The sequence below is a fragment of the Phaethon aethereus genome (assembly GCF_964289735.1).
Source record: "Phaethon aethereus genome assembly, chromosome: 5".
Lineage (NCBI taxonomy): Eukaryota > Metazoa > Chordata > Aves > Phaethontiformes > Phaethontidae > Phaethon > Phaethon aethereus.
The window spans coordinates 12819100-13107457 of NC_138579.1; the positions used below are offsets into that span (position 1 = coordinate 12819100).

At 43.7% G+C, this 288358-nt stretch overlaps 4 protein-coding genes across 4 annotated transcripts; 1 reads left to right on the top strand and 3 right to left on the bottom strand.

Moving 5' to 3' along the window:
- Window positions 1-15487: 15487 nt before the first annotated feature.
- Window positions 15488-20750, bottom strand: LBHD2 (LBH domain containing 2; the record flags this gene model as incomplete). Its single annotated transcript, XM_081999817.1, has 3 exons — window positions 15488-15564; window positions 16687-16888; window positions 20661-20750. 3 exons carry the CDS (start codon window positions 20748-20750, stop codon window positions 15488-15490), a joined length of 369 nt encoding a protein of 122 aa, XP_081855943.1.
- Window positions 20751-81636: 60886 nt separating this feature from the next.
- On the top strand, window positions 81637-174588 carry CDC42BPB (CDC42 binding protein kinase beta; the record flags this gene model as incomplete). The annotated part of the gene is made up of 36 exons (XM_082000973.1): window positions 81637-81814; window positions 108471-108562; window positions 121677-121760; window positions 125244-125339; window positions 129619-129767; window positions 132750-132843; window positions 134178-134378; window positions 136155-136403; window positions 137613-137692; window positions 138698-138864; window positions 138964-139077; window positions 140964-141097; window positions 142630-142872; window positions 144950-145060; window positions 145522-145766; window positions 145886-145991; window positions 146580-146704; window positions 147506-147611; window positions 149225-149373; window positions 150016-150110; window positions 150198-150277; window positions 152854-152943; window positions 153858-153963; window positions 156414-156550; window positions 157128-157267; window positions 158827-158908; window positions 162195-162411; window positions 162813-162875; window positions 166324-166920; window positions 169557-169654; window positions 169766-169850; window positions 170006-170123; window positions 170215-170332; window positions 171430-171532; window positions 171625-171695; window positions 174324-174588. 36 exons carry the CDS (start codon window positions 81637-81639, stop codon window positions 174453-174455), a joined length of 5055 nt encoding a protein of 1684 aa, XP_081857099.1. The 3' UTR covers window positions 174456-174588.
- A 7617-nt stretch (window positions 174589-182205) lies between these two features.
- On the bottom strand, window positions 182206-205585 carry AMN (amnion associated transmembrane protein; the record flags this gene model as incomplete). The annotated part of the gene is made up of 12 exons (XM_082000700.1): window positions 182206-182316; window positions 182561-182663; window positions 185031-185205; window positions 186871-187057; window positions 188037-188119; window positions 189589-189697; window positions 189799-189936; window positions 191528-191763; window positions 193290-193377; window positions 203045-203089; window positions 203200-203318; window positions 205543-205585. 12 exons carry the CDS (start codon window positions 205583-205585, stop codon window positions 182206-182208), a joined length of 1437 nt encoding a protein of 478 aa, XP_081856826.1.
- Window positions 205586-219125: 13540 nt separating this feature from the next.
- TRAF3 (TNF receptor associated factor 3) lies at window positions 219126-246249 on the bottom strand (the record flags this gene model as incomplete). Its single annotated transcript, XM_082000078.1, has 10 exons — window positions 219126-219697; window positions 220920-221094; window positions 226006-226146; window positions 230141-230233; window positions 232027-232101; window positions 234818-234898; window positions 239563-239730; window positions 240636-240740; window positions 242934-242985; window positions 246008-246249. The coding sequence occupies 10 exons, from the start codon at window positions 246247-246249 to the stop codon at window positions 219126-219128; spliced, it is 1704 nt and encodes a 567-aa protein (XP_081856204.1).
- Window positions 246250-288358: the final 42109 nt, after the last annotated feature.

Below are 288358 nucleotides of genomic sequence, written 5' to 3' on the forward strand. Positions count from 1 at the left end.
TGAAAATGTTCCAGGAGAAGACAGATAAATGTGAGAGCAAGGGGGTCTTATAATGTCCAGTTTATGGATGGAGAGGTTAAGTACAAAGACCTTGGAGATCATTTGCTCCACACTTATCACATCCAGCATACTTTTTAAAAATTGCAATTTAGGTGTCAAAGAAACGCCTGTATTTTCAAGCATGATCTTCATGGCAGGTGACCACCACATGGAAAAATCTGCTCCAAAGTGTCCAGATGGTAACAGCGAGAAACAGCTCCTCTAGAAACACAGAGGAGCTGTTCCTGTGAGAGCTGGACACTTTGGAGCCATGTTCCTCTGATTACCTGCCAATGGTGTCAGGGAGGCTGGTGTTGGAGTGAGTCACTAAGCCAAGATGTCCTGAGCACCAGGCCTGGGTCAATGGGTTCATCTCTTTATTAAGCTCACCTTTCCAATCCTCAGAAAGCTAAAGGGAGATCTTTCTGTTTTGTCTTGTCTAATCACCAGTGGGTGGTTACGGAGAAGAGGCAAATTCTTCTCAGGTGTGCACAGTGAAAGGGCAGAAGGTGACAGTCGCATTTTGTAGCAAGGGATAGGACCTAAGCAAAAAAAGTTCCCCAAGAGGGTGGTCAGGCAGGAGCCCAGAGAGGATGTGGTAATTCCATCCTTGAAGGTGCTCAGATTTCCATGCGACATGGCCATGAGAAGCCTGCTCTACCACCAAAGGTAGCTGTGCTTTTGGGCAGGGGTTGGATCAAATAAAGTCTATAGATCCCTATCATTCTAAATTATTCTGCAATTTTTCTGCGTTGAAAAAGGTCACTGGCATGCTCCCCATCCTGTCTGAGCAGCTCAGCTCAGTGTTTTCCCCGGGAGGCAGCATCAGGATGGAGCCATCACTTCCAGACCCGGGGGCTCAGCTGCCTGGTGCACACAGCGGGATGTCAGGAAGCCTCAGGGGTTTTCACATCTGCCTGGGGGATTTGACCACATTTCCTGCCTCAGAGGTGATTTCTCTGTAAAGCACTTGGGAATTGTGAAGCGGCCGTTTATTTTCAACATCTTAAAAGCAAAAAACCTACTGCACTTGGCATGCAACATCAAACAGCTGTTTGGCTGAGAAAGGAAGAGAAAGACCTCCTAGGCTGCTGCTTACGGCAGCTACTGGAAGATAAAGCATGAATTAAAAAATATTTTGGGGTGAGGATTCACTAGAGCAAGGGTTGAAATCCTGGAGTCTCACTTTCCCTTTTCCCCAAATCTCCCCAGATACGAGCTGTGCTCTTTCCAGCTGACTGGTGGAGGGGAGGCCCTGAAATGCCCCTCTGTCATGCTGGGAGGAGGGGGAGGCTGGGGTGGCCCCAGACAGGTTCCTGGCTGCAAGTGCTGAGCAGAGGCCAACATCCCTCGACACTGGTGTGTAAGTCGCTGGGAAAGGTGGAACTTGAAGCATCTCCTGCCTCAGGGCTTCCTGCAGCATAATTTGGGCTTCCCCATGCGTATCAGGCCCTGTTTCCCAGGCACTACATCTTCCCATGTGCCTCCTTGGGAGCGACCGACCCAGCACCACAGGCTTGAAATGGTGGGGAAACGCGGGCTACATCACTGATGTAGGGTTTATTGCTCTCTAGGTCACATTCTCTCCTTCTCTCTCTGGAAATCCAGCACCTGGAGTCATGAGTCTCTCTCATCAGAGAACCCCAGTTTGGGGATTTTCTAAAGGATGTTCTCATCCCTTTGTGTTGCAGAGAAATGGTTGAAAATGCAGTACCTCTCGTCTTCCCCTGCTGCAAAAAGCAATTAGGGAGCTCAGATCCACTTGTTTAAAATCTTAAAATTTTAAGCCAGTCATAGAACTTTTGAACACCTGGAGTTGACGATCCTACAGCCCAGAGGTCCTTGTGCCTAGACCACCCAGCCTTTGCAAATATCTGCACAGATACATGTGTCTTCAATATGTAATTTATTTTGCAAAAGCTGATTCAATTTCTTGAAACAAGCACTTGATACCTTGAACATCCAGATTCCTAAGCACTGGCCTCTTTTGGAGTATTCATGTGGTTTTTGTCTGTGTGATGGAGAGGCTGCTGTCACTCGGTCAGAAGGAAGATAATATATGCAGTTGCATATTTGGGTTGCTCATCTTCTGGAGTGTTGAACAGATTTCCTAAATGATGCCTCAGTCCTTTGTTCAACTTTCAAAATGAATATCCCAGAGAGGTCTGCATTTTCTGGCTCTGAAAGACTTTCAAGCACAATGCATCAAAAAGGGGATGATTTTTGAAGCACCTGTATGGGAGATTTATGGCTTTGCTTCTTCCAAAATGAAAAACTTGATGTAGGCTATAAATTGACTTAGAGATTTGCTTTTAAAACTCAGCTTGTGATTTCTCATGGGAAACAGAGGATGGGTAGGTATAAATCAACCTGCACTACATGGAATGGCTGAGACTTCAGAAAGAGAAATCTGGTCCAAAGGACATGTCTTTGTTGTGGAGTTAAGCTGAGCTCAAACACAGTGTTATCATTTCAGCCATCTGTGCACACAAGACCGCCTGGCGTGAGTTTGGTGGCACTTCCAGCCAGGTGAGCTGGTGTGAGTAGGAGTAGAGTCAGCTTGCAGAGGGGATGCAGGCTAAAAAAACTCTGCTTGGAGCACTCCTGTAATTTTCCACCTGTGCCAAGAACGACAGAGAGGTTTTCCCAGTACTGACCAGGGAAAAGAGTAGATAAGTTGGTTTGGGGCAGCACAAGAGGCTGGTTACCCTGAAACTCACACCCAGCCTTGGCTACCCCACAGGGAGTGATGGTCATCTGAAGTAGCTGATGTGAAAGCAAATCCTGAACTGCTCTGCTGGGACAGAGAGAAAAAAAAAGTTAAACTGCTACAGAGAAACAATCCCGTGTTTATTCCTGATTAGTTTACATTGAAACATGGCTGCTGGCAGGTTATTTTGGTGAAAAAGGCAAGAGCTCATTGTGTCACTCGTTCTGCTGCCTATTCTGCATGGGTGGAGTTTCGCTGAAGTCAACTGGAGCCCTTCCACATACAGCAAAGTGGCAGGATTAGCATTGATGTTTTGCAAATATCCCTCTTACTCAAATAACCTATTAACTAAGATGCTCCATTGAGCTACAATCACTAGTCGGGTTGTTTTAGTTTATAGTTTCTATGGTGAGTAGCGCGTTTCTGGAAGCTGGGCTAGGTATTTCTTTTTTTCTCCACTTGGAAACATTGTGTAGAAGAAAGTGGAGATTGTTAGATGTTTTGAAATGTGTTCTGCTGCAGAAAAGTTCCCTATTGAACGTTTGGTAATAAAAATCCATTTGTATGATGCTACAGGCTGTGTGATAAATTGCGTGGCTGGGCGATTATCAGCATTAAAGCACAGGACACAGAGCTGAGAGGCAGGTCCCACTGATAGCTCCAACAAGAAGTTTGCTGTCTGTCCATCCGCTCTGTAATCTGGAGCAAGTGCTCCAGCCAGCCCCAGAGCGGCCCCAGGAGTGCCGCAAGCATCTGCCGATGACGCTGGCGGTGGGCGACTGCCGTTGTGTCAGCCCCTTTGGCTGGTGCGGATGAAGAGAAGGTGGAGCAGAAAGTTGTTAGGTACATGTGGGCTGCGAAAGGGCAAAAATTCCGTTTGTAGGTGTTGGTTTGGTGGCATCTGGGGAGAGGGCAGGAGCACTGGCACCTGCGCGGGGCAGGCAGCAAGGCTACTGCCGGTGGCAGGGTTTGGCCAACCATTGCTACAGGCGCAGGTTTGGCTCCTCAGCTCTCTCTTGGCTGTCCGTGTCCAACAGAGGCAGCTGCGTCCTGGAGAGAAGAGATGGGTGTGTAGCAACGACTGCTGATAGGAATGTAGAATATTTGAGCTATTTTGCTTTTTGTGTATAAACCTCGGCGTCAGCACCAGAAATGCAACATGAAAGCAAATGACAAAATGGAGAAGAGTCAAGAACTGAAGAGTAACAGCTTTTGGTAACTACATGCACGTTTCCACCCATGATTTTGAAGATGTAATCCCTAAATCATGCCAGCCTCACCATTATATTTTATGCAAACCGTTACTGTCTCCAGGAACTGCAAGTAAAAACACTGTTGTTATACTCATGCTTTTATATCACGTATAATGATTCTTGTCCAATTTGCTAAGCAGCAGTCTTCAGTGTCACATTGTGTGGGAATTAGCAGTATTATTTGGTAGTCTTTTTTAATTTCAAACATTTCTGAAATGCTAGGCATAAAAATGCTGCTTTTAAGTTTGGGGTGAAAGGGGAAAAAAATGAGAAAAGTGTCACTGCTTTTAATTGGCGTTCATCTCAATGCCATGCTCTTAGCAGGGAACATTTAACAACTGCTCAGCAACCTTCCTCCTGCACCGAGAAGAGGCAGCCGAAGTCTGTCCTGTGGGGGTACTGTCTCCTGGACCAGACCCCACTGATGAGAAAGTTTGTGAATCCCACAGGTGCACATGGCTGTGGATGTCAGATGTAAAAATGCAGAACGCTTTACTGAGGAAAGGTAGATACTCCCAGGAGAGTAAAGACGGAGGGGTTGAAAATTTGGGGACTGAACATATAAATCTCCTTGTGTGACTTCAGCTCAGATAGATGAAGTGGCTACGCCCAGGTTTGTGGTGAAACAAGAACCAGAACAGAGGTCTAGGGACTCCTACAACCCAGCAAGTGACACGTCTCCCCACTGGTTAATCCATCTTCTTCTGAATCATTTATGGATGTTTTGAGGCTTCTTATGAAGTTCAGAGGCATTAAGCTGGAGAAGAAAGTGCAGAGAGGCGTTGCGTGTGCTGTCAGCCTCCCGGCGGTGTGTCCATCTGCTCTCGTGCACTAATGAAGACCTGCTGCGTGATGCTTTTCAGGAAGCTCCAATCTTCAGGGCCTTTTGCATTAATCTTTAATATGCTCTTTGTGTGCTTGTCATGTAGGAATTCAAAGACAGAAAATAAGCTGCTTAGCAAAGATGGGGTGTATAAGCTGACTTCTGCTCCAGGTTGAGGGCCAAATCCACCAGCCTCTGGTGCAGAAGAGACCAGCTCGGGCTAACATGCCCTTTTGCAAAATTTGTCCAAAAAGGAGAGGGAAACACGTAAGGGATCCCATCCTCTGTTTTTTAATTCTTCCTTTATTTGAGCTACGTGATCTCTCCAAGAAGATGCATGAGGAAAGTTCTCAGTGGAGGTCCAGCAAAGCTGCCAAGAAATGCACACCAGATGAACAGGGCCACAACCACTTCCAAAGTAAGCTCCAATAACAGTCCAAATGCCCAAATTCAGTGTATTACCCATCTAGAAGCAGGTCCAGAAAGTCAAAGGAATTACCTCTGTACATACCTGATCTTAGAGGATCATTGGGTTGGAGGTTCATGAGTACAACTTCACCAGACCTAGCCTAGCAGCATGGACACGGCTGGGGTTGGTTTATGCCTTTGTGATAAAAGTTGAGTATCTGCATTAGCTATTTTCGCATTAGACATCAGAGATTCCTGCTCTTTCATGTATATTGTGTCCAGAGTACTTTGCTTTGAGTTAGTAGTAAACCATTACTCAGAAGGTAATGCTATCATTCTAGGTTAAAAAAAAAAATCCACAAAGATTAGATCTAGCTTAACTATGGGATAATTCACTGTACAGAGTGTTCCTGGTAGCCTGTAGAAAGACTGGTATATGCGAGCTTCTGAGTTAGTGCTGGCATATACAGCCCTGATAAAATTCAACCTGCGGATTCTAGTCATGATCTTAAAGTTTATTAAAATGCACTGAAAAGTAAGGTGACATTGTAAAACAGAATAAATAGTGGTGCCTTGTACAGCCTGAAATATCAACATGAGTATCTTAAGTGCAGTGCTAATCACAGGAGATTTGGAGGGGAAATGAGCTCTTCCAATTTCTTCTGAAATCTTTCTCTGGAGGAGAGCTGATGGTCACTCTAGGAACATTTAATATTTGATGTTTGGCATCATACTCTCTGTGCCAGTATGTCTCATTCAGTTTGCGTGTCTTTAACTCGGGTAAATTAACCACTCTGCAGTAGTACAGTACTTACAAACCCACCTCCTGCGATGCATCGCCTATAGCATATGTTGCTACAGAAGCTCTGTTGTTTATGAACACTCCAGGCATGATGACATTACAGCGATGGCTGTATTCTGCTCTGGTGTACAGCATGGGCCCTATCCTGCCATCTGCAGTCATGCTTCTGCTAAGAGCTCGCATCCTCTTGTGTTCAAGGCACAAAAAAGTGTTGCCTGTGGAATTTTCCTTCTAAGTAAGAATAGTTCCATGAGTAGGAAGATTTGCTAAAATGGAGCAGCATCTGGTTCTCATTTTGGGAATCAGTCACTTATCCAGTTTTCTAAGACTGAAACACAAGAGGTCAAATGACTTCAGTTCAGGCACCGAGTTGGTGGATCAGGTTGATTTACATCTCAAGATGCTCTTAGTTCTCTCCTTTGGCCAGCAGATACTACAAACCAATACAAAAGATCGTTTCCAGCATAAATGCAGTATTGCCCATCTCTTCTCCTGTAATCTATGCACACCCATATATTAAGACTCTGTAAGATCACATCACGGTGTTTTCCCAAGCCTGTATATGTTTTCTGATTAGATATGTGTGCTGAATTTAGCCAAATCCCCACTTAAGTGCTGTACTCTATTTATCTAGGTCATTTGCACAACAATTTTTATTATAAATGTGGAATAACAAGCACAGCTCTTGGCAGAGTTCTGCATGGCAGAAACACCTTATGTCTTCACATAAATGCACGTGAGCTTTTGTGGAGGGAAAAAAGAAAAAAAAAAGTACAAATTAGTTAACTTTTCTAAGGTTTTCCTGGCAACTCAAGTAACCAGGAAAGATAACTGGAAAGACTCAGGGCTGTTGCTTTTACTCTACTTTTAGGCAAACGTGTTGGGCAGCTCTTGGACCATTTCACCTGCTTCCTTTGGTCTCAGCCCACACACAGTTTGGCCCCGGGCACCTGCAGCAGGGAATACAGCAAAAACCTGCCAGTTTTGTCCTTGCCAGAGCCAGCTCGCCCAGCTGTCTGGGCTCTGCCGGCAGCCCTGTCCCAGGCGGGCTGCAGCGGGGAGCAGGGCTGGTGGCAGCGGCAAGAGAAAAGGACCTGGGGGTGCTGGCTGACAGCCGGCTGAATATGAGCTGGCAGTGTGCCCAGGTGGCCAAGAAGGCCAACAGCATCCTGGCCTGTATCAGGAATAGTGTGGCCAGCAGGAGTAGGGAAGTGATTGTGCCCCTGTACTCGGCACTGGTGAGGCTGCGCCTCGAATACTGTGTTCAGCTTTGGGCCCCTCACTACAAGAAGGACGTTGAGGTGCTGGAGCATGTCCAGAGAAGGGCAGCAAAGCTGGTGAGGGGTCTGGAGCACAAGTCTGATGAGGAGCGGCTGAGGGAACTGGGGTTGTTCAGTCTGGAGAAGAGGAGGCTGAGGGGAGACCTTATCGCTCTCTACAGCTACCTGAAAGGGGCTTGTGGTGAGGTTGGTGTTGGTCTCTTCTCCCAGGTAACTAGTGATAGGACAAGAGGAAATGGCCTCAAATTGCACCAGGGGAGGTTTAGACTGGATATTAGGAAAAATTTCTTTAAGGAGAGAGTGGTCAGGCATTGGAACAGGCTGCCCAGGGAGGTGGTGGAGTCGCCATCTCTGGAAGTGTTTAAAAAACCTGTGGATGTGGCGCTTTGGGACATGGTTTAGTGGGCATGGTGGTGTTGGGGTGATGGTTGGACTTGATGATTTCGAAGATCCCTTCCAACCTTAATGATTCTGTGATTCTGTGAGAGGGGTGATGTGCCCCCCAAAGCGGGGCAGGCACAGCATGAGCCGTGGGTGGGGTATGGACTGGGCACCTCTGCAGGAGTACAGGCACCACGGGCAACTCCTGCCAGCTCCATCCCACCACAGGGGACCCTCCTGCTTGCGGACCGGAGGCCGCTGCCGTCGGCACTGTGCAGGTATTTCCAATACAAAGCGGCCGAAAGGCAGCTGCTACCCTAAAGAGTTTAAAATCGAATCACTTGGAAGGAAAGCTTTGGCTCGGCTGCATTAGTGGTTATCACAACCGGAGCCAGATGCTAGGTGACAAAATCACCTACTGCAAAAACAAGGTAATTGCCACGTCTGGGTTATTTGTGAGTTGAATCAGTTCTTTCGTATTTGCTGAAATGAAGCGCAAGCACCGAAGCAATGTAGTTTGCTGCATTCTTCAAAGAGCGAAGCACCTCCAGCAGCACTGCTACCCAAGCATGCTGTGGCTCTGCGTGGTGAGAACACTGTTAGAAACCAGAAAACTCTGAAGAATGCAATAAAATCTGTACTGACTTGGGGAGCTGGCCTTGCTTGGGACAGCAGCTTAGCATGATAAGCACCGTCTCTTGCTCTGCTTATTTCAATATAGTACTGAGCATTTCTATAAGGCAAGGTTTAAAATAGCTTTGTTTTATTCCTTTTTTCTTCCCCTCAGTACCCAAACTCATCCCTCAGCTGCAGTGGACCCAAAGCAATGCCAGCAAATTTAGAGGTTTTCTATCAGTGGATCTGCAAGCAGTGTTTGTACCCACACGTCAAAACTTTGTATTATTTTAACAGCTTTGTTTTCTCAGAATGCATATGAAAATCATACAGATGATTTCTAGCAGGACAGTGGTTCATGCTGAGCCAGCAAATAATTTTCTAGTCTTATTCTGAATCACCCTTGGAATAAGTCTTAGCTCTGCATGTACAAACTAGGCCAAAGAAAAAAAAAAAAAGGGTGGGGAAAGAGACACAAGGCCCTTTGTCCTCTCTGGAATTTGTTTAAAACCTCAGGGATGAATAAGGCACTTTATTTAACCCAACCTCGCTATAAATAGGAAGCAGCACCTTAGCCTCTGTGTGAACTAGGGAATTCAGATGTGTCTCCTCAGTTACGATCACATTTGAGAGGCACAACTTCAATCTGAGATGTGTCCCTACGCTAAAGGCTCATTAAAGGTAGCTGAGGGCACTGGGTTTGGTCCAAAGAGAGACCTTGAGATAGAAGGAAGGTGATGGGGCCAGCAGGAATCAAATGGCTGCTTTGCCTTTGCTCATGTTTTCTGCTTGTGCTTTAAGCACCAAGTCCTCCTGACGTTTAGCATCCCAAACCCCATCTTAATTTTTTTTCTTGTTCCTGCAGGAGCAAAATTGATTTCAGCATGGTGGGTGTGATAGGTTCACCCCTGTGGTACCTCGAGGGCTTCATGGTGGACAAGGCACCAGGAGTTGCTCTTCCCTCTCTGCGGAGGCCCTTCGCAGGAGTGGGGTTAGCTCCTGTCCCCTCAAGGGATGCCGTCCCAGCACCTCCGGGCTGCACCACTGGGACAAATTAACCAAAACCAGGATGGTCAGGAAGACCTAAGATTTAGAGAAACCTCTTCTGCAGCACATCCCAGCTTATGAGGAGGGGGAGGATGAGCCGCCCCAGCTACATGTGTGTCCTGCTGGGGAACAGGAGGGCTAGTGGCTGGACAAGGCCACTAAGAATTAAAAAAACAAGCATGCTGCTTCCAGAGCCAGTGTGCTCCACAGCTACGTGGAGACCATTTTTGTGTTCAACTCCCTTTGTTCTGCCTCAGTTGTAAATTTTGGCAAAAAAAGCTAGTAGGTTCCCCCTGCACACCCAAGCTAGGAGTTAAAGACCAGTACCAGTGAAATAGCACCTGAGCTTTCATCCTGTGTTCAGTCTATTTTGGTCTGCCCCGTGTTTTCAGTTGCAGTTCTCTACTTGCAAGACCTCAGCAGCCTGAAGAGCTAATCCAGGAGGATGTACAGGGCTGCCAAGGGAAGGCTGGGTTAATGAGATAGGTGCCTGTGCTATGTGTTCCTGCTCAAATCATCGTCAGTGAATAGTTAACAGCAGCAGCGAATTATTCTTACGTTTCCAGCGCTGCGGTATCCGGAGCTTTCCCCAGCTCCTGTCTCTGGCTGCATGTCCCAGCAGCCTCCCAGTCCCAGGGTTCTCATGGCTTCATCACCTCCTGCATAGTAATGCGTGGGGGTACGGTTGTCAGGGGTATGGAGGACATGCGGGTATGTGAAAATATCCAACCTATGTTTCATAAATTAAATGACTAATTCATAAAGAGAATTTGTCACACTCCGGGAGCCAGGCTGAAGCTGAATGCTGGCTTGATTGCAAACATCCATTTAATGGCTGGACTCACTGCAATCACGGGTGTTTTAAACAGATTTCCTTTGGTGTGTGGGCATGAATTGTCAGGCAGGATGGAAAGATCCTTGTCCTTCGTAGTGTAAGGTCTGGGGTCTGAAAACTGAGCGTGAGGAGAATAGCTCCTGGTCCGTGTCCCCACCTCCCTGGAGGCCCCTGCTCCTCCGCTCCTGCCCACCCTCCTAGCTGGGCTCCAGAAGGGTCTCCAGAAGGGAAATCTGCTAAGGTTAGATGTGATGTTTTTGGTCTCTTCATGGCAAAAATGTTGGAGAAAATGGAGGAAAATATTTTATCAGCGTTCTTAGAGGAAAATTGCAACTTTTTAATGTTTCAAGTTCATTTTTTTAAATGATTTTTTTTTTTTTTAAAGAGAGAAAACCAGAAACTTTGTTAAAATCCTAGTTTTCCAGAACTGAGTGAATTTAAACTTTGGAGACTTACTGTCTCTGAAATGAAAGCCACAAGGTGTTTTCAGAGTCAAAGGGAAGAAGGGTGCCCTGCTCTAATTTGTGGTGGAAGTAGTGCGTATGAGTAAGAGCTTTTATAACGTGAATGGGAGGGATGTACAGTTTGTTATGGGAGTCAAGGCTCCCTGTAGCTTCCACGGATCACCTTTCTCCAGAAATGAATTCACACAAACAATGGATTTGGAAAAAAAAAAGATGGTAAAAACACAAATGGTTTGATTTAGATGTGACATTTTTCAGTTTAACGTCATAAAAGCCAGTTTCCATCTCTTAGTAGTGCTTTTAAAAAAGGATAATTCCACTGAAAATGTTATTTGCTCCTTTAGACGGGAGTATCGAGCAGAATATATCTAAAAGAAAGAACCACTAAGCAGATGTTTGATTAAAAATAAATGAAAATGTCTCATAATATGTCAGTGGGATAACATTAAATGAACCTGAGGATCCAGTGGATTTAAGTTTAAAATATAAATGTTAGGAGCAAGACAACAGCGTTCCCATGCTCATCCTATATAATTAATTGCAGATGAACTCCCCTTGCCTTCAGACAAGGGAAGAGAACAGAGCAACATGAAGTCGGCACCCGACGAAATTGCATCCCCTGGAGCCGTCAGGTAGCACCTGTTGCATCCTTACGCGGCTGGACACCACGCACCACGCAGGGAAGCCCCAGAAGGAAGGGATGGCTCCCAGGGAGGTGAGAAGGAGACAGCGTCAGTCCCTCCACCACCCCACCCCCAGGGTAATATAAGCCTGGACACGAGATTTTCCATGCATGGTGCACGGAAACTCCAGTACTGAGTGACATTAAGCATCGGGTTTGCAAGTGCTGCGGTGCCAAAGCTGGGCTCATCGCCTCCAGCCTGGGGTACAGAAAATGTCCCTAATTCTGCCACCACGGCCCACCAGGCACAGCCCTGGCTGGGAAGGAACTGGCTTTGACCCCAAGCAATGCTTTTTGCCATGCTGATATACCCATCTCGGTGAGCAGCAGCTGCTTGTGAACGGGGAACGTAAGAGAGAGTGTCACCCTCCGGTTATCCGATCCTTCGCTTTTTGGCAGCTTGATGTTTTGGGAAAAAATTGCCCGTTCAGCGGCAGACGAGCTCCGCCTCGCATCTTCTCTGCCACGTGACCCCGCTCACCTTGCACGGGGTACAGGTTTCTAGTAACGCGAGTTCCTGCTGGGCCCCACAACAGAAACTTTCCAGAAAACGTTAAAAATGCGCATTGCGTTACAAGGTGCATGCCGAGGAGCCAAGCGGCTCGCTGCTAGTGCAGCACGCGAGGCAGGGGACCACCCCGCGCCAAGCGGCCGCGCCAAGCCCGGCGGCAAGAAAATCCCAAGACAGAAGCAGCGAGCGTTGAGCTGCCCGGTCCAGGAAGGGCTCGAGGGAAAGAGGCAGAGATGGCGACTGCCATTGATGTAAATCTGAATTTATGGGCGTAGGAGCGTGTGGGATGGAGGGCCGGTGCGAGTATTTACATGCCACGGGGCAAAGGGAGGCTTAGAGCGGGCTTCGTTCCCCTGCATTAGCTGTATTAGTGGTAGGAGAGGAGCTGCACACCACCACAAATAACCCTCTGCATTTTTAAACCAAGACACTGTAGATACACCACTTCTTCCAATCGGTCCAGTATAGGCATTTAATAGGCTAAACGGTGTAATACATCTACAGGACATACATTAGTTGAGTATTATGTACAGGTGGCATTTTACAAAATTAGAAAGAACTGAAATAGAGCAAAATCCAACAACATCTTACTCCATAAAACTTCCTTTCTGCACTACGTGAAATATTCTACAAGCTAGACTAGAAAAATATGACTGAATGTCTTTTTTTTCCTTTTTAGTTTCTACAAAGCTTTTAATCCAGAAAAAAATACAAAACAACTATTGAGTTTATTAGAGACAACACTTGTACACAGACAAATTAAGTGGACATTCATAGACCTGCAAGTTGAATAAATAGGGCTTGTCTGTATAAAACAATTTTCTCTCTATCTTGCTCTCCTATTTTAGGGCCTCTGGCCCAGGTTCAGAAAAATAAAAATGGGAGGAGGAGTTTGGCTTTGCATGGTTGTTAAACTGAGGACACACGGCTCAGGAGAGAGGAGAAAGGTTTAGTTTGAAGCATCCATTTGCTTCAGGTAAAATACTTCAAGAGAGCAGCGTGAAAAGCGGGAGAAGGAAAGAGAGGAGTAATTAGGCTGGAAGGAGGAAATCTGGCATTTCTATATGGGTCGTAGCTTTTTGTACTAGGATAAAGAAAGTACTGCTGCATGGTGTTTTTTCAGGGTGTATGCAGAATTTTGTTGTTTCTTTAAGAAACTTATTTAGGGAAGTGCCATTGACCTCAGGTGGAAATAGGATAAGGGCCATCCAGAGCAGGAAGGGAGGGAGCGTCTGAAAGCAGATAGAGAGCACATAAAATTGGGGGAAGTGTTTCAAACAACTGTTTTTCCTCTTATAAAGTGAAAAGCAAATTAAGTGATATGTCTAACGTCATCCCTCACGGAGCTGGGCAGATGCAGATTGAAAGGAAATCACACAGCTAAAAATATGTCGTCACCGTCGTTGTTTTTCCCCCAGAGCTTTGTGAAACTTCTTGATGGTCAATGCAAAAGCAGCATTTAAAGAGCACCTCGCATCCGCTGCAGATGGGTCCGAGCTGGGGACCTCTTCTCACTGCTCATGTGCTACCCAAACACGTAGCTTGAGCTTGTTCTCACTTCGTTGGCTTTACCAGAAAACTGTCACCAGCAAAGGGGGTGACAGCAGCCAGATTTAGGAGATGCCGTGAAACCTTCAGTTACTTTGGTGAAAATCGGTGCTCTGACCAGAATCCCACTCATACAACAAAATAATTCTGTGACAGCATAGGTAAGAGAGTCTACATCAAGAAGGCAAAACAGATTGTTATATAGGTTGAGAGAGCAAAGTTTAACTTAAGTATCACATTATACTATACTACACTGCTTATAAAAAGGGTTCTAGATCCTAAGCACCCCAGATAATGAGCTATAGTTTTGTACATAAATTAATGTTGCTTTGAAGTAAAATAGTCTCTTTCCTTTGTATTAAACATTCATTGCACAGAATTCTTTGTAAGTAAATATATTAAATTTGGTTGCTAAGAAGGTATAAACTTATCTTATTAATACAACTGGCCAGTAAATTTTATCCACCATCACACAATCAAAATTTGCCGTTAGAGAAAATTATTACTGGAGAAAAGAAAGCACTTGGAAGTCAACTTAGGAGTTAACACTGGAAGAAATCCTGTTATTTCGTTCCACCTACAGTGAGCAGTTTCTTCCGGCTGCAACATTAATTGGAAGTACAGACTCCATCCAGCCCTGCAGAGATGGAGAAAGCCAACTTCGTAGCTTACAGGACACTTGCCACTGACAGTCAAACCCTTTTGAGTACATGCATTATCTATCTCCACCAACGCTGTCCAAAGGGCATCGTTTGGGCCGAGATCGGTGCTTCTCCTGGGACAGTGGGAGGGGGTCTCTGGGAGGTCCCTGTGCAGGAACGGGTTCACCCCTGTCAAAATGGCCCCTGAATCCCCAAGGAAAATCCACTGGAGGCCTGAGGTGTCCAGAGACAGCTTGTCCCACCCTGAGCTCTGGTCTCCAGGAGGCAGCTGTGCAACCAAAGCCAAGGGAGCCATGCAACCAAAGCCGAGGGGGCCGTGCCATGGCTGAAGGCTCCCCTGGCGCCCGCGCTCCTGCCGGCAGCGCCGCTCGGGCAGGAGGGAGGTGGGTGTGCGTCCTGCCACCTTGGCCCTCCTCCACCCCCTCCTACTGCGGGTGGCTCTGGGAGGAGCTGGCGTCAGGCAAAATGGAGGGCAGGTTTAGGCTGTGCTGGAGCCTCCGTCACCCACCACCCGGCTCGGGTTAAGGGAGGAACAGCTGGGCCTTCACACCCACATTATACACAAAACATACCAAAAGAAGAATTGTCACAACAGTTTCTATTAACAAGGTGGGACAAATCCAGCCCTGGCGGAAGCGGGAGCCATCTTGTTGGCTTCAAGGGAGAGGAGCGCGCGCCACGCCACGGCTGGACCTGGGCCTGAAGAGCGCACGAACAGCACGATCCACCCGACCAAGCCTACAACAGACAGCCTCACTCCACAAACACCAGCTACTAGCTAATCCGCTTCGTCAATGTACAGCGAGAAAGCGTTTCCGAAAGGCGCCAGCCTTATTGAAAAGGCGGCTAAGAAAAGGCTGGTTCATCCGAATTTGCACAGGTTAGCCAAAGGGAGAGAACTGCTCTGGGCTGCCCCGGGGCGGCAGTCTGCAGGCAAATCTTACACTTGCGTCTCTATACAAAAGTTACAAAATCAAATGGTGACATTATATTACATCTATTGTCCATAATATCACAGTGCTAGTTTTAAATGGCTAAAAACAAGAAAGGTTTTAGATTTAAGACATCCCTCCTGTAGAAATGTAACCCCTTTGTCCTGCTGTTGATACCTGAAAGCAGCCTTGCTTGAAAAAGGTAAATCCAATGAAATGTGCTAATTGAAATTAGGAGCGTTTTTCCTTGATAATCTCGTATTTCCTAACACGTCCCATTGTTTCCCAAGTTAAAATTAAACAAGTAATATGAATCCCAGCCTGAAAATCAAAATGTTGAAAAGAACAGTTCTAAAGCCCAAATGCTTCTTACCAGCTACTAACTAAATAAAACCCTTGCAGATTTAAATACAGATTACTTTGACACGTCTTCAGAGTGTATTAGCTTTCCAACAACATTCACAATGAAGTTTCACTTCTGAGGCCATGGAGTCCCTACTCATCCTCTGCAGTTCTGCTTTCCAGAGTATCTGTACTGTCTTCCACTTCTTGAGCTGGGTGCACTAGAGTATCTGCAAAGAAATAGTTCATCAGCATTTAATTCCCCATACCGGTACAACAGCCTTCATTTGATTCCCTGCTCCATCAGGCAAATGATCCATCAGGGTGCTCAGACTTGACATGAGCAATTTGCTCTACTTGTAAACCAGTAGTTAAACCTGGAGTAGGGTACTCTGAGTGCATCACAGCCTGACTTTACAGAGGATGTCAGATCTCAGGATGGGTAGTGAGATAAGGTGATGATCCCTCTCATTAAAAGCAGGACAGCCACTGTAATGGGAGGGCTACCTGCTGTCTTAGTGAAATCTGCTCAAACTCTCAGTCCTGAAGATGTAACGAGTCCTAACATCTCTGCACAAAAACAACACAGAGGTCATAACATGCAACCTGGAGGTCAGGCCATAGATTTGGCTCATATTTCTTCTTGAATGGTCAAACCTTTTGGTTGCCATCACCTAGAAATGCCAACTAGAAGAGCAGGTGATTTAGCACTTCAAGATCAGACCATTTGTCATCACCCCTTTGAAGGTAAAGGAAGATGCATCTTGGACCCCATCCTGGCTGCTGTCTCTGGGCATTTCGGTGGCAAATGGTGCACTGAAATGGAAACCGTGTCACTCCTTAAGGGAGAGCACCGAGATGAAAAAAAAAACAGTTCCACATTGGAGCACTCACTGTGCAAGCTACACTCCAACAAGCTCTTATCTTTAGCCATATTTACCCCACAGTGACACCACTAGTCATATCTTCACATCTGTGAGCTCCTGCTACATTAATGCACTGCTGGGACACCATGATGCTTTGAAAATGTGTGGCTGTTTGTTAAACGCTTTGCTTCTAGGCTAGGAGAGGTAGACATATGCTATTGAACAGGATTACTGTTTCCTAGAGTGAACTAGAGTAAACTGCCTGTTGGCCATGCGAGTGGCCAGCACTGAACCTGATGCGGACGAGAACACCATATGCCCAAAAGCTGCGGGAAATTTTCAGTCCGTAGGACTCCCTTTCCAGTGCAGGTGTTTCTGGACACCTTCAAGCACGTACTACTCTCTGGTACATTATCAACTTCAGTACATGGCATGGTCTGCAACTGCTATTTTCCTATGGGGAACAAGGACGAAAACTATTCAGACCTTCCAGATCCATCTGCTGCTGCTGCTGCTGGACACAGACTCTTTGGTCACCATGAAGACCCTTGTCCTCCGCTGATTTCAGGTCATCAGGGGGCCAGCGCAGCTCCCCGCTCTCCACCTCCCCGGACTCAGTCGGCTCCACCACGATCGATGGCAGTCTTTTGGACAACTTGGGGTACTTCTCACGTGAGTCTGGGAAGGCCTGGTGAGACATTTGGGGACATGTCCGTCAAAGCCTTGCCCAAGGATGCATATTCAGAGATAGCAGAGTACACACTCCATCTTAGCATCCTTTCTACATCTGACATGCACTCCCACATCCACCAAAAAACCCTTCAAACTGGTGCCAGGGCAAGCAGTCCTGCACAGGGAGGATTTCAAAAGCAGCTGAATCCAGATCCTTGCCAGCCAAACGTGGATGCAGAGGGACTAATAGGCCTCAGCACAATCTTCCCTGCACATGCTGTCCCTTGCTGGGCGAAGACCAGGACCAGAAACCCAACTTTGCTCCCCAGCACATTGGGCAGATGATCACTGTGATTTCTGTGATCCGACGTGTGTAGTAAAAATGGAGACTTAGGTGACAAAATTCGTTATGTTGCCAAACGCTTGTGTTTCAGTTCTGGGGGGTTTTTAGGACACAAAGGTCATTGCTGTAATGCTAAGCTAAATGGTTGCTGCAGCCCTTCTAGCTGCTGTCCTTTCACTCTGATATGAAATTCATGTTTTCTTGTGGTGACAATTTATTAAGAAGCCACCATTCTGCAGAGCTATTTTCTGTAATGTGAAGCACTGTATTTTACGATGCAGTCATGCAAAACAGGTAACCCCAGAGATCATCTTTACACAGAGGATGGTGCCAGCTATTATTTTCATTTGTCACATTGAAGCTTCAGGTCAAACACTATGCAGCGATTAGAGCTTGAAGCTGAACTATGTCTTTTTAGTGAAGGATGTTGTAACACATAAAAGTGCTTTCTTGTTCTCAGCATAGCTGGTTCATTTAAATCTCTAGGGTACTTTGTTTTGGAATGAGGTTTTTTCTGGGGTTTTTTTTGAGGAAAAATCACTCCAGCTCCTCTAAGGTGTTAACATAAGACAAACTCTGTTGCTGTTTTGCTGAAACCTCATCTCCTGGCTTCACAAACGTCCGTATACCTGCACTAAAGGGCTGTAAATTTCTCCATGCTAGCTGAGTTTGATTTGATTTTATTATATTTGTAACAATAAAATCAAGGTGCAGACTAGGGGACTGAACTAGGGGTTGAGAGCAAGAACCATCCCAGTTTAACTCCAGACACTGCCACAGGTTTGCTGTGTGCTGTTGGGAACCTCCCCAAACATTTGCAACGCGTTCACCACTGAATCGGGGCATCTGGTTAGACTGGGCAGTGCTGGTTATGTGAGCCAGGCTCTGCACAGCTCCTGTTACAAGCACAGGCAGAAATACACAGATATTCCCTAACCACCGTAAAACTGGGCACATCCTCCAGGACATTGCCAGGGACCTGGGGACTGTAGTGTCATAACCCACTGGAGGTCTTTGCTCCATGGCTTTTGCAACTTTCCTTCACCCCATTAGCTGCTCTCTCTAAGACCTTAGGGTTTAGTTGTCCCACGTGGCATCGGAGCTGGCATGGGTAGGCAAGCCCTTGGGAAGGGCAATTATTTTCCTACATGTCCGGTGAGTAGAAAGCACATTTTTATCATTGCTGTGATGTCTGTATCTGACTTCTGAAGATGGAGAAGGACAATAATTACCTTCACGCCATTGCTCCCCATAGCAGTGTTGTGGGGATTCATTACTCTTTGCAAACCCACATGAAGGTAAAAAACGTTGTATATTCTTGTTAGTGTCACGAAGTGAGACACAATTAAGAAGGAACTTCCTGTGTCAGAAAGCCCCTTCAGTGCTGCTAGACCAAGTGAACACTGAAGGTAAACCTTCCCAACGCTTCCCTGAGCTGCACTCACATGGGCGTAACTCATCCTGATCAAGCAACGCTGCCCATGCTGCCTATCAGAAAAGCTTCCCCCAACTTCCCGTTACACAGCCTCCTCCCGAGTTGTTTAGAATTTGGAAAGAAATTTCCATGGCAGCTGTCTTGATTGGGTGGAATTTTTAAGAAGTTGCTAATACGATCCTGCTATTTCCAAATATGAGACAAGGTGAAAACTCCCTGGCCAGCACAAGTCCAGAGACACCCCGAGCAGCAGTGTACTCTTCAGACCCGTGGTGGAGCCCAGCTCCCTGAGCCTCATGGCCAGAAAATAGCCATAAAATGGTGGGCAAATTGCCTTATTTCCTCCCAGGGCTGCACATGCTGCTGCTCAGGCTGCTCGGGCGGCAGAGCGCTGCATGAGAGCCGTCGCCGAGCCTGGCAGCAGCCCCTGGCAGGGGGATCCAGGGCAACGAAATTTCTGCCTTTTCCTCTGTTTTCTGAAGCCCTAGGAAATGACATAATGCTGATCTAAAAATATGCTACAAGCCAATTATTATGGCTGCAACAAAATTTAGGAAAGGCACCTGCGTGGCCTCAGCTTAGCTATTTTTATTTGTGTCATTCTCATATGGTCTTTTCTCACACCAATCACATAATGTTTTTTTCTACTGGAGCCCAGTATTTACCACGTCCCCCCAGGAATGAGTCAGGACTGGCAGGAAACGGAGCTGCCTGTCGGGCCTCACTGTGTTTTTCTGCGGAAGCTGGAGTGTGTGACAAGTGGGCAGCAGACTGCAGGAAGAGAAGGACCGGTCTTCTGGCCAGAGTGCTTAGAAGTTTCTGGAAGAAACCTAGTTTTCCCACTGAGTCACTGACTTTGTGCTACCTCTCATTTCTTTTTGCTTTTTTGCCTCAGTGGCCATCACTGAAATGTGGATGGTAACACCTTCTCCCAGAGGGGTAAAGGAGCTGGGGGAAAACGTCTGGAGCATATCATCAGGGACACCATAGAAAAGCCATAAAGATATAGGTGGAGTTGGAGTTGGCACAAAGTTTGGACACTCTACACTAACACAATAATGAAAACCCAGGACTCAGTGAAAAAGAGGAAAGAGAATATTGAAAATGTGCTCTTTGAGTGAGCAGCATCTATCCTGCATGGTCGACGAGGCACGGGAACACCTATGGTACGCTCCTTAATTGCATACAGCCTTTCATTACATGCACAAGTGATCTGAAAGGAATGCACAAAACTTCAGTTCTGACTTCCCTGGCTTCCAAATGCTTGACTGTAACCTGCAACAGCCTTCTCCTAGAGTAGCCTTCTGAGCCTGCTCGCAATAAATTTGCATTGAGAAGCAACTCAGGTCCACCAGGACACGTTTAGGTGGTTTGTCCCCAGCAGTGACACGGAGAGTCACAAGCACAACCACAGACCACAAACCAGGGTGCGAGGGTTGTCACAAGGGGGGCTGGAGACATCGTGATCCCTCCCGCTGGAAGCAGCACTGCAGGTGGGGATGCGAGTGGGCGTCTGAGGCCGCCTGGGGACAGAAAATGCTCTCGCACCCGCCAGCAAATGGCCCTGACCAGCGCTGCTGCTACGATGCCACAGCCATTTATGTGAATTACATCGTCATTTCAAATGCTCTCTTTTCTAAAAAGGGAGCTCCCTCTGAGCCTGAAGAAACTTAGCTCATTACAAGGGTGGCTGTATGAAAGCTGTGGTACAGTATTGGCTGGACGTCTTCATCGTGCGATGGTTGCTCAGATCTCAACTCTTGGGGACAAAGACTCTCTTTGCCTGCATCCCTCCAGGGGTAAGGCATCGCTCCGGATGGCCTGGCACCCGACAAAACCCTCCCCTCAGAACTCTTACCTTTTAAAAATAAAACCTAAGTAGGATCAAACATCTTCTGTTCTTCTGGCAGATGTGCTCTGCAATTTAACCTCTACGGGTATGACAGTTATTGGTTGCATTACATTGCTTTTGAAAAGCAACTCAGGTTACTTTCCAGTTTTTCTAGTTACCTGGCTTGAAGGGCCTCCTTCTTCCTCAGGAGTCTGACTGAGCGCAAATTCCTCCATCACCGGTTCCCGTGTGTTCATCACCTCTGTCATGCTGCGAATATTAAATCAGAATTGGAAAACTCAGCTCTGAGCTTTAACCCCACCGTTAATTTAACAAAAGACTTTGGCTTTTCATATTTGTTAAAATAATTGTGTTACAAATTGTCCTTTCTAAACAGCCCCCTGAGAAGTGTTTCCTTGTCCCTCCAAGCCATCTGCTACCACTGCATACCGTGATGCAAAGCAGGGCATCGTCCCCAGCTGACTCCCCAAGACAGCAGAGAGGACCCCGCAGAGTCCCAGAGTCAGCAGCAGGAAAATATAAGCCCCGCTATGTTACCAGCAACCAGTTCATTACTGATATATGAGCTCAGAAATTGCGTCTGTTGACCAAGAAAAGTTACTCATGGAAATACCAGCCTTGAATTAAATTCTCATTCTGATTCTTCATAGCATCTTCAATATTTGCTCTTCTCAAATGTCTCTTCCATTTAGTTATGAGCCAACACTTCTTTTAAAACTGTTAATTTCAGACACACCGGCTGTATCGGTGTCTAAGGGCCAGATTTTCAGTAGTCTTCACTTGCCTGAGCTTTCAGAGAGGTGCGGAGTGGGATTTTCAAATGCATCAGGGAAGGTTTGGCACCTAAATCTCATTTAAATCAAGGACTTAGGAACCTAAGCTGCTTATGTGCCCATTAAGCATCCCCCTGTGCCGTTTGGCACCCGAGGCACCACAGTGCTGGCCCTCGCACCCTCCTTGTTCCACTGGGCACTTCGGCACCCTGGGGCAGAGGGATGAGAGCTGGCTGCAGTCCTCGCTGCAGGGAGCTCAGCCCACCCACGGCTGGGTAGCCGGGCACCTCTACAGCATTAGGATTTTCCTCACATTTGAGATTTATAGATACAGCATTCTACCGAAAAATTTGAGGATGCCTGCAAACTTCATAACGTGTATTAAGTGCGTAGGAGCAAACGGAGCCTGAACCACTCTGTTTGACCCACAGACTGAAGGAGCCACATTTATCTTGGATGGGAATACATCAGCCCTGGATGGGTTTGGCCCTGGGCATTTCACTCTCCCTAGCTGGCGTTCATTAGGTACAGCAGCTACTGGTGCTGGAGCCTCCTGCAGCAGAGGGAAGGTAGGCACCATCAATTACACCGCTCTGGCACCTGCCTCAGCAAGCACCCCTTCAGGCACGACTAAATGCTGCCATTAATTCTGGTCCTGCTTCACACACAAAAGCCTTCTTTGTAAAGGCTGCTCCTACTGAGAAATGCAAACTAAAACATCTTAAGGATAACTTGTTTCAGGCTTACATTACCAATTACCCCACAAAACTAAATTTTACAATATCTGCAATTACTACAAAACCCTTCACAATGACTTTAATTAGCTGTAGCACAGAGCAGCGTGATATCGCAGAGACTTTCACTCCCACTGCATCATATTTAAAAAAAGAGCACGACAGACCCAGGAGACACTTGAGCTCAGCTGCAGGCCAGGACCCGACCCCGCAGGCATCCACCAGCTTAGGGAGAAGCCCTGAAGTGCCAGCCTTGGACCCAACCAACGCTGAATTCAACAGCATGCTTCCTAGTAGACACACACACAGCAGGAGAGCAGAACCAGGCTCTGAAACTCAGCAAGAGGCTGAACCAAACCCCTGGTCTGGGCATCCCCCAGCTCACACAGCCTGAATCCTCCCAGAGCTATGGCACAGTAGAAGACGGACATATTCTGCCTGCTGGGAAGTGAGTTTTGAGCTCCCTGCCCTTGCTTGGACCTGTACCCCTCCCCAGGAGTACCACATCAGGAGACCACAAACCACCTAATCAGTAAAATACATTTATTTTCTGGACACATGCTTTTATTCCTGCAGCATCCAGTGGGCCATACCATTGGGCACCTGTGGACAACAGTGAGGGACTCGTGATCTGGAAATGAGAGACCCTTTCCCGGAGCAGTGACTGTGGGCCCAGCTGTGCCAGCTGTTCCTACACCCCAAGACAGTGCTTAAAAGGACAGAGCTGTGCCCTTGGACCCTTCCCTGCCCAAAAGGAAAGCAGCACTCCCTCCATTGCCTCACCCCTGGTGCTCATGCAGTTCTTGCCTTTTTTCCCCATCCTGGTCTCTGCCTTGGTCCCAGAGGGACCCTTTTGCATCCCTCCTGCTGCCCCTCCAGTGCTGCCTCTGCAGATGACCAGGCTGGGCCACAGCAGGACCCTGCTCTCCCACTCCAGCTCTTTGGGAAGATTTTGAAGGAAAGGACCTTCAAGATCATCAAGTCCAGCGCCACCATGTCCCCTAAACCATGTCCTGAAGTGCCACATCCACACATTTTTTGAACACTTCCAGAGATGGTGACTCCACCACCTCCCTGGGCAGCCTGTTCCAATGCCTGACCACCCTCTCAGTGAAGAAATTTTTCCTAATATCCAATCTAAACCTCCCCTGGCGCAACTTGAGGCCATTTCCTCTCGTCCTATCACTAGTTACTTGGGAGAAGAGGCCAACACCCTCGTTGCCACAACCCCGTTTCAGGTAGTTGTAGAGAGCGATAAGGTCTCCCCTCAGCCTCCTCTTCTCCAGACTAAACAACCCCAGTTCCCTCAGCTGCTCCTCGTAAGACTTGGGGGAGCTTTCACACCGCCAGTTAGCCAGACCCAGCTGTGAGCCTGGAGGAGCACAGGGCCCACCACTCTGACCATGCCCAAGATGAATGTCTTTCTTTTCGGATCATTTTTGGGGTTCAGTGCTCCATCCCCAGCTGTCTTGGATTGCAGGGAAAGGGAAATGAGGAAGTGTGTGTCTGGCTGGAAATAATCTTGGAGGCTTTGCAGGCAGCCAGGGTTTATGAAGTCTTGGGCTTGGCTACCACGGAGAAGACAAGTCCCACTGTTGTATGTCCTGGGTGTTGGTCCCCACTAGCCAGCGGCAGACTCCTGCAGTCACCCACAGCTGGCTGGTTTATTTTAGCAGCCTTTCAATATATACTGAGTGTTTAAAACACTTCTCCGTCCTTGTTCCATGGGACATTAGAGATATACATCCACACATGAACTGTCAAACGTGTCATATGAGCTCAAAGATGTTGTTAAGACCTCATGAAATTCTATTATTGAGCAATAATGGGCTCCGTGCTTCCCTAAGACCACATTACACCCCACAGATTATTTCTAAATGACAAAGACAAATGATTCTGGCTAGAAAAATGGTGACAGTCCTGCCAGTGTTACAGCAGATGCCTCAGTGAATCAGCTCTCAAGCTGTTGAAGCCCAGGCCATTTCACAAAATCTGTGCAACTTAAGGCTTTGATTGAATAGGATGGCAGAAGCGATTGTACTTGATGTGTTTCAGAAAAGAACATGGGACCATGCAATTGCCAAAAGAATTAGGCTTTAACTGGAATAGATTAATTGTTCTCAGTCTCCACTTAGAAACAGTAAAGGAAAGCAAAAGAAATCTGTATGGGCTGTGAAAGCAGTGATGCTGCTAATGAGCTTAGCTAGGTATTTAACACTAAAAATTACTACAAGTAAAATAATTGAGAGTGCCACTGCAAATCAGTCCATCTGAAACTTCAAAATCAGTGGGACATCACTGAATTGTTTATAAAGCCACAGAATCTGAAAAGGGTTTGGTTGCTGCTTTGGGCTTTTTTATCTATGATATGATCTATGTGCAGGAGAATTTTTTACTTTTCAGCCAGTTTTGATGGAAAAATATTGAGCCGCTTTTACTGCTGCTTTTATGTGAGATGTACTTACATACAACAGAAAAGTGGCTGATACAAGCCAATTATTATAAGAACTATATCTCTTTTAAATTCAGCCTTGCATTCATTTTATGTATGGTAGGTGCCAATATCACCAATGACATACAGTAGCCATAGTGATGCAAAACAAGGCAATAAATAGCATTTACAAACAAAGAATAAATTCTGTTCTGGTAGATGAGTCACCTACCCTGAACCTTAAAATTCTTGTAGCAGTGAATTAAGAGATGCATTTCCTTCCCGTAGGTTTAATTAAGCTCAAATATACCAATTAGGGGAAAAAAAAAAAGCAAAATCTCTTCTTGCTTTTCTGTGCAAATACTACATTTAGAGAAGATTATCTTAAACGCAACTGCTATGGTTGCAGGACCACACTCTGCTGATTTTTTCCAGGGGCATGGAGCAGACGCACAGCCCACTTTCCACTGTTTGTGATGGCACTAACAAGGTTAGCAACATACAGAGCAATATATAGGCTGACAAGTGCTAAACCACTTAGCACGAGACAACGCTCAGGAACAATGCACGCATTTTTATTTTCGTTTTTGAACAGAAGGAAAAACTGACCTGTGAAATTCCTGGTGGCAAAACAGTATTCGATTGAGGACCAGCTTCAGGATCCAAAAATGTGAAGCACTTATGAGGCTACGGAAAACAGGCAGGTTATGTGATGCGAGCAAGGATTTCCTTGAGAAGTGGGGTAAAACCACATTTTATGGGACAGGCTGAGCCACAGTTGGGAATAGCTGTTACCTGAAGCAAGGATCAGCCTGGAGGATGCTCAGACAGGCACCAAGCTGAGGCCTGATCCTGCTCTCACCTCACCAACCAGGATGGGCAGCAAAGGAGATGCCAGGCCAGAGGACAAGGCTCTGAGGGGGAAAAATGGCAAGTACAGGACAATGACAGAAGAGAGCATGTTACCTTCAATCACATCAACGGATGTCACTTCCGACAACTGTCCTTGCTGCAGGTGTTCACGTCGTTGATGAAGTGTTGTGCAAACTCTGTCAAACTCTAAAAATGCCTGAAAGAGACAATACAACAGAGTCAGAGCGTGCAACCAAAGCGACAACGCTGGCAGTGATCGGTGGGAAAGAATACTACTGAAAACTTGTTGCAGAAACTCCTACTGTGAAGGTCTATACAATTTTCTACACCAGATGGGAACTGATCTCACTAAGGATGCAGCTCGTAGCATATCTAGCAAATTACTGAAGCAATTAATGTTCCAAAACCACCCAAAGCTCTTAGCTGACATACCTTGCAACCTGACCCTTTCTGTGATGCTAAACCTTGTTCCGTAGTGTAAGGGAAGGAAACTGGGACACTCTGAAATTCTCCCATATAGGAATTTAACGTTAGGTGGAAAACTAGAAAATAAAAATGCATACCCTCACTTGGCAGGATCAGGGTGCTTAGTGAGACAAAGGTTCAAAACATCAAAGAATGAGATTCCTGCTCAAGCAGCTACTGGTCAAGACACAGAGACGACAAAATAAGCTGAAAGAAGGCTAAGTTAGGATTACATTACTACACGTTTATTACAGATGTCACAGGAGAAGTGATTTTTGCAAAGGTCTACTCCAAACTGAAGGTAATACTTTCACTGGTATCAGGACAGGGAGCCTGGTGAGCAGAGGTGAGGATCCCACCATTTCAAAGTGTGAATCACTGATTTCTTATGACTCCTCTGTCAGAATGTCTTAGCTGAAGAGCTTGAGAAGTTACAGTCCTGAAATACAGTCAGTATCTTGGCCAAAGATGATTTTCTGAGAAATGTGTTTAGCCCTACAGTTTGCCAAATATATACTCATGCCAGCCACAGCTATTTCCTTGGATGGGAAAAAGGTGTTTTCAGTGAAGTGAATGGCACTAGTGTATGTATTTTATATCCTCCAGTGGTTTGGATTCCAGCCCAAGTGATTCAACAAATCTACCTGCTCTGGAGGCCTTCCTACCAAGATTTATAACACTGGATTAACTGCACACTGATTTTATTCAAAAACAGTGACAGAGGAAAAATTGTGCATCACATTCTGGAGTTTCTTCTCATGCCACAGGCCATGCTTATTGCAAATCAGGGAAACAGGAAATCACATCTCCGTCCCCAGGATTCAATTCAGAAGGTTTAATTCTTGTCTGGCAATTTTCCTTCCTAACCAATGATCAACCAACTTCAGAGAGGCTAATGTTTTGTCCCTTAAAATTTCATGACTACACTCAGTGCTTGTCTCTTATAGAAACCAGAGAGCACCTGATACCATGTTATCCTATACCCTGGGAAGAAGATTTTTATTCCACTACCCATTACAAAAACGCTGCTATCAAACTGATGAAAATTCAGCACAAACTCAGTGACCTTCACTCCCTCCTTTAGAAAATACTGGATGTAATAAGAACAGTTATTACACTGACTCATCTCTCAATGAGAGACAAAATGGTGTAAGAGATAACGAATTGGGCACCACATGGCCAGTGGCTGGAATCCAAGCCAGACCACTTGCTCTTCAGTGGTATCTTCAGATGCCTGGTTAGCGGTATATAACGATCCACGCAGCACCGAATTAATTAAACCCACATCCATTGCTTTTCCAGTCTTCACAAAGGACTTCTGGATTGAACTGACCCAAGACCAATCTCCTCTCCAAAGTTTTCGGGAACTCTGTACTATAGCATGTGCAATGTTTGAGGGAGGACATCAGCCCCTGGAGCTCAGCTACTTGAATGCTGTAATAAAAAAAAATCACTTGAGGACTGCAGCATGGAAGAAGTCCCTTCTCCCAGTCCCACACAGCCATATTTAAAATCCAAAAAACTTCTTCCCAGTCAAGACTGTCAAAGAGTTCAGCGTTTCCAGAGTATAAAACTACCAGAATGCATTTTATACTCTGAAGAGGAAATACTTTATCTACCTGATAGATGTGATAATCTTCTTTGGCTGATACTAGAGGAAACATAAACTAATACCCTTCCTTCTACAATACTGCTTAATCTTTTAAAAACAAGGCATGGCAACTGAGATCATGCAACAAACCTTTACTACAGTGGATACATTCTGGAAATGACTCGAGTAAAGCCTTTCTTTGCTTATCTCTCCCTGTCCCTTCTTACTTTTACCCACCTTTGCTGATCTGATGATTAGTCTAGCCTGGAACCCATTTGCTTCATGCACTCTCTTCTGACCTACCCCTCTTCCACCCCCCCAAATTAACTTGCCCTCCTTTAACCTCAGCTTGATAACCTGCTGCTTCTCCGGCTCCAGGAGTACCCTGCTTGTACCAGCTCCTCTTGCTTTATTTCTCAGAGAGAAACCTAAAGCCCCTTGAATGACCTGAAATGGGTCAGCTGTGCATCAGCTGGGCACCATGCTGTCACCGTGTCCTCCCCTCCTCATCTGTCACGTGCCCCCACCCTGGGCCAGTGTGGGACCTCTCCGAGGAAAGCACACTGTTACGTGTTGGAGGCTGGGGCTGGGCTGCGCCTAGGAGTGTTTGTGCCTGGCCACAACAGAAATAATAACCATTTTCACATAGCCCATGAGGCATCGCCAAGCAGAGCCATACGATGGTGTGCACATGTGCTGCTGTTAACAGTGACCGAGAAGTCTCAAGTCTCAGAGGCGGGTGACACTGCCTGGCCACCCCTGCTCTGGGCTTGGAGAGCCCTGCTACGCTTCCCAGTAAAGAACAGTTGATTTAGGGACTACTCCAATGAGCTAGGTCAGGCCCTTTCCTCTTTAGGAGCCGCACCACCACAGGAAGTGTGAGGAGATACAACCAAGGGGATGATAGTAGAGCTGGTTCCACCAGTGAGACCAAGCAACACCTCAGTGGAGGCCCCTTTGCCCAGATCAAGGACCCTCCACCTCCCAGCCCACACAAAGGGATGGATGGCCGCCTGTGCTGCTTGGCACAGGCCAAAAGCCCACACACCGAAAGGTGCTCTCTGGGCCTCTCTCCCACTTTGGAAAGCATCTGGGGCACGTGTGTTTGGAGTTTCTACACCACAAGGACACAGCCTGTCCTGTTGGAGTGGCCTCACTTCCCATGGGAGGACATCTGGTGCCAGGGAGCAGAAGCAGGATGTGGTACAGCAATTCTGGCCAGCTGGGTGTGTGGGAAGCCCAGCCTAGCTGTCTCCCCTGGGTTGTGCCTGGCTGTGCCATGTGGGGAGAGGACTCCACCATGCACAGCAATGGAGGCCTTTCCTTGGGGTAAATCCACTGTGAATTGCAAAGTAGATGTTTTTAAGGTGAGCACGCTTCATCAGTGAAACAGAAATAGGAAGAGACCACAGGTTGCAATCCTAGCAGCCCGCAGATCAGCCATTTGATAAAGGAGACCCATCTTTGAGAAGCACCAAGCCCCGAGCGCTTCCCTGGAAGGCAGCAGCACCTCCAACATCAGGCCACTTTTATTCTGAGATGCACCCTTCTCCGAAAGCATCACCCCTCCTCTCCCAGCTGCCCCAGCGTTGGAGATGACCAGATGGCAGAGAGAGACCCAACCGTGGGGTGCCAGGGCTGCTGCTGGGACAGCCTCCTCCCTCCTCCCCTCCCAGGCTTCCTGAGTTAATCATTCCCCCACTGAGCACTCCTGGAAATATTATGATAACAGCCGAACAATACCACATTGAAGGTGCACCTTGTAATGAGTAAGTGTAGATAGGAGCAGAAATCGGCCTTGAACCACTGCTCCGCGTGCAAATTTATCATTTTTCTGGCACTGCAGAATCGGGAGCCCTCCCCTTCTTATTTCAGTGGGACAATCCCAGGGGCTTTACCAGCCCGGAATTTAAATTGTGCCGGAGAGACGTCCCCCGCGCGGCTCCGCGGCTCAGCCTCGCACGCAGGAGGACTGCAAACACCGAGCGCCGGGAGCTCGTCCATGCAACCGCCGCGCGCACACAGTCCCCACTGATTTCAGATAGCGCCGCAAACAAACCAGGAGCTCAGCCTCGGGCGTCCGGTCCCCCCCGCTGCACCCCACTAAAGCCATTGGATAAATGCAAACTTTGCTTCATTCAAGGAGTCTAGCCTTTGTGTGTGCTACAAAAAGAAACCCCTGCTATTGATTACAAGGAAAATTGGGACAGGGCATGCATAAGAATGGTGTTAGGCAGGAGAAGCAATGGTCTACTGCTTGATTTTTACAAAGTGGAAAATTTCAAGGAGCCACAGTGAACCCTGCTCAGCAATTCCCAGTAACCAGACAGGTCCAAGGAGGTTTTTCCACCCAGAAGAAAGGGTGCCTTATTTGGGCCACTGCTGCAGCAGATCGGGCTGTCAGTTCAGTCAGGGCAGGAGCGTGGGTGATCTAGGGCAGAGCTATGGCTGTCGTGGCAGATGAAGCCATGAAGGGGCTGCTCACATGGTACCAGAAGGTGCATGTCCCTCCAGGGAAACATGTCAGTATTTTCTATGGCCAGGTGCTTCTGTGAATCCAACTCTTCTATGCCTTGGTCGTATGTTAGCACTCTAGGAGGATGGAGCTACAGCTTAGGCCCTGCAGTGCTGCAGGCTACATGGGTGGCCTGGGCCATCCAGAGGTAGAACCATGCCTCATACCTCTGCTGGGGGTGGGACGCTAGCTTCAGCAGCTTGGCACAACCCAAAACACGTGCTTACGCAGCCTCCAGTTTCCAAGAGTGCCTACTGAGCTCAGCTTTTGGACGCGGTGGATAGGAACTTGGACAGCTGCTTTGTCTCCCCTGGTTGCACATTTATCATGGATGCATTTTATGAAGCGTTGTGGGTTCTATGGGACTAGTGAAATGTAAATTACCGCATGGACCACAGAAGATAAATGTGTGTGTGTATGAACTCCTATTTAAACCTCCCACTTCTTTTTGGATGCAAATCTCTTTCCTAAGCAACTGAGAAAAGTGCGATATGTGTCAGAGTCTGGAGATTAGAGATCTGTTCTGTTCCCTCATTTCAGAAGCTCTTGTCTTCGGCCACCCACGCAGTACTTGAGTTCTGCTCTCTGCAGGCCAAAGCTGCCTTCCTCTCCTCAGCGGCGTGTGCTCTGTAGAAGATGTCAATCTCTCTCAGGAAGCAACGAGATGAAATGACTCTCGATGTGGAGGAGCAGGCATTTCGGCATGAGACACAGCACGTAGTTTGGGAGAGTGAAAAGGGGTAGGAGGCTGCTATTTCCAGACCATGCTGCCTCTCGCCACTAACTTCACAGCAAGCTGCAGTTTTTACTGTTCATGCTCCAAAGAACCTACTGGGGTAAATATCACCCCGGGTAGTTTCTCAAACACTCATCTGTGGACTACCAACACGAGAAAACACAGACTTGAAAAGGGCACGGTACTGGCAGATCACTCTAGCTCAGCTTCCTTGACTCCTGGTGTTGGACAGTGAGGCATCAGGGAGCCGTTGTTCTTACATCCCCAACTCCTGGAGCACCGTGACTACACACAAACCTCAACTTCCACTTTGTTGTAGTTGTCCAAGTTCCTACTGGCCCTGTTTGCAAAAAGGAGCTAAAAACTTGACTCATAAATGGTCAAAAAAGAAGGAACTAAAATGTGCCTGTGTTTAACTATCACAATTTTTAAAGCAATGTTATAATTTGGGGGTGACTTAATTTTTTTTTCACAAATGATGTTTGCAATCCTGCTTGCTATGGGTGCTTCCTTGGTGGGTTTTCTTTTTTCTTTTTCTTTTTTTTCTGGCTGCTTTGGAGAAGCTCATTTATTTCAGCCCTTTGATCTCAGCACTAAACTACCTGAGCTTCCTGACAGAAGATGCCACAAGGGATAGGTATGGCAAGGGAGGAGAGCAGGGCAGCCAGCCAGGATGCTTGGAGATAGGGATGAGGAGCAGACAGCCAGGAAGCATGTGCAGAGCAGTGGAGGGAGGAAGAAGCAGAGCAGATGGGAAGAGTGACTAAGCCAGCTCCTCCGAATGCTGGTAGACCTCGGCATCATGGAAATCTCCACAGAGTCCTCATGGAACCGTGTGCCAACGGAAAGTTTGGATTTATTTTTTTTTAACATCAGATTCAGCAGCTAATTGATGTGAAAGGACCTCATTAAGAAAAGAGCCCCATCAAAATTAGAGATAAGCCTCAACAAGCTGTTAAATGTTTTTAGAGGTACCTCTTCTGGTACCCACTGTGCAAATACTCTCTCATCTGAGAACGTGCTTTTGGGATCAGAAATGCCTGTGCTGAGCAGAGTGTTTCTGAGGTCTGCTCAGGCAGTGAACCTTGCATTGGCTTCAATTTCTCAAAATCACCTTACAAAGCCAGCACCTTAGAAATATCATTCCTTCTAATTCAGAGCAACTGTTACTAATGGGTCTCAGAAAAAAATGATTTTGTTTCTGGGATCTTCCCCAGAAGATGACAATTCTCTCACCCCTCACATTTCATGCCACGATTGTCCCTCACCTTACAGCACCCATGGGAATTGGTAACAGATGAAAATTTGCTTCCTGTACTTCTTTCTAGTATTCCCTAGGTATTTCTGGATGGTCCTGAATTCAGGTCACAGTCCCACTAGCAGAAGATGAGTGAGGAAAAACGTATCTTGGAGCATCAGCACAGACTAGGTGATTCTTAGATGGAAATGTCATGGGAAATGGATTGCAAAATGTCTGATGTCTTTCTGGCACTGTGAAAGAATACTCCGGATAGTCTGTCACTGGGCTGATTTCTAGGTAACAGAATAGGGTAAGTATGGTCAGGTAGAATGGTTATTTACTTAAAAGACAAACTAGTTCTTTCCTTGTAACTTTGGGAAATTAGACTATGATGTTGTCAGTGCTGTAATATCATCAAATCATAGAATAGTTTGGGTTTGAGGGGACCTTTAAAGGTCATCTAGTCCAACCCCCCTGCAGTGAGCAGGGACATCTTCAAGTAGAGCAGGTTGCTCAGAGCCCCATCCAACCCAACCCGAAATATTTCCAGGGATGGGCATCTACCACCTCTCTGGGCAACCTGGGCCAGGGTTTCACCACCCTCATTGTGAAAAATTTCTTCCTTCTACCTAGTCTAAATCTATCCTATTTTAGTTCAAAACCATTACCCCTTGTCCTGTTGCAACAGGTCCTGCTAAAATATTTGTCCCCAACTTTCTTATAAGCCCCCTTTAAGTACTGGAAGGCTGCAGTAAGGTCTCCCCAGAGCCTTCTCTTCTCCAGGCTGAACAACCCCAACTCTCTGTATGATGCAATATTGAAAATTTACTAGAGAATTTAGTAAAGCAAACACAGCAAAAGTGTTAGATTTTAAAAACAAGCAAACAAAACCCCATCAGACACTCCTAAGAGAACAAAGACAATGAAGAGACTTTTGATGTTCCCTATTGGTAATTAACAGCACAACCACAGGTGTCCTGACATCACAACCTGACACCAGAGATGCAGCTGTTTTTCCTCTAGGAATTAGAACTCCATCACCTTAATTGAATTTCCAAGTGTGGGAAGTTGCCCCAGCCTGAGATGGAGGATATGAGAACGCTGTGTGCTATTGCAGTAGGGATGGGCATGATGGAGGGTGAGGACAACACACAGCTAAAAATAAAGAAATTATAAAAAAAATTAAAATGCAGTATGGGTTTTTTTGGAATGAGTCATTAACACTGAAAGCAGATATGCATTAATAGGGCTATGAGTCTTCCTGCCAACCAATTAACAAGCACCTTCCGGATCTGGAGGTCTCCTAAATATTGGCACAGAGGCAGTTTATGTGTGTGCATGTCAGAGACAGAACTCAGCTGAAAATTCAGGTTGCATCTTACAGAAGTTGCAGCGGTCTCAACAGAGGAGCTTGTTTTCTAGACTGTTTTCTCCTGGCCCTGTGGGGACGTGGGCACTATAGGGCAAAACGCTGTGGGATCCGTCAGTGCTCCCTGATGAGAGCAGGGGATTGTCCTGCTGGACCACAGCTTCTTCCAGCACGGGTATCTGCTCTGCAGAGGATGGTACTGGTCATGCCCAAATCGTGAAAGAGAGGTGATCCCAGCCCCGAAGGACTTGCGATCAAGGAGGGACACAGGCTGAAACAGGTGGCTGAGATAAGGTTTCAAAGACCTGTTGGTATCAATCAGCCTTTTTCATTCTACCTGGTGGTTATTGGCTGGCAGTCTTCCCAGGTCTTCCTTTGGAAGATGGAAAATGCAGGAAATTGATTCATTCACAGGTTTTCCAGAGAACGTACACTTGCCCGAGGAGCAAAGGGAAGGGCTGTTGCTGAGGCAGATGCTGGTCTCCCTGAAGCCCCAGCAGGGCTCCTCCTGCCGTGCGTGACATAGGATCCGCCCCGGATCAAGGCTTCTCTGACCCACCCCTCCAAAATAGACAAATGTGGTTAAATAGGCTCAGACGCAGGGGCATAATTTCAGAAATGAGAGAGAAGGAGCAATTTCAGCCTGTGACACTGTGGGTTTGATACCTGATCTATGCAAAAGCCTGTTGCTTAATACAAAGAGATCATTGTGAGAAGGGAGGGAAAGTTTTGACTGTGTTTGCACATTCATTTCTTCTGCTAAAGCAATGTACTGGAGACGTTAGAGGAAATTCCACTTGACTGACAAATTGTCAGGCTAGATCGGGAAAGCAAGGAAACCAGGTCAAGTCATTCCCTGTTTGCTTGTTTTCTCCCTTTAATGATCATGTTAACTCTGAAAACATGTTTTAAAAATGGAATATTAATTATCAAAATCCTGAGCTGTGAGCTGGATTCTTTTCTGAGCACAAAATTTGTTGCTCATTAAATCTAAGAGATGGAAAACACTGGCTTGAGCCGGGTTGTGTGTAGGCAGATTTCCCCGCTTCACCTTTGTTTTCAGGCTGCTCACGCGGAGGCACTGTGCAGAGTGCCAGGCTACAGGACAGGCGTGAGCACCAACTTCTGGGTCCTTCAGTAAGATTTGAACCAAGAAGCCAGGAGGGCTTCCTTCGCTGCACCGCTGGCCACACGGCTGCAGTAAAGATCTTGGTCAGGAAAAGATTCAGGAAAACAAATTCCTCTCTGTATATTGCTTATTGCGGCTTGAGGGGTTAATGCTACGTCCAGGCTAACCTAACTCCCCTCCGCAACTGTAGCTATATTCAAAGATGTACAAACACGGCTCTGTCCTAGACGAAAAGAAAATTTTTGTGGTACGTTCATTTGGCAGCAGGAAAATATTCACACCCCTTACTCAGAGCGAAACACAGTCCTCATTTACAGAGCAAAGTAAGTTCTTTCTTCCTCTACAAGTAATCGTATGTGTGGTATTTGCCACCTGACGGGAAAAGCAGTGTTCTTTTACCCAGTCCAGCTAGGCTGCACGCAAAAGTATCACTGTCCTAAACTTGTGCTTTGTTACCCGCTTCCTCGCCTCAAAAGTTGCCGTGGAAAAGGAAAAAAAAAAAAAAAAGATGGAATAAAAGAACAGCTGAGGCGATCGCAGACCACAGACCAACAGCTCCCTCAGCGCTCCGCTCATTCACCAGGATGCCTTCACACAGCCCCTTCAGCTGCCCAACAAGTGGGGATTTTCTGTTCTGAAGGAAAACCCGTTCTTCAGCGAATTTTCCCTAACAGGCTTTACTCAAGAAAAAGAAAAAAAAAAAAAAGGCACCTGGAGAAACGAGCCCAGGCAGAGGCGCACCTCCTGCCTTTCCTTCCCTCGCAGCTCCCCGCAGCCTGGCGTGGAAGTGAGCGGCTCTTCCCCGGACCGGCTCGGCCGGCTCCCGAACCCCGCACCGCCCCGCACGCCCCGACCCGCCGCCACGGCCGCGCAGCCCCGCAGCAGCAGCCCCCCGCGGCCCGGGCCGCCGCCGCAAGCAGGGACTTAGAGGCGGCGGCTCTTCCCCGCCCCGCCACCCGCAGCCCCCCCGAACCCGGCGGAGACCCCCCGCGCCCCGGCGCGGCTCACCGGCGGGGCAGGCGAGACGAGGCGAGGCGGCAGCCGCCCGCCGCCCATGCACGGCGGCAGAGGGGAGCCGGCAGCTCCGTCAGCGCGTCCGCATCCTCCCGGGCCGGGCGCTGGCACCGCTGGCACCGCCGCCGCCGCGGCACCTCCCCGCCCGCGGACCGGCCCCGCCGCTGCCGGCGCGGGAAACCACTCCCCCGGCAGCGCCGGCGGGGCGGCGCGCAGCCGCGGCCCCCACGGCACGGCCCGGCACGGCCCCCCCGCCGCGCCGCGGCGGGCCGGCGGGTCTTGCGGTCCCGGCAGTCTCCGCGGACACGCGTGGAGGCGCAGGGCTCCACTCAGCCCTGGCCTACGCGCGGGACGGGGGACCCGGGAGTAGACGCTCCCCCAGGCCCTGCTCACGGGTGTGGGGCTGACACGGGGCTCCCGACCCGCCCGACCCCCGCGCAGCAGTCCCTGATGAGAAAACCCTGAATTCAGGAGGCACAAACTTTTTTGCTTCTTTTTTGGGGAGTGGGGTGCTCCACCCCAGGGCGAGTTTCCCAGCTGCATCCCCTGCTCACGGCAGGGACACGCTCTCTTGTGGGCAGCATCCCATCACCACCGCATCCAGAGGGGCCACAGAGCTGGTGGGCAGACTATGCCAGGGCTGTGACAAGGGGCTCCCCCCTGCCAGGGGGCTGGCAGGAGCCCACCTCAAAGCCACCGGAGAGAGGCTGTCAGGGGAGCATGTGCAGCTCTGCTGGTGCTTGTGATGCTGGGGAAAGAGACAGAAAACCCGCAGTGGGGTGAGGCACTCTCGTGGCAGGAGCCTGGGGAGCAGCGGCGGAGGGACGCGGCTCCGGAGGACTGCACGAGGGAGTCTGGTTCTCCCCGCTGCTGGGCATCCCCCTGGGAAGCAGCTCAAGCGCAGGTGCTGAGGGGTGCGAGGGGGGCCCAGACCCCAGCCTTCCTCCCTCTGCATGTCCAGCGACTGGACCTGCAGGTTCAGCCAGCAGAGACGCAGCCCCTGCGCAGTCCCCTCTCCGCTTGGCCCCAGGGGCAGTGGGGCTCTGCGGAGGGACATGCACCACGGCTGCCACAACAGGCCTTTCCTTTGATGACTTTTCCGAGAGCAACGCTTCCAGCACGAGCACGTGAGAGCACTGAAGGGGCGATGGGCATCGGCCAGGGGAAGCCCTTCCAGCGTTGGGATAGTGTGAGGTCCTGTGAAACCAGCGCCCACACGCACGGGCGGCACAGGGCGCGTGGGGCATCCAGGGGACGCACAGCTACAGGTGCTGGAGCCTCTGCCCAGCCAGCAGCAAGAGGAGGCGATCTCCTCGGCCATCTCCTTGGCCACCTCCTCTGGTCAGGCTAACGTTGAGTTGTCAGGAAACGAGGAGCTCGGCCTCCATTTCAGGGTAATTCATGCTTGGCTGGTGGGGAGAATAATGTCAGCTGCTGGTGATTTAAGGGAAGACACCCTCCTGTTCCTGCGGGCAGTGCTGAAAGGTGAATGAATTCGGGCAGTGGGACAGTGCTGGCACAGCTGCGTTCAGCTCCTCGTGCACCCAGGACGGTGCATGGGAGGGAACTGTGTCCCTGCCCAGTGAACCCACTTGAGAGCCAAGGCAGCTGCTTCCCAAAGGATATATAGAGATACGTGTATGCTCTTTATACAGAGACAATACCTACCAGGGTGTTTTCCAGTGCCAAGGTTACGGGCCTGGACCCCAACACAACAGCCACCCAAGAATGGGCTCTGCCGTGGCGATGAGCTGGCCGTTTCTTTATGGCAGTTTTCTTCCCAGACCCGTAACAGGGAGTTATTCCTGTCTGAGGATGGAACAGCTGTAAGGGTAGATTTATAGGACAGTTGTTAAAACTGACTTCCCCGTGACATTGGGAATTGCAGGAATTCTTTAGGAAGGAGGTGCCCGTGTGATTAGAGCCCTGGGGTGATCTTAGGGAGCCTGTATGCCCCATCAGGCACTCGGGCAGCGCAGGTGGTGGCTGGGACGCGGCAGGATCCAGCCATGAGGCTGGGCAAGCTGCTCCACAGGGTGGAAGAGAGAAACTGCTTGTGCTGCTGCCCTCCGTATCTAATGGCACCGGAATCTTGCAGGGACATTGGTGGGGACAGTGAGGTACTACTGAGCGACTTTTCCCTCTGCGGTCTCCACCACAGGACCTGTGTAGTCCTGGGCAGCAGATGATGTGCTCCGGTGGCACACGGGGCGCTGCATCCAGCCAACTGCCTGGGTACCGTGGGGTACGCTGGCTGCCTTCAGCCCCCATGGTGCCCTGCAGAGTGTGGTGAGGCTTTGCTCCTGCTCCTCACAGATGTCGCGGTGGCGAAGTTGGCAGCTAAGTCTCCTCCTGAGGGGCTTTCGGGTAACAGGTACAGCTCAGAGCCTCTCTGTCCTTCCTCCCCACCAGCACGTCGGGGATGTCAGGGGCTGGGCACTGGTCGAGGTCTCTCTCCCCTTCTTTGTCTCTCACTGGGCAATGGGCAACTGCTAACTGAGACTGATTTAAGAGCAGCTGGCTGGGATGCTACCCAGACAGCGCAGCAGGGTTAATAAGGAATGATGCAGACAACCAGAGGGGGTGGTTGCAGTCCCTTTGAATCATGAGAAATCTCCAGATGCTATTTGATGGTCCTCTTGTAGCAATAGCTCCACTGCATGTTTACCATGGTGAGAAAATGTGACCCTTCTTTTCTCACACAAACACTTTGTGATATGGTCCATGCTTCTGTTGGCTCAAGATGTGTCCATGGCAGCTAGTGAAAACATTCAGAAGAAGCAACCAGCATCTGCCTGGTACTCTCCAGGAGGGCTTTGGAGTTGTGTTTGCAACACTTTCTTCCATCGACAAGTTGATCAGAGACCAGTTGGGAAAGCAGAGGATGTGAACTGGATATCCTCTCTTCAGGTTCCTGGATGCCCCATACGGGTGGCTTCTGAAGCCCACTGCAGTTTCTAAAATAGACTAGATGGCAAAGGCTCTCTAGATGATGAACAGGGTGCCAGTCAGCCAGTGTTATTCCTGCAGAATTGATTTGAACACTGCAAAGACTGAATTTAATTCCATGATTAATTACGCCAGGAGACCCCAATTATTGCATAGGTGCCTTTATTAAATAAACATCATGGAAATAATTCTTAGTTCTGAGAGAAGGAGTTTGCATTTGCAGACCTGGAGTAAGACTGGTGTGGGAAGGGCTCTTATCCTGCACACTAAATTAAGATGAAAACCCATGGTTAGGAGGCTTGCTGAGATGTGCCAGTGCTGAGGCCCTGGGTGACACCAGCTGCATGTGCTGCCTCTGGTTTCTCGGGAGAAGACCATGTGCAAGCCCTCGGCGCCAGCACTGTGGCATCAGAGAAGCCCCTGCCATGGGCCTTTGCCAAAATCCAATTTGTTATTACGGCAAATATGCCACAGTTATGGCCAATATTACGCCCTCGTGGAGGCCGCAGAGCTGCCTGTGACCTCTCTCATCCCACCGGTCCCCCTTTGGACTTGGGCTCAGTGTTTGCTATTGAGGTGCAAATCTCTCGTGCCTGACATCCTGATGGTGTGAGGGCTCCTGTGGCTCACAGAATTTTTTACACTTGTACAGCCGACCACAATAGGAAAAAGAGAGAGAAATACCTGGATTAACCAGCAAGAGATGCAGCTGTCACCTTGCTTCTTCACGGTGTGTACGCCTCTCTTTTTGCATGCCTTAACAAGTCGGTGCCTCAGCTGAGCGGTAGCAACTGGCCATCCGCACAGCATACCTGCAAAGGTCTGTCTTACCATAAACCTTTTTGCTATAGATTAAGAAAGACCAATTTATTTTGCCTCTGTTGCAGGGTAACATCAGAAGCAGGGACAGCCATGCTGCCTCAGCCAAAGTGAAGGAATCGGATAAACATGCACGATGCTAAACCCTTATTAACCTTGTGAATTTACTGTTGTAAATTTGATCCTTCTGTTCCCATCCCGCTCCTCTCTGTGGATCGCTCCTGTCCCTCCTGGACACACCTCTCATTCTGAAGCATGAGATGTCATACCTCGTTGCTTGCTTTGCAGGTCGCCTTGTGAGTGCTCCGAGACAATAAATCACCCCAGTCCTGATTGAAAATTCTCAGCCCTTCAATTTTCTGGTTGCATTTGACTGAGTAACATCCTTGCAGAGGCAGGGGAGAGAAGAGTTTCCAATTCATTTGCAGATATTTGATTATTTTAAAAAAGTATTTTTGTGAAGCATCTCACACGAAGTCCCATGGCTACGTATCCGAAAGGAAAACACAGGCAGCACAGCTCCTCGGTCCAAGCAGGCATGGCCGAGCTGGCCAACGGCAGGGTCACCTCAAATCAGGCAGCAGCAAACGGGATCAATTCCCACCTGGTACAAAGGCTTTTGGGTCAGAAAGCCTGGTCACACCCTGGTGCTGCTTGAACTGGAGAAGGTAAGGTGTATTAACATGCACGGAGCATAAGAATTACAGAGGCTTCAGATGCCAGGGCTTCAGGCTGGGAAAATAATAAAGAATCACAGAGCTTTCTGATATTAAATACCATAAACTTACTGGAAGGGGGAGAGTAACTTTTTATTAAAACACCTGTCTTTCCTTGGCTGCAGAGCTCCAACTTAGAGCCTTTCCTCATCCCTTCAGGCTTCACTCCCTGAGATAATACCAAAGGTTCATTTAAATTACTATGCTTAACGTTGGCTGTGATAATGAGTTACTAGGTATTACAGTACTGGCTTCATTTCCTTCTCCGAATTTGGTCCCTTCTGGTTTTATCCATCTGAATCACTGCATCGTCATCAGATGTGTGGTCTATAGGCACAGGACTGTCCTCCAACAGCCCGTCTCCCCTCCTGGAGGCTGTGGTTGGGAATATGGTTGCCATGGTGGTAGCGAGACAATTAAAATGGCTTTATAACCAGCTGAAGGTACCAACTGTTTCCAGGATACCATATATCCTAATCAATCTCAGCTCTGACAGACCTTGGAGCGGAGCCAGGTCCAATGACAGCAGTTGATGGCGTTTAATTTTTTTCTTCTTTCTTCAGCCCTCGGGGGTTTGCTTTCCTGCATGGGGTTTGAAGCTGCAGCTCAAGGCAAAAAGAAACCCAAAACCTGCATCCTTTGTGGATATGGTATCTTTCAGCCCGTGTCCTTTCACTTCGGCCATGCAGCGCAACAAAGATATGAAGTTAATCACCACTCTTCTGATCTCTTGACCTGCAAGAATCTCAACTGGCTTCCTTGCATTGACTGATGTGGGTGCTGCCCTTTAGCTGGGTGCAGGGAATAAGGGATCTCTTTGTTAGAGGCTCCTCCTGCCAGGCTGTGCTGCTCCCCCTGCCAGGCCATTCCCCGTGGGTGGTGGGGGCTGGAAGCAATATGTTGGAAGTCACACTGTATCCCAACAGCTTGGGATTCAGAGCTGTCAAGCAGTGGCTTATTGTTAGTACAACTTCTTCCAGAACACCAGAAAAAGAAAAGGCGACTTAAAACTTTTTACGACCTGCTGACACATGAGTCTGGTAGGAATCTGACTGTCTGTGAATCCACAGGAATAGTGGAGGGGTTTGGAGATCTGCTGCTGCTGGTTACAGGGTTATTTTTCCCTACAGCTAGTGATGCAAGGGCTCCTCCAATTTGCATCTGGTTCTTCTAGCTGGCTTACATGGATCTACTTTGTGGTGTAGGTGCTGCCCTGCGCGGGGTCGGCACTTCAAATGGACGTACAGCATTTTTCTGAGGGCTTCTTTTATCTTTGCCATGACTCAAGAATGGCTGAATTCTCATTTTAGGGAGTTTCTGAGTTCTACAAGCCCTGAGGTGACTGTGTAGTCTCAGGTAGGCAGCAAATCTGGATGAGTTTGCAGTGTGAGGCTACAGGATGGCACAAAATGGCACTCCTGATTGCTACTACTTTTCCCCACATTTCTGGAGAACTTAGCTCAGGGCTGCTCTGTGTAGCACTGGACACTTCACTGGTGCAGGTGCTACAGTGGGTTTCAATTTCAGGGCTCTTCTGCATTTTGTGGTGATGCTGTCTAGCTCAATGTTCTCAACTTTTATTTTTCTTGAATCCTCACTTACAGACAGAATGCTTAAAACAACCTCAAATATCAGCATTAAAATAAAATTAACCTGAATCTAACTTAGGTTTATGGCCCTGCTTAAACCTTTTAGGGTTGTGAGACCTGTTTTGGAAACTGCTGGTCTGTCCTTGCAATCAATCAATCTGCTGAAACAGATTTGGAAGCGTTAGCCTGCTCCATTAGTCTCCAGGTTAGAGGGTCAGTGCATGACCTCAAGGTAAACCAAAAGCCTTGTCTGGAGGCTTTTTCTCCCTTAGAAACCAGCTACCTTTAGCACTTCCTCAGTGACCAAAGAGAACAGCTTGAAATAGCCCTAATTTTCCAAAGATAAGCAATTTAGCTATGTAAATGGAAAGTTACGGGTTTCTTTAAAGGCTCTGTTTGAACATATTTTTTCCGTGCTCCCCCTTGACAACACTGGGTCTTCCTGGCTGCTCATTTTGGATGAATTTGTTTCAAAATCTGTTTAGAAGCTTAGGTTCTAGCAAAGGACAATAATTACCCAACTAACAATGAACTTAACCAACCACCCGAGGAGTCAAATGATTTACAGCTTTCAAAGGAGCTGATGCTAGCTTGCCTTTTGTCTTTATGCTTAATGCCCCTCTAATATTCTTCTCTGGATAAAATGACTTTCTGAACTGTTTTTTCTCCTTTTTTTTTTTCTTAAATAGAATGCTAAGCCCCTCCACCACCTAATTCTCTGCATACAAAAGAAGATTTAATATCCTCTAAATGACTATAAAGAACAAACCTACCAGATGGCAGACTTCGTTGCTCAAGGGGAATGCAGGCTGCTTTTCTTGGAGAAGCATTTCGATGTGGTTTTGAAAGAGAGAGTCACTAGATGTATTAGTCTTTTCCTTAGTGGGGTGCTGTGATATAACTCAGGAGAGGTGCAAGAAGAGGGAAGTACAGTTTGTGACCCAACAGAGGAAACAAATGGAGCTGCATGAGGAACCTTTTTTGCTAATTTCTTGAATGTCTTTGAGAAACATTTTAACTATGATCTTGAGCATCTCTGCAGAAGTTTTGAGATGTGGCATCTGAATCCTAGGCATAACTTTACAAACACGAAGAAAGATTTAAGAAAATTACTAGTGTTCAAAGACTACTTCTCCAGATTTAAAACAAGGATGTTGCTGACATACAATCAATGCTCTTCAGGAACCAACCATTCTGCTTCATTCTCTTTCTGTTTTTCCTATGTCAGAAGCCAACTTGCTAACAAGATTAATTGGTTAAAAGGAGGACTTCTTTGAGAGCAAATGTTTTGCATCTCACTTATTTTCCAAGTATTCAGCTGAATAATTCATCTGACACATAACTAAATAATTTCTCTTCATAGATTATCTGTGAAGACATCACAATATTTACATATGGACCTATTGTTCAGACTTATTTGCTAACTAATTTATTGGAATAATCTGTGCTCTGTGTCTCATTTGTGGCCAGTTCCTTGGGAGATGTTGATATTCTGATGATGTGATATGTGTCTGTTCCCAAGTGGGTGAGTGTAACTTTCTGGAATTATTTTGTGATGTAACTGGTTGTTATTATGAGTTTCAAGTGTGTTTTCACACTAAATTCACACTTGGTGAGTATTCCTACCAGAAAATGTGTTCCCTGGGATAACCGTGGAAAGCAAACACAAAAAAGGAAGGAATATAAGTAAAATCGTGAAAAGATTCAGATGAGCAGAAATGTGGTGCAGGACACACTTATCTCTGTCGTGAAGCAATGTGATAAAGGAGGAGAACTCAGATTTACAAGGTAGAAATTGCTATATGCCAACCAGCTACATATCCTGTATGGACAGCTTGGAAGATGAGCAGCTGCCAGACCTGCTACCAAACAAATACAACCCACAGTCATTTGTGTTCTTCTTGGGATATAGGTTACACAGCAAAGGGTCAAGCAAAGCAAAGTGTAAGGTTACATATAAAATTAAGAAAAGTGAGAAAAGATAAGAAGGGCATATTAATGGGTTGACAACAATCTTGGTATTAGGGATCAAGAAAATAGGGTATTTTATATGTCTACAAACTAACACAATAACCTGTAGTAATAGTCGCTACCTGATACCTTGAAAGCAAGACAATAATTTTCATCATGACCAGCTTTCACCCTGAATTTGGAGATCTGATCCCCTTATCTTTGCAAGTACTACTGGGAGACCTGCTTGGTAACAAGAAAAGAATTCAACCTAACACCAGCCCATTCATCCTGGTGCTGCGTCAGTCAAAAACCAAGTGTTCATGTGGAACGTTAATTCTCTGCAGACCTTTGCGTCAAATCATGTTTGCTGTATGCCAGTATGTATATTAAAATAGCCAGAGAGAGGCCTTGCTCTCACAGAAGGTCAATTAAACTATGTTTCTCCTCACCAGGAAAGCGTATATTCGAATGGTAAGCCTGTCACAATATGGTCATATCTCTCAATGGTGAAAAACAACTATTCAGGATTTAATCCCAGCTATCAACTGGGAAGATAGGTTGCAGTTTTCTCTCTCTCTAGTATTCACATCTTCCTCTAAATTTTGAAAGATGTCTTTGGACCAACTAGAAGAGACACTGGCTTTTTTAGAACTTCGGTCACATCTATACAGGGATGGTATTTTTCTGTAGAGATATATATATGTACATTTTACACACTACATCAAACTCTTTTGTCTATCTTCCTTGTTATGATAGTCTAAGATGCTTCTCTTGACAATCCTTGTGCATACAATGTTTGCTCAGTACTTGAGAGGTGTCCTGAGGTCCAGCGGTCCTTCGCTCTGTTCTGTGCTTTACAGCTATACAGGCAGTACATTGTGGGATGCCTTTCCAAAACTACAGGAATACTGGTCTGGAGGGATAAGTGTATTAAGCCGCCAAACTCCTGTGATCCACATCCTTTCCTGCCATCCATTAATGTTCCTGGCACTATTTTCAAATTACTATTGGGCAGCAGATGGAGGACATGCTACTAAGTGCTATGATTATGAGATGCATTAATATGGATGGGATTATGCACATGCATTTATAGTTGGGCAAGCAGAAGAATTTGCATCTGGGGTTTCCTAAGACGTTGGATACTGAGGTGATAGAGCTGTGGGAAATGATGCTGTAGGAAGATGAGATCAAATTTTGTGGAGCGCTAATGTGAAGCAGTTTTACTTGACAAAATTTTTGTTTCAGGAGGCAGCAACGACTGGTGGGACACAGGTGGTGGTGCAGAACTAGATGTCCGCTGCCGGTGGCAAAGCTTTTGGATGATGAGGACCAATTAGAGATGTGAGCAGAGTCCCGAGCTACAGAAGCTACTCACAACCATGAGCGTGCCCATCCAAGTGGGCAACCATGGCACCATTACCTCTGGCATCTTACTGCTGATCAGGAGATGACCAGCTGAGGTTGGGAGATCAGCTACAGCAAGTGTTGCAGGGATTTGAAATGGAGAAATTTCCACTCTGTCATGTCGTAAGCCTGGAAATGTGTAAGAGTTGGTGCTGACTTTAAAGGGTTGTAAATGATAGACACACACGCCTAGTCTTTGCCAGCAGGAAAAATCCCATTTTTCATGCGGTTGCAGAGGTTGATTGATCACTATAAAATATCACTGACAGTAATGTGAAGCGGAAAGGTCTGTGATGCTGTGTTATTGCAAAAATCAGGTCTGTGTGCTGTAATGGAGAGGGACTATTTGCTTCTAGAGAGGATATGAACTTTATGGTTCCTCTTCTTGTTCCGGGCATCTGGATTCAGTGTATGCTCTGTTTCCCTGGCCAAGGAAGCTCTTCGTTGGTGGTTTCGGCATGAAGGAAGAATTATTTAGCATTGTACAGAGTGGTTGCAGATGATCGCTGGCATGTACTTCAAGAAGATGGATAGGAGGGAGGTGGTACTTCATGAGGAGGGTGGGTGTTTCTCATCATGATGTGCCTCATGTGATAAGTGCCTGCAGTTTTTTTGCACATCCGTAAGAAGAAGAGAGACATCCTGAAGGAAATATTGGAGCAGGAATGTGAGTGGGAGCAGGAGGCAGAAATTTAATATTTTAGGCAGATGGAGAAAGCATCTCTGTTAAATGACCAAAATAGTCATGACCACAACATAATGGATGTTTGGTGCGCTGAGGACAGAGAGTGATTTTTGGCCTATGAGTGCATCGTAACCAAGGAAATGTCTTCCTGTTTGATGTATTGATGGTGTGTGGGCATGATCTGTCATTTAGGGGTTGAGCTGGATCTACATGACCTTTTCCAGTCAAATGCACCAAAATGAATTTGAGTGAGGAAAGTAATACATGACATGTTGAATAAAAAAACAAAGACTGCAGTGAGGAAACACACAAAGATAACAGCTATGAAAGAGATGCCCAGTTGGACCAAGGACGTATAGGACCACAGAAAGGTGCCAAAGCGGGTCTGGCAGTAACGAGAGCCCCAGGATGGTATGTGCCCTGCATTGAATGGGGTTCTCTGTGCCAACCTCAGTCTCCACAGATGTTTACCACTGCGTTGCCCGCACAATCCCTTCTTCCAGGGTACCCTGTTCCTGTTCTTTGGGAGCACCCCAGGAAGTGCCATCTCCTCAGCTGCCCCATCTCTGCAGCCCCTCTGCTGGGATGCATTCAGTCGGCCCTAGCACAGATTCCCTCACACATTTTTGCCCATTCAGGTATCTGTCAGCCTCCCCATGCACGATAATGCTCCTCGTCTCACAGGTTGTGTGCTACGAGCACTAAGGGAAATGACAAAACCTCTAAGTGCTTATTGTCCGTTCCCAGTTTCCATGGCAACCATGATAAAATGTGTCTTTTCCCACATTTCAGGAATGCCATTCACCTCCTTTCTTCCCACTCTTCAGTTCCCTTCAGGAGGAGGCAATGCTTACCCGGCTGCTTCCCCAAGGGACAGAGCCCCATGGCAAAGGCTCAGCGCTGCCCACGCCCCCATGGCAGGTGTTAGAGTGCACGGGGCAGCCCTGGGTAGCTGGTGGACATCACCTTGGTACAAACTCCCCAGACCCCAAATAGGCCTCGTCTGAAGAGGCAGTGGTCACGCCAGGGCCACACTGGGAGTTGGTGCCTGCCAGGCTGGCTCTCCTCGTGGCGGCAGGAGTGGAAGGGGTAAGGCAGCTCACTCCCAGGAGAGCATCTTTGCCTTGCAGGGGTGTGCTGTGCCGTTTGGGCTTTGATTTCCCGTACACAGGACCTATAGATCAGCACAAGCGCACTGAAACAACTGAGTTTCCCAGTGGTCTTCCTAAGCACCTCACAGCACCCTAAAGCCCGCATGCACCTTGGTCAGCCTCGGTAGCTTGGTCGCAGGAGCTCACCACTGATAGTTCACCTTCTTAACCATCTGAGTGAAACAGTGAGCTACAGAACCTTTTCTGGAGAGTTTTTCTGCCCGGGATGTATTACTCTTATACACATACTGGGTTTGCAGTGTGATTAATTATTTAACCAATGTGTTGCTGCTGCACTGAACCCTGCATTGCGTGAGCTGCTACGGCTGTACGGGGCTGAGGAAACTGCCAGTAACGCAGGAATGGGATGCGAGGGTGACGAGTCTGGCTAACGGCTGCAGGGTGGACATGGTAGGCAGCAAACCTGTAAGACTCCGATGACTTCATTTTGAGTTGTGTGGTGCATGTGCAAAGGGAAAGAAGGTTGAATGCTAAGCAAATAGAGAGCCAGTACCTGGAGAAAAGAGTTTTTATATATCGTCTAAATGTATATTATATAATTTATATGTATTTATACATATCTATTACTGGAGGACGTCTCTGCACCATGTTCAGTGAGGTTTTTCTCAAGGCATTTGAGTGCATTGCCTAAATCTGCTAGGTCTTCGCCCATAACTGGCTGTCTTTGCTAATATTCACCTTGGCAGACCCTGGGGCACTTCTGAGGTCAAAAAAAGATGCTGGGGATTACTTCCGTCTTGCTACTCACTGGCAACAGGGTGCTTCTGGGAAACGGTCTATGCCACCAGCATCCCTTCTGGCAGCGTAATCTGCACAGCACACCTGTAATATCAGAGGTGTTATCTGCAGATATATAGTCCAGCTCCTCATAAGCTGTACAAAGAGTGGGATCACTGTCTGCCTGCAAACACTTCTGCCAGAGCGGTCTTCCCTTCCTGCAGCACAGTGCCAGCTCCAGGAGGGTTACTCCTTCTCCACGGCTCTCCTTGTCCTGGTGCTTCTCCGCATGGAGACTGAACGTGCATCTCTGGAGAGGCAGCCCCGTCAGGCCCCCCCAGGGTCCCCAGAGGAGCTGTGCAATGCTGTTAAATGAACAGACTCCTCTCAAGCACTGAGAAACAGCAGCACTGGAGAGCTGGTGTCTAGTCAAGATGTCGCTGGTGCTGTGGTGGGCACACAGTGGGTACCAAGGAGGCCAGTCCCAATAAGGAGCAGGTACCAGAACTGGCTGAATATCAGAAGTTCTGGTTCACCAAAAATAACATATGTCTTGCCTTTTTTTTTTCCCCCCAAACTTTCAGCAAATTGGGGCCAACGACCCATAAACTCATGGTTTCTTAGCCCAGGAACAGACTTTCCAAATACATCTTTCTGACCCCACAGTTTGCAGTACCCTCAGCCTGGGGATGTTGGGGATCCAGAGGAAGGCACACCCAGAGCCTGGCCTCAGATTTGGTCAGCTGAACCTAATGCATTGTGTGAGGTATTCAAGACCTGAAGAAAGCAGCTGTTGGCCTGAAACTTCAAACATAGTTTGAAATGAGCTTTCATGAACCCTAGGGACCAAATGGCCTCACTGGGAAGTCAACCAGCACCTATTCATGGAGATTTCTTATGGGTCCATCAGCATGAGCAAACAAAAGGCCTCAGGTGTGGGCCATCATCCATGGTGTTTAATTGTTGTCTTGCTCCCTGGCCTGGTGATGGATGGTGCCAGCCTGTGCTCTGCCGGCCAGTGCCCTGGTGCAGCATGGAGAGCAGCATGCACCGAGGACTGTTCCTCAATGGGCAGTGGGGGCCAGGCTGCTCCGGCTTTGGCACCATTCCCCAATCCCCAGCCCTCCATTGGTACCACACTTTTTCCATGCTCTCATTTTCATAGTAGTAAAATATCACCCTGATCAGCTGTAATGTTATTTCAGACACTTTGAACTGAAAAAAAGAAAGATAATATTAGTAATATCACATTAGGGCCACAGAGGCAGCACATGGGCACCAAATGAGACCCAGAATCAGATATGTTATGGACTGGAAGTGGCTAATCTGTGCCAGTTGGCATCAGGACCAGAGAATGGTCCCTGACCTAATTTTATTTACTATTTCAGACCTAGACTGGCCAGAAAATTTGGTATAAAAGTAAGAATATCAGGCATTTTTTATGCAAACTAATTTAGTAACTAATTTAGTTACTCTGGTGTAACATCTCCTTAATGAAAGTTTTGTGGAAGCACTTGGAGGTACAGGTGTGTTGTTTTCCCTGCATAATAGGTTCATAAGGGTGCTCAGGATGAAGTACACTACACTAGATGTTCTAGATGTATGTATGTTCTAGAAGTATGCTACATTAGATTTCTTCAATTGCCAAGGTGACCAAAAACCTCAGAGCTGCAGAGTCTTCTGTACATATTGATTGTGATTTCAGTGGTGGTGTTTATAGACTGCCCATAGTTTGCCAAATTCCTCACAGGGTCATTACCAGACAGTTTCTACATGGACTTACCCCCTAGATGGTCAATGTACAGAATGGGGAGTGGGGGTCATCCAAGGTTGGAGGATATTAACTAACATGATTTCGGATTTTCACTCCTCTGGAGTTCACGAGTGGTTCTTTGGAAATCAGCCTGGGATTCCTAGGTTTGCAGAAAGAAAGGTATTTGGAGAAGGACTTGAAGAAGAGGGTTAAAGAAGGGAATGGCTGCACAGCTAATTCCACATCACAGCCATGAGCATCTCATCTATCTCCCCACCATTCCCATTACATCTAAATAGCCCTGTTGTAATGAAACATTGAGAGGTGAAAGAGGGGGTTAATGTACTAGTCTGTTACTGCTGGAGATATCATTTCCAATTTGATGGAGGTCACACATGAAAATAAGTGTGGTTGTCTCAGCTGATTACCCAGGGCACAGCCGGTGGCTAATTTTCCTGAAATCTCCCGGTTTTGCATTAGTTAAGAATCTGCATAAGTGACTTTGAGAGAGGAGATTGTGTTTAAATCCCCTTGGTTTTATTTAACATCGTACGCTTATTACCTGGGGTTTACTCTTCTGGTGTGACGCGTTTTCCCCCGCTCAGATAAGGCAAAGTAATAGCTGCCCAGAGGCCTGTGAAGTATACAAATGGGGCTGAGTGGGAAAGGTCAGCCCTACAGATATGTAGGACCATACCAAAAGCAAGGTGAACAGATTAAGCTGTATAAATATTTAAAGAGCTGTAATTAGGACTAACATGGCCTCACTCCCTAGGTTCATTATTATACATGCACATAGCAGAAAGTAACTAATCATGACCTTTTTCCACTTGCTTTTCCTTACATTTTTGACAGAGTGTTTTTCACTCCCTAAGGTGTCCCTGGCTGTCACTGGCCTTCTGGGAGGGGACAGATTTGACACAGATTCGGTGAGGCCAGGAAAAATCCCAGAGGTGTTGCACCAACAATTAAGGGGAAGATGCTGGCGTTCACCCAGGCGTCACCCTGTGCTGCTGCAGTCTGGGACAAGGAGGCAGAGGTGTCCCAGCACGGTGGAAGCTCATGTCTAAAGCCCAGCAGGACTTGAGGAGCCCTTGCTAAAGGACACCAAGTGTCCCAGTGCCACAGACATAAAACCACCCTCCTCCTGGCAGGACGACTCCAGCTCATCCTTGGCCTCAAGACCACGTATTTGTGACTCCTAGAACTTAGCTGTTACAACTCCTCTCAAGTCATGTAATCTCACAAGCTAAAAACACTCAAGTTGGTACAAAGTACAATACCCTCTTTGCTTAGCAACACACGTTTCCATGAACACTTCATGCCATGAAGCTCGCTGTTGCCTTCATCACTCACCAGCCGAGCCCGATGCAAGGTCTCCATCCTTGGATGGAGGTAACAGGTGGCATGGCCTCCCAAAACATGGGAGGTGTTGGACAATGTCAGCCAGACCAAAGCAAAAATTTGATGGCTGTGAACTGGTTTTGATGATATTTCCATTGACAAAGACTTATTGGTCATTTGACCAAAATGAAAGAGAAAGAAAGAGAAGCAGAGTAAGGGAGGACATGTCCCCAGAGAGCCTGGAAGCTTGCAAGCACCCGTACTGCACCGGCCAGCAACCTGCACCTGGACACACGTCTCTGAAAGTGCCCAGGGAACAAGAAAATTCACATATATGGGGGGGGGGGAAGAAAAAAAGAAAAAAATCTTGTTTGCTGCCCTGGACTTCCCTGCAGCTAAATTAATTGGGTCTTACTCCTGCCGTCTGTACACCGGCAGTACTCCCACAGCACTGACTTTAATAGGAGTGCAGATTGCAGGATCAGGCCCACGGTGTCTTGGAAAAGATGAATAATAATCACTATGTGAGAAATACTGCAGTTTGCCATTCAAAGAACACTTTAAATCTGCTTAGCAATTTGTAACGCCCACAGCAGCACACTGCGTAGAGCTGCAGTTATGAGACAAACCACTTCTCCATCAACCACGGCTCCAGAATGTGCCTTACGGCAGCTCGCACGGGGTGCGGGGAGGGGTGGAGGGGAGGGGGACACCGCGGGTGGCGAGAAGCCAAGGGGTTTGCTTTTTGCGGCAACAGCTGTGTTAGCCCTTTGCGGTTATTTTCTGGACTCGCGGCAATTAATGCCCATACGGCCTGACTCCAACGCCCGTCCACCCGCTGGACGGTTGTTCCGCCTCCCAGATCTAACTGTCTTTCAATATGGATGACTTTCCTTCAACAGCGTGCCTGGGAAAGGCAAATTATGAGAATTTTTCCAAATTATGGTAGTTTTCGCAAGCATAAATCTCAGCGTCGTTTGATGAAGCCTTTCCTGATCAGCCCTTCAGTGTTCCCTCAGCTACCCAGCGAGCTGTCAGTGGTTATCCAACCTCACCTACAGCTGAAACACCCCTCTGCCATGCAGAGCACAACAGCAGGACTATAAAAACTCATTTTAAGGGCCTTCGTCTTTCTTATTTAAGCCTTTGACATCCTGCTGATCTTCCAGAGGCAGAAAACATCTCCAGATACAATATGCCCTTGGTTAATTTGGGGCTGTTTTACACTAGCAGGAGGCACTGACCTGCTCAGGGCAGGAGTAAGTGGCAGGTCCCAGTCTTGGCCACCACAAACTGGTGTAATCAAACGGTGTTTGATCTGCACCAGCTGCCGACCTCGCCTGACCATGTCGAGAGCAGGCAGCCTGGGCAAGCATTGGGAGCCTGTGGGGAGAGGTGTGGTGGGACCCCATGGCGGGGAGCGAGGAGTGTTGTTGTTGGAGCTAATCCTTCCCGTTGTTGTGGGAGGGATGATTCTGGGGAGCCTTGCAAAGGCTTGTGAGTGAGAAAAGTCTCAGGAAAGAGAGCCAAAATTGAAGAGGTCATGCTGAAACAAGCCAAGAGAAGCCAAAGGGAGACCGACTCAGATGTTCAGCCTCCAAAGCAGGTAAAGGCAGTATGTCGTGGCAAAACAATCCTGATCTGCGGGACTAAAGCCTGAACCCATTCTCCTCAAACGGCCAGCTGGCATCTCAGGGCTCCTCTCAGATTTGGGGAGTGGGGGGACAGCAGTAAGGGGATATCTTCCCTTCTAGCCTACAAGGAGGGAGCAAAGCTGCTAATTCTGGAACTAGCAAGCCCTGCAGCTGAAGAGCCATCACTGCCACGGTGGTGATGAAGGGTCGATTTAACCCACCCTTGACAGCTCTGACCCTCTTGGCCCCAAACTCGCCCATGTGCCAGGTGCAAGGAGCCTCCACCACCCTCCGGTTATAATTTGATGGATACCAGATGATGACAAAAAGCACCGGCGGAGACACCACCCGAACCACAGCCTTCAGTGGCAGGAGGCCGTTTGCAACAAATTCTTCACCTAAGTCTTTGCCAGGGTGACCTGGCCCTGAAGTGCCACCAGGGCAGAGTGGGCTGCTGAGCACAGTTCTCTACTGAGAAACAGAGAGACCTCAGACAGGCTGGAAATAAAAGTGCGGTTTGAAATGCAGGGAGAGGGAGGACAGTGAGCTATCTTGAAGCATCTACATGAACCATACGATGACATTTAAGCCTGACAAGGCTGGTGAGGAGATCCAGGCAGACTGGGGAATTAGACAAAAGGGCCAGGGTCTCAGTGCAAGCTTTTATCTCATTCCTAGGGAAGGTGTTTGGAGACCTTGAATGAGAAGAAAGGGCAGCAAGATAAACAGAGCAGGCAGCTGAATCCCCTCAAGATTTTGAAACAATGATCAAAGGAAAATGCAAAAGAGGAACATGCCCTCAGAAAGTCCGAGGAAAAAGATTCATAGCTCAGTGGTGGGGATCAGGTGTTTGAGGAGGTATTTCAGCTCCTCCAGGGAATCCAGCCTGTCCCACACCAGGAAAGCACATGCACGTGCTGCAGGGAGAGCATGGGCAGGGCTGAGCAGGAAGGCCAAGTTTCCTCCTGCCTAGATTATGGGGAATGCTGCAGGTCTTAAGTGTTGGATCTGGGTTAGCATGGAAGGATGTGTAAAAAAATAAGATATTATACGTAAAGGAAAAAATTTTCATGGCAAAGGTCGTCAAATGCTGGAACAGGTCATGTACAGAGGTTATGCAGTCTCCATCCTTAGAGATTTTTCAAAGCTCGACTGGGAAAGGCCCTGGGTAACCTGGTTTAATCTTGAAGTTAGTCTTGCTTTGAATGTGGGGTTGGACCAAATGATCAGTGGCAGTGTTCCTTTTGACCTAAATTGCTCCATGATTCTGTAACTCTGTGATCTGAAATGATCTCAGGATAATATTTTAAAGTTTTAAGGTGTTTGCCTGCTGTACTGGAAACCCAAGCACTGCAATACTTGGACTTTGAGAGCTGGAAGGGAGCTTACAAGAAAATGCAGGCCATCCGCCCGCTAGAATGACTCTGACAACCAAAGTCAAACTTCCTCAGTTTCCTTGCAGACTGGGGTAGATTACATGTTGTTCTGGTTTTGTCTGAGATAGATAGAGTTAATTTTCTTCCTAACAGTTGATATAGTGCTATGGCCTGGATTTAGTATGAGAATAATGTTGATAACACACTGATGTTTTTAGTTGTGGCTAAGTAGTTGTAGTGCTGATACCAAGTCAAGGACTTTTCAGCTTCCCATGCTCTGCCAGCGGGGAGGTGCACAAGAAGCTGGGAGGGGACACAGCCAGGACAGCTGACCTAGACTGGCCTATTATTATCATCATCATCATTGTTGTTGTTGCTATTATTATTATTTCCTCTTCCTTTGCTGTCCTATTAAACTGTTTTTATCTCAACCCATGAGGTTTTTTTCCAATTCTCTCCCCCATCCCACTTGGGGTGGAGGGCAAGCGGCTACACGGTGCTTAGTTGCCGGCTGGGGCTAAACCATTGGCACATGCCTGTGCTCCCATTGTGAATGTGAGGGATTTTACCAGCCAGCATGTCCACTGAGCAATGCATCTCCACTTGCAAAGGAGCAGCTCTACTTCTTGCAAGCAGTCAGATATTTTTTGCTTTACATCCCATCTTAAGACAAATTTTAGTGCTGCGTTTGGGTAGTGCTGTGCTGATGGGAGAGAAGCAGGAACTTTTCATACACTCAAGGTCTCTTTGCAGACTCCATCCTGCCAGCCTCAGGAGACAGTGTTTGGCCATCATGTGTTTCAATCAGCCTGCTGGAAGAGAAAGCCCCAGATCATGAACCCTGTAGCCCTGACTCAGAGCAGGAGCTAATGAAATAAAAATTAAAATAAACCCGAAGAATAAAAGCAAAAAAAAATCTTCTGACACAGACTAGTCCTCTGTGACACCAATGGCAACATGTGATTTCAAGCTGCTCGTGCCTTGCGTGTCAAGACAAGGCCAGGATGCCTTACCTTGCAGCTGTCAGTCACCCAGCACTGAATACCGCAAACAGATCACATTTCATTGTTATTTCTTCAGTACTACCTTGAGGCTTCACGGTGGGACAAGCATCCTACAGAGCCAGACAGTATGTGCACAAAATATACCCCCTCTCCTCCATCATCAGAGTGAAATTTCCAGTCTATTTTCTCCCTTGACCCACATTTTTGTAGCAGGTGCTTTTAAATGAAAGAAATAAAATGAGAAGCAGCTGTTTGATGGCTACTGAAGGGCCTGGGATGGCAGCGGCAGCCCGGGCTGAGAAGGATTAATAGGCAGTGTGCACGTGAGAAGGTCAGAGGTGGCAAATAAATGCAGTTTATCAGAGAGTAACAGAAATAAAGGAATGAATCACATTGCTCTCATCACCACAGATGAGGTATAAATAGAGTTAATCAGCACTGAATGAAAGCATATTAACTCAAGGAGAATTATTCATGCACTGCAGGTGTTTTCCCAATCCCTGTCCATGGAAGTAATGAGTGAGAGCAGTAATTGGTGTCCAGCCCATCTCTAGCCAGCAGCTATTGCCCCTTCTGGACTGAATTAATCTTCCAAATTGCTATGCTGCTTTACAACACATATTTCAACATAATGATCTTTTACTTATTATTATTTTTGGTAGCTAGTGAGTTATCGAGATTGATAGCATCCTTTGCAAGAGGAATAAAGAACCCGAGGGGAACTGATAATTCATTGAACTTTTGAACTACCTCCAAGTCACCTCTCTGGGACTTGAAAATTATGATGTATTATTTATCCAGCCCTGGCTGTGCCTCTCGCAGTGTGGTAGGAAGCTTCAGGAGAGTAATAACAACACGGGCCCTGTATGCTTTCCCTGAACGCTCGCTGGAGAGAGCCTGCTACTAATTTGCCTTTCGATAAGGGCTGTATTTTTCCTTTGTAGCCACTTTTTAAAACAGCAATTTCTATGTGTCAGGTTACCAATGCAGCCTCAAGAGCTTCGTTCACTCGGTCAGCTGCGCGGCTGCCGCCCTGCTGCGGCACAGGCGGTGTTCTGTAGCCCTCAAAGGGAGGTGCACAGGTACCGATGACCTCCCCGCTCTCTGGGGCAACACCACATCTCCCACAGACTTCAGCAATACAAGGACTGGTGCCCAAATAAGTCAATGTAGCTCCTCTGCATCCAGATCTCTCCCTGCAAGGTGCTGAGCTCTGTAGCCCAGATTCAGAAAAATGCTTAAGCAGAGGTTTAACACAAACATGCACTCACCTTCCTCACGAGCTTAGAGCTCAGGGGATCATCCCCAGGCAAGTCCAAACCCCATTTAGTTCCCAGCAGAGTGAGAAGGTGAAGACTTCAGCGGGTGCTGAGAAAGCTGCTTTTATCCGCACCAGGAATGCTGAGTTTTATCACCCTCGTCTCCTTATCCTCCCTTCATCATCCCAGGCAGGGGCAAGATCCGGGCTTAAGGGCTGCTAATGGGACCATCCTAAACCCGTTGGCCGCAGCGCTGGGAGCAGGGCCATGGCAGCGGGGCTGAGACCCCACCGCTTTGCGATGGCAAGGTCCCATTTCTCTGAAGACCTTAACTAGGGCAGCAAGAGGAAGAAGGGCGAGCACGGGAGGCATCCACCTTTGCCACCTGCATCAAGTTTAGCCTTTGACAGCAAAGGTTACGTACTAAATTTATTCCACGGGTATTCACCGAGATGCCACCGAGCCCGCCTGCAGCTTGTCGCTTAAAAAGCAACAAGTGATGTGTAAATCCGTTATTAATCCTTTGGGGGTCAACCACCACCCCCCGCAGCGCTGTGCAGGTCGTGCGTGGGGCCGGAGGGGTGCGAAGCGTCCCGGGTCTCACCCGTGGAGCCCCTCGCCGCATCCTCCCCCGCCTCGGGGGCGGCTGCGGGGGAGGATGCAGGCGAGGGGCTCCACGACGGAGGCGGCAGCCGCCTTTCCTTTACTCCTGGCTCCCTCTCGTGGGCCTTCCGAAAAAGCACAACTTCGGCAGCCCCGGGATGCCCCCGTCCCGGCCCCGGGAAGGCCGGTAGCCCTCCCCGTCTCCTGGTCGCCCTTCAGCCCAGGGAGCTCTGGAGGGCGGGTAGGAAATGAAACTGCAGTTTGGGTTGAGGTACCCGGCCAGGTACATCGTTCTGGTTGCAAGGTAAAAGACAGTAATTTGAGTTTTCCAGAGTGTCTTTGGCTTTACAGCTGTGCTCGTGCCCCCAGCTATGGGGAGGTGCTCATTTAATGCTCTTGCTTTCATGCCTTACCACCAGTTTCAGGGACAGATGTGCTTTATCCCAGGCAAAAAGACCATCCATAGCTGTCACTCCTCTGCCCTTCCCTGCACTCCCTCACGCTACAATCTGCAGTAGCTGTGTCCCTGGCAGTGTCACAGCATTTCCTTCCCCTGCTGCTTCCCTCTGTCCTGTGGGGTTGGGTCTGCCTGTCTCTGTGGCATCCTCCATCTACCCCACAACCTGGCTTACGTCTCCATCTAAGTCTTCAGCTTGCAGCACTTTCAGAGATGTCTGCCAGCTCCTCTGCCCCTTCTCAACCCACTTAACCCCAGCTCTCACCTCCTTTGTCATTAGCCATGGCCCTGTGCCTGCTTGGCAGCCGTTTCACCCCTCTTCCTTCTCTCTCAGCACCTTCTACACTGTTGTCCCCCAGGGCACTGTCAGCACTGCTGTCTGCCTCTGTCGCCTGACCCCTTCCTTTCATCCCTGTGAACCCAAACCACCTGAAAATGTGCTTATCTTCCTTCACCCCTTCCTTTTATTCTTTCCCCTCTTATGTTTTCATGTTTCGGTCGCAGCTGTATCCCTTATTCCAGCCGTAACTCATTCTGAGATGCAAACGAAGGGTGACAAGCCATGCCACCAAGAGCTGCACTGAGGACACGGAGCTGGCGTGAGGCTCAGGACGTGCCTGCAGCTGCGAGGCTGTGAATTAGGGTCTGCTGCTTTGCTGCATGAGCCCAGGTAGGTAAGTGAACCTTTCCATGCCTGTCTTTCCCTCCTTCATCTGTCCTCCGTATTTCAAACTTAAGCTGCCGAGTGCAGGACAATTTCTTCTTCTCTTGTGGTAAGATGTCAGATTCAAAGAGTTCCTATTTTCTGTGCGAATCTAAGGCCTGGTAACAACAAAAATAATAACAGCAGTGTATAGAGCTTGTAAAATAAACCTTTGGCAAATGGATATCTTGTAAGTGAAGTGATGCTTGCTTGCTAGACTTTTACACATTAAACACCCATGAGCCTGCAGCTGCCTCCAGGACAATTTATTTCAATTCCACCTCATTTTCCCCTTGCAAGATACTCCATAGGACTTAGTGACAGTAATGTGAAAAAGGAGCTAGAAAGCGTTTTGGTATAGAACAGCCACTGAGCCGTCCAATATGTTTGATGTGATATGTTCAGAAACATAAATCACTGAGTACTGGAAATCTATGGAGAACAATACCATTTGGTGATGCTTCTGCCTTGCCCTTCTCACTGGCTAGGTTTCTTTGGTCCCCCTGGTGCATTTAGCAAGGAGGAGCATGCCCAGGATCAGCTGGGTCTTCCATGCCCCAGATCCATCCTTTGCCTCACAGTACAAAAGCTATATGTGAAGTGGAAAACACATGTTCTTTCTCTGCAAGAATCACTATTCATATGACACTTGCTGAGAATATTTAGCAAGGATTGCATGTGTTAGAAATGTCTGAAGTCTTTGGAAAACAAAGCAAGGCTATTTCCGAGTGGTATCATTCAGACTGGTGGCTTTCCCCATCAAGATGGAACTTGGCTGTTAGATAGCAAGATAGTTCACAGCTGGCAGAGGAAATTGGTTTTGCTTTGACTGGCTCCGTGTCTCTTCAGTGTAATCATCCAGATCTCAGCAACATCAACTGCACATGAGCTGTCATGGGGCTAGAAATGCCTTTGTTTTGACCTCACGCACTAACCATTGAAAAGACACTGGAGGAAGTCCCAGTTCTGCTACAGCACGCCAGGCCTTCAGTGAGAGGCAGGATTTCCTCTGGGGAGAGCTCGCAGGGGGAAACAAAGTCCTTGTGCAGAAACTGTCAGCAGACAAACATTGGTGGCTCAGCAGGAGAGCTTGCAAAGCTGCTGCCGCCAGCCAGCTCAGCATGCCTGGGGACACCTTCTCCCTTGAGTCCAGGTGCCCTCAGCTTTGCACTTTCAGGCCCAGCTGTGCTAGAGAGCATGGACCAACCCTGTACAAGGTGCTGCAGAGATGCCTAGCCCTAAGCCAAATTTCTAAACCCCAGTAATAGATGTCAAGGGCTTTACATGCCTTTACAGTCTTGTGCACCCTGTGGGACCAGCCAAAAGCCGACACAAATTCTTTTTAAAATACATGGTGGAGTGCTGGGCAGCTTGTGGGATGTCCACCTGATGGACCCGGTGATGTCCTCCCACAGCACAAGCCAGTAATTGCATTCAAAGGTACATATGCATGAGGACCAGAAAGCCAACATGGCTATTCCCACCATATACGTTATTTAGTGAAGTGGCATTGCCAGGATCTGAAAGAAGTAGCCTGCCACAAAATGGAGCGCAAGAGAGAAGAGCTGAACTGGGCTGTGAAAGGAGCAGCTATCTGATTGCCTTAAGACCTGCCTGAAAAAGAGCAAAAGCAGAGGGGGCAGGAGACCCCATAGCCTTTGGGAGAGGAGAAAGAGGAAAGGGGGATGGGAGTGAGCTGAGCTGCACACCTGGAGCAAGAGGTGGATGAGCTAGCTGGGCCTGAGCAAGCAGGGTTCGCACGGGGCAGAGCACAGGCAAGAAGCATCTCCCTGGCTCACCATCGCTCTGATGAGGATGGTGCATTTCCTTTCTGTAGCCCCCAGGCACTCCGACACTCTGCGAGACCAACTTCGCTGGCAAGAGCCACCCGTGGCCTTGAGGGCTCTACGCATCGTGGGCAACAAGAGCATCTGGCTGCAGCAGAAGACAAGTCAGAGAGCAAAGGAGGAAGGTCAGGAAGTTATTTAAAGCATGTCCAGCCCTGTGAGTCAGCAGGAAGCTGGCTTGAAATCTTCAGAAGTCAAAGCAATATAAATATCTATCTGCTGTAGGTCTCTTCCTTCAGTCTTTCTTTGTTTTGTCTCTTCCCACAACTCCATCTTTTCCTCCTCCTTCTTCTCTTCTGGCAGTCCTCTCTCTCCTGTTTCTGAGTTTCTGTGTTCTTATTCTTAGACTCTCTTCTGCCTTCCTTTCCTCTTGAGGCCCATGCTTCCTCTTGACAGAAAGCTGCAGTCTTTTAGCAGGACACCTCACACCCAGCCTTGGCCTCCTGCTCTGCCAGTTGAAAGGAGACAAGATGCAAGGTGCCGGGCTGAAGGCAGGTTAAATATGCCTTTCCAGCCACCCCAATGAGCAACCAAAGCCTGAAGAAATGAAGGAAATAAGAGTGGTGAACAGAAAGACTCAGCCTTTTTTTTCTCTTGCTTGGTGCTGGCTTCTCCAACAGATCCTTCCAAAGCCACCACCAGCAGCACCGTGGAGAGCACAGCCCCAGCCACTGCCCACCGACCAGCCACTGCCGTCAGAGTGCACACTCCTTGCTCCTTAAGCAGAGGTGGGACACCTCTCATCTCTCATGAGATGCCGTCATGGGATGGGACAGAGGAGCCTGCTCCTGCTGCCACGGCCATCTGTGTGGGGCTTGTTTCAGTGCTGACAGCGCAGGCTCCAGCTCAGAGCTGGCCATGTCGGGGGGACCCAGGCTACTAGCTTAAAACGTCAGCTTGGCTCCCACTGTGTCCAGCCACCAGATTCCCACTGCGGACACCGGGTTTGACCCTTGCCAGAGCGAATGCACCGAGGCACACCAACTTCCCAGGCCAGCAGCCAGCAAACCCCCTTCCTTGCCCCCACTCCTGCTGCTGACCAACCCCTGTCACAGAGCCCCATGCGGCTCGGGCACGGCAGAAGGCGTGTGACATTTGTTGGCCAGTGTTTGCCAGAGAGAGTAGCCGCTCGCGTCACAGCCATCTCCATCCTGGTAGCCTGCAGTCCGCTTCCCAACATATTCTTTTATCCGAGGGATAAATGCTGGCCTGTGGCTTGGCCTTTTGGTGTATTTCAAGTCGGGAATGTGCTGCTAAATGAAGCAGCATGTGCCCTCCGTCTGCCTCTCCCCATCTCCTTTGTCTTCAGCAGGAATTGCTTATGGCCCAGGAGCAGCAGCGAGGGGCTGGGTGTTGGTCTCCCGGTTGGAGAAAGGCCACAGCCAGAGCTGGGCCCTGCCTTTTGATTCCTTTGCTGTTCGATTCATTTTTATTTCAGAGGGCCAGATACTCTCTCGATGTATAATAGAAATGAGTGAAGACATAGCGCTTACCCCAGGATCAGCCTCTTTGAATTCAGATGTTTCATCAGTGGATAAAGGGGCAGAGAGCAGGGGAAGGAGGAGAGATTACAGGACCATAAGTGTCCTGAGGAAGCCTTGGCATCTTTGTGCTGATTCCATCAGTGCAGAAAGTCTGGAGGTTTTGATTCTGCACATCAAAATCAAAGGTGAAGGCAAGTAAACTGAGCTCACTCACTTCTCATTTGGGCGGTAAGAGTTTATTCGTTCCTTACCAGGTGCCTAGAGGCCCAAGTTGGGATGATTGCTTACTTTTATTCACAACTGTAGCACTGATCCTGTTTCAAAGGCAGGTTTGGTTTTTATTTTTCTATTTATTTTTCAACTTACTGATACACAAAATGGCCGAACAAAGTCCTCTCTAGCCTGTGCCCGGGAGATGTGACCAGCAGGTACTTAGGGGTGACACAAGCATATGTGTTCCTTGCCCCACAGCTGCAGGACTTTGTTGATGGCTGTGCCCAGACCTCTGCGCTGAACCCCTCCTCGGTGGTCCCTCTGAACCTGCTGGGTGTGCAGGCCTCCCACCCTTGCTGTGCCCTGGTGGCCTCCTTTGTGGCCTCCTTGGTGGGTTGTGCGGGGTGACGTGCTGTGCAAGCACACCCCCAGGGACGGTCACCTCCTCCCCCAGGGTCTTCACGCCAAAGGAAGGGACCAGGGACTTCAATATGGCCACAAAGCAGAGGGCAGCAGCATAAGCAGCGCCGCTGCTGCCTGTGGCTAAACTCTTCTCCGCTTGTCCTGGTTCACAACAAAACCTCTGGAGAGAAAATTTTGGAGATGACTTAAGAGAGACTGCTGCAGTCGGCAGCGGATTTGGGGAGGGCTTTCTAGCAGCTGCTGAGGGGGGAGGCAGAAGATCACAAATCAAACGTCAATACTGCCTACACGGGGGAAGCAAAGTGGCTGAGGGGGGCACAGCAGGGTGCATGATTTCAAGATGGGGCCGGGGATCTGGCTGGAGGAAGACTTCTGAGCTAAGAGGCAAAATGGCACGGCCTTGGCATTATGGCGATCTTAAGACGCAGCACAGAAGTTACCTTTCCTTCCTTTTTATACTTACTTTTTATTAATAATTTGCAAGGGGGAGGTGGGGAAGGTAAACTTCCCAGCCTACATCTCTGGTGGCAAGCTGCAAAGCTGGACTGTTGAATCTATAAATTCAGGACTCCTTAGAAGAGCCGTGACTGTGAGCTGGATGCCCTGCTCGTCCCCATGCCCAGGCTTGTGCTCACACGTTGGCTTGCACGAAACCAGGAGTGGCACCATGGCTTCGTCGGCAGTGATCTTGAGTGTTGGAAACTCTGACTAATTCCCCAGGGACTCGTGGGCCGCTTGACTTAGGAGAGCACTTGCAGTTAGTCAGGCTGGAGAAGTCCAGTCACAGGCAGAAATGTGGCATCTCATCACTTGATTCATTCCTCTTATTCGATAACGGTTACAGAGGGAGAAACGTCCTGGAAAGACGTAACATCTGACAGGCGGAAAGTGGCCAGGAGCCTCGTCGACATGGCTCCCGCTCCTGCTGTGCTTACAGCGCGGGGCCGCGGTGGTGGCGACCGCCACGGTTAGAGGGCACGGGCACGGTTTGCTGCTGCGGTGAGCAGGGGCTGCCGTGCGCAGGAGGAATCGGCCGGCACGGCGTGACTGCTGTGCTCGGCCTCGGCTTGCGCAGAGCAAGCCGATGGAAAGGCCACTGGATTTGGATTTAAGAATGGGGAAAATGGCCCTTTGGAAAGAGGGTTCTGGCTGGTTATGATGGATAAATACTATGACAAGCGCCTCTCCCCTCCCTGGGCTTCTGCTGGTGTGATTTATGAGCCGTTTTACGGACACAGACACACAGTAGCGGTTGCCCGTTCCTCTCTGCGGCGCAGCGCAGGCTGCAGCTGGCAGTAGCTGAAGGGTGGAAAGCGCTGCTGTGCAGTCCCCACCATGGGAAGCGACAGGCCTGCTGCTCCTGACCCTGGAGAGACCCGCGCTGGGGTCCTCCGCCGGGATGACACCCGGCCCAGCAGTCACAGCGGTCACAGCTCGGCCTCTTGCGGGCAGACAGGGCTTGAAAAATCATATTCACAAGGCAGCTGCAATGTCCAAGGGCTCAGAGCTGCGAGGATGCTCTCTTACAAATCAAGTGCATCTACTGGCTACACCTTCCCAATCAGTTCCTGGGGAAAAAAATGGCTTTTTGTCTGGAATCAATGTTTGGGGGTTTGCTTTATGGTTCCAAGTCAATATGTTTAAATGCTTTGCAAAAGAGCAACGGAAAAGAAAAAGCTCTGCAAACTGGTCATGCATATAAAAAGACCCATCCTTCAGCAGACCAAAGCCAAGTAATAATCCATGCCGCTCTCACTTATTTTAGGCTCGTTTTTAAAACAAAATGTGGAAAACCATCAGAATATGTGGAGTGCGTTAGACAACCTGGTATCTCTGACTGAGCAGGTCACAACCTGCAAACTTTCCTGAGGAACCATGTGTGGCTAATTTGAGCGTCTCCATCCTTCTGCCACTGCACGGGGCTGCGTGCGGGACTGCAGCTCACTTAGGCCAAGGACAGCTTACAAGATCGGCTCAGTGGCATTTCATTCTTGTCTTGCTTTGCCATAGTAAACACCATAATTACCATCAGCATTATCACCCTAGCTATTTATTATTGTTATTTGACTTATGATGATAATTTACATTATCGCATGAGAGCCTCTCTCTATTCTAAGCAACCACATTGGATCGCGAAGATGTATTGGCAGTCAAGCTGCCTGTTTTAATTGACTCTCTCATCTTAGCAATGGCAGTGCCAGTCCAGCCTGCATGCAGAGCGAAGGCCTGCCGGCCAGTGACACCCACAATTTGCTCAGCTGTTCATCTCCTCACGTGACTTATCCCAGTAAATGGATTTCCACCGGGAAGCCAAGGAACAGGTAGGCTCCTACGCGAGCCTGCCGCAGTTGCGATTACACGAATGGAGAGACACACCAAAATCCCGATAAAAACAAGAGAGTTGCCTGGGACAGGTACAGCCCCCATGCAGGGGACAGCTGGAAGAACAGAGATTTCTTCACCCTGGCTGAGTGCAGGGCTGCACGGAGGGAGGGGAGAGATGCCCGTGCTCGGGGCAGCGGGGTTTGGCTCGGAGCCCTGCTGCTGCAGAGGCAAGGGGAACGGGCTGAGGTAAGGTACCGCCCACCGCCTCTCTTGCCCCATTTATTTGAAAGGGCAGCTAGTGACAGAACTGAGAGGAGCATTTGTGACTTTATCACTGGTTTCCATGGAAAATATTGTGTCACAGGGGAGTATGAATTCACAGCAGGAAAAAGCTGAAGAATCGGAGAAGCTGGGTAACAGGGCTGCTGCTGCTGAGCCAGGGCAGCTGGGAAAAGGCAGGTCAGGGTCGGCACCGGTATCTTACCGGTGGGCTTTCTCGGTGGTCAGCTTGCACATACAGGCTGCGTGGCTGCTGCGGACAGCCGGGGCTTCCAGCAGGCTACAGTGGCAAGGCCACAGGTTATTTTTATACATTCTCACCCTTGCAAAGGCCTCTCCACCAATCCACCCCTCAAGGTCTCCCTGAGCTGCCACCACCACCCCTCAGCCAGACCCCTGTGCCCTGAGTCCCCCAATCCCCCCCGGGTCCCCAGCATGGCTTGGATCCTGTGTCACTAGAGGGCACTCGGGTTATTTTTTCCACCAAGCCTTCAGTATTAATATTCATAACATGAGCCCTGCTCTTGGGGCGGGTTGGCAATATTCTCTTACGGGAGCAGAGGATTTTTTTCCAGCTGCTTTGCAGGGAGCGGGAGCGATGGCAAAGGCAGCGCCTGTTTTCGGAGGGGATGCCGCAGGGGATGACGGCAGCACCAGAAATGGTGCATGCACGGCATATGCTGCGCAGGCTGCTGTGCCCGCCATACGTGGGACCCCTTCTCAGTCCACCTCGAAGCGCTGCAGGAGAAAGAGACGGGTCCTGGCCTCGCAGGGCTTTCAGTAAAGTGCTAATTGCAGCAAACTCCCAGACTCCTGGAGCTTCAAATAAAATAAGAGTACTGACACATCCGAAGTGTGACGCCCAGTGAAGTATGAAGTAGCGGTGCGGGCTTTTGTTTACTGCCTCTGAAGCAGATTGCTAACGCAGCAGTGAAGTAATAGACCTCTATAGGGACCTGGAAAAGATCCTTTAGAAAGAGGAGATGTGAGTGATGAACTGCCTGGATCAAGTTGTTGCACTGCAGGTCTCACTTGGAGGGGTTTTTTCCCCTGTTTTGACCTGACGCTAAGGCTCCTGGTGTCCTGCCCGGGCGCTGGTGTCCCCAGTGGAGCAGAGGGTCCAGCCGCTGCCCACGCGCTGTCCTGAGCCGGAGCAGCACCGCTGCCCGTGGCACAGGCACCGTGGGCCAGTCTCTCTCTCTGATGAAGCACATTTCCCTGTCACAAACCACGTCTCATTAGCAGTAATGCTTTCTAAGCTGTAACTGGTATTCAAATCAAAGAGAAGGAGTGTATTTTCCCTCATTTATTGCCACTTTATTTGCACTGGAGTAGCAGCTAGAGGCTCTGATTGGGACCCCCTTGTGCAAGACATAATGAAAAGACAGTCCCTGCCCCAAAGAGCTTCTGGTTTAATTACAGAACAAGCGACAACAGATGGATGCCCCATACAGACAGGGAGGAGCACAAGGTAACAGGGAGACAATTATGATTAGCTTAATAAGCTGCGGTCACAGTACAACAGCTGCCTGCCATTGTCACTAATTGTCACTCCAATTGCTATGAAAGAATTATTTTGGTTTATTCACAAAATGTTCTCCATCACCCAGGGGGAGAAACCCCAGACATTTTCCTATGCCTCATGCCTCACTTCTCTATGAAACCATCTTGCCAAGCCCGAGGATCCAGGACACATTGCCTCTGGCAGCGGTGCTTCTGCAGGTATTTCCCTGCCCCTGCTCGCTTCCCGCCCGGCCCTGAGACACGACAGCGGTTTCTGCCCCCTTGGCTCCCATCCCTGCATGGTCTCACCATGGAATGGGTGGAGGAGCTACACCTAATGGTGCTAGCAGGGCTGCAGGGTCAGCACCGTGCACCCAGCCCCACACAGGAGTGAGCAGCAGGAAGGGGTCTTGCTGCTTCAGGTCTGGTACTAGTCAGCCATAACCTGAGGGTTAAATCCATCTTTCTCTTTTCCTCTCTCTTTCTCCCCACCACGACTCAGCTACGTCATATGTGCTCACTCCCAGCATCTCTCATGTGCTCTGCCACTGTGCCTGTTACAGCGTCTTACTACTTACTACTTACACACCAAAGTGCCGGCCGTTTCATGGTTGAAGTAACCATCACACTTTTAAGTGGTATTTAATTCAAAACAGCTCCCATCTGTAGCTTTCTTGACTAGTTATTTTCTATGTATTTCTGGGGTTTTTTTCTGATGTATTTCTGTGTCTACTTCCAGATTTTGACCATCGAGATTAATGTTTCAAAGGTTTCTGAGCGTTTGTTGAGACTGGTTTGTCTGTCTCTCTCTCACACACACATATCCCCGGAGAAAGGAGGATTCCTCCATGCTCACAGAGAAGGACAAACAGAGGGCACATCTGGCCATCCAAATTGATTTCTGCTCTGACTGAGCCCCAGAGGAGCCTGTCTCTCCAGCAAGCAGAGGGAGTCTCAGACGACCGAGGCTGCAGCTCGGGGTTCAGCCCAGGCTCCACCAGGTGCAGCTGCCCCGCACTCCTCCACTTCTATGGCCACTGGCTGTTGTCCCTTCCCATGCACAGGCATGAGTCTTTTCCTTGGATGTGGGGTGACTCGGACCATCCCATCTCCCTTCTCTACAAATGCTCATCTTACCTCGGACTGGAAAAAATTACCTACTGCCTGCTGAGTTACACGCAGGCTCTCAAGGACCTGTTTTTCCCCTGTTTTGACCTGACGCTAAGGCTCCTGGTGTCCTGCCCGGGCGCTGTCCTGTCCACTGGGCTGTGCCAGCTCTTGGTAGCATCTCCCCTTTACACTAGGCTTGCTCCTAGGAGAGAGCAGGGCTGTGAGCATTGCCCTTGCTGGCTGCAGACCTCTGTGTTACAGGGACCTCAGCCCAGCCTCCCACCCTTCCAGGGGCTTGTATTGACTTTTATTTTCTTTGCTGCTCTCCTCAAGCTGAAGTAAAAGACACTTGCATAGAAAGCATGGGGTAGGGAAGGAGGACGCAGTCTGCACCAGTGAGGACGTGTCCCCACCAGTGAGGACATGTCCCCAGGCTCTCCAGGATTCAGGTTGTTCCCAGCAGCACCAAACCCACTGTGGCAGTGTGGCGAGAAACAGCCAGCAATAAGGAGCAGCGGCCGGGCTGACATCTCCTGCTCGTGCTCGAAGAGGCTTCTCCGCACACCAGTACGGATGCCTGCTGGAGGGCAACCACTGCCAGCCGCACTGACAGCGCTAGCCGTCAGCGCTGCGCCACGTGGCAAGTGGTGCCAGCGTCCTGGAGAGAAGGGGATTGCCAGTTTACCAGCTACATTGGAGCTCAGCCAGATTTGAGCAAACTAAGTGGGAGCGCTCGCACTGAAGCGCAGGATGAGTCCATGTGCACTGCGTGCCTGCCAAGTGCCACGGGTAGCTGCTGGGCAGGCTGGGCTCTGTCCTGCATATAAAAGCCATTTCAGAGCACTTAATACACTTTGTAGTGTCCTAAAAGCAAGAATTAAGTTGCTTTTGCCTTGCAGCTCGATCACTCTGTATCTTTGGATACTCACGTCAGGTCAAATGTGAATTAATTGCACTTGCTGCTTTCCTAGAGGTACTGCTTTGGTTGGAACAGTGAACTGCCAGGCTTATTAGCAAGCTGAAGAAAATCTTTGGGTTTTGCTTTGGGTTTTTCTCCTGACCATTAATAACTCCTTATTTATTCCACTATCACCAAAAAAAAAAAAAAAAAGAAAATTCAAAGATTTTATGGCAGCTGCTTCTGAATCATTGCAAGTGAAACACTTCTTCAGTAAAAATTAGCCCATCACATATTTATTTGCTGGGTTATCCGGGGTTGCATTTCTTTCCTTTCCCTACCTGGCAACTATCAACATGACAGGTACAAGCAAGATACAAGATAAAAGGCAAATGTCATTTTAAAATAAAACCTTCCGTCTTGAAACATGGTAACTATATCGCAATCAATCTGCTGCACTGTCTTCCTTCTGCTCAAGTGGATATAAGTCCGGGAAAAGGAGGATGCCACGGGACATAGCTTGCCGCAGCCTAGGCTGCCGAACAAGGTGTCTCGGGGCCTTAAAGACCGTGACAGTTGGAAATGAGCTGCTGGCACATATTTTGCACCATATGTCGTAGCAGCTGAAGTCCCTATAAAGTGTGCTTAAGCAACGATATGCTGCCAGGACGAAGGCTGATGTTCCTCAGCCTTTCAGCAACTCTGCTGAGGGGAATGATTATAGAAGCTGCAGAAATCTGTTGTTTTTTCTCTACCTTGGGAATGCAGAGCTGGTTGAACTTGCCAGCCAGCCCGACAAAAAGGTAAAAGACATCAGAGGCAATTAAAGGCAAGTCAGCGTAGAATTTGCAGAGTTCAAAAATACTTGAACCAAACCTGTCGGAGTGAGACAATATTCCCAAAAGAAAAATGCAGTCAAACACAGAGGGAGGGAAAACCCAACATAAACATGTATTAGGAAGAAAATACTGTTATTTCTGAAGGATGCAGTAATCTATTTGAGACAGGTCTTGGTAAATCAGCGCTTCGGTGCCTTATTTACAATGTGAAATGATGAGAAGCCTTGCATAACTAATTTGCTGCAATGTTTCAAAGCTGTTAGTGGGATGATAGTAAGGGAAAATAGAGAGGATATTTTGTGCCAAGATTTTGAAAAAGCACTTCATAAAGAGAAAAGTTAAAGATTAATTAACTATTGTCTGTGGTATGATAATGCAGTAAAGCATCGAGTTAGACAGACAACTGGCTTAAAAACAGCTTATAAGAGGAGGCTAGGACATGAGCAAACCAGCAAGCATTTTATTTCAAGACATTAATTATCTGTAATGTCTTGTATTTTTAAATGACTAGGTTGGGGTATGAAATATTAGTTACCAAAATTTGCAGGTTAAGACTACAGTTGAATTTAATAAGCAGGAAGGGAACTGGTCGGTGTGCAATACGGCTCTGCACTGAAAGGTGACTATGGAAATTACCTACTGGAATTTTTTTTACACAGTTATACTTCACGTACAAGCAAATGACAGTTTCGTAACCACCTGCTCTGCAAACTGAACTGGAGATCCTTGAACGTCAGTGGCAATATTTGTAGAGTTGGGTGCTTCTCAAAGTGAATCAGGGCATCAGTCTCTGACCCAAAGCCAATAAAGGAGAGATGGGCTTTAAAGTTGATGACTAATGTGAAACAATAAATCAGGGAGAAGTGCCAAGCTGCAAATAGCACTGTCATGCAATACACTGCCAAGCGTTCGGGAGTCCTATTCAGAAAACTTTTGAGCTCATCATCATTGTATGTAGCTGCAGTAAACCCGGGAGAAATAACACTGTCGCTGGTGGTATTGAATGCAGGATCTGCACCATATGGCCTGTGGTAGTTGCATTTTGCTGAGAGTACAGCATGAAAAAAAAGCATAAAGTTCCATAAATACTGATTTAGGACTGGGTTAAACCTCATGAGCTATGGTAGGTTTCTATGCTGCTCTTCCATTTAAGGGATCTTTAAGATGCGGTAAACATATGTTTCATATAGGGGAGGCTGCTCAGGAATTCGGCTGTTCTGGATAGCGTGGTTTTGTCTGGGTAGTGTTTGAGGCTGAGTGGCAAGAGTTGAGAGACAGAGAAGAAACTCACAGGCCATCCAGAACCAGACACAAGAAGATATATTAAAAACACAGCCTCAGCAGTCTCTCTGTCTGCCCAGCCTGAACCCAGAGCTGCGCATTCGGATCAAGGCACTGGCTGAAAGGCCTTCAGGGCTGTCAGCAGCAAAACCTGTCTTGAGTCTCATGTTCGGGAAAGCCTGACTATCTCCCTGGTACAAGGGGTCTGCCTCTCCCAGGTGTCACGGTCAGATTTCACAGGTCTTGAAGAGCAGTTTCTGACGTTCTCACACTCTCGTTTTCCTCCTCTCTCTAAACCAGCCATGAAATTTAGGTCACGGTCAACCCTTCCATTATTGTTTCAAACCTCCAAGCCAATAAAAATAGCTTGTAAAGGCTTTCATCTTATCTCCACCACCCATTTTTTAGTAATATGGCAGGAACACTCTGTGCCCTGCTGCCGTGTTGGTTCTGAGCTTCCCAAACATCTTTTGCATGCTTTGTTTCAAAATTTCTGCTGCAGACCACTCAGCTGTCTGGAAAACAGCCACTTACTCTTCACCTTTGCCCACCTCTGTGTTAAGGAGCTCATTAAAGTGTTCCTCTGCCTTTCTGCAATTGAATCCTTTAGAACTAAAAGCTCCCATTTTTGTTCTTTATCGGACTCACTCCCACTTGCTATCTTCCCTTCACTGCCACTTTTGTAAAATACTCACATGCTGTTAGCACTTCTATCTGCCCCATCATGTCTGGTAAGCCACAAAAGAAATATCTTTTGCTTCATCCTCTCAGCTTTTTTGTAGTCACTTTCAGCAATATCATATCCCTCTGCAAGAGACTGAGTTGGATTTTGAATGCAAACAATCCATCACGCTGCATGTTAATCCTCAGCTGCTTTTGTGTCATCTTCCCCGTGTTGTGTATATCTTGTAGATACCAACATTTTTCATAACTCTTATATAATACTCAGTCAAAACCTCAAACTCTTCTTAGCATTTCTGTGATGTTCCTATCTGGATTTGGGTTCCTCAAAGCCTCCAGGGTATCTCTATGGCTGTTCTTCATCTGCTTCTTCATCATGCAGGTATTTCTGCTATCGGCATTCTTACAAGCCACAGTCAGAGCTCCTCAGGCGCCTGGTGTTCTGGTCATTCCTGATTTCCGTAACAACCTGTCTTGTGGTTATGTGTCCGTTGTTCCCCCTGCACCAGCAACTACTGAACCTGGTTTCTACCAAATTTGGCAAAGCACAGAAATAGCAAAGATGCTGTCTTCCTGCAAGTTCTGTGCAAATGGGTTATTTAATTGAGAGAGTTGCTGCCTTTGTACCCTCCTAGAGAGGAAGGCAAGACTGGCTCCAGCCCTCACCTACCTGTCTGGCAACAAACAGAGCCAGGATGCTCGCGGCTCTCTGTCGAGAGCCCACAGGAGGAAGGTGGGACACAAAAGGGGAACTGTAAATACTGTGATTAGCCAGAAGGAAGTGGTAAATGCCTTGGCATACTGCAGGGCTGGAGGACAAAGGGAAGCATGTGTGGGAAAGGTGGGTACTGGGCTGGAGTGCTGGATGCGGGGCAGATCTGAGGATGCTGCTGTGGAGATGATACAGAGGACAAAGGGAGGAACGAGCACAGATCCACTGGAAAAAGGTTCCTTACTTCTGCTGCTCATGAACCCTCTCCATCCTGGATCAATACTGACTGATTGACATGATTAGCAGTGACTTGATCTCTGGAGTTCTGTACAGCCGTATCTTTAAGTGTGGCAGAGTTAGCTGATCTCATTCCCTTGTAATTATTCATAGCACATGGACTCTTCTACCATGTGATTGGTTTCTTCCCCTATTTCAGCACTGTGGTTCTCTCACCTGTTTCTTATGATAAACTTGAGAAAACTAGCATATATCAGTTCAGTTCTTCATGGACTGTTCCTGTTTATTTCATCATTCACTTCTGCAGTGACTACTGACGAAGCAGATACCATGCTCTTTTTTTTATCCTGAAACAGCAAATTTATTCACTAAGGGCTTCCAAACTGGTGACTGCTAATAACCCAGGCTCATCATAATACATGCTCACATTGCATATCTAGCTGGCTTGCTTCTGCTACAAAACAGTGAGTTTGCTTATTTTCAAAAGACAGACTTCTAGCGCTCTCAACTTTTGCATGGCTGTGACACTCCTCTGGTTGCAATGCTGTATTTTGGAGGTGGCCTGAACTGTGTAAGATCAAAACATTCCATGTTCCAAGTTTCTAGCCCTTTTTCCATCATAAGTCATTTGCACATATGATGTGGTGCTTTCCCAAGGTGTATTTGAGTTTCTTGCAAATCAGGGCTTTTACAGGAAAGAGATATTAAGCATATACCCAGCCTGCAGTCTAAAGGATCAGATTTCTTAATCTGGCCACTCTCCTTCAGCGTGACGAGGGAAGGAGTCTGCAAGCAAAACTACTGGAGGTTTAGCTGTGTGCCCATGGGAATACAAGAGCCCTTCTCCATGATCATACACTAACTAGAAAGGGCCATTAAAACACCATTAGAGCTCATACCTTGTGATGAATAGCGCCCACAGCCCTGCCTCAAGGTAGTGAAAATGAAGCAAACCTTCACTGAAGCCTTAGGATTTATTCTCAAGGGGAAATGCAGCAGGCAGGAGGAGGTGCAGGCAGAGCGGGAAAAGCTGTTAACTTGCAAGACATCTGGGTTTGACCTGAGCTGCAGAGACTGGAGACTGCATGCCAACTGCGTTAAAATGTCACGGTCTGTGCCACGCAGACAGGACAGCTACCCACAGCAACACTAATAAAGCTAGAGGGGGGATGGCCAATCTGACCAGGCTGTGTCTCGGCAAGTCAGGAGCTGCTACAAGGTGTCTTAGACACAGGAGTCTGCCTAAATGACGTCAGGGTCAAAATCCTGGGATAGGTGTGCACCCACGGCTCAGCGTGGCTCAGACCTTGTGTTCCTGGCCCATGTTCTTGTGTGTGCCACCAGCCAATGCCATCCCTGTGCTTTGCTAGGAGTCCAGCAGAATCACACAATGGGAGCTGCACATCATCTTCCTCAGTGGTGGCTGCTCCTCAAAGGAGGCTTTCTCAGTAATAACACACCAGACAGTTTTGGGGCAAGACAGATGGGCGGACATGACTAGTGAGGACCTTACAAGGTAGATCCATTGGTTAACTTAGTGCACTCTTCGTTATGTTCAGAGGAGAAACCGTGTCAGCCCCTGGAGATAATTGCCCAGGCAACTGGCTCTAGATGGCCCTCCTTGAGCAGAGGGGTTGGACCAGATGACCTCCAGAGGTCCCTTCCGACTCCAACCACTTGATCCGTGATTCTGTAATACAAGCAGTGAAGATCACGCATAACACCTGGACTCCCAGCACTTTTAAAAAGGTGACCTCAACTTTCTACCATGACAATGAATGATTACGTTTGGAAGCTGTCCCTGAGATTCTGCTTGAGCTGAAGCCTGCTGTGAGTACTTTGCATTTACTCTAGAAACTACACCCAGCTGGATGGTTCAGAGAAAAAATGTATTTAAATTAGGCATGTGGATTTGCATCTTAATCATGTTATCATGATTAAGTAGTACCTCGGTGTTACCTGAGGCAACCATAGGCTACACACCTAAATGAAACCTGAAATAGTCAAACTCCTTCTGCTTTACATATATTATGTCAGTGCAGATTTTCACATCTGCAGGGCAAGTCATAGATTGGCAAGTGGCATTTTTATGATTCAGAGAGACAGCCTTACCCAGGACAGGCACCAATTAATTGCAGTAACGATGGATACTTTGCAATAATGTATCCTGTTCCTGAACCATCACAAAATTAAATTTAGGTCTTGTCCTACTCCCAACATAAGCAATAGCAAAACCTCAGGGACAGCTGGACATCAGTGTATTTCAGTGAAGTTATGACCATTGCTACCAGCTGAAGATCAGCCCTGGGGAGTTTAGTTACTGACATCACGAGTCACTGCAATTTGCTATTGACTTCAATGGAGTCAAGCCAATTTACTGTAGCTGAGGATCTATCCCCCTCCTGCTCAACATCAGAACAGACGCAGTATCCATTAAATCATTAACCCTCTCAGAAAGAGCAATCACGAGTTCATGGTCTTCTGGGCTGACCAGCCTGAGCGCTCAGCCTGTGGCAATGCCCACTGCAGAGTCTTCATTTTTGCACTTGAAAAAGTCCCCATTTCCCCACCGCAGCTAACGGACTCAGAACAACAAGTGATAATTGCCACAGCTGCCTCCTCTTACACTGTACATCTGCCCTTGCATCTCATGGTGGGGAAGCAGCTCTCTGAACCTGAGGCTGCTTGGGGAATCCCTCTTTTCTGCTCTTCCTACGGCACTTGCTGCTTGGACGACTGGGACTGTGGGCTCTTGGCACCATGGGGTAATCACTGCCAGGCCTTTTGTCGCTGAAAGCAGGGCTTTGCTAAGACATGTGTGATGCCAAAATATATTTGATACTATCACACATGCTAGTGGTGCAGACTCTACCCCATGTTAGTGGGAATGCACCCATACCTGTAATGTGTTTAGTCTTGTTTGTGAAGCTGAAATCCCAACTGAGGCATCTCATTGTAGATTTGATTTTCAGAACTTCAAGTTGCTCTAAAACATGTGGATCATTTCAATGTTGTATGGAGACAACTACACATGCCTAAAAAGAAAGCTCAATAAAAGTGTGGGGACTGCAGATACCTTTTTATTGTCAGGAGTGGTCTAGGGCTGGTGACTGCAGAGCGAGCTGGAGGCCCATGCAGGACCAGCAGTTGTCCTCTCCTTCTCCTTCACCGAAGCTGGAGGGCAAGGCTTGCTGCTACTTCTTCTGAGAGGTGGGGTGAATGCATTTGAAGGAGCATTGCCAGCCACCATTCAACCCCCAACCCCAATGCCCAATTAGCAGGTGCATGTCCAGCTCTTCAGGGTCCTCCCTGGCTTTTTGTCTCCATTTCCTTGATTCCCGCAGGCAGCATGATCTCCACAGACCCCTGGAAAGTCCAGTTGGGTGCCACCACCCACTCCTGAAGCATCTGCTACTGGAGGATGAGTAGCTCATTGCTGGTCCCGAAGAGAAGAGTGTCGATGTGGGGGATGACAGGGAGCCAGCCCCCAACAGTGAGGTGGGAAGTGAGGGAGTCAAATATTTCCCCTGGGGTGAGGGACTGGCAGTGGCTGGGAGAAGGGGAGTCAGGCAGGGGTAGCATTCACGCTTGCCTGCAGTGCTGCGAAGCTCAGGTCTCTTCTGAGACACATTGCTGTCAATGTTGTTACAAATCTCAGGAATTGCTGGCATAACGTGTGAGACGGAGGACTTCTGTGCAGCTTCGCTCAGACAGGGTAAGGTGGAAGCCAAAGATAGTAGCATTTGTGTAACTCCAGACTGAGTGCCTCTGGATGTGTGATGGTGCAGCCAAGATCAGCCTGAAGCTCGGGTGAAATCTTTGTTCAGAGCAAATGAATAGGAGCAAAATGTCTTTTTTGCACATTGTCAGAAAAATCACTTTGTTTTTGGAAGAAGTTTTATCGAACAGAAATGTGAGAATTATCAGGAGCAGCCTTTCAGGATATTTGATGCTGTTGGTACAGTTATTTTTAAACTGTCCCAGGATACTGTGAATAAATTGAAGCCATTTTGGTCCCACCTCTGCCTTTTGGAACAGTGCTCAGAAATTTATAATAAAGAACCATCAGCTGAGGATGGTTTGCCAGGTTGTCATTACTGAAGAAGTAAAAGTGTTTTCTGCACAATGTCTCCTGCTGCTTTTAGGGCAGTGTACAACTGTATTTTTCCTGCATGCTATTTATGCTCTGCCTGTATCTTAGGAATAGATTGGAATAATTTCCGATTTCAACTTCTCATTAGCACAGAATGATTATCTATGGATTGTCCATTGTGGAGAGGAAACCAGGGAAGAGAATACAATAGAACTTGCTTTTTATTTTGATTATACAGTCTCCGAAAATCAAAGAGCACTTTGTCATAGAAGAATGAAGTGTGTATTAAAGTAACATTACTTAAAATGCAAAAATATTTCATTCAAAGCAGACTAGTTCTTTTCCTTGTAGGTAGACTTAGTTGTGCTTATCTCCATGGGAACAGTCTTATTAAAGTCAGTGACAGATTTTTAAAGGTTCAAGAGAGAAGACTGGAGAAGTTTTATTTTTCATCTCCAGTCATTCCTCTCAAGACATAAAAAAATTAATAAAATGCAGTATTAATTTAAAACGCAATATGAATAACACTGCTACTCTCAGCAACCCAAGAGAACTAATCCTACAGATTACAGAAAAAGGAACTCCTTTCCTATCTATTTTTTGCACATATCACCTAAAACTCATCTTATTCTCTGCAACAAAGAGTACTACTGTCAGCTTGGCTGAACCAGAGCGCCAGAGTATCCAGAAAAAAAGAAGAAAAGCCCTCAAAACAAAATCAGATAATCTTACTCTAGCATCAACTCAGACGCAAAAAGTTGCCTCTAAGCAACATGACGCTTTTCACACTTTGTACAAGGATTGATCTGACTGAGTCTGGCAGATGTGAAGTCGCAGTAACACAACGCTATTAAATGACAAAATGGCAGCTGTAGAGAGCAGGACATAGTTCTGCTGATGTCATAACTGTTGACGAGTATTTGGGTTTTTAGTATCATCTCTGTACCACTCCTTCCAGCTCCTTTGAAGATCCCTGAAGAAGAATGAGTGTAAGGGGCAGGGTTGTTTTGTTTTGCCAGTCTTTCAACATTATCATGTGCCTACAGAGACTGGATCATTGAGCCAATGCTGTCCTTGGGATGCTGTGGACTTGATATCAGAACTGAAATAAAATGGAGCTGTTGTGTTGCCTAAATGTGGTGATGACATTCCGTTCCAGATGTCCACAACAATGACCTCATCTAAACCCCCAGTTCCCTACACTTCAGTAATTTTCACACAAATTCTGGAAAAAAAAGAACAAGAGGCCTCATAATGACTTTGATGGAAGCAGCTGCCCACTTCAGTTAATGCTGCTCTCAAAGTGTGAATGGTATGGGAAGCCCATTAATTTGATGTGATCCATTTCAGGCTCCTTGTGTTAAACTGCCTGTAATCAGGAAACATACTGATCAATAAGACTGATGGTTTCCTGAAAGAGCAGCAGGGAGGCAAGTTCCCTCCTTTCAGTTGAACTTTAAATAAGCATAAATTATTGAGAAAGAAAATTATGCGAGTAAGAAAAAATACTGAGGAAAAAAACAATGTGTTTGGGAACCTGCTGCATCTAGGCTGGAAGAAGCGCGGGATTAGCATGGTTTCTTTGCCCATGGTGGCACTCTTCTCCCTAAATCCTGCAAAACGAACCGGTCAGAAGTGATAGTATCCCTAAAAGTCTTTACTAATACGTCTAATGATTTTTTGCTTCTTTAGTTTTGTTTGTTTTTTTTTTTTTTCTCTTTAAGAAAGCATGCAGCAAGGGCAAAATCTTTTCATATCCCAGTTTGCCTCACCTTCAGTTCAAAATGCTGGGTTATACCATCACTAAAATCTAGATGCTTACAAGAGCAAAACAGAAGCACTGCCAACAAGTGCACTTAATGGCAGAATGCACTTAACAGAAGGTAGCCTGCCAAATGACTTTGCTGCTCTTTTTTTTTTTATTATTGTTATAAGAAAGCATTTAGTGAAAATTGGAACTGATGAGACTCTCAGCCCTTCCCAGCACTGCTCTGTGAGCAACGGCCCTTTCTTTCCTCTCACTTCACTCATCATCATGTGCAGAGACAAGAGCGTTTGTGAAACCCCCTCGCTCAGCTACTGCATTAGCTGTGAGCTGAAGCAGAGTCCCCTGGAAGCTGAAGCAGAGTTCTAGCATCCACCATCCTACCAAAAAAGCAGAGACTCTGTTTTCTTTGAGAAATTTTCTGTGTACTTCCCACCAGGGCTAACATCACACCAATGGTGACTTAGCTGTTGTTTTTAATATTGAGTATATTAGCTCAATGCTCAGGCTTACATGATGCAATGTCATCAAAGACAGCCCCCACTGATAGACTATTTTTGGGTCCCAGTATGGATGACAGCTGTAGATTTACACTGTGTTTGGCAAGAAGGAATTTTTTAGAATATGGCCAAATACAAACAGAGCTGGAAAGGTGACAGTTTCCTAAAAAATAATTCCAGGAAGGAAAGTCTATGATAACAACAAGATATAAACCAGTCGTGTTGCTTTTAGGCATGTTTAACTCTTTCTTATATTCTAACTTTGGAACTCACTACTAGGAGCTTTCTCGGATTTCAATTTAATTATATTTTGCATTCTGAATCCTTAGAAAGCTCCTCCCTTGCTCCACATTAGTCAACTTCTCTCTCAGTTAGAAATGTCATTTAATTTCCTTAATGAGTAGAATATATTTAGATAATCTAGCTAGGTTTTCTAGCTGTTCAGAGTCTCCCCTTTGCCTATTAATGTAAAAACAATTAAAACAAAAAACAACTAAAAGATTGCAATGTGATGCTTTTCTCATTTTCTAGCATTATCTGTCTGAATGTTACAAAGTAGGTGTTTGCAATGTCATCTTCACTTTTTTTTTTCTTATGGAGGTCTTCATTCTTAATGAGCTATGTTTGCAATTTCTGCCCATACTCCTTTATATTCCTCATTCTTCTCAATTCGAAAATGATCTGTGGGTGGATTTTCCTGAAGTCATAAAGCGGTGACACAGCTATTTCCTGTTGCCATCAAAATTCTGTAACAGAATTTCTCCCTCTACTAGTTACTAAGTTACTTGGAGTACAGCCAAAACCAACAACAACAGAAAAAAGAGACCTAAGTTGATTGGATCTGAAAAAAATTTAGAGTAGCCATATGGACTTCGTGCCTTCAGTTTTGCGAGTTTACAATGATTCCCAAAAACACATAAGTGAGAACCCTTTCACTTACATTTTTTCTCACACACAAAAAAAGAAGAGGATGTTTTAAATCAGATCAGTCCCAGAAAAAGGGGCTGTATTTTTCCACTGAAATATACCACAGGAAAAAGGAACTGGTAAGATGGATCATTTAATTCATTTTAGCCAGATCACATTTATTTTTAGTATATGGAATTGGCACAGATGAATAACAGAAGCAGAATATCTTCAGCTACATTTTCAAGCTTATGTACATTTTTTAGTACGTATACCAAACGTCACTTTTCAGCTAGGTAGGTTTTTTGTAACTGGAAACCTTGTTGTGAAAACCCTGCATTATTTACAATACACGAAGCTTTTAACTCTTCACAATAGTTTTTGAAATCATTCAACTAATTCTGGAATACCTACAGTATCGCTCATAAATAACGTGCTGGTCTGATACACTAAACCTTCCATAGTTGTTATAGCCTTACACTATCATCTGTCACCCATCTGCCATGTCCAGGAAGGCACAGGATCTGATTTTCCCCTGTGACTGGTCTAAGTCAGGAATAGGTTGAAATCCCTGAATTCTACTAATGTAAAAGAGACCGAGGAGACTGGATATATGAGTGATTGGTAAGCAGAAAATGGCTATTTCTCCATCAAGCTGCAGCTCCCTTCATATCTCTTCCTTGCTGAAGTTGGTGGTGATAATCACCATCTGCAGGAACAGATAAGAAGAGGAAAGGTAGGTATTGTAGCAGGATCTTTAAAACTCTGTTCTCCCTAGCATTACTCTGATCAACTTCCCCAAAAGGAGTCTCCAAAGTGGTAATAAACAGAAAATGTTAAACTCTCCTTTTAAATGAAGCAATAGCACCAGAAATGCAATTGGGATTGTTAAAATGCTAAGGATCCTGCAAATGAATGTATCTATGACATGAAACAGTTTGAGGTCAGGTGAAACAACTGTAACCAAGGAGGAACATCAAGAGAGAACAATTAAAACTTCTAGATATGCTGTGAAATATTTTTTTCAAGTGGACGTTTGCAGAAGGAAGTACAGAGAGATAAAAGTCATTTAGGAAAAACAAAAGAAAACAATTGTAGTGCACTGTGTTTTTTCTTTGTTTGAAAATTATAGGTTCTCGGTATAAAAGTATGATTCACAGGATCATCTATTGAATTGCATTTTTTAGAATTAACAGGTCCCAACATGCCTGTACCTTCTTGATCCTGGTAGTAGGTCCAAATTCACAGCACAGTATTATTATGACCTGAATAGTTCTCAGATATAACAGGTATTTGGTGTCAAAGAGATAGCTATCAGACATGCCTGAGGGACAAGGCCTCCTAGAAAAAAGTATTTCTGTAAACATCTGCTGGACCTCTCTGTCACGCTGGGAGCAATACTTTTTGTCACACAAAACTCCATCTAGCTCTGTCTGATTAGGCTCCTGACCCTTTAAAAAGGGCAGCTCCCTGTATGCAAGCACTGGCCAGGTTTGGTCTAGCCATTGGCCCTGAAGGTGATGGTTGAGAACATTCAGGTCTTTCAATGATGACCAACATGTCACTCCTGGCCATGGAGGACCCCTGGCAACTGCAGCTACCATGGTGCGAACCCCTGTCTAGCTCCAGCTCCTGTTTTCCCAGCCCTGACAGAACCAGCACTCTGCTACCTCTCTTTCTGGCATGATGATTTTCAGAAAGCACACAGCGCTCCATCTAGCTGCCAGGGTAGACAAGCAGGGAAAAGGCATCCTTCCCAATTCAGCTTTGCATCAGGACCTGATGGGCTGCATTCCTAGAGAGGTATACTCCCATCTCAAGCTACTCAGCATCTTGCCTTAAGGTGCTGCAGCCTCCAGAGAGAACAGTTCTCAGAATTAAGTTGTAATACAAAAAAAAAAAAAAAAAAGCACTGCAGACACTTTAAGTGCCTTACACCAGCTCCCAACTCCAAGGAAGCAAGGAGAGCAGCTGTTAACACTCAGAGCTCTATTTGCCTAGGCTAGCTGCTGCTGCTTTGAAATAAAGCCCTACCGCCAGGTAGGTTGTGAAAGGCACAGAAAGCCTCAGCTGCCAGATGCCATGCCCTGCTGCGGGGCTTTGCCTACCCTGCCAGCCCCACACCTGTTGTCGGCTGCTCCATTGAGGCAAGTCCGGCCGCTGAGCAGGGAATCATGGCCAAGGCAGGGAAAGGGAAGGCCCCGCTCCAGCCATGGCCAGAGAAGCCTCCTAAGCCCCACATCAGCCCTGGGTGGGCAGCACCCAGCAAAGACCTGTGGGGATGGTGGCCTCCGGGGTCACCCCCGTCCTTCAAAGGAAGCCAGGGTCTGGCACAGCCTGGCTCGAGCCCATGTGGCTCAGGGCAGGCTGCACGGCCCCCAGAGCACCGCGACCCTGCCTGACCGGGGAGGAGGGGACGTTGCTCTCGCAAGGGATGGCACTGGCTGCGACACGCACACTGACTCACACCCACACCAGACACCGCCCGCCCCGCCGGGAGACGAAAGTGCGGACGGGAATGCACAGCTGGAGCTGCCCCCACCCCTTAGACCCTCCGCGGCGAATCTGCCGCAGTCTTGCGAAGCGTGGGCCGCCGCCCCCCACCCCCTACGGCGCGGCGCTCGTCCCAATCTTCCTGTGCGGCTTCGCGCGGTCCTGCCCACGTCGGAGCGCGCGGACGCTGCGTGGTGGGCGTGGCCGGGTGCCGCTGGGGCCGCTCCGTGGGACGCGCCGGGCCGCACTCGCCGGGGGAGGAGGAGCGGGAGCAGCCCTTCCCCGCCGCCGGGGAGAGGTCGGACCGGGGAGGGGGTGGCCGTGTCCGGCCCATGGACCGTCCGGGCCTGAGGCGGAGCCCGTGGAAGGAGCCGCTCGTCCCCGGCGCGGCCGTGAGGGGCGGGAGGCGGCGCGGGGCGCGGGCGGTGCGGCACGGCTGAGAGCGGCGCCCCGGGCCTTTGCGCGCCGCCGTCCGTCGGCTTCGCCGCCGCCCGAGCGGCCCGGCCCTGCCTTGCCTTGCGCCTGCCGCCGCGGCACCATGTCGGCCAAGGTGCGGCTGAAGCGGCTGGAGCAGCTGGTGCTGGACGGGCCGCAGCGGCACGACAGCGTGCTGAGCGTGGAGACCCTGCTCGACCTCCTGGTCGGCGTCTACGCCGAGTGCAGCCGCGACTCGCCGCTCCGCCGCGACCGATACGTCTCCGACTTCCTCGAGTGGGGTGAGCACGGGTGGGGGGACGGGCCCCGGCCGGGGCCGTGAGGGGAGGGACGAGGCCCGGATAGCGGCGGGAGTGTGAGTGCGGGGTCTCCGCTGCCCTGATGGTCCCCGGGTGAGGGGCGGCGAGCTGCCCCGGGAGGGCGGCGCGGCCCCGGCAGTGCGCTCCCCGCCGCCGCCTGCGGCCGGGCCGGGCGGGGTGGGGAGCGGCCGCCCCTGGATGCGGAGCCTCCCTGGGGAACACCCCGCCGCCGGCCGGGCCCTGACCCCTGCCAGGCTCCTCCCAGCCCTGCGCCGTCCCCAGCGAACCGCTTGGCAACCGGCAGCAGGAACAGCACCGGAGTGTCCTTGGCCTGAAACCCTGCCCGGCTTAACCCGAAATGTCAGGCTAATCCGGTGCTCCTCGGAGGGTTTCCTACCTGGGGGAGGGGAGGAGGAGGAGCAGCAGGCTCGGGCTTTGAAATCCTGCTCTTGCGCCGGATTTGTTAGAGAGGGCGTGTGTGTATGTGTGTGTCTTGAACAACAGTTACCGTTCATCATGCAGTCTTTTTAATTTGGGCATGCCCCCAAAGGACAGAGCAATTTCAGGCAGCCTTTATAACAGCTTTGTTTAATGGTTTCCTACTGTTAAGCAGCCTGATAATGGGAAACCTCCAATAGTCCGGAGCATGCTGACAAAAGAAAACGTGGATACTTGTGATAACGCTTAGGATAAAAGTTTTCTATCCAGTGTTCTTTAGTTAAGACTATTGACTACAGGTATGTGCATAGTAGAGATCCTTCCCTGCTGCATGCATAAATGAATTTATGTTAAAATGGCCATGGTGGCTGACTGGTTTATTCAGCTGAGTAAGTTATGAATAATAAAATATTACGAAGGTGACTTAACTTCTCCATGGAATAAGAATTGGAGGGGAGGGAGGAGAGATCATTGCTCACGAGCATATTGTCCCGTTTATCAGCTGTTCCATGCATGTACAGTTAATTAGGCTTTTAAAGAGCCCTCTCAAAAAAAAAAAAAACAAACCCAAAAAACCCACCCCAAACAAAACAAAGGATTTCCTAAGGGAGAGGGAGGGGCCCATTTACTTCAGTAAATGCAAATGTGTGTCTTTAGCACTACAGGCCAGCACACTAACATGTAGGGACAGCTGGTTCTCCTTAATTTCTGTGGGGACCACCACTCTTTGTCATACACTAACAAACTAAGAGGATTCACTTCCTGGACTCTTCTATTGACGTCAGTAATGCGATTGCCAACTGAATAATTAACCGCTTTATCACATCTGCCCTGCAAGGCTGCAGTCTGGGGAACATTGATTACTTGTTTTGTGGTGGGAGTTTTGTACATCTTCTGCAAAGTGCAGTCTGGTTTTACACCCTTGTGTTCAAGCTGATGGCTTGAATGAGTGAGCACCTACAAACTGTTAAGTGCGATAGATCAGACTACGACAGTACTTTGAGCACTGAACTTGAGGAAGGGATTTGGGGCAGGCCAAAGAATGATATGCTTTTTCTATAGCACTGCTGGTGGTTGCATCTTACTGATTGATCCCCGCGTTGTCATTTTCTGTGTGATGGAGAGGCCGATTACCCAATTGTTTATAAAATCGCTTCTTTTAATTCTATTTATTGTGTTCACTGAATGTGAAAAGGTTACTGACTTGATGAAAAGTATAGCTCGCAATAAAAACTGTGTAGTTCCTACTGCAGTGTGGGGTTACCCTAGTATAACAAAGTGCCCATTCAATAAATAATTGAAATATATGTGAGCTACCATCTGGTGCTGCAGAGTAGGGATAAAAGTTTATAATCCAGGCTCTTGATGGTAAGGGGATGGGCCTAAATCTGGACTGCTATATATTTGTGTTCCATCAACAAGGAATACCCTTAAAACCAATTACAGTTGATACTCTGTGTTCCTCCCTTTCCTTCAAGCTGTTAAAAACAAATAAATGCCAACAACGAGACACCTTTTATCTGTGTCCTGATGCCCTCACAGTGTGTTTCACTGACAAGGAACTTGTTTCTGCCTCCAGCTAATAAGGAAAATATCATGCCAAACACGCTAATCTTCCTCATGTCATGATGTACAGTCTTAATTATAGCCTGATTCTCTGTTAGAAGATATTCTGGATTGGATTGATATGCACAAGTTTTGAGGGCTGTTATGTGTCTGTAGAAGCATGAGAGTGTAGTTAAATATTTGGGGTATACTTTGAAGACCAGTGTTTCTTTATCAACTGGAGAGACAAGGAATCTTCTTTTGACAAAATGGAGACTTACCACTGACAATGGAAATAGGCTGCATAGGTATTAAGATGAAGTTAAGATGAGCTATATAACAAGCATTTCGTTACTATTTTGGATTTAAAACTGGATGTGAGGTATCACACACGTAAAATTCCCTTAAAATGATTCAGCATGGCTAATGGACTTGCTTGCATTCTTAATTGCTGAGAGAAAATAAGAGTTCAAGCATGGTAATTGAGGTGGAATCTTTTTCCTGGCTGTGGGGTGCAGAGAAGATGCCTCTTGTGCAGAGGAGTTGTGTGGTGTAGCTGCTGGATGTGGGTGTCTTTGTGCTCTGGCAGCAGCATGATGCTGCTCCTATTCTGGAGCTGGTGATTGTGGGAGAAGGGAAGTGGGGAGTCCAGGAAATTTAAGTCCCGCATTTATCCTGTGAGATTTATGCCACCTTCTCCCTATTCAACATCTGTAGATGCCTTGCACTTCACCTGCAGAGGTGGATCTCCTTACTTGTGTCCTATAAATCCCACTGGTGCTTCCTGGCAGTCCTGCCACAGGCTTATTTCTTCAAAATCTTCTTCCTATTTGCTAACCATAGAAGAGTGTAGGGTGTGGCCCTTCGCCTTGAGGCAGCTTGTGGCTTCCATTGCTTTAGAAATGTTGTAAGAATCTGCCATTTTAACCTTAGCAGTTGTAGCTTTCCCAGGGTGAATGGAGCTTTCAAACAGACTGTATTTTTTTCCCTATACTGGAAGTATGATATACATATCTTTGTGCCAAGTGTTTTTAGAGAAGAGAGAGCTGAGCTGCAAGCGAGGGATTCAAAAGTCCTTTTCTTCCAGTTATTTTTATTTATAACTTCTGTTAGATAAGTTCTCACCCAATTGGTTATCACTGTATTGATCGTATAATAGATACTGAAATAATACTCAGTATTCTTACTGGGAATTGAATCCAAGTCTGTTACATAGCAGACCCATGTAGACATGTTCAGAAAGAATTTCCCAAATCTGTGCTTAGTGTCTTTTAAACTGTTGCTACGTCTGCTGCTCCTAGAGTGACAAATGAAGAATCCTAACAGTGAGGAGTCCCATTTATTCTCGTTATCCTTGCTTATTCCGCTCTGAAAGTCATGGGTGAAACTGGGCTGCTACAACCTTTGTGCCTCTGAGGTCAAATTGCTTGACCATCTCTGCTAGTCCTTCCAGCACACTAGAGTTGTCAGGAGAGCAACAAAACTGGCATCCTGGGAGATGTTGGAACTGGGCAGTCCTGAGAAAGCCTGTAAAACAGTCTGCATGGCCTTGGAAGTCTATAGAGGTACTTCCGTTGGTAAAGCTGACCGAAGCCACTAGTGGAGATTACCTAAAGCTATCAGCAAGCACAGAGGAGGGTGTGTGGCCTTTGGACTTAACTAGTGGAATTATGGTGTGTGCCAGTGCTGGGGTGGTATGGTCCATGCACTGCAGAAGGACCTCCTAGGAGACTTTTCCTGAAAAAAAAAATGTATGCTGTCCCTTGTTCCATGTGATGAGGAGAGAAGTAGAGGAGCGCTGGAGCAGCATGGCTGCAGATTAGAGGTCCGTGTGTCACCTGTCCTTTGGCTTTCAGGTACAGTGTGTTCCTCCCTACAGAGCCCTTGTTCTGTCATACTGAGGTATTTGAATCTTTCATAATCCTGTGCTAGAATGGCTGCTTGCAGGGCACCTTGCTGGCTGGCACCACATTCATGCTTGTCTGACATCACCTTGTTTTTCAGGAGTTATCTGAGTTGGCTGTGGCTGGTGCTTACTGCCCCTTCCTTCCAGTCAGCAGGGACTGGCACAACCGGCTGCTCCATTTTTGAACAGCCACTTGGCACAGTTTGCAGCCAGTAGGCAAGCATGTTCAGAGAAGAGTCTAACAGGAATGGGCCTTATTTGTATTCAAAATGTTCTTGGTGCTGCATAGACTCTCTTGCTCCAGCCTTTGTTTCCTCTGACCCTGTTTTGTACTGCTGGCATGCTACAGAGGGCATGATGGCACATGTCCCCACATAGTTCATTCAGCGTTGTCTCACTCCTGGACTATGTACTGCCTAGTCCTCTCTGTGAGAACACCTTAAAATCAATGTCAGAGTAGTTTAGACTGATGTGAAATGTGGTCTTTTTTTTTCCCTTGAAGCAGGTGCATGGGATAGTTCTGGGGACAGTTTCTCCTGGTGTGTTATGAGCTGTCTGTTTGAATGCTGACTTACCTTCTGCATTCTCAGTTTGTGCAAGGTCTGCTACCCAGCTAGACTGGTGTTCTGCTTTCTGCGGGTGGTGGGTTTTTTTGTTTGGGTGTTTGTTTTTATGTTTTCCTGAGAGGAACTTACTTTAAGGGGGCTGAAGCTGTGAGGAAAAGGAAGAAGACTGCAGATGATTTGCCCAAGTAGGCCGGCTGGACACCTGCTGCCAAGCCCTTGAAGACAGTCTGGCAGAATAGGCAGTGGATGCTGGTGTAATAACAGCAATATATTCCCAGTCTGGGCTAGAGGAGGGAAAAATGTGCATGCAGAGCACTCAAAGCAACTAGCAAATTAGCCTAGCCTCAAGCTGCCACTTTTGTGTATATATGTTTCACTTGAGTCTGGACCATAGATGGAAAAATCATGCACAGAAAGTTCACCAGTAAGGGCTGCTGTCCTGCTGGTGCAGTGATTCACAACTTTGGGTCACTGTGAGGACTGATAGTTCAAGTTTTGCATCTTGCTGGGGGCGGGGCGGGGGGGCTCTGTGAACTTTGCAAGTCTGTTCCCAGACCTACTTTCTCTTCCTTACAGCTCTGCTTAAAGAGGCACCTTAACCTTTCCAATAATAAAAAAAAAATCTAATGAGGGAAGTGAGAATGTTGCAGGGTGGCCTTTCTGTCAGAAGAGAGTAGAGCCTGTTCTCCCAGCCTCAGGGCAGTTGTGTTCCAAAGTGTGGATGTGGACCTTAGAAAAGGTCTTCCAAGCCTGCATTAGGGCATCTTTGAAGCTAGCTGCAGGGTAGACCTAGTCCTGTGACTGCCACAGGCACTGATGTGCTAGAATAAGTGCTAGGAAAGGGAGGGGGCACGATGTGTGGCTGAGAGTGTTGCTAGTATAGGAGGCAGAAACTATCCTTAAGTATTTTTGAGATGACCTTAGAGTTGTCAGACTTTGAGGGTTACTTATGAGCATCTTTTGGCCTTTTTGGGTTACACCAGGAAAAACTGTCACTCGATAACTTGTCATATCTCTTGACTTGAGGGTTTAAATTCCTCTCTTCTTTCCCTTTAGCACTCCTCCCCCTCCGCTACTTGCAGAAATACACATAGAAAGGCAGAAAGGGACCTCAGGCTCTGCTAGCTTGTATAATGTCCTCCTCTGTGCCGGCAGAAGCTGTGCAGTGAGTGATAAGCCTGTTGGGCACGTATGTGAAGTGAGTGTGGTTTGGTAATGAAGACAGCTGATGAACAAGAAAACTGAATTTCAGAGCCTGGCCTAAGTTCCTCTACTTCCATCCTCTAACCACCAAAGCCTGTTACGATCCCATATGCTAGAGCTAGCGGCAGCAGGGTGTGGATGAGGGCCCACTGGGGCAGGGTGAAGCTGCAGGTGCCTTGCAGAGGTTCTGGAAATGCCGGTGGTGGTGGCAGCGGCCACGGTTTCTTTGTGCACAGTGCAGTGTGGATGTAGCTGGAGACCTGCGCCCTGAAGGCTTTCCTGTGGTTGGAGATGGGGCACTGTAGCTTGGATTGCCTTTGCTGGTGAAGTCTTTGGTCATCCGGCAGAGTGGTGCGAGCATGGCTGCTGGATCCTGGTTTCCAGCATTCTCTGCTGTCACGTGAAGTGTTTTTGTTCTTTTGAAAAATGTATGGTGGGATTCATTAATGTGGCAGTTTGGGCTACTCCAACATCAGTTTTGATAGCGTTGTAGTCAGGGCTAATGGTCTGAAGGCCTGTGGTTTAAAGATTGCTGCTGCATGTATGATGGACCCTTTACAGTACACCTGCTCTAATCTGTTACTTTTAGAATGAGGCAATATCTTTTCATGACTTTTTCTGTACAATGTTACGCTGTGAAACATTGGCACTGAATGCTGCAGTCATGTTTTGAGAGTGGGAATGTAATGTGGTCTGGAGGATGAGAGATACATTGGCATGTGCTGGTAAAATGACAGACGTCTTGGATGAAGCTCCTCTTTTGTCCCATGGAAGGAAGTTGGTATTGTGCTTTTTCCGTGGATAAAATTGCTAATAAATAGCAACAGTTTTTACTAAGGGCTTGAGGTATATTGTGTGCTACGTTAAAGGCTGTGACCTGTATTTTGTATTTTAATTTTGTTTCTATATGAAAACTCAGAAGGGGTAAATAAGTCATTGATAAATTTGTTTTCATATAGAAAAAATGTGTGCAGCTGGTAGTTCCTCGCTCCTGGTACATGGTGAAGTATAGAATGCAGAAATAAGGTTTCATAAGCATTCAAAAATCTAACATTTTTTCTGACTTCTTTCACATAAAAATCTAAATTATTTTTGTATTGCTTTTTCATAGGTCATATTAAGATATAATATTTTGAAAAAAAACCCCAAACTTCATTTACGTCCTTAAAACTTCCATGGTTGGCACAGTTATGCATTATCAGTGGAAATGGCTTGGATGTTGGTTTAGTCAGCAGATTCAGTGCAATGAACTTTTTTATCAAATGAAGTTGAACTAACCTTTTTTTTGCAAGTAATTCACATGTGGGAGTGAGTCAGTTGCTTCTACACCTACTAGAAATAAATTATTTTAACTGTGTGAGTCAGAACTTAAGAGACGTTATATTAGCTTTTTTTATCCAGTTGCTTTTACTTTATGGTTATATATTAATGTTTTGGGGTTTAGAAATGTTGATCTATAGCTGAGATTAGTTGGGAATGTTAAACTACTACAGATTCTTCAAATTTATGAAGCTTACTTTTTAGCCCTTGCTTGTAATTTGAGGCAATTCATGCAAGCTCTTTTTAGATGGGTATTGCAAAAACAAAGAATTATAATAGTTACCTAAACAATCGTAAATTTATCTGAGCTGTTAATAGAATATAGTGCATAAGATTAGGAAAAATTTTATGGGTTCATCTTTTTCATTACTCATGTCTGAAAAGATGAATAGGATGATGGACCACAAGCAAATCTGTTTAGAAAAATAGAAGGGACTTGTTAAAGCTTTTTACTCTATTTTTGCCTGTGATAATGCTTTAAACAGGGTGACATTAATTTTCTTTCACAAGGTACACTTGAGAATTCCAGTATATTCTTGATCTAGTAATCAAAGAGCTTGTATCATGCTCACTAAAATATCCCACTGAAACTCTAGTATTTTATTTTATTTAGAAAAGGGATTTAATTTTAAAAAGCTTTTCCAGGTCTAAAAATTTTTAAGTGCATTTGGTCTGTGATTCAGTTCATTTTAGCTGTCTCCTAATACTAAAATATTCTCATCAGCATATGCAGATTGCCAGAACGCTAGCTTTCATTTAGAAAGATCTTTGTTCACTCTAACGAATGTAGCTTTCTTCAATAGGAAACTACACACAGTTTTCTTAAGCCCTGATTTTGCATAGACCTCAGTAATCATGTCTGTAGATATACTTAGAGTGCATTCAGATTAAGTGTGTGCATCCATCATTGCCAGCTGAGGCCCTAGGCATCCTGAAGTGCCTGAGATCTTAATTTCTGTCATTCATGTCATCAGGGTCTTAACACTAAAACCTGTTATTACTGAACCATGGCCTAAAGCTTCAAAAATGCCCAACCTGAGACCTCTATAAAGGAGTCTGAGCTTTGGACAGTGGTGGGGATGTCTTCACCAAGTACTGACTCATTGAAAATGGATAGAGTTTATTAATTAGGTGTGTGTTAATGAAGGCTAAGGCATAGTTTTTAATTTGCTTAAATGCAATGCCATTGAGGGCTGAATATCTATAGCTACCTTTCCCAAAAAGGCCAAGAAGAGAAAAGATCAGAAGCAACATCAATTCCAGATATATCCCAAGTTCTTTTCACCATTTATAATTGTTCTCCAACTTAAAAATAAACACAAGTAATTACGTTGTGAAGTCCTACTTGAAATATGTTTATGCCAGTTTAGCAAGATGTGCGTGTTAAGGATTTTAGAAAAGTCTATACAAAATTCTGTCTGGACTTTTAATTCAGCTTAAACCTGGCTTACATTGTTCTAATTTTCATCAAAAAATTCAGTGAAGATTAAGTAAATAAGTAAGATGAAACCAGTTTTAAACTCGCTTAAGTAGATATATGGAAGTCAGTCTTAAACGAGCGTTGCGGCTATTCTGGCAATATTGTACTTTTATTTAGGACTGTGTAGCTCATGGGATGTGGGTTCACTCTTTTCGTAGATGGTATAACTTTACCCAAAATATAGCAACCGCTATAGAAGTTTGGGGGATTTTAGTATATTGTGATTTCCCTGCTAGTAATGGCTCCTTCACCTAAGAACTAAACTGTATGCCTTACCAGGATAGGGGGGAAAAAAACAACTTAAGGAAGAGCTTTGGGTCACTAGAAATTCTCCAAAAGTACATAAAAATAGATCATGCCCTAAATTAGTTTAAACCCTGTAGTACTGGAAAAAAGACAACAAATACCCTTCCCTAGGAAAGAACCCATTTTTATTAATTGAAGGTGTTAAAAACTTGAATAGCTTTTAGAGGTGTGCTAATTGGCGTGTTTGGGGGAAATCTCTGTCCTCATCTGAGGAAGGATGAGGTTTCTAGGAAATGCATGGTAATGCTTCTGGGGAAAAAGGTTTCAGATGCCCCACTCTTGAGGAATTCCTCTGTGCCTGGTTTCCGCACTTTGCCAGAGATCCATGTGTACCTTGGGCGTGGATGGGGGTTGTCTTCATTCCATGTATGCCTTTGAATTTCTGCTGCTGTTACAGCATGACTTCAGTGATCTTAATTTTGCACATCCTTCCTCAAAAGTTGGCTTCTTCACGGAGCTTTTCTGTGTGCTGCGAGCTTTATTGCTGCCCGTGTGACTTGGATTAATAATACTGAAAGCTGGAGTGTTCTGAGTGTCTTTTATTTTACTGTAATTAAGGCAGAGTAGAAACAGCAGGAGGGTGACTTCAGGCATGAAGATCCTATTATCATTTTGAAATATGTTCCCAAAGGTTTGCTTTTTAAGATGCATGTTTAGCCTTTAAATTTAGCTCTTTTTCTGATAGGATTAGTTAGGTCGTCGTGTGTTGTCATTCCCCCCAGCCCCATTTCTGTGTATGATGGGTATGTGACTGGGTTCTCCTTGTCTCTTGTTAGCTGCAGGAGATGGATGCGTAGCGTACATGCTCTGCAGGCTTTGTTCTGCAGGTTTCTGACTATTCTTGGACTGGGATCCAAATAACAGTAGCAAATGTACCTTTTCTATGGCTAGATATACATGAGTAAGAAGTTTGTCTTGAAAATTTTAAATTAAGGAATTGGGTTTTAGTTATATAGTCTGTGATCATTTGCACTGTGTCTGAGCAAAATGGGAATGTAATATCTGTGCACTTTTTTTTGGTTTGTTGTTCTTTAAGGGAAGGGTGGGATCTCACTGAGCATTCTCTATCAGTGGTTCCTTGTAGGATGGCTTTGTTGCCCTGCAACCCTCTCAAGTTACTTGCCTAAAAAAAGGAAACTACATTTTTGTTATTCAAAACCTCACCCTGTATGACTTATTACAGGAGGCTGGGAGAAGAAAATTTTTACATGTACAAATGGCTAAAAGTGATCTAAAGGTCCTAATAGAATGACTGGTAGCTAGTAACTGCTGGATGTTGAGTTATAAATGCAGGGTGAAGGCTGGAGTTTGTGGTATTTAATCTTTCTGCCTTTTATGGGTAATATGGTATTTTTCCTAGACTCGCAACACTTCATCTTTCGGAGCAGACTTTCTGAGAAGAGAAGTTGCAGATGAGTTAGCCTGTTGTGTCACAGGGAAGAAGCACATTTTCCTTCCAGACCAGCTTTAACTAGTAGCAAAATGCTGTAGTCATGTGGCATGGTACCGCTGCACAGAGGGATTAAGTTTGACTGTTTTACCTTACTCTCTTAATGGAAATCTTCAGTTACTTAAGTTCAGCCTTTGGTTTCCTGGACAGGTAATATTTAAATTGGGGATAATTAAAATATCAGACAGCTGTTTTTAAACTGTGGCCTGTTTATATATAATAATACAGGACAACATACAGTGGGGATACCTAACGGGAGGCTGTATCAGACCCACATACTGTCTTTATCTTACCCCTAGAAGTGTTACTGGTTATTAAAGCAACTGAACTGTGGTTATTGCTCTATGTATGTTATTGTGGGCCAGCAGTATTTACTGGATTGGGTGTAGTGCTGTACCAGCAGAGCAAGGCAAGACACTGGTCAGGTCTACGTCCATGGCTAGAAATAATCAATCCTTGTGTCTGGTGTGAATTGTAAAGACAAAAGACCTGATGCTTTTTGAGAAGGAGGGAAGAGGGGGAATTTCTAATTTTAAAAGATTTCAGTGATGGAGAAGCTTTTACTGTTCTTAGGAAAGGGCTTTGCAGTAATTATCCTCAACATTAAAGATGTGCAGGTATTTGAATGGCTCAAGTCAGGAGCAGAAGTGCCCTGGGTGATTTTGACAGAATCAGAGCTACAGGTATTCGAGTTACAAACTTCCTGTTCTCACAGGTAGTAATTAAACATGATAGAAGTTTTGTTTAATGTTTCAGGTGCTTTTTGAGGCTGGGGACAGCAGAGATTACATTCCATACTTTACCTTTTGCGTATCAGCATTATTTTTTCTTCACACTGTAAAATCTCACAAAGTTCAGCATGACAAATGCAAAGTCTTGACTGTGGAGCTGTGTAAGTTGGGGAATGACCAGCTAGAGAACAGCCTTGCAGAAAAAGATTTGGGGATCCTGGTAAACAATTAATTGAAAAAGTCAATAGTGTGTCATTGTAGAAATGGAGGCTGCTTGTGTATTGGGCTCTATCAGCAGGAGTGTGGCCAGCAGGTTGATGGAAGTGGTTATTCTGCTCTTTACAGCACTTGTGAGGCCATTTTCTAGAGTACTGTGTCCAGTTTTGGGCTTCCCAGTACAGAAGAAACACTGGTAAGCTGAAGTGAGTCCAGCAGAGAACCACTGACGTGGATGGCGGCCTGAAGCATACAATGTGCAAGAAAAACCTGAGGTACCTGGGTTTGATGAGCCTGGAGAAGAGGAATCTGATCATGATCCTCAACTGCCAGATGTTTGGTTAGGGAGACCACAGAGGCAGACTCTTCTCAGGTGCACCACCAAGAAGGAGAGGCAATGGACACAGGCTATGGCAAGGAGGATTCTGACTATGTGTAAATAGGGAAAAAATACTCCTGCTGAGGGTTGTCAGGCACTGGAAAAGGCACCCAGAGGGTTGATAGACTCTCCATCCTAGGAGATAAACCTCAGCTGGACTAGGCCTTGAGCGACCTGACTGAACTTCGACATTATCTCAACTTTGAGTGGGAGGTTGGACTCTGATCTCCAGAGGTCCCTTCCGACATAAAATTATTCTGTGATTCAGTATAATATTTTCTTCTTTTTCCCATCTTAGCAAATTTATTTAACATCATGGCTGCTTTAATAGAAAACAGTTGCTCTTCTTACTTCTCAGAATGAAAAGAAATATGTGAAATAGAATCTTCATGTTGTTGTAGCTAAAGTAGTTGACACAACTTGTGTAATTTGCTATTCATTCTTCGGTCATCTCGGGTGTTTACCCTGATTGGTTGGCATTTTACCACATAGTCTGAACATAAGTATTGACAAGCTTTTAATTAAATTTTAGGCTTGTAAATGATGGGGAATGAAATTTTGTTCATGTTCTTCTGGTGCTTTTATTAAATACATGGCAGTTTCCTTGTCCCTGGAAGAGAATTGCCAGAACAGGTTTCAGGAACTTTGAACCTATGTTTTATGTTTAGTGCTTTTTCCCAAGTGTGGTTTCCGTATGTCTAGTTGTTAGCCTTGATAGCAGTTGAAGTATTTTAAAGCTTTAGTTCCATGGAGCTGCCAGAAGAGCCTGCAATCCTTGCATGACTGTGAACCTGAATCATCTCTTATGAAAAATACAGGTTTAGCTTTTCTGCTAGGTATGTTCTCATATCACAAAGGGATCTCTATCTTGTAGTGTTCCTAGTATCCTTGTGTCTGACAATATAAGGAGTCTGACTAAGCAGTTGCTCACAACCGGGTGAAACAAATCTTCCTCATAGTTGTAAAGATCTAATGGGAGATATTCTTTGGTTTTTGGTTTCATCTGTAAAATAAGAGCTTGTATGACTTACATGAAGTTGGACCTTGCAACATGGTTTTTAGTGTTGATAATCTTTATTGATGATAGTGCACTTGGCAAACCAAAACACACAACAAATTCCGTGTTTCAAAATCATGTTGATATATGGAAAATAGAACAGGAAGTGCTATCAATGATAAGGATAACAACGAACAAATGAGACAAAAACCAAGAACTGATTCCTTTATTATTAATTTTTATTATTAATAAATTAATTAATAATTTTAATTAATAGTCTATCCTAAGTGACGCTTGACTTACCATGCAGTGAATTTATATATGTGTTTTTGAGTACATTGCTTGCAGTAAACTCCTGGAAAAATATTAAGATTTTTCATCATTCTCATGATTCCTGAATGCCTGGAAGTCTGGTAGGCATCCTTGTCAGAGAACATATACTGTCAGCTATGTCATGAAGGCATTCATTGACAGTGCTATATAATGTAATGGTCCATTGCCCTTCTGGGGCAAGGACTGTGTATGTGAGCAATTTATAATGTGTGTCAATTTTTCAGAATAAACTTTGAACAGTGTTGTGTAGTTGTTTCAGATGCGGTGGTTGTGAGCCCTCAGCTTTGTGATTGCTGTATAGAAGTTGTTCACACTGTGTTCTAGTTTCAGTATATTACTTGCTTCTTCGAAGGTGCAGATATTTTGCAGATACCTTGTGGGGGGGAAACAGACAGTGAAGTAATGGCAATAACTTCTTTTTTGGACTGACTCTTGCTGCCTAAAACTACTGAGAAATATCATCCCCTTCCTCGCATGTCCTTAATTTCCTCTTTCGTTTAATTGTTCACACTTTTTATTTCTTATTTCCTATTTGCATTGTGAGAAGCCAGTTCGCACTGATGCCTTTAAAACAGCAATGCATGCTTGTGCACGCGTTGCCACAATGATCTTTTGCGTTAGTGGCTGTAATATGTCATTGTGCATATTGGTAATAATAGGTCTTACTTCACATATATGCTTGATAGCTACAGAATAAATAATACAGAGACTTTACTGGAAAATGTGCTCCAGTAATTTACCTTCAGAGCTCTATGGGGAGCTCTGAAATGGGTGACAGCTGGTGGAAGATAATGGATTATCTTTCTGCAAGAGAGAAGCATGGGCAAGACCTACTTCTTACTTCAATCTCCTCGCCCTCATCTCTCCCTTCCCCCCCATGTCCCATATAACACGTAAGAACCTCGCCTCTACATTTTCTGAGAGACTTAGGTGGAGACTGTTAGTTATCACTTTTGTGTTTAAAGAACAACTAAAAAAAATTAATTGGCAAGGAAATAAATTTAGCTGTGCACAACAATTCGTGGAAAAGGAAATCTACACTGTCTACTTGTAATCTTTTAACACTTGTCCAGAAATAGTGTTGAGGAGTCATAGTGTTTGAATTAAAATTTGCCGTATTGGACTAAAAAATAAGCAGCTATATGAATTAGAAAGGGCTGGGAAAAGCATCACTTAAAGTCCTAAATATTGGTCAACATGCTACAAAAAGTGGTCAGGCCAGACATCTTTATAGCTTCTGGAAGTACCAGGTAGCCTGTACTTCAAGGAAAAACTTAAGTTGAGCTTATGTACTAAAGTGTCTGTTAAATAAAATCTTTGAAGGAGAGATGGAACTGATGATACTTGAAGAAAAAATTTTCATATGTAATAACTGAAAGATTCTTATTAGACTTTGGGGGTGCTGATGTGTTAAAATATGTTCATGTAGGAAAGATGAGACTCCAAAATGACCTGTTAGCTCTTTGAAAATACATTTCTTATAGAGTGGTTCTTCAGAAGAGGCAAACTTCTTAAATTTTGATTTCATGTAATACAGTTGTAAACACTTCTGGCTTTTTTCCTTCCTTTAAAATACAGTTGAACAGACAGTCGGGGCTGAACTTTTGCTAGCAGCTGCACAAATTACTGGGGTATTGTAAAATGTCTTAAAATAATTTGGTACGTTTTTCTTCCTGTGTAAGAGTACATGTAGAGAGACTGGTACAGTCTGAGCAATGTAATAGAAATTGTGACAAAGTGATACTTGTTGCTCATGCAGCTAATACGATGTTTTTTTTAAAATGATGCTGCTATGAACTTGGTTTTACAGTTCAAATTATACAAGAAACAAGAGTTAAGCTTAAAGAAATAATGACGAAAGTGAAATTGTGTGGCTGTTAGGATATAAGCATTAGGATGGTTCCCAGAAGGATAGTCGTCAAGACTTGAACTCCTTTACAGAAGATCTGAACAACAGAGGTGCAAGCTTTATAAGCACATTCTTCCTTCCCCGTAGTGCTGCGTGGTATCTCTGTCTTGGAGACCGTTGTCACAGGCTTGTATTGAACAAGATTGAAGCTTGCATGTTACTTTAAAGGCCATGAAACTACCAAGAGATTGCTGGATTCACAGTGGCAACCCAAAGACAGAATCATGTGTTACTAAACAAGCACTCCTGAGCACCTTTTGCATGTAGGTTAAAAAAAAAGAAGATGTAAGTGGCATAAATATTGAGAATCTTTAGCAATGAAAAAGTAAAGAGAAGATTACATCTCTTTCAGACTACCTTCTGTCAGAAAATTCCAGAGAAGTTTATGTAACAAAAGGATTACATAGCCTCAGCTCCACAATGTTAGCATCAAAAATGAAACTAGTGCATCTGAACTACAGTATCAAGGATGAAGTTTGACAGTTCTTAAAAGACTGTGGTTTGGGACTGAATGGTTTTTTAAAGTGTGTCAGTGCAAGTGGAAAACATTACTTAAGAGCTAAACCAATCACTGAATGGGCAAAGTAGCCAAGGTTTACTTAGACGACACTGGAGATAAATCGGTGAGGGAAAATACTAAATTCTGTATGGAAAAAGAGGAGAAAGGAATGAAGAATAGCTAAAATGATGTATAAGGAAGTAGAAATGCAACTATTTGGCTTTTCTCTGTAAATAGTTGACTTCACCATCTCTACTGATTTGCAGTTACGTTGCAACAGCTTAAAGAATTTTGAAGACTGGCAGAAATTCCTTGTTCTTCTGCCTGTGGTCTCATCTTCTGCTTGTGGTCTCCTCAGAGCCCATGTACTGTGTCAGAAGATTTCTGGAAGGAAGTTAATGCATCTTCATTGGTTCCTACTCTGGAAATGGAAAGTTCGAAAGGCACATTTGTGCTGGTAGGGTTTTCCAACTCCATCTGTACCAGCATGCAGGTGCTCACCCTGGTGTTGCAGTGGAGCATCCAAATGTTTGGTTGTTATTTCCAAGTATGAGTAAAGGAAAAGGTTGGAAGCCAGCAGAATGGAGCCTGAGGTATAGATGAAGATTTGAGATTGCCAACCTACTACAAGCTTGTTCTGAATATCCTGGTACTTGATTTTGTTTTCAAACCAACACACCTGTCTAGATGGGCTGTAAGTGAGAAAAGAATGGGCTGTGAGAAAGGAAAAGGAATTCGCCACTTGAATGTGTGGAAATAAATCTTAGGGCAAAAGGATTATGAATGCAATGCTTATTAAACAAAGAGGATGTGTGGATAATCTTACTCTTAAATTCAAGTAGAGAGGAGTGTAGAAAACGGAAAAGTTGTGTTTAAAACAGTAAGTTTAAAAGCAGAATGTTCTCTCCGATACTGCATCTGATACAAAAACTTCTTGGATTGATCCTCCCTTGATATGCCTACCTTGAAAAGCTGAGGAGCGAGACGTAAAGGTGTGGCATATGTGGTATTTATCATTGAGTGTGATGATTGAAATGAGTGACCCAGCTCTCTTGCCCAGCTTACTTTGCAGCTGCCTGGGCATCGGCACAAAGGCAGGCCACCTCTGCAGCAGCTAGACCGCTGCGATGGCTGTTGCATGGGCAGTTCATCTCACCTTGGTCTGTACTACTTAAGACGGCTGCCTCTGAAAAACAGCTGCACTCCTTTACCCTGCTTGCTTGCGCTGGTGTAGCAGCTCCTTCCGACCCTTCAGTGATGATGATTCAGTTTGTTAAACTACAGGATGATAGTTGCATTATGTATCTTCGTAGGTTAGTTTTCTGTTGGTTTAGTGAGGAGAATCAGCGAGGTGAGACCAGCTGAATTTGTTGCAGCTGATGCGAGGAAGAGAACAGATCTGTGAACCTGCCCCTCTGGTCGCAGCGATCCACTTCAGTTCTGCCGTTGAACTACATCTTTACTTCACTTGACATTTATAAGCAGAGAAAAGAGATACCTCATAAGGTGGCTTTCTCTTCTGTCACTCTTAAGTGCATTTGTGTAGGGTGCTTTGTCAAGAAGCGCTTATTAATAGAAACCTCTAACCTTTAAAATAAAGGAGGCAGCATGTGGTAAATACAGCACCAATGTAAAGTATGAATTGTTCTGTTACATAATGCATTTATTAGGTTTTTAGTAGCTTGAGAGAACATCTTGCATATATCTGGAGAAAACAGGATGTGCGTTTACTGTAAATAATTGATAAAATGATTATGCTGCTTCTCTTGCTAGCTTTTGCTTTTAAGATGGAATAAAGCATGCAGTCAGAAGACTAGAACTTTGCTCATATGTTGATGATGTAAGTGGTAGCTTAATTAATGTAAGTGTATGTAGGCTTATATCAGCACAGTGTGGTCATCAGATTGGAATTGTTTTATTTCTTAGCAGGGTGTGCAAGAGATGCTGGGTCTGATGAAATTTAGATTCATTCATATGTTGTTATTGAAATTTGGGTGAGCCAAATTTGAGATTTTTCTTAATCTCTCATTTGAACCTATCTGAAAAATAAGTGACGGGTTTTTCTGAACAGTCATTCTCAGACTATTCTACAAAAAAATTAGTAACTCTGCTTTTCAGGTTATTCATCATGTGGTAAAATAAGTGGATTTTGGCAACTTTGCTAAAGTTATTTACAACTTTATTGTGGAATGAAAGAAATTAAATCATTGAAATTTTACTGTTTGGAACTAGTGATTCATGTAGAAACCTGAAACAATTTTTCCATTACTGATGTGCTTCAATATGTGATCTCCATTTGCTGTGGCTTAATCTATTTGCTGCTGGCTTGTCCAACACCTGCAAAATCTGACCCCGGGCTAGGAGTACAGAAAAATTCAGGTACAAATAAAGCTATATTAAACAGAGATTGTATTCTGTGGTTTTTGTGGCCGTCTGTTTCTTACAATGTTTTGACATGTATCTTGGAAGATCCTGTCCTAATGTGCTGTAGTTTGGCTAGAAACAGACTCTTGGGTAGCACTTCCATGCTCACGGCAGTCCAAGGCAGATCCACATCAATTCCAAAAAAGGCCATTTTGCCCTTCCCCAGTCTTATCCAGCTGCCTGCCTTGGGCTGGGGCTCCAATGTCACAGCTGCGAGAGTGTTACGTTGGGTGAATGGTTCGGTAGGAAGGGATGGGATAGACAAGTTAGCTTTCGCCTGGAAACGTTTCCTGGTTTGACATACCATGTGAACGCTAATGATGATCCAGACAATAGAGTGTGCTGGGAAGGAACAAGGAGCAACTCTTTTGGCCACAGAATGGATTAAAGTGGTCATGTAGCTCCACTTTCAGTTGTCTCAAATGTCTGGGATGTCAGACAGTCCCAGAGAAAAATCTGTAACTCAAAAAGCCTGTATACGACTTGATGTACACATGTCTTCTGGGCTGACTATGATCATCTTGAGGAAAATAAAAGGTCTGAAGATGAAACTTAAGAAGCATTGGATATCAACAGTTATTCAAGAGCACAAAAGATTCTTTATTGTGGAATAGTAATCTTTTCTTTGAGTTTTTTTAGCAAGGCTTAAGAGGAAGGAAAGTACCACCTTTGAAAACCTTATGAAATTCAAGTAGAAGCAAGATCTGGTATTTCAGTCTCTTCAGAAAGTCACAACTTGCAGACACTGTTGGACTTCTAAACAGTTAAGTCTCTAAGGCTGAAGAGGCTGATAGACCACCAGGGAATCCGTGGTTGGTGTGTAGTCTGCTGAAAGAGCTGGGAACCTTAGGCAAAGGTTAGAGAGGCATGGCAGCTTTCCCTCTCCCAAACAAATGTGACAAGTTGGAAAGAGGTATAAAAAACTGGACTACAAGCTGCAGTCAGGAGTGCAGTTCCTCTAGGAGCTTTCTTAATTCTCCCTTGAGATTTGGGCTAGAACTTAACCTCACGCTGCTGAGTGTTTTTTGAAATTCCCTGGTTCGTACTCATAAAGGTGCAGGTTTTCCTGTTTAGAATGTGTCATCCTGCTTTAAAGAGTCAGTCTGTTCTGATAGCTAAATCATGCTAAGCATGCTAAAATGTTACTTATCATGAAGCTACACCAAGCTTGTGTGGATGGTCACTTCTGTTTTTCCTTAAGTCTTAGTACTAACATTTTCCAAGGTCAACTTCAGTATTTAAAAAAAAAAACAACCAAAAAAACCCCCAAAAAACAAACACCCCCCCCCCCAAAAAAACCAAAAAAGACAAACCCTGCCTGAATTGATTCTAGAGACCAAGTTGTACTTTCCTAAATTATGGATCATTCCATGCTAGTAACACAACATGAAGATGAGAAATTGGGCAGTGAGCTTCCTTCTCAGTTAGATCTCAGATGTAAACTTCCTTTCCCTTGTGTTTGCATCCATTGTAGCCATTACCTTGGCATGTGGTTTTTATTTTACCTGACAGTTATTTTTCCGTAGGTAAGCTACTGTCCTATATATACAAGTGCAGCAAATGGTCATTTGGTGTTTGTTCTTGCATATGTAAGCCAACACTTAGTTCCTCTCACCTGGTAGAACTCTGTTGCTATCTAGTTCTCAAAGAGAAGCGTGGTGGCTTTGACAGGAGTTGAACTGGCAACACATTTTGTCACTTGGACTACTCAAAACCATCTGTGTGTTCCTCAGTACTTGTCTGTACAAATCTTGAGTATTATCTTTGGTGTCCTTTTATTGTAAGCATGAAAAGCAGTGAATGGGCTAGTCAGGCAGATAGCCGGCTATTAAGTGTCTGTGGTAACATTCATCAACAAGCTGGCAAATGGTAGCATATTGCTGTGGATTTGTGTCCTTCATGTAGTACTTGCTTTTGGGGCTTGCCACACAGAAAGCATGCTTAATGAATAATATTGAACATGAATGATGTTTCAAGGTAAATACCTTGCTCTTCTGCTGGCAAATTTAGCGATGCTAATAGCATCAGCACCAGAACTACTCCTCAATATTTTTGTTCAAAACACTTCCCAGTGCTGTTACCCTTTAACACGGTCATACGTTTTTCATGCAGTTATCATGAACTGGTATACAAATTCTAAATGCCAGGATCAGTTCTTCTGTAACTGATAAAGCCAGTTGTGGAGCAAAATGCAGAAGCTCTGAGCAGCTGTCTTGGTTTATGCCTAATAGTAATGATGGTTTTATCCTTTTAAACCTTTGAGGACTTCACATGTAATTATATAATCCAAATCTTGTCCAAACTCATAGTTCTGTTAAGTGCCAGCAAGATACCTGATTAAAAGTGGTCAGGCACTCTCTTTTACATATGTCAGAAGGCATTAATAAAATGAAGCAAAATCCATAATCATAACTGCAAATGGATATAAGTTTTGTGCCACTTCTTCAGAGAATTTTTTTTAAGCATTTGTATATCAGATTAAGTGTCACCACACAATCTTTAATTTCATAATATAGTTACCACTTACTAATTCTCTTGAAAAATACTAGCAGTCAGCCTCAAGAAGATTGAGACATTCTTGGTGTTGTATTAGTGTATGTGTCTGTTTCTACTGGGATTGTAGTTCACATAAATACTGTTAGAAGAGGACATCTTACAATTAGGAAGTACTGACTACCCGTGCCCTATAAAGCTGGATGTCCTTGCTCGGGGGGTAGAGGGGACTCTGACGGCATGTGAAGCAGTGTCGCATATCAGGAGGCTGTTCTGGAAGAGCTGTAAACACTTTCTAGTTGGGAACCAGGTTGCGCTTCTCAGGTTTTTAACCTGGTGGAGCTTGTGTTCATTGTAATGATAACTGAAGTCGTGCACCACTGAGTGTATTTGTCTAATGGATGTTGATGAATGATGAGGCATGAGATCGTTGAGTAAGAGGCAGACAGAGCAAGTGAAGTGTGTGTATGTATGTGTATATAATATGCATTATAAAAACAGGAGGGAGGGCATGGCAGAAGTGAAAGGCTCAGCAGAAAATATGTTGGAGAACACAAAACCTGCCACCTGAACTTTGCTGAATTTTGGTGTCCTGTAGAATCGGGATCTACCTCCTTTACTAGGCTCAGTGGAATAACTTCCTGCCCTTCCCACCGTACTACCCTCCCTTTTCTGCTGTACGCTTCCTTTCTTCCCTCTTCTGTGTCAGTGTTGCTCTGCCGTCCCCCCCGTGACTAGGCACGGCAAGGTATGTCTGCTTTGCACCTTAGTGTGTACTGGTTGCCCAGCTAAGCAGGTGATTGCTGTGCTCCTGCAACAGGAGTATACGGGGTGGGAGGAATGGACTCAGGCTGCCGGAGTGTGATCTCACTTACCTTGTTTCCTTAGGAAACCAGACTGAAAAACAGCATTCACAGGCGTGGACAGTAAGAGGAAACAGGCCAGCACAGGAAAAGGGAGGCAAGGATCTGTAACTGGAAATATTAAGACTGGAGTCAACAAAAGATGGAAGAATTAACAAAAATTAACATTTCTAAAATACAGGGAAAATTTCACAATCAGGTAGCAAGAGGATTGTACTACTTTAAAGCTCAAGTGTGGGTTGTAACAGGTATTTATCACCCTAGTAAGCAGGTTGGGGCTACCTGGGTGTGGGTATCTCCCAAGACATGTATACAAGCACTAACTTGTTAAACCTGTCAGCCTACTGTTTTAGTAGCAATATCACAGGAATGCTGTTTCTTTGAAAAGGGTGCACAAAGGGCAAACAAGTTACTTGATTTCTAGAATGTAAGTTAAGAGGGATGGTTGAGAGAAATGGTAAAACTCGCTGCTCTTTCATGTTCTTCCTCCAAAGAAAACATCTGAAATAAAATATTGGATCTGCCTGGTGGGAGTATGGCTCCATGGACAATTATCTGCATCATTTTGTTGTTTCTCTGACATTAATATTTTGCAATTCGCATAGTTTCCTACCACAGTGTTTTGTAAAGGGAATGAGTAGATAAAGGGAGTGTGGTGGCAGATGAATTTCTGTATGACCAGGTGGTTTGGACATACCTTCTGGGTAGGCCTACCTGAATGTTATCATCTTGTTATATAATGACTTAAAACCCAAATCGCTTACAAGATCAGTTCTGAACTATGAAGCTGTCTGGTGCAGGGCAATCCAGTGTATGAATCTGTGAAGTCCCCATCCTTGGAAGTTTTTGGGACCTGAGCAGGCAAAACCCCAAGTAACCTGGTCAGAAATCAGTATTGACTGTGATTTGAGCAGGAGGTTGGACTATAGACCTCCTGATGTCCCTTTCAGCCTGAATTGTTGCAAGGGGCCTGTGAATCTCTGTATTATTTTCTTGCAGTTGTCACATTTATTTAAAACTTGTAGCTGTCAATGATAGAAAACGTCAGATGTTCTTGAACATTTGGCAGCTTCGACTCAGTGGTTTTTGTGACTCTGAATTTCTGGAAACTTTCACCGCCTAACAAATTATGCAGGAGTCCTCAAGTGAGAGCCATTGGGCAACTCCACCACTGAAGCAGTATTTACTGTAAACCCAGCAGGTAGTCTTTTGCCCACTGTAACATAAAGGTGCTAGCTTTTGTGATTCCAGACAGTAAATTATTGTCATAAATTGAATGGTTCAGAATCTGAATAAAAAGTACAAATCCAAAATATACCTCAACACATCTCATTTTTAATCTAGTTTGGGAAGAGTTGTCTCTCTCTTCTTTTTTTTTTTTAAATTATTATTTATTTTTTTATTTTTATTTTATTTTGAGTGTGGTGTTGACATGCTGCCATCCTCCCTGACCTGCTCTCAGATATGAGAAGAAATTTGACACATGCTTCTGACCTTGACAGAGGCCGGCGTGCACCCATTCCTGGGGTAGCAGTGCAGATTGCCCAGTCTGCCGTATTATATCATCTCCGCTGGCTTTTCCTGCAACTTTCAGTCATCCTGAAACAGTCTTCAAATATCTTTTATCAGGTGGCATAATACAAATTGACTGCAGTGTAGAAGCACCAGCTCACAAACCTATTTACCTATGACTGTGCTTCAAATTATGTTTTCAAATTATTCAAAATGATGTTTTCTTTTTGTGGAAACAAAATATCCTGGTCTCATCTATGAAGGGAAGAGAATATGATCGGAATATAATTTGTTTGTGGGTGGAGAATTATGTCTTTCATACATACCCTGGTTTTCAATGAAGCCATAAATGCTGGCATTTCATTTCCAGTTATGAATATTGATCAAAACATCGACTGTTGCTACTTTGTATTCTGTTCTTGAGAGCATACATTTCTTGGCTCCTTAAAATTAGTTGTGTTTGTTTTTTTTTTCTTATGTGGCCTTACGGAGAACACCTTTCTTCCAAACCATGTAAGTACAATAATGCAAAATCAGCTTGAGGGAAAAGACAGTAATGCATACAAATATATTGCATGTAGAACACCTGTCCCAAATTCTGATTACAGCTTCACAGTCATGAATAAACAAACTCTTGCAATTACTCTCAGCTGATGTTGCTCTGACAACAGTATATATAACAAAATTCAGTAATCACTGCCAACAAAACCCCCAGTACAGCTAATGCTTCTGTTTGCCAGGATGAAATACTTTCATTGAGTATTAAATCAACTCCAAATCATAAGTCCTGCTTTTAATATTAGGATCAAAACTAATCAGTAAAGTGTAATTATTCATTCCAGTATATGGAGAGAAGTTTGCTTTGAGTTCCCTATTTATAAAATAGTGATATGTACAAGGAGCAGCTGTAGGTTTTTACCAGTTACGTAGTGGTGGATGTATCACTTGGCATCGTTCTGAAGAGCACAGCTCTCTGATACTTTTTGGTGCAAGTTGCTGCTCAGTTTTGCCAGTTCTGTGCATGCAACTGGTCTGGATATTAGAGGGTTGAGGAACAGCAACTTCCTGGGGGGGAGCAGGAAAGCAAATTGGAAATATTTTTTTGATTTAACTTCCTAAGAGGTAAAAACTGTGCAATCCAGTACTTAAAAGCAGTAGGATACATCCTGATGTAAACCGGGTTCTACTCCAAAATGCAAATGAAGTAAATATCAGTTTAAATGAATTACTGGTGTGTTGCCTCCTCTGAGCTCTGATTGTCTGTGTAACCTCTGTTGTAGTCTGTGTGATTATGAGATTCTGTGAATATTAGGTTTTATTTTCAAATTTTATTTACTTTTAAGGAATCTTAGATGCCTTGACAAAGACTTGAATTTTTCTGTTTCAGGGAAAGTCCTACCCAATTAAATTTTTTTTCTGTACATTCAAATATTCATGTTTGGTGCTTAGCTTTCCAAGAGAGAGACCACTCAAGTTGCAGTGTTTCTGAACACCAACATCTGCTGAATACTAAAAGCCAACATTAGTTAAGTGCACAAATAGCTTGTGAAAATAGTAACTTCCTTTAAGAAGGGAATACTTTTTTTCATTTACATGTATTAAACTAACTCGTTTTAATATTCAGCTGACCAACTGATACAGAAAAAGCAGGACCAACCTAGGACTCTTGCAGTTTTTGAATTGAAATTGTGGTAAAGAGAATGAGGTCTGCTAATCCTTCCTTCTTGAAGGATTACAATTCCTAGAAAGATAGCATTAATGCCCTTCTCTGCAGACATTATTTCTTCTGTTTGCTCAAATTTAATTACGTGCTCTGCTTGATACATAATATCTATTATCTTTTAAAAGATAAAACTAATTGAATTCACTTGCTTTAATACAACTTAATGAATTTCTAAACCAAATCCCAATTTTAGCAAGGTGAAGTTTGATATGCCTCAAAGCAAGGAAAACTGTAGACAAAGTAATAAAATATTTTGTCACCAGTTGACAAAACAAGAAAAATGTAAGAAATAAAGGTTCTTTTTAAGTGTAGAAGACATCTTAAACTTGTGTAGGTTTGTGTCTTCCTGCTTTGAAAGTTGCTTGTGATCAATTTACAGCAGCGGTGGTTTTTATAAATACTTAAACCAATTATTTTGGTATTATGTTTACTGACTAGAATTATTGCTAAAATTGGTTATTTCTTAAAAAGAAAATATTCTTGTATTAGTATCCCCCATAAGTAAAATTACTGGATTTCATTTCTCCCCTTGAATTTTAATAACAGAATCTGGTGTTCCGCAAAATTAGTCTAATGACCTGCATTCTGTAGTAGCGATCCATAACTTGATAAAGGAACTTTCACATTTCTTATCTGTAGTTGTGTTTCCTCAGTTTGCCCTGATTTGGTGGGAAAGGAAGGAGGTAAGAGAACCTTGCAAAATAACTGATATATATCAGAGCCATTGACAGTGGTATTTACTTGTATAGATTGGACTGGTATAGGTCTCTAACTGGTTTGAGTTGGTGTTGTTGGCTAAGTTTGTTAGAAACGATTTGAGGTTTTGGGATGATAGTGGTGGGGGAGACTGTGGTAGGCATTTCCACCCAGCTGAAACGGTGAGTCTAGCAAAAAATTTAGTAGAGTCTTGTTCTTAAATTTCGTACATTGGCTAGGCAAGAAACATCCAGTGAAAGGGGTATTACTTGTGGAGGAAACCTTTTCAATAACACCTCTCCTAAGTACAAACAAGCAGGATGGCTATTCTTCAGTACAGCTATTTCTTAATTTTATTTATTTATTTTTAAATAGCTATATGAATTTTTGCTGAGAGGTTTTCAGGCTTTCTTGATTAGACTTCATACTGAAGTCTGTCATCTCCAGTTCAGACTTCTGCATCTTCTGTGTGTTTGTGAGGTTTGGTTTGTTTGTGTTAGCATCTGAAATACATCGTCAAGGCAGTGACCCCTCTTGTAGGAATTCTGTTTGGCTTATACTCATTAGCTTAATCATAGCGTGAGATGAGGTAAAGCGGGAGTCTGGGCTGAATTACAAGTAGTAGTTCTGTGATGTTCTATTCAGCTGCAAATGGGAAAAATACATGTGTTTAAAAACTTCAATCTTTTTAGTCTAATAATGTTTATGATGAGGTGAAGAACAACAGCCTTTTTTGTGCTTAATTAGAAGTGTAAGCTGCTGCTTTGTAGACACCATACTTGCTCTTGTGCAGTTTAGCTTGCACCACTGTTTTTCCTTATTGATTTGATATTCATAATTGTGACAAGTGTTACAGTAATCCTCATCCTGTGATGTGCCTGAAGTAAATAATATATTCTGAATGGGAACTGGAGAGGGAGAAAATTGATGGGATCTGCGAGTACAGTGGAATTTATCAACCAGCTATTTCTAGAAATTTCTTGAATCCAGTGGGATTACCAGAACAAAGTAAGTGTAGGTTAGTTAATTGTTGGACATCTTTTAGGCTGCAGCCCTTCAATACTTGGTCTAATTGAGATCTGGTGACTGTTGCTTAACAGAAAAGATAGTTCAAAGTAAAAATCTTAAATTAGCTACAGATCTTGTAGAAAATGGTTTCATTGCTATTGAGTAGAGACAACTGTCTCCTGAGAGTGGGTTGTTAAAGCTTTAGCTGGTACTAGCTGAAATAATAAAAAAGTAAAGCTGAACTGTGCTTAAGAGGAGAATTATTGTAGTGGCTGAAGGATAGGACAGATTTTTCTCTAGGGTTTAGCAATAATGAATCGGCTGCCTCCCTTTCACATGGTCCTTCACAGATTCACAAAACCCTAATGAAAGGGCGGGGAGGGGGTAATCTTTCTGAAAGCCTACTTTGCTCTTTACTCGCTGGCAGCAAGGCAGAACCAATTACAGGATTGAACTTTTATAAAATTCTAAGTGTTAATTAAATAGTGTAATTAATATCTTTTCCTTCTGTAGTTCTAGTAGTTGTTGAAAAACTACTGTTGCACTGGGTATGCAATGAGTACTTTTGACCTCTGGTTTATGGATTATTTTGGTTTACAATATTTCTCTTGATAATTGAATTTTTTTTTTTTCTTAAACAGCAAGACCATTTACAAAATTGGTAAAGGAAATGCAACTCCATCGAGATGACTTTGAAATTATAAAAGTGATTGGAAGAGGTGCATTTGGTGAGGTAAGAGATTTTTACTCTCAGTTGTAGTAATGTAATTTTCATCGTTTGTGCTTCTGATTTCATGCTACAGTTGACATGTACTTGTCCTAAAGACAAAAGATTCACACAGATGTGTTAAAATACTTCCAAATGTGGGATGTAGCTGGGTACTGATGAAAGGTCCCTTTGAAGCAGCGTATTTAGGGTCCAGTTCTGCCGTTTCTGTGACTGGCTGGTTCTGACTTCAGTGTAGCAAAACAAGTGTCTCTTCAGTGTGTGTATGAACAGGGTGGTCCCACCTAGCAACTGCACAGCTGAATTTGGGATCTCTTCTCCCACTTGCCGTATGTACTCTTCTGTGCTGCTATAATTTAACACAGAACTGGGCTGCTTCCATGGTAGGAACGTGGAGGCTGCTCCACCCATCTGCCTGTCTCTGTAGCAATCTGGTAATGCAGAAAGACGCATTTGGCTGCCTCAAAGACTGTTCCCTGTCATCTTTGAAGATCAAAGGCTGCTGGATCTGTTTTTTTGGACAGCAAGTTGAATCATGCTGGGATGATAGGAACGCCTTGTGTGTTGAGGACTTAGCAGTCCCAGGACCCTGAGTGAAGCTTTACTTCTTAATACGCTTATTGAAAGTCTCATAAGTCACAAAAGTTTGATAGGGCTTGCCACTGGTTGAATTCATAAGCATGTCCCCTCCAGTAGGCATAGGATACCTGAGACTTCTGGAGAACCTTAAAGACAACCCTTTCAGCATTTAAGTACACGTAACTAAAGATATAGCTGTCAACAAAAGAGGTTATTAACTAGAGAATTTCTAGAAGCAAAAAACCCCTTAGATTTCTTTTAGGGAGCTTCTTTTAAGTAGTGCCACACTGAAGTCAAATGTAGTGACAGCAGCTCATTTCAGCCCATTAGCACTTTGTTACAACTGCTGCTGCCAGTGGCTAGGGCTGGGCTTCCTTATCTTCATCTCATGTTATCTCTACAGAGAGCAGGACTGTGCGCCATGCGGGGCTTTCCTTCCAAGCATAGTGTGCCCTGGACATGTCAGACTCTTTCACACAGGGTTTGATTGTGGGACAGAGATATCACAGGCAGACCAGAAACTGAGCTAGAAAAATGCCAGGACCCTACTCAACCGGGGTTCAGAAAGCAATGAGGTTTCTTTGTGCATGTGCACTTGCTGGCGAATGAAGTAATAGCATCACTTCCACATAATTTTAAGCTACTTCAAGGACTGCTTTTGAGGAAAGTAGACACCTAAGACAGATAGAAATGAATGTTTCAAGTACATCTCTTCTTCTGTATCACCCTCTAATGATGTGAAGAGGTAACATGTAGTTCACATGTAGTCATTGGGAGCATAGCTGCTCAAAGAATTTGAGCATTTTAAGTAAAATGTCCAGATAAATAGTAGCATCTTGACGTAGAAGACAAAAGTTCACTTTCTAGTGGATGTTGAACTTGATGAGTTGCAACATTTGTTACAAAAAAGGAAGCATTATCTTAGGGTAGTGGAAATACTGCCTGAGAATCAGTTGATTGTTTCACTTGAGTGTTTTTAGCGGGCGTGTATGATTTGAACATGTGTTTTAGAGAGAAAAGTTACTGCAAAGAGTCTGTCAGGAAAAAACAGAAATGGGAAAAAAATTAGTAAGTCTAAGGGAGGGCTGAAAGGTACAAACTAAGTCCAGGAAAGAGGTCTGAGCAGAGAGGTTTATGAGTAGATAAAAGGCCTATAGAATCAAGACAGTAGTAGGTAACTCGCTACCTCTTCACTAGGGTTTTGATTCAAAGCAGCGGCACAGTTTTGAAGAGAGTGCCCCCATTTACTGCAGAATGATTTTGCTATGCATGAGCTGGATTTCTTTTGGAGGAAACGAAACCAGATCTGCCATTCCAGGTGTGCACCAAATGTGCTTCTGACCCCGAAGAGTACATAAGAATCAGTCACTCTGACTCTCCTAACAGCTTCAAAGCATGTTTGGTCCAGGAGACCAAGACAGATACAATCTGAAGCAACATTCCTGAACTGCATACAGTATAGATGGGAAAGCTCAGCACAGGCTACTTTCATCTGTTGTTCTGGTCTTGCTGTGCCAAATTACTTGCTATAGTGGCTGTCACCACTGATATCTAAAGAATTTTAGATTAGTGTTTTGGCAGTTTGTCTTTTGGTGGGATTAGAAGTGGTTTCTGTATCTTTTCAGAACTTGACTTATGAATGCTCTAGCTATCAAAAATGGTTTCAGGTCAAGAGAACCCTTTATAGTGACCCGCAGATGGAATCAGTGTTGGGAATGCCTTCACACAGTATAACTTTAAGGAAGGGCTGTTTTCCATAGCATTTGCTCTGTTCTTTTTCAAAAAGATGCTCTTCTCTACTTAAGGAATTGACCACCTGGAAATCTCAGGATGACAGCAAGTGATTTATAAGAACTTCAAGAGACTTCAGTTTACACTTGCAAGGGGGTTTAGGATGAGCTTGCTTAGCTTTGGATCAAGAGTCTTAAGGTGTCTAAAAGATTCTGGGTGGAAACTTGTATTAATAGTGTTTGGAATGCCTGAATCAACGTCTTTCATATGCTTTCCTTTGGAAAAGCATAAAACTTAACTAAAGGAATTCGTACATCCCATCCCCCCACAGTGGAAATGAAATTTCACAGAAATGAACTGAGAAAGTATCTTAATTTCATCCTTCTGTTAGAGCTTTGAGTGCTCACAAAGTCAGTGGTGTTAGTTATCTGGCAGTGTCACGTTGCCTTGTTCATCTTTTCATTACAGAAGTTTTAGTTTATAGTTATAGCAGCTTGAAACTTCTTGATCAGTTTGAATTATGCAGCAGTCATTGATTTTTAAGTTCTTTATACTTTAATACCACTTGCCAGAGAATATTTCGTGCTTTTTGCTAGTGAATGAATCCTTTGACCCTTGTGTATACTACACTGCTGTAACTGTCAAATAGAGTTTAGCAGTGGACTTGGCAGTGATGATTAATGGTTGGACTTGATGATCTTAAAGGTCTCTTCCAACCTAAATTATTTTATGATTCTATTATAGGCATTATAAAATAGTAATTTTAGAAAGGTTGAAATTCCATAATAAGAAAATAAAATTTAGTGTCTTGAGAGGGACTTGTGGCATTGGATTTGTATAAAGCAACACTTCAGAACACTGAATGGGGGAGCTGTAAATAATTTTTCCATAGTACATTCATACATACCTAGGAACTATGTTAGAAATTAGTTGATGGGATTCTAGTGGTTACAAGATTATTCACTAGTTCTTGTTTAAAAAAAAACAACCCAAACACAACTAGAAATAGTTCTGCTAGAAATAAATTTTTAAAATACCTATAAAATATTTGTTAGAATGCATAAAGAAATCAATCAGAATTAAATTAATCATATTCCAATTAGAATTAAGTAGTTTAAATTAAATGCAGAAGAGGTAAACAAGCCAGACTTCAAAAAGGATGAAAACTACATTTTGTTCTTCTCAGTTTAGCTACTTTGGACTTTTTGGAGAATGCCAGGGCCTTTAGTCTTACCAAAGAACTTTTGCATTAATCGGTAGCTTTGAAGAAAGATAGCTTAAACAAAATAAAGGCATTACATTAGTTACTGGTCAGGATCGGTGGTCAATTTTTGTTTCTTTTGTAAGCCAAAGAAACATGGTCTTTGACCAGAGAGAGGATTGAGACCACGTATGAGCTTGTCTCTGTCAACACAACTGCAAAATCAGTATCTAATTTAAGGCAGATTGATGTAATCACCAGTACATATCTGTACTGGCATGTCAGTGCCTTTTTCTTTTTTTCTCCTTTTCAAACCAGCAGGACTCAACCTGGTTCTTTACAGTTTTTTCCAGCAATTTGAGAACAAACCCCACTGGTAATCCAAAACCACCTGCGTGAAAGTTCTTACAGCATGGGAGATTTGAGAAAGCAAGAGAAAAAATATTTCTTAACGTTTTCATTATTATGGTAAGACCAAAATAGCCTAGCTCAGAACCTAGAGATTTCTTCTCTAGCCACCTGCCAAAACAAGCAGTTCTCCTTTTCTCATAGACTAAGACAGCTACTTTGCATGCAGGGTAAACCGAATGTCTGAATATCCTTTACAGCAACATTTAAGGCTCTGACTCCTGGAGTCACTGTCTTAAGAACATAGTTTAATTTTTTCGGGAGTTTCATAGTTATGAAGAAAAGTCTGAAATGTTCTTTGAGTGCACAACAGATAGAATAGCGTATAATTTGAAATGCTGGCTGTAAGAAGGATAAACTACTTGTGGCTCTTCCCCATCTTCTAGGGTGTATTAGCCTAGGTGTATATCCAGCTAGGTGGAACATTTTCCCGAGTGCCTCGATGTTACTTTCAGTCTTTCGTTTTTGCGGGTTGTATAGGCAGATAGCTCATGTGCAGAGGGGCAGCCTCCATGAGATATAAAACGAAGAATAATAATTAAAAAGCTGTCTGAAATAAAATCAGAACTAAAGTCGTTTTCTGTAATCTTAATTCTGGTTTCTATTAATAAAATTAATGTAGAAGTCTGTGGACGAGAATGAGTATGTTGTGTAGGGTGAAGTTTTTTGTTAACTAGTAAAAATATGCATTCTTTAGGAGAAGATTTAAAGAACATGAGCACAGAATGGAAAACTCCTCAAGCTTTAAAATCTTTAAAAAAACACACCAAAACATCAAGAAAAAACCCAAACCTACCTGTGGCTTGAAGTTTGCAGGTGCCTGACTACTCCTTCCCTCTAGAAACAGTCTGGACCATTATTTGAAAGGAAATAATGTCCTGAGAACTTGTGCTTGGTGGGACTATGCTTACCTGAGGGACTTACGCTATCCTCAGAAGTGCCTTCTGTGTGCTTGGTATTTGCCGCTGCATGCCAAGGGAACTGGGAGTACTAGTGTTACAGTATGGTGAGAGGGATAGGAGGAGGATCCTGTGTATGGGGACTAACTCTAAATCCTTGCACTTGCTCCTTTGCAAGCTTCATCTGACCTCTTAGTAAGGTACTTGTAAGTCTTTTAAGATCACTTTTCCTCATTTTGTGTAAAGGACCATTTAGGCATGCTGCTGTAGATTAATGCATTTCAATGAACAGCAGTTGTTGAAGGAAGAACCCTTGTCAAGATGTACCTTGTTTGAGAGCTTGGATTGTATAATGTGGCTGACACCTCCTGGAAATTTGGCAGCATAGGACTGAAACAATTGTTTTCCTTCTCTTGTTTGTTAGCAAGGATTTTTTGAATGAGCAACACTTAGTGTGCTTGCAGCGGAAGGGTGGAACTGCTTGGTCTTGCTTAGCACAAAAATAACTAAAACTCTTAATGTGCCCCACCTAAGTATTACTGCTCTGGATGGATTAGAAATACCTTTTCATATAAATGCTGTTGTGCACAGACTTGATCTGTGTAGTGTTTAGTAATAGGACATGTCACCTCAACTCAGGATGCTTAGTCAGAGTCTTAGCTGGAATCAACAGATGTAAAAATCTGTTTCCAGAAGAAAATAAATAGTGGTTGAGAGAACAAGACAGATCCTCTGTGTACCATGGGCTTCTGATAAATTATGTGATTCCTAATTAGAGATATACTGGCTAAAGGGTGCTGAGAGACTTAAAGTGAATTTGCAAAACCTCAGCTTCCTGCGGACAGCCGTGCTTGGCAATGCAACGCAGAGCCGTTTGTGCCTTCTCCACCTTGTAATCGCAGCTCTAGGGTATGGAGCTTAACGTTTTTATGTACTTCTAGAAATTAACCTGGGGCACAGTGAGCCTACACACTGCAATTAAGGCCGTCTCACCTATTCAGAAGCTTTGGTGATTGGTATTAGATACCCAGCAGGGACTGTGCCTTCCTACATTGTAGATTAACAGAATTAGTAAGTATTGCACACAACATATGACACTTTTCATCCAGCTATTCAAAAAGTCAAAGCATTCAGAATGCGATGCAGAAGAAATATTTAATTAGCTTTTCTTTTCCACAGTATGCTCTTCACAAAAAAAATCAAAGCAAGCTATTTTCTGCTGTGGAAATGGATGAAGAAAGAAGCTGCTTTGTTTTGAAAATGTTTCAAAAGAGCTGCTTGCTATCTTAGTGCTCCCCAGCTCCCTGTCTGTTTGTACGGCAGCACCGAGTTACTATGGTGATGGGCAGGTTGCAAGGAGCTGGGGAGAGGGTTCATTGTAGTGCTGCTGTGAGACCAGCCATTTGTCACTGCAATCCCCCCGATAGCTGAGGAAGAGCCTAGGTGTTATTCCGGGCCGTTATTTTTCTTTTGCAGAACCTTTCTGGCACTTGTAAGTGATTTCTTATTTGCACGACATGAAGCTCCGCATGCTGCGTTCAAAAAAAAAGGATTTTGCTTTGGAAATGCGCACTGTGGCATATGAACCCTACCGTAAGACACGCTGGGTGCTCAAATGTTAAATAGGCATAAAAAAACTGATAGAGCAGTCCAGACCATTTTTTCTCAAAGATGCCATACTAAAACTGTTAACTAATGAGTTATATGTCAAAGACTTTTTATATCCAAGAGTATTGGGAGGATAAAACAATTCCTGCGCTGTTTTCTCAATGACTAGTGTCCAAGGTATCAATAGCACGAGACAGAAATAGTGGACTAAAAGTGGCATATACAAGCTTTAGCTGAGGGAAATGACTGTAATATTAAATTATGAATCTGGTAATAAGACATTACGGATAAATTGTTTACATCTGAAATGACATTTTGTCTCTTCTCCCAGTTGAAATGCTTGTCTGAAATCTCTGCTCAAGTGTCTAAAGCCATTCCAAGTTCCTGCCAAAGGTTAATTCATGGTAATTTTACACAATTTTATCCATGTAATTTTATTGTCCATTAGCCTAAGCAGATCTTTTATTTTTTATCATCCTTATTACTAATGTCCTTCCTTCCAATTTTATTTGTAGGTAGCAATCACATCCACTTTTTGGCTGCTTTTTTTTTTTTTTGAACAAGCAAAGCTTTTTCCATTCCCACGGTAGTATGAGAGGCTTTTTAGTTCCTTGATCACCTAATAGTCCTCCTTCACACCTGCTCCAGATAAAGTTTATTTCTCTGGGGTGCGGCTGTGTGTGGAGTCTCCACTGAGTTTCTATTTCTACAAGGCAGTAATGTTTACCCCTCCCGAGTGGTGTGTATCTGCCTGTGAATTACAGTGTTTGCCTTTTTCTTAGCTAGCTGTCATTATGAACTGATTGCACAAGGATTATCACCTGTATGTTGGTGGTGTTCTTTGCAGCTGAGAACTTTTTGCATTTGAGTTTCACCGTATCCCTGAAAGTCCAGTCCTTGAGAATAAGTTTTACCTGAAAGTTTAACATGCCACAAGCATGAATAGTGTGTTAGGTGACTTTTTTATCTGCTTTGAAAGTAATGCCAGCATGGTTTCCAAGAAGATGAACATTAAAGAATTTATGAACTCTCCAGTAGAAAATCTTTTTGTTAACTATCTTAATTGTTTTCTGGAAATCCAGTCTTGCATTGAAATGATTTCTGCACTTTTTTACACCATGCTTATTGTTTACATAAAAGAAAATTTGTAACTTGATACTGGTGTTGATCATGTCACTCAAAGGGCAGAGTACAGTGGTGGGACATTCTGTCATGTTTGTACAGGCTGATTTGGCTCAGATTCCCACCCTGTAGATTTCATTGGGGCGTGAAGAAAGGTGGAACTTGACCTAGTCTGGCTTTGCACATTGCAACCCTAAATGTCAATATCAAGTGGCTTTTGAAGATGAAAATGCAGCAAAATATTTCTGTAAAACAATTAAAGCAGCAAAATATCAGCTCTTGCTGAAGTCTAAAAATGTTAGCTATATTGGTTCCATTTTTATTTTATTGCAATACAAGTGAAACAGAGCTTTGAGGCAAAAAGTACTGGAAGGAAATGGATGACGGAAGTAATACAAATCTGATAGGGTGTTGTGGCATGTAGTTACCGCAGCTGGCTCTCACTTATGCTTTAGCCCCAGTTCTTATACATTTTTTTGACATAAATATGTCTTAAATTGGTTGAAGTGTAGGCAGTAGGATTCATTAGGCTTTCTGAGGTCCTTGAGGAAACATACTTGATCTTCATTGCAGTGTCCCTGTTGCCATGAATCTTGAGCATGACAAGTCACAGTGACAGTAATCAAATGAGCTGATGACAGCTTAGACCCATAGGGGCTTGCCTGGGAGGGGGGCTGCAGTGGTGGGGGAACCCCTGCATCTGGAATTTTTCCTTATCAGTGTTTTCAGACTTGGTAAAACAGAATCACCTAAATCTCTCTACCAAACCACCCTGTGATTGTTGGGTATTCGGAACCCCTGATTCTTCGTTCCAACTTAGCATAATGAGATGCAAGTTGGGTAAGTTTTAATTTTGTTAATTTGACACAGGTATCAAGGACAGTTGTTCTGGGTCAAAGGTGTGTGGATTAGTTAGCCTACACCCCATCCCTTTGGCCAGGTAGAGAGGTGTAGAAGTCCAAGGTCAGAGCAGAGCTGAACCCTCCCAGTTGCCAGTGGCTCAGGGTTCAGGGACTCCCTAACCACACCTGTAACTCAGTGGTCAGTAGTCTCAGAGAATTCTGCTACATGTGTTGCTTGGGTATTAAGCATGTACTTAAATACTTTCTGAATACTTAGGTGTCCACAGCAGCCTGCAGCCGAGTTCCAAAACTGTTGTGTGACAATAATACTTCCTTAATCTTTTACCTTTTTATTTTATTTGATGCCTTTCAATTTTTGTGCTCTGAGAAACAGCAAATAATTGTTCTCTGTTCATCTTCTCCACAACATTTGTGGTTCTGTATGCCTGTTATAGCTGTTATCTCCTCCAGGCTTGGAATATTTTAGGTCATTAAATCTTCTTCAGAAGCTATTTTATACCTCTGCTTGTGTCTTTTTTCCCTTTCATTATCCTTAGCTTACTTTTTTTTTTAAACAGTGTAAGTTGGAATAGCCTTGGAAATGAGGAGTGAGCATCAAAATTAAATCCTGGTCTTTTACAGTCTGTGCGTAACATGAACACTTGTTGGCCAGTAGACTTTTAAACTTTGAAGATAGAAGCAATGCTTTTGTTCTCTAAAGAAGGCATTTGCAGCAGTGTGCAAATCCGCGTCCTTTGGAATACCTCTGAACACCAACTGAGCGTTTTTTCTTACATTAGTAGATGTGGTAAATTGGTATGTAGTACAGGAGCCATTGTATTTAACACCTGACATTTTGCATGGTTAGCACAATTGCAATATAAGAAGTTTCTGTTTGATCTCACAAAGGGGTCAGTGTGGTTATTGTAACTGAATTTGAGGTATGCCAGAGGAAGACAAATTAATACAAAAGTAAAAAAAAAAAACTACACCGCAGCATCTCAGAAGCAGCCAAAGCATTATATGACAAATGTAAACTTTGAAATACTGCCACCTGATGAAGAAAGTAAAAGAAAGCTAACTCGAGGAAATGCTGAGGTGTTTTAAGGAGCAAAGGGTGTAGGATTTTTTGCAGTATTGCAACAATATTCTTGCTTATAATAGCACTGAGTTTATCAAGGCATAATCCAGTTTATGCTTCCCTGGTTCAGTTCAGATGTCAATGAGGTTTGGGCTTTAAATTTCTGTCTGTTTGTTTTCTTAAAAAAAAACAAACTTAAAAATCCTAATGATTAAAATGGATTGAGGAGTGAGGTCTAGTCAGGCCAAAGTTCTGTTACTGCTGTGAGGCATCTTCTGCACCTTTCAGGTTTCTTTTCAGAGATAAAATTCTTGGGGAATTACCTATTTTGCAGTATGGCTACCTGAATTTTCCTGCTGGCAAAAGAAGCTATCCCACTGCCTCCCTTAAAACTAAAGCAGCAGTGTGTTTACTGGTGCCATAACTTGATAGCCACTTACTGTGAAAATATGAGTCAACTTTCCTTTTATTCATTCCACTTTCTCTTCCACAGAAGACAATTCTCTTCTTCCAGAAAGTTTAAATTGGACTTTTTTTAAGCAGTCCTTTCAGTTGAAAATAAATAGCATTAATATAGATAGAACTGGGGAATTGCTAAATAGGCCTTACAGATTTGGATTCCTCTTTGTTGTTTCTTTTTTTCTTTCTTTGTCCAGGCCTGTTCTCATTTCACCACTTTCTGCTCTAACGTTTGCACAGCTCCTGAGCTGCGTTGTCCTCCGCAGGCTCACATCACTCCTCATCAGTTGAGCACGCTTCAAACTTCCGTCAGCCTGCAGTGCTTTCCAACAGTGATGGCCTTAGATAAAGTGCAGTAGATGAATATCTGGGTTCTGATTTGTGCACTATATTTGTACTTAAATGGCTGAGCAATTCTAGTGTTGTGGTGTAATGAAACCTGAATGTTGCTACTTCAGGGCTTGCAGAGCCATGTTTGCAAGTTGCTCCTGCCACAGAGCTTTTGTTTGTCTGCAACAGGTAATCGTGCTGAGTTTGGTCTGTCCCTTTAGTGGAGATGGGGGTATTTCCTGCGTCATCATGTTCTGTATGGAATGGAGTTTAAAATGTATAGTAGGTAATGTCAGCATCTTGCACTTTCCCAAAGCTTTTAATGTGCCGTTTGACCTGCAGTGTACATTCAGCTGTATCAGGCAAATCATAGAATCAGAGAATGGTTTGGGCTGGACGGGACCTTAAAGATTATCTAGTTCCAACCTCCTGCCTTGGGCAGAGACACCTTCCACTAGACCAGGTTGCTCAAAGTCCCATGCAACCTGGTGTTGAATGCTTCCAGGCATGGGGCATCCATAACTTCTCTGGGCAACCTGTTCCAGTGCCTCACCACCCTCACAGTGAAGAATTTCTTCCTTATGTCTAATCTAAATCTACCCTCTTTCAGTTTAAAGCCATTACTTCTTGTCCTGTCACTATATGCCCTTGTAAAAAGTCTCTCCTGAGCTTTCTTGTAGGCCCCCTCCCAGCTACTGGCAGGCTGCAATAAGGTCTCCCCTGAACCTTCTCTTCTCCAGGCTGAACAACCCCACCTGTCTCAGCTTGTCTTCACAGGAGAGGTGTTCCCAGCTCTCTGATCATCTTCATGGCCCTCCTCTGGACCCACTCCAACAGATCCATGTCCTTCTTACATTGGGGGCCCCAGAGCTGGACGCAGGACTCCAGGTGGGGTCTCACTAGAGCAGAGGGGCAGAATCACCTCCCTCGACCTGGTGGCTGTGCCTCTTGTGATGCAGCTCAGGATGCGGTTGATGTTCTGGGCTGTGAGTGCACATTGCTAGGTCATGTTGAGCTTCTCATCAACCAGCCCCGCGAAGTCCTTCTCCTCAGGGCTGCTCTCAATCCATTCTCCACCCAGCCAGTACTTGCGCTTGGGATTCGGTAATTCAATGAAGTGTGTGCAGAGAGGTTGTTAAAATGGCTTTTAACTGCAAGGCTGTGATGAGGACAGGAACAAAGCCAAATGTTTTAGGCCATTACTGAAGGTTGGTGTTGAACAGCTTCTTATGTCCCAAAGAACCTCACGTGTTCAGATGAGATGTTCTCGTCTTACTCATCCATCCCCTGCAGCACGAGCAGTGTTCTGCGGGAGGTGTTTGTAGGCCAGGAGACACTGGCATGTGATGTAGCTGTGGATGTTCTTACACAAGCTGCTTCTTCGTGCTCTGTCTTTCCCAGCAGCTGCGTTTAGAGCCACTTTTCCATGCTTTCCTGTAATGGATACATAATAGTCCTTTTCTTAAGATACATTTCTGTTTCATGACCGTGTGCAGGTGTGTACTAGGTGTTGCTCATTTGTTATGTGACCTGGTGAGCAGAGCTACATGCACTGAGGGGTGGGAGGTTTAGGTATCTGCAGACTCAGGTGTCTGTCTAAATGTGAATATCCCGTTCTCATGTTACTGGAGAAGCAGTCGTGCCCCTGCCCCTCATCTGAAGCTTCTTTACTGGTAAGGTGCAGGGGGTATTATATTTCCCTGTCCGTTCCTCAGGACTTCTGACTTTGTATAGTGTTGCTCTGCTTGACACACTTTCCAAACTTGTTTTATAGTCAGCATCTTAGAGCTGCTGTAGCTCCTGAACCCGTTGTGGATAAGAGTTTTTAAACAGCAGAAGAGGCATGCTGCTGCTGCTGCTGATGTGATTCTTGTTACTTTTCCTGCTGCTATTCAGAGCTCTGTTGGAAGCAGTGAATGCTGGTTGGTTTTCTACTTCTGAAACAGAGGCGAGCTGAGAAGCAGCAGAAATACTCAAGCAGTCCATGTATAGTCCTGTGAAAATGGTGCTGTCTTAGTCACGATGCCTGCTTTTCTTTAGCCAGCTGGAAGAATTTTGTGGAAATGATGGCTTTACTACAAGAAGAATTAATTTTGGTCTCAGAGAATACAAGTTTTGGTCAAAATAAAGTTTTTGCATTCCTAAGCCTTGAAGTTTTTGTATTACTTTGTTTTTTCTTCCACTGTACAGCTATGTGCACAGCTACTGTTCATAATAGACCAGTCTAAGCAAGTCTAATACACAGGATGCATAGTGAAATGCTTCAAGTAAAATGATGAATAAGTAAATGAATACTGTTCTTGCTTCTTTTTAAATATCTGCATACAGTACACAAAAGCATGTTAATTTGCAAATATCTTTCAAGTTTCTGAAACCTGAAATGTGAAAACAAATTAGTCAAATGCAGTGTATTTCTATTGACAGCAGCCTTTCTTGTTTTCTCAGGCCGCACTTTTAAATGTTGCCTCGTTGGCTGAAGGCAACGCCGTACAAGTATCACTTGTTCTTGGCAAACAATACAGCTTTACTGCACATCTTCATATGAAAAGCTTCGTACTCCTCCTGTATCGTCCCCGCCGTGTACTTACTTGATCATGAGCACTTGACCACACCTGGTGTGCTGTGCATCATAGTGGTAGTGTAGGAGGAATATAGAAGGAGCAAAGACTCAAGCTGTAGTTTATCAATGTGTGAGTTGATTGCAGATGACTCCTTAGCAACTTACTTTATTAATTTGTGAACATTAAGCTGTTTGAAAATTGTGTTTCTCTTACCATGCTTTTGTGTGAATATCAAGCTATTTAAATATTGTATTTCTCTGACAGTGCTTTTGTGAAATAAAGATATCTTATTATTTCAGGTTGCAGTTGTTAAAATGAAGTGTACAGAGCGCATTTATGCAATGAAAATTCTAAATAAATGGGAAATGCTTAAAAGGGCAGAGGTAAGTAATATGGTTCTTTAACGCAGAGAATTTTTTTAAATGGCATTAGGAAAATGACATTGAAGCTCTTCCCGATTAGGAAGAATTATTTCATGAGCATGGGAGCTTCATTCTTTTTTCTTTTCTTCTTAAGCTGTTTTAATGCAATCAAGTCTGACAGTCCCTTCCAGGCATCTGTTGTTCTCAGCATTACTGTGTATTCGTTTACCAGACAGTCTGCCCTAGTTCTTACCCTGAATTTATTGGCCAGATTTTTGTTTACAATAAAGGCAAGTTAAGGACTACATGAAAGCTGAGATTGGTGCTACTATGACATTCACAGCTGTATACAAAAACATTATGAAAAGGTCTTTTTTTCTCTCACATTCAGAAAGCATACATTAAGGAGCTTTGGATCCTACAGTTTATAACAGGATTTATATAACTGGTGAAACTATAACTAAATATTTTGGAATCACAGATTCAGATTGTAAAACAAAACGTGTTAAGAAGGTAAACTGTTTAAGAAGGGTGTTTTTGATGGAGACATACATTGTCACAACAAATTATGTAAATGTGGATGGGTACTTCACAGATTAGGAAAGGATCTACTGAGAATGTGCCATGGGAGGTGGCATATTCCTGGGGTACCTACTCTTGCATGGTGGAGGAATACCTTACGGCAAATGTAGTATCACATAAGTCAGCAGGTAAACGAGCAATAGATTTGAGGGGGAAATCTGTGTAGTTCATCGGGACTTGCAGCAGTTCGGTTAATGGGCGAGGGCTAGCTGCTTGCTGAGGACTGAGCCTGCTGACCCTTCCCTGTCCTATTCTTCTGTCCCCTTCCTGACACCTCCTCCCCCAGCCTACCCTTCGTAGTCCCTCCCTTCCTTTCAGTGAGTCGGTGCCAGCTCTTTTCCTGTGAATAAACCTCCTCCCTCTTTTGTGAAGCCCCTCTCCGCCATTGCCTTTGCCCGGTTTAGTTGCACTCCGTCCATCGGTCCATGCTCATCTTTACAAGCGGCGGCAGCCGCTGCCTCTCGGCTGTTCTTTGAGCTGTCGGGGGAGTTGATGCTCCTGGCTGTGCTGCCTCAGCGTTTCTGCAGTAAGCCTTCCCCTGTATGGGGGAAATTTCATGCCCTTTCAAGACAGGTTTCAATGGGGTTAGTTCGTGATAGAATTCTTTTCAACCTTTGGGTTTAAAACCTTTGGGTTTGCTTGTAGAGAACTCCCAAACTCTAATGGAAATACAGCTGTGCTGGCTTACTTCAGTCATTTCTAAAGTATCTTAGTTAAATGGCCTACCTAAATAGCTGAAACTTTTACATGAAGAGATGTCCTGAGAAGGCAGCTCTTTACAAATTGTCTTCAAATTACAAGACTAACTCCTCTTACCCTCTCAGGCAGGCAAGAGGTGGAATAAGGTTATCCACCAAGAAAGAGGTATAATGAGCAGTAGTTTTCCCAAAACACATTTAGAACAAGTAGCAGTCCAGCTAAGCTCTCTTTCCACTGATTTTCCCCATTTACAGAAGACAATAAAGGAACTGTCTTCTCTGCTGTGCCCCTTTGTCTTTTCTGTTCAGTTTGCTCAGTTGATTTGGCTTTTCTGGATAAGCAAGACTTCATAACCTGCACATCAAGTTCATAAAACATCTGTGTGTTAAAATTTCCCAAATGTGGTAAAACTTGTTAGTTTTTAAAATGAAGTCTACAAGAATATAGTAGCCTCTTAAGTGGGCAGTTCCACTGAAAAGCAGACTTCAGGTGTTTTATTATCCACTCTGTGAGTGGGCTAAGCAGCACAGTGTTACACTGGTTTATGTTTGGTTTGTATGACTTTAGCAAAGAGTTGTCTAAATACTGCTTATTTGTGTACTAGCTGCAAGAAAAAAATCATATGGTTGGAAGCCACTAAAATCAGGAAAGATTAGTGAATATCAACTGACATCCATAAATGGGTTGCAAGCAAAAATAGGTATGCCATTTGTGTTGATAAGGTGGGTCATTTGTATTTGTTATTCTGACAGCAAAATACGTAGTTATTAGTGTATTAGTGTTGACAGTTCCAAGTAAGTCCTGACTGACGGATTAGGTAGCCCATCGTGCTTTTTCAAGGCCTTTTAAGCTAGCGTAACCAGAAAAGGAGAGTCTTATACTTTGAATTCATGATGCAAAGTGTTCAGCAGCATTACTGGTTTTGAAGTGTTCATAACATTCCCTTGCTATTTGGGGTTGCTCAGTGAACTGGATCAACGAACTGATGTCTTCAAAAATAAACAAAGTAGTTTTCTGTGTTGGCAGCCTCCTCACGTCGTGGTGCCAGAAGAACTGAGAAGTGCTGTGCTCTGGTACTGTGGGCAAGGTATAGGATTACTTGGAGCTGCTGTTGCTGCCAAACTTTTTGTAGAGTACTTTGGCCTTGCATTCATAAACCGTTAAACCACTCTCAGTTAACATTTAATTACAATTTACATCTCTTTGCACCAATAATTGCTAGCTCTACAACATGGCCACAGTATGGTCTTCAGTAGAAATGTGAATTGACTTTTGCTTCCTTAGGAGGAAAAATGGTTGAGATACCTTTATAAGATGCAATGAGTATATGGTAAGGCTTGGGCTTCCCAGGAATGTCCCTTCTGTAGTACATTTTTCTAGGACATCTGGACAAGTGGCAATGACAAAAAAAATAAATTATTGTCTAGAATCCAAACACTTGAATCTGCAGCTACCCAATACCCTAATAATGGCTTTCTGAATTGAGAGTAGAGGAGGAGTCCCAAGGTCTGCATCTTGATAGTTCTGATGCAATAAAAATGTTAATATGTTTTTATTAAGGAGGACTTGCCTGAAGTTTATGAAAGCTGTTTTTTTGTAAAGATGCTGAGAAAACCTGATGCACAGAGCTAGCTCTTCTGAAGTGTTGCAGTGTGCTATTTGAAGCAGAGGAAAGATTACTGAAAATGAAAATGTATTATACTAGACAAAGATAAGACTGTAATAGTAAAATCTGCTTATTTCCTATAGTATGTTGGCAGTGTCTGGAACTGGAACTGTAATGTAAGAAAAGTATACATGAAACTCTGTTTTCACAAAGGTCTTTTTTAGAAGAACCAGACTTACTTTCCTAGAGCCATTATCTTTCTGCTACAGATTGCAGTGACAAGCTATCATTTTTCTGGCTTTTAAAAATACATTAAAGAACAAAGATTCAAACTGGTTTGTGGGTTTTTTGGTGTTTTGCGGGGGTGGTGGTGGTTGCATTTTTTGGGTTGGTGGTTTGTTGGTTTTTTCAATGTCACAGTCAGGGTTAGAGTGACTGAATGCCTGACTACAAGCCTGCAGAGATTCCCTGGCTTGTCACTTGTGCAGACTGAATTCCAATGAACAGAGACCTCTGTTCAGTAATTTTAAATAATCGCATAAAACATCTATATATATTCATCCTGTGAAAACTACTTGTTGATGTTGACAATGTCTTTTTCCCCTCTCTTCCTTTAGACAGCTTGCTTCCGAGAAGAGAGAAATGTCTTGGTGAATGGAGATTGTCAGTGGATTACTACGTTGCACTATGCCTTTCAAGACGAGAACTATTTGGTATGTTTGATTCATCAGCAAATAAAAGCTTTAGGTTATGAAAGAACTTTATTTTTGGTACATTTAAGGATATTAGTGCAATAAATCAGTCCACCTCATGCCTCACAGCAGTATTTCAACATTCTTGTTTTCTCCTTGAAGAACTTCAAAGGACTGACTGTAAGTCCAGGAGACTGAGACAGTCGTGTAGTACTACAGTATATAGAGGTTTAATTAAGCACCTTAAATTGCCTAATCTAACCTTGCATAAAATATATCATGCTTATGTTTAATGTTTTGGATAACAATGGCAAAAGTAATTTAAAATTTTATTTTAAAAAAATTATTAACTGATATTTTAAAAGAAAAAAATAGCGTACTTCTTAAAGGTATTTAAATAAAATATGTTTTTAAATCAGCTGATTGGTTATCTCAGTAGTTTAAGAGACTTTAGCAACCATTTATAAAGAAAGTCATTACTCCTATTACATTTTTTTAATGATGGCTTACTAGATCCGTAACATGTAAGCTATGTTTACTTTAGTCACAGAAGTCAGGAGGGTGCTGGTCAGGAGCAAAATCAGTAAAGCCCAAGCATACTACAGTATACTGAACAATACAGCTTCTGTGTGACTACTTGAGGCTGGGTTTGTAAACCTGCTATTTCTGTAACAACTGACATAGTTCTAATGTAAAAGTTTTCACCTTCTTAACACTTTTTTAGATAGTACCACAGTAGCAAGTTATGATTATAAATAAGAAAAAAATGTATTAATAAAAGACTGCCAATGAGTTCAGGAACTAAGCATATGAAAGAGTTACGAAATACTCCAACATTCTCACAGATGCTGAAATGACACAGATTATTTTGACTGTCATGTTAAAAGTATTTTCAGAATAACAAGCACATTGTAAGCAAAGATGTAGTCAGGTCTCAGACCTTCATTTACGGGCTATTTCCATTGAATGCTTTGTGATAGATCCAGATTTTCAACCTCTCAAAGTTTAGTTATCTCTGGCACAGCCTCCTGAAGATAGCTTATAATTTCAAATCCCACAGAACCAAACAGCCTTCAGACTTGCATAAAAATAACCTAGGACATCCTATAATGTAGTATTTCCAAGTAGCTGTTAAGAATGAAGCTACCTAAGAAAACATTGTTAGCTGTGCAAGGTAGCAGGCAGTAGTAATGACAGTATAGAGAGGGATCTAGTGTTGCTCATACCATTTTATACAAATCTATTCCAAGCAAGCTATAACGGTATAATACATTTCTTTTCCCGAAGTTCCCAAAGACATGTAGATGTTGCAGTTTCACTTGACAGCAGAATTTAGACATCTAGTATCTAATTTAAGATCCAGTATCTAAGAAAGCAACAACTGCCTGGCAGCCAAAGTCAGCAGATTCCCAGCTTGCCTGAGGTCTGGTTCTGCATGTGCCGATGCGCTGCCTTCCAATTTGGTCTGTTACTCAGCATCCATCTCATGTAAATGTCTGGTGCTCACAGATGGAGTGTATCTGCATCTCAGTCACTCTGTTGTAAATGATGCATGAAGAAATGCTGAAACATCAGGAAGTGACTTTCATACAAAAACCTGGACAGAAGGTTCTCTTCCACAGCATCTTAGTGGTTCACTTGTCCAGGGGCTAAAAGATCTCTGTTCAATTCTCTGTTCAGTTTGAAGAAGTTTATAGCCCCATTTTTCCACATCTTGGGACAGCGCTGCCAGCGTTACAGAACCTGGGCAGATTGGGTTTACTTTTTAGCTGTGCTTTCATCCTTTATCCTTGTAGAATGGAACGCAAAGCTGAGAACAAAACAAGAACAGACAATAGAGCTTGGTTCTCCAGCCTGGAATGGACATCGGTCCTCTGGAAGAGAAAGCTCTAGGTTCTGATATCTGGTCCCAGTGATGTTTGTGCATTATAGCTAGTGATTCTCAAATGCAAAACCACATAAGCTAACCCTGAAGCAGAGAGAACCTTGGTGTCATCCCACACCTAGGGCTTTGCCATCCTCTGGCTGCATGATAAAGGGTTCAAAACGAGACAAATAGAGAGAAGGAAAGATGTTAAGGTACAAAAGTAGTAGCTGCCCTTGGAGAATCTAGAAGTAATTGGGGTTTTATTCCCTCTATTTAATATTAGTAGATCATGTGACGATGCAGAACTTAAATATAAGCAAGAAACACAAAATGTTCATTTTCTGGTTCTGCTCTTATAGTTTTAAAATGATTTAGAGGCAAATACACCATGTAGTAGTGTTTTCTAAACTCTTAAATGACACTACATGGAAATGTTACATGGCTTTTTTCTGGTTCTTAGAAAGCTTTCATAGAGACAGGTTGAGTCAAGATGAGTTAAGTGAGCCTTTGGTGATTTTGCTGAAGCAGATATGGTGTAGGTGAAACACAGTCCATGGATATGGAAATTCCTAATATCTTCCAGATTCAAATCGTTAGTTTTCTTGTGACTTACCAGAAAAATTTTCTTTACCGGTCTCATTCATGAAGAAGGGCATATGTGTGTTTGTCTGCTGTCAGCCTCTTAAAGGCTTCTGAGTATTTATGAGAGTATTTTGATGTCTTTTTTCCCTTTGATTTCCAACTACTCTCCCCCTGTTTGATGTCACTTCTCTGGAAGAAATGTGATACCTTTAGATTTCAGCATCAGAATAGCCTTTATTTTAACCCTATGTGAAGGGAGAAGTGCCTCCCAGCAAGAAGATCGTTGTGAATTGGAAGGTGAATAAAATTTGATTTTCTTATAGAAGAGGTCTCACCATCTTCCACTGATCCAAGTGCCACAATTCATGGGTCAGCTGAGTTCTTGCTGAGTTATGAATGCTGTGGGACCTGACGGTAGTGCTTTACCTTGTCTCTTTGACAGGCAGGATATTTCAGCTCCCACAGAAGCCTCTATAAGATCTCCTAGCCTTGAATTTGAGATCAAATACTTCAATGCAAAATCCATTTTAAAATAAGATTGCTGTATAGCTTTTTGTTTTCAATCATAATTGTTGCATGTATACAGTGTTCCAACACATGTTTAAAATTCCTTAATTTCAACATAAGTGATGAAATCTGCCTATCAGATTAAGCTATAATTTGAATAAGATGGAGAAAAATACCAAAACCTACGCCTTTTGGAGATGCTTTTTTAGGCCAAAAGACAGTGAGGAAATGGTTAGTATTGCACTTTATGTTCCTTTGTGTTCCTACCTTCTTTAATTTGCTTCCCTTGTGGAAGGTGAATCTGTGCCAGGGACAATGGATTGTAGGTTGCTTGACCTTGAGAAGAAAAACAAGATGACTGCTTTGGGAAGTTAATTCCATAATAAGCAAAGTTATTCCTAAAACCATCTATCAAATCATCTTGGGAAGCATGGAACAGAATGGCTCAAGACCAATAGAGTACTAGATACAGTTGTTATACTTGAAGCAATGGTCTGGATTTAGGAAATAACTAAAATGTAATCCTAGTTTTGTGGTGTGAGAAACAAATAGCAATTCTGAGTCCTTCTTCTTTCACATTACCCTATCTGTGTTGGTTCTTCCCATGGATAGGATGATGGCTGACTAGCCTAGAAGGTTGTACTTTTTCATTGAAATATATTCAGAAGAACATGAACGTTTGAATTTTAAATTTTCCACTGTAGTTCCTCTGGCTTGACAGTGCTTCTGGCTTGTCATGGTCATCCCTAATGTATAGTGCCATCAAGCTCCTGCCACCTATGTTATGCATCCATCATGTAGCATGTGCCAAGATGAGTATTTGAGGATGTGATAAGTCCCACTTTCGGAACCACTGCTAGTATTGAAATGGTACGAAAACTAAAAGTAGTAACGAAATGTGCATTTTAGACTAAACTGCATCAAGTATTGTTTTTTCTTCCTGCATCCTCTGGAAATTGTCAGTTTAAGAGTTGATAACCTACATTAGTTTTGGTGACACTAGATAATTTTCTTTGTGTGACACTGTAGTTAAAGCAGAAATAAACTCACTCCAATTTACTCATTTGTTGCTGCCATATCTTGGTGGTTGGTTTTTGGTTTTTTTAATGGTAAGAACTGAATGCTGATGTGTCACCCTTACTGTGATTGTTAAAGGAATATGCTATGTTTTTACACTAAATAAGCAAATAAAAGTAACACAAATGACTACCAATTTTGACAACCCTCCCCAGGCATAGAAAAAAAATTAGTGAAATGGGTTTCTTTAAGCAGATAACTGATGAACTTTACATTTTTTGTTACCACCTGTCTCTTGGTACTTAACTGCTTTATTTCTCCTTTCAGTATCTAGTGATGGACTACTATGTTGGTGGTGATTTACTGACACTTCTCAGTAAGTTTGAAGACAAGCTTCCTGAAGATATGGCTAGGTTCTACATTGGTGAAATGGTGCTTGCTATACATTCCATACATGAGCTGCATTATGTGCACAGGTAAAAAGTACTGTCTCACTTGGGAAAAAATGCATGTACACATACAAAGTTATAAAGATGTTACTACATATACAAATGGGCAGAGTAGCCACAGGCAGACTGCTGTGGGTACTTGCTTACTGTATACTGTATAATAGCTGTATAAGCTATTACATTTTAAATACCAAGTTTTGATGGATTGATACTAGAAGCAGTGACATTTATCTGACTAACCTTTTACTAAAGCTTTTATTTTTAATCAGGCTTCTTGACTTATCCTCAATTCACTTCATGAATATTTATCTGCCTTTGTCCAAGCCAACATAGACGTTTGAAGCAGTTTGAATTTTTTGCAAATGTTTAGACATTCTGCAAAATTTACGTACAGCAAGCCCATGATAATATCAGTGCATCTGTTTACCTGAGGTCATCCTCAAATGGTTTTTGTAATGAGTGGGCATGTGCCTGTCTTGTTTCTGCACACAGGATGTATATTCTGAATCGGTGCCTACCATCATGTTAACTTAGGTTGTGTCCTGTAGTAGTTAAAAATATATCACATTCCTCATTCTCTGTCAGAGGAAGCGGGTCAGGCAGGTAGAGTACACTTTGTGTGCTTCTTTTTTGGCTTTCTCTTGGAGCAACTGTTTCAGAAGAGCTGTGAGTAGCGCAAGGGAGGCACTTGATAAATATTTTGTTTGCTTTTCAGTTTTAACAGCTATGTCAATTAGAAAGCAAAATTATACTAGTTCTGGAAACCTTTGCAGTTGTCTCTTTATATGCTGACTTTATAGCTTGATTTCAGTAAACAGAGAAGTTAGAAAATACAGGGTGTGAGAGTAGCGAAGTACTTCAGTGGCTGTACGAATAGGTTCCTGATAGGTCACTGAATGTCCCAGCTCAGGAGAAGTGGACTTCATACTAGCTTTCTATCTGACTTTGCAGGTACATCCTGGCCAAGTCCCTTTACCTCTTTATGCCTTTATTTCTTAGTCTGTGAAATAAAGACAGTTTTACTGTCTCTTATGAAATTTATGGGTGAAAACTACTAGGTAAGTGAGGTGGTTTTTATTTACAATTAATGTTTAAAAGACATAGGGAATTCTCAAACTCTGAAGACTTTGAACTCTTCTGTTTGGACTTCGATCACTGTTCAATAAATAAAAAGAGAAAAGATACATGAACTCTGTAATCCTCCTATGAGTAAATGTGGACAATATGTGGGGATTTTGAAATGTTACGGGCTCAGAGAAGTTCACCAGAGGCACCATTGCACCCATTTCTGAGGAAGGGGGCCCAGCTGACCAGTTACATCTTTGCACGGGGCTGAATGAATGTCTGTTGTGGCAATAGGAATGAATGGCTCTGAGGCCAAAACAAACGCTTTGAATAGGAGATGTATGAATGCCCAAGAAATTACTGCTTGGCAACTGAAATGGATTAGGAAGAAGCATGATTGCTCTGGAGAGGATTTCAAGGATCCTTTAAAGGCTTGTATGACCTGTTAGCTGTAGATAGGAAACAGTGGAGCTCGGAGACAGAGCATTAAGCTTTTCTGAACAGAAGCAGTGTTCCCTTAGGCAAGCAAGATCTGCATGCAAAGCAGGAAAGCGGAGATGTGTTGGATGAGACTGGCTCATGCTTCGAATGGCACTGTGAGAAGTGTTGTTTAAAAAACTAACAAAGAAAAAAATGGTGTATAGTTTTATATAAGCTTTAATAGTCCTCTGCACCTATTGTGCTTGACTTGTGGTTATGGGACTGTAAGGGAATCTTGACAGTATCTGGAACTGAAATGTATGGAATAAGTTTAAAAATAGAAAATTACTAATGGGTTTATTGGGAAAGCATAGTGAGATGGTCTAATTTTCTGGGTTAGTGCATATTTTTCTGTATTATAACAAGTAAGTATGCACTTAATTTATGTTGACAGGCACGGATTAGCATTTACTATTTTGTCTTAAAACTGCTAATGAGCAACAGTATTAGTGAAGTTTCAGTAATTAATTTCAAAGCATTAGCCCTTGGTTAAAAAGTGTTAATTGAAGTTTGTGGTCAAAAAATTTATCAGATTGTCAGGATTTTTACACATATGAGGACCCTTTGTTAAACCTATCATGTTTTTTCTCATAAGTCTTGTCAAGTGTGACACTGGAATTCAGCACCTTAAGAAGTCGCACATTGACAACTTCCACATCTATGTAGTAAGGTGTATTAGGGCACGATTTTTTTCCACGTTCCTAGTAATTCTAGTCTTTTCCTCAAAAATTAAGCTGAAGCTGTTGTACAATTAATAGTATTTCAAAGTGGCATGGTGATATGCTAGCATCTTGGGAGCTGATCCTGGACAGTGTTGGCTAAAGGAAGGAAAGGAGACTGGTATGAGTTACCTTGCAAGACTTGGGTGTTCTGGAGTTAGGGGAATTCAGCCATTTGTAGAAAACTGATGCATGTTCACAGGATGCAAAGGCCTTTAGGTACCTATAGAAGCAAATGTGCTGTGCACAGTATATAGAAAGTCTTGAATAGTTGAAAAATACTGGCCAACAGAAATGCTGGACAAAATTTAGAGAAGCAGTAAAAAAATCTTCCTAGCTAAGAAGGTTATAAATCTCAATGAAAAACATGAGATTAGAAGATTGCCTTTTGTCTGTCTTGTCCCTAAACTATATATTGTGATGCATATAATCTTGAAATGATGTTGTTGAAGTAAACTACATATCCTTACGGTCGTATGACTCACTGTAATAGTCTGCTTGGTTATTTGGCCATTCAGAGTTCAACTTTGATGAGCTGAATCTCTGATGTAATCTAAGGTCTCAATATTGTGGGCAAAGTTGTAACTTCAGCGTGAGGAGAGGTTTGTAAATACTGCATTAAAAAGAGTTTGAATCCATGGGTATCCCAACATAAAATTCTTTGTTATTCTGATGCAAAATTAATCATCACAAGCAGAGCTAATATTATATATTTAAATCTTTTCACTTCTTTCGGTCATAACAGGGACATAAAGCCTGATAATGTTCTTTTGGACATGAACGGCCACATACGACTGGCAGACTTTGGATCCTGTCTTAAAATGAGTGAAGATGGCACAGTACGTATGACACAAAATTTAATTTGGTCATAGGTAGTGAGACCTTTTAAGTAATTTGCTGGTCTTAAAGCTATTAGATGTTGTCAGTGTGCATCAGGGAGGTGATAGATTGTAAGCTTTTTGACATGCTAAAAGAATGTTTAATTTATAAAAACACTTTTGACGTCTTTGCCTCCTTGTTTTACAGGCTGCTACCTTTTAAAGTTATCCTTTGCTATGTTTTTCTATCTTTTACCTTTTCTCCTCCTAGGCATTTGAGTTCTCATGAGATTTTTATGAACTATCCAAAGACGCTGTGTTAAAAGATAGAAGTTGGATGTTATTTATGTTCTGGAATCATAGGTGACCAGGCACCTAGAGGTCATGACAGACTTGAAGTATAAGTTGTCCAAAATGAGGAGATAATAAATAAGCAGTTTACTTCTTATGCCTTTTACAAAAAGAACAGCAACATTATGGTAATTGGCCATCTTGTGCACCAGACTGGATACACCCCTAAAAGCTAAATCACTCGTGAGGTTTTTTGTTTATTTTGCCTAGAGTAGGGTGCTTCCAGAGGTGCCAGTCCTGCCAAATTACAGCATGTAACATCGTTCACCGATTTTTGGCACAAACTCAGGTCTTGGTGATGTTCTGTTGTCATAAAATGCCGGTCAAAGATGTACCATATTAAAATGCAGAATGAATTGGAAGGAGGCTTTATAACTCTATGTGAAACCTGAGAACATACTCCTAGAGATGAGAGTTGCTCTGTCCCTGCCCTGATGGTGAGGGCTTCCTCACTACTTGGGCACAGGGCAGTTCCCCCCTTATACCTGTATTGCATCCAGTTGCACATTATGCAATAAGCATTAAACCAGTTTATGACATAATAAAAATAGGGAACTACTTGCCCTGAGACCTTGTTTTATGAACTTCAAATGAAAGTGTAAAACTTGGGCATAATTCTTGAACTCTTTGCTTATTCATTTTTCATTTCAACTTCTGTCAGCCAATTGCAATTTTAAAGTATAAACAGGCACAAAGGCAAAACAAGAGGCAATATTGTGCTCTTGTCTTTCTGCTTTCCCAATAGCTGGGGTTATTTTGGGTTTCTATTGCATTCAGAATAAAACATATCAACTGATTTTGTGAAGTGGACTGGAACTTAATCTTTTCAGTCTTTGTTATTTTCTTAATATTTTCTTTATTTTATTGCTGTGATTTTCTAAACCTCTTCTTTTTCCAAAATCATGTCCTGGTGCCTCTTTTTGTCAGAAATACCAGTGTATGAGTAAGAAAGTTGCTGAGAGAACCTGAAAACATATGAGAATTATATTCATCTTATTTTTAAGGTACAGTCATCAGTAGCAGTGGGTACACCTGACTACATCTCTCCTGAGATACTGCAAGCAATGGAAGATGGAATGGGAAAGTATGGGCCTGAATGTGACTGGTGGTCATTGGGTGTCTGCATGTATGAAATGCTGTATGGTGAAACACCCTTTTATGCAGAGTCATTAGTGGAAACCTATGGGAAGATTATGAATCATGAAGTAAGAGCTATATTAAATCTCTATGTATTCACTGAGTTGCTAATGTTTACAGAGAAACTTATCACTTAAAGATACTGAAGTGATAGTAGTTCTTTGATTTTTCATGATGTTTAAGAATCATATCGTGTAGGTTTGTTGCTTCAGGTTTTAGGAATGTTTGCTTCTCTGAACTGCAGAAATTGAATTCTTTGTCAAATTGAAATTTTTTAGTAAATGCTGATGTTCTTGTTGGAAAATCTAAGCAGTCATGAAAATTGAAACGAAAACCAACTATCATGTTAGGCCCATTGAAAGTTTCCTCTGGACTGTGCAGCAGAAATGAAGTCATCCATTATTTACACAGCTGTGCACAGTTTCTGTCACACTGATAACAGTGCAAAAAAGGGAACAGGCAAGTCAACCGGTGTAGACATGAGCTGCATGAAGAACATGAGGTTGGGGGAAGTAGCCCAGAGTAGAAGTGCTAGGAAAATATGAACTTGAGCTGCATGAAGATGATGAGGTTAGGGGGTTTGTCCAGGGTCAAAGTGGTAGAGAAGAGTTAGAACTTCTGGGTGCATTTTGAACATTAGAGAATAAGAATAAACCAGGTCATGGTGTCCCTTCAAGAGCTGTATTAGGAGGATGTGTTTATGTGCATACTCATCCTCGGTAGCCAGAAGCTGTTGTGTAGGGTGTATCGCTGTAATGAGTGCAGTTTCCTGCTGTTTACAATACTATGCTCTCCCAGTGAAGAAGTGATGGATAAGACATGAAATCCCTGCTAGAGCTGGCACCCTTGCTGTGATGAATGTGAATCTGTCTCTTGCTTTAATTTCTTCAATGAACTAACTGGCTGCAAATGTAACCAGGGTAAATTCTGGCTGCCTGGCTCTTAAATTACTTGCCAGGAAGTTTGAAGTTGTTGGCCAGCAGACTTAGTATTTTAATCTCATTTGGACACACAGTCATTATGATTTTATGTTTTTCAATTGAAGTTTTAACATTTAATTTGAATTATGCTGGTTTGGTCCCTAATGATCTCATTTTAAATTGGAAAATAGTATTATAAAAAGATAAATATGCTATTGTCCTTTATAGAAAAAAACAAACCATAAAACCCTTCTTGACTATGCAGTAGAAGTAGTAGCAAGGTAAAATACAGAAAAAAAGTTTCTGATTTTTATCTAGAGTAATTTCAGATGTTAGTGTTAAGTACATTTTTAGATCTTCTGCTTGTTTATGATAATATAAATCTTTGCTAAATTATATTTTGGTAAGAAAAACAGGTATTTAATCTATAAATTAGAAAAATGCATCCTTAAATATAACAATGTTTTGTGGAAAATTGACTAGCATCATGGATTTTTAAGAGTTGAAATTAATAAAATCTCAAGGAGTACATCTTTAGAAAGTTGATGGATCTGGGACTAAGAATACCGGTGAGGGTCTTCCTTTATTGTATGATGTTTAATATATTGTAGTGTGTCAAAATTCCTGTTAGAAAACAACAAGTTTGCTTTTCCTAAAAGAGTTACTCTAATCGCAGTTAGTTTCAAACAGATCTGTCTTAAAGAAATTGAGAAATGATTCCTTGTCCTCAAAATCCATTTTAAGACAAAAAGTGTATCACTAAACATATTGCATTGTGCTCTGCCGCTGCTTACTGGAACTAGAACAATGTTTGATTATTCATTTCCAGTTTCACTGGTGTAATTTAGCACATGCTTTTTGAAACTACTGTTGAAAGTTATGGAATGGATTCCTTCTCTAAAAATTTCTCATTTTATTTTCTAGGAACGATTTCAGTTTCCATCACACGTTACAGATGTATCTGAAGAAGCAAAAGATCTTATTCAGCGACTTATCTGCAGTAGGGAGCGTAGACTGGGACAGAATGGAATAGAGGATTTTAAGTCTCATGCGTTTTTTGAAGGACTTAATTGGGATAACATCCGAAACCTAGAAGCACCTTATATTCCAGATGTTAGCAGTCCTTCTGACACCTCAAACTTTGATGTAGATGATGATGTATTAAGAAATCCAGTGAGTCTTTTTTTTAAGTATTACTAGTGCAAGTATACAACCTTGCTGCACTATAACGTAGTAGTGAGAACTTATTTCAGAATAAATGGGGTTTTTTGTTTAGTTTTAGTAAAAGGAGTAAGTATTCATTAATAAGCTGTGCTAATGAAATAAGGTTTGTTGTGTTTAAATTCCAAAAAGTCATGAAAAAAATTCCTGAGTCTAGCAGATTTAGTTATACTTTCTTATGGATATGCACTGTGGTGCAGTCTTACCATAGTTCGTATGTGGTGTTCTTATTGCAGTCGTAATAACATGAATGATCAAAGCTGATCACGTAGAGCTGCTCTGAGAAATTCCAGAGGAATGAAACCTCATTAAACTGTTGCCATTTTTATCTGAACTAATGCATTTTGGCAATGGGAATTCCTTATTTTTCATATTTTGGCATTAAATAACATGGACAGTCAAAATTAAAACGTATTTTGGTGGGGAAAAAAACCCCAAAATTATAGTTTCCCTTTGGGTTTACCTTTACAAGGAGCTTGTATTTGGATTTATTCCTTTTCAAAGGTGGAAAAAAAAATCTGTCTTCAGAAATACACACACATTCTTCATGCAGCTTGCAATCACATCTGTCCAGGTGAGAGATCTCAGGCTGCTAGTTCTCCACTCACGTAAGAAGCAGGAGGTTGTTTTTTGGAGTGAGGACGCTGGTGTTGCCCTCCTCCATTTCTGCTGTGTAGCAGTTGACAAACTCCTGTCAGGAGGAGCAGAGGGCTTTTGTGGTAATTTGTTCATCAGCTTGTATTCCAAGAAATGAAGAGCTTTTGGCATGTTTTCTTATTACATATCTAACAATAACTAGCATGCTAAAACTAACAGCATGCATTTTGGTGCCAGGTTGGTTGTAATTAGGAACTTGAAATTTCATGTTTTCTTTTAATGGTTGCATTGTGCTTTGAACTTGTTGAAATGCTGCCCTTTCAAGTGCCAGTTCAAGAGACTCCTAAATTCAGGTCATTATGTTAACTGACCCAATCCAAAATAAAGTTTGTCCAGAGGCAGTGGAAGGCTATACAATGAAGCATGATTGCCAATTGTGAATTGGTATGTGCTAAGAAAAGTCTTTCCATTAGCTGTCTCTCTTTAATCGTTGAGGCTAAATCAAATGCCTTGAGCTCCATGTGGGTTCTCTTTTGGATTTTCATGCATGTTGTTTTTATGCAGGAAGTGGTGCCACCAAGTTCTCATACAGGCTTTTCTGGATTGCATTTACCATTCGTTGGGTTTACATACACAACTGATAGGTAAGCAAAGGATATGGTATTCATTAAATGTGTTTCTCAAATGCAGCTAATACTAGGAAATACTCATTTTTATAAACACGTAGAAAGGTTGATGTACGTAGCTGTACCTGTGGATAAACTTTTATCCCCCTTTCCCCCCTGCCCAAGTGTCTGAACATATTTCGATCATGCTTGCCAAGATTAGATGCTTTTGTATTTAATATTTTATCTATCTGAAATGAATGAAAGTTAAGGGACTAGATGTGTCACTTGCAATTGAGTATAAACTTGCTGTTTGAGCATAGAGAGGCTGGGAGCAAGTCTTGTCCCCGTTGCATGTCTGCCAGGAACAGTTCAGTATTAGCTCCTTGCTCCAAAGTCCTGCTGGCAGACTAACATAGGTGGTTCTGAGCATGGACGAAGTGGATGTGGACTTTGCACATCTTTGAAATGGCCTCCATCTGACTTCAGGGATCCCTCAAACATACACTTGTCTCTGATCTTAAGGTTATTCTGCCCTGTTTATTACTCTGTTAGTCCCTTTGCTGGGGTTTGTTACCCCATGCAATACTATTTCAGAAAGAACCCAGTACACGCATCTCATCCTTTTCATGAAGAGTGCGATCATGTGGCTTAACTTAAATCCATCTTTGTCACACTTTCAGCTTTTGGATTTGTTTCTCAGCTCTCTCAATGTAGGTACACTTACCTTACTTCACTGTCAGGTAGTAGAAACCTTTGGCGTAAGAGAGTTAACATTTTCAATCACATAGGCGGTTTGAAAAGTGAATATACATCCATATCATTGGAAGTCCTGAATGCAGGTGTCTTAATTCTACAGCAGTATACACAGTAGCTAGGGAATAATAACTTTATGTACCCTGACAGTTGTCTCAACAGTAATGATTACTGCACTAATTGTTCTGGTAAATTTAAGGTGCGTATTTGGTGGAATCCCAGCATGTCACTGTTATAGACTGCTGTGAGTGTTTATTAAAACGTTCTAACTTTTGTATTTGTTTTCAGCTCTTTATCTGATAGAGGCACTTTAAAGAGTGCAATGCAGTCTGACACTGTAACCAAAGACATGGATGTACAGCGTGACTTAAAGAACACTTCACAAATAGAAGGCTATGAAAAGAAAATACGCAAATTAGAGCAAGAAAAGCAGGATTTGAACAGAAAACTGCAAGGTTAGTGGATTATATTTGTTTGTATTCTTAGTTCTGCTCATTAGGAGGAATTGGAATGTATTTTATTGAAAACCTTTTTCTTCCTTTTCTGATGTTAAGAATCTACACAAACAGTGCAGAACCTCCAGGGTCCAATGTGTGTAAATACAAGCCGTGACAAGGAAATAAAAAAATTAAATGAAGAAATTGAACGGTTGAAGAACAAATTAACAGGTATGCCTCTGTCATGGTAATTATAGTAATGTAATTTAATGTTACTGGAAGTAGAAAAATATGTACCGTGTTTTTTGCAATAAATAGAATTAATGTTCTTGAGGTGCTAAAAAAAAAAAGAGTTTTTTCTAAAGTCTCATTCAATATTAAGAGGCATTTCAGTTTTTCCACTGAACTTTTTCTGCCACTTGCTCAGCCTGGTAGCATATACTAGCATGGGGAGTCTAGTGTACAATTAATTGTCTAGATGAGTTCAGATAAATATTTTTTCTGATGTCTTTAGAAGTCTCAAGAGATCCTGTTCTCTTAATCCTCCTTTGCGGGGGGGTGTGGAGGTGAGTATTGTTTTGGAGGGGTTTTAGGGGAGGTGGGTGTAAGGCAGTGAGGAGAGAAGACTAGTTGCTCTTTAGTAACATAAGGGGATAGGTGGGAGGATGTGTAATAATCGTTCATGTTTAAATATTTCTGAGCTCCTGCTGTCTTTGTGTTTCTGTCTGGTGATGCATTAATTGGGAAGCACTGAGCATTGCAGAAAAACAAATACTGGCATCTGTCCTGAGAGAAGACTGACTCATCCGTATCACTGAAAATCTGTTGCTTGACAATGCTATTAGTTTATCCATACAAGCCTCCTGTTAGCATCTAATTTTTAAGTGGGAATCAGTGGTAAACAAAATGGTAGTTTTGAATCCTAATGATGTGGCTGAGAGGTTTATAGGGACCTGTAGCATAGCGTGAGTTCAGATGCTGTGCTGCTGATGCTGACTTCCACCCCCCCCCCCCGCCATTTGGCAATATACCCCCTTTGCAAGTGCATGCATTGTAAAAATCAGCTCAGCTCTCCTAAGTAGATTATCCTTTCAAAAAAAGCTATTATTGTGTATTCTGGAATTAGGTTTGAGTCAGAATAGTTAGATTAAGGTGCTACTTCTGCAAATGGTTCAGGTTTATCCAGCACTTCATCCAGTGGTGTCCTGTTAAATATAAGAACTACCAGTATGGTCTGGTTTAAAAATAAGTAGTATTGGTTAGTTGTATAGAGTGGGAAGGCATTTGTGCTGAAATGAGAAAAGGAATAATACTTTAATCATTACAGCAGTGCTTGGGATCCCTGAATACATTGGTCCAATTTCCTGTTCTGCCACAGACGTCAGTGGAACTTGAGTGAGACAGTTATTCCCTATGCAATTTCTTACTTACTTGTTTAAAGGTAGTAGTAATTAAAAACAAATGGAAAAGAGCAGTTCATTTTCTTACCGGCTTTAAGACTGAGCAGAAATATATGAAGGTGGTTAGCCTGTTGTACTTAAAGGTGATAATTTCAAATCAAATTTGTTTAATTTTCTTTGAGAGTAAAGGGAGAACTGCTGGGAGAACACACTGCCAGAAATACGGGCATTCAGGTCTCCAGCCTGCCTTGTGCAGGGTAGTATTTCCTTCCCATATTGTGAGTTCTTATCTACTTTAGGAAATAAATAGTCCTTTCCTGTCTTGCTGAACGCTCTAATGACTGTAGCCTTGCTTGTCATATAATGAAAGCTATTTAGGAGACAGATTACTGAGACTGGAGTTCCAAAAACTCAAGTTTATTTCAGTGTTTTCAAGGGATAGAAGTTGCATTCCTCAAAAACAAAACAAAGCTCTGTACTAAGGCTTTTTCACTTTAACAGATCACAGTCTTTAGGAGGATTTCTTTAATAGGCTGAGAAAGCTAAAATTATTTGGAGCTGTCAATGCCCCAAAGTTACCTTAAACTATCCAAAATGGTGAGAATGGTGAAGAAGTTGATCTTCCAAGCAAAGTGATACCAGTTTGCTTCAGTAATGTCACTTGCTTTATTGGTGTAAATTTGTGACCAGCTACCTTTAATATGTATTAATCTACAGATATAAGTAAATTGGAAGCACAGCTTGCAGATGCAGTGGCATTTCGACAAGAACATGAAGACTCTATACACAAGTTGAAAGGACTAGAAAAACAGTGCAGAGTACTGCGGCAAGAAAAGGAGGACCTGCATAAGGTATTGATTCAAAGATAAATACCTTTTTAAAATGGTCACATAAAGCAGTTCTAGAACAGTTTTGTTGTGATTGCCGTTTTAGTGTTTAAGGTGCTGCTTTTTAAAACTATACTGAGATGTTAGTGAACCCATGAATTTCATTAGTAATAACAGTAGTTTTCCAAAGTGGCACACTTTCTTTTTTGGAAGTTGATAGGCATCTTACAAATTTCACATGTGTTCTGCTAGATGGAACAAACACCTAAAGAATGGTTTTAGCTTAACTATCTGATTATTCTCAAATATTTCAATATACACAGGAGTTATACTCAGAACTATGGCTAGTCATCAGTCCTATAGATACCAAAAAGCATGCATATATATATATATATAAAAAAAGAGTTAATAGAGCTAAGTCACTACTCAAGCTTGAGCCTACTTTCTCTTTGTAATGCCAACAGGTTAATTACTGCTTAAGGCTGAGGATTACTTTTATGGAATTGCTGAGTTTGTTTACTGTTGTGTAAATTACACCTTTGCTTCCTAATATGTAACGGTATCTTAGCTTGTCAGCAAAATATTTTACAGTAAAGTAAATAGGGGCTTCGCATATACTACATACCAGTTTCAATGATACCAAAAAAAGCTATCGGTAATTAAATAGCTAGTTTTGGAAAGTCTAGCGGTCATATTGTTCACACATCATTTAGATGAACCCAAAAGTTATCCATGGGCCAGAATCACTGGGGTTTTGTTCACTAGAATTTAACAGCCTCTCTTCTGTCTGTCAATCACTGGTAAGGGTTATTCACCAGAGTGTATGAGTAGTAGAGAAGGCACATACGCTCCTCCTGAACACATGCCTTTTGGGAAGTTAATGAATGCTCCTGAAATACCCCTACTGAAGACAGAAATTTTTAGATGTCCTTCGCCAGTATACATTTATTCTGTTGTCTAGTTCTGCTCTTTTTCTTATTTTTTTTTCCCGACTCTCAAATGATTTTATGTAGAACACCCAATTTGTATTTTAATCTTGTTAATTTTTGTTAACTACTTGCTGTAAAAGAAACAGCTTTTATACTTTCAATTAAAGTATTAGAGCGTCACAGTTTGTTCTAAGGTATGTTTGAAGAATTTCACAAGATTTGCTGCAGCATCTCAGTGCTGGTACAATGTATTTGATCACTCCCCTGAATGTGCTGTCTGCTAAAACATACCTTTTAAAAATGATTGCTATTGTGCAAGTACATGGTGGTAATCTGAAATTAAGTTATTTGGAAGTGAGATGGCCTTGTGTAGTCAGATTTGTAAGAATTTTGGAACAGCAAAGGTACTCTTGCAGCTGCCATACTAGAAGCAGAGTAACTGCTGTCTTGGTATGTTACTGCAGCTGCTTAGCCAGGAAAAAAAAAGGTGAAAATTAAGTATTAGAAATAATAAATAGAAGTTACGTGAGGTGGTTGAACTTATGTAGGTCTACTTCCTTTCTTCTTGCAAAGAATGTATGGAGTTCAAATGACTTTTTTTGTTGTTATATTTTTTATTTAAACCAGCAACTGGTAGAAGCCTCAGAGAGATTAAAGACACAATCCAAAGAATTGAGGGATGCCCACCAGCAAAGAAAGCTAGCTGTGCAGGAGTTCTCCGAGCTCAGTGAAAGGATGGGAGACTTGCGGTCCCAAAAGCAAAAGCTGGCCCGGCAGCTTCGTGACAAAGAGGAAGAGGTGGAAGTGAGCATGCAGAAAATTGATGCTATGCAACAGGACATCCGTAAATCGGAGAAAATCAGAAAAGAGGTAGCTTGATAAAATAACTAACAATAACATGTTTCAGCTGCTGCTTATCCAATATCTCATATGTGACTGTATTGAAAAATCAGGACTGTTAACAATAATTTACTTTGTCTGCAAGGAATTACCCTGGTAACTCTTTTGTATAACTTTGCTCCAGATTACAAAATAGATCTTGATTTTGTTTCTAAAGGTTTTACTGATGTGTCAGGAAATGAACCCGGTCTTCTTTTTTGTTTGTACTCAGGTTGATGTTAATGTGGAGGAAACTATTCTTGCTATATGCCCAGCTTCTTAGTTCTTGTGTTTTGATTCTTGTAGACTCTGACTCTTAAGTCAGCTTGAAACCTAGAAGGCTTCATGTCTTCATGTCCTTTAAGGTTGGAGCATTCTGACTACTAGTTTTTTTTTCCATCTCTATTTTTCTGTTCAGCTGGAGGGAGGAATAGTGATGAGGCTAAATAGGTGGTTTTCCTTCCTCTGTAGTTAGTCGTTGTGGAGAATGTTTGTAATATCTTTAAGAAAGTTAATTTCCAATTAGTATTCTAGGTAATTTATAGTTTTACATAAGATGAAGTGGATAGCCAGAAGAGGGCATAAGAAACAGCTATTGTGGTTAACCTGGAGTATTTTCATTACTGAAAAATCATCAAATTTTATGTATTCTCTGGGTGAAGTGTGGAAGAGAAATTTAAGAGCTTTATAAACATTGTTAGAAAACTTTAGTAACTTAGTAAATTGAAGGGCAGTCTATGAAAATGTAGTAAGAGATGAAGTTTCTCAGACTTCTATCCATGAAAACAAGTGGTAGTTAACAGGGAAAGGCAAAGGTGTCTGTGGCACCGTATTTGATGTGTATGGCTGTGGCACCTCATCTCTGGAGCAGAGTGCAGCAGGCATTCAAGTGTTGTTGCTTATTCAGTTGAATATTTCCATGCAGGGCTTTATAATCTCCAGTCTTTGTTCTTACAAATTTCTCTGTTCTCCCTTTCCTAACAGCTGTATCAATCTTCTATTCAGAACATAGTCTGTAAGTTCATTAATTTGGCCCCTAATTCTAAATACAATGCTTTTAAAAACAACTTTGCTAGTTGAATTTGAATGCAGAAAATCAAATCTTACTCCTCCTGTCAGGTTTTAAAACTGTGCCAGTAGTGCTTGAATTGCAACGGTTGCCTTAGTTGCCACTAAATTGTCTTTCTGATAAGCTTTGTGAAGTCAGTAAATGGATGATCAAGCTTATTTTGTTCTATAATTGCAACGTAAAAGTGTTCAGTGTTCCTATTTGAAGTACTTCGCAATAATTTGGCTCAAAGCTTGGGATTTTTAAGCTGCCTTGGTAGATGCTGAGGCACGGAGCTGACCCATAAATGTGGGGGACTTTCTTCTTTCACAACTGCAGTGACTTCCTGGTGCCGTTTCCTTCTCTTAGCATTAATAGGAGCTGTGCAGTTATCCCTGCGCATACTTGGTGTAATTCATATCAGTACAAAAAGTCATATAGTAATAGTTCTACTTGTTGGGACATCTGCACGGCTCAGCCTTGAGGAGAAGGAGCTGTGGCATTGAGAAGATGGTAAACAGCTGGACACCTGCAGGGCTCAGCCTTGAGGAGAAGGAGCTGTAGTAAACAACTAAGAGGAAGCAAAGGAGCGCGTGGACACCTGCAGGCGGCGAATCCTGACTGTGTGAGAGGCGCGTGGACAGCGTGTGACATTTTGTATATAGCCAACTGCAATAATGTGTGTAACAAGCTGTAACCAATCGTGAGTCTGTGCGCAGTGACTAAACAAAAATTATGATATATATTGGAGTCAGACAAGACAATAAACGGCTTCGGAGTATAACTCTCATAGAGTTGTGAAGTCCGTCTTTCTCCCGCATCTACTGTGTGAGACAGATGGACATCTGGATCAATGAAGACAAAACAATTGTTGTGGCATTCTGAGATGATTGTTACAGTAGTGTAATGTAAAATAGACATAAGGAAAAACTTGCTGCTCATCCCTGTGGAGGAAAGGAAATGAATGATACACATAGCACTATGTTGTGTTGAAATGACTTAAAATTACTCTTGTTGCAGATGGAAGCTCAACTTGAAGAAGTTGTAGCAGAAGCATCAAAAGAACGCAAACTTCGTGAGCACAGTGAGGTCTTCTCCAAGCAACTGGAAAATGAACTGGAAGCTCTAAAGGTTACATGGTTTTTGACAAATTTTTACTCATGACACAGGAGCTGCAATACTTACTCAACTGTTGATACCTGTCAGAGACTTAAAAACTACAGCATTACTAGAAACCTGACCTAACGTGTTGAGATTTATTTGGGGTTGTTTTTTTGCTTGAAGTACTTTAATATCTCATTGAACATTTGTGTCTTAAAAATGTCCAGTGTATGAATTCTAAGAAGATACTAAACCAGTGTGATCCAAATTTGTTATCTCTGCAACCCATTTGAACCCCTTATTAGAGTCAGGGAATCAGTGCAGTCACTTATGGGCCTTAATGCTTAGAGACAGGCAACCACTTTTAAGTCACTTAGTGCCCAGATAAAAATTTTTCCAAAGTACCACCAGTTCGACAATTCTAAGTTCAAATAACGTTCTCAAAATATAAAGGTCATAGTCTCTTCCTGATGGTTTCTCTTCTTCTGCAGCTGAAGCAGGGAGGCCGGGCAGCTGGTGCCACACTAGAGCATCAGCAGGAGCTTTCCAAAATTAAGTCTGAGCTGGAAAAGAAAATCTTATTCTATGAAGAGGAGTTGGTCCGTCGAGAAGCATCACACGTTTTGGAAGTAAAAAATGTGAAAAAGGAAGTACACGATTCAGAGAGCCATCAGCTTGCACTGCAGAAAGAGATCATGATATTAAAGGATAAATTAGATAAAACAAAGCGAGAGAGGTAAGCTTTTGGGCATGATTCATTAACTATGGATTTCTTTTTTGTGTGTATTGTATCCCAGTCTACATGTTCAGCAGTGTTACAGTATAAGTGTTTCCATTTCTTGTCCTTCTCCTTAGGCACAGTGAAATGGAGGAAGCAGTAGGAACAATGAAAGAGAAATATGAGCGGGAAAGATCTATGCTCTTGGAAGACAACAAAAAGCTAACAACAGAAAATGAAAGGGTAATTATTTCAGGAAACATTTTTTAAGCAAAATAGAATTCTTTCTTTGTTACTTTCTGATGTTGAAGTAGTCTACTCATTGATCAGAACAGATCTGTAAATGCTCAGGGAATATCTGAATAAAACAAATGTAGTTTTTTACATACAAATGTCAGAGATCTGGCTAAATAGTAACTTTAACATCTCAGTACTGCTCTTTGTGGGATTGATTCCCACAGCTCAGAGCGCACCACCACCTTCTGATTTCTTCATGAAGGCCACACAGAGAGGGAAGCATTTACAAAGACTGCCTGCCTTCCCGAATGCTTACAGTTAAACCTCATTGCTCTCGATGGCCTCTACACTCGCTTTCATTTTCCTTTGTTTTGGATTTTTCTGTGTGAACTGGCAATGTGCTGGTCCATGCTCAGGAGCTAGACTCCAGTTCCACAAAAAAAGAACCCCCTCCAGTTCTTTGATCTTTATTAGAACTTCCAGATAGCCCAGCGTGGTCTTGTTTATTCAGATTCTATAGGTGTGTAGACACATGTATATGTAAAAAGTCTGAAACTGACAAAAGCCATGGGTGAAATTAATCTCTCGTTTCAGCTTTGCTCCTTTGTGGACAAATTAACAGCACAGAACAGGCAGCTAGAAGATGAGCTCCAAGACCTAGCAGCAAAGAAGGAGTCTGTTGCTCACTGGGAAGCTCAGATTGCAGAAATTATTCAATGGTATGTGCTGTTTAGAGATCCAGATGGCCGCTCTCAACTTTTGAAACATTGATTGGCTTTTTTTTTTTTTTTTTTTTTAATGTGTAGCTAGGCCCTTCTCTGTGTCTGGAATCAACAAAAGCATGGTACTTCTGAGTGTTGGTTAACTGTTTCTTTTCTGCTTTCTAGTATTGCTGCATAGTACTGACAAGTGGAATTGTCAGATGCTGTTAAGTACAAAGGAGAGGGTTTTGGCGTCAACTTGCTTCAGTCTCTAAAGTGATCATTAAATCACCCAATCTGGAATATTTTGATAAATTCATTCAGGAAGATGGTCATGACTTAAAAGGCCCATGTTAACATATAGAACCTCACTAGCTGTACTAGACAAGCACTTGCACTTAATTCACAGATCAGTTCTTCCCTCTGTTACTTGCTGTTCTAGCAAGCTGTGTGCAAGTATTTTCAGCATGCAAGACAAGAAGGACTTGAAGGTAGCCCTTATAAAAATTAAACCAGCAATATGCAGATCATGTTCCAAACAATAACAGTGAATCTCTGCAGAACTCTTGCTGATGGTGGAAGGGAAACTTCAGTTTCCCTAGCAACTGCCACAATCAAGAGAATCGGAGAAAAGAAAAATCTAAAGCAGGCAATCTAAGATATATTCCATTTTCTGTTGCTGGGAGAGTTTTCCCTGCTGCGTCCATTTCTGCTATGTCCCTAAATCCAGTGCAGACACTCTTATTATTTGTTGGTACAGTATTTGGTGCTATAAGCCATGAAACAGTTAAGTAACAGTTTTTTGTAATTGCACAATAGGGTAAGTGATGAGAAGGATGCTCGTGGCTATCTCCAAGCATTAGCTTCCAAGATGACGGAAGAACTAGAATCATTGAGAAGTTCCAGTCTGGGGTCGCGAACACTGGTAAGAAAATAGCAAGCATTCAGGCTGTTTTGCGGATGTCTTTCTTCATTTCAGCTGCTGTCTTATATCTGTTCGTAATCAGAATTCTTTTCTAATAAATCTTTTGCTCTGCTAATGACTTTATAGATTGTAGCTGTTCCTTGTGAAATCCTTTTGAGTCATCTGGTCAGAATTTGATAGTTGGGGGGAATGTTTCTTACTAATATCTGCCATCACAAACTGCTTTAAACAGTACAGAGGAGAGAAGAAATAATAACTTAAACCATTAAAGGGGAGTACAGAAATATTCCTCACCATGTTATATGCAAGTGAATAACTTTAATTGCCTTTACAGTGAGATGACAAAGTTTTTGTTTGTGAACAAGCATTAGCTGGTTGGTATCGTTACAAACGAGTGACACGCTGAGAGCATGTAGCTTTATTTGCATACAGAAAAATGAGATCTTATGCCATAATTTTCCCATATAGTAGTAACATGAATTCTCCAAAAAATCTGCAAAACAGAAGAGCCCTCACGAAGGAGTACAGTTTCAAAGACGAAAACACTGTCTTGCCTTGGCAGGTACTAAGTACCTGCATAAGGAAGGCGAGAGCTGTTTGCAGCTAGGCATGGAAGCCCACATCCCTAGCAATGCCAGTCAGCACAGTCTGCCATGCAGAGTCCATCTGCTGCTGGTATATACAGATAAGTTACTCACCCCTGCCAAACCTATGAATAGGAGAAAATAAGAGAAAGTTATTACTTCCTGTGAGCTAACATTTGCCTACATCATCAAGAGACGATTATAATATTGAGAGGTTTAATAGGAAGAAAGACCAGCTCAAATGCAGTTGGCATTTCTTCTTAGCTACTGCCAGAATAAAGAACGCTGTCTGTTCTTTGTATTACAACTGGGTTTGTATCTTCAGCAGAACCTGATCTAAGGCAATTATTTCTCAACATAATAAAATGCCTCTCATTTTCATGACTCTTATTGGCAAGTTCATGTGTGACTAGAGAGCTATCCATCAGGGAATATCAGAAATGTAGTTCACAGTGAAAAATGCTTGGAAAAGCTCAGAAAATCAGTTTTTGGGGGTAATAGGGCAGAATTGCATGGTGTATGCAGATGTGTAGTGTATGCTGCTTAACAAGCATAAAAATTGTTTAGGAAACTGGTATCTTGGGTATCTCAAGACCCAGATCATTTCATTTTTTCATATTTTTGCCACTCTTGGTATGTTTAGTATGTTTTACATCAAGTATTTACATTTATCTCACGTTTGAATGTCCAGTATGTCACTGTGCAAGTTTTATACTCTTTTCTAGATTGGACAATGAAAACTAGCCATGTTCAATGGGTTCTTTCAGTTTGACTTCCATGCTCAGTGATCCAACGTTTTGGTTTCAAGCATATTGTGTTAGTCATTTAACCAGTATAAAAATTGCACATTACTTCATTTTTGTGTTACAAAGTCTGATTATTGACTGATATCCATGTAGGAGGTATACTGTCCATAACTAATTAAAAGAACGTTGTCTGAACCAGTGTGATAGCTATTTCATGTCTTTGAACAAGAACAGAAATATCTTTAGACAGTTGATATTAATATTCGGTAACTTACTGCAACAGGATCCACTTTGGAAAGTGCGACGCAGTCAGAAGTTGGATATGTCAGCTAGGCTGGAATTACAGTCTGCCCTTGATGCAGAAATCCGTGCCAAACAACTAGTGCAAGAAGAGCTACGAAAAGTTAAAGATGCAAACATATCTTTTGAAAGGTAATAAGGGCTTTGGTTCTGTTTGGGGTTTAACGCACTGCTCTAAACTGCTGGTTAGAATAGTAACTTTCTTAAAATGGCCCCTTTTGCCTGGCATATTGGACTTTGCCAGAAATATCTCGTTCTACAGACTACACATTTCTTACGTAGTTAAATGAGAACTGTAAAAATTTCTTCAAGTAAACATTTCACTGCTGTGAATATCTTGGTAATAAGTTATGTATCTCAGGCACCTGAGGGGAAAAAAAAGCATAAGAGCAAATTCAATACCTCTTCTTAGGCTGGAGAGTAGACATATTCCTGGGAATTAAAACCCAAACTACTATCAGAATAATTTTGTTTGGCAGATACCGGCAGTGATAGCAGGAGTCTCAAGTACCGTTTTCACTATCTAGTCAAGTAGTGAGGTGCCTGTTCAGGGAAGAAATAAAATCAATCAGCCTTAAATATATCTCTCTCAAACAAAACACCACCTGTCTTAAAAAAAAAAAAAAAAAACCAAAAAAAAAAACAACCCCGCCCCAAACCAAAACATTTTCCAGAACTCTGAGATGTAGGACCAGAAATTAACAACTCTATGCACCAGCATTCCTGCCTTTGAGATATTTCAGATTGCATTTTGATGATATTGTGTTGCTTTAGTAAATTAAAGGAATCAGAAGCAAAAAATAGGGAACTGTTGGAAGAGATGGAAGGTTTGAAGAAAAAGCTGGAAGAAAAATACAGAACAGACTCAGGTAATGAACTTTACTGTGTTTTAACAGAGTTCTAACACCACCTGCAATGTTGCCTTTTAGCTAAGCCTGTTCTTCTTTGGGTTTTAGGTCTCAAACTTCCAGACTTTCAAGATTCTATTTTTGAATATTTCAACACCTCTCCTCTTGCACGTGATCTGACTTTCAGAGTGAGTTATTACATAAAAGAACTATAAAAATGTGATAGCTGAATTATATTTTTATTACATAAAATTAATGCTTGGGCACTATATATGACATGTTTGGATCTGTCATATTAGCCAAATTAGTGTGACACATAACTAGATGTCCCAATAGATGTCAGATTGCTTAGCATTTTGTAGAGAAGCTGGCACCTTTGAGAAAATTCCCAGGGGTTCACATTAACATAAATAAAGAAGCTAGAATGGGGAATAATTAATCTCAAACATTTGGCTGAATAATACATATTCACAATTTTTTGGAAAGGCTGGAACACCCTGTTACAAATAAAGGATTAAATGCTTTGCAGTTGGAAGATGCTGATTAATACAAGGAAAAGTATTCACACAGTTCAAGGAGCATTTAAGCAGATATGTAAAATTGTTGGCTCCAGATCTTAATGGAGTGGTTAGGGTAGAAGGAACTGGGAAGGAGAATCAGAGGACCCACAGATGTTGGCATAATAAATTTATCGTGACACACCCTCTGATCCTTAATCATACAAATCAGAGCTCCAAGTGGGCGATGCAGTTAAAAAGGTTTCCGCATTCCCTGAGGAAGTAGCTGTTAAATGCAACATTGAATCACATTTCCTTACTTCATGAACTCTTGATCCGTGAAGATGTTTTCTGGGATTTTTTTTTTGCAAAACACACAGTTTGTGGTAAAACCAAGAGCTGGAACTGGAAGGAATAATCTGTTATGTTTATGGAGCTGAGTTAAAGGTTGAAACCTTATCAGTCTGGTTAGATTTTTTTATCTGAAATGTGTACTCTCTCTAATATTTTTTTCTCCTTTAAATTGTCACTGTTGCTAAAAAGAAAGCCTATGGACATGCTGTGATTATTTACACACACTTTGTGTATCTGCTGTTCCCAGTCACAAAATGTTCACGCTGCCTTTCTTGCTGAGGCAGCAAGATGTGCTGTATGGATGAGGTGGAGGGAAGAGAGACAAACATGATATATGCTACTATCTGAATAATAATTTTTATCTACTGACCTTGATATTTTAAAACATTGAAAGTAACAGGTATACTCAAAACAGTAACATATGGAATATCAAGCCCATAACTAATCAAGATTCCATTCTACAGATCCTGCAATAAATATATAGTTGCTATGGAAACGCAGGTGACATTTGCTGATGAATTGCATTAAAATTGCTGATACTATACTTAGTGACTTCCATTAACAATTTTTTTCATGTGTACTTGCAACAATAGTCTGTGTCATCTGCTCTAGGTTAATTTAGTTTGAATAAATATCATTTGGCCATATGAAATATTTTATTTAGCTAGCCTACTAATATTCCATCTGAAGTTTTCCTGTGGGTGATAAGTGATCGTTTTTATCCCTCATATCCGTTACAACAAAGGATTCTGTTTCTTCTTCGTCTACATCTTCTCTGCTAGCCTTTTGGGAAGAAGTAAGTTTTTGCTAGTAGTTTTGTCTCCTTATTTTGTTGTGACCTGTCATAGTAAGAATGGCCTTCTAAAACTAGGTATTTTGCTTCCTTAACTTCTCTATAACTTAATCCACTAAATAGAGCTAGTTTAGTTTTCTTTTAATACCTCTTTACAGGCTTACTATTTTATATTTTTACTATCTATATGGCTAAAGCTGAATCACACTTAGCATTTTTAAATAGTTCATATTACATAATGGTACAATTTGATCTTAAATGGCCCAGCCCTACCAATCAATTCATAACAAGAAAAATAACAAATATCTGAACATATTTAGTGAGCTAACTGAACTTGAGCCATCTTCCTGTCTGAACTGGGTGGGAAGTGAGTGATTCATTACTTTCTGCCTTTAGCGCTAATTACATCATTGATGTGAAGTCTAATCTGATGTTTGTGAGTCATGATTTTTATGATGTCCTCAGAGTACAGCATCCTACTTCCACACCCGGCTTCCTTAGCTCTGGAACTGTAGCATACTTCCCCCTTGTGCTAGCAATTAGTAGTTGCTAATGTAAGTGTGAAATTAATAGAAGGCTTGTAATGGATGCTAGTCTTAAATTTTAGTGAAATATGAGACACTGTGATTAAGTAGATGTGATTCTTTTAATGGAAGAGGTGGTACTAGAATAGCCAACCATTTTCAAACAACTTTTTAAAAGACTGTAGTACTACTTTAAGAATTTTTCTTGTGGCAGAGTTGCTGGCTGCTATGTGCTAGAAGAATCCTAGTGTAGTAAGCTACCATGAGAAGTAAGCTGTTTTATGGATGATTGCCAAGCTTCTCAAACATCACTTCATACCTGCATGCAAGAGATTAGACACAGCCTTGCTGAGAGAAGGCAACTGTTACACCATTTATGCTGCCTACTATGAGGTTTTGCATTTCAGTACGCCCAGCTTTACAGCTTTTCCATCAGGTGGCAGGGTGTGTTCTGAGGGAAGACAGTGGAAAGTTGTTGGATGTATGTGTGCTGCATATAGAAATCAGCATTGGGTTTTGTTTCCATTTTGCTGATGTGAGAACACTTTATCATATCTGTGGTATCTGATCTAACATGTTTGCTGTCACTTTTGCAGACCAGTTCTATTAGCGAGCAGGAAACGCAGGGTCCCAAGTCAGAAGTTTCACCATCTACTTCAGTTGTAATTGCAGAGCAACAACAAGAAGTAAGAGAGCTGTTATTTTACCCTAAAGAGTAATTCACTAGAAAGTCTCTCCGTCTTGCTCATGATAAATACATATTGCAGCATTCATTTAGAAGAAGCAGGATTGCATGTTGCTTATTTGCAGTGTGTCAGTGTTAATCGCACCTGCTTTGAGGACAGTTGCAAATGAAACCTTTTTGCTGGCTCTGTGTATGTTGACGTACCTCATTTTCATATGTTTTCTGTATTGCTGCTTGTTTGTTAGTGTGCAGGCTTTCCTGTGAGTGCTTTAAAACACAATCTGTTTCTGTTAAATCAGAATGGCGATGTTTATGATGATTAAATTTTTGATAATTTTCAAAAGAGAAAAAAAATCAGAAAACAATAAGCTTTGCCACCCCGATCTTGAAACAAATTCTTGAAGCCTCATTTTGCTCAATTACAGTTTTTTGTGATTCAGGAACCAATTCGGCTTCAGAGGATGCCTGCTGCTCCTTCCCCCACCATTCAGTCCATTTCTCTAGCTGTACCAAAGGTAGGGAGACTGTGCTAACCTTATTCTAAAGGACAAAGGAAAAACTATAATTTATAAATTAGCCCTCCATGTTTGTTCTTGTCCTGTTTGGGTTTGTCATGTGTGTGTTTGTTAGGTCTGTGTTTTTAATCACATGTTTCCAAATGCAAGTTGATAGGTTTTGATTTGTCAGAAGGAATGCCAAAAAATAGTTGGTTGTAGGTTTAGGTCTGAGTGTCTTATGCAGTTGGAAATAAAACTGTTGCTGTAGTCTTGAAGCACCTTTTACAAGCTGCACTTAAAGGAAGACCAGGTTTCATAATGTACACTCTGATATGCTGGAGGGTGGTGAAGGGAGATGCTAGCATTACGTAAGTACATAAAGTGAAAAGTTATTTTTTATCCTGAATATATCTTTCAGCCTAAAGCTCACCAGCTCAATATCAAGTCGTTTACAAGCCCTACTCAGTGTAGTCATTGCACCTCTCTCATGGTGGGATTAGTTCGACAAGGTTATGCCTGTGATGGTGAGTCAGTTAAACTTTTTATATTTTCAGCAAGTCCCTGAAAAAATCATCCGAAAACACTAATGTATTTTAAGGCAACTATTTCTTTGGGGCGGGAATGAAAGAGAGGGGTGGCTGCCACTGAATGGTTCTCCTTTCTTTTGCATCATTGTCAAAGTCAAAGAATTAATATAAGCCCTCATGGTTCCCTTTCATATTACTAATTAGTTCTGCTATCATTAGTGCCGTTATAGAGTGAGTTGAGGCAGGGGTGGAAAGCAGGAGTGTTTTCTGTTTCTGTAGTGGCGAAGACTACGGGAATGCTCTGGTAACATGACTTTGAGTCTGTCTATTTTGTGCTATCCTGATCATAAACCCTGTATGTTGGGGAGACCATTTGCTAGGTATTTTGGCCTGGAGCTTGCCCTGCTGTCCGTTACCTTTATTTTAAATGCTTTCTCTTATGCATGTGTCACTATTGAATTCCATGTTTGAGTATACGGAGAAATTTTTATTTGAAAATACTTACCTGTATCGTGATTAGACACATGAAGTCAGTAAGTAGTCCACAAATCTGTTCAAGACACTGCAGTATAAGTAACCTTACTGTATTTCTGTGCCCAGCTTAGTTTTTGCTGGTGACACCCTCTGCACTGACACCTTCAGCATCATACTTAGATTGGCCCATCCTGCCCTTCAGGGCTTTTTCCCTGACAGGTATTCGGCATTGGTTCTTCCCCGGGAGCACCTGTCTCTCTGCCAGCACTTGCCCTGGGGCTGCCTTTTGTCTCCTCTTGCTCACAGTTCTGAACTCTTGTTTTGCATCTCTTCCTGCAAGTTTGAAACTCTCTTTTTCCCTTAGTGTAGCTATCAACTTCGCTGTTTTTTTTCTTGTGTATTTTGATTAAACTCTGCATCATTAGTTTTCCAGTTTGCCTCTTCTACTCCATATCTAGCTGATAGCTACAGAAAAAACTAGAATTACATTGACATAAGAATAGAGATGGCTCCAGTAGAACAAAACTTTGCTGTGTTCCACTCCCAATCACTTGCTTTTCCCAATTCCTTCTTTTTTAATGCTGGAGACTACAGTAAAACACAGCTGTACTTCCAGAAACCCGTGGAACTGGCTGTATCCTGTGGATTTTCCCTATTCTGCAACCGGTGTGCCTTGATATGCCCAGTCACAAATAATTATGATGCCTCCTGAAAGAGCTGAATCTATTATCTGGTCTTGGGCAGCACCTATAGTGCTTTGCGTGCATGATTTTTGGGTAACCCCTGTCCTCCTGCGGGCAGACTGTAGCTCAAAGAACAAGCCAGGCAGCCTGCTCTGGGCTGCCCTCTCTCCTGGCTGTTCCCTCGGGCATCGTGAGGAGGAGGTTTGTAGCCCAGTCTGTGGCTTTAGCAGAAGCAGACTGTTTCCAGGCTTTCTGGAATCCTTTGACCCTTCATAATTACGGGACTAGATTTACAAAGGGTGTCTGCCAGATGCCCACTTCCGAGCATATGGTTAGGAGGAAGCACAGGATAGATCACAGCGTCACACCGCTCTCCCGCTGCCTTCCCAGGCCTGCTGATAGAAACAGGGTGGCTGGGGCAAACCAGGCAAAATCTCTGTGGGAGGATCTGGCCCATAAACTGTGGGTCAGATGCCTCAATATAACATGTTAACTCGTTCTGCAGTTCTTGTAGTCTGTCTTATGTGAAGTGGCATATACTTGGAGTCTTCAGTATAGTGCTTCTGTGTGAAGTGCTCTCCAGGAGACCTTTGTCCCCTGCTGGTGCAGTACAAAGTGGTGTAAATGGCGGGAAAGGATGCAACGATTAGTATAGATGTTTGCTCCTTATTTGAACTCATATGTGTATGCGTGTACATATATATACATACACACACCCTCTCCTTTTACCACACAGCATTTCAGTCCTTGTCCCCTGGTTTCTGCTTTATTATGCTTTCAGGTCTATTGCCCGTGTTTAATAGTTTAACCGTTTCTACTTTTTTGGGCAGTTTAGTTTTACTTTGTCTTTGCAATATTCTTGCATACTTAGATCAAATTAAACACTTACTATATTTATCTTGTCTCCTACCACCGCCCTGTAATTTTTATTTCTCCTTTTTTAATACTTTTTCTCTTCTGTGATTGGGTTAGTTGCTGCTTAACACCAGTGAGGCTGACCAACTCCTTTTCCTTCTGGAAAATGCCTTCATAAGTTGCCTTGGAATGTGGACTCAGTTCCTGCCCTTTATGGAAGTAATAGGCCTAAAAAAGAAAATAAAAGCACTTTAAAAATTCTGATACAATATCTAGGTGTGTTCACTCCTTTAGCATAGTGGGCTATTGCAGTATTTGGCTGCCCGTTTCGGTGTGATTAATCAATTTGCTAAGCATAAGGGTAGACTACATTAATCTCCTGTTATGATTGACTCACACATGCATTTCACTGTGGATTTTCTCTTTTGTACTTAGTGTGTTCATTTGCATGCCATGTTTCCTGCAAGGATAGCGCACCTCAGGTCTGCCCTATACCCCCTGAGCAAGCCAAAAGGCCTCTTGGAGTAGATGTGCAAAGAGGAATAGGAACCGCCTATAAAGGTTACGTCAAGGTAATAGTCTTTCGTTCTTGGACAAGAGAAGAATACTAAACTTCGCTTATATCTATGCAGCTTGGAACCTCTAAGTATGTTTAAACAGATCTCCTAAATTGTGCTAAAGCCTTAAGGCTTTGTGTGCGACGTAACTTATTTAACCTTCGTTGCTTTAGATGTGGGAGAAACAGTTGGTTTTACTACAAGAGCTAAAGGTTAGTAGATCAGTAGCTAACTAATGTTCATAAGTAGCCGGGGGGAGGGGAAAAAAGCATGCTTTAAGGAAGAGTTTCTGTTGTTGTTGATGTAAGCGTAATACAAAAAGGTAAACTGTCCTACCTTTTGGCATTTGTGGAACATACATTGTTTGTCCTAATACTACCTAATACTTTTATTAAACTGTAACAGGGAATGGTTGAACTTAAGGGAGGAAAAATGATTGCTTGATTGCTTGACATTTTTCACTCTGTTTTGAAGGGCTAGTAGAACGTGTTCTGATTCTGTTGATCTAAGTATAAGCTTTTCTGAATGTCCCTGCTTTCTGTGTCTACTACATGTGCTTACATTTAATAAGCAATCAGTTATTTATACGCAGGTCCCAAAGCCTACAGGAGTTAAGAAGGGGTGGCAGAGGGCTTATGCAGTTGTCTGTGACTGCAAACTGTTCTTATACGATGTGCCTGAAGGAAAATCCACCCAGCCGGGAGTTGTTGCAAGTCAAGTCTTGGATCTCAGGTTTGTATTATTATGACAGAGTAGAAATCCTCTGTATTTTTTCCCCCTAACAGGAATATTTATTTTTGGTACACAAGAAACTTTTAGATCATGAGCTGTGGTCTGAGAATACCTGTGTTCTGAGTATAAACTGCAGCTAAGTTTAGGGTGAACGAATTGGCTCAACAAGAAGTCAATTAAGTGACTTTATATTCACTTATACTACAGTTGCTAATATTTATAGCATTAGCATGCTTCTTCCTAGACTTCCTGTGCATACATGGAAAACAAATAGATTTTGGTATATTGTTTTTTCCCCAGCTCTCTGACCTCTATAGTGAGTCACAGATCATCCCATAGCCAGTAATTTCAGGAACGTTAGAAAAACTGAAGTAGTCTTCAGAAAAGCACCAATTTACAATCCAAGTGGCTCTGACCCTGCCTTCTCACAGGAGTCATTTTTTCATGGTGAACCATTTGAACACTATCTGTAAAAGATCTGAGACTTTCATTGATCAGAGTAACCAAGAAGTTTTTTTATTTCAATTTATGGAAAAATCAAGAAACGAAAATGTAATACCTTTTAATGTTACAGCACCTTCTATCGCTTTTGACTATAAAGTTTGCATTCACAAGCACCTGGATTTATATTTTTTCCAGACAGCAGTACCATGGGGTTGCACCAGTACTGCTGCTCTGTTCTCACATTTATTCTCTGAGAACCGTCAATGTCAGCTCTCTCTGACGTGCTGCAACGGGAGCAGAAGCATGGATGTATTGCAAATAAGAGCATTCACATCAGTATATTGCTTGAAGCAACTCAGCCAAATATTATACCAACTGTCCCATGCTTTATCTGCTTATTGTAGCTGCCTCTTTGAGTCTGTCTTCTGAGGATTCTTAGATGTTTTAATAGATGTTAACCACCACAGCAAGGAATTCTAGCATGGGCAGGTTTCAGGCATTAGTGTCATCTTTACACTAAAATTGGCAATTACGGTGATCAACTTGGTCAAATTCAGTTTAAAAAGGCTTGTGTAGACAAGCCCTCTGGGGTGGAGCACTCTGAAATGCAAAAGTTGTTCTGATGTCTGTTTATTTTACTGTAATAGAGAATAAAATCTAGCTGTTTTGAAGACCCTTATTTGAATCCCACAAACTATAATTATGTTGCCAAGAGCTTTTTATGTGATTTTTCTTTTTTTCCAAAGGCCCCTCTCTTGCTACACATTAAGGTATGAATTATTCATTTCTAATGTGTCTGCTGGGCTGGAAGAGCAATACTCTTGCTGCTAATTGTAGAATAGGTGTGGTCGGTAAACCAAAACTACACAAAGCCACCCCACTTAACTTCAGGTGGACTGAGTTGCACGTACTGAATGCTGTAGAAATGGAACTAAAGCTTGTGAGTTGTTTGGGTCAAGGATGGTTAGAGCGTAACAAAGCAGTGATGGCAGTTGTGACCTCTGTGCGGTGTTAGGAGATTGCAGCCTATTGAAACAGTTTTGATATCAGTTAGATTTTGCTGAATAAAGTTGGCGTGTGCATGTATGTGATTCTCTTGCTCTCTCTCTTATTAGAGATGAAGATTTTTGTGTGAGCTCTGTCCTAGCGTCGGATGTAATACATGCGACTCGTAAAGACATCCCTTGTATATTCAGGGTATGGCTACCAGTTTACTCTTAAAGAAAATACAAGTTAAATACCGGTGTTTTGTTTTGATAGTGAAGTACCTTATCCATATTTAATGTTTATTAAGTTATGCAGAAGTATAAGAATTTACAAGAGGTACTGAAATGTGTAGAAAAACAACATGATGCTCTGCTTTTAGCTGCATTGTAAAGTTTTCCTTCTTTTGCTGCTTCCATGTATATAAAGTTTGGCTTTTTGTTATTTTCTTTATTATAACTCAGTATATTTTTGTCTCCTCTTCCATTGTTATTACCAGATGCTCATTTTTCTTTCTTAGTTTTGGAGGACTTATCACTTTAGGAACTGATGCTGTAACAGAATAGGCTGAAGCTGGGTTGTGCTCACTGATTCTAGTTTGCTATGTATTGTCTTGTATAAAAAAACACATTTGACATCTCAGTTTCCTTGACTTCTTATTTAAATATAGTAGAAAAAAATTAAAATAAGAGAAAATAATTACCTTGTTATAATACCCTCTTTGATGTATCTTCTATTGAATGCTGTATTTAGTTTTTAAAACCTAGGAAAGAAGTTCCTGTTGTTATGTGAATTATATTTAATTTTGAATTTTAAAATATAGAGGAGAGTACATTAGTAGCCAGTATCTGTAATCCCTTGCATCTGAATACAGAAACTCACTGTTTTCAGCATCTCCGATCCTCAGTCATTTAGAATCAAACCAGTGGAACATGGGAAGCCAAAGAGCTGACAGTCACACGTGATCCCAACCATTCGATCCTTTAGGGTTTTACCTAGGAAATGTCTTGGCTACTTGAATGCTGCTATGGCTTTGCTTTTCTGCCTTTTTGTAGCCATATTTCCTGCAGTGGATTTTCATCCTTTAGTTTACTACTACTTTTATCTTCATTTTCCTTTTACATGTTTCTAAATCACTTTTTTTTTTTATTCCTATCTGCCTGCTTTCTTCTGAAATTAGCAAATGTGGAGTACTATGGGAAAAGGCTTCTGAGGAGAGAAAATGAGCTATGCAGAATGGTGTGTGATTCATTTAAGAACAAGGCATCCATACAGTTTAGCCTGCTTGACTTGCTGCTCTGATTTCTGCCTGCAGTTTTTAACTGAAAGGGTATCTAAAAAAACGCTTGTCAAATATCCCCATATAAGAATACTTCTTTGGATAGACATGACACAATATCTCCACGGTTTGATCAGATTATCCCTTGCTAAAGAGATCTTACGAATTAACTAGAAGCCTGGTGTGTGAGTATATCTATTTATATGCCCTGTTGACAGGGACCAGAGAAGGTGCTGCCAAAGTCCACCCTTCTCTCGGTTTTATGTCCTCCTTCAAAAGAAGGAATTCCTAAAACTGGAAACGAGTGATACCTGATGCAAGAGAGTCTATTTTCTCAATTTCATTTAATTCTAGATTTGCATCTTGCTGGCATAATGACATAGAGTGGCTTCTACACAACAGTTAAAGCTGTTACTTTTAATCATATGTGTAAAAAATGTGGTACTCTTTTCATACATATTATTTCACATAACACATGATGATATTGGTGGCCCACCAAAGACAGATTTTCAGTTCTTTTGGATCTTCCACCAGCAGAAAGCAACACCAGAATGCTGCCAAACACTAAAACATTCCCACCTCTGATCCCCTATGAAATCAAGAAGAGGAAGCACATGTCTCAAATTCAAACGTCTCTCCTTGGTAACCAGTTTTTAAAGCTGGGTGTTAGGCTGTCCCGGCATCCAGACATTGCAGTCTAAGTGCTGCCCTTGATACATTTTTAATAATAGTGTAAGAGTGTCTCCAGTGGAAGTCCTTCCACAGCTTAGCAGTTTGAGTTAAGAAGCCTTGAGTTTCATAGCAAATACTGGATTTTTGTGTGATGAATAATGTTGGGTATATTATGACCGTCTGTTTTTTCTGCATTTGGACTGCATGTAAGGTGCCACCCTCAAAAGAGTGAGTAATACATGGTGTTACTTCAAAGACAAAACCATAGCTGAAGTCTGGTTTTGTTTTGTTTTCAAATTTAGAAACATTGTCTGTTATGGCTCCATCCATCTTTAAAATATTAATGCTTAGTTACAGTTTTAGGACATTACAAAGCTTGATGCAGAGTAATACAAACTATGAGCAATTACAAACTATTCAGTTCTTTTCCTACTGCTTTTCACTTTTGTCTTGATTCTAGAGTTCTGTCTTTGGCATCCTGTTGATCCAAGTTTACTTTCAGTTGGGTTTGGGTTTTTTCTTTAGGATGAATATTCTTGCTTAATTCACTCTTTCAGGAAGTGTATGTTGTGTAACCGCGTCGTCCATCTTTATGGTGATTTTCTTATCAAGGCATGTAGGCTGAAGATGTCTTATTCCGTGTATGAATAGTTAGTGTCTTCAGTTTGGCATTTTTGCACCTTTTGCTGCTTTTTTTTTCTGTTTAACTGTTGTTATTCTAAAAGGCTGTTGTGAGGGCTGATACTGGCTGATGGCCTGTTTGTCTGTGACTGAAAGCATCGTTCCCATAATCTCACAATTTCTCCAGTGTTCTCAGACAGGACACAGAACTAATATCAAGAATTAGTAAGTGCATACTTTGGCCAACAGGAAGTTCCTGGATCATTTTTCTGTTCAGAATACATTCTCCTTTGAGATCTATAGGATGATTTCCCTGAAAATTAAGTGAAGCCATTGTGATTTTCTTTTAACTTGGGGAAGGGGGAGAATGCAGTACTTCAGTCTCAAAAGGTTGTTTTCCTCAGAGCTTTTAATGCAGATATGATGTGCTCTTCCCCCTGGACAAATACTTTAAAAATTAAGTAGAAAAATCAAAATCTAGAACTGGTCACAGCAATGCCATTGGGTTTAAATGCATCTGACTCAGAAAGCATGTGTGTCGTTTTCAGTAAGTTATTAAAAGATGGTGGAGGGAAGGATCAGGACAAATTATGGCATGATACTGCAATTCCAGTTCAGGGCAGGAAGGAGCTTTTTGCTGGCGTATATTGATTATTGTAGGAAGGGAATGTAGTGTTCCTTGCCCATATTTTAGGATTCAGAATGATTAAGCAAGACTGAGTATGTTTAAACAAAACCACTGAGGCTTGTGCATTCTTTGAAAGCACTGTGGCTGTATTAGCAGTGTGCTGTGTTGCATAGTACTCAGGTACATCATTGCATTGTTATGAAAAAGTGTATTTTACTATCACAGTTCTGTGAAGTAAATAATACTGACAAAAAGGACTTATTTTTCTTACTAATTTTGCTTTCTCTGTCTGTTAAAAGGTGACAGCTTCTCTCTTAGGTTTGCCTTCAAAGTCTTGTTCTCTACTGATCCTGACGGAAAATGAGAATGAGAAGAGAAAGTGGGTTGGAATCCTAGAAGGGTTGCAGTCTATCCTGCACAAAAACAGACTGAAAAACCAGGTTGTGCATATTCCGCAAGAAGCCTATGACAGTACACTGCCTCTTATTAAAGCAAGTTTAGCTGCTGCTATCGTAGGTATGTTTGTTTTAACTTTTATAAGTGTGTGAAAGTTGTTGGAGCTTTTAGATGGGTTTCTGTAATGAGAGCACTGACACCTTGAAATAAATTCCTCAGCTGAATTCCTTCATAGGAATGTAATAATGGGGGGAAAATGCTAATCTTGCATTGATATTCAAACTTCTTCATCCATTCTGAGTAAATAATACTGTTTAGTTGTTTAACAGGTTGTTTCAGCAATATGGTATATATCTTCTATAGCATGCTTTTGACAGATTGCATGAACTAAGCAAAATTGATTTGCTGTTTAAAATCTGTTTGTCCAGAAATTCTTCCAGCTGTTCAAAGCAAACAGTCTGTTTTAAAGATAAGATTAAGTATGGCTGAATTAATAGCCTTTTTTTCCCTTCCTGGTTTAGATCGAGATAGAATAGCGATCGGTTCAGAAGAAGGACTGTATGTGATAGAGGTGACCCGTGATGGTAAGTTAAGGCTATAATGCATGCAGTAATTACATACAGAATATGAGCTTCATAACTTTTAGTGCTGTCAGAATATAGGTTACACAACAGCCCTTCACGTAAAGTAAGTATAAAACACTCGGTTAATGGCCGAGAAGGAAAAGTGCATGTGAGATGTAAAAACTAATTTGGTCATTATCATTACATTCAGTTGGCTGGCTGAAATTAAAGGGATGGTTTACTGGGCATATTCTGACACATTCTCACCTTAACTGTGTTCCCACAGCAGGTAGCAAAATGGTTCAACACACAGAGCACACACAGCATACACAGCAGCAGTTGATGCACAGTGAATTATCAGGCACTTACTAAATAGAACTTGAATTGAGTGAGAAAAACTTGATGTGGGAACAGGCTTGCTCCAGCCTGCACCATTAGAGGACTTAAACTGCCATGAATTAGAAGTTAGCCAGTGCAAGCAACACAAGAGTTTGTAGACTGTCCATTAAAGCTACCATGTATCATGTCCATTTCTTCCAACCACTCGCATTCTGTTTCAGACTGATGGTGGCCGAAGCAAATGCCTTGCTTGCCCTTTTCCATTATCTCTTTATTTCCCTGACCCCATGCTTCCTCCTGGACCTGCTTTTTCCTTTCTGTTCTTAACACACTCTGCCCTCTGCTTTGGGAAAAGTGGGATCAGTTGAGCCTGTTCTTTCTGAAGACTTACTGTGTCTATTCCAGAAATTCACACAGAGCATGCTCCAGGTGTGCTGCGTAGTCACTGGGCAGCAGGCATATCGCTCCATCGTTGAATTATTGGGCATCACAGCTAGGGCCTAAGAGAGGCTTTTTTCCCTTTGACCTGATATACTGAGCACAAATACAAATAACAGTGGGAGATATGCCGTGGTATGCTGGGGAAGGTGTGGAGGCCAGAAGGATTACTAGCATGTGAGCATTGGGATTGTTTGGGGTCAATCCGTTCAAAATGCAATTTTAAACATGGAAGAGCAAAGAACAAGTCTGGTTAATTTTGCCATCTGCTTCCAAAATAAGACATTCTTATTTTGAACAAAGAATTTAACAAAAAAAATGAAACAACTAGTTGAGTTAAACTGAATTTATAGAAGTAATGTATTTCTAAGAAGCAATGCAGATTTAAAACACAATAATCCACTATTATTTATCCTCTTCCAAGTTACCATAGGAAACATTAGTTACTTCTTTCTCGCTGACTTCAAAAGCACCAAACATAACCTTGTGAAATCCATGCTTGTAACTCCTGAGGCACTCTAAATTTAGACAACACTCTAAATCCATACTTTTTGTGGTATGAGAGTGAACAGCCTTGGCTGTCTGATAGGATTGTTTCTAACAAAATGCCTAATGCTTTCTTCATCTGTATTTATAACCTTAGAGCTTATGTTCTTACGATGTCTTTAACTATCTGGGAGTTGAGGATGTTGAGGTCAGTGATACAGATTTGTAAAGTAAAAGATGCCTGGGTCCCTTTTCCAATTTGGAAAAATTACCAGGACACTCCTGAAATATGCCTTTGACTTTTTTTAGTCATCGTCATTCAAATTTTGAAAAAGAAATGTTCTTAAATTTAGACTTAATGGAATAATTTTAATTTCCCTTTACAAAGCAATTTAGTTTGTGGCCATTTGAAATTTGGATTGCAGTCATGCCAAAACTTGCATTTCAATGTAAAATAAAGCAGTGAATACAGGTTTTTAAAGACTTACTTGACTTTCAAAATCAAATTAAGTCAGGGATGTGGTTTTGGGGCAAAGCGCAAAATGTAATTGCTTCCTCTTGCTTAGAATAAGCCATTGCCCAATTCCAGGAGAAACTGCTTTATACATGGAGACAGCAGATATTTGAAATTCTTTTTAGCAGTAATAAATGCCATTCCTTTGAGTAAACTTCCAGTGATCACCATTCTGTAAGTACTTAGATAGAAACATAACTTCAGATGCAAGTAATTCCAGAGATTCCAGTGCAGCTTCTTGCATAAAAGCAAATTATACATCTAATTTGAAAGGTCATTTCATAAAGGAACAATTATCTGCATCACTGTGTCATATGTAAATGTGAAAATGAATTACCAATTTCGGTTTTAAGTTAAAAGATGTTTTGCCGGAGTTTTCTATGGCCAGTTCCTGTGTGTTAATAGCTTTTTTATAAATCATAACCTCTTTTTCATTTTATGGCAGTTGTAATTTTCACTATTAATTAACTGCCAGCTGTTTATATCAAAGGTCTTTGGTCAGAATATCACTTAGTTCTTGACCAATAAACTAAGCTGTAGGCTGGAGTTGGAGCTAGGGAAAAAAAAAAATCTTTTTGGCAAAGTTCCAACAGCCGATTATTTCATAGAACATTTCTTCAGACATACAGCTACTTGTGCAAGTGGGGGGACGCCACAAAAGCACTTGGCTTTGTGATCTAAACAGCCAAAGTCTTGTTACAAAGTTTACAAGATTTGGTAACTTAGCTAGGTTACTCAAATATTACTGAAAAAAATGCATATACTTTCCAGTTAATACATTTTGTTGATCATCATTCACGAGTATTTTGAATGCATCCAGCTAACAGAAAAATGAAAGTGACATTTTAATATAATTGACTTCGGCGTATCAACGTTTCCTAGTTTGGAATTGCTTAGTCTCTTCTATTTGTGCCCCATGAAATACTCCCAACTTGAAAGCGCCTGTACACCCACGATCCCAAAAGCAGAACTCGTTGTACCTAACCCCCTTAGCTGCCTCTAACCCAGTTTTAAAAAAACCCTTCAAACAGTGAAACTCCACAGCTTCCAGGGGTAGCCTAACTAGTCCTTACAGCGAGAAGGCTTTTCCTGGTGCCTGTCCTAAACCTCTCTCACAGCTTAAGCCCATTCCGTCTTATCCTTTCCCCACCACACACAGCATTTTTTGCCTTTCCATAGAGGTGTTTAACACCCGTTTACTGTACTGCTTTTGTATTGACCGAGACATTTGCCAACAGTAATCGTATCCTCAGTTATGAGCATTAAATACTTCGTATTTCTTCTCTTTGTGTTCTGCGAATTTGATCTTCATCCGTAGAATTTACTGAAGACGCTGATATTTTCCTGAAAGTGGGACCCGTTTCAGGAGATACAGCATCTTGCAGTGTGTAGATAGTACAGATATTATTATATTTTAAAAATTCTCCATTTATCCCAGATGTTAAGTAGCATTTTCCTGCGAAGTGTTGCTGAGACTTTGTATCAGTAGAGAGAGTTACAGGAATGCTTTGTTTCATTGTTTGTTCTGAGAGTTAGTAACGGAGCATCGAACATGTGTGATAAGTCCTCTTTCTTATTTGGTATGTGTCTGTGTTTAGATTGGTTTTTCAGACACCAGTATGTAACACTGCAATGTTTCCAGGCCTGATGGTTTTCGTGTTTAACTTACGGAAGCTCTTGTTTCCTCTGCAGTGATAGTCCGAGCTGCTGACTGCAAGAAGGTGTACCAGATAGAGCTTGCTCCCAAAGAGAAAATTATCGTCCTCATCTGCGGTCGGAACCATCACGTTCACCTTTACCCCTGGGCCTCTCTGGATGGGTCAGAAGGAAACTTTGACATTAAGCTTGCAGAAACTAAAGGCTGCCAATTGATTACAACTGGAACGCTAAAGAAGAGTTCTTCGACTTGTTTGTTTGTGGCTGTCAAACGACAGGTTTTTTGCTATGAAATCCACAGAACTAAACCTTTCCACAAAAAATTTAGTGAAATTCAGGCTCCAGGAACTGTACAGTGGATGGCAGTGTTCAAGGACAAGCTTTGTGTTGGCTACCAGTCTGGGTTCTCTCTGTTGACCATCCAGGGAGATGGACAATCTATAAACCTGGTAAATCCTAATGACCCCTCGCTTATCTTCCTCTCACAGCAGTCTTTTGATGCCCTTTGTGCTGTGGAGCTCAGTAATGAGGAATACCTGCTTTGCTTCAGCCATATGGGAGTATACGTCGATTCGCAAGGTCGAAGGTCACGCATGCAGGAACTAATGTGGCCTGCAACTCCTGTTGCCTGTAGTATGTATATGTTTTTCTGTTGCCATATCCCTGTTGCTGCTTTACTTGTCTCAAAATAATCAGCATTGTATTATATTTTGCTTTGGTTTGTCTTTCAATATCTACATTTTAAGTTTTGATGAGTTAACAACAGTTAACATAGTTCTTCCTGATGGTAGTTTTGGACTTGGCGATCTCCTGGGCTGAGATTCCGGATGTTACAGTAAAGAAGTTCTGTCTTGTTACAGGACACAGAAGATCGAATAATGGAATGCAAAATAATTTTTACAGAGAGTAGTCCTGGATGCAGGACAGTGCAAGACTACTCGTCTGAAATTCTGTAAAGATTTTTGCTCCCCTAGACAGTGTAAATTTCTAGTTGTCTGTAGGATGTCTTCTATGTCTTGTACTCAAAGTACAATAGAAAGTTGAAGATGAAATGTAACTGTGACTCTAAGGGTTCATAAAGATAACAAAATAAGAGTTAAAAAATTGCTTTTGGCAGAACTGATTGCAGTTTTTCTCCTGTTAGTTTTATTTTTAGGGGGAGAATTTCCAAAAATAACATAGGCAGGTGGCGGGTAATTTTTCAACTGTTTTGCTCATTTCAGGAACATTGGTTTATCAGCTAGTTAGGATAGAAGCACATGCAGAGCATTTTTCAGTATTTGGTAGTCAAAGGCAATTCATGATAGAACTGGAATTTCTATTTGGAGCTCAAATAGCAATTAAAGTGTTTTGAATTATTAAAGGCAAGAAATAGCTTTTTGTTTAAATAGTACACTGAGCAGTTAGGTGCTCATTGGTTTGATCAGGCCAGGCCCTAACAGCAGTTTGTTTAATTTTAATTGTCTTGAACTGAAATTGTTTGCTTGCTTTACTCTGACCTAGTTCTCTACAGAAGTCTGAAGCAAAAGCCCAAGGAAACAATGTAGTTGCAAATTTACTTTAAAATGTCATTAGTCAAAGCTAATGTTTCCTTTTCCTTTATCAACTTCACAGGTTTTTTGCATTTCAGCAAACTAGACATGCTGGTTAATTGTTTTGTCTGTTATTAAAAGCTGTTCTTACTGTAAACTATTTTATAGCATTCTTGTATGTGCAATCCTGAGTAGCATTGGCCTAGGGCTGTTTTTGTAGAAGGAGCAACTTTGCCCGCTGACAAAGGAAGCTGGATCACTTTCCTTTTCATTAGCCTCATCCTCCCTCCCCAGTCCTGGTGTCTGTCACTGGTGATGGTGGCTTTTTTTTAACTGTCCCAATCAGGAGATTATCCAAGTGGAAAGCGTTCTCCCCCTGTTGCAGTTCCTGCTGTGGTAATGGGCGATGTTGTAGAGAGGATTTGGGATATGATGAGGAATTTGTCTCTGGGGTATTCAGTCCCCGCATGCTGGGAGAGGCCGAGGTCTGTGCTGTGTTATCTCGGGTGGCCTGTCTAGGTTGCAGTTAAACCAGCTGAAGGTGCTGGTTCTGAGCTGAGTCAGTGTAGGCGTGAGGCCCCTTCGATGGAGTGCAGCGCAGTACAAAGTCTTGGAGCCAGCAGGTCACAAAGCTGTAGCGTGGGCAAGCCCAGTGCAGACACTGATGTGTCTCTCTGGGAACCAATTGAGATCTGATCAAGCTCAGCAGCTCTGACTGGCAAGTGCTGGCCTTGGCTACCAGCTGGCCAGGCAGAAGCAGTTGGTGTTTCTGTCTCATACTCGATGGTCTCCCTTGATGTGGACATCCAAGCCAATCATAACTCCACATAATAAATACTTGACCATAAGTCGCTTCTGGGATACGTATTTATGATACTGTCCAAGGCTTTCTGTGAACGAGTGTAAAAATAGCACCACAACCTTACTTCAGTTCTTCTAAGAAGATTCTGTGATGTGTTTAGTGTCCTACTGGGTTAGTTTCCTTTTGTTTATTGAAGCAGCTTGTTTCTCTATTAAATCCTATAAATTTCTAGTAACTGCTTTTTACATCAGGACACAGTCTTTACATGAGCAGAAGCATGTTGATACGAAGCTCTAGGGATCTCTGCTTTTCATTTGACCTAAAATAAACTTGTCTGCTGATGCCTTTCATGCTTTTTTTTAAAAAAAAGTTGAAAAGAGAAAATGGGTTGTGGGCTTTAAGCATTGTGACATTTTTTGTTAACCTGATGAAAGCAACCCATACATGAATATCTAAAGCTAGATAATTGTTGGCAAGAGAGGAAGGAAATTGAGAACGGATCCGCATCATGACTTCATGACCCACCTCACAGATGGTGGCCCTCTCTTTTCCCCTGCACAGAGCAGATGTATAGTTAGTTTGTTGCTTCCGAAATGAAGTCATCTGCATCTGTAGAAAAGCTAGCTGCTCAGTTCCTACGAAGTAGCAAATTTGTATGCATCTGAAAACTTCAGATGTCATTGTGCAATTTCATGAAATCATAATTTGAAGTTTAAAAATACTGAAAGGGTCAAATTTAAATCTTTCCACGATGCTGGCAGTCGTCGTTAGCAAATCTATTTTCACAAAAATGTCTGTTTAAGAGTGGGACTGGGGAAAAGTGTTTCAACATATATCTTGCACTTAGTGGAAAATTGAAATCTGATGAAAAATATGTCAGTTCTGGACTACTGAAAACCACATTAGGGTTTTCTGTCTGTTTTTAATCCATGCAGGTTGCAATTCTTCGTATGTAACAGTATATAGTGAGTATGGTGTTGATGTATTTGATGTTAACACTATGGAATGGGTCCAGACTATTGGCCTGCGAAGGGTAAGTCATTTTCTTTGAATATAGAACTTAATTGGGTTAATTCCAAGTGAGATGTTTCTTTGCAGTGTATACTAGGCTTGAGTTAATTCTCTGCCTCCTTCCTCAAAACAGATCAGACCATTAAACACGGATGGCACGCTGAATCTCCTTAACTGCGAGCCGCCAAGACTAATATATTTCAAGAACAAGTTTGCAGGTGAGTACTGAGCAAGGGGAGAAATGGGAAAATGATCCCAAGCTAACTGGGTAATTGTAAGCAATGTTACCTTTGCATGAGATGAAACTCACATTGGATACGTCTGGATCAACACGTACCTATGTGTGTGAAATTGCATTGTAATATTACAGCAGGAGCTGTCCTCAGTGTACCAGAAACATCTGACAATAGCAAGAAGCAAATGCTACGAACTAGGAGCAAAAGAAGATTTGTATTTAAGGTTCCCGAGGAAGAGCGATTACAACAAAGGCGGTAAGAATTTAATCATGGTATGTAAGTTAATACACATGATGACATGCTGAGAATGGGAATGCTAATAATAAAAATCACTCTATTCTTTTAGGGAAATGCTTAGAGACCCTGAGCTAAGGTCAAAGATGATTTCTAACCCAACAAATTTCAACCACGTGGCTCATATGGGACCAGGAGATGGAATGCAGGTTCTCATGGACCTCCCACTGGTAAAATACATTTAAGAGGGAGAGAGATATATGTGCATTTGTCTTTGCTCAGAAACACTGTGAAGATGAGCTATATGGGGTTCAAATATTATCTCTGTACCACATTCTTCTTTTAATCATTTTGAAAAAGGTGAACCTTCCTGATGTGTAATGTTTCTAAATCCTGTGCAAGGAAATACTGTTCGCTGACTTATGAATGAGACACTGAAAGAAATAGACATCACTGCCAGGAGCTTGTTAGTAATTTTGTAAATAATCAATCTCTCCTCCTTCCTTTTTCTTGTTTGTCTTCTTAAAATAACAGAATGAATTTCCTTCCCCATCATCCTCTCGACATTCTGCTCTGATATCACCTCCAAGAGGCTTTGAGCACATCTATCACGAGCCCTATCTCTGCTGAAATCTTTCTCCAGACTGACCATTCCTCACTGCAAGGCTCCCCTCTGCTTTCTTCCTCTTCCTGTCCCTCCTCTACTTCCCTAGCAAGGGTAGGAGTAGCTACAAACTGTTAGGAACTGGAATGGTGTGCTTGTGGCACTTTGCCAATTCTAGAGCAAAAACAAGGGGGGAAAAACCCAGTGCTATGGAGGTAGCTAAGACGCATGTAAGGTGCAGTGCTTTATAGCATTATTTTTATTTTGTATTTAACAAATAAAGCATTTTGTGAGCTATTTTAGTGTTAAATCCATGAGAGGAATGTGCAAAGATGCACTTTTACGTTCTCTGCCCTCCATTTTATAGCTGCTGGTCAGGCTTTCTCTCGTCCTTCTCAGCTAGCCCAGATGAGGGTAATACATTTGTCCTTTCAGCAGGAGGAGGAAGGAAAGCAGAGCTGTTGGTGCACTCCCTGCCCCTTCACACAGAGTTTGCTGGCTGACAGGTTCCAGTGGCTGCTATGGGGCTTAGTTCTTTCTCTGTCTTTCTCAGGGTTTGTGTCTGTTACTGAAAATATGTGGATGTGGTCAAGTAAGTTCAGAGTTTTTCTACCAACACTGGGTTGTAATAGCTTCAAAAGCGCAGTAAAGTTTTCCTGAGTAACAACTCCTAGCTGGATAGCTTTTGTTGCTGGCTAACAAGATGTTTCATTTCAACTGTAGAGTGTCCTACCTGCTGCACAGGATGAAAAACCGTGTCCATCTACAGCTAACCGGCAGCAGCAGCAGCAGAGAAACAAAACCTATATTTCATGGCCCTCATCAAGTAAGGCTGGAAGCAAGCTTGTCAGTTCTGAGCTGTAATTTATGGCTTCAACAAGAGGTGTAAACCTGCCTTTTTTTCTGCTTTTTCTACAGGTGGCAGTGATGTGGGAGGAGCCATGCCTTCCCGAAGTATGTCTGATCCTGACCAGGAGTTTGACAAAGAGGTGAAGTAACCTTTATTAAATGGAGACTGGCGATACCCTGTTGCCGTAGATTGTTTCCTTTTTCCAATAAATTACATTTCTGAGGAAATAATTCATAAAGACCGTGTTCTTTATGGAGATGTTTTCCTTTCGCAAATGTTTTCTCTAGCCTATAACATATGATTGCAAGTTAGATATGCCAGCACAAAAGCAAACCTGTGAAAAGGTCTTTTTATGGTGATATTTTAAGAAGTCTTACATCTTGGATTAAGCTTTGTAGACAAGGGAAATTTGACTAATTGATGAAAAGTCCTCAGAGCTCCTAAAAATGTTCTCCTGGGCTATTGGCATAGAATAGCAGAGTAGTACAACTAGTTAAGTGATTTTCTGTGCTGCCTTAAGGAAGACTTTTTGCAATGTAACTTAAGAAGGAATCGTATTTTAAAATACATAAAAGTGCTTTTAGCAATAGTAAAAGTATGTGCTAGTAGTCACCAAACTGAAAATGTCCTGGCTGTACAAAACTGGTGTCCCTGAATCTAAGGAGAGAAGATGCGGGATTTTTGTTTCCTTGATTTATCATGGGTGTAGCTTCTTCCAAGCTTTGCTCAAGCACTACCTGTGTTAGGAATTATCACTGGGAGGCAAACTCCTAGATCAAGATCTTTGCATCTTTTCAGTGCTTTTTGGTATCCAACTGCAGGCTCACGTAGTGTTCTGGATTTTGAAGGGTGTTTTCCTGAAGCCAGACTTTTGCAGGATGCCTTAGTACACCCCAAGTCAAAGCATTTGTCCAGAGTTCTGACCACAGCCATGCTCTGACTCCTTTATCACATTGAGTAAGACTTTAAAAGCACGTGAAAATGGAGTTGTCTAAACACAGGTATTTTTGAAACTGTCTTGATTTTCAAAGGTGGTGATGATGGACTGTGTCAGTTGGCTTAGTGATTCTGCAGCATCCTTCCCAAATTCCATTACGTTCCATGCTGTAATGATAATTGCTTGTCCTGGTTTCAGCCAGGATAGAGCTGGTTTTCTTCACAGAAACCCGTGTGAGACTATGTTTTGGATTTGGGATGAGAAACTGTTGATAAGGTGTTGATGTTTTGGGTTGTTGCTGAGCAGTCAAGGACAGTCCAGCTTCTTGTGCTGGCCTGCCAGCGAGCAGGCTGGGGGTGCACGGGGAGCTGGGAGGGGACACAGCCGGGACAGCTGACCCAGGCTGGCCAAAGGGATATTCCCTACCATACGACGTCATGCCCAGTACATAAACTGGAGTTGGCCGGGGGGTGGAAATCACTGCTCGGGGACGGGCTGTCGATCGCCGGGTGGTGAGCAATCGCTGTATTGGGCATCACTTGTTCTTGTACATTCCTTTGTTGGTATTATTATTGTTGTTTCTTTCTCTCTTTCTGTCCTATTAAACTGTGTTTATCTTAACCCACGAGGTTTTTTTCTAATTCTCTCCCCCGTCCCACTGCGGGAGGGGGAGTGAGCGAGCGGCTGCGTGGTGCTTAGTTGCTGGCTGGGGCTAAACCACGACATTGCTGTTTGTAGGCGCAAGTCATGGTGGATTCTAAGGTTTTTACGATGTTTTCTCTTTTGGTAGATCTTACAGTTTCTTATGACTTCTTAAATTAAAACAAACTCATAGTTTGAAACTTGAAGGAGGAGGCTCTAATACCACCTTTTGGCTTTATACTGTCTTTCCCATGGCTTTTGGCTTGATCGCAGCATGAGCTGGATCATCTTAGGATAATGTTGCTATAGATGATCTTATTATTGTTTGAGCCATGCAAAACCTTGTGAACAGCATTCTTGAAGGGTGTTACCTTTCAATCTATTTGCTAAACAGATATTCCCTTTCTTGAAAATAACTTGCTGCAATGGTGCTAGTTTTTCCTGTGCAGTATTTCATTAGCTATGAATGTGTGCAGTGCTCAGAGTTGTAACTCACCAAAATAGTGGGAAACTTGCCAGCCATCCCGTTGAAGTGAGACCGCTCTGTGAAGGCAAATATCCAACAACCAATCTAACACTGGGGAAATAGTTGTGGATAGACTGTCTTTATTAGATATCGACGTAGGGCGTCTCCAGTAAGTATATTCTGTTTCCAGATCTCCAGCCTGATATTTGGCAACCTTCACTCTTTTGTCAGGCACTTCACATGCTTCTCACTGTTGCTGTTTTGTAAACAGTTCATATGCTTGTTTCCTTGCTTTCCACCAACCTGAAGATGATTTGACTGTAATTTGTTTACATGTTTATATGGGCGGATAAATCTACTCCTGGGCTATAAAAATTGCTTAAAAACCACAGGCTGGTAAATCCAGGACGATGGTGGACAGATAGATGCTTTTTGTCAGGAAAGCTTTGCAACGGCTAAGGGAGAGGAGTCTGGGATTTAGCAACTTCCACATACTTTGCCGTAATTCCTGTTACGTCAGAAGGTCACCTTCAGGAATGCACTATGGCCTGTTGACCATAATGGAAGTATTTGCATGAATGTTTGGCTATGAAATGAATCTAAGACACACTGCTTCATGGGTGTTGCTCACCCTAATTTTTAAGTACCTTTGAAAGCTTTTGAGTGTAAGGAATTGATTTTAAGTGAGTGTAATTTTTTTTTTTTATGTTTCTCGTTAACAGCCTGATTCAGACTCCACCAAACACTCTACTCCATCCAACAGCTCAAATCCAAGTGGTCCCCCCAGTCCCAACTCTCCTCATAGGAATCAGCTTACACTAGATGGACTGGACCAGTCAACCTGTGACGCATAACACTACCACTCTCACCATTCTGTCTTCGATCATCCATTGCTCCATGGAGTATTCAAGAGCAGGGCAAAGCTGTCTCAGATGCTAGTGCCAAGAGTGACACTGAATCTCTAGTGTTGTACAAGAATAATTATATATCCAGATTGTAGATACAAACTATTGAAATGAAGAAAATTCTTTACTAAATAGCGATCAAGCTTTTTATGCAGAATTGTTCACTGCTCAGTTACGGTTGATTCCTTTCTGCACAGCTGTGACACAGTTTTATTGCATAGGAGCATTTAAGGCCACCAGTAAATAGTCTTATTCTTATGCTGAAAAAGAAATAGAGAGAGATACTGATAATGTTGCTACAATATCAGGAATATTATTTTTCTATAGAATGATGTAATGTCTCATTAGCAGGAAATCCTTTTAGACACAATTTGGATCTCTAAATAGGAAATGCGAGCAGGTCTAGTTACATCCTCAGATGAATACACTTTTCCCTTTTTCCCATAACTGTTTGTTTCTTAAATCTTAAGGAGAATGCTAGGAAGCTGTAGGTCGTTTCCAACATCAATAGAATCACCAGGGAGTCAAATAAAAGTTGTTTATAGTTTTGTGGCCTTTTAATTCATTTAGCCATTACATATACAGCTGCGTAACTGTCTTTCTATCTTTCTACCAACTTTTTAGTCTTGTACATAGGACTACTGCCAGTTATCTTTTACCCGTACCTTGCTTTTTAGTCTTCATCAATCAGCCATTAGTCAGGGCTTTTAAAATATTGGTAATTACTGCTGTGAAAAAAATTTTACTCCTAGTTCCTGCCTATCTCCTTCTGAGAAGTTGTTTCTCCTCGGTTTTTTGGTGTAAGGACACACTACATTGTTTAGCTAGCAAGCCTTCTCGTGGACGCACTGCCCTTGAAGTCTGCTTGATCTAAGGGACCATATCGCACTAAAACATCAGTCTATTTTGTTGGTTACCAAAGTGGAACGTGAAGGATGTGTAACTGGGAGTGCTGCTTTTCTCATTAATTGTATCCTCACCTGCATGAAGACCCCATGATTATTAATCAAGTATTGATCATGTAGAAAAATGCACAACACACTCCTGTATATTTTGCTATGGCCCACGTGCAGTGGTGATGTTTTGCGTGTATATTTAATCTCATGCTTCCATGTATTATACGTTTAGTAATCAAAGATTTGTGACCATGTTTCATTAAAAGCTTGTAATTAATTCAGTGGCTGGCATATCCAGTTTGTCATTGTCACACTAGTGTGCCTTCTGTGCCAATTTTATGACAGTTGGATGTCACTTATTTAAAATTTGGCTTAAATGGGCTAATGATATACCAATGGCTAATGTTCTTTTCTGAAACACTGTATAGGACGTGCACTTACCTTTAGTTTAAACTGAGTGTTCTAGTCAACATTTAATCCTGTTACGTTAAGTGTTCGACAGTACTTGCTCTTTTTCTCAGATTCTTGATAAAGGGGCTCACTTAGAGCTGGACACTACTGCTTTGGGGGTTTTCTGGTTTTTACTTTTTTAATGTAAGTCTAAGTCTTTGTAATTATTGAATTGTGAGAACATTTTTGAACAATTTACCTGTCAATAAAGCAGAAGAGGGAGGTTTTAAAGTTCATAGTCGTCTGTCTTGACATGTGAAAACAGTCTACCACTGACACTTGCTTTAGTTTCATGGTAAATTCACTTTGTTCACGTGGGCATTTTACATAAACTGAAAGATACTTTGAAGCACCGTACCCGAATGCTGCGAGAAAGGTGCGTGTTTCTGCATTTCTGCACATAAGTGCATGTTCAGGAGCGATTGTCCTTTGGGTGGAAAATACAGTGTTGAAATTTTGTGCCCTCGGTTTGTGTTAGAGTTGTCATTTCATCAAGTCGCTGGCCCTATTAATTCATTTTTAAATTAACTATATGACTATTTCCTTATGGCCAAAGCATAGTAAGGAGGGCACAGGATCTATTCAGGCATCTTAAGTGTGATAAAACAATAAAGACTTTTGACTTGTTGTCAAAGCAGTAGTGCCAAAGAAACGCTTAGGAACATTTCAAGTATTAGTGTGTGAACGGTGCAGCCCCTAATGTAGGGTTTTTTTTTTTTAAAGCTCCTCTCATGCTCCAGTATTTGAGCACCGCAGAGCTCACTGTGGCTAGAACAGAGCCAACGTCTTCTCTAGTGTGTCGTGGGTAAGCGTCCCTCATCCCTTACGGAGTGCCTAGGTGCTCCTGGATTACTTCTCAGTTTGTCTTGCCCATCTTACTCCAGGATATCTTGATGGGAAAGGCCTAGGTGGATCGTTTGGACCCTGCTGTTCCTTGCGTGACCAAACCTACCTGGGCAAGGCCAGCAGGCTGGGGCTGGTCAGCTTGGGAAAGTGGGGATGGGGGTGGTAGCCGACAGGAGGTTTGAGGGCTGTGTGCCGGAAGCCTTCTCACAAGTATTCCTGCTAATCAGCCTTTGACTTTTAAAAAACATTTCTACTGCTCTTGAGCTGATTTTTTTCTGCACAGTGAGGACTTCAGATGACAACAAAGTCTTTAATTATGGGGGTATTAAATCATAGCACTCAGCAGTGCCAGGGCTTGGTTATAATTTAAGCAGAAGAACGTTTCTAGAAAAATAAATTAATTGCTCAGTATGAATACATTATTCTTTCTATTTTTCCCCCCTCAAGTCCAGCCAAGCAGAATTCCTTCCCAAGTCCTCCACCACAGCCCTTTGCAAATCATCTATTCCCCTAAGGCTTCTGATTCTGGTTACCTAAAAAGTCCTCCTAAGCCCACAGGAGAACTTTCAGAAATGCTGAAATTCAAGACTCTGTGTGAAATGTTCCTCTGACGGTGTGCTTTCTTCTCCCTGGAGGCTACCAGTCTAGTGTCACAAGCGAGGAATTGAGTTATGCAAGGATATGCGAGGATAATTTGGTGTCTGCCTGTTCCTCTGCCCATTCCATTTTTACAGAGACATTACATCAGGTTCCAAAGCTGGGGCGATGGGCATACTGCTCGCCAGAACACGCTGGTGCCTTCTAGCACAGATCTTGCCGCAAAAGGCTGTGTGTTTTGGAATACATCCTGGTGTCACTTGCTACCCAAGAACTCGTCTGCCAGTGCCTCTGTCTGCAGCACAGATGTGCTGAGAACAAACAGCTTCCTAAACGGGTGCGATCTGCTGGGAGGGGTGCGTAAACACTCGCTTTATGTTTGCAGGGTGAGTGCTTAATGCAGCAAAGTCACAGGGAGGAGACTTCTTCAGCGTGGAAATGCTGAAGGTCCAGGCACCCTTGTTCTGCACGACGCCAGATCAGGCATCCCTGGGAGAAAGTGGATGCATAATAATCTTAAGGGCTGGCCCTGTAGACTAAAACTCTGAGAAGGAGGGAAGAGTTTGAGGGGAGAGATAACTCTGGGAACTGAACTGCACCTTTAGGTGCAGTTAAGCAAAGTAACAGTCAAAGGAGGGTGTCATATCATGACCACAAACCTTGTCTTGCTGCTGAGTTTAGCCTATTTTGGAAGGAAAAGAGAGATGGTATTCTTGCACGCCAGGCTGCTGGAGCATCTCATGTTCCAGCTTGCACTCCGTCTGCTGTCTACGAAGCAGCCCTGGCCGGCAGAAGTGAGGAGGACATAGCAAGAAGTAGCATTCACCTGCCTAGCCCTTGCCTTCCATTGCGGTGGCAGCAGGTCTGGACCGCCTTCTCCCATCTGCTTGCACCCCCGTAAATGTGGCTCCCCTCTCAATTTCCCCTTGCACGCCTCCTCGGCAGCCTCGTGCTCCTCGCAGGAGCTGCTGTCACCCTCGTCCGGCGCAGAGCAGCCCCTTTCCCAGAGGCTGAGAGCTGCTGCCCCGTGGCCTGGGCTCTGGTTCGTGGGGAGGGGAAGGACAGGCACAGGCACCGCTTCAGGGAGGCAGGAGGGAAGGTGCAGTGCTTGGGAAGAGCCAATATCTCGGTACCCCCTTGCAAAGCCCTCCTAAGCGTCTTTCTGGGGACGTTGGCTGCACGCCTGTTGCAGGATGCCAGGGAAAGCCAAACGTTGGCAGAGCATGTCCCAGTGGCAAATGATGCTCAGGCTGGCGTTGCCAGCAGGGTTAGCTGAGGACAGGAGCAGAAGACAGCAGGACGTGCTCAGCAAGCAGAGCTGCAATGCTGCGCTCCAGCCAGAGGAGGAACATGAACTCAGGAATCAGTGAGCTCCCTGTCCTTGCAGCAAATATTTTCCCTGCTCCCCAATAAGATGCAGCACTTTTTTGTCACCTGACTACACAGGTTTATGCAGCTTTATTGCTTGTTTTCCCATACATAATACCCTCCGATTTTTTGCAGCATCGCCTGCTTTCCAGTTTGTTGCTCTGCGGTCCCTCCGGAGGAGCCGTGTGGAGCCCTGCGTGCTGATGGAGATGGCCACAGCTCACTGCCACCGTGCAGCGCCTTGGCTGGCTCCCGCACTCCGCCGGTGCCAGCCCCTGCCAAATCTCCTCCCTTTTCCTGCTAAAAAAAAAATAAAAAGAAAAAAAAGTGGATTGGGCCAAGTCTGTTTGCAGGCTCGGTGGTATTTTGAGCACTGCTGCCTGCTGCACTGTCTGAAACCAGATTCGTGCAACTTTGGTGAGCGGCTGTAACGCGTGGAGAGAAGGCACAGTGATACGAGTTGGTGTCCATTCATTGTGTACAGGTTGCTTTTTCTTTTAAGACCCTAGGAAGCAATGACCCCTGAGATCTTGCCATTTAACACTAATGCATTTTGCATTAGACTGTCACAGCGGGGGGCCCTTGAACCTCAGGACCAAGAGCAAACCGAAGCCATCAGGTGCCCAACCGTGCCGCGCAGCCTCATCGACATGAACCACCCCCTCAATGCACCGCTTACCGAAGGCATCTGCGAATTAAGTTCCTTGTTTGGGCAGGATCCCAGGAGAGACCCTTACGTACCAAAACCCACTGTGTTACCCTGCCTGCGCCGCGGGCTGCCTGCGTGCGCCGCTGCGCAGGGTGCACGCATGGATACGGCTGGTTTTCCGGCAGCTGTTGGTCCCCAGCATCACAAACTGACTTTGGGGCTTCGTTTTTTTCTGCAGCGCTCCCCCCTCCCTGCGACTCCTGAACAAGCCAGCGAGCGAGCGCAGCTCCTGAAGGAAAAGTACAGAATGTGCTCTGCTAGTGTGCTGACAAAAATTGATCTCTACTTTAATTAAAGCCTCTATTGTAAGTGACCTCGAGCTGCTAATGCATTTTAAAAATGAAGCCTCGCCAGCAGCAAATCCATACGCCCCAACACAGAGGTGTTACCGGGCGGTGATCGGTGCTGCAGAGCAGCCTGCCTCCCTCCCCGGTGGCTGACCCACCTCACGGGCACGCACCTGCCCACGCCTCGCACTGAAATCCCCACGTGCCCAGGCGGGACGGAGAGCCCATGTCCCCAAATACCACTCTGCCACCATCTTGTGCGATGGTCCCCGCTGCTGCTGGGTTGTCTTTTCCCTCCCGCAATGTGCAGCCACAGGATGCTCTTGCCTCTCACCTTCAGCACACGTCACGGGGGTGCAGCCACCGAGACCCCTCGCGATGCCGGCGTGAGGGACCCAAAAACAGCGGAAGGAGGCAAGCGTTTCACTCCGGGGCGAGCGGCAAGGAGTTTGCTGGGGTTGGCCCTGAGCCCTCTCTTTGCGCCGGGCAGAGCTGGGGCAGTGGGCTGCTTGGTGCAACGGCCTCTGGCACGTAGCACTGTAACAGCCTCGGCCGGGGAATAATAAATCATGTGTCTTTAAAGGCTTGTAAGCAGCTTCAGTCACTTGCAGTGAACTGATCCGAAAGGGGAAGAGAGCACAAAAAGGCTCGCACAGGCAGCAAGTAAAACACCCGTCGGGATCCAAATGCCCCCTCTGCAGCAAGGCCCAGCCGGCGGCTGCCGCGGCTGCTCTCGCAGACTCCATGGTAACATCGTGGCACCAGCGCCTTGCCGTCAAGCAACACGCAGGCCGACCATGCTGCACCGTGCCTGCACCGGCCCCCCAGCTGCGGGGTGGGGGGTGTCCCTGGGGTTCACATCATGGAGTGCTGCGTGCTGAGGGGCAAGTGTTGGGGACCTGTCCCTGGGTCACTGCTCTCCACAGAGACGACTTTGTTGCAGGACCAACGTGGTGGGACTTGGGTATTCCCAGCCTGGCAGTGCCAGCCACTGCCTGCACCAGCCGGTGGCTGCCTCTGCATTTTGACCCGACCCAGCTGGTGACCGTTTCGTTCAGCACCAAGTGCCCGACAGCCGCGGCAGAAGCTCCTGCCCGGGCAGGTTGGCTTCTCACCCCCGTACTGCCGAGGGGACACGCTCAGGAGAGACGTGCATGGTGAAATCCCCACCGTGTGGCCCTGAGCGCAGACGGCCTCTTGGCCCCAGCTCTGCCCTGGCTTGCAAAACGCTGGCAACAGCCAGGGCCTGGAGGTGGCCTTGTGCCCTGCCTGGCTCCTGCGCTGTGTCCTGCCTGCTTGCACTGCCCAGTGCCGGAGGTCTCTCTACCGGCAGCAGGGCGGCAGGGCCGGTCTCATCGCCGTGTGCTGCCTGTCACCCTTCATCAGGGCTCTGATGCGCCTAATGATGAATTCCCAGGCCTTTGAGAAGGGATTATGTCTTCCAGAGACTAGAACAAAATATCATAAACTTAAAATAGCTGCTTCCTTATGGAATATGCCAACAAGCCCTACTGAAAACCCAGTAGAGACTAAATTTGCATGAATTTGCATACATCTCCATAATTTCAGCCTCACCCATCAGACCTGCTCCTGTGACAAAGCGCTGCCTGACATTGCAGGCAGCTGAGGGCATCTGACACATGCCAGGCCGCAAACGCCACCGCTAACGAGGCCCCTCGGTGCCGCCGCTGCCACGACCCTCGTTAGAGACAGGCCAGAGCGACTGGCCCCAGCCAATGAGTTCCTGCCTGCTTCCCTCCCCGGGGAGCCCTGACATGGGCACTCAACCGCCTTCCCCTTGCACCGCGAGAAGCAGTGTGCTCCTGCTGCAGGGAGTGACATGATAAATCCCCAGGTAGGTCCAAGAGGGTCTTATAACCATCAGCCCAGGCACAGGGGGAAGGAGCAAGCTCAGGGGGCTCAGCAGGGGGAAAGGGGAGGGAAATGTTTGCTCAGGACGGCCCTGTGTCAGCGCCTGGCGGACGGGAGCAAGGTCCCAGCGAGGAGGAATGGGGGACCCCGCTCAGAGATCCTCCGGCACCGAGTACACGGCTGGAAAGCAAAATAATTTCCTTTTAAACCCAACTAACAGGTCCAAGCTCTGCAGGCTCTGGGCCACATTCTGAAATTAATTTAAGCACTGAATTTCCATCTTACATCTGGGGATGCAGCCTTCAACCTGCTCCACGCCCTGGGCAAATCCAGCACGGTGCTGGCTAGAGAGCGGGGTGCTAAGTTAGACCCCAGCTTCCCCAGATATCACCTGAGACCCAAATCTCAGTGTTGAACTGTCTAGAAAGGACTGATAACTACAAAATACAGTTTAAAACCCAGAAGCAACACCACGGAGGCAATGCCTATGTGGCTGAGCCCTTACAGTGAAGGTTTGCTGTGGTTTCCTTCACCACTGGGACACTTTTATTCAGGTGGGATCTGCTTGCTTGTGGTTTAGATCGCACCAGGAGTGCCGTGAGGGGCTGTGAGGGCTGGAGAGGTGGTGGTGTCCCCAGGGAGGTGGTGGCATCCCCCAGCATGAGGCCATGTCATCAGGTCTCCGTCTCGCTTGCATCATACAGAGGGTTGAGGTAGAAGACCTGATGGTCTTTGGGAGCCATCTCCTGCAGCATCTCCTCTCCAATGTCAGTGCTTGGTGGCTCCTACAGCAGTGAGGGAGGGAAAAGAAACTGATGGAGAAGGGAAGCAAAACCCTTGGCAAAACCCACCCAGCGCTGAGTCCCTGCAGCAGCCAAGGAGCTGGTGACCCATGGGAGGATGGGACCATCCCACAAACCCCTCCTGGCTTGCATCTCCACTGGCACTCCAGAGGGTCCTGGCTGGGGCCCCGCCACCTCCTGCCCATGGCCCCAGGCATCCCCGTGTCCCCAGGCAGTGGCAACTCACCACATCAAACATGGGGTTGTCGAAGCCTTTGTCACTGGCTGGTGCAGGGGACGCCAGGTCCTCTGCTCTGTCTCGAGGCTGGGGGAGGCACAGGGCAGGCAGCCTGGGGAGAGACCTGGGCATCACCCACCAGCATCCCACCCATCCCAGCCAGCTCCCCCAGCCGAAACACTGCATTTTCAAGAGGTGGATGGGAAAATACAATGCAAAACTTCAGGCTGTCTTTGAAATGAGATGATTGTACCCTTTCCCAGGGAAAGACTGCCCTATCCAGCAGAAACCATTAAACCTGGACACCTAGGACCTGCATCCTGGAGGGAAGAGTTTGTCAGAGGCAGACAACCCCTGCACAGGCTTCACTTTGGAACCATTGCTCTCCTCCCATGGCCTAAAATGAATTGCCACAAGAGCTGACACCTGTTCCCACTGCAATCTCAACAAGCACTAATTACTTTTATCATTACTTTTATCATATTAACATTTTATCATCTTAATCACCATCACCACTTTTATTATTTTCCTCATTAGTCCTATCCTAAGGGTCCCAGTCACTGAGCATCATCTCATCCCCTGCACCAGGCACCTGCTGTGGTTGGGCTCAGCAGTGGGTCCGCACACGTCACCACAGGTACGTGTACCCACCTGTACCTGTACCCACTGTGGCACAGGCGCTACAGAGGCAACCGGAGGAGCTGTGTTATCTGCAGGGAGGCTGTACCAGGCCCTTTTCACCGGAAACAAGCTGCATTCACTGGTTTGCTAGTGCTCAGGACGGCACTGCTGCATGGAGGCAGACTTGTTTGTAGGCTCCCAGAGCCACCTGCCTAACCTGCAGCATCCCTGCCAGTGCCAGATGCCTCCACGATGCTCGGCAGCACTGCCCGAAAGGGCACCTGCCCTGGAGCCACCCAGAGACACACAGCAGGAGTGGGTCAGCTGGGGACGTGGCCTGGGCTCGGGTTCAGCTCTGTCTCCTGTAGCTACATGAACTTCCCTCCCGCTGCTGACGGAGCTGGTTTCGAAGGCCTGTCCGGCGTCCAAAGAAGTGTCAGTGGAAGATAAATCATCAAGCAGCAATTATGGGGCTGGGAGTTTTATTTAGAAATTAAATGAAGGCGCGGGTTTATTGCTAGGAAATGTCATGTCAGCATGTGCTGAGCGGCAGGGCAAGCATCCCTGGCCACGGCCGCTGCTGCGCGGCAAGAAAACCCCGGCAGAGGAACCAGGAGGGAAGAAACAACCTGACTTGTGAGCCTGGACATGGCCGGCATGTCCTGGCAGACACCAATGCACCTTGCACACACAAATTAAAGCAATTCCCACCTCCTGGTTATACAAAGTGTAGGGTCCATCCTGTTTGCCCGTGGCCAAGTAGGTGAGACGAGCCATAGCGGCTCAGCGGACAGCCCCCCATGCAAAGATGTCTGCCAATAAATCCTGCAAAACCCTCCTTGGGAGAGGCAGGGCCCTGCGTGAAGGTGGGTGCACGAGTGTGGTGCAGAGGTGGGTGCCCCCAGTGCTGGCTGTGGGTGCTGCCAGGATGCCCTATTCACTGCTGGAGCCTGTCTCCAAACTGGGAGGGGAAAAGATGATGGAGAAGGGCCAGCTCCCTGCTGCGGTGAGGTCAGGTGCCGTGCACCCCACCGGCCCTCCCCTGGGACCTGCACACCACTCTCCACGCAGCGTGAGCAACTAATGTACCAGAAGCTGCATTTGCTTCTGGATGCTGTCACTCCCTTTCATGGCTACAAAGCCACGGGACAAGTGCTTTGAATTATTTTGATGGATTTCTATTTAGCAGCTAGCAGTTTCAGTCCTCCATCCCCCAGGAGGACTACAAGCTCACAGTTACAAGGAACAGGAGATGTCCCCGGGCAGCACGACCAGGCTGTGTGGAGCTCCAACCGAGCCATGGCAGCCTCACTCCCGCCAGAGCACACCGTGCCACATGGCACCAAGAAGCAAATCCTCCCAGCCCAAGAGTACAGAAGTGCCTTTCAGCCACCTCACCTCCAATAAACTCTGAGGAACAATGAGGGCAATGCTTTTAAACTACAATAGGGTAGATTTAGATTAGATATAAGGGAGAAATTCTTTAGTATGAGGATGGTGAGACACTGTAACAGGTTGCCCAGAGAAGTTGTGGCTGCCCCATCATTGGAAGTGTTCAAGGTCAGGCTGGATGGGGCTTTGAGCAACCTGGTCTAGTGGAAGGTGTCCCTGCCCACAGCAGCGGGGGTGGACTACATGATCTTCAAAGGTCCCTTCCACTCCAAACCATTCTGTGATGTTATGTACTAGTAACGTTGGAATAGCAAGCCACCCAGCCATGCCCACCACCATGGGAGCTCTGGGCAGCCTTGCATGCCTCTGTGCCACCAGGCTGCCTGGAAGGACAGCCTTGGGATGACAGCTGCTGCCAGGCAGGGGAAGCCTGGCAACATGCTGCCAGCAGAAACCTCGACTCTACCTTAGCTTTCCCTTTCTGTAGAGAAAGAAGATCCCTCCAAGCAACAGGAGACTGAAGAGTAGCCCCAAGACCGTCCCCGCTGTGATCATGTTCAATGCGTGGCTCCCTGCTTGCCCGCTGAAAGCGCTGCCAGTGGCCACCTCCATTTTGCCACTTGAAATGCCAAGTGCTTCACCTGGGAAAGGGCAGGAAGAAAGAGAGGAGAGGACTGGACATGGCAACACACCCCCACACCTGCATAGCACCCCAACTCACACATGGGGCAGAAGGAGCCTGCAGTTGGGTCTGGCGCTGCTCGCCTGGTTAATCACCTTTCCCTGGGGACTGGGGGTGGGATACAGAGCTGGGTGGACTCAACTGGGACAAGCTTATGTGGGTCTGCTACTCATACAAGAACCATCAGGTCTGCTGGCTGTGACCTACATGCTCATCGGCATCTGCCAGCTTACATGGCTTCCTCCACATGCAGCGTTCCGGCTGGAAAGCAGCTCTGCAGAGAGGGACCTGGGAGTCCTAGTGGGCACCAACCTGACCATGGCCAGACATGGCATGGAAGGACAATGGTATCCTGGGCTGCATGAGGAGGAGTGTTGCCAGCAGGTGAAGGGAGGCGACCCTTCCCCTCTGCTCTGCCTTGGTGAGATACAGCTGAAGTGCTGAGCCAGGCTCTTCTCAGCAGTGCCCAGTGCAGGGCAAGAGGCAATGGGCACAGACTGAAATACTGTAAATTCCACGGCAACGTAAGCGAAAACTGTTTTACTGCAAAGATGGTCAAATGTGGGGACAGGTTGCCCAGAGAGGTTGCAGAGTCTCCATACTTGGAGACATTCAAAACCCAACTGGACACGGCCCTGGGCAACCTGCTTTTAGAGGGGGAGGGGGAAAGATGGTCTCCAGAGGCCCCTGACAATCCTGATGACGATAAGTCTGATCCTGCGGTTCTGCTCTGCTCACACCACTGTCCTACTATGATTAAGATGGTAAAACTTCTGGGTAAGCAAAGTTCACTACCGAAATCATTAGAAACGCGGAGTGTGTGTTTAGGAAGTCTTAGAGGTGTGCTGGACCAGAATGAAGACAAGGACCTTAGGAGTGTTCAACTCACGGAACTTCAACTAAGCTGCCTCTTAATTCTGGCCAGCAAGAGTAGGGAAGTGCCCCTGTACTCGGCACTGGTGAGGCTGCACCTCGAGTACTGTGTTCAGTTTTGGGCCCCTCACTACAAGAAGGATGTTGAGGTGCTGGAGTGTGTCCAGAGAAGGGCAACAAAGCTGGTGAGGGGTCTGGAGCACAAGTCTGATGAGGAGCGGCTGAGGGAACTGGGGTTGTTCAGTCTGGAGAAGAGGAGGCTGAGGGGAGACCTTATCGCTCTCTACAGCTACCTGAAAGGGGGTTGTGGTGAGGTGGGTGTTGGTCTCTTCTCCCAAGTAACTAGTGATAGGATGAGAGGAAATGGCCTCAAGTTGCGCCAGGGGAGGTTTAGACTGTATATTAGGAAGAATTTCTTTACTGAGAGAGTGGTCAAACATTGGAACAGGCTGCCCAGGGATGTGGTAGAGTCACCATCATGAGGAGTATTCAAAAAACATGTGGACATGGCACTTCAGGACATGGTTTAGTGGGCATGGTGGTGTTGGGTTGATGGTTGGACTTGATGATCTTAAAAGGTCTTTTCCAACCTTATTGATTCTGTGATTCTGTAATTCCTGTGTGATTCTGTGGTGAAAAAGCAGGGACACAGGGCTGCCATGTGGGCTGCTGGTGGGGGACGAGAAGCTCTGGACAGCGGTGACTTTAGGTGCACCCGTGGGGGAGCCACCGAGGAGGACGGCATCCTTACCATGCTGTGCTATGTCCTCCATGATGTCTGCAGCCATCTGCTCTGCAGCGGTACCGGTCTGCGCTGCTGCTTCGTCATCGATCAGCACAATTTGGATGAAGGGAGTGGAGCTTTGGGGTATGACTCCCAGGAAGGTTTGTGCTTTGTGCACCTTGGATATGGCCATCCGCACACTGGTGTACTTGGGCTTTTCAAAACACAAAGCAACAAGTAAAGCCCATGAGAGCGGTAAGCTGAAATTAGTCACCTCTATAGACAGCCATGATAGATACACCAACAAGGCCCACCCATAAATCTCTGTGTGAGCCTCATCACAGAGCTGCCATCCCTGTTACCACAGTGCCGTTAGGTTTCCCAGATGAGAGGTTCATATCTCTCCTCCCTTCCAAGCTGTGACCAGCATCCAGCACACAGTATCCCCCCATGGAAGCGAGCGCGCCGGAAAAGAAATGTTGTGTAGTACGCCCATTAAACGCTGTATTAAGATGTGCATGGCTGTAAGGAGGGCAGGCAGCAGGCTTTCAACTGGGGATCAATAGAGCAATACTCCGATATCGACCCTCCCGGTGTAACTCGGAGCATGCCTCCTCCCCACAGCTCCCAGCCAGGAGGATGGATGTCACGCTGTGTCTGACAAGCAGCAGCGTGGAGTGATGCCTTGCAGAGCATGCATCTGAGTGCTGACCAGTGCCAGTAACCTGCCCAGTGCTTGCCTACTGGGGAATCAAAAGCAGCCCAGCATTGGGAACGATCTCCCAGAGCCCACAGTATGTGCCGCAGCAGGTTTGTTTGATCCCAGCCGCATAGGCTCACCTCCTATGTTATCTGACCTCCTGGCTAACCTCCTGTGTCTTCTAGAACAGGGTTTCCAGCAAGGTCCCCTGCATCCTTCCCCATCTGCATGCCAGCAGCTGCTCCTGCCCCACGTTGAGCGGGACAGCGTGGCAGTGGTGGGGAGCAAGGGAGGCTGTACCACCCCCATGGCAAATTGGCACATCCAAAAGGCAAAATGTGGGGGGTGAGCCCAGCAGGGTGGTGGGGAGAAAGGCTGAACCCCCTGCATCACTGGGACCCCCCAGACAGCCCCACCAGCATCAAGTCATCAGCAGAGGTGGCCGGTGGCTTGCGGTTTCATTAGACCCTACTGACCTGGCAGGCTGACATACCTGGCTCAGCAAGACTTGGACCAGTCTGTCCCGGTACTTCTGCAGGTCAAAATCAGGTGTGAAATCCAGGCTAATGGTGGCTCCTGCAGCCCGAAAACAGACAGACACGACAGGCTCACTGAGCCTGGGCAGAGAGCTTGCCACCACGGCACAGCTTTGACTGCCACGAAAGGCACTGGGGGCCCTCCAGTACCTCCGTGCAACTGGTCTGGCTGGGCTCGGGAGAGGTGGCTCCACAGCCCCTAGAAACATTTCCCTCCTTCACTGGTCCTTTTATCAACTGGGTTTGGTACCAAATATCTAGGTACAATTGTGCATGAAAAATTCCCTTTAGCAATCTTCCAGGTAGATTAATGGAGAAGCACCCATTGCAGAGGGAACACTGACAATCTGCATGTTTTTATTTTAAATGAAATGAAACAAACTTGCTGACATTACAGTGAAAAAGGTGCATTTCCTCTGAGTGTTTTCCACTGCATAAACTCAGCAGAGCCTTATTAGCCTGACGAGCTGTGAAATCCTGATAGGATAAACCAGAGGCAGGGACAAAAGGCTGCAACTCTCCCAACAGGCTCCCAAAAGCCAGGCTGATGCTTCATGAAATCATAGAATCACAGAATGGTTTGGGTTGGAAGGGACCTTAAAGATCATCTAGTTCCACCCCCACTCCATGGGCAGGGACACCTTCCACTAGACCAGGTTGCTCAGAGCCCTGTCCAACCTGTCCTTGAACACTGCCAGGGATGAGGCATCCACAACTTCTCTGAGCAGCCTGTGCCAGTGCCTCACCACCCTCATTGTGAAAAATTTCTTCCTTCTATCTAGTCTAAATCTGCCCTCTTTTAGTTTAAAACCATTACCCCTTGGCCTATCGCTGCAGGCCCTGCTAAAAAGTCGGTCCCCATCTTTCTTATAGGCCCCCTTTAAGTACTGGAAGGCTGCCATAAGGTCTCCCCTGAACCTTCTCTTCTCCAGGCTGAACAACCCCAACTCTCTCAGCCTGTCCTCCTAGGAGAGATGTTCCCTCCCTCCGATCCTCTTCGTAGTCCTCCTCTGGGCCCTCTCCAACAGGTCCATGTCCTTCTTATGCTGAGGGCCCCAGAGCTGAACACAGCACTCCCACTCTCATGAGACCCCACCTGAGCAGGGGGGCAGAATCCCCTCCCTTGACCTACTGGCCACGCTGCTTTTGATGCAGCCCAGGATGCAGTTGACCTTCTGGGCTGTGAGCGCACATTGCCAGCTCATGTCCAGCTTTCCATCCACCAGTACCCCCAAGACAGGACTGCTCTCAATCGACTTATCACCCAGCCCATATCTGTATTTGGGATTGCCCTGACTCAGGTGCAGAGAGATGCCCTGGGAGGGTGGCACATGGGATGTAGACGGGACCCACAGGAGCAGTGCTGCAGCAAAACTTCAGCCCACAAGCACCTGGACCCCAGACCAGCAGCATCCCCCATACCTGGCGTTCCCCCACAGAGCCAGGGGAAGGGGTCTGGGGCAGCCAGCGTGGTGGTAAGGAGGAATAGGGCTGTGCCCCCCTACTCACCACAGACCCTGCAGCAGTGGCCAAGGGGCTGCAAAGGGCTCTGGCATGCTGGTGCTGGGCACTGCCTCCCGGATGCCCTAAGCAGGGCTGCGCAGATGCGGTGGCCATCCTAAAGGAGAGCAGAGCAACATCAGTCCCTCACCCTCCTCTCACCCCCCAAATGCAATGGCACCCCGCTGAATTGCAACTCAGCAATTGAGGAGGACTCACCGGGGCATTCCCACACGCACAGCCAGATTTGTCGGGACAGCCGGTGCCCGTCACCTGGACAGTGCCATTGCCGTGAAACTGCAGCGGTGCAGAGGGACCCCGCAGGTACCCGGCCCAGGCCTCGGGGCTGCTGAGCTCCTGCGTGGGGAAGAGCAGCAAAGCCGGTGAATATCCCCAGCCAGGCCCCAGCTCTCCCCGGGCACCCGGCCTAGCCGCCCGAATGCCTCGTGCCACGTCTGATGGCCAGCTTGGGGCAGCCCCACCAAGGTGGTGAGCGCATCAGGAAAACCCTGACGCTACACCCATTCGGGCTTTTCCACAGGGCCAACAGAAAAACTCTAATTTAGAACCAAGAAAAAGGACCACAAACGAATCATGAGATGGCTGGGCTTTTTTTTTTTTTTCCTTCTTCTTTACCCTCTTTCTGCTGTCCCAGAGAATTAAATTTATCAGCTTTTTTTACTGGGAGGAAGGGGGCTGGATATGAGGTGTTTTCCTTCAATCTGGGAAGTGTTTCAGTAGGCTTGGCATTAGCAAAGGCTGAGCTGGACTGACCAGCCTTGTCCTATCAAGCCGATGGTAATTCCCTCACCCTCTGTCTTCCGTGAGAGGCTTCTCCATGTCCTGACACAGCAGGAAGATTTCTCAGGCCCTGGGGTGAAAATACCCCACACAGAGCAAGGAGCTGGCTGGCAACAAAGGGACAAAGTAGCTTATAAGGCCAATTTTTAGGAAACATGCTACAATCAGAAAAATAAAAAGCACCTTTTCTTTCCATCTCATCGCTCAGCAGCAGCCTTCACCCCAAGGCATGGCCAGCTGCAGTGAGGGGGCTTGGGGGGGATGATGTGCCATGGGGTGGTCCCCAGGCATCAGCGGGACCAGCGTCACTCTGAACACCCAGGACCATCTAGCTCTGCATCCCTGGGGCTACATATGCCCTTGGTGAGCTCCATCGGGGTCCTGCCTTGTCCAGACTCGCTGCACCCCCCCGGACACTAACTGAGGTTATTACTCACAAAGCAGGTAGTTACCTAATGCCTGGCCCTGAAATGGCAGATCCCAGGCAGCACAGTGGTAGAAGCAATAAATAACTTATGAAATGTCTGCCGCATCTCCCAGTCCTGGAAGGAGCCCGTGTTTACTGCTGCAGCGCCTGTGATCTTTCACTCCTCCAACCAGCCAGGGACGGGGCTCGTCGCACGCCTGATTCCCGGGCTGGAGCACAGCAGGCTGCCAGCGTTTCTATAATTATCCCTCCAATCAATTAAAGAGCAGTACCGAAGCGAAACCGGGCGATGATCGCCGGGCCACGGGCCACGTGAAGGTTGGGGACGGGAGGGAGGTGTCCCCAGAGGGTCCCTGCGCGGCACGGTTGCGGACACGTGCCTGGGAAGGGGGCAGCCCCTCGGTGCCAGAGAAGATGCCATTTGCCGGCGGTTTGACCCGTGCACATTGGCCTTTTTTCTTTAACATGAATAGTGAGACGGCCTGCGCTCCCACACTGCATGGAGGGAGGCGATAACAAACCGGTAGAGGAGAAAAATCATCGAGGCCATCCGCAGCGGCAGCAGCCCGTGAAGCTGCACTGGCATGGGGCTGGGAGCAGAGTGCCCCATCTCCCCGCACCCCACTGCTCCTCCACCCCCGGCTGGTCCCTCCTCTCCTGACCTACTTTGGGACCATGGCGAGGAGGCGTCGAGCTGGTTTCTCATTATCCCAGCGTTACCTGGCCCATGAGAGAGATGCTGCGGAGATGAATCACTTGCCGCGATGAGTCGACGTTTACCCGGAAGGAGGTTTCGGGCTGGAAGATAACATCGTCGTAGCGGCATGGGACACGTTCCTCGTCCACGGAAAACATATGCCCACTTGGCTCCAGGTCCCTGCCGGGGGACACGGCCTGCCACAGCGTGGGGTCGAACCACGCATGGTGCTCAGCATCGGCAAACCTCACTGTCGCACCTGAGAAAGCAACAGGAAAGGTCGAGAGCGACCCAGACCCAAATTCACAGCCCCGATGGATGCGTCTGGGCTGGTGAAACCAGGCAGTGCTTGGCCCAAAGCGGAGGAGCTCACCCCGCAGGCAGGGAGCGAAGGGCCGGCCATTGCATCGTCTCCCCGCATGGCTGCCACAGGCACCTCCCGGAGCTCGGCAGGGCTGTCCAGCGCTCGGGGCTGGGCTCTCAGCGGCTCAGCCCGGGCCCCACTTCTGGCTGCAGGCCTCCGGCCCCCAGATCCCACAGGACGTCTTTTCCCCACTTCTTTAAAGCTCACCCTTACGGTTAGGGAGGAAAATAGCTGCCCAAATGCCCAGTAACAGCCAATCCAGATAAAAATGGGTGTAATTCATGTCCCCGTTTCCAAGCAGCCTGGCAGGTCTGCAGAAGCGTGACCGGCCCTGCTCCCCGCAGCAGGTAACCCCAAAACCAGTGCCTCATTTCACCGTTCATTATTTAACCATTAACCATTTCCCTGCTAGTGTGATGGTAAGTACCATCACGCAGTGCCCTGCTTCCTTCTCACCCTTCCCCGACAGCTGAACCTTTACCGATTCAGCTAGCAGGCGGGCGTTTATTGACTGAATTATTTGCATTCATTTTAAAATCATGCTTTAAAAAACCCCATTTGTGAAAGTTGTCCCAGAAACGCCTGTTGATTTCAGAGGAGGAGCAGCACATGGTCAGAAAGAAAAGTCCAGTGCAAAGCTCAGACAGCTGCCGGAGCATCTCTGATGCGGGGCAAACAGCCCCAACGCAGAAAAATTATAGGAATGAAGGATTTTGGAGTGCCTCCAGACAGCCTGATGACAGTCCTTTCTGGGGCAGACACGTTTGGGCTTTTTCTCTCTTTTCTCTCTTTTTTTGCCAGTCAGAGTGCAGACACAGGTGCTCCTCTTGGACTCTTCCTTTCCTGCGGCCGAACTAAAAAGTTACTTGCCACTGAAAGTGTTATGTAGCTCTTAAGTGCCCAAAATACATCTCGCTAGTAAACAGCTTTCAGACTAATAACAGGCACCGATGAAACAAACCTGCTGTCTCAGACACGGCAAACCTGGGCTGGGGGCAAAGAGGAGAGGGAAGGATGCACTCACGCCGAAATGCCTCTGTGTGTTGAGCCAAAGGCCAGCTCGCTGCGACGGCTGTGGTTCAGCTCACTGGTGTGTAATTCCTAACCAGTTTTCTTTAGAAATACCATGGCAAAGAAAATGAGGGCTTTGATGTGGCTACATGCTTAATAAGCAGGGTAAAATACAAACAATATTTGCCTCTCTGCTACAACTTCAAAGGCTTCCCTACTATAATTACTTTTTTAGAAGACGGGTGATCTAGCAGGAAAAAAAGATCTGATGTGAGGGAGGTCATCAAAGAAAAGGTAGGTATTAAAAGAGGCGTGATTCACTTTGCTCTGAGGTGGGACAGCAAAGACCTTTGTAGAAGCGTTAGGGCTGAATTTGCATGATTAGTCAGGGGCTGACGGGCACAAAATACCTGAGTCACAGCCTGGATCCCAGCTGCCGTCGAAAGCTGCGAATCCTGCACCAGATGCCAGCACGAATTCTCCATTCAGGGGCAGGTACTAGATGAAGGCATTCAGAGTATTACTGTGTGGTCCCGCTGCCAGCCACCCAGGCTTGTAATCAAATAATAGTGCTAATTATTAGGCTGCCTATTACACTTACTGTCTCCAAGGCACTTTACAGTCATTAGGAGTTACCTTCGCCATGCCCCGCGCTAATGGGAAAGTATCAGCTCCTGTTTTTACAGATGGGGACGCTGCAATGGGGAGAGGCACTTTTTGACATTACCTTCCAGTAACACAGAAAAGCATGAAGTGTTCAGGGAAGCGAGAACAAGGAAAAGGTAAAATAAGCTCTTTTGGCAGCTCCTTCCTCCTCTTGCACACACTTTCAGCAGTTCAGGAATTGCTTTATACATTGGTACACCATGAAAAACCCAACCTTATTCTGCAAGAGCCCAGAGATCCCCTCATTTAATGGGTTCCCACCTCTGGGGGCTGTGCTCACCCCACATAAAGTAGCTCGGGGGCCCAAGCAATGCTTGGTGAGGTGTCAGCTAGTGGACTCGTGCTCAGTGGGAGCTGAGGAAAGCACACAGCGGCATTTGGCACAGCTTGCCATAGCTAGACCCTCTTCTTCTTGGGTAGGACATCACCAACAGGTAGTCAGGGTCACCGCACTTGCCTGGCTTCAGCCTGGCCAGGCTTCTGCTCAGCAGCACAAGGACAAACCTCACAGGCACAGCTCTGCCATGGGAACCCTTTCGGCAAGGAGCTGCGGCCACCCGGGTCACCAGCCGGCACTGCCAACTCCAGGACAGGCCTTGGCAAACGACGGAGTGAGGTGACTTGTTCACAGCACACGGGTTATTCAGCCCAGCTCATCGTTTTACATTTAGAAATTGCCAGAAAGAAAGTCAGGTTTTCCCAATATTTTCACATGTCAAGGAGTGAGTAATGTTCAAAGCTCCCTTCTCCTCTAACTCTATCTATGAGGGTTTTAGCATCACTCCCCAGACAGCAGCTGGAAGCCCTCCATGACTATGTTATGCTGATGCACTGGGTCCTATGTTCAGGAAGAAGCACATTAGATGGGATTTTAAGGTTTCGTCTACTAATTGTCTTTAAATATGCATGTAGGTTAGAGAAAGCAAGACTTATGAATGACTGCTGTGGGTGGCTGGGATAGCTCTCTGTCCTTGGGGCAGTCTGGCCTGAGGAATCACCTTGGGGTGGGGGGGGTGGATATGGCAAAAAGCTCCTCACCCCCCAAGCTGTAGGCAGCTGTTTAGAAGGTTAGTGCCTTGGTGGTGCAGTGCTTTGAAGGCCATAGCCCAGGTCTCCCTTTTGGTTCAGGAACCGTGAGAAGCCAGGGTGGAAAGCAGCAGGAGGGTGTCACCAAGAAAAGCCCTGCAGTGCTCCTGGACACCATCTGCTTCAGACCCAGCAATGTTGTATGTTGGGCTGGACAAGAGGGGATGATGAGGTGACTAGCTGAGGTCTGGGCAACATCTGTCCCAAGGGTATGGAGTCTCCCCACCAGCCAGGAAGAAGCCTTTGCCTACGGACACTGCAGACCACAGCATGTATCATACCTAACTGGAAACCACACCATCATGTTCTCTGAATTTCTAATACTCTTGAGTAAATCCAATTTTTCCAATACTGAATCACTGAAAGAGGCTGAAAGGTCTGCCAGGATATGAATGGCAATGTGCCCTTTAGCTGCAGATACAAAAGCCGTGTCTAGTGACATTTTGAGGCTCAGGGTTTGGCCTGCTTTGAACTGGGCAAGGTCTATGCTACCAGCTTCTTTCACAAGGTGCTTCACTTCAGAAGTGCCCTGGCTTGATTTACTGTGAGCCCACACAGGAATGGGTGGTGGGACGCTTTGGAGCGGTCAGGTAACATCTATACCCAGGGCAGGTACCAGCAGCACTGCTGGCCAAGTCCCTTCTCCCAAGCCCGCTGGGCCATTTCAGGCTGGAGACCCTCACCGCTGCCTCTTGCCCAGTTTGTTGGCATGACAGGGCCAAGCAGGGAGGGTGGCCAGCTGGCTGCTGGGGTCCAGCTGAGCTGCTCAGGGTGGGGTTTTGGGTGGGATGCAGGGGATCGTTTCACCAGGGCAGGGATCTTTGGGTGGAGGAAATGGGACAGCAGCTGCAGGTGATGGGTGACAGAGCAGGGCCATGACAGGCTGGCCTCTGCTTGCTTTCCCAGGCTGCAGAAGTTGGCGTTAGTGAGTGTTATGTCTGGATCAAGACCACCGGATGGAGAAGTCCCTGATCATCGCTGCCTGCCCGACAGCTCTTTCCCCTGTTGTTACCAAACAGTTTGACTGTGGCCATGGGTCAGATCTTCCCACACGCCCTGCGGTGGCCATGCAGGACACAATGAGCTTTCCTGTTCAGGGGGTTGTTCGTTCAAGTCTTCACAAATTAACTAGGGGGAGAAAAAAGCCACTGAGACAACACTTAGACAAACATGTGCCTACATTTGTAAGCGGCATCACTCATGCTGCTCCAGGGAGCAATGCAGGAGCATTTTGTGCCTGCATTACGCACAAAGCAAAGCAAGGAAAACCTGGGAAGGATTCACACGGCATGGCTGAGTTCAGTGTGGGGAGAGCAGGGATGCGGTGGGGCTTGGCTGGTTAGAGATACACACAGATGTGCATATACAGATGCACAAATGCTGGTCCAGCGACCAACTGAGGTCACATCCTGCCGTGCTTGCGAGGGTCAGCGGGGTCTGGGTGGGGTGCGGAGCAGACGCAGGGTCAGCGGTGCACGGCACCAATCCTGCCCACAGGGAGAGGTGGGAGAAAATGCCTCATGCTAAACCTGCCCCATACCCGCAGCGCCTGCGCAGGGCTCTGGAGACATTGGCCTCTGGGATCTCTGGAGAAGATGCAGCTTCCATCGCCACCACTGAGGCCAAAACCCCAGGCTGGCTGCACTTCCCAAGCCCTGAGGAAGCTGTGCATGTGAGTGAGTGTGGCAGGGAAATGAGAGTCCCACAGCACACATGGTGTCCCAGCCGCTGACCCCTTCGCACTCCAGGACTGCCCAAAAGCTGTTAGCACCAGCTCTGGAATTAAAATGTAAGGTGACATGATGTGAGCCGCGGGATGGAGTCAACCTCATCTCCACAAACATGAGGTGCAAGAAGAGCCCTGTAATTCTCTTCACTGCAGGAATTTCTGAGGCTGGTCCCTGCAGCTACAGCTCCTTGCCCACCAAAGTGGACATGTTGCCCATCCACTCCTAGCCCTCCCCGAGATGCACGCCACTGGACAGCATTTCAGAGGAGGCTCTGTTGTCCAATGGATCTTAGTTTGTAAATAATTTGTCCTTTCTTTTTTCCTAAGTTAAGCATCTCAGCTCACTGCAGAGGACAACTGGAGACTCCTGTTGGGCAATGGCTTTCTGCATTTGGGAGTTTAGTATAGAAATTGCATATAGGCTGGGCCGCTTTCCAAATACATTTTGAACGGAGCAATGACATATACCAAAGGACCAGAGCCAAAAATTGGCGGTTTCATCTGCTTTCCCTTGCTCCTGCCAACCTGTACTCCAGGGCCATTAATACAGCGAGCTTAGAGTCCCATTAGTCATTTCCCATCCCTGATACTGATAAATGACTTTTAGCTTCTCGGTCATCATTATCAAGTGTCATGACAACTGAAACACAGTCATCATTTTTCTCATCAAAGTCAGCAAAAAAAAAAGAGGAAAGACCCCCTCCAGCATTGCACCACTGAGAAGAAATCCCGTGGCCCCAGTGCGTAAATGAAAATGAAACTAACCTCCAAAATGCAAAAGGAAAAAAAAGCAAAGGCCTGAGAGGTGGCTTTCAAAGCGGGTGGCTTTGAACCGGTCTCTGGCACATCCCGACTCTACTAGATTCACCGGGCTGAGATGACTGACAGCAGCAGGGTGACTGGCATGTCACCGCCATCAGCACAGGAAAAAATGTGGCATTTCCACTTTGAACCCAGGCAAGCCATGCTCGTGATTGCAGCCAGCTCTTCCCCCAGCCTGCTTTTAATTCACAGCATCAACGTGTTTCAAGTCCTTGCTTGGGAGAGATGGTACCACCATCCCCTGCGTGCAACGCTGAGACTGCCCAGGCGCGCCGGGGTCCGCAGCGCTGCACCCATGGGTGCACCAGCAAGCAGCTCGGTAGCCGTTGGGGCTGCGCATGGCTCCTGGGTACATCCCTTCGCCTGGCACCCAGCCCGGGCACAGCTTTGGGGCTGGTGCTGGTGGCACCCCACAGAAAAACTTCACTGGGGTAGGATGCAAGGGCGTTATTTCTCCAACACGGAGTGCTGTGACCCACCACAGGCATTAATGAGGAAGGAAAACGATTCGTGTATCACCTCTCCCAGTTCATGCTTTGCTGGGGCAGTGGCAGCCCACAGATGGCAGCCGGCAGCCAGGGCAGCAGGCACGCAGCTGCTGCCTGTTGCTGCCCACGGGTGGGAACAGCGGGGGTTTTCCTAGTGCCCACTGGGGCCGGGGGGTCTGAGAGCAGCTGGGTGTGCGGGTGCTTGGGTGGGCGTGCTTCAGCTGCTGGCTGAAGGCCCCAGGGAGGCACGGGGCCAAATTCATCCGCAGGTGAATCCCTTCCACAGCTCTGGAGCGTTGCCGGGGCTCGCTGCCTGCGTGGGGCTCCCACCTGCATCCTCGGGCCGGTGTCCTTCCCCCAGCTGCACACGCCACCCCACAGCCCCAGCCCGCCACCAGATCCGGCCTGCCCCCGCCATAGCCCCCGATCCCACACCGGCTCTTCCAGATCCCCCACGAGAGGGGCCAGTGAGGCAGGAAGACCTGCGGCCACCCCAAGACCTCCGGGTGAGCTGAGGAGGGTCACCTGCTGCCCGACTAGGACCGTGCTGCCCAAAGAGCTCCCTGCCCAGGTACATGCCCCCAAGAGGAGCGGGGCTTTAGCATCTCAAGGAAACCAGGCAAGAAACATGGGTTTTATCCCCGTGAAACCCACATACAGGCAGGCTGGTGCCGTGCAGAGCAGGGCAAAGAAGCTAGCGCTCCTCTCCGCGGGACCCATCGGCGGCATGCAGAAGATGCCCACCAGCCCTCCTCTGCTCCCAGCAATAACACCCCTCTGTGCTCGCCCCCCCGGAGCAGGCAGGGGCACAGGCAAAGGCACAGCGTGCCAATGGGGCATCATCATTTCCGCGTCATCCTCTGCGAGCTAACAAGGTGCTTGGCTGCTCTCCCCTGCCTGCGTACCTGCCTCCCACTCCTGCAAGGCAGGGTCCTTTGGCAGCCGTGCGGCCACGCTCTCATCAACACAGGACCGGTTCCCCTGCCGTGTCTGCTCATCACGTTTTACATTGAGTTTCGGGGTGCAGGCTCCCCGCATCGCCTGCCTAAGCTGGCCTTGCCACTGTGTCCCCTAGCACAGGGGTGGCCAGGCACATTGTGTTCCCGAAACATCACACTCCTGCTGGTCCCCACAAAGGGGTCGCAGCTCCTGGCCATCCCGCGCAGGTGTTGGCCGGCGCACCCCTTGCCAAACCACCACGCAGACCCCAATAAAAGCCACGAGAGGATAAAAAAAGCAATGAGCTCCACAAGGCCATTAATTTGACTTGCAGCCCCACAGCACACATCTCCAGACATGAAGCCAAACAGGTCCCAGCAGGGTGCAAAAATGGGGTGTCCTGGGGAGACACGGGGATGTTGAGGAGACCCTTGGGGAGCACATTAAGGTAAACCAGCCCAAGATCTTGAGTTACAGATGCAGAATGCACAGAGGCTTAAAGCTATTTGCCAAATCTACTTCAGGTTAGTTCAGCTCATTTTCCTGAACTTCCCTCCACAGACAAGGTCCGAGAGAGCTGGAACGCAGCTTGAGGTGTGGGCAGGGGAGCCAGCCCGGCCATCAGGAGCCCATCCACGGAGCAGCCACACAGCCAGACCTGCTCCAGCAACTGCCCCAGCAACTGCCCCAGCCAGGGATGCCAGCAAGCTGCTCCACTCATTGCAGGCTTTAATAACTCCTCCTGCTGGAAACTAGCCTGCAAGGAGCAAATAAACTCGGGGAGGCAGCTGTAAAAGGCTGTTTTACCGCACTCCTTTCCTAGGTCAAACCTCCTCCGGGAACGCTGCCGGAGAAAAGCCTGCAGGACTCGGGCTTGTAATTATGTGCTGGCACACACGCACGCGCATAGGCACCCCCATGAAATTTTCTACCTTCATCTCAGGAGAAGGAAAAATAATCCTTTTCTGGGTGTCTTGTTACCCTGTTGTTTGGCAAGCAGGGGGAGGGAGCGCCGGTGCCTGGGACGAGCGCAAACTGTGGCAATTCATTAGAGCCGGTGCCCCTGGAGAGCAATTGGCATTTCGAGATCAATCTCTGCCAGGAACCGAGCCGGAGCATCCTGCAGCAAAGCCGAGTACATTCTGCTCTCACAATTAGGCAGCTAAAAATATAAGGCTGGGTGAGGCGTCCCTGGTTAGACCCCAGTGCCCCTCACGCTGCCGACCCTCGCCCAGCCTTTGCAGCCCCTCACCAGGCAGGCAGGAAGGAGGTACGGGCAGCTGCCGCCACTGTGGCAGGGCACGGTGATGGGGCAGAGCTGGGAAGGTGACATCGGCTCTGCTAAATAACCCTGGCACCACAGGGGTCGAGCGAGGCTGCTCTGCCCACGTGGCTAAACCTGACTCCTGCCTGCCCCAAAAATAGCAAGCGGCATCATCCATCCCTGGCCCGTGCTGCGGTGCTGGCCGGCTTGGGCACGAGCTGCACCAGGGCTGGTGTTGTCGGGGCAAACACCGGGCTCACAGCCGCAGTCATACCCTGGCCTGGCTCCTTTTGGAAGCGCAGCCATAGCCAGAGGGTCCAAACCCCTCAGATGAGCCTTTCTGCCCCAGCAGCGAGACAAGCAAAGCCAAAGCCCACCTTGCCCTAAGCACCTCCATCTTTTTTGTGGATTTACTCCCAGGCACCTCTAAAAGCCGGCTAAATACCGATCTGCATCTTTAGGCAGCTAAATGCCATAGAAAATCCAGCCTAATCACAACGGTTGTTCTTCAAAGTCACTTACGCTTAAGCTGGATTTGGATTTAGTGTGTGGCTGAATTAGGGACCCACTTGGAACTTCAGACCAAATAACCCCTGAGCTGGGTGACAAACGGGCTTCCTCTGTGCGGGGAGGTGGGCTGCCTGCCCCAACAGCCCCGGCCTCCCCCTGAGAAAGCAGCTCCCGGCACTCGGCCGGTGCCCACACGGGATGGATGGGGAGGGGAGCCGGAGGGCTCACTGTACAGAAGTGTTTCCTTTAATATAAATGTCTAAGGAGGCTGACAATGGCACATGAGGAACCCCAGCACTCCAGGTCTCGCTCTGCTCAGCAGGGGAGTTGGGATGGGAGGTCTCACGCCGCCCCTCCATCGGCAGGGCACTGAGCATCCCCCCCGCGCCCACCGCAGCGGGCAGTCAATGAGAGCCCAGCCCTTTTCCCGGCTATAAATTTCCTCCTGAGCTACTATAGCAAGCAACACTTTTTTTTTTCTTTCTGGCCAAAGGCTGTATAGCATCTCCATGGTGACTCTAAAGCTTAATGTATTCCTGCTGATTTAAGTGATTAATGCTCCAGCGCAGCCGGCAGCCGAACAGGTGTGGCCCAGACTCTCTGCAAAAAGCCTCACGACCAATTCATTCTCTAACCAGCCGGTTGCCAAATTTCACGCCATACCCACAAGTGGCAGACCGGCTCAGGTGCTGGGTTTCATTCCTTTTTCATCCCAATCTTGGCAGTCCCCTTATCACCTGGTGACAACAGAGCACGGCGGCGCCCAGGAGGGAGGCGGCTGAGCTGAAATTAAAAAGAAATATTAACCACCACGCTAGGAAACTTGCTGAGACAGTTCATTGCGAATTGTTGTGGCGGTGATGCTCGGCAGGGAGGCGTGAGCTGTGCTTCAGGTTATAGCCTGGTAAGAGCTCGGTTGCTCACAGGCGGCGCAATTTGGCGCCGCAGCGGGGCGAGCCCCTGGCCGGAGGGGATCGGTGCCGCGCTCTCGCAGCTGGAGCCGCCGCAATGATTTATTCATTCTTGGGTCCCCCCAGCCCTCCTCTCTTCCCGCACAGTGGCGGGACTATAATATTCACTGTAACGCCGGAGCCTGCACAGCCACTCCCTGGCAGTGAGGTCCTGGAGGAACCCCAGGGCAGCAGAGGGTCCCTGGGGCTCCCGCAAGGACCGCTGGATCCTTGGATGGGGATGAGCCACTCCAGCAGCCTGATCCCATCGCATCCACCCGAGCAGCCGGCGGGCGATGGGCACAGCGGCGCAGCCGCGGGCGTCGTTAGCTGCGCAAAGGTTGTGTTGCACCTCCCTCTCCCGCAGCCGGCCGCAGGGCTCTCCAGCTCTTTGCTCGGCTGTGAAAGGCTCATGCCGTAATGAGTAACACTGCTCTGCAATTATGCACTTTGCAGGTCTCTGATGAAAGTACTTTAGAAATATTATACATTCATCTGTAAGTAAAATAAAATCTACTGCAGTGATATTTTGCTCTTTTCTTCTCTGGGTAAATTCCACATCATTTATTACATTATATTTGTACGTATTTTCCCAGTACATTCTTTCCTTCAAAAATTCATATTTAAAATGCCATATAAATAAAGTAACTCCTCCAAATATTTGTAGAGGGACTAAATGTGGCACATGGTGTTATTAAAGCATCAAAACTATTAGTGGCATAGACAGCCTGAACAAATTACACCACATAAATTTCAAGGGTTTGTTCGGATTTAATGGCTGATAAAAGAGCAAAGCTGCCCTAAAACCAAGAAAACTTGGCTGCAAGCTCATCCTGTCCAGGGGAGGTTTTGCAGACAGGATCCAGCCCATTTCGTGCCATCCCGGCACTGGGACTCGCTCATAAGTGTTGCCCCAAAAACAACCGGTGTGTTGGGGCAGCGAGTTTGCTTCTCCCTTTAATTCCTCCCTGTTAAATTTGACCCTACAAACCATGGGGATCAAGACCCCATGCTTTCTTCATGGCTGCCTGTCAACCTGCTCCAGGCAGGGCTCCTTTTCTGGGGGGACACCAGGTTGCTCAGAAACTCCTCCAAGTCAAGACGCTCCAGTCTTATCTCGCTCAACACATGCGTTTCAGCAGGGTGTCGTGCCCATCCTGCCACAGCTGGGCTAATAATGCTACAGAAAAATACAAAACCCAATAGCACTTAAAAGAAGATTTTTAAAGCAACATTCTGGGATTTCCCAGAATGGTTTGTTTTCAATTCAAGCTATTTTGATGTCAGCTTCACTCAGCCTCTGCCCGGGGCTAGAGCCTGCTCCGCGTCGGCAATGCCATGGGTTGGTGCTCCTCGGCAAACTACTGCCAAGGTCTCAGTCCCACGGAGAGGGTTTTATCCTTCCTTTGGGGCGGAGAGCTTAATTTCTTCCACATCAAAGTGGTTTTTGGGGTGTTCTCCCCCATCTCCCCTAACGAAAAAAAGTAATCCCAGAAATGGGCTGTTTTGGTTCGCATGGTACGGCGAGACCTAGGCTGCTGTGACTCTGGTCCCCCACCCCAGCCGAGGCATCCTCCATTGGGCTGGACCACGAAGCAAAATGCCAAAGCCCCTGAAGAGGGGGGCAGGGGGACGTGCCACCAGGCTGGCAGCGCTCCAGCGCTGGCCCTGCCCTCACCCACCCTCCCAGCGCCGCCGCACGCTGCCTTACCATGTCCTTCAGCGCGTGGGCAGACCTGACAAAGACTGAGACGACCTGTAAGAAAAGCAAAAATAAAAGCCCACTTTCCCCCAGCAGGTTAACAGGCTTTTCCGATGCCCGATGGCATCTGGCAAAAAATTAAATAAAGTTAAAATGTCCAATACCTTGTTCTTCTCAAAATGAACCACGTCACTGGCACAGGGGACTCTGCCTTTATCCCAGTTGGAGGTTGTTTCAAAATTGGTGTTGGGGATCCACTGCTTGTACATGGCAGCGGTGGCAGCTGGAAGGAACAGGGAAACCAGTGTAACCCAGCCCACAGGAGGCACTGGGAGCCCTCTCCAGGATGTGCTACAAGATGGCTTGGCCGTTTTGGGCCAGATCTGGGGATCTTTCACCCAGGAGCAGCCCCTGCGTGTTCCCAGTTGAGCAGTTCCTCCCGGTGCCTCCTCTGCACAGGGGATTTTTTTTGGCTGGGTGATGGTTTTTACCTGCCTAGGTAGGAAGAGGAGTAAGGGACAAATACTTGGCAGGGCAGAGAGAAGGCAGGAAGGTCTTGCAGGCAATGGGCAAGAATAACATACACCTGGTGCCTAAGCATTCATTGCAGTGGTTTTGTTGCCACTTGGACTAACCAAATGTGCGGAGACCCCTCGGCCTTGGTGTTCCCATGAGGTACGGAGTGGGCACGCACCGCCGCCGGACCATGCGTGCAGGGCGAGAGGTGAAAGGGTATTTGCTATGGCACGTCTAGCACAAAATATGGGCTGGTTTCCGGTGTTTGGGGCTGGAGGGGGGGATTGAGTGGTGTCCTACAGCCTGAAGCGCTGGCAAATTGGGAAATAAATGTCTTCCCAGTGGGGCTTGTGGGGACGGCGTCGGTCCTGCCCGCGGGTGCCGGTGGGGACGAGCCCGCTGGCCGGGGACGGGCCGTGGCAGCGGTGGGGTTCCACTCCAACCCGCTCTGTTCACAGGAGCGCAGCAGAGCCGCACGCCTGCCCGCCTGACAGTGCCCAGGCCGGGCTGGGAGACGCACGCTCAACCCAAGATGAATCTCCAGCAGCCTGAATTAAATGGCTTCGAGCAAGTGAGTTATGAGACAAGAAAAGAGGAGAGGGAAAAGGAATAAAAGAAAAAACCTTTCCTCTTAAAAAGGATCATCTTTTCTTTAGGCACAAAACTACAAAACAGGTAGAAAGCCAGTGGTGGAGGGGACCGGGCAGTGGAGTGGGACTCAGGCACTGGAGGTCGGGTGGAGAGGGGGCAGGAGAGGCCGCAGTGACCCCCCGGCCCGGTCCGGCTGGGGGACAGAGCGGGGTCTGAAGGACTCCAGCTGATGGAGGGAGGGGCACTGCAGAAAGCCTGGGCCTTGCTAGTCCGAATGACAGGGAGGGATGTGGCCGGTTGTGCTCCCTAAGCTCTGCGGAGGCTTTGTCAGCACGCAACCATCACCTTGGAGCGTAATTTGCACTGTCTGACTCTGCCAGGGGCTCTGCTGAGACCATTTGCTGTATGTAGCCATGTCCCAGCGAAGAGAAAACGATGTATTTTTAACCCAAATGAAAGTCCTGATGTAGGAACGGGGCTGGAGCCTGAGGGGCGCAGAGGGCCCCCAGCCCGCGCCAGGCTGCAGCCTCCGCTTTCCGCTGCCTGACGGAGCCCTCAGGCAGAGCAAACACCCCCTGCCCGTACCCACCTTAAAAACCGTGGAGCGGTAAAAAGCCTGTAACAGTGATAAGATCAGGACTCAGGCAGTTGCTTGCAGTGTTGTGGGCATAAGCACCTTGCCGGCTTGGAGTCAAAACGAGCTTAAGAAAGCAAAAAGCCCCCAGAGAGCAATTGCAAGCTGTTCTGTCCCTGCTACGCTTGACTTGTGTCCCGCCTGTCCTGGGAAGCCGGGGAGCGGAGAGGTTAAAGCTCCAGCAGCAAGGCCCCATCGCACGGCCGCCTCACGCTCCCGCCGCTGCAAGGCCTGTGGGGCGAGCCCCGCCATGCTGCGCCGCACCGCAGAGGTGGCTCTGCGTCCCGACTCGGCTGCATCAGGCTTATCTCCCCTGGCCAGGGCTCTAGGACTGGGGAGGGTGGTCTCCCGTTGCAAAGCCTTTTCCCTTCATGTGCATTCCTGCGCCCGCCGCAGCCCTGGAAATACCAGCGTGCTATTTAATCAGCTTTGTCTCCAGGGGAGCGCAGTCCTTGAACTTCAAAGCGACATGGATATTCAACACAGAGCGCGTCCTGCAGCGCAGAGCTGCCGGCTTCGAGTAAAAGCAGGAAAATGCGAGCTGTGGCAGTGCAGCAGGCATGGTACGGTAATCCCAGCACCATTCCCCTGCCTTCTCTCTGTCTGGCTGGAAATGCCTTTTCCCATTTACGTTACAGTTACGCCTGAAGTGACAGAGCCTGCAGCTCTGCTCTGAAACAGGATTGCCAAAAGCGCGCCCGAAATGGGGAAGTCGCCCCGCGGTCACCCCTGCTCACCATGGCGGTCGGGCCCTGGGCATGCTTACCGAGGAGCTGCAGGACACCGAGGAGGAAGAACAAACGCTTCATTTTGCAGCAGGCTGCCCGCCCTCACCTCCACAGCCCTGGCCCGGCCGGACCTTGGACCCTCCCCAGGGGCACATGACGGCTCAGCCCGGAGGAGGCTGCAGGGAGAAGGGAGTAAACTGGGGCAGGCAGCAGGCTTACCCCCGCCCGAGCCACAGCCTTGCTCACTCCCCGAAGCCAGCTTGCTCTCGGTTCCTTTCCCAAGCCCCCCACTTCCTTGGCGCCCATGGGGAGCCGGGGGGAGCCGCTGCAGACGGAGGTGGGGAGGCGGGAGCGGTGGTCCCCCAGCTCTGCTCACCCCACCCCGCCACCCGCACCCGCTCCACCCATCCAGGTCCCACTAACGGGTGGCGAGCGCGCACGCTCGCACCTTGTAATTACTAATAATGCTTTCAATGTATTTTCAATTAGCTCTCTTGGAAGAGAGCAGCTCCCAGCGACAACTTGTAATTGTACTTTGGCTACCGGCTGATTTGCTCAGTACCTGGCGTGCGCCGCGGCAGCGCCGGCACAGCCCCACGCTGCTTTTGTTGAGGCTGCCGGGGGTCGAAGGGGCAGCTGGTGGCGGCCCAGTGCACATGGCTGCAGGAGGAGGAGGAGGGGGAAGGACCCCCACGATCCCTGTCCTCTGCCCCAGTGCGGAGCGAAGCTGCGCACAGGTCCGGGCCCGTGTCTTTACAAGGGAGACGAAAAGGATGGGAGGAGAGCGACAGCCTGGGAAGGGGACAGCGTGGGGATGGTGACAGAGGCCTATGCCATGGGGAGAGCTGGGGGGCTCGGCCCCGCTCTGGCAGGGACACTTCGGCAATGCTGGTACAAACAGGGTGAAGGCAGAAGATTCGTGAATGCAGGGGTTTACAGGAGCCCAGGAGGAGACTGAGAGAAGTGCTGGGAAGGGACGTCAGTGGAGGAGGTCACAAACCACGAGAAGCTCTGGCCTGACACCAGTGAGGATTTGGGAGTGCAGGAGGGGGAACAGGCCACCCTCATCGCACCCTTCATGCTCCCACCACTTCGCAGCTTCCAATCAGGCAGACTGGGGTGGGTGCAGTAGGGGACCAGGGACCCATCGCGCTCTGGAAATCTTTTCTCTGTCTCCCAAAACCTTCACCCACTTGTTGCCATTTCCCACCTCTGCTGCAAGCGCAGGGGTGAGAAGAACAGTGGGGGTCCTGCCTCCAGGATGCCCTGGCGCAGCCCAGGCGATGCACCATGCCCTGCAAAGGAAAATGAAGGTGCCCAAGCTTGGAGCTCTGTGCCCAGTGGTGTCACGAGCAGATTGCCAAAAGAAAAAGCTCCTGAGCAGCAGCTCTCAGCCTGGGCATCAGCCAAAAGGCAGTCAGCACTTTCTGCGCAGGGAGCTGGATGCGGAGAGATGTCCTCGAGGTGAAAGGCTCCCGCGCTCTCATTACTGCTCACAAATCTCCCCCAGGGGACTCTCGGGGTGAATGCTGGCTGCAGCAAGATGTCCTATATTTTAAGAGAAGCGGGGAGAGAAGTATAAATCATGGGTACTCAGCAAGAACAGCTTAGAGAAAGGACTGCAGTGTGCAGAAGGCAGGGTACATGCTCGCCCACGGCCTCAGCATCCCACAGCACAGCTGCGGCAGGTGGGAGGGGAGGAACTGGTCACAGGACCCTCTGCAGTGAGAGACGCCACGGCCCCTGAAACCCTGTGTTTCAGGGCTGCTCCACACTCTTATTTTTACTTTTTGTGCCTTGCAGCCGCTGCTTTTGGATGCTGCTTGTTTCAGCTGCTCAGCAGGTCTGGTCCCACTGAAGCCGATACTTGTTTGATTTTAAGCGAGCCAGGATTCATCTGACAAGCAGGCAGAGCTGTAAAATACCCGATCTGCCCTGTGTTCATCAAAGGGCCTGTGAAATCCTGCCCGCAGAGGCACAGTCCCTGCTCCCGCTGCTCTAGCGTTAGGGTAGGACAGGGCAGGGCAATTACAGACACCCCAGCAAAACCTGTGTGACTGGGGATGGCCACTCAGTGCCGCATTCCTGCGGGGAGCGGGGGGACAGAATAACCCGGCCCTCGCTCCAGGTCTCTCCCCGGGGCTGGAGCGTGCTCCTCTCCAACCCAGCTTTGCTGCTGCCACCACCCCGAGACGCTGCACCCCGGGACCAGGCAGGCACAACGGGAGGATGCGTAGGAGCGAGATTTGTGTCAGAGAGAGAGAAACAAAGATGAAAGGAAACCGAATTTAATCCCCAGAAATTAAAGCATCCACCCTAATGCGGAGATCAGCGCATTTTACTCCTTGCCACCAGCCTGCCCTTCTGCTCTGCAGCCTGCTCCCCCGGTGCCCCTGGGGAGGGTGAGCACATCACCGCTGCGGAGGGGGAAAACAGCACGTGGCAGGGGCTTGACCTTCCCAGCACTGAGTTATAAAGTGGTATCAAAGCCAGAAACACTGTTCCCCTTAGCCGGTCAGCAAAGCCACCTCTGAAATCCCGGGGACATCCAGCACCTCTCTGAATTTCCCTGTTGTACAACCGTGTCTCTTCTTCACCACTTAAAACAGCTGTAGCCTGCAACACAAGGGAGTTCTCCAGGGCAAGCCCTCAGCCCCGGCACTTCGCGGCTGGAAAGGGAGCCCAGCGCTGAGCTGAAGTGGCGATGGCTGCGAGCACCAGTCCTTGCGCTGAGCGATCGCCCCCAACACACACGCGCACCCCGCAGCCCTCCGAACAGCCCAGCTGCAATCGCACCGTCCCCAGAAGGTCGTCTAGCACATGGAAAAATTATTCTGAGATAACTCTATTAGGCCCACGTGGCCTCAAACAGAGGGGAGAGGGCAGAGGCATGCCAAAATCAGGAGCTCCTAACCTCTTGGTGCCGAAGCTGTGGGTGCCCAAGGCTGCTCCCGGGGCACGCCGACAGGCCAGGCAGTATCCAGGCATGGGTGATTAGCCGGTCTCCCTAGCACGACGTGTCATTTCTCAGGGTTTGGGCATGAAGAAGGGCACTTAGAAGAAAGATGGGGACAGACTTTTTAGCAGGGCCTGTTGTGATAGGACAGGGGGTAATGGTTTTAAACTAAAAGAGGGCAAATTTCAGCTAGATAGAAGGAAGAAACTTTTCACCATGAGGGTGGTGATGCACCAGCATAGGTTGCCCAGAGAGGTGGTAGATGCCCCATCCCTGGAAACATTCCAGGTCAGGCTGGACGGCGCTCTGAGCAACCTGCTCTAGTTGAAGATGTCCCTGCTTACTGCAGAGGGGTTGGACTAGATGAGCTTTAAAGGTCCCTTCCAACCCAAAGCTTCTATGATTCTATTCTATGATTCAGTAAACTCACAGAGACAAACCCTCCTTGGGACTCTGCACCAAGTCAGCAAGAGGAACTCGCCTGGTGCTTACAGGCCTCCAGCAGCCACATGGTCACCTTCTCCTAGGAGCAGCAAGGCAGGAGAAGTCACTGGAGGGGATCACATTTGATCTCAGAGCTATCTGGAAGCCACACGCTGACTCGCTTCTTATCTCGTGGTCCAAAGCAGGAGAACAAGGGCTCCCTGCTGGGGTTGGCCGCAAGAAGCAGCTACAGAGCTACATCCGCGTGGGTGCGGGATCTGAGCAACCGGCCTGTTTTTCAAGTCCTGAGCCCACACCCCGCCAGCCACTTGAACCAGCCCGCTTCACCCAGCCCCTGCGCTTGGGTAAGATTTCTTTTTCTCCTCGGAGGACCGAGAGCCACTTACCAGCCTCCACTGCCTCCCCCAGGACACCGGCTAAAGGGGCGACGGCTGGGGACAGGCTCACGCCTCGTCTGTGTTCCCGCTGGCTGATGGCGCAGGGGATCATTTCTACCAGCCAGGTCTGGTCCAAATAATCGCCTCTGCGGGAGCTTCTGTGTTGGCACAAAGCAGCCATCAAGTGTCCATAGCAATGTCTGCAAACAACTCCTGCCTCTAATTAGCACAGCGATGCTGTCAAAACACACGTTTCCGCCAGCTGCAACCAGTACCACGAGCTGCGGCCAAACGCTGCTTAATCCAGTTTGCAGCCTGCGGGGGGGAAGTCAGGCCCCAGTGTCTCTTCTGTGTTTGCCAGCCTGGCCGGTGGGAATTCAGCTCCCAGTTTGAGCCATTCCCCATTCTTGGGAGCCTACAGGACACATGAGAGCACGCATCGGGGTCCAGCTGCCACTGCCAGAGGTTACCCCAAAGGAGCAAAGAGCTGGGTGGGCTCAGCCTCCCCAGGTGCTGCATTCACCGAGGCGGGCAGGAGAAGACGCTCAGGTTATCACCTCTTTTGGCCAAACAGCAAGGGCAAGCCGGATGGGTTACTCGGTGGTGACAGCCTCCAGGGCTCAACCCAGGCATGCAGGAAGGAACTGCACAACTGACTCGTGGAAAACCAGCTTTGGGGAAGGACGGGGAAAATCACCTCTTTCGCCACGTGTTTTGACCACCAGATATTTCCCTCTTCCTCAAACAATTCCAGGACTTGGTCACACTGAAGGAGGCTATCCCAGAGAGCAGGAAATCGGTCTACCTGCAGGACCAAGAAGTCAGAGGTTTGAAAATGCTTCTTCTTACCAGACAGCAAGCAAAGCCAAGCTTAAAAAACTGGAAAACTTCCAGAAATTTTTAAAAAATCCCCCTGCAATTCTTGCAAGAGGTGGCCCCAGCAGCACGTCCAGGCCGGGGCGAGTCTGCACAGCACCCTCTGCAGCGCAGGATTGCTCCTCACCCCACGCGCCCCGGCTGCTCCGCTCTCCCGGAGCTGGCACTCTGCCCCCATCACCTCAAGTACCGTATCGCCCGCCGGGGGAAAGCACGCTACAAAGCTACCAGCTGCCTCCTGTGACCCGTCGTGAAGAGGAAACCTATAAAACATCATTCTTGCCAGGAACAGCATCACCTATCATTTCAATTATGATTCATTGCTGGGGGAGGAGAAGCGGGGAGGTGAGGAGAGAATCGGTGTTTGCCTTCACATTTACCGCAATTTGTTTCCTCTCCATTTATCCTGCTGCACTGTAATGGCACAAGTATCACATCTGAGCAACACCAAGCAAAAAAATTTGGGAGGAACAGCAGCTCGGGGGATAGCAAAGGCTGCTCTTCCTTAAGAGGGCTCTGCTTGAAGGTAACCTATTTCGTTAAGGAGACAGGAAGTTCACAGTCTCTTCACGCTCCACAGCGGGGAGACGTGAAGAGCTTTAGGTTGGCGCAGCCTCGAGCGCCGGCGGTGGTAGTAGGAGTGGAAAGTGCGATGAGCAGGGCAGCGGATGCCAGAGCATCCAGAGCCACTTACCGGCGACTGCTCTCGGCAGCAGAGGGAACACACACCTCAGCACATCCTGCGTGCTGCTAGGACGGTGTTTCTTAGCCACCCTTCCCTCTCACCATGCCCACCGTCCTGCGTTTGCCTTTCCTCTGGTGTCTCTGTTGTATCAAGAAAAGGCACTCAGCCACCCAGCACCCTCAGACTCCCTGCTGCAAATGCCGGGATCGGCTGGCCGGGTCGCAGACATGCGGGTGCCGGCAGCACGGTGGTCGCTTTTGCTGAGACACCGTGGTCTTGCCTCCGAGCACAGGCAGGACATGCTAAACCCAGTATTACCCCTGCAGCGAGATGAAAGAGGGGAAATGGGAATTTCAGTAAGAAAGAGGTGGGAGGGAAGAAGAAACGGAAGGACAGGCAGACCAGCATAGCACTGGGCAGAAGTGGCGTGCTTCGTACACCACCACTGGGCATCAGGGTTTTCATCACTAGGCTGAATCTGAAACGTGGTGGAAGTATCATTGCTTCACCATTTCAAAACAGTGGCTGTTTTTGCAGACTGCACCATGTTCCACGATTTCAAACACACACCTGAAATGCATTTCTCAGTTGAGAAAAGAGGAGTCACTAATGACACTGGAGAAGAAAAAAATATAAACCTACTTTTTCAGAAATTCAAGCCACACACTGTCTCTCACACTTTGGGAAAGTGGTGTACCACAAATGCACGAAAAACCATTTCAATTATTTCTACTCTATTTGCACAAGGACTCTTGATGCTGATGTTAGAATGAACACCATCGCCTAGTTTATTCCAGCAGAATTACTGCATGGAAACCAGGACTCTCACAGAAGATTTCCGGGGGCGGGGAGGGGAAGGGAAAGGCCACAATAAAGTTCATCAGGTGTGTAAGCGTAAAGCACTTAACAACTAACATAGAGGGGCTTCAGAGTGGAGAAAGGATGCACCTTGGCCATTTGCAAGTCAACAGCAGCCATTCAAATTCAACACACTGTCTTTTTTTAAAAAATATCATTTCCTACTTAGATTTATTTTTCCTTTAATAACACAGTTTAGCATTTCAGAGTTTTGCATTCTACACTCTTACACACTGTCCTTGTTTATTAGCATTTAAACACAAAAAGACATAGCAAGACCTCCAAACACAAATAAATACAAAAACACAATATACAATAAACTGAAATACAACATAGAATAATGCTCTTGGGAAATTAAGACATGTTGCTAATTCCTTTTTTTATTATTATTTTAACAACATGGTTATTGCTGAGCAATAAATTATACATTTTAAAGTTGTTTTTCCCCCTAAAAGAAAAGGACGAGAACCACTGGTTACCAGATCACTTGCACTGTATCCTTACAGCTATTCATAATTAAGACAGGCAGAATATACACAATCAAATGAGGTTGGCCTTCTTTGGTCTTTGTTTTTGATCATAAAACTGAACACAAGTGTACCGTTCACTGAAGAGTATGAGATTAAAGAAATGGATACACAAGTTTCAAACACATTAATTTGTACATCATTCTGGATCACTGATGTCTTTTCCATAGATATTTCTTACAGAATTTCTTGGAAACAAATGTCAGCTTTAGTTTTCCTGATTATTACGTTGTTCCATGCATCTTAAAGGTTATCCTACTTGTCTAAGAGAAATGGACCTACATTTAGCCCATCATCTCCTAATGGGTATTTTTCATAGCTCTCTAGTCACCACTAAATCATTGGAGTTTTATACCTTGTAGAAAAAAATCCTGAACTTCCCCATTGTCTTTTTTTTTTTTCTATAAAACTGAAAAAAAAACCCCAAAACCCAAACAACAGCTATAAGAAAAACAAAATAGGTAGATCACATGATGCATCAGCAACGATGGAAGCTTGTACCTTCCCATTCCACAAGTACAGATTATACAACTCTCTGCCAGTGATGCAGGTCATAGTTGGAAGATGTGTCCTTTCAGATGCGAGCTATATTCAAATCCAAAGCTCAGAACACTATGCAAGAAAATGACCTTTACGAATGATAATGCTGGTTTATCTCAGTAACCCTTAGACAGAGTCAAATTTTATCACTACGCATCGCACTGCCAGCAATGGAGCGTGTGAACACCGGCATTGCTAAGAAGTTAAAAAGTCCTTGCAGAACTGGCAACCAAATTAAAAGCTTAGTTCCAAAGGACCAAAAACACAAACACCACGTAGAGACAACAAACCCTTCCCTAAACGGGTAGGTTAGTAAGCCACAGAGTTGGGATCCAGATTTGAATTCCAAATCAAGTCTGGGATGTTTGGATCCAGGATTTTGGTTCAGGTGCTTCTCTGTGAAATTTAGAACTTATTTGAACCCTAAGGAACTAATCCTAACTTGGAGGGAAAAAACCTAAACAAACACAGCCTAGTATCTACACTAAGATCATGAAATGGAAGACAGAAGCTGCAGTCTTGACCATAAATTAGAAGAGAAATAGGAATAGTCAGATCCCTTACGTGTTGTATCTCTACTCTTCTAAATCTTAAGAGGATGTCCCTGAATTAGCAGTCCAAAGTTTTACACAACCTTCCTTTCTGGTGCTTCTCAGTAAAGGCCTGGATTAAGAGGCAGGAAAGAACAATTAAGCCCTCCATATTTTGGTTTGAAGAGAAAGGGAAAAAAGCCCCATGAGAAAGAAATGGTCAGTCATACTACAGGCTGGTAGAACAAAGACTAATCCACTTTACTTTAAAATGGTACGTTTTCCTCAGTTAAGAGGAGATGAGACTTGTTTGTTGGGTGATTCTGAACAAACAGAGCAGGACACACATTTGCTGCTGTTATTCACACCAACACATTGGGCTGGCCTTCCACTCTGCAGGCTGCGTAAAGCACCGCCGAGGAGTAAGCAACCTCTGGGCTACCATACACGTACAACCCCAAATCACGACAGCTTGTATGTTTAATTCTAGCCCTTACTGTCCTGATGTGGGTCTTTAAGGTATGCTAACTTGTTTTTCGGTCCCTTTAAAGGGACAAATGTATTAAAAGAGTAAAACCTAATGATGTGAAGATAACACTAGGGAACGGGAACCTCTCATTCAGTCCTGGCTCCAGGAGATTCCTTTCGTGACTCTGGGCGAGTCACTACACACCTCATCCTTGATTTCCTTCTTCCAGAAAAGACAAATAGCACTTGCTATAAGAACATGTTTGCAGATGCAAAGTGCTTACTATGTTGTACATAGTACTAAAAACTCTCAGACAGACTGAATTCCTGAACCAATTGTTTTCATTGTAGTAGCTATGATTTCTAGGTCAACCAGAACACAGAGGTACGACTGAACAGGACAGGAATTCCAGGAAGAGGTCCAGCTCCTTTTTATTAACTTTTGTTCCCAAATTAAAGGACAGAATTTGCAATTAACAAGTTGCCCATCACTGTTTGTTTAAAATACAGGAATCGTCAAATTAGCGGAGTGTGAGGAAGGACATGAGTCCTAGATGACATGCCAAGGTCTTCAAAAAGGCTAAACAGTTTGTTTGCTATATACAGGTCATCAAACCTGGAAGATGTGAATCCAAAGTTTGCCCTTAGCCAAGATCCTCCCTTAGCAGCAGCAAGTTATATTTGCACCACTTGATCAAGTATAACTTGGAGGAAAGGGTTTTGTTTCATCACTTCTACGTAAAGAAAAGACTTTGCATATATATGTGCATGCATGTCTGTGTGTATATGTATGTACCTACACACGTACGAGTAATTTACAGAGCAAAAACTAAGAGATTAGGTATGCAACCCAAGAATTTTTCCCCCTCACCTATTTGTATATTTGCATAGTTAAATCATATCAAGGCATCAATACTGCAGTCACATTTTTCACTCTTCTGCGGTGCAGCCAACTTTTCTTGTCACTCCCTACACAATTCTCTGTCTTGGACCAAACAGCACCAGTGTTTTAAAAATAAAACAAAACAACGGAAACCCTGCATTGTTGGTGAAATGCCTATCCCACGTGATGGAATACACATACAAATAGGTGGTAGCTTTTAAACTCCATCTCAACGAGCCATAATCTGGCAAGCAGAGAAACACGAGTGATACAATCACAACCTAACATTCATGGGTTCAACACTTAACTTACAACTAACACAAATCTCTATTATCTTCGCTTTGAGAAATTCACCAGGCACAGAAACAGGCACGTATCTTCAACTTTCCTTTTCCAAGTAGGAAAACCCACGGGAAAAGGAGATAAACTGTATTTCATATTTATAAGAAAGCTAGCATGTTACCCACAACATTTTTTTTTTCTCATCAAAATTATGCCACCCATCATCCCCTTCTCCTATTGCACATTCTCTTTGTGAAGAACAACATTTACAGTACAAGGCTGAAACCAACATTGCATATTGTAAGTCAGCAGTTGAAGGTGTACCATGTAGACAGTAACTGAAACAAGACCCCTTTAATTAGATCAGAGAAGTAATGCAGACATGGTCATGCATCATAATCGCAGGTTGGTCTTTAGACACCCGAATAGTTTCATCCTGTTTAGAATTCAAGACTTTCTGGGCAACAGATGCACTCACCCTGTGCTGAGGAGTGTACAAAAAGGGCAACATCCAGATTGTCACACACTGGAATCTCCCTAGAGAAAGCTGGAAACGGAAGAGACTTGTACGTAACTTGGAGTGTCATTGTTAAGAAAGAATACCAGCAAGAGACTTCAGTTGTGCGCTGCTAGGAGTTACTAAGCAGAGGGAAAAAAGGTTCCGTTGCAGAAACTCTGTTCAAAGTAATACAAATACTCTGGGACCCCCTGCAACAATGGCACACCACAGGAGTTAGCTGGGATTCAAGAGTATATGTGGGGGCAGACTGTTGCCCCATGAATCACTTTCAACATAGAGTCCCGAGAAAACTTTGGATATCTGGGTCAGGAACATTTAGAAAAAAGGATAAAGGGCATTTCAATGATGAGAGAAAAAGATAGATAATTTAAAGTGTTGAGTAAAGCACCAGGTGTCTTTTCCTTTCAATTTAGAGAATATACAGTGGCCTTGTTTTCACAAAATGCTACATACTCCTTGCTGGAAAGCAGAGGAAACCGATTTCTATGTACACAGTAAGAACTCTACCGAGATGGCCTGTGAGTTCTGCGGAGAAAGTGTTACAGTCAAGGCTTCAGGTATTCCACAGCAGGCGGTGTTTACGTTTGTGTAGCAAGATCCTGGATTTCACAGTACGCAGGGTTGGCAAACTGGAAATTCTCTGGCAGCTTCATGTAGTTTTAAAAAATAAGTGCAGTAGGCCTCCATTTTATTAACTGTGATAAAAAGCATATATGCAAAAATATTTTTATATCGATAGCACATTACTGCATTATAAAAGCTGCCCAAGTGAAGCTGAAGATTCTGGCAGCTGGTGCTTTTGGCACTTGGGAGATGTGGAAAGCAGCATAGAGATCTGTGAAATACAACAGTGACTGATGTTTCTGCTACAGTGATCGGCATTAATATAGTTAGCAGTGTTCATATTTAAACTTCTCTATGAAGTTTCTGAGTCAATATCCCACTAAGAGGAGATATTCAGATCTCTTAAAGCTACTAGTTTAGGCTGTGTGCAGACTCAGGAAGACTTCCCTACTAGTTTACACTTTTCATATGTTTCAAAGTCCTCTTTCAATCACAAAGGCTGGAAACACTTTTTTCCTCCTCTTTTAAAGAGCCTGGATTTAAAGCGCAATTCTGTCACGAGAGTTGGAAACTGTAGTCACAAATCTGCAGAATATGCTGGGCCCTGCTTATACTAGAAATCTCCAAGTCCCAGATTGAAACAGGATATAAACTGTTTTGAGATGGCCAAACGGTTTCGTTTAAGTTTACAAGACATGCATTAGCAATGGGAGGAGAGTCCTTTGGACATTTCCACTTGGGAATCCTGTTTTCAGTAAAATTCTGTGATGCACAAACACAAAAGCTCAGCTGCCTACATTCACAATTATTAAAATGACACAAGTGGAGCGAACCTTCGCCCTGAAGCGTAAGTGATGGGTTTGCTTATGCAGCCTGCATAAAACTGCAAGTGCCATGTAATTATATCTAGAGATATAAATGCGGGTATATCTATAGATATTTATCTCTTGTGCAGAACGTCCTCCTTCCGTGCCAGAAATTAAATGCTAGCACGTGCCTCCATATTTGAGCTTGCACCTGTTGACAGCTATGTACCATAAAGGGAGTACAGTACCTGGACAATGGAAGGCAAGAAAAGGAAGACAAGTTGCTGCTGACGGTCGAGACAGTCAGCAGCAAGCAGTATTCTAGCAGGTGCCTGGAAAACCCATGAAGACCACTTAGCATGCATTGTATATTCTTAAATACTTCTTGCAGGCACTGTGTGTGAAGGCACAGCCAAAAAAGACAGCGGCAAAGACAAGCTGAAATACAAAGGCATGAATTCAACGGCACCTTAGACAAAAGTTGTGACTATGCCTTGAAAAGCAGAAAACCTGACGTTAAAGGCTGAGATGCAACGTTTTCTTTCAAGCCCACAAAGGCTAAAAAACACAGCGGTGCAAGTCCGCTCTGCCTAAGCAGTTCTTGGATTTTTAAAAAGCACCACAGTCAGGCTACGTCTCTAGACTTGCTTGTCACAGGCGATTAAATAGAAGCAGATGAACACAGCAGGTTGCAATCAGCATGTTGCAGGGCTAGCAAATGCTTTCCACTACAGTACAGGCTGTTATAAGAAAGAAGCCCGTGCATTCCCCATTAGGATGCTTGTCTACTATGAAAAGCTGTCATGAGCATATACATTCACAGCCCCACAGAGTTCTCGGGTGGGTCCGTTTCAAGTGATGCCACCATACAACCACTGGCATTAGAGGAAAAATGTCGCCTGCCTTCACAGTGGCCATGGAGACTGTCTAGTCCAAGCTCCATAGGAGCACTGAGCATAACGTTTTGGCACCTGAATAAGATGGATTCCACCATGGCCAAGTCATAGAAGCTCCAGAAGCCAAAGAAACTTCTATTTTGTACATTGCAAGGTACCTAAGGGCTCTGAAGACAAGGCTAAACATTATGCCTGAAGTCCAATTAAACTACCATTTCAGATATCAGAATTAATCTGAATAAAAAGCTATGGTTTATAAGCAGCACAGCACATCTAAGGCACATGTATGCATGCAAGCTACCATCACTGTATTAAGACATTGCTGATTTGTCCTTAAGAAGCAATGGCTGCTAGTACAGAACAAACATATAGGCTTTTTTCAGCACTAATCCTCCTCCCCAATACTGAAAATACTATATACTGCTGACAGCATAATGTGCAACATATATAGCTTGATTGGAAAGCATGGGGCAGAACTTTAAAAAATGTACAGGATTCCGTTTAGAACTCCAAAGTTCAACAAATGCCCTATTTTAGGGTGAAAACAATTATAAATCTGATAATGATGCACAGCATCCATGAGTGATTTTTCCTTAATTTTGAAATAGTGTCATTAACTACGACATATATTGTAGGTTTACATTTCTAAAGAGAAATAACAGAATTGAATATTTTTTTTTCCTATCACAAGTGATAACCAGTGTGTGGTATCTTCTATTTTTCTTCCAAGAAATATCAGTCTATCAACAGTTTTAAAATAAAATGTTTTCTGTAACAATAGAACTTTAAATAAAAATATGATTTTGATTCAGATACTTTTGAGAAGACATGGATACTTTTCCAAGATCTTCTGACAAAGTAATTATTAAAACAGAGACCAGATGAGGCCTTAAAAAGACAATATACTATATTTCAGACAAGATTGCACCTCAGTTTTTCAAATAATATCATAATTGCAACATTACTTCATCATTTCTTCTTTTAACATGCTGACAATTTCCAGCTAGCCCACGTGTGAAGGGTTTTTTTTGTTTTTGTATTCTAGCTTAAAGAAATAAAAGTCAGTAATTTATTCAGCACAGACTGTATATGTCTTTTCACCTCCAATTGTCTAGATCATTAATAAGTTAAAAAAAAAAATCCTCTCTGACCATAATCATTATCCTCATGAGGGATAAGTGATTCTTCAGAGCTTAAGTGTTGCTAGTTCTATTAAAAAATATACCATGGTATGATTTCTTAATGTGTTGCTACTTTCGCAATTGGACCCTATGCAGTTATGCCTTCAAACTCTTCCATCTGTTCCACAAGGTGGTTCTGTGAGCTTTAGGACCTCTGATTGAAGACAAACTGATATAAAACCCCCAAATGGAGTTGTCTTCTGTTTAATCCACCTCCCCCATTGTATGTCAGGGGTCTGGTAGATCCGATGTATCCACTATGACTTTAATAAAAATAGTATCATCTTTAATATACGTTCCATTCTCTAGAACAGTTTGAGCCACGAAGACTGGGCAGCCAGATGCAATGTTCATTTCTCCAGTTGGCTTCTTGAAACTGCTGCTGTTTGGATCTGGCTTGAAAGCATCTCCTAAGTGGCGTCGAGACGGTCCCTGATCCATTAGCATGAGAGTCACTTTCTGTTTGAAAGGCCAAGGAAGCAACGCATCATATTCTCCACGCATTATGACAAAAAACAGCGACAAGTGCGTCCCCTTTCCCATGCCATCTCCGTTAAGGTAGACTCTGGCACACATCTTGTAGCCAAAGTATCCAGTATAAAAGGGTTGGCTGTACAAGGACAGAGTCTTCCCCATGACTGCCTCTTGCTTCCGACGTTTATAATCTCGAATTTTCCAAATTAATACTCCGTTGTAACTGGCAGTTTCTAAAACTTGGAATCGGAGGTCCATGTCAGCCAGCCGAATATCATGAACACTCAGCATCTGATCATGTCTGCTCAGCTGTGTCTCTAGCAGGCCTGTTAGAAAATTGAAAGGATGAGGGTGAGAAAAATGTTTTTTTCCAAAGACTGTAAAGATCTATTGCCAGTGCTGCTACTGTGTATGAAAACATTTTCCTCCCCAAGAAACAAAGTGCATTTAGCCACTGATGAAGCAATTTCCACAGACAAGTGGCACTAGTTTGCCAGCTAGCACCTAGGCTAACTGGGATTTTTACAAACATGGGTGTTAACCACACATGCAGTAAAAGTCGAATATTCAAATGATCTAACAAATTTTGTCCGGTCACTAAGCAATGTAACTACAGAGGCTTCCATTTTTTGAGAGGAGATATAGATTGCTGTTAGCAGTGAAGACCCTGGAAGTGGTCACACAGCCTACATAATCCCTCAAATTCAGAGGCACCGCTGATCACTCAAAATATTCTTCTCAGACACTCCCTGCCTCACAAGTGTAGTGCTGTTACCATGTCTAAAGTTCATCATAGAAGAACACAAAATTCAAGCTTAGCTCTGCATTATATGGTCACTTAACTTAGTTTGGAGGGAGGGCTGCTTTTATTGTCCCCTTTCTCTCATAAGAAAATATTACTTTCTGTCTTTGCACACTGGCAAAATTGGCCAACATATAATACTGAGAAGCAGATGAAGTCATGAGTCAGGTTTGTTTTATACAGACCTATTTAAATGTTAAGGTCTTTGTCCCAGTCATTTAAACACTTACGTATAATCTACACTATCTTGCTAAACTCCAGTTTTCACTTTATTCAGCAAGAATGACAATAACCTTATTCTCACAGTTTTCTTTGGATCAAATATACCTCTGCAACAAATATCAGGACAGGTGGTTTCAGGTGGATAACCATACTGTTGATCCATTCACGGAGGAGAAGAGTAATAAAAGAAGACTTGAGAATATACCAAGACTATATTTAAAGAAGCTGCTGAAAGCTATTAGCTGTCAAAGATGAATTGAGAAACTATTTATAATGAACTAACATTGTAATCAAGGCGGCTGTCAAGGAAACAAAATAAAAGACAAGAACCAAGCCTAAAAAACAGCATGGAAGCAACGCCATATCATGAACAAAGGGATTATGCAGTTTCCTATTCAAAAATCAGAAGAATCAGCATTATTGATGCTTCAATGTAAAAACCACAATGGGAGTGCCATTCAAAGGACACCATTTTTCTCTCGATAGCACTGCTGAGTCCTTCATTCCATTGTGCTTACACTTACTTGTATTTCGAGCTCCTTGCCCTGCAGTTTTATCAACACTTTCCAGCTCAGTCACTCTGTTCTGGAGGGATTCTACACTGCTCTTCATGCTGTCAGCCTCCTCCCAGTTCTGTCGGAAGGGACGGATTTCTTTGTCCAGTTCTTTCAGTTTCTCTGCTTGACTGTCTATCACTCGCTTTATAAAACAGTAAGTTACGAGTTAAAATAACAAAAAGGCATTAACACAGATTATATATCAATAATAAGATGCATTTTAGAGGAATAGCCCAAATACTTATAAAACACAAAAATCTTTAGTGCTGCATAGGTATTAATATTAGAGCACTATCAGAATTATCAAAACAATTATTTAAAAAAAAAAATTGTTAGTATGCTCTTATCTAAATTAAAAAAAAAAAAAACAACAAAACCTTCCAATGCAAAAACAATATTCTGAATGGCTGTATACTGATACTATGGGCTGATATTTGTAGGGTTTTGTGTCAAGAGTACTTAAGCAACAACATATGGGCACAACATCTTACCATGGTGTGAATCAAGTGGCTGCTCATGTGCATGCGTTTATCACTGGGTAACAGCAGAATAACTTACCCCTCCAGAAAAACATCAGTACCCTTGCACACATGGAGCAGGAGTACATATATGTGCAGATACAGTGGCATTAGCAAGCTCCAAGCTCGCATAAATCATTTACCAAAGCCCAAGTTATTACGTGCCCATAACCACAGCAGAAGCCCTCAAGAGCATAAGCAAAACTACCACTTCTGATCCCTTAAGCCCTTTTAGGATTCTGACCCTTACTTCCTAAATTGAATTAAGCCATGCGTCCTGAAGGTGCTTGCTGGTTGAGTCTTTTTTGAGAAAACGGAAGAAAAAAAAAAAAGTTGATTTTGGAAAGGTATGGAATATAATACTCCAGGAAAAAATATATAGAAAAGGCTGGTTTCTCTGAAAGAGGGACATTGCAAGCACCGCAGCATATTATAAATGTAAAGGAGAATATATTTCCCAGTCTACCTCAAATCTGATGCAAGAAATATATAGCACTTCATGTTATCACAGCTAATTTGGATTAGCAGGAATTTTAGCCAGAACCCCATGACCGGTTGCGAAGTTCAAATGTTAACACAAATATTTGAGACAAGAAACTACTTTTGCTACCACCTACAGTTAAATTCCAAATCTAACTTCATAGTTTATCACTGTATAGTGCCAACATGTGTAAAAATGATTTTTCACTTCTTAAAAAAAGTAGCAGTTGAGTACAAAACAAGAAAATAAAGTTACTTTGCATTTGCCTTCTGGTTAGCCATGGGAAAACCCTTCTGCCTCATGCAACCTTCATTTCCCCTTTTAGGCATTTGCTTTTAATCATGTGGTTTCAGTTATACTGAAAGTCTGTAATGATTAATTGAAGGCTGTCAATTTGATAAGCCAGCTAGCAAAATCATGTTCTAGGAGTGTTTTATTTTGTTGTGTCTCAAAACCACTGAGTAATCTAACGTATTTCAAGATTAACTATTTATTTCTATGTTGGTATTTTTAAAAAAGCTTATATATCTCACTTGCAAAATTACAACTTTGTGAAGGAAAGCTGTGTACTGAATCATAAATACACGGATATGGTCCCATTAAATAGATTAAGCAACTTGCCTGGACATATTAATCATCAGCTACCAACACAGTCACACCCTCTCACTTGGGCTGATGGTAATCAGGTAATAAAATAGGAGAGGGCTGTTAGCTATACATATAAAAGGAAACACACCATGAATGGCCTAAATGAATGTTATAAGAGCAGAGCCACAAGATTAGGCCACTAGTTCACGGTTAACATGCAAAAGTAAACCTCAAGATGTGCCCGAGTCTGATCTTTTTTCCTCTACTCACACAAAACATGAAGTCTCCAAGGCAAGAACAATTAACATGGGCATGGGTTTGTACAGTGCCTCACACCGAGATGCTTTGATTTCCAATTGGGACTTCTTGGCACTAACATAGTATCAAGCAAAATGAATAAATACATTTTTAGATGAACTTGGAAAGTGGTAAAGATGCACAAGAATTGCAAGCTATTCTTCTTTTGGGAGAAGTTTACTAAAAGTTGTTACTGGGGACCAGTTTCTGTCCATCAACTCATGCAACATTCTACCTTTGTACATGCACTACCAATTCTGGTTTTTAGCTGCTTCTACTACATGTCAGCAAACATGCCGTATTTTATCTCCTGTATCTCTTCATGAGAATTCAAGAGATACAGAATAATCAGTAATAGACTTGTATTCTGTTTTTAAAAAGCAGTGGGAACTCTATCTTTTTACCCTACAGGGAGTCAACCTCCCTCATGCTGGGAGATACTGATGTACTAAATCTGAATTTAATGCAGCAGTGAAGAATTTCACTCTCTCTAATTATTCCATTAGAAAGCACACAGATGTCTCACACTGTACTCATAAATTTTCAAGTAGATATCAATTTTCTGCATGCACTTTTTATTCCAGCAACTGACCTCTCCAGATCATTAATCCAGAGTTACATGCCTGGCAAATCACTGAGGGTTGTTCTTCATGTTGATTTTCATCTAGGCTTTGTTTGGTATTTCTAATAAACAGTTTCCAGAACTTTAGCACTACTATTACTAAAAGAATTTAGAAAATGTCACACGGAACTGAAGAAAGTTATCTCTGCAGTTCTCTCAGATGCCCTTAATGGACCTTTCCATTACAACTGACAGAGCAAAACTGAAACACTAAAGAACACACCAGAAAAGGAACCAAAGGTACTACCTGACTAGGAAAACAGATCATACATCCTCCTCCATTGAAGGCATGTATTACCAATCAAATAATTTTGTATTCATAAGGTCACTGTTTCTTTTGTCTTTAAGTACCTCATATTCACACTCAGCTTAAGACTTGGCTTACTAATATGCTTCCATATACTCTTAAGAAAGACTGGATACTGGATGTGAAATTTCCTTTCCGCAAGACAGCAGTTGAAAAAGTATCACATACTTTCTTGGTAAAAACACTTTCCCTAGAGACCAGTATATAGAAAACATCAAAATATCTCAAGGTTGAGGTTCCTGCCAACACCCAGACACCTTTGATGCATTTACACTAGTTGTGTTAAATGCCTCGCAGTGCAGATGGTGCCAGTTGTGCTCAGTGAAACAGCTGTGCCAAGCCAAGGAAGGTTACATGACAGCTAATACCGAAACTGTTCTCGAAATTACTAGCATGCAGAGGACTTGAGGGACTAAGCAAATACTGCTTGTCCAGACCTGAATTGGCTAGTTCCACATTGGAAGTATCTGTGGCTATACAAGAGCCACAGCTGCTCAACGCAAACCAGAAAAAGAATGGCTCACAACAGGTAACTAATTCCTTCAACTCCTAGTAGGCAACAAAAGGAGGCTAATCATATTGTCCAGGAAAAAACAAATCAAGGTGTGTTTCCAGGATGCCGTTAGCAACCTGACTGAACCAGGAAGTTCCAATAAGTGGAAGGAATCAAGTTGAAATAGCTGTAAAACACAGTTTGGCTTAAAATAACTTAACTGGCTAGAAGAAGTAAAGAGGAGGAGAAGGGAAAAAAAAAATAAAAACAGCAAAACTCATTCTCTGCGGTACTTACTACCACCAAAAAGCCACCTGTTGGAATCTGCTGACCATACTGTTTTTCCTAAACATAAACCATTTGAAAATTGATTTTTCCACAGTTTGAGGAAATCAAATTTACTGCAATCTGTCATCAAGACAATCATGAAATACTCTGCTCTAGGTTTTTTTCATTTCCCCTCTCATCACTGGTTATTGAGACAGCACGTGTAAAAACCCCAGGCTTACAAATTAACTTACCTCCTGGTAGATTCAATCAGCAATATCAATACATACAAGGATTAGCTTCCCAATGTCAGAATGTAATATTATAAGCATGCAGCCATATTTCATACTATCATCAAACCAAGTAACAATGACTAAGGCAGGCTAAACTGGTTACTATGCAGGCAGATCTTGGAAAGAAGTAAGCGCTATAAGGAGAAGTGTTGCTGTTGCCAAACTTGAAGGTTTTCTTATAAACCAACATCAAGGGTCTCAAGGCTCTGAGCTTTTGAATGTTCTATTCTTTGAATTTTAGCCGTACTGTAGTTTGGATACTTATATCTTTCTTGAGTATCAACATTGGCAGTTTAATACATGAAGTGAATAGTAAGTAAAAAAAAAAATTTATTTACATTCCTTTAAGCTGAACGCTAAAGCAGGTATCTGATATTGTAGCAGCAGACATACTAAAATAACGTGTAAACAATACCTTCACAAGAGCTTGCTAAGTATGTCCTGAGGTTTCCCTAATTGTGGTCAGTATCACACAAGCTAACACAGATTCCCAGCATCCACATTCCAAGTCAGCTCTGAATGCAAAGCAACGAATTTCAGCTCAGGCTAAGCACCATGCTAGCGCATCCACAAGATTTCTAGTTTGACGCTGGCTTGCCGCCAGCTGATTCAGACCAAGAATAAGAAACTGAGACCTACTGGCAAAGGAATAATTAGATAAATTTTCCTCAGAAGGACAACAGAAACATGGATTTTAAAAAGTATATTAAAATGCATTGTACTATGTTTAGATTAATTCCACACCAGACTGATCTCACTCATGATTAATATTTTTTAAAATACCAGCAAGTAAAAAAGAAATATACAGTATACATATGACAGTTTTAAGGTGCTAATCTTGTCCTCCAGTTTGACAGTAGTTCCTCAAGCAGTTATTTTTTGCAGAGAAGAAAAAATAAATATGATTATTCTTCAGATAAGATTTGTAATTTTGTTTTCAATCTTTTCCGTTTTTAAACAGTTTTTTAACATAGGCTAGGAAACTGCAGTGTTTTAGTGAATATCTTACTCCAACAAACCAGCTACTGACCAGAAGAAAAAAAAAAAAAATCAAAATAGCTTTATAATAAGGTAAAGTCTCCCCTTCCCGCCCTTTTGAATTAGAACACCTCACTTCACAAGTGTAAAGGCACAGAACAGAAGCTACTACCATTTCTGCTTTAATGGGGAGATTCTAAATTTCTTACCTGTAAATGAAGTATTTTAGATTCATTATTCCGCAGCATTTCCTTCTGTCTTTCAATTTCTATTTCAAAGCTACAAATCTGATTATGTAAAGTTTGTATACTCTTGTTCTTTTCCAAACTTTCATTCTGGAGCAAGGCCACCTGGAAAAAATTCTACAATTACTCCTGCCAAAGTTTATTAAAAATAGGTATAACTTTGTTAGTTTTAAACTGTCTTACACACATGAAAGGGATGAGATCCTACTAAAATCTCTCTCCATGTCTTGCAAAATAAATAAATAAACACCAACCTTCTGACAGCTACTTTTGCACTTCCACAGCATGGTACTGGTACAACTTTGGCTCATGAAAGTGCAGATGGGATAAACAAACAGCAAAAGAACTTGTGTCTAAGCATAATCTTTTCTTTATTCAGTTTGTTATTTAATGGCTTGGGTTCCTGGTTTCCCCTAACTGACTTGGGAGTTGCTTGGAGTTTGGAAGAAACAACCTATTTAGCTCTAGTTCAGAGTTTCAAGCTCTAGCCCTGCACAGAAGGGATACCAGAGAAAAGCCGAGCAGCTGAAAAGCTAGTTGGGAAAGGGAAACATTAATCTTCCCCACCTACTCCAATCTATCCTGACTATAGCAAATTCAAGGAAAATCATCATCTGCATGGGATTGGCTTGGCTTCACAAAATGCGATGGTGATGAAAACTCCTGAAATGAGTGAATAGGGAAGGGATCCATGCATGAAAAGGAAAATCCAATGGTGCTTGCCTAAAGAAATTCAGGCTGCGGATTATATTCTCTCTCTGTATTGACATTTTATGAATTCATTCATTAGTGACTCATTCTGATTTTAAAACATGAGCCTTGTTAGAAGAATATCATATATTATATCTCCTTGGGGATGAAAGTAATACAATTAATGTTCTCTGTCACACTATTTTTTAGATTTTTTTTTTTAAAACTCGTTTTTCCCCAGGCAAGATTATTTAGTGGCAAAAACACAGAAAAAAAACACTTGACACAAAATGACATTTGGACATGCCCTGACTAGATAGATCTTTATATGGATAAGAAGCAGCACCATTTTTGACCCATGGAAATCTTCTGATAAACATTCCACATTAAGACCAGTTACTTGGATGCTTCATGTTCCCCAAAAAATCAACACCACCACCCCCAATACAGACACTAGTTTGAGGTCAAGCCATTTTTACCTCTGATGTGGATACCACTACAGAATTCCACCACCTTAACGATCCTCTAATCAGACATAGTCGAATCATTTATGTCACTGCATTCCTAGACTCAGGACTCTAGCCTCTTTAAAAATGTAAATAATTTCAATCTCTACACTAGCCTAAACTAGACAAAAGACTGCCAAAGTCCGCAGGCATTCAGCATGTTCATTGGACAGGGGCCCAAAAATACATAGAGATACCATAATATGTGTACATATCTACTTTTCAGTATAGCACAGCATATATGCATATACACGAATATATTAGTTCTGCATTTTATATATGAAAAACTGACAGAAGAGGCTCAACAGAAATGAGACAAAGCTAATTTTGTCAGTGCAGAGAGAGAAACAATCTCAAGGCTAAAGGAATACATACCTAGGTGCTAGAGAAAATTTTCAAGAACAAGTTTAAATTTAAATTAGTACCCCTGCCTCCCACATATTTCAGATCTGCTGGGTAGCCACTTTAATTTTTTGTTTCCTCCTTTTCCTTAATGAATTAGAGTACTTTAGTTAATCGTGATCTTTACATTCCCCTTTTCTCACTGTTTCCTCCGCAGGTCTCCCAATCATAAGGCAGTTACACTCTGTGTCACTAGCATGACATTTCCATTTTTGTACAAGTTATAATACATGGGCTTGTCTTGTACTGAGATTTTCCACACAGTTCTACAGAACACAAGAAAAACAGAATTATGTCCTGCAGCCCTTAATCATACAGAAGTGACATTGCTAACTCAGTAACTGTAGTTTGGTGGTAGCAGTGAATAAGAAATCTTTAACATTAAATATAAGTTTCCTAATTGCATTTGGCATAAGTCTTTGGAACTTGAGTTAAAAAACAGGTTAGAGGAAACACAGCGTCTATTTACAAACTGCTTCAATGAGCTTTCTATACTCCCCTGTCATATTTGAAGTATTTGAAATATTGCCAGGATAAAGGATGCTCTTATTCAACAGTTTTTCAAATCAAGCTATTGCTTATTATTGCTTACTAAAAAAGAATGGAAGAAACACTCTTATACCACAAAGAACTGGATTAAAACAGACAGGTCCCATATTTAAGTCACATATTAAAAAAGAATAATTAGTTGATACCAGATTTATTTAAGAATGTGACGAAGCCACAAAATGACATTCAAGTCATTATTTCCAACATCACAAAACCCATGGGGGTTCAGTCTGCAAGTCTGTCCCATCACAGAGTGAACAAACCACCGAATTTTAATTCGCCCCACAAAGGTTTGATTCAAGATTTTACATCTGACCTTCTCTTACTACTCTCCGCCAACAGCACCATTCAAATACCAAACTCATAACTTGGCACAAGCTTTGCAGTTTTGAAGACTTGCAGTTTGCATACTGAACCACAAGCACAGTTAAAGAACGTGGTGACTGGGAGAAGGCAACTTCTCCTTTCCCCTCCATACATATAACAGTGAGTACCCCTAATGAAATCTCGACCCCACAGAAAGCAATGACAAGGACTGCACTGACTTCAGCAGGGCCAAGGTTTCTGTGATACTCATCAGCTAGGTTAACTTTGCACTGTTGTTCTTCAGTGCATCAATTAGTTCTTTTTTTCTCAAAGAAGAGAACGGCAGTGAAGCTACAAATCATTTTGTTACCCTTCTCTAGAATAAAGTCACTGACATATGATACGTGGTTAGCTATTCTGGTAACTTGGCACGGTCTTGGGATTTCCAGTGATTCAACTCTTTATTATGAATAGGAAGAAGTCTGCAAAGCAGGAAGTGAAAAGGAAAAAAAAAAAAAAAAAAGAAATGCGGGACATACAATGATAAGCAGTCCTAAATGAAAGTTAAAACCAAAACTGAACAACAACCACCACCAAAAAAGTGTATATGTATATTCTCTTAGCTCTGCAAGAGACAAATATAGAACTGCTGGGCATTTTTAAAATGATAAAGCACCTCTCAGGACACTGACAAAAGGCAGAACATGATCTATTCTGGAAGTCACAGGGAACATGGTTTTTTCCTATGATGCAAAATAAATTGTGCAGTTTTAATCAGACTAATGAAAAAAGAACTAAGAATCGGAAGGGGCTCCTGACTCTTCTGCCTGCATTTGTAGAACAGTTTAGTAATTCTGAGATTCCCGCCCCCCACCCCCCGCCCCATAAAACAGAAGCATTCTTCTAATGGCTATGTAAAACTTTCAAAAAATATTTAAGAAAACAGCTATTTGTTCTGAAGTTTTGTATTTTTAAATCAAAGCCTTAAATTTTATTTGCAGAACAGATGGTTAAGTCATTCAAATGATTCACAACATCGTAGCTCATACTGATACGATTTCCAGCATCTCCCAAATCGCAAACAATCTAAAACCAGGAGCTCCCAAGGAAGCACTGCAACATGAACTTCATTCCGGTCTAGCACGAAACCAGAAATCATCATGCCCATGAGTTACAATATGCTTAATTTAATTAACCTTTGCAGGTCATTAAGTTTGGAGAGCAAGAACAAAAATAAATAACTGGTTTATTACATGGTATTTCTAATAGTGTTATCTCTGGAAAAATACTGAAGTAGCAAAAATACAGCTCATAGTGCTGCCCCAGCTTTCTGAACCCTCCCTTCTGTAAGAAGGCAGCTCAGAAAGGAAATTTAATACTGGACTGTTTATCTATGTGAAGAAAGTGTTTTAATTAAGTTACCAACGAGGAAAATTGTATATGAAGTTGTGAAGCCAAGTTTCTCACAGCATTTTATTATAACAAAGGTACCAGATATGCTAAATGGCTTGGTTGCTTTTGGAGCCTACTAGTGCTTTAGCTGTATGGTTGAACAGCTGTTAAACAAAAAAAAAAAAGCGCCTTTTCCAGTACTTTTATATGATTTAAAGAAATTAATGAAAATTAGAAGTGAGTAGAAGATATACCTTATTTTCTAGAGCATTGCTCCACTCTTTCAATAAGTTAACATGCTGAACTGCTGAGCTGGCTTCATGTGCTTTAATTTGTTGGTTTGTTCCCTGTGACAACAAAGAATTTATACATTTTAGCCAATTCCACTTCTTTTAAACCTACAAAGAAAGATTATATCAAGACATTGAACCAACACTACATATTTTGGTTCACGGATGCATGTTGCAGAACTGTAGAGAGAAGGGAAACCTACGTGGGAATTTACAGAAGTCAGGAATACATTTAATATAGCAAGTGTTTCATACAACTGCCATGTATATCCATCCAGTGTGCTTTATACGTCAGAAACAATAAAGATGAACAAGATTTACAAATTGAATTGTATTTTAGAGTCTTCTGTGTAGCTTTACACTAAATAAAGCACAATAAAACTCTTGAGTCATACAAAACCTACAATGTCCAATTCCCCAAACCGTAATTTAAAACTTCTTGTTGTATTTCATGAACAGCTTCATAAGCACTAAATTTTCCCTCAGTTGAGTATTAAAGACAAATATTTAAGATAAATTTACCATCACTGGAAACTGCCAGCTCTATAAACTACTTTGCAAGACACAATGCCTAGTTTGTCATCCTAAGATGCTACCATGATTGCTCCATGACATTCAGATACGCTGCCTCTGCACAACCTACAAATGCTGTTACAAATAACCACTATATAAAAAGTTTACAGAACACACATACATCATATACAGAGTACATAAGATGCAGACCATATTACTTACTTTATTTGTATTGTGTTGCATTACACCTACTTCAGTAAGTGTTTTGCAATGCAGAGTACATTAGCTTTGATCGTAGATATGCTGCAAAGCAACTGAAAGGGCTTCAATGATCCTCAAGGTATGTACTCTATATAAAATACTAAAAATATATATGTGGATATATGTACATATATGCACACATATACATACATAAAATGAATGGCAATACATACGACATAACAGTGGGCAGGGCTACAGCATTGATCTGTTCTATCACTAAGAGCATTACTGCTAACACTTAAAGTGATGAATGCTCATTATTTAAGAACCTGGAAATACCTGCAGGAAGTAGTTTATTGAGAAGTGTTGCTGATTACAGTTCTTGTCTCGAAGTTATCATTGGCTAACAAATGAATCACACTGTCTGATAAATGCCATTTTTTCCTGTCAGCAGTTTCTGAAATTTCCTGGCTAATCTCTTCATTATATAAGCATCCAAATTCCCCAAGATATACGGTAAGGGAAGGAGAATATTGGTAGAGACTGGAATACTACTACTGGAACTAAACTCTGAGGTTTAGCTTTTTTAAATATTGCAGGGATTGCCAGGATTAAAATCTAACACTTCTTTTTTTTAATAAATTTCATGCTATGCTTTGATTATATACCTATGTGCACACAGACATATGAATGCACATAAAAATGCATGTTTTAAGTGTGCTAACCTATGTTTAACCTTAATAAAAATACTGACACACAAATGAGAGAAAATATAAACATACTTAGCTCAAGAAAATAAATACTTTCATAGAAACAACTGAAGTTACCAGTCTATTTTCTGAAGAACAAAAGTGACTTTCCTCTGATTTCAAGTTTAAAAATTCTTCAAATTTATCATCTTCCCATTTCAACAAGATGTACCTAATAACTGAACTCCCAAACCACCGCAGGAATGTGTGGGCTTTTTATACTGTTTATTTTTAAAATGTAAAACCAAACACCTGCTGCATAATCACTTGGTGCAACTGGATGACTTTCTTAACCGAGACTAGTGAAGTCCAGAACTTTCACGTCAAAGAGTTAGGTTCTATTTGCAGACTTTCATCAATTGGGAAGTATAATTGTTATATACTGACCTGAAAAGTGCAGCCATAACGCTTAAAACTACAGGTACTTGGGGCATTAATACATTCTGACAAATGTGCATTCAACTGCAATAGGAAAAAAATGTGAGTTTTGGCAAAAGACGTTTGCACGATAATGCTCAAAACATAAAGGGCACAGATTAGCAGGTTTGTATTGTGTGCCATTTGCAGAACATACAATACATGTGTGTATATTTTCTCCAGTCTGACCTAAAGTGCAAATACTATATATACACATATGTAAACCACACACGCACATGCCAATACAGTATACAGTGTGATACATTTAATATACAGTGAAACTTCTACTAAAGACTATTTCAATAGGCAACCCAATTAAAAAAAGCAAACAAAAAGAACACACTCTACAATTATTTATATGATTTCATTTGACTTTAGTGAATGACTGACTAATCATTTCTCAACAAGTGATTTTTTTACTGGAGTTCTGAGCAAGTCTTAAGATCAGTTTCACTGTAGTAAATCACATTTTTTCTAATCCTAAATTCATGAAGAACCAATTTTTCAAAACAGAACATGCAATTCTCTGTGCCTAAATTTAACGGTTAAATTACACAAAAAAGACTAAACAAGTACTGCATGAAACAGACAAAGAGTTTTAGAATAGGTACAGTTAAGTAACTTTAAAAAAATGCAGTACACAGGATTAAAACTGATTAGTAAAATGCCTGCATTTTTCACAGATTGAGATTTATTCCAGTATCCTGGATTGTTATGAGCACAGACCACTTTTCATTTAAAAATAAACCAATTCACAGAAGCATATACGTATATACAGACAGCAGCCATTGCAGCACAGAGGGCAGCAGATGGATGCAAACTGCCTAAAAGTTGGAGCAGAGAGGTATTTTTGGAAAGGATAGTGCAAAAAACACTCTCTCTTCAAAAACAGGATCTGCAGTTTGTATTTCCCACAAAGCAGACAGGAGCTAGAGTCTAGCTCCTCAGCTGGCATCACTCTTGGGTTTCAAAATCTCATCTGAAATGCCCACACCATAAGCCTCACAGGACTTGGCTCATCCACCTCCATGGAAAGAAGTGGTGAACCAATTCTGCTTTGAATGTGTCGCTCTGGGAACAGACAGGACAGTCTTTAAATCTGATACTGAGATGCAAGCAGTCACTCGTCTCTGATATACACCTATTACGTTATAAACACTATCTGTAGAAATTCACGGTATGGTTTCAAAAGACACATGGTTCAGAAAAAAAATAAGACCAAATAAGAGAGACACATGTGGTATAACAGGCTTTTCAAGAATGCCGCATTTTCAGCTTCTCAAAACTAGAAGTCTGCCAAAGAGTTATGAATTAAACATGAAAAATTGCCTTTTATTCTACAATAAGGTATTTGCTTGTTGTACACCACAGAATTTTCTCAAACTGTTAGGCAGGCATTTTCCCATTTTCTGCATTAGAATCATTATCCCTAACCATGCAGCTAAGCAATATACACATTTTCACAGTATCAGAAAAAATTAAGCAACATACAGCAACAGATGATGCAGGGCAAGATGACTGATTAAAGTTCTGATTCTAGCAATGGTTTCAGAACCCAATTCTGACTATATGTGTATGACCCAGGCTTTAATGGGTCAATTCTTATTAGCACTCAGATATACCTCTTCTCAAAGCAACTGCTGAAGTCAAGATTTCAGAATATGATTAAGTGCTCCAGAACCAGGATCTAAACTCAGAAGTAAGCACTGATGGAACTGAATCAGTACATGTATTTTCTCTTTTCTTAGCAGCAAAATTTCTCTTACTAGGTACAGTATCTATCACATATTTTATATTTCATTACCTGGGGGGAAAGACTGGCCCTGTGTTTGGCAGGTGCCTTATGTGCCTTATGCACTATGACATGATTAATAATTTACAAGTGTAACTGAAAAATAGTACAAATTCAACTCAAGAAGTAAGTATCAGTGAAAAGAGAAAAGCTTATCCTCAGACGAGAAACTTAACTTCCCTTATAGGAGGTTTAGAGAGTGCAGAAGACTTAAATAAGCTCTTCCCCATCATTGGTAAGTTCTATTTTTAGGAAAAAATAACACACATCAACTTTGACAGATGCTACTTATATCTTTTAATGTACAAGAACATGGATTTGTTCAAATAAGACAGGTAATTTGTTTTTTTTTTAACCTGGTCTATGTATTACTGCAAGCTTCTATACATTTAGAGAAATTTTTATGCATTGTTGCATCTGGCTTTTGGAATGTTGTACTCATATTACCCTGTACCTTACATTAACTCTTTAAATGTCAGTTATTGTTTTTTCCCAAATTTAAACGTATTTAATAATAATTTAAGTTTTTCCATGGAACGATTCTACACATTTATATGATTTTTCTAGTCTTTACTAATACTTGCCAATGTGCATAAAATTTAATTTTCTCTTTTTATTTTAATGTAAGTAATATAATACCCCACGGTGCTGCTCTATTGTGCTCAACAAATGGTTCAAATAGCAGAAGGGCAGGGGGAGAGCTAGTAAAAATGAAAGCAGAAAGACGTGCTAATCTTGGGCAAGCCAAGTGTAATAAAGACACAAAGCTAAGAAATTATTTCTTTTTAAATAATTTTTCAAGAAATCATTAAAAATATTTAAGTGTTATCACACTTAACTGTGTGGTAGAAAAAGCTTTTCTTTAGATCTCACATTTTAATAAGGAAATGGCTTCTGGCAAAATTCTTGCGAGATCTTATTTAAAAAATTATTTAATTTTTTAGCACAACACTGGGCATCACTTCTTACCTCACTCCTCATGAGTGTTTTAACACTACATTTATGAGGACATGAAACCATCACACATGGGCAGTCTGTATCTTCATGTTTCTACAGAGGAAAAAGCAAACAAACCACAAATCAACTCTTAACTCAGAAATTGAAGAAAGGACTTACCTGCAAAAGAAAGCATTCTACATTAATTAAAAAAAAAACCACCCACAAGATTTCCTTCAATGTTTATCCCGACTGTGCAGAACGTTACAGAACTGAAACTGCTCAAACATCAGTTTATGCTTTCAACAGATGTGTTGATATTCTGAAGGAAAAATAAGGATTTTCTTGTGTTTTCCCATGTAGAGTAGTAAATCTATTTGCTTCCCATTTTATTGTTTTTACTTAGATCAATGAAACAATAATAAAAGTCAAGTTTTCTCCCCCAAGAATTACTCAGGCATCTTTAAGACCAAGCAGAACCACTGCCGATGTCCTTTTTACTAAGGGTATAAAGTGCATGGAAAAGCTCTTCAGAAATGTACACTACCCATTCTCACTATGTACGGATATTCTCCTAATTCTTTTCTAATTTTGGTTCCCAAACATATGATACTAAGTCTCACTGCTATATGCCTGAAGTTCAAAAAGATGTTGAAATTTTATCATGGTGCTGGGCAGGCATTTTGATATGAACCTAGATGATGGCAGATACTTCAGCATAGTATCAAACCATATCACCATAGGGAGGGAAGATAATCAGGCCCAAGCTAATTGAATTTACATTTCTTCTCAGTTCTTCTCAACCAAATGAAAAATCTAGAAAAAAAAAAATTGTTTCATGTCAAGTGACATGTCCCATTCAACTTGAAACAAACTGTTTCATTTCTGGTACTTAAGAAAAGCAAAGGAAAAAAAGGTCTAGATTTATAAGCCTGGTAGAAAAGGAAGAATACACAGCATGCCCCTTTTGGCCAGTAATGATGTCTACCTTTTGAAACAAAAGCAAGATGTAAAGGAGACCCAAGTTCTGAGATGTGAAAGACCTTAGTTCAGAGATCTGTCATAAATCCGCAAATATTTGAAAATGTGTACCTCACTTTTAAAAACAGATCATTGGGTATGCTGTTCTGAAGCAAATCTATCCTACCATCCTTCTTATTTGCACTAGTTCACTTGGTGTAGCACATGTAGACAGTTCACAGTGACAGAAAGCAAGGACGCCTAAGTTGCTCCTTAGCCAGAGAGCAGGAACAGCCTCCCAAAATGTGGGGATGAGGAGCTAGCTTCAGTCCCTCCCCACCAGGACATGGATACCCAACCAGGAGCAACGCCAACAGACTGACAACATCTCTCCCCAGAGTAACCTCTGGCAGGGTGACCGTGGTACTCTTCTGATAAGCAATGGCCCATAGGACCATTTCTGCTCACACTCAAGAATCAGACCTGGCCTCTCCTCACTCTGAACACATCTCTAATTGGGTTGAAGAGAGACATCACGCACTCCCGCACAGCTTTGGGAGCTACTGCCCTACAAACTTCTTTAATGGTTTATCAACTACAAAGCTAGAAAAATAATACGCCCTTCTAACATTCATTCCCTAATTTTAAGTCACTCTCTTCTCTAACCAACCTGAACTACTTGGCAAAGATTATGACATTGACTCTCAGTTCATGATAAAAAGGCAACATGCAACTTCTCAGCCCTCTCTCCAGTTCTACTCCTCACCCCGCATCCCGGGGCCCATCCACTGAAACCAAGGGGAGCCTTTCCAATGACTTCAGGATGTACCAGCCTAATCCCGTTCCAGCGGCAGAATCCTCTCCCTACTAACCAGCTAAATTCACACAGTCGAGCACACAAAACCCAAAGCCAAACGCAGCCTCAAACGTGGGTGGACACCACATGCAGCGCACCTGGCACAGATGAGGGGAAGGCAGGGTATTAATATGGCTACCCAAAGAAGCCAGCGCCACACTGGGAACATGTCTGGTTCCAGAGCAGCAACAAGGGAGCAAGATGACAATGTCTCATGTCCCCCAGTGGCTGTCCCAGTCAGCTCAGCGGTATTTCAGACTACTGAGCAGAGTCCAGATTCCTTTGGCAGGGTCTGCCTGGGACAGCCTTTCTGTGGCCAAGGTGGCAGTGAAGAGCCTAGGCACTAAGTAATGCTGTCCGTCCAGATCTGTATCATACTAGTACTGCTCAGTATCAATTTTATAGGAGAAGCACTTCCAAGTAGTTTTGTGGATTATCCACAGAAAAATATAATAATTCAGAAGTATTTCAGGCAACTAATTTCTGTTTTGACAATGCCACATCTTTATCTGTTAGAAATTACAGAATGGAAAAGGCATCTTTGTGACCAAAAACCCTCAACTTTTTAGATGGTTTAAACAAAAGAAAATAAGTTAAGAATTTAAATTATCTAGTGATAATGCAGGCAAGACAAATGCAATCTAAAAAAAATGTGTACTATTAACTAAAGAATCCGCCTCCAACAACGGGGATTTCCTACCCCACGGGTCATGGAATTCTATGAAGACATGAACCATACGTACTCCGGTAAAATTATTTTTGTTTCCATTTGCATACCTTTTTTCTTGGTACGCTCCCTCTACCTCCATTTTCAGTTCAAGTCACTGAGGCCTGCTTCAGTCGTTATTACATTAGAGAAAATTTTAGGCTACAGAAGCTAGAGATGAACTCAAGCTCTGGGTGACAAAATTCAAATGAGAAGTCCAAAGAAGCCTTTCATTCAAACATATAGTCTCATTAAGCTTCTGATGCTCATTATCAAAGTACAATGAGGCAACATTTTATCAGGCCACAACAAATAAAACCATCTGCATTTCTACAATCACTGAACTTTTAAAAATCTAGGCAAAAAAAAAAAAAAAATTTAAAAATAGCAGCCAATTGCTAATGTTCTAATTGTGGAGCTTTCTGCACCCTTAAAGCAGCATGGAAGCAAAACTGCCCTTTTTCTACGTACTGAAACATTTAAGCCAATGATAACATGGGAACGTGTAAATCAGAACATTTCCAAGGAGTGTTACAAATGCAGATTTGTTTAGAACTTTTAAGGGCAGGTAAATAGTGGTACCAACTTTAACACAATCAAAATAGTGACATCTCAACACAAAACGTTGTACATTTTAAACAAACCCCTTTGGCTCCCTGGATAAGTCAATTCTATTACCTCTTAAAGCAACTCAAAATTCCACCAGATAAGATTTTGGAGAACATTTATTTACACACACTCTTTTCTGTACTTCAGAGTAACATGCCATTCTTGTTTCCAACTCGTACATCTAAAATAGGTTTCGCTGTGAATTAAAAATCTGCTAGACTAAAACTTGTCTCAGCTTCTGAGTATCTTGAAAGCCACCACTAGTTCAAAGATTTCATAAATGTTAAATCCATCAACATTTGATAAAAGACAGAGCTCTTAAACTAAAATAGAGTTCCATGTTCCTCAAAACATAAGGATGATACCAGACTCTGAAAAATTTAACTACATTCTCCTATTAAAAAAGCTGTCTACAAGGAACCTGTGAGCATGCTGTTTAGACATGGAAATCCAGTTTGTACAACAAGACATATTTAATAATCACTGATTTTGTCTGTTAAGACACTACACGTTTTTTTAATATTGCTCCTTGCCTCACATCAGTTCCCAGCCTAAAGGAAATTCCAGAAGAACAGCATCCGTAATCTAACTACATACAGTTTCACCTCTGTATCAGAATGTGCAAGAATAAATACAGTGTAAACTTAATTTTCTCTGTGTATTTTCACGTCTCAGCCACTGTACGCTAGATAATGCACAGTTAGTAAAGTACCAGCCCTTGCAAGTATACACTCAAATAGCTGAAAGCCAGATCTAAGTCAGAACTTGGTGAGACTCTACCTATGCCTTTTTGTAATGACATCTCTGAGAAAAGAATGTTTCTCATCATTGTGAGACTTCACCTGACAAGCAGTACACCAGAACACAAATGAAAATTAAGTTCTCATGACTCTTACTATACTAAGAAGCTCTGAAATCCAAGACTGTCAAACTATGGAAACCATGTAAACAGAATTTTAAAAAAAGAGTTAAAATTACAGCAAGAAAGATTCAGCATAATACAGTTCAGTGCAAAATAATGCAAACACAGTCAAGTTATAATTCTGCATGGAAAGTTAAGTATGACTTTCTCAACCTCTGCTGTATACTCCTAACTCACAACATGCTGCTTATCAGACAACCTGCTTGTATGCCAAGAAGAGCAGCCTGCCTAGGCCTAGCATGTACCATTGCTGGTCATGCTAAGACACAATTTGTCTTTACGTTGTTTCCTCCTTTCCTCTCCTAACAGATGACAGTACCCAAAAAAGGATTAGATAGAAAGATGCTATTTCTCCAGCCAATTGCTATGCTTATGCTTCCCCTGCACAACATTTAATTGTTATGATGGTAGTTGCGTATATTATATCAATTTAAGCAAAATGAAAAAGCATAGCAAAAATTACTGTGATATCAATATTATGCAGCAGGTCTGAATTTTTTTAAAATGCAGTATCTGAACATCAGAAAAAAGAAAATGTTTCCCAGTCAATGCAGTGGTTTCACAGAAAAAAATTGTTTTCTGAAAGTCAGCCTATTTTCTTTTTTGACTTACTAATTCTGGCTGAGGGCAAGGCTCTATTGTCAGCTACACAGAAGCACAAGAAGAGTTATTACTCCGCATTAATGCATGGAATCTTTTTCTATATACACAAGAAAATACTGCACCTGCAACATAATCATTGGGACTTGGCTTTTACAGTATTTACAGGTTGTCTCCCGGTATTTACAGGTCTTCTCTACATGGTCTGGCAAATCTTTTCTCAGTACTTTTTCTTTGCAATCAGCATGAGGACATGAAAGTTCTTCAAACTGACAATCAGTTTTCAAATGCATCTGAAAGATTAAAAAAAAAAAAAAGTCAAGCCAACTAAGTTTTATGCATGCCTTCTATGCTTTGAAGACATCCCACATTAAAAAACTTCAGAACCAAAGTAAACAAGGTTATTTTGCACACTATCTTGTGCAAGGGCAAACACTAACAAATCTACTCAAGAATACATTTCTGACTCTACATTCCCTTCACCTAGACAGCAGATTTCACTGGTTTATAGATGTATGCGAGCTACTTTTATACTAAAAGCATTCTAACAGGGTCCAAAATTAAACACAGGCTATTTAAACAAAAGGTAAGCACTCTTTTTCAAGGTATGCAATTCCACAGAAACACAGATGCTGCTTTAATTTGTTGAAGTACCTGAGCTTGCTCATTCAAAGCAAGTACCTACAGATCTCACTGCAGACTGCTGTGTAGCCATACCTTCCAACTGTTAAATTACTGGATTACTACTATGTTATGCTTTCATGAAACAAAGCTACAAGTTATTTTGTACAAGTCTGGAGAAGCCAAAAGGTTTAACTCCATGCGTAAACCTCCAATTACATGAGCAGATTAAGACTGGTAAATAAAAATAAAAACACACCAAAAAGGAATTCAAATGTCTCACATTTGTAAAGCACACATTAAGATTTTTCCTGATTTTAGTTCTTCCTCCAGTTCTCACTTGCTTCATGCATTTACGTTTCTGAGCTTTGGTGTCAAACAATCACATGATTTTTACTACAATTCCTTGTAACTCATCAAAAAGCTGAGCTTCAAAGCAGTTTACCTCTATTCTGAAATTTATAAATCAGATTAACCACTAATGTGAGCATATCAAGAAATGGACAAGGTTTTTAATTTGCAAGACTTCTCATTCTTTAACTCAAAAGGAAGCTTATCAATATGTTAGATTACTCACCAGTAATTGACCCAAAGATAGCTGTTCTTTACAGCCCTTGTTTTCGTTTCTGCAGTATATTTGAAGGGCCAGTAGTTCTCTCCTGCAACAATTGTCTTTAAATACCTGAAAAATAAAAACTCACTTCATTTTAGAAATTTAAAACCACTCAAGAATATACAAGTTCAAATAACATAGAAGCCAGGCAATCTGGCTACAGCAGTGTTGTTTAATTCTAGATTTATGCACCAGAAATAAAATCCTGCCATTCAATGTTTCTCGAATGTGCACATTGCTGAGATTTCTCTACTATGAAGCAGGCCAGTGAAAGAATATTTGGACAGATGCTCTACTACTGTTTCACTCTTACTATAAATACAATAAAGGGAACAGTACAAGAAAGGACTAAATTTTTTGCTATTTGCTTGCCAATAATAGGCCTGCATAAGTTAGAAATCTCTACATTGTTTGGGAAGTTAGTCTATTAGGCAGGATACCATAAGACAAAAAAAAGCCAAAACACAGTGGTTCAGAGAGGAAGGATTTCATGGAAGGCAGTCCTACAATGACTAGACTGGTTAGTTGGAATACCTACTTGCACATCAGTGGTAACACATAATTAAAGACATTTCCTAAGGTCTTAGACTGGAGGAGGTTTATTATTACACAGATAATCAGGCTGTAACTGTCTGTCCATTTTAATGTTTCTAAGTCTTTCCAGCATTTTGTATGCGTTATAGAACTGCAAGAGATAGAGTCCATAGGGTTTGGGTTTTTCACCTTTTATGGGTGATACCACATAAAAGATAAACTTCTAGTTATTTTGCAATTGCTTTCATGACCATTAAGAAATACCAAAGAACCAAGCCCAACCGATGACTACTTCTTTGACAAATGGAGTTCTGTGACACTGCGTACACTGCAGGGTTACTGTAATTACAGAACGGTTCTGCATGCTAACATTTAACAACAAAGAATTATGACCACATCTGTCCACAGTGACTATGAATTTATTCCCAGCGTCAGTGAGGAAAGAAATGCTGCTACCACTCTCATTCGATCTCATCTGACACAGGTCACTGATTTCTGTTTACTTTTCATATATGAGGTTTAATGAATCAACAAATCTCATTTGAATAATCAATTGCCAGTACTGTAGTGTTTTTATTGCAAAGTAATTCACAGTAAGGCACAGTTTTTCTGACTGAAGTTAAGGTAAGAAGACACTTTTTAAGCAGTTTTTCCAAGACTGTCTAGGAGCTCTTCAGTGATTTTGGGAATCACCATCTCATAGGAAGAGTATGGTTTCCAGTTTCATGAAAATCACCGACTTGTATAGGTAGTCTAACATGTATTTAATATACGCTGCCCTTCTTGTCCTCCTCCTGTTTTAGAGATATTTGAAGTTTCCTAACAAATGTACATATTTATGTATATTGGGAGCTAGAAAGTCAAGAGTTAAAATGACAAGTAAAGTAGGCACCATGATTATTGGTCTGAGCTCCTGGAGAGCCCATTCATGTCAAAACTGAATTATGCTGAGCACTGTTCAAAGAACTATTTTGTGTTAAGACAAGGAGAGGTTAATGTACCCACTAACCTTTTCTTGAAAGTAGTAACTATTACAAATATTTATTTAGGCAGGAAAGACTACTAACACAAGGAATTTACTAAACACTTCAGAAAAATCTAACGTAAAAACTGCATAAACCAGGTACTGAGTCAAAAATAATTTTTTCTCAACCTTTCGAAGGCAACACAAAGTTTTGCTGTGAAAAACAGTGAAGAGGGTACCAGTAAAATAACTTATCCATAAGTATCCATATCCATACAAAAAGAATCTGATTCTACTGCAGTTACTGTAACTCCACACTGTTCTGGTTCCAGTGCGGTTCACAGAACACCACGCTGTGAAAACAGATTAGTGAAACAGTAGACACTGGTCTGGAGCCAAATCAGGAGTAAGGTTTGCATAGATCTGTCATATCTTTGCATCTGCAGGAGACGCAATATTTCTTATCACCCTCCCAGTTGATGGAAGGACAACTGCAATGTGTTGCTGCAGTTCCCAACTATGAAAACAAGATGTGACACCTGGCTGGACCAATTAGGGATGAAGCTGACATGTTTTCTACCATGTGGTTAACAGTAAAAAATGAGCTGTCTTCCTATATAAAATACGTGGTTTAGGTTTTATAACAACACTATCTTTCTCAGGTACCTTATTAGGCTTATGAAATAATTACCACAAAGCAGTAACACATCTTATGTATGACATACCATTCAATGCTCTTGAATAAGAAACAATTTTAACAATACCTTATCTTTTACTATGCTTTCTTGACACGCTGTACATTTGGGACTAGAAGAACTGGAGAGAAAAGAGAACAGAAAAACTATTTTAACTCATCTGAATTTTTACAGTACAAAAAATTTCCGTTTATGAGGCACTTAGTTATGATTATCCAATATATTTAAAAACATTAAAAGTGGATACAGTTCATTATAATCAGATAACATGATGTTATTTCAAGAAATTTCAACACTCAGTTTTCAGTGGACAGTATCTGGCATTCCCAAAGAAATAAGACCACTGCAATGCCTCCAGGCAACTGCACAGTGGTTTTCTTCAAGGTGGCAAAATTCATTCCCTATTTTACAGTGTGACCTAATCCACAATTTTTGTCCCTTCTCAATCTATCTGTGCAAACAGCCAAAATATTGTCTCTTCAACTACCCTGTCCTTTTTCAAACAACACCTAATTAAATTTTCTCTGACAGTCAACTATACATCCGTTTAGGGTAAAAAATGTATATGTGTCCATCTCCTTCAAGTCTGTTCTGGTTCTAGAAACTGTTATAGATCCTTTCTCCCTCCTTTATCTGAACTATTGCCCTACAGCTGTTTTGGTAATCTAATTGCCAAACTTGTGATTTCTTAGACAACAGGTAGGTTGAGGAGTAGTGTGTGGAGGGCAATGTGTGAACAGAAACTGAACTGGAGTGTAGGAAACCTGTGTTCCTACAGCAGCTTCTGGCTCTGACTTGCTAGCTGTCGTAGTGTAACTCCCTTAGTTCCTTTTTAGCGCCTTTTCTCCATGTAAAATGGGGATAGTCATATGACCTCCCTTGTAAAGCACTGAGATCTATGGATGAAAAGCACTAGATAAAAGCTAGGTAAATTCTTTTGTAAAGCAGTTCATTGACAGGCTATGTAAATTGCGGCTGCTAGCAGCAGTGCAAATCAATGTAAAAGGCTGACTAAGTTCAATTATGTTATATAATCAGTATGGTTATTTCAAGTCATCTCACTGGCTTCTGCTCCTTGAACTGACCATTCTGTGTCTCGTTTTATTACTGAGCACTTTAACTACCTTGCAGCTTCAGTATCTGCAATATTTTTCAGTTAAAAAAAAAAATCTAAAACTAATCTACTTGAGGGCATATAGTGTCTAATACAATGTCATGCTTCCCTTGCTTTTACTGAATTCACTCAAGCATCCCACTTGCTCTTTTAAACTACTGCTGCATACTGAGCAGATATCTTTACTGCGTTATCTACACTGACTTTCAATTCTTTATCCTCAAATAACCCTTGAACAGAACCTGCTAGCATGTAATGAGTGTGTGCAGCAGCATATCAACGTGGAGTGAAAAATTTTTGTGCCAAATACAGAAACAATGTAAACTTATTCTCCGTCCAGTTTTATGGCACACTTTTTTCTCAAAAAAAAGGAGCTATAAATTTAATTTTAATAAAGGATTTGTTTGCAACAAGCACTTAAATATAGTGAAATAACTCGAATGAAAGAGCAGTGTGGTAGATGGTCTTACCCATGTGTCCTTTTCAGTAACAGACTGTTTGGAAAGTCAGGAAGGTAAAATTACACATATTCTAGCTGCACTGCAATAAGCACATGTGCATATCTCACAGCAGGGAAGGAAAAATGCCCAGATTCCAGCAACGCCAGAGTTGTTACTGCTTAGATTGTTAAGGATCTGCTCTGTCCATCTGCACACATCCAAGCATGGCAGGTGTTTGCTTTTCTGCCGTCACTGTTATTAACCATGTAAGAGCCTTCCGAAAACATATTTTCAGAAAGAAATAAATGCATTTCTTAAAAACAAACTACACCTCACCTGAAAATGTGTATTGAAAGAAATGCTGGTGGGGTTTTTTTGTTGTTATTTTAAATCTAACATGCTGTAGCACAAAACCTACAGGAGTGGATTAGTGAGCTATGGACCCTTGTACTTGCCCAGTACGGAGGTTACTCTTTATCATGAGATGAGTAATGTAATATCCTCCAGTCTCTTTTGCCATGCTGCACATAGTCTTGACTTACATCTACCTGAGATTACAGTATTTCCAAGTGAAATATAAGCTAATACCTAGAGTCAGGATGGTCACAAAAAGTAAACAGACCTTCCAAAGTGAAATCCTCTCTCTGTTAGTAGTCCAGTGTGCAACATCCAGTGAGCTCTTTCTCTTCTGTACCTCTGCTCTCCCAGTAGCAAATGGAAGTACTGACTGCTTATTTACCCCAGGAGATTAAAGCTTGGAGAATGGTGTCCAAACATTAGACCAAGTTTTGAAATCACACTGCTGAACACAATCAGTAGCAATGCATCAAAGTTGAGAGGCAAAGAAATATACTTCTACTGAGGCACAGGTAAGTCTTAAATGCTAGCTACTCCTTGAATGAACACACTTTTATTCTTACCTAGACTGGGAAAGATTGCATCTCTCAGCATTCATTTTATGTCTATAACATTCACTCACCCACTTTGCACTCTGACCCAAACATCTCGGTAATAGAGAAGCCAGCCTTCCTGACTCTATTGTAATCCACAAAACATAAAGCCCCAGGGCACACAGATAGATGGGTTACGGGGAAAGGAAGCCCCACAAGCAGTGACATTTATCCAAGGGTCGCACGACTCAACTGTAAGGCTGGGTCCACAGATAGATTAGGTCCTATCACTCTAATGAGCCTCTGCAGGCTCACTGCCTCACACAGCCATGATTTACCCAGTGTATTTTACACCAAAATAGCCATGTTAGCAGTCACATGAAATAGCTACTCAGTCTAGGCTCCAAAGGCAATGAAAGTCCTGCCTAACACGTCACTACATGGGATTAAACCACTTTAACAACCGTTTCAACAATATTGATGGAAAGCTCAGTTATCTCATCCTGACACAGAGTAGAACACAACTGTTTGCAACAGCATACGTATAACAAATAATCAAACAAGCAACAAGCAGAAGGCTGCTTTGAGCCAGGGTATTAGCTGAAGGTATTCCTAAAACTACAATAGTGTCCACACTATTTTTCAGCAGTTCACAAGATCTAAAGGTATCAACATGTTCTACCACAACAAAAAATGTACCTTAGCAAGGCATTCATGCAGGTCTCACAGAATCTGTGTCCACATTCAGTCTGTTTAGGATTGCATAAGATGAGGTGACATTTTTCACATTTATACTTATCTTCCACGGCATTTACAAATTTCTCTTTGTAGCCACCTTGCTCTGGAACATAAATCGATGCTGAAGGACTGCGATCAGGATTGGCCCTTTGTTGTACCATTTCTACAGATAAAGGGGGTTCTGTCTTCTTACTGGTGTCCATGCTCTAAGGTAGTTTCTGTGAAGCAAAAATGAGAAAACCTCTGAGAAATTAAAACCTCTTTTTCCATTTAAATAAAAAAAATACAGCATCTCTGAAAGACTATGGAAAACCAGAAAGCACTAAGAACAGATGCGTGTCCACACATCATATGAACATAATACGTACATAACTGCGTAAGTATATTAAGTGTAGCGTATCTGTAAAATACATTTTTCAAAGGCCAAGAAGGTCAAGAATTAACCTGAAAGCAAGTATTAGTTAATTGTGGGCATCACTCTAGGAACAAATAAGAACAGAGCTTGCATTATTCCTTATCTTCCATCTCTCTGAGAAACATCCTTAATATTGAAATTGCATCGTTAGAGGAAGCAGCAAAGCATGTGGTGGAGAAGGTGCACTGGTACTCAGACGCTACTGTAAAAAGCACATAGCCAGCAGTGTCCTATACAGGGTACCTGGAGTATACGCAGCTCCACTGCCAACTTCTCATGTCTATGCCATGCGATAGCGAAGTGTAACACACACTGCTTTAACTCTGTTTGTATTGGGTTTGCGTGGCACAGTTTTGGTAGCAGGGGGGTTGCAGGGGTGGCTTCTGTGAGAAGCTGCTCGAAGCTTCCCCCTGTGTCTGACAAAGCCAGTGGCAGTGGCTCCAAGATGGACCCACTGCTGGCCAAGGCTGAGCCCATCAGTGACAGTGGCAGCGCCTCTGGGATAATAGAGTTAAGAAGGGGGAAAAAAAATCGGCACGCAGCGTTGGCAGCCGGAGAGAGGAGCGAGATTATGTGAAGAACAGCTCTGCAGACCCCCAGGTCAGAGCAGCAGGAGGGGCAGGAGGGCTCCAGGCGCCGGAGCAGAGGTTCCCTGGCAGCCCCTGGGAAGCCCATGGTGAGGCCGGCTGTGCCCCTGCAGCCATGGAGCTCCACGGGGGAGCAGATCTCCACCTGCAGCCCGGGGAGGGCCCCACGCCGGAGCAGGGGGATGCCCAAAGGAGGCCGTGACCCGGTGGGCAGCCATGCTGGAGCAGGCTCCTGGCAGGGCCTGTGGCCCCGTGGGGAGAGGAGCCCCGGCTGGAGCAGGTTTGCTGGCAGGACCTGGGACCCCGCGGGGGCCAGGCTGGAGTAGCCTGTTCCTGAAGGACGGCACCCGTGGGGGGACCCAGGCTGGAGCAGTTCATGAAGAGCTGCAGCCCGTCGGAAGGACTCCCGTTGGAGAAGTCCATGGAGGACTGTCTCCCGTGGGAGGGACCCCACCCTGGAGCAGGGCAGAGGGTGAGGAGTCCTCTCCTGAGGCGGAAGGAGCAGCAGAGACAGCGTGTGATGAACTGACCACCATCCCCATTCCCCGTCCCCCTGCACTGCTCGGGGGGAGGAGGGAGAGAAAATTGGGCATGAAGTTGGGCCGGGGGAGAAGGGAGGGGTGGAGAGAAGGTGTTTTAAGATTTGGTTTTAGTTCTCATTACAGTACTCTGATTTGATTGGTAATAAATTAAATTAATTTCCCCAAGTTGAGTCTATTTTGCCTGTGACGGTAATTGCTGACTGATCTCTCCCTGTCCTTATCTCAATCCACAAGCTTCTCATTGTCTTTTCTCTCCCTGTCCAGGTGAGGAGGGGAGTGATAGAGCAGCTTTAGTGGGCACCTGGCATGCAGCCAGGGTCAACCCACCACACTGTTTTAGAACAAAACAACAGGTTTTAAATAATACTTATTAAATGCTTTCCAAGCTTTTCCTCATACAACCCCACATGAAGAGAAGAGATGATTACATGTCTAACTGACAGAGAAGAAAGGCCACTTGACCTGTGGGAGTGGGTCCAGAGGAGGGCCACAAAATGATCAGAAGGGAGGGAACACCTCTCCTATGAAGACAGGCTGAGAGAATTGGGTTTGTTCAGCCTGGAGAAGAGAAGGCTTCAGGGAGACCTTATTGCAGCCTTCCAGTACTTCAAGGGGGCTTACAAGAAAGATGGGGACAGACTTTTTAGCAGGGCCTGTTGCAACAGCACAAGGGGTAATGGTTTTAAACTAAGAGGGCAGATTTAGACTAGATAGAAGGGTGGTGAAACATTGGCGCAGGTTGCCCAGAGAGATGGTAGATGCCCTGCCATTCCAGGTCAGGCTGGACGGGGCTCTGAGCAACCTGCTCTAGTTGAAGATGTCCCTGCTCACTGCAGGCGGCATGGACTAGATGGCCTTTGAAGGTCCCTTCCAACCCAAACTATTCTAATGCTTCCATGATTAATTCACCAGGACTAAGCACAACTGACAGGCAGCTGAAAAAATAATTAATGCAGTTGAAGACTGAATTACAGTACTTACTATCTTTGACTCCAGTTCTTCCAGGTCAGCATGCAAAGCATTAGCAGAGTAACAGAGGAAGAATACCCCAGGTTAAATCTTAAAACCCGTTTTTAGTAATTTCCTTGTTTATCTTGTAGTCAAACAAGTGTAAGCGGTCTTAAAAAGCCCCGGCACGTGAAGGAGAAAGCACAGTTGGAGGATACACCACCTATTTACTTAAGAGAAATAGCTGGCTATTTACAAGAAAAAGGCATATTTCAATTCACCCTCCATGTTAACTGTCACTTGAAATACAAACCTATTCTAGGGTTGCCTCAATTGCTATGGTTATAATTAAAGCAGCAGAATGAAGAAATGAGGCCTAGTTCATTTCTCAATTATAAAAGTATGTCCACTATATATATAATACCACAAAAGGAGTCAAATGTCTCACATCCCCAATACACAAACTTTCTTGTACATGGTTTTTGTGATCTCCCATATTCCCTCACTAAGCCCAAATCAAGTACTTGTAATAAAATGTATTTTGTTGTAGATCATTTATGCATCTATACTGTTGGTATAGAATTCTCCATGGAGACTAAACAGACAAGGAAATTTCTTTCATTTCTAATGCCAACTGTTATTTCTAGAAACAAAAGACAAAATCATTGCAACTCATTGCTGATACCATTTCATGTCTTTACCAACACCAGCTGAGCAAAGCTAGAGGAAGAATCCATACTTCATTGTCCCCTTGTCCCAGGGGAAAAGCTCTCTGTATCTCCATCAAACTCAGAGAAAGACCAAGGAAACCATCCTCATAACTTGGTACATATACTCAATGATTGGGTCTTATTCAAAACCAGCAAAAAAAACCCCAACCCCAAACAAAACAGTTTCTACAGTAAACGAAATGGAAATATAAATTCTGGTCCATAATCAGAATTAACATCTGCCTGTTCCTTGTCTACTCTTCAAAGACTATGGAGTCTAATGCCTTGGCAGAAGAATCAGTGCTGAACTGAAAGCAACTTGCGCTTCCCATTAATGAGGAAATTCAGATTATTTCAGATCAAGGAAGTAAGCAAAACCTGAAATAGAGTTTCAAGAGCAAGCATTAAAAAAAAAACCCCAAACAGATAATGGTGACACTGAAGAAGCAATTCAGAGATTGTAACTAGCACACAAGAAAGGAGATGATGCTGAGAAGAGCCTGAGAGACAAGGAGGTTAGGAGAAGTGCCATGAGTGAGAAAGGTAAGCAGTTGACAAAAGTAGTCTAGCTTTAGAGATTGCCCAAGACATGACTGCCATTGCTGAACATCCATGGCTGGATGGGGGGAACCCAGTCATAAGCTTGGGACTTGGCACTTTGTTGCAGTTGTAAGAGAAAAGTAGATTTGCAAGAGAGGAATAAAGTGCAACTCCAGGAGTACCTGGACTGGTGAAACTTAGCTACCTATGGATTTGCTTCTTGTTACTATGGGAAAAGCTTCACTGAGATCTTGCAGTTTAGGAATCTGTAAAGGTCTTCAGTTCTCCGATTTATAATTTGTAGATACATACTAATGCCTCTTTTCCCTCTGCAACTGCTTTTTTTTTTAATCATATTCAAGACCTCTACCATTCAGTCAACTCTTAAAGTCAAAAGCCAACTTCAAGTATGTTGACTGGCAAGAACAACACAGGGAACATGATTTTCCTTAAAATGCCAGAATAAAACAAGGCATGGCCTGATTCTGACTCACAGAAGAAATTCTGAAAAAGAGGCACTAAAAGAGATGTTGACAGGAGAACTGGCAAGTCAAGAGAGCACAAAGTTCCTGAATTTCTAAGTCATACAACACAACTACTGAACGTCTGTTTCCCCATTAAGTTTCTTCCAAACAAAAAGAAGCTAAAGGTGATTAGAGATGTGAAGTCTTCCAATAACACCATTTCTTCATGGAAAATGAATAATGAGTCACAAGGAAGCAGGCAAGGGTGAGGAGGAGATAATTCAAGATTTAACTGAGAAAGAGTACCAAATGCCAAATGAGCAGCAGGTGAGAGTTTCATAGAGATATGAAACTGCTTAGGGGCTGGACTGTCAGCTGGCAAGAGAGATTTCATGCCAAAATAAACTGCACAGGGCTCCACAGGACTCCAATTTTCAAACTGACATGTTGGATACCTTGTAACAGAAAACAATGAGAATGCACACTGATAAATAAAATTTACTATGCAATACAGCTAACAGTCAGATTTGTGTGCCTCAGCTTTTATATTTCTGCTTTATGAAGAACTATGTCAGACTAGAAAAGCTAAACAAGCGCAGCACCAGAGTAGCCAGCTTGGTGAGGAATTCTCTTCCACAACACTCTGAACTGCAAGCATTTTCTTATGCAGCAAATCTAGGAAGCCATTCATGAAGTACTGAAAAAAAATACAATAGAGAACTGAACTTAAGAGAACACCAAAACCTCCTTACTACAATGAAAGAGCTGCATTTAACAAGGGGGTGGGGAGACGTGATGTCTATGAAACTCTACACACTAATCTGTATGCACAGAGCTATGTCCTCATGCATATGAGTTACATGCTCTTACACCTGTACATAGGATCAGTAGTGAACACAAGCACAAATAATAGAAACATTTCAGCTGCCACCCTTTTGCGAACAGCTTTCTGTTATGGTTTACATACCACTACAGGGTGTCATACACAGTGTCTTATCCTTTTCAGGAACCTTTAACAGCAGGACTCAGATTATACTCAGCAATTTTGAAGTCACACCACAGTAAGATGTGCACTTACAGCAGTGAAGATAACACACTTCCAGAGAGCAGGGAGGGGAGTCTGGTTAAAACATTCAAGATAGGCTAGTTCTGGTGGGGGTCTCCCATTCCTAAAGGCATAGGAAGTTGCCATCAAGACAAAGACTCTGGTTCTTGTTCAGCAAGCTAAATCTTAACTTCTAATTCACCACTAGCTATTTCTTAAGCTCCAGTTTCTTATCCCTGGGAAAAATCATCACAATAAATGAATATGACTTTTAGATGTCTTTTAAGACTGTTAAATCTTGGACAATCACCTTTCAGGACAGATCAACACATAAAAAGAGGGCAAAGACACTGAGGTTGGTTCTGCCTACTGTTGATTACATTCTTTCAGCCACCTCTCCTGCAGCCAGTTGCACGCTTTTATCAAGGCTTCTGCAGAGTAACAGGAGCAGAGATTGTTCTCATCATCAGACTGGTGACACTGCTTGCTCCAGTCCATCACATCTCATGGAGCTCCCTACTACTCTTGTTCAACGGAAGTGGTACTCAAGCATCTGAGGCTGGACCTCGGTGAATATTTCAGGCTGTATATATACTGCAATAAAGGCTAGAACAATTTGTTGTGACTTAACTCATACTAACATTAGTACAGAGGGTTAGAAACTGGAAGCAAAAGTGAATTTACCGACAAAGACGTTCCAAGAATTAGAAAGCATGGGAGTTCCCAAACAAAAAGCATTTTGCTCTTTCCTTGTTTAAGCAAGGATGCTGTTTTCACCACAGAGAGGGCAAACATCCTAGAAATCTGCATTAGTGTTCTGTATTATACCACATATATCTTTTATTTGCTCTTTGGGAATAAAACCAATTTGCAACATGGAAATACAATAAAGTGTCTATAAAAAGTCAAAATAAATTTGGATCTAAAAAAACAAACAAAAAAAATTCTCTCTCACATAATTTAAAACAGTCTCCAAAAAAACTGACTGCAAAAGGGAACACAGGATTTGGCACCTAGCAATCTCTGCATGAAGACAGTTTCAATATGTTGACAATACAAAGCAAATAAGCTTTTGCCAAAGTTTTAAAATTCAAAAACATCAAGAAGTTACTTGAAATAAATGTTCTTGTAATACTCCCAGAGACAAGGATAACAGAAGACGCAATTTAATTTCGTTATTACTTAGGACAGAAAAGCTTTTTGATCAAATTACAGTCTGCGCTAACAGAAGTTACTCAAACAGAACAGCCCTGTGTGCACAATATCTAAATTAAGCTCTGAAAAAGAAACCTGAAGTTGGACAGGGCTAAAGATGGCAGCAGAGAAGTGACCAATGAGATGATTCAACCAGTCCTCTTCAAGAAACAGTTTATACATTTTTATCTAACAAGCGTAAAACCACACAAACTTCAGGATCTCATCCTAACTAGGTAATTTCTTTGCTAGCATGAGGTATGTTTTTTTAGTCTAGCTTTTAGTGAGATAGAGCTTGTGATTGTTCTGCTTCTCCTCCCTGCCTCTCAAAAACACTTGGGAGCCAACTGGACAGACAGGTTTCATGAAAATGAGCAGCTATGTGAGGAACAGAAAGAGAAATTTAATGCAGTGTCCCAGTGAGCAAGAGGCTGTAAAAGTGCAACCTCAATCATCACCACCTCTGTGTGGTCTATCAGTCGGCCAGTCAAACACAACTACACCCAAATCAGCCAAGACCACCTGCTCCCTCTTCTCCAGGCAAACTTCATGGTCTTAGTCTCCTCTAATACTATAATGGCAGGGGCTGAGCTGGAGGCCTTTTTTTTTGTTTTTTGGTTTTTTTGAGGAGGGGGAATAGGGGTAAAAAAAGGAATGTAGAGCACAGATTAGTAGGAAACTAGACTTCACCAGTTTCACTCTTCACAGAATTTTCTTCTGTACTTTACAGGATACACTCAGAGAGTCAAATAATCAGGTACCTGGAGTGGTATTTCCAGATCTTCAGTCCTCCCAGGCCATGTGCTTTCTATCACTAAGAATTATTGCTTCAAGTTATCACACAGGAATCTTTATCTTAAAATTAAATTATTAAAACAATCTGAACTTTTCCTTTGTCTTCTATTTCAGCATTTTATAGCTTCTAATAAATTCCTAGCACATACTTACAGAAAAGAACGTACATCTATCTTTCACTACCTTTTAGACAAATGTTCTGACTCAGTTCTGCTTCTACTTCGGAGTGTGATTATAATATGCAACATATGCTGTCATACCTTGATGACCGGTTAAAACAATAATGCAAGCTGAAAGCAGTATATTGGTGACAATGTATTATCAATTTACTCAGTGCACACACGTCAAAAAAAATTAAAGCTAAGCAGGGAGACTGCCACGGGAATTTTAACTCTAGAGCTTTTAAGCATGAGGGTGTCTTGCTGCAGAGGCCTGTTCTCACAACATCCGTTCACCCCTCAGCCTGGCCTTCTGGTATAAGCCCCACTGTTGAGTCTGGACAGGGGCACAGAAGAACAACTGATAAATAAAATGCAAATAGCTTGAAGCACTCCACAAGAATACTTTGGCAGTGACTAAAGCAACACCGGAGTGGCAGGTTCGAAAGCAGAGGACCATGCATCCATTTTGCCTTCTGTGAGGTCAGAAGTCTTGGCCCTTTCACTCCTCTTGTTTGTACAGCAGAAGCACTGATTTTTTTATTTTTTTTCCTCCAAGTACTTGAAGCACTATTTGCCGTCTCTATATAGCATATATAGGATCAACTAACCAGTGCTAAGGTATTTCCAACATATGCTTTAAGAGAAAATTCTGAGAGCAATAGAGCAGGACAGGGAAGGGCTGCTGGTCACCAACACTAGGTATCACAGAACCATAGAACACCAGGTTGGAAGGGACCTCAAGGATGACATGGTCCAACCTTTCTCAGCAAAAGCACGGTCTAGACAAGATGGCCCAGCACCCTGGCCAGCTGAATCCTAAAGGTATCCAATGTTAGGGAATCCACCACTTCCCTGGGGAGATTATTCCAATGGCTGATTGTTCCCATTGTGAAAAATTTTCCTCTTGTGTCCAATTGGAATCTCTGCAGCAGTACCTTGTACCCATTACCCCTTGTCTTTTTCACATGACTCCTTGTAAAAAGGGAGTCTCCATCTTCTTTGTAGCCACCCTTTAAACACTGAAATATGGTGATAAGGTCTCCCCTAAGCCTCCTTTTCTCAAGGCTGAACAAATGCAGTTCTCTCAGCCTTTCTTCATATGACGGGCTTCCCAGCCCTTCAGTCACCTTTGTGGCCCTTCTCTGGACCCTGTCCAGCCTGTCCGCATCTTTGTGCATAGCAGGGGCCAAAACTGAACACAGCATTTCAGGTGTGGCCTGACAAGCACCAAGTAGAGTGGGATAATGGCTTCTTTATGTCTGCTGGTGATGCCCTTGTTGATGCAACCCAGCATCCTGTTAGTTTGCTTTGCCGCAGCAGCACACACACTGTTCACTCATATTGAGCTTGCTGTCCACTGGGACCCCCAGGTCCCTTTCCACAGAGCTGTTCCCCAGCTGGGTAGATCCCAGCCTGTGCTGCACTCCCGGACTATGTTTTCCCAGGTGCAAGACCTTGCACATGTCCTGGTTGAACTTCATAAGGTTCTTGTTAGCCCACTCTTCCAGCTTATCCAGGTCTTCCTGCTGGCTCTCCCTTCCAAAGTGTCCATGTCCCCACTCAGTTCGGTATCATCAGCCAACTTCATCAGGGTACACTTGATCCCATCATCCAGATCACTTATGAAGATATTAAACAGCGTTGGGCCCAGTACTGATCCCTGGGGACCCCACTTGTGACAGGCTGCCAGTTTGAAAAGGAGCTATTTTAATTACCACCTCTGGGTATGGCCTGCCAACCAGTTCCCCACCCACGGCACAGACCACTTATCTAGACCATTAACGTAACAGCTTCTCTAGGAGGCAGCTGTGGGAAACAGCATCCAAAGCTTTGGAGAAATCCAGGTAGACAATGTCTACCACTCGCCCCACATCAATCGAGCAGCTTACTTTGTCATACAAGATGATCAGGTTCCTCAAGCACGATTTGTTCTTGGTGAATCTGTGCTGGCTTTTCCCAGTCACGTGCTTCATTTGACTTTTGATAGCCCCCAGGAAGATTCATTCCATAACTTTCCCAGGGACTGAAGTAAGTATATAACTTTACACAGTGAAAAAGACAAGACCACTCCTTATCTTCTTTTATGCAAAACATTTAAATACTAAGTCTAACTCCTGCATGAAAATAAAAGCAGCATTGCTATTTAAAACTTGTTTTTCCTTGTGTTAAAATACATTGGGCATTTTAACTACTTTAAACTTTGCCCAGTAGTCCCCTAAGGATCCACTTCCCTTGCATAAACTAATGCAAACCAGCTGTGAAGACTGTGAGATACACATAACAGAAAAGATGAAGATCAACAGGAAACATTGCTACTTGGATATAAGCAAGTAGAACAGAAGCATTTGAAAATACACAGAAGACACTGAGTAATCTGTGTACAAGAAACTTCTATCATTTGTAAGCTCCTCACAGTCACTTACTAGTGCAGTATCCCAGAGATGCTGAGGTTGGAAGGCACCTCTGGAGGTTATCTAGCTCAACCTTCTATTCAGAGCGAGGCCAACTTCAAAGTTAGATCAGGTTGTCCACAGCTGAGTTTTCAAAAACTCCAAGGCTGAAGATACTGCAACCTCTCCAAGCAACCTGTTCCAGTGCTTAACACTCCTCTGTGAGGTGTTTTTATTAGAGCAATTATGGTGTGATCTTCTTATGTAGAAAAAAAAGCCTGTTCCAGTACATGAAATGCTATGTTCTCAAGCAACCAAACCAGATTTCATCATAATGTTTAAGGGCTCTATTCTGTAAAAATTATTGAACCAATAGCAAAACTGGTTTTGGCTTGGATAGTACAGGCTATTCCTTCTTTTCCTATCTGAACTAGAAAATCAGAAGTATAACCAAAAATGGTATCTTGATATCCTTGCAGAAGAACAACCACGCATGTCACGTGAACCACAAACACTGTGTATTGCCCACATTCTAGTTTGCAAGATGACTGAATAGCAAAAAATGAATGGTGAACTAAATTTTACATTGTTTTATTCTTTTCACTTTTATCATTTTCCTTGGCTCTATTTCTTTCAGCAATGAGTCTACACATTCATGTGTCTCATAGGATTAAACAAAACAGCATCCCCCAGTACAGGGAACTCAATTTAGCAAGACTGCTAGAGACTGCTTTCATGAAAACAGTTCTAGTATGTACTGCCTCCTGCTCAGTGCAACAAATTTCTGGATTCTAAATAGGAAAGCAAGCATCGAATAGATGTGCAAAGTAAGTAATTACATCAGCATTAAGACATGAGAATGGGAATATTTATAAATAATAATTTAGTATTAATATTGTTTGGAGTACCCAAGAGCCCGGGGCCTGACACTTTTAGTAACTACCCAATAATATGTTAAACAGAATTAACATTCAGTCTAGAACATAACTGCATTGAAAAAAAAACCCCAACACTTCAAAAGGGATTAAATTTTAACTATTAAAAAAAAGACAGCAAAAAAGTAATTCAGTGCAATTTATGAAAGCTGATTTTTACGTGACACTACATTCAACTGTTACTTTTTTTGAAAGTTAACAGCATTCTTTTGAATCATGACATATGGGCTGGCAAAACAGCTTTAAGATTCAGCCTGAGGCAGTAGCAAAAACAAAGTGTTTGTATTTTGCCTTACACTTGCTATCTATAACTTTCAGTAATTACTTTGTAATCCCCAGTGGGCTACCAAAATAGAGTATAAAGTCATTTGAAGTGCAAGAAATCAAAAGCCTCTTTTAGAAATCAAAAGACCTCTTAAGCTTTGAAAGCCTGGGTCACAAGACAACAGATAAGAGACATGCTGTCCAAACTCGCCATGTGTACTTTCTCCTGCATTTTGAATTCCAATTTGGGTTCTTGTCTACGGGTACAAGAAGAAAAGACAAAATATACAAAGCTATAACATTTCATCTATGGAATTAACCCACAGTTGGGATCCATATTTCTATACATTTTTAGTAGATGCATTTAAAGAACAGGAAAGATCCAAAGACAATCAGATGATCATAAGACAAAGTGTACTTTATTCTCTTCCTCTGCTGTTCAGGGAAAGTCCATGACAGAGATACATGTCAGTCCCATGCGGAGGAAGTGGATCAACAGTGTGTATTTTTTGTAACTTCTGGCTCTGTTCACAAAGGAAAAGTTCTAATCTACCACAGAAGAAAAATATTCAGATCAGATATTCTGGGAAATGCCATAATAATCATAATTTTTCAAGTTAAAGGTAGATTCCTTTTACAAAACTGTTTTATATATGCCTTGAAGAGAGAACTAGCAAAACCAGTTTATATTTGCATTCTGAATACTCTGTTTTTATGGAAATCTACCTCCACCAGTCCAGATCTCCTCCGCTTCTTCTTTTACTGGAAGCCTAACATTTCCTTGACTTCTGTTGCACAGCATAGAAGTCATGTTACAAGTGGTAATGTCAAATCACACGCACCCAAGAGACATGTGTTTCCCACTTACGCCTGCTACGATCGGGAAACAGTAAATTTGAACTATTCATGACAAATCCTAACAAGGATCAACAAGGGTTAAGGAAGATGGCATGTCCAAATCATTTTGGCCAAAGTATACAGTCCTAGCAAAAGATGTCTCATCCCCTAGGGACCAAAAAAGATCCCTTTTCCTCCCAAGATGTGCCTTCAAGAAAAATTCGATGTGTGATTTATCACAACCAACTTGCTTTTAAACTGTATCATCTTAAGCCATTGAAGTCCCTTCGGCTCTGAAATCACCAAACAGAAACCAAAAATTCTTGCTGTCTTTCAAAGTTATTGTCAGTCTTTTTTTTGGATTTCCCTTTTCTTTTAAACCAAGACCTATCGATGGATGCTATTCTTTTCCACTCTGTTAATCAACAAGATCCTCAGTTTCAAACCTAATGAAACTTCAAAAGTCAAGCAGAACAGCAATAGGTACTCTTCAAATCACAGTCTATCTACCAGCTCTGCTGACTGGCAAGTGCATGAAGAATACTTTCTGCACTGCCAGTTTCTGGCAGAGTGCATCTGTGCTGACTCTTAATGAATCCAGCCTTGAAATCTAAGAAGAGGTACTACCTGTCTTAAAATTCTTTACCTCATCTTCTGCAAAAGAATAATGTATCTGAAGGCAAAGGTGTCAGAGACCAGCAAATAAAAAAACCTCAAAGCACTTCAAGAGGCTTATTATGAAGAATTACAGGAAAACTGCCTTCTCAAGAATTCAAAAAATATTAAACTAATTTTAAAATGCAGCTCTTCTTTTACAAAATAATCCTTCCAGGAAATTCTCAACACAGACGAGTATAGAGGAAGCTGGTAAATGAAATAGAACACAACTCCAAGTATGGCTCTGCGCTTTTTGAATTCAACGTTGAAATGAAGTACTATGGAACTAGAAATGGGTGTCCCAGAAAACTGAGATCACAGTATCTCACTTCCACAAGAAATTCTTTCCACTCAAACCAAAGTAAGTTTTCTAAGTCTACATCCAAAGCTTAAAGAAATCTACCTACTCTGTCTCCCACGGAAACTAACTCACCAAGGTAAAACACTTCCTGCTCTCCCATTTCATCCAGTTGACCACTACATACTATAAACAGAGGTAAGAAACAATTCCTTTTTCACAGTACCCTAAATACTGATCAAATTCTACTTTAACACAAGAGATAGCAACCTTTCAAAGAAACTTCTGGTAGAATAATACAGTTCTGCTGCTGCTTAAGAGACATGTTAAAAACTGGTGCGTTCCACACCATCCACAAAGCCTTAGAAAGATTTGTCTTCAGATTTGGAATATGAAGTTGCCAGTTTTAGCTGAAAATTCTTTTTGCATGCTTAAAGTCAGAGAGCTTGTCTAGTTAATATTAATGAAATCACGTTCACCTCTACCAAATAAATACTCAATAGAGCAATTTCGTTTAATGTATGAATGGCAATCTAGGATTTAAACGGACATTTTTATTTTTGAAAATTCAAACCTGAAAGCCTCCAGGTGTTGTACTAGAAACTAAATGAGAATATTCAGCGATTCCTTGGAGAATTTATGCTGATAAAGACTATCTGCTTGAATTATAAAGATCCGTGTTGGCACAGCCTAGATATGCAGAATGCAAAGAATAACCTCCAGTTGGAGCAAGTGCTGTATTTAAAAGTACGCAGAGGACAATGTTAGAGAGAGGGGCTTAAGTCCCAAGATTAGGGTTTAAAGGATGTTGCAATGCTAACGACCATTCAGAGGACAGACAGTGCTGATTCCCCAGTTTCTGCAAATAACTTAAATCTAGGCAATGAAGCTTCCAATATTACAAGCAGTGGTTTGGAATTTTTCTCCCACCAATTCAACTGAATGGCTAAATGATTTTAAGACTTTACCACTTTGTTTCCCCCTGAAATATAAAATAAGCACAATATTGCTTACCTTTATAGCATCCCTGGGCTAAAGTGTTCTACATCAGTAGGAATTATTATTTTTAGACTCTTCCTGTGAGATCTGTCACGAGTCTAAATCCTCCTAGAGGTCTGGATAAGAAGAAATCACCTGCCTGCCCTTCTTAGGCTCAAAAAAATAAGTGTTGGTTGTTGGTTTTTTTCCCAAAATACTTTCCAGTTAAACTGCAGCACAATTCTTTATGATCTATATGAAGCAATTTCAGGATCTGAAAACAATAGGTATAATATTACAGACAAACAGCTAGAGCGGTCAAGGTACCCTCATCTCTATACATAAGCAGAACTACCATGGTAACCTTATAAATTTAGCCTTCTGTGAAGAATGCTTTCTTCTAACTGCTTCACATTGTTCTGGAAGCTCTTGTATTGCTGCTTTTAGAGGATCTCAAAAAAAGTGTCAAATTGAAACCAATTAATATATATGCACTTCCTACAAAATACCATATAGTCCTAAAATATATGAAAAATGCCATAATATACAACCATGAAGCCAGGCACAATCCGGTTCCTTGGATTCTTTTCCATCATTAAACAGCCTCTGCAACACACTAGTGATAGGCTCTTAGCCTGCGGCACAGACTGACATCCTGTCATAATTTCATTCAAGCCTGTGGAATAGGAGTATTTGCTTTCAGTAGATATAGTTCAAAGTTTTCTAGCAACATAGAACAGTTGGAGGAAAAAGGGGGAAAAAACAGGAAAAAAAAAATAAAAAAGGTAGCTCCAAAGCATCTGTTAAGCGTGATTACTGTCTCCTCTATACCTCTGCTAACACTAGAAGCAATTATTTTGAGGCCAAAAGAAGAAAACTCCTAGTGTTATGGCAGATCAGGGAGTTTTGTAGGTTAATCATACAGCGTCAAAAATTTGTCTTCCCTTGTTTTTTCATTTGGATTTTTTTGTTTGTTTTGTTTTGGGGTAGGGTTTAAGGTGGTTTTTTTTTAATCTTCCACTTTTCAAAACAGTTATTCAGAAGAAAAAAAGGAATTATGCAAAAAAGGAATTATGAAACTAGCTATACTCAAACTCACACTGTATTTTTTTCTTTATATAGTGTAATTTATTCCCCTGGGTATTGACTACACCAGAGTTTTACCAATCACAGCTACCACTGGCATAGCTGTCAGCAAATAAAGTGAAGGTTATCACATTTTGGAACAAGGATACATGTTGTTATCAACCCAAACAGCTTCTCTGTCTCACTAGGGGATTTCATTAGTGTGCTTACAGAGGATAGAGGGCCAACAACAGCTGTAATTAAGGCAAATCCACAGTATCTAAATTCAGCTGAATGAGGACATTCCCAATTTTCTCTCTCTTCCTACATGAACATTTTAAATCTTTAATGGTATGTCATCAACCGATTTATTTCTTTTTACCATCTCCAGACACATTTCTTTTAAAAAATGGCCTAAGCTGAATATAGTATGCAAGTAAGAGCTCTCCTCTATTAATACAAACTTTTTGTACTCATATACTATCTTTTATATAGCCCCCTTTTTTTCTCTCTCATCTGCGGAGTTTTGAGCAGTAGTTTCAATCAAGCCCTCCACTACCACATTCAAGTTTTATCTCGAAGCACAACATAAAAATCAACACCACAGATTTTTGCAATGCATTTTCCTGGCATCTATCTTTCATCACAGCAGCAGTGCAATCAAAACCAAGTGTTGCACATGAAAATTCAGACCAAAGTGATCAAAATAAACACTCATCCTCAAAAAAAAGTTGTATTCTATTTTTGATATAAAGAGGAAAATACTATGTGTATGACTAGATGCTGAAATAAAAACCAAGGCAAAAAGGAGAAGACTTCCAGCAAAGTTTTGAGACGGCAGGCAAGTGGAAAAATACTCCACATGAACCCTAACCACCTACTTCAATGCAGCAAAAAGACTGCTGAGGTAAAATGCTCTCCTCTGTCCAAATACTCATGCTTTAGGAGAAATAAAAATAAAAATCACAAACTCCTTAACAAATGTAGTATCAAGTTGTCTCCCTAACCATTAACTAGCAAGATGATGCAGTTGGGAGTGAATACAGTACAGTCCAGCCATGCACTCAAAAAAAACCCCCAAAACCAACCCCCCCTCCAAAAACAAAAAAACCAACAAAAAAAACCCCCACCCTATGAAAGTAGATCAAACTATAATTCCAAAAAGTATTCTTCCCTTAAAGTTATCAGTTATCAAAATTTGCATGCTTGATAATGGTGAGATTCTTCCCAGCAGCCAAAAAGAGTTGTATTACAAACAAAAGCTGCTGCTTCCTTGTTAGAAAGAATTTTACCATATCACAGCCACACAAAGCAGTGGCAGTGACACCAAAGAATTTGACATAGATGTGAATACAGTTTCAAGCAACCCGCAAGTCAAGTTACAAGCATTAGAAGATGAAAGGTGAGTCTCCAAACTAGCAGTAACACAATTCCATAAAACATATGGAATCTACTCTTTACAACAAGTTCGCCTTAAGAACAGGTTACAAGACCCTTTTCCATTTAAATACCGCATCAGCATCACAGCTGCTGTCAGAACGCCAGAAAAGGTTGAAATCTTTGATAGTTCTTGTCCTCTTCCCAGCCCAACTTTTGTTCTTACCCACTACCTCTTCTAACCTCTTCACTAGCTATCTGCGACCAGGTAAACTCTGTAGCAGTCTGGAAATTGTCTACTTCTTCTCACATAACAATTCTCCTTGAAAGACAACTGAAGAGATTACAATATTAAAAGAGACTGGTTAGTTTAAAAAAGATCTTGATTTCTGAAGTTTGTGCAACAGTTTTCTTGATGAAATTTGTATACTTCTTTTTTTCCCACACGCAAACACCCCTCCCTTTCCCCAAATTTGGAAGACACTTTGATTGCTTACATTTCCTTTGTTTTATTCGAATCTCATTTGATCGGCTGCTTGAGGATAAAGGAGAATAGGCTTTCTCAATGCTCTGTTAGGATTCTCTTTACTCTTGCCAATTAAGGGGAGCTTTGCTATAGTCTGCTCAGTTTCTTTCTTTGCCCTAAAGAAAGAAAAGTTTAAGTTATGTTACCTTCATTCAAAAACCCTATAACAGGCTTCTCCGCATGTCTAAAGTAGGTCTAATGAAACTGAGGAAGTATCAAACTAATTTTCAATGATAAATTTTAAAAATAACATAAAGAACATTAGAAGTAACATACCAACATGATTTTTAAAGCATTGCCTTCCTCTCCTCCACTACTGTTCACAAAGGACTCTCAACAAGACAGCATTACAGAAGGACATGCACAAAGCAAAAATCACAGCTAATTTTTCCAGCCTTCACACACACACAAACCTCTCCACCCAGATACATTACGTGTCATCACAGACTGTACAAAACCTTCAGAGCAGTGCCATTTTCTTGGTAACAGTCTGTTAAATTCCATTTGGAAACATCAGCCCAATTCTGGGAAAGTAACTAATCATTCCACAGAGTGTTTATTTAAAAAAAAACCCACCACCCTATGACAATATTCAAACAAATCATTACAAGAAAGCAACCTGGTTTGGGGAAGCTTGTTTGCTCCCGGAATTTTTACAGGCACAGAGAAAAAGAGGAAAGGAGTCTGAAAGCATGACTAATACAAATCTCCATCAGTCTCTATCTACGCGCATTCCTAAATGTTGATAGTGAAGTTTAGATGCAACAAATGCTACAACAACGCCCGGGCCACCTGTACAGCAAACTGAAGACCCCACAGCCTCTCTCGTATTTACACTTCAAGGACAACACTTTGTGACCACGTCGCAGTCACCTCACCTGACCATTCACAATACATACAGTCAAACCACAGTTCTGCACAAATTTTAGTTTCTCAGATCTTGTCAATGAAGTTTGCATCCACCTACCACAGACTCCAACAGTGCCAGCGAACTCTGAGGGATCCGAGCGGCTATTCCGCAGTGCCAGCACAGCGACGTCGCCGGGTGACGCTAAGCAGACTGGCACCAAGGGCCCACCTCGGCAGCGCGTTCCCCGCTGTCATCCTGCGCAGAACGCTGCGAAGATGGATCAGCCTCAGCAGTTGCGCAGAGCTGGAAGTTCAGACAGCCACAGGCTTGAATACCTGCCACTAACTGTGCTGGGCTCTCACTCCCATTATCAAGTCTAAAATAAGTGACTTTGTAACATGAGACCAAGATAACATTTACCTAGTCAGGAGAAATGCCACAAGCTTCCACAGCTGTAAATGAGTCTTCTTTTTGGACTTGCTGATTTTTTTCATCTTTGTCATGTGCTACAATGCACCTTTGGTCCACAGGAGGTGGAAAGGAAAGGCTACTGCTACTAACAAAGTAGCAGCCATGCTACTTTGGACCAGAGTCATATTAAGTAACAGGCTAACCCGTGGTTACAGACTGGGGCAACACAAGCACTGGCCAAGGAAAGCCCACTCTGGCTCATTCTAGAAACTCAGTAGCTGGAAAAACAGGCTAGCACTGACATTTATAGAAAACTACAGGAATAAACTCTTACTCATACAAAAAGGAGATCTGCAACTGTACAACACTTTCCCCACCAAAACAGTATATAAACTGCAAATCAGGCTGTAACTCTTGCAGATGTCATGAATGAAGTACGAATTCCTGTACTAAACATTTATATAGTAACTCAGCAAGAAATTTAAGTTCTGAAGCTCTTTTAAGCTCCCACCCCGAGTTTAGATACCAGTTATGACTACCCTGGTCACTGTCCATTCATATTCTTAGCCCTACAGCTGAATTTAGTGCAGCGAGTTTTGCACTTCCAGCCTCTCGTTTCTCCCCCCACACACCAACCAACCCCTTCCGATTCACAGAGAATTCAGGCGCCTCCAAGGTTTCGTTTTTACGGCACGAGTACACTCCACAGCTGAACAGCAGCATTAGGACAGTGTTACACCCTTAAAATTCTGGCATTAAAAAAACATCCAAAGACATGGATAAGACATAGAAAGGACTGGCTTTTTAGCTCTTAAGATTAACATAAAAAGAGGAACATTCCCAGAACACTGTCTTGAAAACAATTCCTTATTATATTGGATAACCCAAGTGAAAACTGACTCAAAAAAATATTTTAATGCATATGAAGTACAAAAGTTTGTCAACTTTAATATACTAGATAATTCAGCAAATTTATTACAATGAATTTCAATGAGTTACAAGCAATAAAAAAAGCTAATCAAAACTTTTACTTTCCAACAGAACACAGTTATTGTTGCATGCTACAACTTGCAGAAATTACTTCTATTATCCTTTATATGTTAGGCAACAAAAAGTACCTTACCTTATTCTCCACTGTCTGAGCACAGAGAATTAAAAACAAAGTATTAGGTAGAAACTGCAAGTGTTTCATATCAAAGAAAAAACAAACCACTGCATCAACAAACTTCATGGCTGTGCAGCATGCCATGCACACACTAGGGACACTTAATGAAAACTTATCCACGTCCTTTTTTGCAAGCAGTCAGATGTCCGAATTCAGAACCTGAAGGCAGCTGTTCATTACCTCCTGCTCCAAAATGCAGATCTCAGCAACCCAACACTGCAAGAGGAGCCACCATAGCTTGGTTTTCCCTAGTAATTCCCTCCTTGCCAATTACTGCACTGCAGTCTTTCCCAGGGCTACGCAAAATGCAAACAGGAGGACTGAAAGAGCCCTGGAAAGAAGCAGAGTTACCGTAAAGTTTGTTCAAATCATCTCATGTCTTATCAGATGTGGGCTTAAAGGAATAAACTACGGAGTTTGGTAGGATCTCTAGGATTCTCTCTGCTGTTCCTCTTTTCATGTTCTCACATTTCTTTTCCATCATTTTTCATATGATAATTTTTGGATTTTACTTTGCGGGCATTTACTTTTTACTAGAGGGAACTGGGGGAAAAAAAATTTTTATTTTTTTAAGTTGTTTCTTATATTTAATGACTTCACTGTTTACAAGTTATACTAAAGCTACTTTTTATTTTCATAGTCACTAATATTCTAAGGGGTTAAAAAAAACTAAAGCAAAAAAAAAGTCTTTTAAGGCTTGGGGGGTTTTTTGAGGGTTTTGGGTAGGTGGTGCTAGTGGGTTTTTTTTTTTTTTTTTGCTTTTGCTACTTAAATCAGGGAGTTTACTCAATTAACTATTTTAACACTTGGATGCTTTCCCTATACAATTAAAACTGACAAGATTACACAGCAGCAGCATTTGTGAGACGAATGCGCAGCAGGGGCATTCGTAATTATTTCCCAAGTGTTCCACAACAGCAGCTAAAGAATACATCTGAATATTAAAGCAGCTTTCACGGAAGGGCTGAGGTTGGAAGGGACATCTGGAGATCTCCACGTCCAACCCCTTTACTCAAGTAGGCTCAGCTACAGCCGGCTGCCCAGAATGGTGTTCCATCGGGGTGTGAGTATCTGCACAGACAGTGACTCTACTACCAGTCTGGGCACCCCCATAGTCCAAAGCTTTTCTTGTGTTCAGATGGAATTTTATGATTTTGTTTTGTTTTGTTTTTTTTAATTTATGCCCATTGCCTCTTTTGGACATGAGAAGTCTAATTTATACTTGGGTTAGCTTTTTTTTGCCTCCCCGCCTCGCTGCTTCATTCTCCCCAGCTGCATTTAAGAGCACAGGGAGCAACAATGAGCCCCGGTGCCAATCGGCCCGTTGTTGGCTCACGCGCAACAACAGGCTCATCACTGCTTTCCACCCTGCCTCCCTCTGCATCCTGCAGCGCAAGGCTCAAGGCCAGGTTTTTTCACCCATCGCAGCCCAGCTGCCTACCATCAGCAACCTATTATTCCTTGAGATCCCTGTCCTCCTGGGGGGAGGATGCTGCCCAGTCTGTTCTGGTTTGGCCCCCCTGGAACATTAGGCAGGGCTGAACACATGCTGACAATGACACGGAAAGCTCAGAAACCTCCGGCCGCTCTTCAGCGCCTCCCCACCTTCTGCTGCAGCCCCCCAGGAGAAGGGGCAGTAGCCAGCATTCCAAGCGCGTTACATGGGGATAAGCAGAAGGAAATGGGAGCCTTTGGAGATGGGTGCATCCTTTTGGGTTTTGGCTCACAACAGTGAAAAGGCTGGTTGGTTGCAGTGGTGTGTTTCAGCAAGGTTTACATTGGCCTTTTAAAGAAAACGTGATGGGCAACATAGGTACAGACTGACAGATATAATGAACGTATCTACTACCACACTCACTCACCCACAGGTGGAAGAAAGGTTAATTTTTCACAGCTGTCCACAAGTCCTTTACTTACTCTTCACAGGAGCTCCTGAGCTTCCATGCACTAAAACAGCAGTATTATGATTTTTTTCTTTTCTAACATGGCTTAGTTAAAATTGAAATTCCTGTAATGGACACCATAATTTCGGAGCCCAAACTGAGTATAAGTTTTAGTTAGTTTCCTTTTAAGTTTTTCTCTACAAAAAAATAAGTTACATAACACTAAAGGTCATCTTCAGTTTCAAATCTCTTCCCTGGTTTGTAGACTAAACATTACATACCACATTTAAAAAATATGATAACGGGTTTGAAAAGGGGAAAGGCCTGTTGCCTTTAAAACAGAAAAAAAAAAAATCAGAAGAGCTTTCTGAGACTTTCTGCATGATTTAGAGCACTTCTGTACACTTCTGTTCTCCTTCGTTGAAGAACAGATATAATGCCTCCTTTCTCTGACCTTACCCGGACACCTACCCAGTTCCTATCTCTTCGCACACTCGTATATCTATTACCTTGTATGATAGACTTCAGTCTTAAGCTGGGAACTGCCAAAAGTGAAAAAATAACTAGGAACAAGGAACACAAAAACATAATTATATCTCGGTAAAGTTGGGGGAAGGAGGACCAAAAATATCCCTTCCCCTAAAAAACTGAACATAAATGTTAAAATGAGATCTTTAAGTAATTTTCAGTTTCTGCAATTAGTCTAAAACCAGCACCTTAACAACTTTTTAACCTGTTCTGCTTCAGGATGCTGAGAATGAGTTGAAAACAGCTACATGCAGCCTAGCTGCTTTCTGGCTGGGATTCACACACTATCGAGGATGCACACAGCATTTCTTAGGGGAAAAAAACCACCTCGCACTAAGTTAGAAGATGGGGCCAAGGAAAAAAAACCTTACAGAAAGATAGCAAGTCTGCTTCATTCAAGGTCTCATGTATTTTTGGTGGGAGAGTAGGACAGAAAGGGAAGAGGCCAAGATAGTATCCAATCATTCCAGCAGACTATTTCCTCCTCCTGCACCCTTCAGGTGCTACATCTAGATCACAGCCTAGAAAGGACTTGTGATACTGCTATGTGAGCCTACAAAAAGAACTTTTGTGACTAGAACATGAACTTCTGCGTATAAACAGCATCATTAATTCACTTAATTTATTACTTACAAAAAGTTCTTAGTCATAGTGCTTAACATGTTGTCTAGTGTTATTGTAGCAAAAAGCTTATTTTTACTCCTTTTCCACACAAAACCCTCTCTACCGTCTAGCTTTATAAAGCTACACCTGCTCTGAGGAACAGGTTACCAAGTAGTTCTATAGCATCACCTGCTTCTACTTCCAAAGACACATCCCCTATTGCTCACCTGAAGGATCGAGGATTTCCTGTGTTCATGTCAAAAAGTTGAAAGGAGCATGTTTCACTTTTTTTATCCATTCTTCATTTACAACTTAAACTGAAGGGAAACAGGACTACTAACTTTTTTGCAGAAGCATCATTTCTTTTCAACCTCCAGAAAAAGTAGCGTGGAACAAGCAAGGAAAGCACAACCTCAAACACATTTAATGTACTGTTCTGAAAAATTCAGGATGTTTTCTCCTCTGGCACCCAAGGTATAATGTAGTTTCCCAAATTAGGCTATGGCTGACGGAGGAAGCTTGCTACCACCTATGAGTTCTAATCATATTTTTAAGCTGTTTGGGGGAAAAAAAAAAAAGAAAATAAATCCTTACCTTAGATGTTTAAAGAAATGGAGATAGTAATTTGCTTACCTTCCTTACAAATACAACAGAACTGATAAAACGAACCAAAAATTTATTTATAAACAAGCCTCCATAATCAGACAACCTAATTCCATCAGGCAAAGAGCGTAGCAGAACTTGCTTGATAAATAGTGCATTCTGATTGTGTGGAAGACACAGAAAAAGAAAGCTATAAGACTGTTTACCTACAAAAATAAGAATGAAACTTGTTTGACTTTTGAGGTCTCACCCTCACTCATAACTAAAGCAAGTCCCAAGCACTGAAGATGATACGTAAAATTAGTACCATCAACTTAAAGATGTGAAAACACAAAGGAGAACAAGGTACTTCACAGTTTCATGCAATGATACAAATACTACTTCTACTAAAAAAACCAAAACCAAACCAACAAAAAACCCCAACTCACACAACTGTCATGAGGTTTCTAAATGTACATATTACAAAAAGATATACAGCAGAAGAATTGTTGCTACCTACCTGTTTACATGAAAAAAAAAAAAAAATCACAACACAAACCACAGTGACACACAAGACTGCAGTCTGTGCTTCCAATGGATTAATGTATTGTCTCCCACTGCTGAGAGCTGGTCTTGATTCAGTTAAAGCCTAAGCACTCAGGCTTTCCTGCTGGGAAACAAACAACTCAAGTTGGTTTCAAGCATCTCCTATTAATACACAGAAACAATTCTCACAAGCCTGAAGGCAGAAAAAAGAAATAGTAGGTTAAGGTTGCACGAAACACATTACCAAACTACAGCAAATCAAAAAGCCGCACTGAGATTTCTTAGTCCACTAGAAAATTCATTGCAAAAGTCTATTTACTTCATGGAGGAAGTCAGCACTGCCACCACTTAGTGAGTCAAGCTAAACTGCAAGAACGTTTTACATAATGGGAAAATTTTTATTGGCCAGAGGTTCACAGTGTTCTTAAATTTCCAGAAACTGCAGATGTAAAGATACTTCTGCTAACCTAAACCAAAACCAAGAAAAGAAACTATCCGAGATGCATGCTCCATTTCACAACACCGGTCTAATTTAACTAGCTACCGTACTTCAACCTCTTCAGTATAGGAAAGATTTACACTCCGATGCAAAAGGAAGGAAATATGACCATAGAAAACACAGGTAGTTTTAATGCTACCACCCAATGGTATTAGAACATATTGGCTAGCATGTCGGCACCATTTCTGAACTGTGATACTGAAAACTGAAGTAGTTTAAGCTACCAGTTTAGTACTAATTTTTTAAAAGAATTAAGTGAAACAGTTGGAATGGATTTACAAGCAAGCATGATACCATCTTAATTCTTCCATCTTCACTTCACTGTGAAATAAAAGCTAACAAGAGAGCCAAGAATCCCGACAGATAGTCATAAATTGAAAGGTGTTCCTTCCTTATTTTATCAACAAAAATATGCTGCAACACAACTATAGTATAAAATCCGGTTTACTCAAAGTAAAGTATCTTGAATGAAAGAACCTTCCCTCAGTTTTCAGAAGGCTGATAACATCTTAAGGATTATATTCACAATCAGGCAGCTCAAAAATAAAACCAAAGAGTAAACTCAAAACATTGCACCGCTTGAGTATTATTCCCCTTATTCTGCTAAAAATATGACCAATTTAAAAATACAAACTGTTCGGATTGGAACATATTTTAGTTGCTGCTTTTAAAATATTTTAATGATACTTAAGAGTAAGTCCATTTCTATCATTACGCAACCTTTTGAAAGCTGAAAATTGAATAAATATTTTGAATTAATGTTGTGGATCACAAATGCAAAAGTATTTGAGCTCTAGAACAGACTTCGAATTACAAAACTGATCATAAACAAAATCCTACTATGTAAAGTCTCAAAAGCACAAATACCACATTTCTTTTAGTACTGAAGACCTACAACCCTGTCACCATGACAGTGTAATACTACTTTTCTAACAGGCCACAAAGCATGCGGAGGCTGGGGAGGAGGAAGGTTTAGAAGCCCAAATTCAGAGAGTTAAACTCAACATCTTTTGCCAATTCCTGGTGTTAGGGCTCCATAATGCCATATTTGAACAACTATTTCCGTCGTTCTTATTTTTTTATTTTACCTTTGGCAATGCAAATCCTTTATAAAGGGTTCTGTCCCACCAAAACATTCTTTCCAACCTGATGGGGACTTTGCATCTCATCTTTCTTCTCACAGATGATTTACTTCACCTATGTATTTGCCAGTGAAAGCCACAGTTGTGATGATGCGTGTTTTATCTTAGTGGATAACAGAAGAATGAATGAAAAAGGCCTTCTGGCTCCAATAATGATATGCTCCTTTTTAAATTGAAGCCTAATTAAGATTCTACTGCATGGCAAAATCATTTTGTATTTATGGAGAAAGGGGGAGGAAAAAAAAAATGCAAAACAGAAAGCAAAAAGCATCTGTTATCTGATGATGCACTCACAGAATCATTAAGGTTGGAAAAGACCTTTAAGATCATCAAGTCCAACCATCAACCCAACACCACCAAGCCCACTTGAAGTGCTGAAGTGCTACGTCTACAAGTTTTTTGAACACTTCCAGTGATGGGGACTCCATCACCTCTCTGGGCAGCCTATTCCAATGCTTGACCATTTTCATTCATTTAAAGGCCTAAATTCTACTCCTGGAGCATATAGACCAAGACCAGCGACACAGCGGCACTGCCCAAGTAAAACCCAACATCTCTATGTTGTAATGACTAAAGCCATTTCTGGGAATTGTCCTGAGGACCCAAAGGTGTCCACCAGTTCATACAGAAAGCAGACAGTAGCACAGCTTTTTGAGTTCCCCAGGACAGCTAAACACTTCTTCTCACCTGCAACTAGACTCTTCTTGTCAGTCTTGACAGCACTGTACTTACATGGACTTCATCCACTTTGTCCACATAACCGAATACCAGTCCTCACCCTCCATGAACCGGCAGGCTGCACTCCCTCTATCCCTTATCAAAAAAACACAGCCAGAACAACACTGGTTTTGTGGTCTGCCTTAGGTTTTCCACCTAAGACAACTGCTGCACTTCAAATCACAAGGGTAAGCACAGCTCTTCCTAGAGCATTAGACAGCTGGAAATCACCCTGGAGCAAGCTTAATCCACTATTTTGCAATATGGCCCTACAGAGATTAGAAGCCTTGGAGCTACTGCCATAAGGTGAAGTCACATCATGAAAACAAATTTCCTCAATTCAGATCGGAATATAATGCTACAGAGGTTTCAGTTGTTCTTGTCTAACAACGTATCTCCATGTGGTTCAGGGAAGGACCTCAGTACAGTAATCCAAAACACAAAATGCACAATGCAAATTAAAAACAAACAAACAAACACCCATCAAAAAAATAGACCAGATGCAAAGGATGGACTAAGAAAAGAAATCCTTGCAGCAGTAACAAAAAGCTTTGTTCTAGCCTATAGTCTAGCCCCTGGTCTAGTCCTCTGGAGAATGGAAAAAAGGAGAGGATGAAGGCAGACAGAACAATACCACACACCTGAAAGATTCCTTTTTTCTATAACGAAGACTTCTGTCCTTCTACAGTACTCTGCTTGTCATCATAAGAAGATAAATAAAAAGCCCCCTGTATCACTGTTTAAGAACACTTAAGACTTCTCTGCTGTCATTGACTTCCCAGACTTTATACCTCCAGTCTGACTATCCACAAGTCAGAGTATGGACTGAAGACAACCCTGAAGCCGTCTGTATTTGCACAACCACCAGAAACAATTACATTTGGGCAAACTACAGGCAATGGTACTACTGATTTAAAATGTGTAACATTCCAAGATCCATTTCCCGTATGCATTTCTGCCTCGCTCAGTATTGGTAGTAGGTCAGTTTTATTTGTTAACATAATCCTGAAAAGTCGTCAGCCTGGTATCAATCCTCATCCTGCCTGCCTTTCCAAAGTTAGTTAATTTGGACTGTCTCCCAGCTCTGCCACAGGCATAGCAAAGCTGCAATACGGTCACAAAGAGGACCAACCATTTCGAGTATCTGCAGAAATAATGACCCAGTCATCACTTAGTCTCATTCTAGTTATTGGAAACAGATTAATATCCTACATTAGCTTAGAACAATGGAAGCTGAACTCTTCTGTATTAATTTGCAGCCATTATATGCTGGCCTCCTCATTCTTGCAGTGAGCATCTACATAGAAAGGCTGGTTTCATCAGAGGCTGTACAGAAACAACATCTCAGGAGTCACTTGTATGCAAACATTAGAGGTTTCTTAAAAACATTTCTACTTACAGGAAAATTAGTAGAGACCGGAAGAACAGAGACAACAGCTGTTTAAGTAGAGAATCATGAAGCAAAGGCTGTGAATGCTGTCTACCTGGACTTTAGTAAGGCCTTTGACAGCATTTCCCACCACATTCTCCTGGAGAAACCGGCTGCTCATGGCTTGGACAGGCATACTCTTCACTGGGTAAAAACTGGCTGGATGGCCAAGCCCAGAGAGTTGTGGTGAATGGTGTTAAATCCAGTCACAAGGTGGCCAGTAAAGCAGTGTCCCCCAGGGCTCAGTACTGGAGCCAGTTCTGTTTAACATCTTTATCAATGACCTGGACCGAGGGGATCAAGTGCACCCTCAGTAAGTTTGCAGACAACACCAAGCTGGGCAGCAGTGCTGATCTGCTCGAACCTATAAGCCAGAGGGATCTGGACAGGCTGGATCGATGGGCCAAGGGCAACTGTATGAGGTTCAACAAGGCTCAGTGCTGGGTCCTGCACTTGGGTCACAACAACCCCATGCAATGCTACAGGCTTGGGGAGGAGAGGCTGGAAAGCTGCCCGGTGGAAAAGGACCCGGGGGTGTTGGTCGACAGCCGGCTGAACATGAGCCAGCAGTGTGCCCAGGTGGCCAAGAAGGCCAACAGCGTCCTGGCCTGTATCAGAACTAGTGTGGCCAGCAGGAGTAGGGAAGTGATCGTGCCCCTGTACTCGGCACTGGTGAGGCCACACCTTGAATAGTAATTTTGGTTTTGGGCCCCTCACTACAAGAAGGACATTGAGGTGCTGGAGCGTGTCCAGAGAAGGGCAACAAAGCTGGTGAAGGGTCTCGTAAGCAAGTCCCCAGTGGGAACTGGGGTTGTTTAGCCTGGAGAAGAGGAGCCTCAGGGGAGGCCTTATCACTCTCTACAACTACCTGAAAGGAGGTTGTAGTGAAGTGGGTGTTGGTCTCTTTTCTCAGGTAACAAGTGATAGGACAAGAGGAAATGGCCTCAAATTGTGCCAGGAGCAGTTTAGATTGGATATTAGGAAAAATTTCTTAGTTGAAAGGGTTGTCAAGCATTGGAACAGGCTGCCCAGGGAAATGGTTGAGTCACCATCCCTGGAGGTGTTTAAATGACGTGCAGATGTGGCACTTACAGACATGGTTTAGTGGAACTTGGTAGTGTTAGGTTTATGGTTGGAATTGATGATCTAAAAGGTCTTTTGCAATATGAATGATTCTATGAGCCTGTATGATCATAGAATCATGGAGCTCTAACAGGGAATAAGGCAATATAGAAATATGTATTATTAAACTGCTCTTTAAATGCTCCTGTTCTTACTTTACTTATTGTATGCAATACTTGGCAATAGGCTCTGATGCCTGAGTCCTGGTGACCAACTACAGCCATTAAGATATTGCTGCATCTTTACTTGGCCTTTTTAGGGGTCTTTATGTACCCTTTAAGGGTCCCACCTCTTCCTTGGAATCTCCTATCCTTGTGGTAGTTAAAAAACAAGCAAACCAAAAAAACCAAACCCAAACAACTGAAACTGTGTCTCCTTGGTTTTTAGAGTTCACTTCACAACGTCATACAACATAAAACTCATGTTCACTGGTGGTTTAAACACTACCCAAGGTACAACGAGAGTTCCAGCATACTACAGCGCTAGGTCTACACTAAGAGTGGGGGAAATACACAGTTTTATTTCAGTGTTGGTAACAGCATCAAGACTGACACACTGCATTTAGTCTTAACACCAGATTCGTCAGGCATTTAAGATAACATGGGAGGCTTGTAGGCCAAGTACTTTGAAGCTCAATGACATCTTGAATTGGATTCAGTGTTTGAAATCAGGAGAACAAAAGAAACTAAAGCTGCATCCCTGCTTGAAAGGAAAATATAGGCCATATGAAAACATATAGGCCATATGAGAGCAGTGAGTTACCCGATGCCACTGACCCCATTAAGGCCTGTTCATTCTGAACTGGAGTTCTGTTCTCCAGAATACTTACAGGGGTTCCCAGTTTGTTATCCATTTGCAAATGTACTAAATTTGTTCTCTATTATTCAGTCCTTAAAGTCACTGTTGGAAAATTTTAACTATCCCAAGAGCCAAAACAGACGCCTAGGCAATATCACCCAAGGTGATGACAGCTACCTGCATCTTCCTCCTCACTTTTCCAATCCATTGCATGCTACCCTTGACAGCCATGTCCTTTAAACCAGACTGTTTCTCCTCAGTCCCCTAGACCTCAGAACACAGAAAGAATTGTGATAAAATACTATGGAAAAACTTCTAATGACCCTTAGCGTCATTCTGTTATCTTGCAGATGTTTATAAACAAAACATTTATTCTAATTTCTCTGGAAAATAAATTCATTACTCAGTTTCACATCATTCATTATCATAGAAAATAAATCACAAGATCAAATACAAAACCCCTTTTGAATTGCATTTAATCTCAATCCATTATCCCAAAGAGGTGCGAAAGAGTTAACAGCTAATTGGGTTATGCATTATATCATTTGGTTCTTCTAAAGAAGATAGAAGAAAGAATAATTAATTACTTAATTTCTCTTGGCATCAACTTTTGTCACTTTACCCTCCATATTGGCTACTGGAACAATACCCTCTTACTGCTCAAGACCATATGAAAACCATTTTCTCATTATCCTTTTATCTCTCTTGTTAGTTTGATATTGTTTTATGGCTCAAACGTGCCAATCTTCTCCCTACATACTTGTGCCATTCTTTCTTACTCATCTTTAACAGTCACCTAATTTAATACAATTTCTTTTCAGATTTCAGATCATTAGTAGGTACTGATTTAGCCAAAGCGATATGTTGTTATGTGTCAATGCAAAAGAAAGTAAAAATTAGTAATTCTCACTTGTTCCCTAAAAAGCGGGTAACTATCGAATTCTTCTTAGTCTCTAATAAGCCTCCTATGGAATCTTGTCCACAATTTTTCTAAATTCTCATTATTGTCTTTATTTTGCTGTTATCCATTTTACTGTTCTTCCGTCTTCACTTCCTAGAAATGCTGAATTCTTTCAGTCCAAGTTAATCTTTCACAAGCTGCCTTCTTCCATCTTCTTAACAAGCGCTCTCCTCTCTTGGTCAATATTACATCAAGACAAGCATCCACATTTATTATCAAGAGCTTTCCCACACATCAATAAATTCTTACATAGCAGTGCATGTCCCATACTCCTTTCCCAAAAGATACCTGTGCAAATAAAATCTTTCATTTACACCAAATCTCATGTCTGATTGTTTGTTCATTCTGTATTTTTTTAAAAAGAAGTAAGTTTCACCACCCATTTTTGGTGGGTCTGTCAGAATACTGCTTTTACAGAATCATAGAATAGTTCGGGTTGGAAGGGACCTTTAAAGGCCATCTAGTCCAACCCCCCTGCAGTGAGCAGGGACATCTTCAACTAGAGCAGGTTGCTCAGAGCCCCGTCCAGCCTGACCTGGAATGTTTCCAGGGATGGGGCACCTACCACCTCTCTCTGGGCAACCTGTGCCAGTGTTTCACCACCCTCATGGTGAAAAATTTCTTCCTTCTACCTAGTCGAAATCTGCCCTCTTTTAGTTTAAAACCATTATCCGTTGTCCTATCGCTGCAGGCCCTGATAAAAAGTTGGTCCCCATCTTTCTTATAGGCCCCCTATAAGTACTTAAAAGGCTGCAATAAGGTCTCCCCAGAGCCTTCTCTTCTCCAGGCTGAACAACCCCAACTCTCTCAGCCTGTCCTCAGAGGAGAGGTGTTCCCTCCCTCTGATCAGTTTTGTGGCCTCCTCTGGACCTGCTGCAACAGGTCCATGTCCATCCTGTGCTGAGGGCTCCAGAGCTGGACGCATGACTCCAGGTGGGGTCTCACCAGAGTGGAGCAGATGGGCAGAATCACCTCCCTCAACCTGCTGGCCACGCTGCTTTAGATGCAGCCCAGGATATGGTTGGCCTCCTGGGCTGCAAGCGCACATTGCTGGCTCATGTCCAGCTTTTCATTCACCACTGCCTAGACCTCCCTCCGTTACCTTCTTCACCTAAAAATAAACATACACATCCTTAGTACACTACAGTACATTGACACTTCTTCCCTGACTGTCCTTACAATGTCCTACCTGATCAACATCCCTGTGGGATATGCTGTTGATGCCATTTTGGCTGTAGGAACAACAGCTTGACCTGGCATTTAAGCACAGGAAAATACAATGACAAATCCTGTTAATTGCCAAGTCTTAGCCTGTAAACACAAATGTAGTCTCCTAACCAGGTGAAAGTCAAGGTAGGAGAGGAAAAAGCAAGGCTAGATTTTGCTAATATTTTAGTATCTCTTAATAGAGCCCAGACTACTCTCACCCTTCTGTCTACACACTATCCTATGGCAATGTTAGAATCAAGTCTTTCTATTCAAGGTGACCAAGCACAACTTTCTTTCCAGCTGATTCATTTCCACCTTTGGTTTTGACCTCACTTAGCAAGCCAATCACGTAACTGAGGAATAGCAAGTTCATATTTGATGTGAAGTCATACAGCTGGATGACATCATAACCAGTATGTTTTAATTGCTCCTTTAAGGGTTATTATTAGCAAGCTGTAAGTTATTCTTAGTAAACCGATAAAACACTAGTCACTACTAGTGACTAAACATTAATGGTCAAGTTCTCTCACACAACAGCTTGTCCATTTCTCCAGTTATCACATAACTGATAACTTTTCCTATTTGAGTTATTCCAGAATGGATGATTAAGACCAAAGAGAATCATCCCTCCACCTATTACTTCAACTTGCTCTATTTTGGGGAACTAGCAGTGCCTGGCAATCACACATTTTAACCCTGACAAGGTTAGAAAGTCAGGGAAGATTTTTGCAAACTCCTCAATTTCTTTTTTTAAAAACAGAAAATTACATGTGAAGTCCACTGGCTGCTGCACACCACTTTAACAGCTATTAAACACAGGCCAAGTCTGTTAAGCTAGGCTTCCCACTGCTGGATCTGAGATTATTTAAAAACTTTCCAACCCCAAGAAGTGGATTTTTGCTAAGCTACTTCTTCAAAAGAAAAAAAAAATTGACGTCTTAAGAAAGATTTTATCTCTTACATTTCTTGCTCAGTGCTATTTAATGCTACTGAACTTTTTTGCTAGCTGGTCACAATTACTTTGATTCTTTAAATCGCACTAAAAATACTTCTACCTTTAATGAGAAGAGGGCCGTGGCTTCATGAACCCAACCTGACTAAACTCCATTGCTCCTGACCAACACCATTTCTAAAAACAATGTGTTTTTTCTACTTACAGCCCTGTGGTGTGGGAGAATTCAAAGACCTCATCAACCTGAGGTCTTGCTATCTTTGAAGGAGTCCTAGCAGCAAGAAGTATTTAACAAATACACTTGCTAATGCACATTTTTTAATTTAATACGTATCTCAACTTTAACTTTTGCTGAGTCAGGTGTCCAATCATGGGCGTTTAGTACAATTTTAGATGCCCTAAAATATCTAAGTAGTGTGCAGGACTGTCAGATAAGAGTTTGGCCTTAACGGAAAATTACACGCTTTTGGAGCATGAACTTCAGACCATCCAGGATCACTTACAGTATTTAAGACTGTACTCAGTGCCTCTGTGTCTAGGCACCATCTTTGTTCCCTTAAGTTTTTGTAAAATCACTAGTCAGCCAGGGCTCAGGCAAAGGAATACCATCACTATGTGTTTAAGTTAAAAAAAAAAAATTATAGTGGACAGGGGGTCAACAAGACGACAGGAACTCAAATGCTGTATTCATGAGGGTGTTACTGTTGTAATGGTCAAACTAATTAATTCCCGGATTTTTAAATCAAGTATTTCTTGACACTGAATTTCTTTAACTGCTGTATCCCCATCTGCATGATAGCAGGGCATGTACCTAAGACAGAGTCAACATGTAAATGGGTGAGAGCTACAACAGAAGCATCTGCTAAAACCTAAATCACTCATGCAAAATGCATGATTTATTTCTTCCATACCTCCTTCCCATGGAGATGGCCTGTCTTTTTAGTATCGTATCTATTCATTTCAAATTAAAAAAACCAAACTCAACATCTTAGCAAGTATCCCTGCCTTTGGAAAGTATTTTAATAAAGAGAAGTCCTTTAAAAAAAATAAAATTCATTCATGAAAACAGTTCTAGGCGGAAGCCTGCTTCCATTAGGCATATAAATATTTCAACCCCAGCAGCACCATCTAATGGAGAGCTCAACAATTTTTCCCCTTAACATGACAAACATTTTATTTTGGAAGTGTTAACAACTGATACTTTAACACATAGCCTATTTAATACTCTATAAAAATCGATTAGCTACAAGAGAAGCCAAATCATTCCTCCATAAACAACAATCAGACAGTCCTTTTTTCCCCACAGACATTACATTCACATACAAATTTATTAAGTACAACAGGACATTTGTTTAACCAGGAGAAAAGATTTTATTAAGATTTTAGTTAGAAATACTTAAAAAAAAATACTAACTGTGAAGCAGCAATGCCAGCTTAAAAATAGAGCTACCTTAAGCATGTTTAAACTTTCCCTCTGAAAGCAAAACACAGATGTCAGTACCTCTAAAGTGTAAGGAATGTTGACAAACCTGGACCTTAACCATAGCAACAGGAGTCACTACCTACACCTGCTTAAGATGAAGTTAAGCATTCCAAGACATCTTCAGGTTGCTACAAAACATACTATGGAAGATGGATCGGAAATTATCATAAGCATCAATAAAGCATGTAGCATGATGACTGTTGGCAAGTTCCACTATTTATATCATTAACATTTTCTCATGCAAACAAACATGACAGAAGTTACAGATCTATAAGTAGTAGTATTTTTTCCTCACTGTGTTTTGTCCTCCTTGTTCTTATATAAATCACAACATTGCAAGTAAGGGTTCAACTACTTTGAACTTTTCCAATTACTCAGCATATGGACACTCTTGTTCTGGAATAAGTGCCTTTTTATGTGTAACTCAAACGACTTTCAAAGTCTGTGTGCCCTAACTCATCTCAGAACAGTCAACTAATACGTTGAGAGTTCATATTAACAAAACAAAACAAAAAAACCCCACGACAGCACCAAAAGTCTTAGCAAATAATTCTGCAAAATTACGGCATTATACTTTGGCTATATGTACTCACACCTTTCTTTACATGAACAGGGCAATTCCAAGCTTCTTTCTCATTTATTTTGAGAGAATCTCCTCAGTAAAAATATACAGAATGGGGTGGGTGGATATTTATTTGCACATCCTAAATCTTTCTTAAACAAACAAAACAAAAAAAAACCCAAAACAAAAACAAAGCAAACAAACAACATACCCAACGAAAACCCACACACAAACAACCAACCGAGTAAATCCCCCAAAACTCCCTCAAAATCTTACTGGCCAAAATACTGAAAGTTGCATGTCTAAATAATCCTTTTCAAAATAAAAGTGAAGTTTTCAGGAATTTGTAAGAAAGAAAAAGGAATAAGGAAAATTTATGGTCCCGGGTATTGAAAAATAGCTGATGAAGTACAACACACAATAAACTTGTTTTATCTTCCTAGAGATTGCCAAGAGCATTCTTCTGCACACGCTCCAAAAAAGTGTCAAAATACCTTGCTATAACACAGATACAGAAAACCCTGCCAAACCGTATGAGCAACACAACAGCAATATCTAACTAGCCGAACTATAACATAGGATCCATTGGTATTTCTATTACATATTGACACCATGGGTGAGTAGTAAGACATATATGCTAATCTGGAATATAACATGCTCAGGTTCTGTGGACAGAAACATGATTCAATTCCTGCTGGAAAACAAACAGAGAAGATATTGCTGACTTCAAGTGATACTACGTATTATTAACTCCAAATGAAGTTAACTCAAATCCTTTCTTTTTTTTCCCCTCCAAGACGCTGAGTTTTAGAAGGCAATGAAAGTACTACTGCATCAAAGGGTTCCAAAACTGCTAGATATGCATATATGCAAATCAGCAGTCTTCATTTATTTAGGTATCCAACTTCCTTCTACTTAAACTGTCAGCCAAATGGTAGCATTTTGAGAACATGTCATTTTACAACCACAAGCACTTTACCTTTGGCACCTATTGAATGTAGAACTGGTATCCTAATGAGGTTCAACCACAACAGTCATAACAATAAAAACATCTCCAGGCAAAAACACAATGCTCCTCTCTCAAAGATGTTGCGCTGAACAGAAAAGAGGACAGTGAAAAGGATGGAATGAGAGAGCAAGCGTAGATTTAAAGACATGCGTACTTCAGACAATAGTAGGGCACACTGTAGACCATCTGTAGTGACCTGAAGAGAAGAGCCTGTTAATTCACCTGGAGTGGGAAATGGGGTGGGGAGGGAATCAAAGCAGCAGGTAGCTACAGAGAGGTCAAAGAAAAGTGGATTTGCAGGTAAAAATTATTAGCCAGAAGTGTAAAAGGAAGTACAAGCCTGGAAACAAGTATTTCAGGAGACAAGTGACGTAAATGGAAGTAAAGGGGAAAATGCAGTCACTTTGCTCAAGTGCAAGGATGAAACCACTTTGGAATAAAAGTCATCCCGTAACAACTCCAAAATTACAAGAGATCTGACAGAAGTGGCTTATTTTGAACTGCTTTCAAAGAATCAGAGGAAGCAGCTTGAGAAATTAAGAGCATTTATACTGGTTGGCCAATCAACTTAAGATGGAAAAGAAGTAAAGCATGGACAAGAGCCTTCCATTAGTAGCTGAAAAGTATAAAATGCAGAAAGGAGAGTCACTTGGGACAGTTTAAAGGAGATTAAAACAAGAACAAGCTGCATGAAAATTGTAAGGCTATACTTCCTATGCAAAATCAAGACTTACATCTGCAAGTCATTAAGTTAGAAGCCACAAAACTCAAGGAAACCTACTCTCAGAAGGTTCCTCTCCATGGAAAGACAGAGAGAGGGCATAGTAAAACTGGTACAGTACACACCTCCTTTATAAAAACCTCTAATATTTGTTCTAATTATCTCCCTCTCTCAAGTACATGGATGAGCTTACAAAACGAAATCCATTCACATTGCCAAAATCTGCTTTATGAGCTAGGCTTTGCTATTAGAAAGTTATTTTAGGCACATTTATTGAGTAAGCTGGTTCCACAGAATAAGAAAAACTTGTTACTTTTCTAGAACATCCAAAGCAGAAAGTTGGGAACAAGTACAAGCACCAGAACAGCTACCACTGACAAATTCTGTCATGTACATTCAGCTTCATATAGCACCGCATGTTCGCTGTATGCAACAATGGAGGAGTGTGAAGCAAATACCGTTTCCTGTCCCACGATGCTGACGGTGCAGAACGGTACAGCACGGCAGAGGAGACAGAACAGGATGCCTCTACACAGCATTGCAACTCATTTCATTTATCAACAGATGACGCTTGTACTGCCCTCCCGGGTCTCAGCACCTCATCATTTTTATGTCCTCAGATTGTAGGAAAGTGCCACTATTCCCATTTTACAGACCAGGAAAATGGTCTGTATATGGAGCCAGAAGCCAGACACACATAAGCCACTAGCTGCATCACAGCTATTCTCAGAACTCCCAGTCAGCTACCACCTAACCCTAGCAGCACCCAAGCATCAGCACCCAAGCACCCTCTTTTCTTCCCCTGCACACCTTCTACGCTTAAGGAAACGTCTGTCTCAACAAGGCTGGTCACCTCAGCAAGCATCTCAACGTCAAGTTCAAACGCATCATAAAACAATAAACAGAACAGCAGTGGAAGAAGCATCAGCAGACTCCATGTCTTTCCTCATCCTGGTAATTGTCCTAACCACTTGACTGAGACATCATGCTTCCTCTTGCTCCGTTTCTCAGGCACACCAAGTTTTGCTTATTCCTGGCATAGCAGAAGAGTTTCAAGAGGAGGAAGTGACACTACTCTTAACTGGCCTGTGGCTTGATGATGAGAATACTCCCCAGGGAAGTAGGAAACTTGGATTGGAATCCCCCTTTTGCCCCTGGGACTCGAGCATGGTGTCCCATCGCTCAGAGCTGCAACATCAAAGCCCCTGCCAGCCTGGCCCCGCATGACTTCCAGTACACACATCTACAGGAATGAGAAAAACCAGCCGCCAGGCCTCCTAGATTTTACACTGGTATCTGCAATGGAGCATCTTCTCTTGATAGATGTCAAGGCTTGTGGGAACAAAGTGGCAGCCAGGAAGGCACTTATCTTACAGTAAGATCTGCAACATGCTTTTCAAGACAGACCAAATCAAAATAACTCCTTTTGCTAGACACCTAAGAAAGCTGTAAAGACTAATGGCATTTCAAGCTTGCCTTGAGCAGGCATATCTTACTTTATTTACAAAAAGATGTTTTTCATATTAATGCAGAAACCACAAAATCAGACAAAAGTTCAGCATTACTCCAAATGTTAAACTGTTCTAATTATGAGCTTCTATACAGTCATCATTAAAGTACGTTAAGATAGAAGTTTCATGACTTCTTTCATTAATGTTTCTGACTGAAGCATTTGCTATGCATACTGTATGTGAAAGGATACATTCACTTCAGAGCACTTAAGCTGTATTACAGAATTATTAGCAATTTTTAGCATTGTAAATAATCTACAGAATGTTTCCTCTGTAAGTCAGAGAAATATATTTCATAAATGATCATTTTATGACGCTATATAAAATAGTACTGGAACTGTGAAACATTCCAATGGAAAGCATTCCTGCTATGCTCAATGCAGTTCTAATGCCTGCAATTTGCAAAATTCAATCTTGATGTCAAAGTACACAATACCCCAATTTTTAGTACAAGGAGGGAGCCAGGGATGGAGGCCATCGCATATGTCCAATACTGAACTTGTGCATCCACAAACATGTTGAGACTTCCCTTCCATGCTGCCCTTGACTAGATGACCTGCAGAACTTGGAATTCTACTAAAAATCACACTTTATACGTGCAGAGTAAAGCAGCAGGGAAGAACAACAGCATGGAAATCAAAGGCTTAACATTTTTCGGGGGGTGGAGAGGATTAGTGACCTACAGTTGTTGTATATAATTTTAGAGACACTCGCCCTGTTAACCTAGTTACAAAGCCAACAGTCAGTAGCAATTGAAGTCACAGTGGCAACAATATTTTGCTGTCAGTGCTCCAATAGAAAAGATTGCCAGGAAGAAAATAAAAACACCCTCAAAGACTATATAAATACGTATATATCATCATTCCCGATACGAAACAATCTTTTGCCTTATTTGCTTCCTAAGTTATAAGATCTTTCTACTGTATACTTTCCTTACTGACTTTCTGGGGGGGGTTGTCTTTATTTCCTGTTCTCTTCTTTCCCATTAGCACAGAAGAGAGCACCTCTTCCTACTTTTCAGATACCTAATGATCTTTCATTGTAAGTGGCCCCGCTTTCCTCCCAATTCTCTAGCCCTTTCTCTTTCTACCTTAAAAAGGCATAGAAAAAAAAAGAAATGTTTGTAATTTGTCAAAACAAACATACACTGACTTTAATCTATCCATCTGTGAGGGTATGGGCTTCCAGAAGGCAGAGCTGGGAGACCAGATATATTCTCTTTGCCAGCCCTTCACTGCTGTAGTTTCTACGTCACCACTTCATCACCACAGGTTAAAATGTGCATGATAAAACCTAGCGTGACTACAGTACTATCTCTTGCATGACAATCACACCATTATTCTGTTCCACACAGATACACAACTCTCCCTTCCCTCGGCTTCTTTTCCCCGTACCACATCTTGAAATCTCCAATTTCACTCTCTCCCACCACTTTTGGTGTTCCTGAGCCTTACGCCAAAAATGCCAGGAGGTTTCAAATACAAGCATCATATTCAGAACGTACCCACCCACAGGCATATTAAAAAAAAAAAAAATTAAGCCTTGGCAATTCTTTAAAGGAACTGTGCACAAGAGCACAGACATCTGAAACCAATGTGTAATGAGCAGTCTTCAGACATCATAAGATTCGGCACCTTCAATTAAAAAACACTATTCTAATAAAAAAAATAATGAAATCCAGTTATTGCATCATCTAAGATATCAGGGATCAAAACATGTTATTCTTGCAATATTTATTCATACAAAGCCAGTTTAGGATATTGGAGTAGATTTAAGTCATTCCTATTTTTAAACTGCCTTTTCATCTGCAGAAGAACTATGATCATCTACTTATCAATGTATTTATGTTCCAGTGGTTTAACAAAAGTTAAAAATTAAGATTTCTGACTTTTCTTATTTTCAGCATTGCCATATCCACTAATAGAACAGCTGGACTTCAGTACTGAAAAAACATGTTCCTCTTCCCTCAGTGGAACTTTTCATTTTGGATAAGAACAATGTAAAGCTCTAAAACACAACAAGATCTTGAAATCATTTAGAAGACAAACTGTATTAGCGTGGACTGCTAAGACCTCATAAAGAATTTTTTGTCACTGATGCTAACTGCTGCCATCTTACACAGTTTTTCCCAGGCACCAACAGTAAATATGCTCAGGTGATGAACAAATTCTCTGAAGCCATACAAGAGTGGCTTCTCAAAATTGGTATCATCAAACTTAATTGCACAAGGACTTCAGGAAAGTCTAAAGACAGAGTCATTTAGCACCCTCTTTTGATTAATTTGCTTTGCTACTGAATGCACTTTACCTTTCTATATTCTAGGTCCAGCTATTATTGGAAGCTTCTCATCAAGTCATATTTCAGTAAAACACCTACCGTTTTCATGTTGGAACAAAGCAACTTTTATAAGCTCATAGTACTGTCTGCTTCCAATGCCCAAACTCACAATACATCAATGTTTCCGATATCAAGCTTTATGACAAGGGGTTTCCCAGTCCAGCCATAAAAAAACTCTGATTCAGTCCAAATGTTCAAGTATTTCTCATCTTAAACAAAAACCCTCCCCCTAATGACTATAAATAACATTCAGACCTACGTTAATCCACGCACAGTGTATGGATTGCCATTTGTAGACACTTCTAGACAAATGGCTCATTTTAAAGGACAACATACGGTATATGTTATCGCCTCTTTAGTTCTAATTCTAGCAATCAGGGTAGCCTTTAAATCCAGGTTTCCATGCAAGTCCATAGCTACTTTAAATATGGATTTTTACTAACTATTTAAAAACTATAACATTTCATTTGTCTAAGCTAAATACCGCTAGTACGCCTCCACATCATGCACTGAACTCCTTTTCGGTCTATGAATCCAAGTTCAGATTAGTGCACAATAACGCTACGTGCATTCTACGGGACAAACCTGCAAGGAAAAATGCACAGCTTTATTGAAGAAATAAAAGCCGCACGCATTACAATACACAAGGCTCGGTTAGACCTCAACAAGCTAGAGAAGTCACTGACCCAAGGAGACTGCAAATTTCAAATTGTATCATTGGAAATTCCCGCATTTTACTACTACAGAAACAGAAAAAGATGAAAAATGTCCTTATACCTGCTAAAGAGCCACACAGAGGTGCAGTCTTTCATGTCACGCACAAGCTCAGATCGGCAGAACATGAGATTATGCCTCTTGGCATTAATAACATTTCTCTTGTTTTTCTGCAGATAATTCAGATCTCAGACACTTGAAGATACAAATAAATCAAGATGTAAATGCCTTACCTTCCTATTTCACAAGCCACTGCAGTTCTCAGATTATGAGTCAGTCATAGGTTCATCTGCAGAGGAATGACTCAGTATAAACTTTTAAACACTCCTTATTTTTTCTATCCTACAACACGGTAATTAATTTAACATAGTAAAACGCGGTGCTGCAAAACAGCGCATAAAATGAATGGCGTGAAAACAAGACACTTTTCTTTCCGCTCACGCCAGGCAGACGGGCTGATAGCGCAGGGCCGGTGGAGGCAGGCAGACTTTATAAAAATATAACTCCTTCCGCACCGATCAGGGGCAGCTCCGTACCCACGGCGGAGGATTCGCCCCGGCGGCGAACGCCCCGCTCCCCATCGCACGGGAGCCCGGCGGCCGCCGGCGCGGAGCCGCCGCCGCAGAGGGCAGCGCGGGTAAGCGCGAAGTTGCGGGGGGCCCCGCGCTCGGCACCCAGGCGCGGCGGCTGCCGGCAGTGCCCCTTTAAAGGCCGTCGGCCCGCCCCCAGCACCGCATATGGAGGGAGCCAGGAGCGGAGCGAGGCTTCTGCATTCAAACGACACATCAAACGCCGCAAGCGCCGCCGCACGGCTCCGCTCCGGCCTGCCGGCCGGCCTCGCCTCCCCTTCCCTCCGCGCCACGCACACGCGCACACACACACAAAATCCCCCATACCGCGCCGGGCGGAGGGGGGAGAGAGCGAGAGGAGAGGCAGAAATAAGTCAGTGAAAAGGGGGCACCTGCAAAGCCCTGGAGTGCGAGTGCCGTCCGGGCAGGCAGAGTCCACGCCGCGCCAGCCGGAGGCTGATTTATCCGCGGGCACCAGCCGCCGCCAAGGTCCCGGCAACAGGCTGCGGGTGAAGCGCGCTCGGCCCCTGCCTGATAGCAGCAGATGCCTCGTATCAGCGCCGCGCCGCCGCCTCGCCTCCCGCCGGCTCCACGGGAGCACCCCCCCGGCTCTCGCCGCCCGCCCAGACCCGTCCCTCTGCCTCGGGAGCCCGACTGCGGGCAAGCGAGCCCGGCCGCTGCCGGAGCCCTGAGCGGGAGCCTCCGCCACGGCGGCGGCGAAGCGCTCCCCCCCTCCCCCTCGGCCGCGCCGCTCTCCGGGGCGCGCCAAGCCCCGCGGACGTCCTACCTGCGAGCTTGTGAGGGGAGCGGGGCGGCGGGCGGCAGCGGGAGCCCGGCGAAGGCGACCGCCAGCCCGACGGAAAGTCCCTGCTGCTCTGCGCCGTCTCCCCCCGCCCCGCACTTCCTCTCCCGCCCGCTCAGGCTGGAAATCCCCGGCGAAGCCCGCTGTTCTCCCGGCTCCTCCTCAGACACCGAGGGGCGGGCCCGACCGAGCCGCGCAGGCGGTAGCCGGGGGCCGGGGCTGCCCTGCCCGCCTGCACCTGATGCTGCCGTTACCCCCCCACACCCCACCACGGCCAGGGCACAGCCCGGGGAGAAGGGGCCCCGTGCCGCCCGCCCGGCAGACGGAGCCCGTTCCGCCGCTCACGGCGGAGGGGCCGCCGGGTGGGCTGTGCGGAGACGGCGCGCCCCGCTCGGGGCGGGGGAGCGGTGCCGAAGCTGGGCCGACGCTGCGGGGGCTCGGCCCGAGGGCGGGCGTTGCTGCGCCGGCCCGACCGTTGG